The sequence below is a fragment of the Schistocerca serialis genome, chromosome 2, assembly GCF_023864345.2.
Source record: "Schistocerca serialis cubense isolate TAMUIC-IGC-003099 chromosome 2, iqSchSeri2.2, whole genome shotgun sequence".
NCBI lineage: Eukaryota > Metazoa > Arthropoda > Insecta > Orthoptera > Acrididae > Schistocerca > Schistocerca serialis.
This window is the reverse complement of record NC_064639.1, coordinates 318,785,646-319,029,438: the sequence shown is the minus strand read 5'-3', so window position 1 is coordinate 319,029,438 and position 243,793 is coordinate 318,785,646. Positions and strand designations below refer to the sequence as shown.

The 243,793-nt window shown below is 42.4% G+C and overlaps 1 protein-coding gene across 1 annotated transcript; it reads left to right on the top strand.

Moving 5' to 3' along the window:
- The first annotated feature begins 1,462 nt into the window (after window positions 1-1,462).
- On the top strand, window positions 1,463-121,443 carry LOC126455950 (juvenile hormone esterase-like). The gene is made up of 8 exons (XM_050091707.1): window positions 1,463-1,852; window positions 6,634-6,813; window positions 37,637-37,789; window positions 43,324-43,474; window positions 53,134-53,340; window positions 71,477-71,673; window positions 96,002-96,167; window positions 121,379-121,443. Exons 1-8 carry the CDS (start codon window positions 1,463-1,465, stop codon window positions 121,441-121,443), a joined length of 1,509 nt encoding a protein of 502 aa, XP_049947664.1.
- Window positions 121,444-243,793: the final 122,350 nt, after the last annotated feature.

Sequence of the window (243,793 nt, the reverse complement as noted above, 5' to 3'; positions counted from 1 at the left end):
ATTCCTAAATAATGTATTTAATTAATATTAATTTACTTTGACTCGCGAAAACAAACGAGTTGGAAATAGAAGACGAACTAGAAGAAAAAATTTCATAACACAATAAATGGAAGCCATGATGGAACATCTCACCAACAGTCTAAGAAATTTAATAGATGAAAAAATCAGAACCGAAATTATACACTTAGCCGGGGCCACAGCAAAAGCGAAAGCTGAGGCTGTACCAAGTGGAATCAAACCAAAAGAAACAACGCGAAAAGTTCCCAACCCGCCAACTACACAAGAAGTCATAATCAACGACAAGAAATACGAGGAGACCACACCAAGGGCCGACAAAAAGGAAGCAACCTCCGACGAAACGACCGGCAACGAAAAAAAATCAAGCATGGATTGAAGTCACGCTAAGGAACCGTCGAAGGAATCAACAGACGATGGCCCCGACAGTGGTGGGCACGCAGCAACAATCCCAACGAGAGCGGAATCAACAGACAGCGCACTCCAGGCAGCAGTATTCAGAGCGTGGCTCTTCTTAGGACGGCTATACTGCAACTCCACGCCGGAAAAACTTATCCGACACCTCGGAAAACTGAAGGTGACTGAAATAATAGAACGTGCGGAAATAAAATCCAGAGGAACACTAAAAGCCTACAAAGTAGGCATACCACTAAACGAGCTTCACAAAATCACAGATCCATAGAAATGGCCTGAAGGGGCCCTAATTAGAAGATGCCGATTTTTTCGCTCCAAAAGCCGAGGTGCCGAACTCAAAGTTCAACCTACTTCTTTAGAACGTAGAAGGACTAAGAAGCGCCTTAGATTTGACGGAAGGCGTGCTCCTAAGAAGCCATGACATACTCATCCTGATAGAGACGTTAGCGATGAACAGTATAGAAATCCCCGGTTTCTACTCAAAACACATTCCTGCAAAAAACAAAAAAAAACAAAAAACAAAAAAAAGGACCGAGAGGAAGACATACTAAAGGAATATCCTGCTTCTACAAACCAACGATAAGAATAGCATCTTGCGTCTATCAACAAGAAGACACCGTAATAATGGAGTCTTCAAACTAATGCAGCAACAGCGCTGGAAGACATAATTAAAGCGACCAACGAGAGAAAGGCAAAGAGTTGGTTCGATCAACAATGCTACACAGAGAGAAAGAGAATCTTATTAGCCCTCCACGTGGCCAAACGCACACAAAAACAGGACGACCTGATCACGTATAGCAGACTGATAAAAGAATACAAGAACCTCCTAAAGAAAAAACGAGACGATTTCACAGAACTCGAGGCTAGAAGAATGGTGGAAGAAGCAAAAGAAAACCCCTACGTAGCTCTAAAACCACGTCAGTCACAGACAATGGGGAAAATAGAGTGCTAGTCTGGGAGGACCGCTTCACCAACATCCTAAAACAAGATGAACTTATGTCTGCACACAGGTCGGATCCCGGATAGATGGAGAATGCTGTCCCAGCGGAAAGGAGAACCACATGACCCAAACTCGTACCGGGGAATCGTACTAGAGAACAGCCTCCTCAAAATACTGACGAGCCTGATAAAGATAAGACCAACAGAAGAAATCGACAACAAGATCCCAGAGGAACAATTTGGATTCAGGAAAGGCCGAAGCACCCTACACGCAGTCAGAAACCTCATAGACGACCTAGAGGAGAAAATAAGACTCCCGAAAGGAAAATTCCACACGGTATTCGTCGATTCCACAAAGGCTTTTGACAATCTCAACAAGACCATAACATGTGCCAAACTAGAACAGGTGGTGGAACAAAACAAGGAACTAAGGGTCTTGACACACAGCATCCTGAGCAAAAACACCATCATAAGATCAGACAACGTAACAACCTCGCAAGAAACTACACAGACAAGTGGAGTGTTATAAGGAGACTCCCTCAGTAGTTCCCTTTTGTTCAACATAGCCACACACGACGTGGTCCTAGCAATAAGAACTTCGGCTCCGACCCTCAAGATCTATATAAACGCAGAGGACTTGGTCATGGGATCACACGATACAAATAAACTACAGAAAGGAATAAATGCTCTTGCAACATGGGCTGAACACAAAGGACTGCAGATAAACGCAGAAAAGACTGTACACGTAGTCTTCAGGAAAGGAAGACGCCTCCCGACGAAGGATAAAATATACCTCAAACAAGAACCTCTACAACCTACGAACAACTTCAAATATCTGGGAGTAACGGTTCAGACAACAGCACACTCATACAGAATCCACACAACACGAGCAGCAGCCGCAACCAAAGCCATCTACGACATCAAGTCACTAAGTAAACTATCCGTAGATACAGCCATGGCCCTCTTCGAAGACAAAATCTTTTCTATCATAATATACGGAATAGAGATAACATGGAAAAAGCTAAGCTATGGAGGGAGACCTACTACGAATGGAAAAAGTGAAAGCCAGCTTCCTGAAGGCAGCCCTCGGAATTTCCAGGTACACCAACTCAAGACTAGCGTTCGAACACGCGAGAGAAACATTTCTAGCAGAGGACCTACACAGACAACTGGAAGAAACTGCGGCTAGAGAGGGAGAAGAAAAAGAAGGAGTTACGGCCATAGTTCTACTCTTCAGAGGCCATGATGAACAGAGCATGGACAGGCAGAAACCAGGAGCTGAGACACTTCATAAATTCCATGGCGCTCCACGGCTACCATCATGTAATCTGCAGGACGAAGATATACCACGACCCGCACTCGATATGCATATGTGAACTCTGCGAAAAACATTGTGACCGATACCAAGTACTAAAGTGTAACAGCCGTGTGAAATCAGTCATAGATCTCTATGTTAACTAATGTTTCTTGATATGCACAACTTGTGTGAAATAAAGTTTATTATTATTTTCGTTTGTGTTTTTGTCAGATATGACTTGACTGATTGTAATTTCATAGACTGGTCATAGCCATTTCATGGACTGATCTGTAGCCTGTATTTTACATGCTTACTTTTTTGAGTGGATTGTAAAATATTGTGTATTACTACATTCATAAAGATGTTACTCTTTTACTTTACATGTATTTTTTAAAGTTTTTGTATAATACTAATCAGTATTGAATTGTTAATATTTCAGTTCTGTAATCTCATTAACACAGAGGTGTTCGATGGTAATTTCTTTGGATTCGGTCAAGGCTGTCATCTTTGGTTCAAAATGGTTCAAATGGCTCTGAGCACTATGGGACTGAACTGCTGAGGTCATCAGTCCCCTAGAACTTAAAACTACTTAAACCTAACTAACCTAAGGACATGACACACATCCATGCCCGAGGCAGGATTCGAACTTGCGACCGCAGCGGTCGCGCGGTTCCAGACTGTAGCGTCTAGAACAGCTCCGCCACTCCGGCCGGCTGTCATCTTTGACTTTGAAGTTGTTTGACATGTTTGCTATACATCACAGGCTGTTCTTTGGTCAATGGGCCATAGTAATGTAATGCGATAAATCTACGATAATTTTTGTGGGTATTTCCATTGATTCAACTTTTTTTTCTATATTGATCTTATTTCGTTTCGCATTGTCACAGTGTCCACATTTGTTTGTTGTACAGTTGCCGTTGAAGATGACTTAAGACCGAAACCGGCAGCAGAATAAATATCATTATCACAGCGTTACGCATTTTGTAAAATTTTGTTCGTGGGTTAATCCGAAATTAGCTAGACATTCCGTTTCTAAGCGATTAGGTGGGAAGCAATGAAGCAGCGGCGATGGGTGACTTCATTCAAGTATGAAAATAGTTGCAGCTAGGTTCCTAACGTTTACTTTGCTAAAAGTGGTGTATTTCGCGTAATGTCTGAGATTACAGTGAAACAGGTATACGAAACAGGTAAACGAACATCTTTATGGACGAGGATGAATCTTTTAGTTTAAAGCGGGGTGTGCGCTGTTGTGAAACGTATTTATTTATTTACACGTCAAGTTCCGTAGGACCAAACTGAGGAGCAAATCTCCAAGGTCATGGAACATGTCAGTACATGAAATTACAACATAATAGTAATAACAGGTAAAAATAAAATGTTTATGAACCCGAAATCTTCTTGAAAGACTACGACAGTGTATCGAACCGTGAGTCGAACCCGGAACTTTCTTTCCCGAACCGAATGCACTACCGATTGAGCCAAGCAAACACCGGTCATGAACCGCTTCAACACTTTCAGTTCTGTCAGTACCATCTATCTATCGCTTGCGCCTTTGTCCCGCATTGTGCGCGTGGTTGGCGTGGTTAATTCGGATTTCGCATGTTAATGTGAAGGGGTGGCCGGATGCCCTTCCTGCCGCCACCCCGTACGCCCCGGGATGGAATCAGAGTACCGCATCTGTCTGCGTCTAGTGGAAATCATGGAAAAGTGCGGATGTGTTGCAAATGTCTGCGAGTCGTGTAACTGAGGCGGCACGTGGAGATCAGCCCGGTATTCACCTAGAGGGATGTGGAAAACCCCCTAAAACCACATCCAGGCTGGCCGGCACACCGGCCCTTGTCGTCAGTCCTGCGGGCGGATTCGATCCGGGGCCGGCACGCCTCCCCGAGTCCAGGAAGCAGCGCATTAGCGCTCTCGATTAACCTGGCGGGTTGCTGTCAGTACCAGTATTCTACATTCTAAACCTCACAGTAGAGCAGTGTCTCTGAAAGATAAGGTATACGATTCGAGTTCCAGTCGGGCACACAGTTTTGAATATTTATGGGCTTCGGTTGAATGTGATTCTTTTAGTTTTTGATTTCTCAAGATATTCAAGCCAAACAGATAATTGCAGCATCCAAGAAGAAATCTTGGAAAGACTTTGGAAACAGGTTGGAGACTTTGGGTCAAGCTGCTGGAAAATCATTCTGGAGTGTAATTAGCAATCTTCAAAAAGGAGGTAAGAAGGAAATGACAAGTATTTTGGACAGGTCAGGAAAACTGCTGGTGAATCCTGTTGATGCCTTGGGCAGATGGAGAGAATATTTTGAAGAGTTGCTCATGTAGGTGAAAATACAATCAGTAATGTATCAGATTTCGATGTACAATGGGATAGGAATGATGATGGAAATAGGATCACATTTGAGGAAGTGGAGAAAATGGTCAATAGAATGCAGTGCAATAAAGCGGCTAGGGGGATGAAATTAAGTCGGAACTCATCAAATACAGTGGAATGTCAGGTCTTAAATGGCTACACAGGATAATTGAGATGGCGTGGGAGTCGGGACAGGTTCCATCAGACTGGACGAAAGCAGTAATCACACCAATCTTTAAACATGGAAACAGAAAAGATTGTAACAACTAAAGAGGTATCTCTTTGATGAGCGTTGTGGGTAAAATCTTCTCAGGTATTGTTGAAAGGAAAGTGCGAGTATTAGTTGAAGACAAATTGGGTGAAAATCAGTGTGGGTTTAGGCCTCTTAGGAAAGAGAAGTGTTGCGAGTGGAACAGGGAATTGTATTTATGCTTTATAGATCTAGAAAAGGCGTATGACCGGGTTCCTAGGAGGAAGTTATTGTCTGTTCTACGAGATTATGGAATAGGAGGCAGACTTTTGCAAGCAATTAAAGGCCTTTACATAGATAGTCAGGCAGCACTTAGAGTTGCGGGAAATTGAATTCATGTTTCAGAGTAGTTTCAGGGGTAAGACAAGGCTGCAACCTGTCTCCACTGTTGTTCATATTATTTATGGATCATATGTTGAAAACAATAGACTGGCTGGGTGAGATTAAGATATGTGAACACAAAATAAGCAGTCTCGCATATGCGGATGGCTTAGTTGTGATGGCAGATTCGGTTGAAAGTTTGCAAAGTAATGTTTCAGAGCTAGATCAGAAATGTAAGGACTATGGTATGAAGATTAGCATCTCCAAAACGAAAGTAATGTCAGTGGGAAAGAAATATAAACGGATTGAGTGCCAAATAGGAGGAACAAAGTTAGAACAGGTGGACGGTTTCAAGTACTTAGGATGAATATGCATATTCTCACAGGATGGCAACATAGTGAAAGAACTGGAAGCGAGGTGTAGCAAAGCTAATGCAGTGAGCGCTCAGCTACGATCTACTCTCTTCTGCAAGAAGGAAGTCAGTACCAAGACTAAGTTATCTGTGCACCGTTCAATCTTTCGACCAACTTTGTTGTATGGGAGCGAAAGCTGGGTGGATTCAGGTTACCTTATCAATAAGGTTGAGGTTACGGATATGAAAGTAGCTAGGATGATTGCAGGTACTAGTAGATGGGAACAATGGCAGGAGGGTGTCCACAATGAGGAAATCAAAGAAAAACTGGGAATGAACTCTATAGATGTAGCAGTCAGGGCGAACAGGCTTAGATGGTGGGGTCATGTTACACGCATGGGAGAAGCAAGGTTACCCAAGAGACTCATGGGTTCAACAGTGGAGGGTAGGAGGAGTCGGGGCAGACCGAGGAGAAGGTACCTGGATTCGGTTAAGAATGATTTTGAAGTGATAGGTTCAATATCAGAAGAGGCACCAATGTTAGCACTGAATAGGGGATCATGGAGGAATTCTATAAGGGGGACTATGCTCCAGACTGAACGCTGAAAGGCATAATCAGTCTTAAGTGGTGATGATGATTCACTTAACGGAAAAGTGCAGCGAACTGAGTGCGGTCGCCGTATTTTGCGTAGGTGGTGGCGATGCTGCGGTTCGTCACACTGGTGGCGCTGCTGGCTGTCTCCTCTGCAGTCGACAACCCGACCGTGCAGCTGCCGCTGGGCTCGCTGCGCGGCACGCGGCTCAAGTACGAGGGCAGGGCGTACCACGCCTACCGCGGCGTGCCCTACGCCGAGCCCCCGGAGCGTTTCAAGGTGAGCTGTAAAAAGTTAAGGTTACTGCCGCGGCGTGTTAATGTCACGTTATGCTAGTGACACCAGAGTTTAGGATCATAGCCGCTATTTTCAGTGCACCTTTGTATCCTACTAAGTGTTGAAAAATAATTATAAATAATTCACATTCAGCGTAACCTAGCAACAGTTAAAAATATGTATAACATTCCGTAACCTCGCGATAATAACGTGACTAGCCTTTCAATAAAATTGTGGCTCATCTACATCTACTACATCTACATACATACTCCGGAATCCACCATGCGGTGCGTGGTGGAGGTTACCTCGTACCACAACTAGCATCTTCTCTCCCTGTTCCACTCCCAAACAGAACGAGGGAAAAATGACTGCCTATATGCCTCTGTACGAGCCCTAATCTCTCATATCTTATCTGTGTGGTATTTCCGCGTGCCGGCCGAAGTGGCCGTGCGGTTAAAGGCGCTGCAGTCTGGAACCGCAAGACCGCTACGGTCGCAGGTTCGAATCCTGCCTCGGGCATGGATGTTTGTGATGTCCTTAGGTTAGTTAGGTTTAACTAGTTCTAAGTTCTAGGGGACTAATCACCTCAGCAGTTGAGTCCCATAGTGCTCAGAGCCATTTGAACCATTTGGTATTTCCGCGAAATGTAAGTTGGCGGCAGTAAAATTGCACTGCAGTCAGCCTCAAATGCTGGTTCTCTAAATTTCCTCAGTAGCGATTCACGAAAATAACGCCTCCTTTCATCCAGAGACTCCCACCCGAGTTCCTGAAGCATTTCCGTAACACTCGCGTGATGATCAAACCTACCAGTAACAAATCTAGCAGCCCGCCACTGAATTGCTTCTATGTCCTCCCTCAATTCGGCCTGATAGGGATCCCAAACGCTCGAGCAGTACTGAAGAATATGTCGTATTAGTGTTTTATAAGCGGTCTCCTTTACAGACGAACCACATCTTCCCAAAATTCTACCAATGAACCGAAGACCACTATCCGCCTTCCACACAACTGCCATTACATGCTTGTCCCACTTCATATCGCTCTGCAATGTTACGCCCAAATATTTAATCGATGTGACTGTGTCAAGCGCTACACTACTAATGGAGTATTCAAACATAACGGGATTCTTTTTCCTATTCATCTGCATTAATTTACATTATCTATATTTAGAGTTAGCTGCCATTCTTTACACTAATCACAAATCCTGTCCAAGTCAAATATATAACCAAGTCGTATATAACCTTTCAATAACTGACTGACGGTGAATCTAAACTGGTAAATTTGGACGTCAGCAGTGCTGCGTCATGGCCCTGAATGATCATACAGAATAAATTGAAAATTCTTACCTCAATTAAGTCGCCGGATAACGCGTATATATCTGCTCCTGTAAAAAACTTTTCTGGCACAGCCCAGTGCAATGCTGGCCGATAGATTTGTCATGTATAAAAAGAAACAACTGATTTTTCTTTACAATAATTGGGATGACCATGGATTGGAGAAATTAGTAGATTCTTTAAATTGAGATGAATGATAGTCAAACGTTAATTTTTATAAGAAAGATTATTATTAAGAGATTTTTTTCAAAAACATTTACATGGGACTTGATATAATAATAGTACATATGCGCGAGGCTGCTTTTACCTTATACCACATCGCTCATGCACCACCATCGCTCCCGACGACCGGCCCAGCCAACTCGATACACCAGACAGCTAGCTACTACTTACTCCTACTGCCACACAGTTCCTACTGCTGACAACACTGCTCTCTGGTCTGAGACTATCTTGTAGCTTACATATCGCAGGCAGCGCGTGAGCAATCCATCGAAATTACATCTGCTCGAGTGCGGTAGCAATAAATTCCTTAGTCATGGACCTCCTACACCTTTCCGTGCGGATATAAAGCTCTCCTAATTCGTTTACCGTGAATACTGTTGTTATGACGGCTCGCACTGTATCAGGTGTTTCTGCTTAGTTATAGACTCCACATCTTACCCAAGGAAATTGAAAACAGTGTCCCACTTACAGACCCCGAACGCCCTGTCGATACCCATCAATTCCATCTTTCCTGCCTGCTCGTTACTTACAAGGCTTCAATACCACACCCAGATTTCCCCTACCGAAATCCCTCTCCAGATACTCCCTATGCGAGGTCCCATCTCCAGCTCACACACATCCCATGACGCACCAACCCTTCCTCTAGAAAAACCATAGCGTTCCACGTATTTTGTTTTTCATTCCCTCGGCCCCGCTTACTAAATCTAGAACACTTATTGGGAGCTGATCATCATACGCAACAGTCTAGATATATTAAAAGGAAATGTTATGACTGACTGACTCATAATCGCCCAGCCCAAACTGCTAACGATAGAAAGACCCATAAGGGGGTTAAATAGGGGATGAAGATTTTTTTTTAAAATTTCGTGTTAAGCCAATTTTGAAGCTAGACGTGCGAAAATTGGTATTTTTTTCCTCGCTCAGAAAAGAAATACGTGTTTCAGCATTTTTGGAAATTTAACCCTACGGGGGTGAAATAATGGGTGAAAGCTTTTATTGAAAATATATCATTATTAAACAACTACTAATGTATTTTTAAAGCTGCATCCATCAACTTTGGTATTTGATTTCTTGGTTGCAAAAAAAAAAAAGAAAAAAGTATTAGTTTCACTGTTTTTGGAAATTGAACCCTAAGGCGATGAAATACCGGATGAGCTTTTTTTTTAGAAAAATATTTTATTATGAAAGCGTTTTTGAAGCTAAATCTATGAAAATTTGTATCTGGCGTATGACTGTTTTTGGAAATTCAACCCCTGAGGAGTTGAAATAGGAGCGAAACGTTTCATGAAAATATTTCATTGTGAGAGCGTTTTTAAAGCTAACTCTTTAAAAATTGGTGTTAAGCTCCTCGGTTGGAGACGAAAAATCACGTGTTTCACTGTTTTGGACGTTCAACCCCTACGGGGGTGAAACAGCGTCAGACTGGTTCACTGACTGACCACTGCCCAGACCAAACCGCTAAGAACATAAACTTGCAGTTTGGAGAGGATGTGGATATTATACTCTAGGAATCATTTAAGACGGGTTGTCCGAAATTCCACTCCTAAGGGGATGAAATAGGGGATGAGAGGATTTTTGAACGTATATCGCTACGAAGGTAAGCCAGAACTACAAAAACCGATATTTTTTTCCTTAGTCAGAAAGTGAAATATATGTGTTGCAGCATTTTCGTAAATTCAACCATTAAGCAGGTAAAATAGTGGGTGAAAGTTTTTTTGAAAACAAATAATTATTAAAGAACAACTGAAGTATTTTTTGGTTACATCTATGACAATTGATGTTTGACCGCTCCTTCAGAAACTAAAAAAAACCGTGTTTCAAATGGTTCAAATGGCTCTGAGTTCTATGGGACTTAACATATGAGGTCATCAGTCTCCTAGACTTAGAACTACTTAAACCTAACTAACCTAAGGACATCACACACATCCACGCCCGAGGCATGATTTGAACCTGCGACCGTAGTAGCAGTGCGGTTCCAACTGAAGCGCCTAGAACCGCTCGGCCACAAAGGCCGGCTTGGAATTTAAACCCCTAAGGCAGTGCAACAGGGGATGAAAATTTTTAAGAAAATATTTCGTTAAATTAAAAAAAATTTAAAGCTAAATTTATAAAAAATTGTATTTTACTTCTCGGTTTGATATAAAGAAATATTTGTTACGGGATGAAAGTTGCTATGGAAACATCTCCACAGGAATGCAGAGGGTATGAGTAACAAACACTTAGGACTCCAGCGACCAGAATTGTTTTTCGGTCAGAATTACATTCGGAAAAGACCGTACTCATACGGTATTTATTAGTGTAAAAAGGTTAGAAGTTATTGCAATTTGTGAACAACATAAAATTCGCTAATGTAAAACCAAAAAATATCTCTGCAGGCCATACAGTCAACGCGAGTGAGGCAAAGGGCGCTAAGCTAGTATAACAACATCTGTCATCTACAAGACAGACGGGGCATCGTCGTCCACATCACAGCACCAGTCATCTGCACTTTATATGGAACTGTCACTAATAGAAATAATTGCAATAGTTTTTAAAATTGTATTTTATCTATTTTATGTTGTTAGACTCCACTCGTATCTTAAGTTAGGTAAAGCTGAAGACCATCAATATCATCTGTGCCACCTTGTCCTTCCCCCATTCCCTCCCACCCATCCGAATGACGTGTAGGCAATAAAATGATGACTAAAGAAATGACTCTGTTCACAATTAACGGCAATTAATTTACTCATTACCCGTTTATCATTCACTGGTCTCGACGTCGTCTAATCCTCCTCCGTAAGTTAATCCTCTAGATTCTCTCTTATCACGAAGGTAGCAAACGGTTTTCTTATTCGGTCCTCTGTCAGCCAGCCTGTCTCCATTCTCATTATTCTACTTCCAAGCAGCCACTTTCTGTCCTACTCTCATACATTTATTTATCATTCTGTCCTTTCTCCTTACCAGTAGAATACTTGTTTATAGTTTTTAAAACTCTGTATTTTATCTATTTTAAGTTGTAAAATTCCACCGATACCTTAAATTATGTTGGGCTGTAGCTCCTATGGTTTGCTAAATGAAATTCAACACTTTCTTATCATGATTAAAACTATCAGTACACAACAGTTCATAAAATTTACTAGTTAATAGGGGTTTGAATTACATGTATGAATTTCAACGTACTTGTATTTTTGGCTTCACTTCTTTCATTGTCCACCTGCTCCTTGGTTTATTTATAGCAAAATTTTGTCGACTGCGATAACATCGTTGTAATACTTTCATTTAGCATTCAGAAAATACACGTAATGCACGAGTTTGTACTTATTGTAGTTAATTTTCAACTTGTTCGCATGCTTTTACCTTTTAGTTCAGTAATTGTTCATTGAAGTGTTCTACATTCGTATCATATACACTTATCGTTTCATTACAGTATTTTAAAATAATTATACTAGGAAGTAGAAGGAATTTTTAGAAAAAGGGACGAACTATTTTCGTTTCTAAAATGTCCTCATCTGACATAGGGAAACTGGAGTTTTTCACATTACACCTACCTCAGCTGAAATATAGTATCAAGATGACTCTATGATTCGGCTGCAAACTCGCGAGATGTTTGTAGTTTTTCATGTTTTGCTGTCGATTAGGCGCTTTGCCTGACTATATCTATCTCTGTTGCTACATTACTTTCATTTATCATCAAAGAGCCAGAAGGAGACATGTGAAAGATGTAAAAAAAATTGAATTCCGCTCTCGGGTTGGGGTCCATACTGGCAAGAAGTCCTACAACTTTCTAAGCAGAGTAACACATACGACATAGCTGTGCAGAAGCAAATAGGAAAGTGAATTAAGATAACTTTTTGGTCTTGCCTACATTATTTCAAGAATATATTTGATGCCCTCACTCTAGTTTTGTTAGATCCAAGTTCACATTGCAACAATACAGGTTTATTCGTCACCACGTGAAAAATGAATCCGTAACAAATCACAAAAGAATGTAAAAAGCATTTCTTTATAAGAGAAAAGGCAGAGAAAGTAATTCTAACAAAAGTAAACAATATGCTCTACCCTCATTTCTTATTTTATTATAGTCTCTCAGTGCGCATTTTGCCGAGGGTCAGAGTTGAAACGAGATAATTTTGACATTGTCTATAGCACCATTTATAATTTGGCTCTGAGGACTATGGAACTTAACTTCTGAGGTCATCAGTCCCATAGAACATAGAACTACTTAAACCTAACTAACCTAAGGACATCACACACATCCATTCCCGAGGCAGGATTCGAACCTGCGACCGTAGCGGTCGCGCGGTTCCAGACTGTAGAGCCTAGAACTGCTCGGCCACTCCGGCCGGTTATAATTTGGATTTGATGCATTATGCTTCTACGACTTCCAAAGCCAGCAGAAGTAACTTACAATGTGACAACTGAAATTTCGTGTCGAACTGAGATTGTTGTTGCGAACATTCATTTAACTAATCAATCAGTCCGGACACTCCTCCTCCAGCGCTGACCGTTCTCGCTAATGTTTAGCTATTAGTATAATTCGATAGATGCATAATACCACGGTCATTATATTAGCGAACTGATTATTGATTCAGTGTCTCCATGTCTGTTAACGTTCCAGGGTCCATGACACAGAGCGTTCCCTTCACTAGACCCGTTCTCTCAGCAATGTTGTTCCCACGCACCATCTACGCGGGCTTCCCGGTTGTGATGTTCGGAAGTAATATGAGATAGACTACAGTGACACTGAACTTTTAATTGATCCTGGGAGCGTGCTCTGACCACCCAATTCATTAAGTCGTCTGTCCGCTGTAAACAGGAAATCCAGATCTGTCAAATCTTGTCAGCTGTCGCGACAGACGACAGACTTAAATAAGAGATTTCTTTGATCCCAACGTTTCTATGCTTTACGGAAATTTTGATTATAAAATTTTATCTACCTCTGACAAAAGACTGAAGGACCCATAGTTCTTTACATATTTTGTGTTTAGTCCAGTGATTTTTCAGATATAAACTAGCCTATTTTTACGTAAATATTCCGTGAATAATTTTACAGGTCTCACGTTACCTACATTTTTCTTTAATTTTATTGCCTCTACATTTATCCCCTTATTATCAAGAGTAATGCGTCTGCATGTGACGAGCCTGTATTTAAATGTTTTGGAAATTTATTAGGAACTCGATGGTGGGGTCCTAGCCGTCTGTCTTTCTGTACAGCAGACAACATGGATTTTGAGAGACTTAAAAATTTATTTTCCAATGGAATGCATGCGTTGAAGTCGGTGGTTATCACATGAGCAACTCTTATGAATATAACTTCTCATTGCCGGCCGCGGTGGTCTAGCGGTTCTAGGCGCGCAGTCCGGAACCGCGCGGCTGCTAGGGTCGCAGGTTCGAATCCTGCCTCGGGCATGGATGTGTGTGATGTCCTTAGGTTAGTTAGGTTTAAGTAGTTCTAAGTTCTAGGGTACTGATGACCGCAGATGATAAGTCCCATAGTGCTCAGAGCCATAACTTCTCATTGTGTAGTTGTTCGTTACCTCATTTTGAAATTAAGACCACTACAGCTGTAAGTCCTCTGTTTATAAGCACGACCCGTTTCGCAGCATTTTAGCTGCATCATCGGGCGCAATAAAGTCGAATCATGTTCCGATCGAGAAAAGAGAATGGGATGGTCGAACCTTCATGATCGCAAGTTTTCGCTAAGCAGTGGACATCAAATATAAAGTAGCATAAAATAACATAGAATGGCTCCCGTGATACGCTCCTGTGGCACCATGAGTAACATTAAATGATGAGCTAACGGGTCCCCATATACCAAAAGATTGGCGCGTTACTTCACCAGATACTGTTACTTGTGGTATATCGGGAGCGTTCTATGTCATTTAATGGTGTTTTACGTTTGACGTCCGTTCATTAGCGAAATTTTACTTGTTATGAACACTGGCTCATCCCATTCTCTTTTCTCGATCGGAACATGACTTGATTTTATTGCACCTGATGATGCAGCTAAAAAGGTGCGAAACCGTATTGATTATAAATAAAGAACTTACCGTTGAAGCGGCCTTATCTTCAAAATGACATATCCAGACTGTGGCTGCTCTACTGCAAAGCCTGCTGTTCTTTATCTCATAGTATGCCATTTATGATCCTCTACTACCTATACAGTTCGGATCCAATAGGTCTGGGATAAACTCTACAGCTCCCTTGTCTCTGTAAGTTATCAGATATCAGAGTCACCATGCACGACGTCTTGCCTCGAACCACAAGGAAGTAAAGAGAGAAATGGAAGATAATCCTACAGTTTCCTGAACAATCGACTTGGCAAAATCAGTACGCTAACAACCAGTCTTACCTAATTGGCCGAAATCTAATAGTGCTTTTGTTTCATTTGCCCGGCCACCAACCCCCTCCCACTTCCAGAATTCGAACAGACTGCTTCGGTTGGAGTTCCACTCTACACTGCATAACGACCCACTAGCGACATCGGGCACGAAGCAGGATACTCAGATGTGTAAAGCAAGACAAATACACAGGACAAACATCGCCTTAAGTATGCTGCTAACGTCTCGAAAAGCTTGTTCACCTTTCTGGAAAACATCTGCCACGGTAAACATTCCAACTGTAGGATCCCTGAAGCCAAGCCAGGGCTCGGTTTTCTGTGAGGAAACCGCCAGTAGCCCACTGTGAGCAGTGACTCAGCTGTGCCTCTGTGTAGTCGCTCTCAGCCACGACATCCCTCATCTTTGTTTGTGTCGAGTACGCCGTATGGCTGCTCTCACAAGAGACGTGCAAGAGACTGCATGACGTAAAAAACGGAGGCTAGTCACAAATGATTCTGCAGTTTCAGCAGATCCTACCGGAAATGTCCTGCAGTAAGCACAAGTAGCTAGCGACCAGTGTTTTACTAATTTCCACTACCTTCGATTAAATAGCTTCTCACTCTCGATTTCAGTTAACATGCCTACCGTAACTGGAAGCACAGGGTTTCTTTGAAGACTCAAAAAGAGGGAGCTTCCAGTGTTGATCTCTGATTTCCGTCGCACACCAGCGAGTATTAAAAAAAATAGTAAAAAATAAAAAAAACCGAAAGTACCTCGAAAGATGTGGCACCTATATAGAAAATCAGAAGCTACAAAAACTGTTTCCTTTACTAGACTTCTATGTAATTTCAGTCAGCGAGAACATTAATTTCGCTTCATTTACAGAGCTGCTGTAAACTGTCAGTGAGTATCATATGGGGATAACTAGAAACATCGATGTCAGACGTCTGTGGATATGAATCGAAGCTGGATATAGATTCGTCTGCAGTATGGCCCAAGTCAGCACCGATCATGTATCACCTAGCCTTATCACCTGTCGTTTGAATGAAGACAGGATGAACCTCGCTCACATGCCTCAGAGAAATCTCCATCTATTTGTTTTGTGTGTTGACTCCTTCTCGTCAGTCAATGTGTGCGGGGCAAATATGGACAACGGATGTTTTTGCTATCCCAATTACTGTCCATCCTGATTCACAGTCTGATATCAGTCTTGTCACTGACTTTGTACCAGAATCTGTCGCACTTGGCTATCATTCGGCTTGTTGCAGGTTGATCCCGGCGATATGCTTCAACAACAGTTTCTGTTTCTTAAAAGACACAACATTCACCGTTGACCGTAGAAATTATTTGTTCCACAATTGCAGTTTCGGCCTTTGGGCCATTTTCAAGTGGCACTGTAAAAGGTTTTGCTTCAGCACATGTCAGACTTTAAAATTCTCAGACACGTATACATGTCATCTTCAAAAATAGGCCTTTAAAGTCTGACAGTACTATTTTAGAATGAGCCAAAGGTTGAAATTACAATGTGAAATAAATAATTTCTACAGTCGATGGAGAATATGATGCCCTTTAGATGCCCTTTAAAAAGTTCTTCATGACTGGGAACTTGTAGCCGCCCTCCGTCGATCTGCTGTCGTGTACTTCTCTGACGTAAGATATTGATGATGTTATCTACTGTATATGCCCGACTTTTCGTTATATCAGATGGAGCAGCCACATACATCGTCACTGTAACGGCGACTGAATTCCGGGTTTTCATAATAAGAATTAAAGTTGACTTTTTGCACAGTCGATCACCCTTCATTTGTTGCTGCGTTAACGAAGACAAAATAGTTAATAAAGTCTTTGGATGTTAGTTGTTTTTTCAACTTCCTTTTTCCGACGTTACCACTTATCCGCACTATTCCTGATTTTGTATTATTTCTATCTGATTGGAAATGAAATGTTAAATCGCTTTTAAGTCACAATTTACACTTCGTAATATTTCATAATCGAACCTTCCGTAATCCAGAGACACAGTTTGCCGCTTGCCTATGATTATCGTTGACTGATACACACGCTATTGTAGAAATCACTTTAGCTTTTTATTAACAACATTTAATAATAATTAAATGATCATGAATGATTGCGTTTTGTATATAGAGAAAATGAGGGTTGATCCTACAATTTCTCTCAGCAATTTGTTGCAACTAAAATGTCTGTGAATTTTATAGCACTGTTATTCGAAGTGATTATCACAAGGTCTATGGTCCATTACTATACTTCGATACAGTCATTCAAACTTCGTACGCTTTTACCTTCACAAAGCTATGTGTCCAATTCCGTTCTTATATTCGATTTAACGTCCCTTCGTATAGTCCTCTTATCGATTATTCAGCATGCACTAGAGTTTAATACTGAGCGCTACTTCCTCTCGCGCACAAAATTTCTCAAATATTCTTAGTCCGCGACCTTACGGCAAAAGTCTGTCCCGTATAAATTAACTACAGTGACTTTTCTTGCAGTTTAACAAAAGTGCTCTGATCCCTTCCGTAGCATATCACACGGAAACGGCAGTTATATCGCACGCCGCAGCTGCGTAGGCTTATTCATAACGTAGAAAACAAGACAAGAGAACTAACTATACCCTCTCATGGTTTATAAGGTAGAATTTAGAAACAAAAGTACCCGCGTTGAACCCTCTCTGTTTTTCATGAGGCGCTACTTTTGTGCTGGCGTTATTCTGATTAGAGATTATATATCCATAATTTTAATTAAATCTTCTTCAGTGCCGTTAATTAGTTCCGATATTATCGATCAGCTCTCCCCTATATGAGAACAAGCCTGATAATATTGTTCTCATTTAAAAGAGCGGTTATAAACAGCGGCCGACTGACCATTATAAGGAGTTGTTCGACATAAATGAAAGTCGGTAGGCGTGTTTCTACATCTGAAAGATGACGTTTTGTAAGTAGGCTGTTTAGGTTTTTGTGTTGGTAACGCCACGTAGCGCTCTGTATGAAAATCACTGACTGTGCTGTGTGCAGTCCGTGGCTGGTTTGCATTGTTAGAATATTTACTATTGTAGTGTTGGGCTGTTGGATGTGAACAGCGCGTAGCGTTGCGCAGTTGGAGGTGAGCCGCCAGCAGTGGTGAATGTGGGGAGAAAGATGGCAGAGTTTTGAGAGCGGATGATCTGGACGTGTGTCCATCAGAGACAGTAAATTTGTAAGACTGGATGTCATGAACTGATATATATATTATGACTTTTGAACACTATTAAGGTAAATACATTGTTTGGCTCAAATGGCTCTGAGCACTATGGGACTCAACTGCTGAGGTCATTAGTCCCCTAGAACTTAGAACTAATTAAACCTAAGTAACCTAAGGACATCACATACATCCATGCCCGAGGCAGGATTCGAACCTGCGACCGTAGCGGTCTCGCGGTTCCAGACTGCAGCACCAGAACCGCGCGGCCACTTCGGCCGGCAAATACATTGTTTGTTCTCTATAAAAATCTCTCATTTGCTAACTATGCCTATCAGTAGTTAGTGACTTCAGTAGTTAGAATCTTTTATTTAGCTGGCAGTATTGGCGCTCGCTGTATTGCAGTAGTTCGAGTAACGAAGATTTTTGTGAGGTAAGTGATTCATGAAAGGTATAGGTTATTTTTAGTCAGGGCCATTCTTTTGTAGGGATTATTGAAAGTCAAATTGCGCTGCGCTAAAAATATTGTGTGTCAGTTTAGTGATGATCAGAATAAGTAAAGAGAGAAATGTCTGAGTACGTTCAGTTTTGCTCAGCTGTTTGAAAATCAAATAACGTAAGGGGTTTATCAGGACAATAATTCATAAATTTTTCTAAGGGGAGGTTTCAGTTTATACAGATTTCGCGCCAGTCCCATAAGAATGGCGCTAGTAGCACCACTATGAGAATGCAATTCATGTTTGCTTTAAATACACTCTTTAACGGTCGTGAGCGTTAGTTGCCTGTGAGACTGGATGTGTTGATCTTAGTCAAGAATGCCTTTGAGTTGACAAAGACGCCATTATCAATACCTCACTGAGTTTGATAGACGTCGTGTAATAGGAATACGTGAAGTTGGATGTTCCTTCTGCCATATTTCAAGTATACTTGGCAGGAATGTAGCCACTGTACATGATCACTGGTAGTAGATGTTCACGAGAATGTACAATCGAAGGAAGACCAGGTGGCCACGAAGTGAAAGACCATCGTGTTCGGCGTGTAGCTGTGACGCATCGTATTGCACCTGCACCAGCAGTTTGGGCACCAGTTGGCACCACATTGACATAACGGACTGTTACAAATTGGTTACTTCAAGGACAGTTCCGAGCCTGAGGCCCCGTAGCCTGCATTCCACTGACCCCAAACCACCGCCGTTTGCGACTTTAGTGGTGTAAAGGGAGAGCTGATTGGAGGGCAGGAAGGAAGTCTGTTGTGTTTTCTGATGAAAGCTGGTTCTGCCTCGGTGCCAGTGATGGTTCTGTGTTGGTTAGAAGGAGGTCAGTTGCGGGCCTACAACCAATCTGTCTGCGTGCTAGACGCACTGAACCTACACCTGGAATTATGGTTTCGTGTGCGATTTCGTATGATGGCAGGAGCAGTCTAGGGGTTTCCCACGCACCCTGGCTGCAAATTTGTACGTCAGTCTGGTGATTCGACCTGTTGTGCTGCCAATGTTGAACAGCATTCCTGGTGGTGTTTTCCAACTACATAACGCTCGCCCACATGTCGCTGTAGTTACCCTACATGCTCTACAGAGTTTTAACATGTTGCTTTGACCTGCTCGATCACCAGATCTGTATCCCATCCAGCTCATACGGGACATCATTGGACGACAACTCCAGCGCCATCCATATCCAGCAGTAATTGTTCCGATATTCCCCGACCACGTGCAACAGGCATGGGACTCCATTCCATAAACTGGCATCCGGCATCTGTACAACACAATGCATGCACATCTGTACGCTTGCATTGAACTACGGTTATAACAGACTGGACTATATGCTAAAGTCGGCTCCGTGGCCCAAATGTACGGCAACAGACAATGTTCTGAAATGTGCTCACAAACTTTAGTTCTTTCTGATTGAATGGGGGCTGTCCCAAGTGGCACCTGGTTCACCAATCTTCCTGTGGCCGTGCTTTAGGACCTGACGATCCCTCCACCCGATATGGGGCTGGCCTCTTCAGCTCCTGTCCGCACGTCGCATAGGCCCCAAGGCCGACGTCATACAGTCGGGCACGTGCTGCTCTCGACGTACCCACCCAACGTTTCCGCTCTAAATGGAACAAAATACGAGTTTACGGAATATCAGGTCAACTGCGTGACTGGATTGAAGAGTTTTTAGCAAATGTACAATAACACGTCATGCTGAACGGAGAGAAGTCTTCCGACATAAAAATAACATCGGTTGTTCCTCAGGGGAGTATTATAGCACCTTTAGTTTTCATAGTAAATGTAATGTCGGAAGGTCCATGAGGTTTTTCTGGAATGATACCGTTGTATACAGAGAGGTCGTGATGCTAGGAAACTGTAGCAAAATGCAGAGGATCGACACTTGGTGTAGGGAGTGGCAATAAACCGTCAACATAAACAAATATAATATACTGCGAAAATATATACAGTGGTTGTTGTTGTGGTCTTCAGTCCTGAGACTGGTTTGATGCAGCTCTTCATGCTACTCTATCCTGTGCAAGCTTCTTCATCTCCCAGTACCTACTGCAACCTACATCCTTCTGAATCTGCTTGGTGTATTCATCTCTTGGTCTCCCTCTACGATTTTTACCCTCCGCACTGCTCTCCAATACTAAATTGGTGATCCCTTGATGCCTCAGAACAAGTCCTACCAACCGATCCCTTCTTCTAGTCGCCGGCCGGTGTGGCAGTGCGGTTATAGGCGCTTCAGTCTGGAACCGTGTGACCGCTACGGTCGCAGGTTCGAATCCTGCCTCGGGCATGGATGTGTATGATGTCCTTAGGTTAGTTAGGTTTAAGTAGTTCTAAGTTCTAGAGGACTGATGACCTCAGATGTTAAGTCCCATAGTGCTCAGAGCCATTTGAACCTTCTTCTAGTCAAGTTGTGCCACAAACTTCTCTTCTCCCCAATTCTATTTAACACCTGCTCATTAGTTATGTGATCTACTCATCTAATCTTCAGCATTCTTCTGTAGCACCACATTTCGAAAGATTCTATTCTCTTCTTGTCTAAACTATTTATCGTCCATGTTTCACTTCCATACATGGCTACACTCCATACAAATACTTTCAGAAACGACTTCCTGACACTTAAATCTATGCTCGATGTTAACAAATTTCTCTTCTTCAGAAACGCTTTTCTTCCCATTGCCAGTCTACATTTTATATCCTCTCTACTTCGACCATCATCAGTTATTTTGCTCCCCAAATAGCAAAACTCCTTTGCTACTTTAAATGTCTCATTTCCTAATCTAATACCCTCAGCATCACCCGACAGACAGACCCTTTATTGTATGATTTCAAAATTTAAGAACAATCACTGGAAGTACTTGCTTCCATAAAATACCTAAGAGTTTGCGTATGGAGCGATGTGAAGTGGAAGGACTACATAAAATACCAGTAATCGTTGTTCTCGCGAGCCATATGTGACTGGTATGGCAAAATGGGGAAGTGACACTGCTCCACAAAGTACCCTCCGCAACACATCTTAAGGACGCTTGCGAAGTATTGATGTAGGTGTAGATGTAGATGAGTTAGCACTCTTGTTGCCAACTGGAACGTGCCTTCTTGACCATCATACAGAGAATCCTCCACAAGAGTCCGGATCGGCTGTAAAAGGATCGGAAATGCCGTGCGTACCCTCTTGGGCCCATGCGAGACGCCGTTGATGGGTAACAGCCAATGAGCGCAACTGCGCGCAACCTCGATGAGGGTCGACACAGCTCAAAGTTTACTGGACAAAGCATTAGTCGTCAACCTTAAAAAGCATTTGTAATTTAGGAGCGCTATAGATAGTGTAGAACAAATACCAACCGATCATATGACTTTCCACTTCTGATGTAAGTCACGACAGTGAACTGGGGTGTACGTTCAGAACCGTAACGTACGTCGACGTGGAGACTTGGCAGAGTGACATAAAGGAGACATTGTGTTTATATGTAACCATGACTACACCATGAATGAATGGGAAGTTTATTTGAGCAGCAAGGCGTGCTAGGGTAGTCTGTCCAATTGTGCAAGACCACTGTGCCAGGGTGGCGTAGTGGTTAGCGCATCTGCCTAGGGAACAGGAGATCCGGTTTCGAACCCAAGCTTTGGTAAAAATGCTCATTCATCGCTTCAGTCTGTAGATAAACAGTATAGATGTTTGAGGCTTGAGAAGTTCTGAGCAACCATATAGTTTCATTTGATTAATGCACCTATGCCTGGGCTTCAGGCAGGATGCCCCAATTCGTTCGATGCTGAGGTGCTATCCCTGTACAGTTGGACAGCCTTTGCGGTATTTCGAGTTTAGGGGAAAGATCAAGTGAGCCGATGGGTGAATGGGAATTTGGATTGAGGACGGAGGCGTGCTAGGGTAGTCTGTGCAATTGTGCAAAGCCACTGTGCCAGGGTGGCGCACTGGTTAGCGCGCATATGCCTAGTGAGAAGGAGACTCGTGTTCGTATCCTGGCCTTGGCACAAATTTTACTTCATCGCTTCGGTCTGAATATATACATGCCTATTATAAATGATTGAAGCGATTTCATAAATTCACTGTAGCTCCATTCATTGACATATGGTCACGACACACTACAGATACGTAGAAAAACTCATAAAGTTTTGTTCGGCTGAAGCCGCACTTCAGGTTTCTGCCGCCAGAGCGCTCGAGAGCGCAGTGAGACAAAATGGCGACAGGGGCCGAGAAAGCGTATGTCGTGCTTGAAATGCACTCACATCAGTCAGTCATAACAGCGCAACGACACTGCGGGACGAAGTTCAACAAAGATCCACCAACTGCTAACCCCATTCGGCGATGGTATGCGCAGTTTAAGGCTTCTGGATGCCTCTGTAAGGGGAAATCAGCGGGTCGGCCTGCAATGAGCGAAGAAACGGTTGAACGCGTGCGGGCAAGTTTCACGCGTAGCCCGCGGAAGTCGACGAATAAAGCAAGCAGGGAGCTAAACGTACCATAGGATGGTGCTCCACCGCACTTCCATCACGATGTTCGGCATTTCTTAAACAGGAGATTGGAAAACCGATGGATCGGTCGTGGTGGAGATCATGATCAACAATTCATGTCATGGCCTCCACGCTCTCCCGACTTAACCCCATGCGATTTCTTTCTGTGGGGTTATATGAAAGATTCAGTGTTTAAACCTCCTCTACCAAGAAACGTGCCAGAACTGCGAGCTCGCATCAACGATGCTTTCGAACTCATTGATGGGGACATGCTGCGCCGAGTATGGGAGGAACTTGATTATCGGCTTGATGTCTGCCGAATCACTAAAGGGGCACATATCGAACATTTGTGAATGCCTAAAAAAAACTTTTTGAGTTTTTGTATGTGTGTGCAAAGCATTGTGAAAATATCTCAAATAATAAAGTTATTGTAGAGCTGTGAAATCGTTTCAATCATTTGTAATAACCCTGTACATCATAGATGTTTGAGACTTGGAAAGGTCCCAGGAACCATACAGTTTAATTTGATAAATGAAGTATCCCAATTCGTTTGTATATGAAATCGTACTGTCCAACATGTGTACAAGGAATGGAATACCATGTGACATAAGGTGTAAGAACAGTAGCTGCAAAAAGAAATTAATAGACAGGTACTGGAGATAAGTGTTACACCTTGTCACACGTTTCAAATCTGGCAGGGACTGCTACTGTCAGTCAATGAAGGTCCATCTTACCCAGATTCCGAGCAAACATTGCGAAGGGAACTTCATACGATGGACATTTGAAGTCTAGTACCTCACCAAAGATCGATGCTCACTGTGGTATTCAAATCTGGACGTCTTAAACGGGCCAAGCAAAGCAACTGCTCAGTAAGTTGACAGGGGGTGTATAGTGTGGTATGACATTGTGTTTTGGCCGGCCGTGATGGTCTAGCGGTTCTAGGCGCGCAGTCCGGAACCGCGCGACTGCTACGGTCGCAGGTTCGAATCCTGCCTCGGGCATGGATGTGTGTGATGTCCTTAGGTTAGTTAGGTTTAAGTAGTTCTAAGTTCTAGGGGACTGATGACCACAGTAGTTAAGTCCCATAGTGCTCAGAGCCATTATAACATTGTGTTTTGCGTCTTCGAAAATATTGCAAGTTGTCTCGTTCGCCAACGGCCCAATGAGGTGTCTTACCCACAGGGTGGAGACGGTGTAATTAAGGTCAGACGCGGTTCTGAGATGTTTTCGGGTGTTTCTGGTACTATAACTTGGACACACACATAGGTGTTAAACGTGAATCAGGAATTTTAGTTCAGTGCTTTGGATGACTAACTGTCAACCTTTTTTCTAAATGTCCACGATGAGTATGCTGTGGCCTTTCTTCCGAGACGACAGCAGCCATTTTCTGAGGACTGCTCTCATATGTTCCTGGACTGACGGACACTCAGGCAACCTCTCACACATAGACTGGTCCGCTAAATCACTCCATGTCAATCGTACAGAAAATGTATGCGATTATTTGGAACAACGGATGTAGCGTAACAGTCAACATTTACGCAGTTTGATGCCTCTGTGGGATCTGATCACCAGTGAGTGATTCAGCTAGATATAGAATACCTGAAGAATCTTGCCTTCTTCCTTCTCGCTGACCTTACGGCAAGTGAGAGAGAGAGAGATTTGGGGCGAGAGGGATTTATATGTGTATGATAAATCACTTCCATCGAAAATTTCCCTCCTTCATACCTCCTCTGGGTTACCACAGATCACTGATCTCATTTGTACTAAGACTGCAGTACACTTGAGGTGCCTAGTTGCTTCTAACGGCGTGAGTGGAAAGCATAGTTCGGAATAATGTTCACCAATCTGCGGTTTTCTATAGTTGTTGTCTCCTGCGCAGAAAGCAGCACATAGGTCGTGAATATGTTATCTTGAGGCTGTAATAAACTGTTAGCGAGGAACAACTGTTGTATAAATAATTAAATTTTGAACTGGTTTGTTTACACTCGCTTTTTATTAGCAGAATACGATAAACTGCACAATTGTAGTCCACTTTATGAACCACAAATAATTTCCATTTTTCACACTTTCACAGAAAAAACAGTGAATTGTGTGTTTGTATAATTACTATCAAACAAGTTCAATTACATGTTCAACAAGCTAGCCCGGCACGAATCCGCCCGGTGTATTAGTATTGTCAGTTTTCAAGTGGAGCTGGAACTGTCAGTTCTAATACATAATATAATGGATATACAGGGTGGTCAGAAACAGTCTGAAAAGCTTGTAACGGTGTCCCAGGATAGGTTGTGCTCACAAACAATTGCTAACAAAAAAATTCGATACGTACGCCGTTTCCGATATAATGAAAGTTAACCAATCAGGTCGTTGCGATCGTAGGTTCAACCAGTCTGCCAGAGACAGTGTCGCCAAATGCGTTTTAAGTTTGGTCTCCTCAAACGGAACTAACAAAGCTTTTGGTCACATAACTTAAATTCATCCCTTCTCAAAAAGGCACATTTTAACTGGTAATGAGCGTTTGAACAAGTGCTGAGTCAAGAACCCACAGATTCCTGCGTATTACCACATTTTATCTCGAACAAGTGCTTGAATATGCGCGCGCATCAACCTTATTGGCTAATTTCAAGGCTAATTAAATCGGAAACATCGCAACTTGTCGAATTTTTTCGTTAACAATTTTTTTCTCAGCAGAACTCACCTCGCAACGCCCTTACAAGTTTTTCAGACTGTTTCTGACAACACAGTATAAATATTTTACTTAACAGGAGATGAAAAAGAAATGTTAGATGTGTACAATATAAGTACACAGAGAATATGTAGCTTTTGTTGTGCTGAAGAAAAGCAATGTCAAATGATGAAAAAAGTAAAATTGACGGTAATGAAAATTATTATGAACTCAATATGCATTTAGAAGAAAAAACAATCAAGCGAGGAACCATTGTTTAGCCTAACAATTCTATTGCCGCGATGTACAGGGTGGCGCAAGCGAACGGGAAATTTTGAACGTTACAGTTGGCAGCACTGTAGCGCCGGCAGATGTTCGAAACTTTGCACAATTGATGTGAACGCATTGCCATTTAGTAATAATGGAGAATTGGACTGGTGCGGAGCGTGCAGTAGCTGTGAGAGCGTTTTACAAAAATGGTGATAGTGTGACTGCCGCGCAGAGAACATTTCGACAGCATTACCAGCTTGGACGTCATGGACGTGTCCCATCTGCGCATGCGATTGCAACGTGGGTGCGTAATTTTGAAGAAACAGGATCTGCCTTGAAAAAGAAACCTCCAGGTGGCATTCCAACGGTACGTACCCCAGAGAACATTGCAGCTGCTGGAGCTGCAATCGAGACAAGTCCTTGCCGCTCCGTTCGACAGCATGCATCTTCGCTAGGGATTAAGCGACGAAGCTTACAAAGAATACTGCACGAATTAGACTTCCATCCCTATAAGTTGCAGATTGTGCAACACTTACATGAACGAGGCCCAGCGTCACGTATGGAGTTTAGTAGCCAGATATTGGCTAAAATCAACGAGGACGCGAATTTCCTTGGTAACTTATGGATATCAGATGAAGCCCATTTCCACCTGAACGGATTCGTGAACAAACAGAATTTTCAGTATTGGGCACAGGACAATCCTTGTGAGTTTCACCAGCGACCACTACATAGCGCCAAGGTCACAATATGGTGTGCTGTATCATGTCATGATGTTATCGGCGCTTATTTTTTTGAACGTGAGGATGGTAGTGCAGTGACAGTAACATCCGCTCGATATGATGAAATGCTTCAAACATTCTTTACACCGAGACTGTACGAGCTTAATCTTAACGTCGAAAACATGTGGTTTCAGCAGGACGGAGCCACGTCACACACTGCTCGACAATCGATGGCAGCAGTTCGTCAATTGTTTGGAAGATGCATTATTTTACGTAACGGTGACATTGCATGGCCTGCGAGATCCCCTGGTCTTAGTGTATGCGACTTCTTCCTGTGGGGATATCTTAAAGGCAAGGTGTACCGTACACGTCCTGCAACAATCCATGAATTGAAAGAGAACATCGAAAACGAAATCACTGCCATACCCCAAGATTTGCTACACCGCGCATTCCAGTTTTCGTAACAGGCTGTTAGAGTGTGAACGCCGAACGGGAGCACATCTTTCCGATGTCATCTTTAAAAAGTAAAGAGACACTTTTGGACATTTTGACTGTAAAGACATACTGAATAATGGCATACTGAATACATTCACTTTCGTTAATAAATTACTAGTTTTACGAATTTATTCATGGAAATGACGTTATTTCGAAATTTCCCGTTTCCCTGCGCCACCCTGTATAATAACATCAAAGAACTATTTTTAAAAAGCACAAGATAGCACTACTTATATAGGTGGTTAAAAACTTAGAAAAATTTAAACTCTCGCAATAATCAGTTTGCAAGACTAGAATTAAAGGAAATAGCCTTGAGATCGTAGGCTTATAAAATCAGCTACATACATTCTTTTTAAAACACCATCAGTATTAAAATACATAACATTGTCCACTGAGAATTCACATTCAGGCTGGTAGTTATACAACACTAACTCCAAAACATATACACCAGAGGTGTAAAGTAGCTTTTTGGTTTGAATGGGGGTCCACAAAATACAAAAAAAAATGGTTCAAATGGCTCAGAGCTCTATGGGACTTAACTTCTGAGGTCATGAGTCCCCTAGAACTTAGAACTACTTAAACCTAACTAACCTAATGACGTGACACACATCCATGCCCGAGGCAGGATTCGAACCTGCGACCGTAGTGGTCGCGTGGTTCCAGACTGCAGCGCCTAGAACCGCTCGGCCACACCGGCCGGCCCACAAAATAAAGAATAAGAAAAAAATTGCCATGACAACAGTAACCAGTAATTACAATCTTTCTCGAAAGAGCCGACAGCAACGGCCGCGCAAGCTAAGACAGAATATCTCACCAAAATTCAGTAACGAACAAGAAGTGTTTCTACCAAACATAATCATGTTTCAACTTGGCCACAGCGAAGTTCATAAAAAGCCCATAGCCAAGGACATTTTGGCACGCAGCAGGTTGCGTACAGTTGGAAGGCCAACAGATCAGACCACGCCTCAAAACCATAAGCCGGCTGGAAAGTCCGTTGATGGATGGCCGGTTGTCGGCGGGTCGGTACACGTAGCGAACTGTGCCCACGCGGTTCAGGCTGTCAATCAGATGTTGTCTTTTTGGCCGCTCGACGAGAATTGAGACCACACAGGAAAGCGGCTCTGGCGAAGTGGGCCGCGCTCCGCCCTTCACTGATTGTGGCCGTTAATATTTCTTCGGCGCCGGAGCCATCTCGGAGCCGCTGGATGTTCGTTCAAAGCGGCTTGCAGACGGGATACAATTGAACTCTTACATAAATCTCAGGTGGCTTTAAAAAAGATGCACTATTGGCCATTAAAATTGCTACACCACGAAGATGACGTGCTGCAGACGCGAAACATAACCGACAGGAAGAAGATGCTTTGATATGCAAACGATTAGCTTTTCAGAGCACTCACACAAGGTTGGCGCCGGTGGCGACACCTACAACGTGCTGACATGAGGAAAGTTTCCAACCGTTTTCTCATACACAAACAGCAGTTGACCGGCGTTGCCTGGTCAAACGTTGTTGTGATGCCTCGTCTAAGGGGGAGAAATGCGTACCATCACGTTTCCGACTTTGATAAAGGTCGGATTGTAGCTACCGCGATTGCGGTTTATCGTATCGCGACATTGCTGCTCGCGTTGGTCGAGATCCAATGACTGTTAGCAGAATATGGAATCGGTTGGTTCCGGATGGTAATACGGAACGCTGTGCTGGATCCAAACGGCCTCGTATCGCTAGCAGTCGAAATGACAGGCATCTTATCCGCATGGCTGTAACTGATCGTGCAGCCACGTCTCGATCCCTAAGTCAACAGATGGGGACGTTAGCAAGACAACTGTGGTGTCACCGTCAGACACCACACTTGCTAGGTGGTAGCCTTTAAATCGGCCGCGGTCCATTAGTATACGTCGGACCTGCGTGTCGCCACTATCAGTGATTGCAGACCGAGCGCCGTCACACGGCAGGTCTAGAGAGACTCCCTAGCTCTCGCCCCAGTTGTACAGCCGACTTTGCTAGCGATGGTTCACTGTCTACATACGCTCTGATTTGCCGAGACGACAGTTAAGCATAGCCTTCAGTTACGTCATTTGCTACGACCTAGCAAGCCGCCATATTCAGCTACTATTGATATTGATATTGTGAATCATTTACCTTGAAGAACGACGTTCATCATTAATGGATTAAAGTTAAGTATCAAACTAATTTCGTCCACTTTCTGAATTCTAATTCCTTGTCATGTTCCAGACCTCACGCCAGCCTGCGTGAGCTAGAACGCGTGCATTTTGGTCTCCTCTAGTAACACGGTTGGCTCTTCTGCCAACACTACATCGGCGACGAGAGTAAAAACGGTGTTCTTATCTATACTGCCCTGATTTCATTGTGTAATGGCTTAGCCACAATCTCCAGATGTACTGTCCAAATTTTATTGCCTACAGAATTCAAGGTAACGAGCGGCAGCCTTTTCTTTTGTCGTCCGTCGGAGTGCAAACCTACTGTGTGATAGTCAAATTATTCCCCCGGCGCGACGTAGCAACTCTTTCCTACGACGAAATTTTGTCTGCATTAGATGCATATTTCAAAGAATCAGTCAATGTAGTTGCGAAATGGTATACCTTCTTTCAAACAAAACATATGGAAGGTCAGACTAATTGGGAGTGGGTTGCAACTTTGCAAGGCCTTACTAGGGATTGTGCTTTTGAGTGTCAATGTGGACTCCCTTATTCAGATACTATGGCGCGTGATGCAATTGCACAGAACGTTTCTGATGTTCGTATAAGGGAACAGATTTTGAAACTAGTCAGTCCTTCCCTTCAACAAGTGATGGACATATTGGATTGGCAGGACACACTTGACTTTGCTCAGGAATCATTTGAAACTTCGCCATCCGTGTGTCAGGTTAACCAGCCTACCGGGCGAGCTGCACGGAGCAGTAAACAGCCCTCGCACCCGGCCGCGCCGCTGCCGCCAGGCTCTCAGCCACATGTGCCGTGCTGGCAAGCAAATGCAGTGCTCAAATCATGCCCGCGGTGCGCTACTAAACATTCGAGTGAGAATTGCCCGTCACGCCAAGTTATTTGCTTTTACTGTAATAAAAAAGGACATGTTCAGAGAGTTATCCAGAAAAAGATCAGATCTAAACTCAAAACCATTCCAGGCCCTTTGCTTCACGCCAGAATCGGAATCAAACCAAGGACACTCAGGCTCACGAAACTTCGCCCAGTGCCACTCTCTCTAACAGTGACTGTGTTCGTCCCACAAATAGTGTGCGTCGACATCGCAGGAAATCCTGTCAAGTCGCAAGTGATTTTGTACCAGTGTCAGTTCACATTGTACGACACAGTCGCTCTTGTCAGCAGGACAATAAACTTTTTGTAGACTTGGACATTAACGGCAAAGTGATACCATTCCAGCTCAATACCGGAGCTGCAGTTTCACTGATCAATCAAGACACTTACAAACTGCTGGGCACACCTCCATTGCATGCCGCAAATGTTAAGTTAACTAGCTATTCAGGTCAAGACATCCCTGTGTTAGGACAGTGCAACCTACTTGCAACATACAAAGGACAAACAAAACTTGTGTCATTTTACGTCCTTCGTTCTTCTTCTGCAGTGAACTTGTTTGGTTTCGATTTATTTAAGTTGTTTAACTTGTCTATAGTAAGTCAGGTCCTATCAGTGAACCACAATGTGCGTTCAGACAGTGTTTCTCGTCTATGTGAAGAATTTGCAGACATTTTTGCAGTGGGCCTCTGTTGCACGAAGAACTATAAAGCACATTTGGAACTGAAAGTAAACGCGCAACCGAAATTTTTCAGAGCGCACAGTGTTCCCCACGCACTGTGTGGTGGGGTCGCAAAAACGTTACACAATTTAGAATCACAAGATGTAATTGAACGTGTGCAGGCTTCTCTCTGGACATCACCCTTAGCAATTTTGCCAAAACCTTCGGGAAAATTGAGACTTTGTGTGGATTTCAAGGCAACAGTGAATCCACAACTAGCGATTGCAATTTTTCCTTTACCCCGCCTGGAAGATCTTTTTGACAAACTGTGCCCAGGCCAATATTTTTCGAAGTTGGACCTAGCAGATGCGTACTTGCAAATACCGGTGGATGAAGAATCCCAGCACATTTTGGTGGTTAACACGCATCTTGGTTTGTATAAATTCAAACGACTGCCATTCGGGTGTGCATCTGCCCCTGCATTGTTTCAGCAATATCTACAAACTGTTGGGGCGTCGGTCCCTACTGCAGCAAACTATCTGGACGATATTGTGATCTCCAGAAAGGCGGAAGAAGAACATTTAGCCAATCTCAGAACATTATTTCAGGTCTTGCGACACAATGGTCTTCGCTTATGGAAGGCCAAACGTGTGTTTTTTGCTAGTGACTTGCCATACCTGGGACATGTACTCAATGCCCAAGGCCTACATCCCAGTCTCATGCACCTCCTTGCCATACAAGACTTGCCTTCGCTGCAGAATTTGAAGCAGCTACAGAGTGTGCTGGGCAAAATTAATTATTACCACAGATATGTGCCGCATGCCTCGTCCATTTCAGCTCCGCTTCATTGCTTACGCCGTAAAGGTGTTCCGTTCGTCTGGACGACAGAATGCGAACGCACCGTTCCGTCCGTTGAAGTCGGCGTTACTTTCCAATACTTGCCTTACGCCATTCGATCCCTGGAAGCCCCTTTTGTTGATGGTGGATGCATTGGATTTCGGCATCGGTGCTGTGCTTGCGCACAAAGATGGCTCACACGATCAACCTATTGCCTTTACATCCAAGTTGCTCTCGTCTGCGCAAAGAAATTATTCACAGATCGAGAAAGAAGCATTGGCACTCGTCTTTGGTGTTACAAAGTTTCATGACTTCTTGTATAGTCGTCACTTTACCATAATCACAGACCACAAACCTTTGACATAGCTTTTTCATCCGAACAAGCCTGTACCTCCACGTACAGCACAGAAATTCATTCGCTGGTCTATTTTCTTCTCGCAGTACCACTATGATATCTTGTATTGGTCCACTGCTAAGCACAGAAACGCCGATGCGTTGTCCCGTTTGCCTTTTGCTGAGGATAGGGCATTCGATTCCTCTGAACTTGCTTGCATGTTCATCGATTCGGAAACCGATGACGTGGTCGAATCGTTTCCGATTGATTTTCATCATGTCGCTACAGCCACAACTGCCGACCCTGTCCTTGCTACCGTTCTGCGTTTTGTTGCTATGCAGTGGCCCTTGTCAAAGTCACGGATCGGGGACCCGTTGGTTCGCCGATTTTGTGCTCAGAAAGAGAGACTTTTTGTTCGACGTGGTGTTTTGCTTTTGCGTTCTAATAATGATCAGTCCAGGGTCGTGGTGCCATGTTCGTTATAGTCCTCTGTTTTAAAGCTTCTCCACCAAGGACATTGGGGTATAGTGAGAACGAAACAACTTGCTCGTCAGCACTGTACCTGGTTCGGAATCGATGCCGCGATTAGGAATATGTGCTCTTCTTGCATGGTGTGTGCCGAACACCAATCAGCACCACCACAGAAATTCTTTGCATGGCCAAAACCCACTTTCCCTTGGCAACGCTTACACATCGATTTTGCTGGTCCATTCTGGAATGCTCGATGGTTGGTTGTGATAGATTCATTCAGTAATTTTCCTTTTGTTGTCCGGATGTCTTCCACGACATCATCTGCCACCATCCAAGCATTATCTGCTATCTTTTGCATTGAAGGTCTTCCACAGACAATTGCTTCCGATAATGGACCCCAATTCATGTCCACAGAATTTCAGTCATTCTGCAAGGCCAATGGTATTCAACATCTGACGTCCGCGCCGTTTTCGCCACAGTCAAATGGTGCCGCTGAACGATTGGTCAGGACTTTCACGTCCCAGATGCTGAAGTTGAAAAAGTCGCATTCTCGGGAGGACGCGTTGTTGCTCTTTTTGTCATCGTATCGCTCTCAGCCCCGAGATGGTAGCTCGCCGGCTGAGTTGCTCCACGGTCGTCCTCATCGAACCTTGATGTCTTTGCTGCATCCGCCGCATCAGGTTCCTGTGCAGCGGCAGACACCTGCTTTTGCTACAGTCGACGTTGTATACTATCGCCACTAACGAGGTTCACGGCGTTGGCTCGCAGGGCGCATTCTTCGCTGCCTCGGCCGCGCTATGTATCTGGTTTTGAGGGCCTCTGGTGAGGTGCGTCGGCATCAGCTGCGCCTCTGTCGTCGCACGTGATCTGCCGCTCCCCGTCTGCTTTCAGCGACGGTGCCGTCCGGTCAGCGCTCTGGGGACCCATCTACTGGCTCGCCTCAGCCCCAGGTGTTACCGACGCTGCCTTCCATTTTGCCCCATGGCGACGCGCCGCCGCCACCGCCGCCGCTGCCTGTTCTCCGGCCGGCGACGCCCGCAGTGGTCGCGCCGCCGCAGCCATCGGGCGCCTCCCTGGGTCAGGCGCCGCCGATCGCTCCCCGGGACCAGTTGTCCTCCGACATGAACCTCTTGCCCGCTCTGGACCATATGTCGTCTTCGCCCGTCGGGTGCTCCGGCCCGATGGAGGTCGACCATTCGGCCCGTCCTGTCTCTCTACGGCCGCATACACCGCATGTTGGCGTGCACCCTGGAGCAGGTTTTCAGGCGTTTCCTAACTCCCCGCGGTCCGAATGGCAGGGTACGGGTGGCACAGCCTCGCCCGTTGTTAGGCTCCCCACCTCGTTGCATACGTCAACATGGGGTCCTCCCCACGACGGACGGCGGCCATATACCACAACCTTCCCGCCGATTTGCGGGGGAGGAATGTGGTATCACCGCCAGACACCACACTTGCTAGGTGGTAGCCTTTAAATTGGCCGCGGTCCGGTAGTATACGTCGGACCTGCGTGTCGCCACTATCAGTGATTCCAGACCGAGCGCAGCCACACGGCAGGTCTAGAGAGACTCCCTAGCTCTCGCCCCAGTTGTACAGCCGACTTTGCTAGCGATGGTTCACTGTCTACATACTCTCTGATTTGCCGAGACGACAGTTAAGCATAGCCTTCAGTTACGTCATTTGCTACGACCTAGCAAGCCGCCATATTCAGCTACTATTGATATTGATATTGTGAATCATTTACCTTGAAGAACGACGTTCATCACTAATTCCTTGTCATGTTCCAGACCCCACGCCAGCCTGCGTGAGCTAAAACGCGTGCATTTCGGTCTCCTCTAGTAACACGGTGTTGGCTCTTCTGCCAACACTACAACAACCATCTGCACGAACAGTTCGACAACGTTTGCAGCAGCATGGACTACCAGCTCGGAGACCATGGCTGCGGTTACCCTTGTTGCTGCATCACAGACAGGAGCGCCTGCGATGGTGTACTCGACGACGAACCTGGGTGCACTAATGGCAAAACGTCATTTTTTCGGATGAATCCAGGTTCTGTTTACAGCATCATGATGGTCGCACCCGTGTTTGGCGACATCGCGGTGAACGCACGTTGGAAGCGTGTATTCGTCATCGCCATACTGGCGTATCACCTGGCGTGATGCTATGGGGTGCCATTAGTTACACGTCTCGGTCACCTGTTGTTTACATTGACGGCACTTCGAACAGTGGACGTTATATTTCAGATGTGTTGCGACTCGTGGCTCTACCCATCATTCGAACCCTACGTTTCAGCAGGATAATGCACGACCGCATGTTGCAGATCCTGTACGGGCCTTTCGGGATACATAAAATGTTCGACTGCTGCCCTGGCCAGCACATTCTCCAGGTCTCTCACCAATTGAAAACGTCTGGTCAATGGTGGCAGAGTAACTGGCTCGTCACAATACGCGAGTCACCTCTCTTGATGAACTGTGGTATCGTTTTGAAGCTGCACGGGCAGCTGTACCTGTACACGCCATCCAAGCTCTGTTTGACTCAATGCCCAGGCGTATGAAGGCCGTTATTACGGCCAGAGGTTGTTGTTCTGGGTACTGATTTCTCAGGATCTATGCACCAAAATTGCATGAAAATGTAATCACATGTCAGTTCTAGTATAATATGTTTGTCCAATGAATACCCGTTTATCATTTGCATTTCTTCTTGGTGTAGCAATTTCAGTGGCCAGTAGTGTATGTTCCCAGTGACTTTGTGAGAGAAATTGGCGTGTCATGATTATAAAAACAGTACGTTTCTACACATTAGACGTATTAAAATGTTTTAACTTTAAGAAGAGTTATATTCTGATGTTTACAAAATTTCAAAGTGCTTACTTTACGAGACAAAGGCTAAAAGTATTATGTTTAGATTTAATAAAAGTGTAAAATAGTTGCAGCGTAAAGTTACGTCCTCTGGTGAGCAAATATTAAACCACAGGGAAGAGCAGAGAGCACTAGCGTACTTTGGACGTCCTGCAGACTGCTCACAAAATCGTGTTTACATATATCTAGTTGCAGTTATTCCATCATGTGTGTCCCTAAATTATCCCTTCTTCATTGTATGAAGGATTACGAGGTTGTTTTCGATATCGTGTGAACTTTTAAACACCGCAGAATATAACTCTCCATCAAGTTAAAGTATGCTGATACTTGTAATGTATCGAACTGTACGGTTGTTGTAGTTTCACCGTTTTATGACACACCCATTTTTGTCACGATGTAATTAGGTGCATAACTTGTAAATCAGCTTGACATTTACTTTTATTTATCATTTGACGATGCTTCTCTACAGCACAAAATTAAGTTATTCGTTCTTTCTATTCTTATACTGTACACATACAAATTTCGTTTTTCATCTACTGTTGTGTGGAAAATTTGTACAGGCGCGGGATAGTCACGCGATCTAAGTTGCATTGCCACGATCCGTGCGGCTACCCCCGTCGGAGGTTCGAGTCCTCCCTCGGTCATCGGTGTGTGTGTGTGTTGTCCCTAGCGTAAGTTAGTTTAAGTTATATTAAGTAGTGTGTAAGCCTAGGGACCGATGACCTCAGCAGTATGGTCCCATAGGAACTTTCCACCACCACCAATATTTGTACATACATCACATCATGCATTAATAACGGAACTTTCAGATCTACTTGTAAATGGCCTAATGTAGAGGCTGAAATCAATTGTAGATTTAATAAACTTTTTATTAATTTTATTAATAACTGGTATGCCTTTTCGTTAAGGGGCTCCAGAAAGGCTCAAAATCATGAAAAGTTCAATTTTTACTTTTTTGCGTTTTCTGAATCTGCAGACTATTACCTTTTAATAGATATATAATTTATTCAATTCCGAAGACTACAACTATTTTTAAATTTTTTTTGAAATGTGTTCTACATGGGCGTGATCCACTGTGGCGCTGTTAAATTGCTGTCAAATGGTGTTATTATTAACGTCCGTGTTCATCAGGTACATTTTAGTGATGTGAGATAAAGTATGTGTTGTGGCTAACCTGTGATGGTTCAATATATATCGCTGGTGTGATTGTCGATTGTTTCATGTTTATTTACTCTGTCGTTATCTCGAAAATATTCGTAATTAATTCTGTTTCTTGAGTCTCTGTTTTGTTGAAGTATAATAATGAGTAAAAGTAAAGTTATTAGAAATCCTCTGAGGCTTTTAAGAAAAGGAGAAATGTTGGAAAGCCAAAGGTATGTGTTATTACTGTAAACAATAAAGACGATAACCAAGTGAGTGAACCTAACCTCTCAAGTACACCTGCCCATAGCAGTATAGCAGTCAAAGTGGGAAAGAAAATACTTCACAGAAGAAGCTTGGTTCAATGAGTGAAAACTATGAATGTTTTATGGGCGAATCGGATGTGAATGAAATATTTGATATGTCGGTTCTCAAAGGAATTTTTTCAAACTGTGTAAGATGTATTCATTGTAGTGAAGTTGGTCTGGAACTCTCCATAATAAAGCACGTAGGACTTGCTAGTGAAATACAACTGAAATGTGATAAGTGTTCATACATGACCACCTTTTGGAACGTGTTCCAGTAACTGCAACTGAAGAAAATGGTAGCAAAATCTACGAACACAACAACGAGCGATGCTTGCTTTAGACAAGGAACGCCTTCGGGCTGCAGACAGGGCTGTAAAGAGTCTAGAAATACAAGCAAGAGTAAACAGGAGGAGGAACAAAAGGAAGCTGGAGGAGGAGTTTGCAGAGGATGAAGATAATTCATCCTATGGACCTGGAATGCACTAAAAAGTTAATCCAATCTTTGTCGCTCGATTCCCAAAACTTTTATTTTCTCATACTAATTACATGTTTTCTAAGGATCTTCCAAACATATTTGTTTCAAACTTTCAGTAAATGTTACACAGTACCATCTGCATAATTTAACACAGCCTTTTTCCAAAAAACTGTATATTTTTGAATATATAAATAAAAAATTGGAAAAAAATGTTGTGAATTTTCATTACAATTGAAAAAAAAAATCATCTTTAATAACTGAACTAAAATTTTGTAAAATCCCTGTGTTAACTTGTAGCCCATATTCCAATAAATAATCTGTAAAAAGTTCAACTTACTATCTCAAATACTTTGTGAGGAAAGATGTAATTTATAAGCGTTATTTTAACATTGCAAGTATAGGGCATTCCGGAGCCCCTTAAACGTAGATAATGTTGAATCAAATTGATATTAAAATCCAACGGAATATCTGCAAGCCTGCCTTCCTCGTAGATTGACGACGGAAACTGAAACAAGTGTCGAGACTTCGGCCATCTGATCGCGGGTCACTGTGTGTGCAGGAGGCAACGCGGAAGCGTCCCTGGAGCGGAATGTTGGACGCGACCGAGGACGGGCCGAGCTGCCTGCAGCACGATGCCTACGCGGACGAGGGGGACGGAGCGGAGTACATGGGCGACACGGACTGCCTCTTCCTAAACGTGTACACCCCTGCGGTAAGCCGTACCAACTCGCCGTTCACCATTAAAAAATATAAACACTACCACTTTCTGCCTCATATTGAATACTTTTGCGTAAATATCCAGCACGTAAGAGAGTGGAGGTGGGTCACCAAAAACTGATTTCTGCGTGGAGGTGAAGCTAGTATTAAATCTTTTGTTATTCCTACTTATTTGCTTCTATTGTCTTCAGAATCCAACGCTGATAGTTCTGAAAGCGTCTGCTGTCTCAATGCGTTCTACCCTTCCTTCACCAGGGAAGACGAATTGAATATTCCAGAATTTAAAACACGAACAGCTGCTAGCATGAGTTTCTTAGAATTAGATACCTTAGGGGTTGCGAAGCAACTCAAATCGCTTGATACGGGCAAGTCTTCAGGTCCAGATTGTATACCGATTAAGCTCCTTTCAGGTTACGCTGATACAATAGCTCCCTGCTTAGCACTCATATACAACCGCTCGCTCGCCGATAGATCTGTACGTACAGATTGGAAAATTGCGCAGGTCGCACCAGTGTTTAAGAAGGATAGTAGGAGTAATCCATCTAACTACAGACCTATATCATTGAGTTCGGTTTGCAGTAGGGTTTTGGAGCATATACTGTATTCAAACATTATGAATCACCTCGAAGGGGACGATCTATTGATACGTAATCAGCATGGTTTCAGAAAACATCGTTCTTTATTCACACGAAGTAATGGCCGCTATCGACAGGGGATCTCAAGTTGATTCCGTATTTATAGATTTACGGAAAGCTTTTGACACCGTTCCTCACAAGGGACTTCTAATCAAGCTGCGGGCCTATGGGGTATCGTCTCAGTTGTGCGACTGGATTCGTGATTTCCTGTCAGGAAGGTCGCAATTCGTAGTAATAGACGGCAAATCATCGAGTAAAACTGAAGTGATATCGGGTGTTCCCCAGGGAAGCGTCCTGGAACCTCTGCTGTTCCTGATCTATATAAATGACCTGGGTGACAATCTGAGCAGTTCTCTTAGGTTGTTCGCAGATGATGCTGTAATTTACCGTCTAGTAAGGTCATCTGAAGACCAGTATCAGGTGCAAAGCGGTTTAGAAAAGATTGCTGTATGGTGTGGCAGGTGGCAGTTGACGCTAAATAACGAAAAGTGTGGGGTGATCCACATGAGTTCCAAAAGAAATACTTTGGAATTCTATTACTCGATAAATAGTACAATTCTCAAGGCTGTCAATTCAACTAAGTACCTGGGTGTTAAAATTAAGAACAACTTCAGTTGGAAAGACCACATAGATAACATTGTGGGAAAGGCGAGCCAAAGGTTGCGTTTCATTGGCAGGTCACTTAGAAGATGCAACACGTCCACTAAAGAGACAGCTTACACTACACTCGTTCGTCCTCTGTTAGAATATTGCTGCGCGGTGTGGGATCCTTACCAGGTGGGATTGACGGAGGACATCGAAAGGGTGCAAAAAAGGGTAGCTCGTTTTGTATTATCACGTAATAGGGGAGAGAGTGTGGCAGATATGATACGCGAGTTGGGATGGAGGTCATTACAGCAAAGACGTTTTTCGTCGCGGCGAGATCTATTTACGAAATTTCAGCCAACAATTTTCTCTTCCGAATGCGAAAATATTTTGTTGAGTCCAACCTACATAGGTAGGAATGATCATCGAAATAAAATAAGAGAAATCAGAGCTCGAACAGAAAGGTTTAGGTGTTCGTTTTTCCCGCGCGCTGTTCGGGAGTGGAATGGTAGAGAGATAGTATGATTGTGATTCGATGAACCCTCTGCCAAGCACTTAAATGTGAATTCCAGAGTAGTCATGTAGATGTAGATGTAGACAGAATGCAATCTTAGTCATTTTTGTGATTTTACTCATGAATGTCAGCAGCTGAAAGACTCCACAAACAAAGAGGAGAGATAGTGTCTTGAGTTCTTTTTGAATGTTCAGCCAGGCTGTTAAGTTTTTAGAAACCACTCTGCTCATAGCGGAAAAAAAAGTCTCAAGAATGTGAAGTGTTCTCTGATGTATGACTTACCCTTCAAGAGCTTAGACAGGGAGCTCGTTCCATATTACACCACAGTTCCAGCAACACACACTTCCAGAAGCACTCTCGAATCCCCTCGTCAATTCCACTCTCCTATTCAATGGATAGGATCTACGATCCTACTACATCCAGCGTAAACCACAAACAAAGCACAGCTAGGTTTTTTCCAACCTTAGGAGGAAAACCTGACAAATTCTGTTTTCCAGCATTCATAATGAGACCTTTACCTTGTAACTTTCTTTAATTAAATAAGAAAAACTTTACGATTACGTTGAATGATTGTCTGAAGTGTGGAATGGATACAAAACTCGAACTATCGTAAAGCGTGACGTAACTGCAAGTGGTATGCTTACCCTGTGTTATTGTTAGCAAAACTTTACACGAATTGATTGGGCAGTGCTACTCCCAGAAATACAGTTACCACAAAAGACATTCAGCCGCTTAGGCACTGAATCCTCTGGCCCTGTTCAAAGCTGATAACTTTGGTCCCTGTGTACATAAAAAAATTAAATTGTCTTACCTCTAAAGCAGCAACGGTGGAATGCGATATATTCTTGTCTCTCATAAAAAAATATAAATATACTAACTACAGGCTCAGCGATGTGCAGTGCTAACGGTAATACTTTGAAATGCACGTGAAATTCTTTTGGCTGATAAACGAGAACCTTTATGAAAAATCCAACTTCTTTGAAAAACATACGACCTGGACAGGGAAGCGCTACTGACTGTGGTAAATTACTAACACTTGAGTTTTTTCAGCAAAATTATATTGCAAGTTAAGTTTGTCTTTTCAAAAACATCTACAACTGAAGTTATATTGCTTAGAATAATATATTTACTAACTGGTCCACAAACAATGAGATTTATACAGCAAGTAGTATCTATCCTCACTAATCCAGCATAAATGCAAGTCATCAAATTATATATAGCTCTGTTAACAAATCTTAGAAGCATTACAAACGCGAAATATCTAACTAGCCTTTTTATCAAATCAGTTTACGTACATTCTGGGGTTACTCAACAACTGCAAATTATCAGCCAACTCATCTATACTAAGGTGCTGGCAAAACTAAAATCGTAATTATTTAACATCTTTACCTCGCTTGCATGAAGACTTCTGCTTCCATGTTTAACAACATTGACATACCTACAATAATCTAACACTTGGTGGCTTCACACAGCACACCGCCAAAACTGCCTACTCCATCGTCTTTCGCTCACAGACAGCTACCTACCACTGTGCGACAAGTGCTCTCTTACTCCAAAACTACAATCTCAGACCAGAAGCAGTATGTTTGGCTCTGCGGTCGTACACAGTCAGCGATCCGCATTATAAAGTCTATCAGAGACATACATCGTTTATAATCTACTAGTTTCATTTTAATTTACATTAATGTGTAGTGTCATATTCGGGTGCCACATACAGGTGTGCCCCAGAAGACTCCTTTCAACCTATAATCCACATTCACCACTATCCTCATTCCCTCATTCACTTCACCTGTCTGCCAGCAGTTAGTCATGAAGCCGTTGAACAACATCTTCCGGACGGCGTACAGTACAATATCAAAGCCTCCATGTTTATCATACTATCGTCACATCATGATCACCTGTTTTAACAGTATCTTCTGACATTCTTTCCTTTTTTTTGACAGCATTAAATGAAATAAATACTTTACGGCTGAAGAGCAGTCAGATACAGCAACCTTTTTGCTTTGGAGGTATGTGATGAAAGAAAAACGGTTGAAAATCCAATTTCGTGGTGTTGTAGTGAAGTATTTGTACAGCAGGCAACACAAATTAAATTTTTGCGACATGAGCATGATTTAATTTCCGTGTGGTTCACTATCTGATGCGAGACTTTTTAATGGGACGCCTTTTTAGTGGCTTACGTATCCGAAGTTATGAAAGCGTGTACAATGTAGTGTGATGGTCATGTTGTCGATGATAATGAAAGCAAACGAAGATGAAGAAATCCCATGGAGGTACATGGCCTTACTAGTATCGAACAAGTACCACAGCGAAAAGCTTCCCAATTGAGAGGTGTACTCCGAATCTCCATTACATGCCACCCACGTATGAAACACTGCATGGATTATTTGGAATTCAGCCGAGGGCAGTAGATGCCAAGGAATTTTGAATCACAGTTTACTTCCGAAACTTCCCGGCAGATTAAAACTGTTTGCCGGGCCGAGACTCAAACTCGAGACCTTTCCATTTCGCGGGCAAGTGTTCTGCCAACTTTTTTTTTTTTTTACGGAAAACATAAAAGGTAGCTGTATTTCCGCAACGGCCTTCTTTTTTTATTCTTTTTTTATTTTTATTATTTTTATTTTTTAACATAAATGAGTATACAGTCTCACCATCAGCAGCAAACCTTTTTTTTAATTTGTTTTGGAGCACAGGAGAAAGAAAAACAAAGAGGCTGCAGATAGAGAGCTATGTGTGAAAAGGATAAACATGTGTAAGGAGAAAAAAAAACTTAGAACCAACTGAGCTACGCAAGCACGACTCACGCCCCGTTCTCACAGCTGTACTTCCGCCAGTACCTCGTCTCCTACCTTCCAAACTTTACAGAAGCTCTCCTGCGAACCTTGCAGAGCTAGAGCTCCTGAAAGAAAGGATATTGCGGAGACATGGCTTAGACACAGCGGAGTGTGCGCTGATATGAAACTTCCTGGCAGATTAAAACTCTGAGCCGGACCGAGACTCGAACTCGGGATCTTTGCCTTTCGCGGGCAAGTACTCTACCAAGGTAGGAGACGAGGTACTGGCGGAAGTAAAGCTGTGAGGACGGGGCGTGAGTCGTGCTTGGGTAGCTCAGTTGGTAGAGCACTTGCCCGTTAAAGGCAAAGGTCCCGAGTTTGAGTCTCGGTCCGACACACAGTTTTAATCTGCCAGGAAGTTTCATATCAGCGCACACTCCGCTGCAGAGTGAAAATCTCATTCTGGCACAGTTTACTTCCGTTTGCAACAAGAAATATCCCTTTATTCCCATTATTTATTTTGGCTTCATACGTCGCAGCGTTGTCAGTTGTGTCCGAATCGTGGCTAAAGAGAAATGCACGATGAAACCTATTGCGTTAAACACAGTGCATTTAAAAACTTCGGTGAATGTTGTCATAAAGCAAAAAAGCATACAAAGAAAACAGATTTATTCACTAACGGTGCAATCTCCGTTCGCCACGATACGCCACGGTCAACGTTTATAAACGAAGTGAAGAGTGTGGCTGTAATCGATCGTAGTATGGATGTCACATTTCTTCGGAAGCTCTCCGCCAAGTTATTTTGACGGCAGCATTCCTGTGACTCTGATGGTTGAACTAGTAGCACAAGTTCTCATAATTAATATTGGTCACTTTGGTGTGTAGAATGTATTGTTGTGATTGACGTGAAGTGACATCTCTCGACGTGTCTCGACAAGAACATATTTTTAATACACATCGAAAGTTTTAGATGCATTTTGTGCTGTTTGGCTCTTACCATTTAAACGACTGCTTTCGACAGGTGAAAGGCGAGCGAGGCTTCCCTATAATAGTGTACATACATGGAGGGGGCTATTCGAGCGGTCATGCCGGTTCGGAGTGGGTCGACCCCCAGTACTTCATGCTCAAGGATGTGGTCGTCGTGACCGTCGCCTACAGACTGGGCGTCTTTGGTAAGTGCTCGGAACACAAGTAAAATGATATTCCTAATCCCATGATAGTTGTGTGCCATTACACTTGTTCTCAGGACTGCTATGAGGAGTAATCGTAAGGTTTTAATTGTTACCTCCAAAATATCAAGCTGCGATCTTCAAAATTTTGTAGTTGCTGTGTTGGGCAACTCTAATTACCAGCAATACAGCCTAACCAGCAGGTTGCCGAAACTTCGGCCCCGCCAGCGACTCTACTGCGGCAAGATTGCCCGTAAATACACTGTCCAAACTCATTAATGTGCCAACCCGTCAAAAGCTTGAGCAGCCACCTTCTGAAGCGCGGACGTGTAAGAAGAGAATCAACAAGAGGAAGTTAGTTAGTTGGTTGCGTGTTCCATTGATCAGTCGCACGGTACGGTAGCCGTTATTGTGAGGAACGTGTCAAGAGCACAAGAAATGCACATATGGTTCAAATGGCTCTGAGCACTATGGGACTCAACTGCTGAGGTCATTAGTCACCTAGAACTTAGCACTAGTTAAACCTAACTAACCTAAGGACATCACAAACATCCATGCCCGAGGCAGGATTCGAACTTGCGACCGTAGCGGTCTTGCGGTTCCAGACTGCAGCGCCTTTAACCGCACGGCCACTTCGGCCGGCTGCACATAAGGTTTTGTATATATATATATATATATATATATATATATATATATATATATATATTAAAAAATCTATATGTATAGTTAAAGATTAATATTTCTGTTATTTACCCCATTCCCTTAAATAGCTCAAAATGCATATACTATTTTTATAGATTTATTTATTCCTATTCAAGAATTCATCTATGATATAGGAGGAGTTGTCAAGGAGATATAATTTCAATTTATTTTTGACGCTATTACTGCAGTCTGTCAGACATTTTATTTCATCTGGTAATTTGTCGAAAATTTTTATAGCAGCATATTTTACCCCTTTCTGTGCCAAAGATAAGTTGAGTAAAGGGTAGTGTAAGTCTTCCTTTTTTTGGTATTATAATCATGAATGTCACTGTTGTTTTTAAACTGGTCCATGTTGTTGAGAACAAATTTCATTAGTGAGTAAATGTAGTATGAGGCTGTTGTAAGAATTCCCAATCATTTAAAAAGATGCCGACATGATGTGCGACTATGAATCCCACACATTATTCTAAATACTTTCTTTTGCCCAGTGAATACTTTTTGTCTAAATGTTGAGTTACCCCAAAGTATTATTCCGTATGACATCAGAGAGTGAAAGTATGCAAAGTATGTTAGCTTACTAATTTCCATATCCTGAAAACTGGCAGTTATTCCGATTGCAAAAGTTGCAGAACGTAGTAGCTTTAGAAGATCCAAACTATGAATTTTACAACCGAGATTCTCATTTATATGTACATCCAAAAACTTAGTATGCTCTACCCTGTCTACTGACTTCTGTTGATGTATATTTATGGAAGGGACTGTACTTTTTGCAGCAGAAAATTGGATGTACTGTGTTTTTTCACAGTTTAGAGCAAGCCCATTTGCAGAAAACCAATTAATGACTTTTCCAAAGCCCTTTTTTTTATCATTTTCAATTGGAGTTTCTTTTACTGGGTTAAAAATGATGCCTGTATCATCAGCAAACACTGTCAGTTCAGCTTCCTTTTTCAGATAGGAAGGGAGGTCGTTCACATATATCAAGAACAGAAGGGGACCCATGATTGAACCCTGTGGAACACATAATGTAATTTCACCCCTTTTAGATGAAGTGGTAAACTTATTTAAATCACTTGACCCATACAACGAAACTTTTTACTTCCTGTTCTGTAGGTATGACTTAAACCACTCATATGCTATTCCATTTATACCATAGAATTGTAATTTCTGTAACATAATGTCATGGTTCACACAATTAAATGCTTTGGATAAGTCACCATAAGGAAGGAACCAAGATGGATGTGGGACTATGCCGACTTCACTGCCATGGGCAGCTGCTCTACGGTTCTCAGTTGAAGATCCACTGAGCAAACTGCCTGATCGAGGTGGTCCCATGGATTCTAAATCCAGGGAGACTAGTGGCCAGTATGGTAAACTCGTCCCGGTGCTCTTCGAGCTGTGGCCGGTTGCGTTGGCTCGCTTGTAGATGCCATCGTACAGAGGAAAAGACAAGTTGCATGCAGGAATTGACATGGTCCCCGAGGGCAGATGCATTCTTGTGCTGATCCACTGACCCTTCCAGAATGACGAGATAACAGAGGGAATTTCCCAGACCATAAGGCTCCCTCCACCGTCCTGGACCCTTCTGACTATTGCTGCAGGGTGTTTGCTTTCAGTCTTTCACGCCGTGGACACGGGCGTCTGTCCGTTGGAACTTAAAACGCGAATCGTCTGGAAAGGCCACCTGTCGCCACTCACTGGACATCCGGCTGCAGTGTACCCATTGCTCAACAGTTGCTTGTCTACTCACCCGTGCACATCTCCACCCCTGTCATCTATTGCCCGTGGTGTACCACAGTTGTCTCGGCGCCCATTTCGGATAGCGCCATTTTAGCATGGACGGTATACTTTAACCACGGCGGCAAGCGAACAAATACAAATTTAACCGCTTCAGAAATGCATCCACCCTTGGCCCTTAAGCCAGTGATCATGCCCTCGTGGACGCCAGATTACTCGCATAACAGCAACTACTACACTGTTTCTCTCATCTCGCTAACATGCTTTACGTACCCTCCACTGCTAGTACAGCTACCAGCCGTCGCTGAGTGGTTATTACATGTTGACGTCGAACATAGTCGGTGATCACATTAATGCAACTGGGCACTGTATTATCCGACTACAAACGGCTTTGTTTCCGAGTGAAAATGCAGCAGATACCACTGAAATGTGCGGCGCCCACTTCGCCACAGACGTTGCATGTCCCACTACAGGCACAGTACTATTTGCTTCCGCTGATCACGTGCCCGCAAGTACATTGCCCGCAAGTGTCACTCCGCCAAAGCTGTACATAAGCGGCCATCCAGCTGCGGAGCTGGCAGATCCAACCGCAGCACCAGTCACGAGCCACAAGCAGCCAGGAGTCGCAGGTGGAGACCTAGCCTCGTCTGAGCAAGGCCTTGGTTAGGCTCCGTGCTCCTGGAATGGTGTACGCCAGTTCACTTGGATACTGTCTTGTTGCCGATTAACTATAGTCAATGAGAGTCATCTGACTGGACTTAGAGTTGCACCAATTACCTGTCAGCAATAATTAACGTCCGTTCAAGTGTTGTTCTCTGCCAACGAACTCATCACATCAGAGATTATTATCCCTCATGTAAATTCAAATCAAGAAGATTTTTATTTTGCGTGTTACCCGATTTAATTACTTTGCGTTCCTGCAGACACTGTTTGTGAGTCGTTTCCTTTGTGTGTTATTGGAATTTTTTTATCTTTTACTTTTTTTGTCGCCAATCTTCTACATTAACACATGTCATGTCATTCTATCCCTTATTCTTGTTGGTGTTTTCCATATGTGTGGTGTGCGTACTGTAAGACCGTCGGTACACACACCATCAGATTATTTGACTTGTCGCTCTAGCGAAGTAGGCGAGCCTCAGCAATATGTCTCGTGGTCTTATCATGGCGTGTTTATCTTCTGCCGTTAGGTCAGACGATAGAAATGCCACTTGCACGCTTAGAGTAGCAGATTGACGGTGACCAACTTTAAACAGAACTTGATTAATTTTCACACACATTTATTAAAGTACTAACAATCATAAACCTTACTTAACTTGATTCTGGATGCTATTTATGATTGACAATCTGAAGTTCCTTTGGTCTTGGTACGTTAATCTTGTTCTCACATATCTCTGATACTTGACGAAGTGTCTATTCATTTATCTTCATGGCTATGTGCAGGAATATGGTAATCTTATTAGGTGCAGACTGAAACTTGAGTACAGACTAATGCAGACTGTCTAATCGATGGTCTGTACACTCGTTATAATACCTCGAGCATTCAGGTATCACTGCGCGAGTGTGATCCGCGAGGAGAAAAGGTTCTACGTTAGCAGCAATCTCATTGGCTGCGTTACATATTAATACTCGGATCGGCGGAAGCAGAATTTGGTCCGTCTCTAAGACAGCGCCGTCTCGTGGTTCGGAGACGGACGAGTGCTGCGCCTGCGCTGTTATGATTAGTGGGGCGTGTTCTAGTGGGAATGTTGTGTACGCGCTGACTACGCGGAACTATGTACACAACAATATGTTCCTCCCTTCTCTGAATCTGCAGAGAACCTCCTCATTCGTTGTCTTATCAGTCCACCTGATTTTCAGCATTCTTCTACAGCGCCACATCTCGAACACTTGGCTTCTCTTCTGCTCCTGTTTTTCCACTGTTCATGGTTCACTACCACACACTGCTGTGCTTCAAACGTACTTCTTTCATCAAATTATGGCCAAAGTTTGATGCCAGTAGGCTTATATCAGACTGATGACCTCAGATGGTGAGTCCCATAGTGCTCAGAGCCATTTGAACCAAATCATCCGAGCACTTCGTTCTTGGTCTTCCACCGTTGTTGTTGCCTCTTGGTTCTTGTACAGATTGTATATTATCCGTCTTTCGCTACAGCTTACTTCTATTTTTATCAGAATTTTGAAAATTTTACTCCATTTTACATTGGTGAACGCTTTTTCTAAGTCGACGAATTCAATGAACTTGTCTCGATTCTTCTTCAACCTTGCTTCCATTATCAATCGCAACGTAAGAAGTGGCTCTCTGGTGCTTTTACCTTTCCTAATGTCAAAACGATGGTAATCTAACACATTCTCAATTTTCTTTTCGATTCATCTGTATAGTACAAATATTCTTGTCAGCACCTTGGCTGCTTGAGCTGTCAAGGTGATTGTGCGATAATTCTCGTAATTGTCGGCTCCTGCAATCTTCGAAATTCTGTGGATTCTTAGGAAAGTCAGATAGTTTATTGACGGACTCATACATTCTACACATCAACATGAATAGTCGTTTTGTTGTCACTTAGTCCTAACGATTTTCGAAATTCCGCTGCAATGTTATCTAGTCCTTCTGCCTTATTTGATCTTAAGTCTTCCAGAGCTCTTTTAAATTCAACGTCATCCATATCGACTCCAAGGTCCTCTTCTAAGACGTCATCATATAAGTCGTCTCCCTCAGAGACATTGATTGAAATGCATTGAGAGGTTTAAGAGGTTTTAATGCGATTCTGTCTGTTTTAATTATTCGAGAGTTGACCGTCTGGTTTTAAACTTTCTTTGCTTTTTGCGTTTAATTTGATTTGGAAACCGTTGAGATTAAACTTAACATATACATGGGTGGACATGAGAAATGAAAGGTTGCGATAAATTTTTCATGTGTGATTATTACTTTAAGTATGAAATATTCTGTTGCAGATTAATAAAAATGAATTCTTTGAATATTCCAAAATAATGATCCCAGTTTTACTTTTATTCAAGTACTAAAGCTATTTGTGCAAGAATGAAAATATTATTGTCCATCGAACTTAGCAATCATTTTCACGTTGCAGTGGATTTTTGTTTAACTGGAGATACCCCGACTAGCTTTGAAGCATAAGACTATCTTTACTATATGAAAATGTTTTCTTTTTTTATATGCTGCTAAGCTCTCATGAAAATTATCCACTTTTAAATACACTTTACGATATGTTCAGAATTTATCACTTTCTTGAATGAACATTTACAAAATCTGCAGCTTGTATCCACCTGTGAATGCACAAGATAAAATTCACTATCTCTTTTTATTCTGCGTCTGGAATGCTGTGAAAAGAAACACTTTATTATTTTCCTTCACCTCTACCTGTACCCTTTTTAGGATGTGGTCGTTATTGCGATCGAATATTTAAATCTGCCGCTGCTGCCGACTGCTCGCTCGCGGCGCAGCTCCGCACCGCCAGCGATATCCAATAAAATGCTGGAATTTCTTAAATCAAATGGGTAATATCCGGTGCGAACTTTGCAGTAATTGTGACAAACAGATTTTACTAGATAAATATATTTTAATAGAGACAGTTAAAATCTTTACACACCTCTTACAATCCCAGCTACAAATGGCATCGATCATCGACTTAAGACAAATGAAGACTACCTAAGAGCCTAATGCAACGTCACGGGTTCCTCTCCCATTCAGTCCGTGCAGAAGACAAGCGATTCTATTACAATATATTGCCTATTTATATTTTAACTAATTATTGTACAGCCTTCGTCATTTTTAATTACATATCGTTTCTACTGTGGCGGTTTTCACATCATCCGCCACAGATTGTATTTCACAGTCTTTGAATAATCATTTATAAAAGCAAAATTCATAATTATATTTTCCCTCACAAAATTAAGTGTCCTTTTGAAGTTCAATGAACAGAAATACATATAAATTATTTGTTACAGTGAGCATTATAGATCGAAATGTTCTTTTAACTTTCACGTTGGAGGCGTGCTGCCAGAGAACGTTACAAGGTATATCGATTTCTATTCGGAACGGAGAGTACGAGCTGATATATCCTATTCGGGACCCTTAAGGCGCTGAAGTGTTTTACTTCATCACTGCTTGGGAATCTTATTTTGGGTGTGTGGAATCACCGAATGTCACAAGAGTGACATTCAGATTGCAGGCATTCACCCTCCAACAACACATTTTTCCGAACGATGAATGACTTAGTTGGGTCGAATGACCAGCAGCTTATATTCAGTGTAAACAAATGTAGAGTATTGTGCTAAAATAGGCCGAACGATTCCTTATAGTCTGTTTACGTGATTGCAGACTAATCACTAGAAACATTCTACCCGCAGTTGACCCGTAAATTGACTACAAAGATCTGCGGCAGTTGCGACTAAGATTCTTAATACCATCGTGAAAGGCTCTGCGGTTAGATTACTTGAAACAATTATAACCATAAAGTGTCTAGGTATCTGACTAGTGAGGATTAAAACTATTTCTGGGAATGACATGTACTACACTAAATCTACCCAAAATGGTTTGCAACACATTCGCTCATTCATGTCTCGAGTGCTAATCACCAGTCTGAGACTGATGGGCGAGCTAAAAAGATCCAGAGAAGAGCAGAGCAATTTTTGACACTTTTTAAGTAAACTAGAGAATGTCGCGGAAATACTGAAACAATCATCTAAGAACCACCTATCCAATTTTCCTTCGCTAAAGTTGTGCAAATACTGAACACATCTCCAGTAGCAGATGGTTCAAGAGAGGCGTTCAGCAGCACAGATACACTTAGTGATTAAATTCAGAGAGGGTGATTTGCATGAAGAGTGAGACAATGGGAGTACATTTCCTTTGGGTGGTTGGTTGATCTGTGGGAGGGGACCAAACAGCGAGGTCATCGCTCCTATCGGATTGGGGAAGGATGGGAAAGGAAATCGGCCGTGCCCTTTCAGAGCAACCATTCCGAAATTTGAAGGTTTGAACCGTCGTCCTCCTGAACGCCAGTCCAGTGTGCTAACCATCACGTCACCTCGCTCGGTACATTACTTTTTTCTCTGTATAGCTCATGAAGTGAATGCAATGTAAGATGACAGAAACTCGCGTTCGTATCTCGCACGCTATTTACTGGTAGAGCAGAAAAGATGGAAAGGAGATGATAATGCTTCGTGAAGTACACTACTGGCCATTAAAATTGCTACACCAAGACGAACTGCAGATGATAAACAGGTATTCCTTGGACAAATATTTTGTACTACAACTGACATGTGATTACATTTTCACGCAATTTGGTTGCATGGATCCTGAGAAATCAGTATCCAGAACAACCACCTCAGGCCATAATAACGGCCATGATACGCCTGGGCATTGAGTCAAACAGAGCTTGGATGGCGTGTGCAGGTACAGCTGCCCATGCAGCTTCAACACGATACCACAGTTCATCAAGTGTAGTGAGTCGTGTGTTGTGACGAGCCAGTTGCTCGGCCACCATTGACCAGACGTTTTCAATTGGTGAGAGATCTGGAGAATGTGCTGGCCAGGGCAGCAGTCAAACATTTTCTGTATCCAGAAAGACCCGTACAGGATCTGCAACATGCGGTCGTGCATTATCCTGCTGAAATGTGGGGTTTCGTAGGGATCGAATGAAGGGTAGAGCCACGGGTCATAATGTTATATAGCTAGAGAAGGCCGAAATGCACGCTATAAGCTCACGCAGGATGGCGTGAGGTCTGAAAAAGGATACGGAATGAATGCTATAAAGAAAAGTGCGTAGCTGCTGGAATACTTAACTTTAATCCATCATTTGTATACATCGTTCTTGATGAGACATGTTTCATACGATAACTATCAATTGCTATGGCGCCTTGCTAGGTCGTAGCCATTGACTTAGCTGAAGGCTATTCTCACTATTTTCTCTGCAAATAAGCGAGGCTTCGTCAGTGTTGCATCGCTAGCTAAGTCGTCCGTACAACTGGGGCGAGTGCTAGTAAGTCTCTCGAGACCTGCCGTGCGGTGGCGCTCGGTCTGGAATTACTGACAGTGGCGACATGCGGGTCCGTCGTATACTACCGGACCGCGGCCGATTTAAAAGCTACCACCTAGCAAGTGTGGTGTCTGGCGGTGACACCACACATAACACATCTGAAATGCAACGTCAATGCGAACAAGAGGTGACCGAGACGTGTAACCAATGGCATCCAATATCGTCACGCCGGGTGATACGCTAGTATGGCGATGACGAATACACGCTTCCAATGTCCGTTCACCGCGATGTCGCCAAACAAGGACGCGACCATCATGATGCTAAAACAGAACCTGGATTCATCCGAAAAAATTACGTTTTGCCAATCGTGCACCCAGGTTCGTCGTCGAGTACACCATCGCAGGCGCTCCTGTCTGTGATGCAGCGTCAGGGGTAACCGCAGCCATGGTCTCCGAGTGATAGTCCATGCTGCTGCAAACGTCGTCGAACTGTTGACTCAGGGATCGAGACGTGGCTGCACGATCCGTTACAGCCATGCGGATAAGATGCCTGTCATTTCGACTGCTAGTGATACGAGGCCGTTGGGCTGCAGCACGGCGTTCCGTATTTCCATCCTGAACCCACCGATTCCGTATTCTGCTAACAGTCATTGGATCTCGACCAACGCGAGCAGTAATGTCACGATACGATAAACCGCAATCGCGATAGGCTACAATCCGACCTTTATCTAAGTCTAAAACATGATGGTACGCATTTCTTCTCCTTACACGAGGCATCACAACAAAGTTTCACCAGGCAGCGCCGGTCAACTGCTGTTTGTGTATGAGAAATCGTTTGGAAACTTGCCTCATGTCAGCACGTTGCGTGAACGCTCTGAAAAGCTAATCATTTGCATATCACAGTATCTTCTTCCTGTCGGTCAAATTTCGCGTCTGTAGCACGTCATCTTCGTGGCGTAACAATTTTAATGGCTATTGGTGTATCTCTGCGTCACTCACTGTCGAGTAGCTTCTGGTGATGAACATGGTTGGCTATACTATCAGTCTCAGTTCACTATCCTAGTAGAGAGAATGGTATGGCACGAGGCGAGGAAGCAGGCAAGGGGTAAAAGAAGTTTCTAATGAGAACATTTCACAATATCTCAACTGACTCGTTACTGATATTTATGGACTGAGCGCTGTTTCTGGTCGTTAGAGTTTTCATTTGCCGGTAGCAGGCACTTTGTTTCGATAGGAGGGTACGCGCTGCCGGCAGGGTTCCTGTGCACGGGCGACGACCAGACGCTGGCCAACCTGGGGCTGCGCGACCAGGCGCTCGCGCTCCGCTGGGTGCGCGCGCACGGCCCGGCCTTCGGCGGCGCCGCCGACCGCGTCACGCTCATGGGCCACGACGCAGGCGCCGCCAGTGTCCACCTCCACATGCTGGCACCAGCCTCCAAGGGTGAGTCGCTCACTGATGTCCTCCGCCGGCCGGAGGGGCCGTGCGATTCTAGGCGCTACAGTCTGGAACCGCGTGACCGCTACGGTCGCAGGTTCGAATCCTGCCTCGGGCATGGATGTGTGTGATGTCCTTAGGTTAGTTAGGTTTAAGTAGTTCTAAGTTCTAGGGGACTGATGAGCACAGCACTTAAGTCCCATAGTGCTCAGAGCCATTTGAACCATTGCTGCCCTCCCACCTTCACCACATGCTCGCTAGCGAGCCAGTCGAGTCGCTCACCGAATCGTATCAATGGGGACACATCCGAGCCTTTGAATGCAAGAGAATTACTGTAATAGTAATATTAACAGTTTGCTTGCGGCTAGGATGATGTGACAACGTGTGACAGTTGCTATGGCCTTCTCCACCAGACATCACGGCGCCTAGAGTATCAGCAACCAAACTGACAGCCTGGAACCGCGGGTTGCCCGCTTCACAGGCACACCGAAGCACTACACAACCGACAGGCAATATTGATGAAGGCCACAACAACAACAACAACACAGCAAAGACAGCAGCGGCCACCAGGGGCCACTACCTGCCCACATAAACATAAGGAAGAGGTCGCTGCAGATCCCAGAACTATTTTCACACGTCAAACCACGTGACAGAAAATAGTTCCGAGGTACTCATCTGTCGAAGTGCTATAAAGGCCGGCGCTCGGTCTCAAATCGGACCCCTCCCAGATGATGAGCTTCGCCCTGACATCTACCCTTCCTACCAACTCTAACCCCATCTTCCTGCCTCCTCCTCAGGGCTCCCTCTCCTCCCCCTCCCTCCTCCTGAGCGGCTTCCCCCTCCTACTTCCCCTCCCTCTCTTGTGCCCCCTTTCAGTGTCTCTGCACTCCCTCCTGCCCTGTCTTCCCTCTTCATCTCCCGCCCAATGTGTCTCCTGCCTCTTCGTGTACCCCTGGACCAAGAGGTGTAGTCTTGGTCCAGCAAACAGTTTTTATCTACCAGGAATTTTCAGATAAATAATGTCTTTATAGGTTTACAAAAGCGATATTTTCTGAGACAGTACTTTCTGAGGGAGAGAAATTTAGGTAGACTGCACCAACTAAGAGCTTTAGGAAATGAGAATGGAGTAACATAAATAAGAAGTCCAACTTATGACGTTTCCCCGTAAAACATGCTTGATAACTATGCAATTAATGTCTGTGTCGGCGAGTTCTGAAACCGCCACAGAAAAGAATTAATATAGAAAAACTCAAAGATTTCATGACAATCAGCCATTGTATAAATAGTAGTGTAAGTATAATAATGTCGTTGTCGTCTTCTTGGAGTCACGCAGAGAGGAGGAACCTGTGACGCTATGTTTAACGCATAGGCAGCTTTCTTTTGTCAAGATTGAAAGCTGGACGCCATTAAGCGCTGATTATGAAGAAAGGTGTGTCAACTTGTTATTATTCGAGTTTTAAATATATTTATTTAATGAGAATTCGTATGGTATTATTAGAAAGCTTGCCTGGTATTTAACCCATTTATTTGAGACATTTTCAGTTTTTTAAGTAGTGTTCGTGGTGCAGAGCTGCGACACGGCGGAACGAGCTGCCACCGCAGCAGATTCAAAACTGATATTATCGGCAATCATACCGCAATAAGCGGTCAGGTAAAAAGGGATGTTAAAATTATTTCTTACAATAGATCGAGATCAGAGTACAAAGCAGCAGACTTTACGTTGTGTTTCACAGGCGGACGCGGGCTGCTAATATTGTAAACTTTAACAGTGTCAAAGTAAAAATACTTTCGTGTTTCAAAAGGAAATCATGCTATGAAAAAATTATGGACCGGTAAAAGTTATAGAAAAATTATTTCCTGGTTAATAATGATAGTCTTGCTCTCTAGTGTTAGCCGTGGCACTGATTAATAATTAATGTTGACGAAAAATCCACTGCAAGGTTTGAGGTTCTTTAAGCATTGCGTAAAGTAATTTCATTATTTTTCGTAACAGAAATAATTTCAGGACATTTTTTCGATTGTTGTAGCAGAGATGGATATGTTGTACATTCTATCGAGTTACAGTAAAAAAACTGTTCATTCAATAAGAAGTCAGCTCCAGTATAACAATAATTAATGTCATTTGTTCGCAACATACAATTAACCAAAGTAAACCAGTGTACAGAAAAAATATTGGAGCGCGAAAAACTGTAAAAATAAGAGCCATTCTTGTGACCACCATTGATATGTCTGCGTACGCAGAAGAAACTAACGATCAAAGTCCGAAAACAATTTATTGGACTGTTCAATTAACCAAAACAAATTCTCCAAGTATAACACCAACACAAAACAGTGATCCGTCTTCGAATCACAACTGCATACAAGAATAATATAGAAAACAACTGAAATAATTTCCTACTAGTCTCCGCCAGAGACTTCTCCGATATACCAAGCTTAATCCAGAGATCAGCGAGAAGATCCAAGCCGGGCTGCCGGGGTGGCAGCTTTCCACGCATATGGGCAGGGGAGGGCTGTCAGTGGCACAATCCGCCACTCTTCAGCCGAGTGACATGACAACTAAAATAAGAATAAAATGTTGCATAAATAAGGCGATAAAAAAGGGGAACATAAAACACAGTAATGGGAGAAAATGGAGGTAAAAATAGACTGACATGGAGACGTTCATGGGGGCAGTTAAAAAAGTCACAAGAAAGTTAAAAAACAGTTGGCGATTCTTAAAACACAGAGAAGACACTGAATTGGACATGCACAGGTTAAAAGTCGGCCACAGGATTAAAAACACTCCAGAACAACACACTTAAAACCCACTTGGAGCACACACGACGAAGAATAAAACTGCCAGGTGGGACCTGCCGAGGGAAAGGTCAGAGAGGATGGAAAAGGAGGGGAGAGCAAGGGGCAGCAGAGGAAGCGGCGGGATGAAGAGAGTGAGGACCGATTGGAGGAATCTGACGTGCTGGACGTCCGTTGGATCCCCAGGGCCGGCCGACAACAGTGGTGCCCTTCCACTGCAGCTCAGTTATTGCTCGCACTGTGGCCGACCCCTCACCTGTGGCCGAGTGGGAGGTCGCCCCGGGACGAAGCAGGTGGCGAAAGACTTCCCGGGCGGCCGCACCTAAGGCCTCCCCAGTTTGTCTCACAAACATGTTCCAGGTGCTGTCTGTGGCTGACACTGTCGCTGAGCCAGATGCTGTCACCTGTCCTGTTTCAGAGGAAACCACTCAGCCTGCAAGATCCAGGGAATCGCAGATGGTGGGAGTCTGCAGTTTTAATCTGCCACAAAGTTTCATATCAGCACATACTCCACTGCAGAGTCAAATTTCATTCTGGAAACATTATGTATCTACCTATTTGTCACTATCACTATTATTATTATAAAGGGCCAGAGCCATGGTCTCTATGGCTGGCAGGAGCATGGTGCCGAGTGCAGGAATGAGGATCCTTCAGCCGCCCGAAGGTTCTAGCAAGATACTGTTAACTGGATGCACAACCTTGGCTCAAGGATACACAGTTGTCTTGTTTGAGGTGGCCAGAAGCCAGGTAAGCAGGCGAAGCTCACTTCAAGACTGATGTCTGTGCACCTTGTGGTCTTAGCCTCCACAGTGACGACACTGCACACACAGCAGGCAGTTAGGTCACAGAAGGTTGCTGAGTGGACACACTGTGGATGTTGCCTGCATGGTCCCAATGGCCAGCAGCTTGGGTAGTAGCTTACGAGGGCTCTCGGCGTTAACGTTGTAGGCAGACCCACAGGAAGACCCAATCAGCTCTATATGAGGTGACCACGATCGTGAAGAGCTACGTCACAGCCTCTCAATGAGAGAAAGGCCAGTGACGGTGGTGTCTGCTCGTAGAAGCAGATGATGAGGGGCAGTTACTGTGCTCCCCCAAGCTGATGGTAATTCGGCAGCTCACCAGGCACCGTCAGCTAGGCCTCCAGGGGCCCTGATGGTAGGAGGCGAAGATGAAGCAGCAACAGCCCACAGCTACCTGGGCTGGTTGTTGTATCGTAGATCGAATTCATGTAGGTGGGCTGTTGATAGTGTGTCCTAAGTCCCATCCTGGGACTGCTTATGTGCAAAACTTAGAACTGGGCTTTGGAAGTCAGAGCATTTGAGCATGTCTCTCTATCCAGTCACATTGTTGTCTGGCAAAAACTACCAAATGTAGCCTAGTTTTCAGGACCCGACAGCACTCGACACTGCACTGCTGTGTTTTAGATCTCTTCAAGCTTTCAGTCTGGTAATTTCTGCAGCATCTGTGTGCTGTAAACCCGCTCGTGCAAACGACTTAGGTATTGCGCTTCACTGTGCATGATCAAGAGAACGACGTTGTGCTCCCCTTCTCGAGAAATCACCTTGTTGCATCAACGCTTTGCTCATCTAGCTCGGGTGATGTGTGGCTACTAACTCTTTGGTGTGCCCATGCTACGTACGATACTGGAAGTTCTTCCTTGTTCGCATTCCATTGTACATATTGCATAGTAGCCTGCCTTGGCTACAGTTCTGACGCTGTCACCAGCTAGGAAAACTTTAAAATTTTTTTCACATCTGCGCAGAATGCCATCCTGTGGCACATCAAAAGAATCAGCAACAGCACCAGTAACAGAAACAGCGGTGAGACGCCCTGCTAAACCCGCAGGAAAGGACAGGTAGTTTAAGTTGTGGAAAGGGGTCAAAATAAGCGGCTGTCAGTTACACTCGAACATATAACCTTTTATTTGATCAGAAATTACAAGAACCGAGAAAAATGGTTTTTAAAAAACACACACACACACATCTTTAGTTTTGGAATTTAATTATCGGCAGAATGCGCCGTACAATCTCATGCCTTAACAGCAAAACCACTTTAATTTAAAAACGGCTAAAAGCCAATAACTTAAAGGTCAACCAAAATCAGAAATTTAAAAGGCAAGGCCTTATCTTGAAACAGTTCCTTAATTAGGCTGAAAGCCCAAGGAATCTGACAGTTTAAGAGCAAACAACTTAAATTCAGAATCGGCTGAAGGCCCAACACGTAGAACTCAATAACATTAATTTTAAAAATGCCAAAGGCTATACGTAAAACAGTTCTTAAATTAGGCTGAAGGCCCAAATCATCTTACGCCTTAAGGGCAAAACAGCCTTAATCTAAAAATCGGCAAGAAGCCATACAAGTACAAACAACAAGAACAAACAAGAAAAGGCAGTACACGCAAGGGCGCTCAGAAGTTCCGGGGGTCAGCCTGGAATTCAAACACGAACGCGCACTTAGGTGAGACAGGCAGTCGGCCCAACCATTGTCGGTCCGACGAGAACCCAACCGACAGACAGTCAACGGACCCACCGACAATCTAATCTCTGCTTCACCCGACCAGCACACAACAGGGAGTTCAATGGAACAACGTAGAAGGTATTGGCGCCCACAACCAATTATACATTGAGCTGTCACTCGACACACCGTGCTGGACAGTGGCAACACGATGAGGAAAATACACTGCCTGAATTTACGTCAACGGCCAGGGCAGGTAACCGGAACGTTAACGGCCACAAGGCAGAAGATTCCGCTGGTGCACTTTATTTCAAATAACCAAGTATAGTTAAACTCCGCCGGAGTGTGACTACAATTTGCCAACTTGACAACACACGTTGTTGCTCGCGGGAATATCCCAACAGCTGACAACGAACTCCAAACGACAGAATGTGAACTGTCGCGACTTGCTGGTAGATTCAGTCAAAACTCAACTTTTATGTCCAGAATCGGTGAGCCACGGACCTCGCAGCAATGGGAACAGCAACTCACACTCCGACACCGCATAGAGGCCGCCAGCGGCCCGGCCAAACTACGTGCCGTGCCACGAAGGTTTCCTCGGTGCCCCACGCCAACCGACCAGCTGCCCGCACACAGCCCAGCCGGAAACTATAAGCGCCAGGCCAAAGACAGTCCAAGGTGCGAATATCGATACACACCGCTGCTGCCACCCGCAGAAAGAGAGGATAACAGCATAATCGCGATTACCGCGGGAGACTAAACACAGAATAGCAACCAAGGTTTAATCCAACGCATAACACGAGCTAGCCACCGCTCAAGCAGCATTGTTAGTAGTACTGATAGTATTAACTTTATTAGTTCTTAGTCAACACTGTTATTTACATTTTCTTTAGATGTATTTAAATCTTTTTTAGTCTATTAAAACTATTTTCTTGCTGTTTACCATATTGAAATTGTTGCCATTTCTTAACTAATTGTAATTTTAAAAATCTGTATGTGTGTAACGCTGGTCTGACGTAAGAGAGGCCCTGAAGACCTTAACATGATCATGTTGAATAAATAAATGAAATAGTTTGATGTCACTGCACAAAAAAGTGCGTCTAATTTGGGCTCCACATGAAAAGGGGAAATGGTACCTATACACTCTACATTGAGAGGAAACAGATAAATCAATTAAAATCTTATTTAATTTTTACGTTAAAAGCTATTGCCCCTACATTAAGAGAAAACAGATAAATCACTTCGAATCTTATTTAATTTTTACCTTAAAAAGGAATTGTCCAGAAACCACTAATAATCAATAACTTCATTACTTTCAGTTGTACATTAATATTGTTGTATTAGCTTTAATAATATAATCCATTATGTTACTATCGACAATGTTTCTGAATCACATATGAGAAGAATATAACGTTTTCTTTTAAAAGTTCTTATTCTTTGTAAAATTCCTTTACATCGTAGAAAACTTCATCTTCGTGTCATTATGAAGGTTATACCTTAAAGAATGTGTCACACATAAGAAATTCGGTAAAAGTTTACATATTTTACTAAAAGGAAACTGTTCAGTGGCAGTACAGGTACATTTTGGGATTTGACCGCTTCTTACTTAGGTTCTTTTAATATTTTCCTTTGATGATTGTGCCTCCCGGCTCATTTCACTGACGATTTTCATTTTTGATTGAGAGGTCTAATCGTGATCAAAGATGGCCACTGCGACATAACAGTAGACATATATCATACATGATTTGTTTCGTTTTTTAGAAAATATTCAAAACCTGGTATTTACGCTGTCTGAAAAAAATAGTGAAACAAACTATGTGCTTTGGCTTCAGAAGAGGCACCGAATCCTGCTTTGACATACAGTGGTATGGAAAATACATTTACCACAAATACCGTTCTCTTCTTGAGCTAATTATAAGTATACACTGCAGAACATAAATACTTCCAAGCAACAAATGGTTATTCTCATTGACTTGAGATATCACTTAGACAGATTGCAGTTCATCCTAAAACTTCAACATAATTCTCTCTGCGGTGCACTTCTCTCATTGTATCTCGAACAAAATTGAGGATTTGAGACATATCGACGTGCTGAAGTCCAGTTTGGAAATCATTAACATCTATTTCAAACCTAGAGCTTTGAAATTTTTTTGAAGATTTATATTGTCCTATCTCTTTTTCTACATCTCCCCTTTTCCTCAAAGACAATTACGAAAATATTTTCATGCATACCATACGTTCAAGGAAAATACCAGAAGTCTTTTCTAAAAAGTTTCCAATCAAAACATGCACGTCTAAATGTATTTGTTGCTATTGCGTCGAAAATTAAGGCCTTAAATTAGGACTGAAAATACCACTAAGCGAGGGTTTCAGAGATAACTTTTGCCTTCTATATTCCATAATGAGTTAAGCGAACGAAATATGTGTAAAATCTTCAGCTCTGAATGAATTGTTCAACCTTCTTTCCAGATGGATCTGTGAGTGCAATTTAAATGCAAGAGCATAAATATATAGCTTATTAATTGGTCAATTTCACACTCACTTCACTCTCAGTTCTTCATAGCTGCCTATATTCGCTCAGAAGCTCTCATCTTCAAAAAGCTGCTGATCGTTTCCATGCACCACCTATGGCCCTCGTTTTAACCGACCGATCAAAAACTGTCTACTTTCTTCAATAATTATGATCTTCAAAGCATTTGCATGTGCTATGTGATCCACTTTTTGAAAAAAATTTCTTTTTGTTGATGAACGACCTGCGATGTTCTAGCATATTTTTGAAGCTGCTTCATTGTTGATGAGAAGATTCAAAATTTGGTATGACGTTTCTCAGCTCTTGTGTTGAATCCGTATTTTCCCCCAAAATTTTATAGCTTTCCGCCGGTACTTTGATGAACAATCAATTTACTTATCCACAGACTGTGAGAGACAAATATTAACATTTGTCTTAAGAATATGGTATGTGAGTAATACCAGGATAAATATATTATGTGCTGTAAACTAAATGAAGACGAAGACACTGGCTCTCTGCGTTGCTACCTTCCGTAGAAAGTGAAAGATGACCAGGGTGGAATGCGTTGGGTCGTGAAGTGGAATGGCTCGGCCCGATCTGCTCTTTTTCTAACGATCGGGAGGTCACTGACCTGTCCTGTCACCAAATAAACATATTCTGTGAAATGAGAACGCATTTAATTAGGGAAAGTGAAGTAAACGACCGGCCTATGCTGTATGAGAGCAACCCAAGCGAGTTTTGTGGCGCTAATAATCGAAGCACAACGTAGGACATTCCATCCCATATATACTGTTCTCCAACAGTTTAACGTGTTGTCAAGTGTTGGCTTATCCTGGCAGACGTTTTGAATGTGAAAGTAAAGTGTGGTGCTAGCTGGTCTGTCCTGACACGCACTGCCGGTCTGAAACCATTCTCCTGGTAGCTTGATTTAATAGTTGCTCTGGCTTTGTGGTAGGCAGAGTAGAGGTCGAATAAGCTAATTCAGTGTAAAAGGCTATTCCCTGGAAGCATATAATACATTACCATAGCCATAGTGTTAACAAATCATTTCTTTTATGGATAACCCATGCAAAGCACATGTTTTTACCAACTTTACCAGCTCAAAATTATAAATGTGTGATTTAATAAATATTTTTGTATTTGACTACAATAGTACCAACGCTATTGATTTAAGTATGGACGCATAAACCTTGAAGCATTGATAAATTTTTGGTTGCCTCCACATGTCTCAATTGCATTTCGCCCCTGACTCACATATAAATATTTTTACTGAACACTGTTTCAACTCAGTGACCTTCTATTTACGAAGCTTAAAATTACAAAAAACAAAGAGAAATAGCTTTTCTGCTGCAAGAAGCTGTATCAGAGAGAGGATTGCAGGCAGCCGCGATGGCCGAGCGATTCTAGGCACTTCAGTCCAGAGCCACGCGGCTGCTACGGTCGCAGGTTCGAATCCTGCCTCGGACATGGATGTGTGTGATGTCCTTAGGTTAGTTAGGTTTAAGTAGTTCCAAGTCTAGGGGACTGATGACCTCAGCTGTTAAGACCCAAAGTGCTTAGAGCCATTTGAACCATTTGAAGAGGATTGCAAAATAAATTAGAATTACAGAACGGAGGGCCTGGCATAGACTTATGATGGTCTCCAGCTATTCGACTTGGCACTGATTGATAGAGTTGTTGGATGTCCTCTCAGGGATATCGTCCCATATTCTGTCCAACGGGGGCGTTAGATTGCCAAAATCCCAAGAAGTTTGGTGGGCCCTACCAATAATGCTCCAAACGTTCTCAATTGTGGAGAGATCAGGCGATGTTGTAGCCAAGGTAGGGTTTGAGAAGCACAACGACAAGTAGTAAAAACTCTCGTGGTGTGTGGGCGGGCATTATCTTGCTTACATGTAACCTCAGGATGGTTTGCCATGAAGGGCAACCAAATGGGGCGTAGAGTATCGTCGACATACCGCTGTGGTGTAAGGGTGCCTTTGATGACAACCAAAGGAGTCCTGCTATGAAGAGAAATGGCACCCCAGACCATCAGTCCTGGCTGTTGGGCCGTTTTAGCGGGCGACAGTTACGTTGATATCCCACCACTGTCTGGGGTGTCTCCAGATACGACTTCGGCCTGAAATCTCGTCTTGAACGTGTCTGTTCCAAGACAGCTTATTAACTAACCTCAGTCCTATGAAATGACTGGCTGTTTGATCACATAGGCTGTAAAAGCTAATTTTTAAAAGCGTCCTATGTCATTACACGTTGTTCCAGTTAAGTGTTAATCTGTTTTTGAAAGGTATGTGCTGCTGTTACAGACAACCTTATTCACTGTCCCCTTTCACAAAAACACGTGTCATTTGAGAGTTATTCTCATTATGTATAAAACATAGTGCCAGATCATTGATATAAATGATGACTAAAAATGACTTGGAGGTCGGCGTGCTATTCCTGATCCAGATTCAAGACAAGAGATCATCTAGTAAAATCATATCTGCTGGATTTTGAAAACACATGTATGAAAACTAGGAGCTGACAACACTGTCACACCGTGCAGTGCATCGGAATGTACACAGGAACGAGTATCACCCAAAACTACCGCACCAATCGTTCTAGATCAACGAGTAGTCTATGGCGACATCAAACAACACCCCCCCCCCCCCCCCCCCCCCGCCACCCCGTCCCCACCATACACATGGAGCTATGGCTCGAATCTTCATGAAGTTTATTTTTTATTTTTTTGACGTCTGTTCCCTAGTTCAGTCCCCCCAGACAGCTGAGTGGTCAGCGCGGTGGTCTGTCACGCCAAGGGGCCTGGGTTCGATTCCCGTCTGGGTCGGAGATGTTCTCCACGCAGGGACTGGGTATTGTTGTCCTCATTATCATTTCATCATCACCAGTGGAAGGCAACGGGAAACCACCACTTGAATCACTTCCCTAGACGCTCATGCGGTGGACCTCTGTGACGAGGCTTCCCCCATGACAAGACGTGCCGTAAGGCAGAACACAGAGTTAAGTTTTCCCTAGTTCTCGTCGTTTACAAGCAGGACATCATTTTGTCACATGACAACAGCCTATCATATGACAGTGGTATCGATTAAACTAAGTGCGCACTGTGCAACCGTAACTGGTCTTGTTAACGATGAATACTTGGATATGCTTTGGCTGATTTCGGTGATGGGTGCATCTGATAACCAAGCTGCTGCTGCTGCTCGTGCGTATGCTGCGCGGTAGTCTCAAGGGCGCCATCCCAATAAGAATGTTTGTCGTAGTCTGGAGCAACGCCTTCGGGAAGCTGGTAATCGTCCATAAGTAATGCACAGAGATCGTCCAAGAAATACAGAGGAAGCACTTTAAACCGTTCACTAATCACCTCGGTGAAGTACCCGTGATTTTGAAAGGCAGTTCCAGATATCTCGAAGACTGTTTGTTGAATTGTTGCCCCATAAAAAAGTGCATCCGTATCATTAAACGTTAACTCAACACCGACGGCCAGAAGACAAATTCGCCAAGTTTTGTGAATGGCTTTTACACCAAGAGGAAGATAACGACCATTTTATAAATAACGTGACAGACTGAGGAATTTAGCTTCGCTCGTGAAGGTATTGTTGGTTGTAACACAACCACACGTCACCTGTGGACGTTGTTTTCAGGCACGTTTTGGCAAAATCCTGTGGGCTGAAATCGTGAGATGAGTGGTTTTGTTCCCTTACCTATCGCCGAAGAAGTTGAACGCGCTCGTATATCGTGCGTTTCTTTACACTACTACGCCTGACGCTTTAGAAAAGGTTCCGCCTGGCGCTCGGCAACAGCTATGCTTATAGCACGATGGTGCACCGCCACACTTTGGAATGAATTTGCATGACTATTTGAATGAGGCCTTTCCATGAAGATGGATCGGTCGTGTAAGTCCAAATTTCCGGCGTTCATATTCCCTGGATCTTTAGCCACCAGATTTTTATTTTTGGGGACACTTAAAAATACAAGTTTATAATACTCCTTCCATGGATGTACACGACCTAATAGCTCGTGTGCATGCCGCTTCGGCAATGGTGGATGCAGTGTTGCGTAGGGTCCAGCGAAGTATAATCCAGCGAGTGGCGAAGCGTTTGAAAATGCAAGATGGTCGCTTTGAACATCTTCTCTAAAGTGAACGTTGGTTGTGCGGGTTCGTACCGCCACTGTGAAGATAAGCCTAGACGTCAAACGTGCAGAATGTGCAGCATAATGTGCAACGTAGAGTAGCCTTCCTATTGGGTTTTTTGGGCCTCATTGAATTCAGATGATGTTACTGTATGCATTGTTATTTTCTGTTGGCTTTATTTGTGTCGTCGGCGAAAAAACGCGGTCCTTTACGTCTGTAACTAGTTCATGTTATGTCTTAATGTTTAAATAAGGTAAGGGTAACAGAAAGAAATACACAAGATACCGCATTGTGAGCAATATCCCGGGCTGTGTAATACTGTGAAATCTATCAGAGTAATGGACCTACCCAGATTCCGTTACACTCCCTTAACGCTCCATGTTAATTGCAAATTACCCAACGGAATCGCTGTCTTGAAATGCCCTAACATAGAATCGTAAGATGGGAAATTGCAATGATGCTACTATTTAACTATCCATTCAATGAATAGAATAAACCAGTGACTTGAAGGGAACTACGTGTTGCTTAAAGAAAAAGAAATGAATAATAAACCGATTATTTATTATATTGAAGAATTACAAAGTATTCGTATCAGCATTGTACAAAAACAAAAAAAACCAAAGTTAGTTGCTGACGGCATCTAACAAGGTAGACAAGCGAAGTGATGGCCACCGTATACTAGCTGCATATTAAATCATGAATCTAATACAACCCGACGATTAATTTAGAAACTCCGGTGGTTGACTGAGTATCACAACAAACGAAACTATGGCTTGAATCGGGTTTAGCGGAGCTGTGGCACGTGACATTGAATCCCACCCAGTGAGTCGTGCTGAAGCATGGTTCAAATGGCTCTGAGCACTATGGGACTTAACAGCTGTGGTCATCAGTCCCCTAGAACTTAGAACTACTTAAACCTAACTAACCTAAGGACATCACACACATCCATGCCCGAGGCAGGATTCGGATCTGCAGACGTAGCAGTCGCGCGGTTCCGGACTGCGCGCCTAGAACCGCGAGACCACCGCGGCCGGCGTGCTGAAGTATGCTCTCACCAATCTGCTAAGGTGGTAAGCAGGAGGACCGTGGGCGTATTGGAGAATCAGAATCTCTCTCGTGAGGACTCGAACGTCTCCAAGAGGCACGGCGTCTCGAACCAGCGATCTGTCTCCATCTACCATCAAAGCAAGAGTGTTTCTTTTTCCTCCACCAGCTACCGCCACGGCAGTTTGCGCCAATTTGTCCACAGACGCCAGTCAGGAAAAATGTTACTCTCTTCTTCCAATAGCCTGTCAATGACACATTTAACAAATCCCCATCGCAGAATGTCGTCAGTCATGTGCAAATCAGAGCACATCTTCCTCGCTAGTTTCTCTTAGAAATTCCTTCCTGACGGCAGCTGGCGATGAGCGAATCAGCATTCCAAGGCTTGTACGTCTCCGCCATAAATTACGATGTCCCAGGAAGCACTTGAAACTGTTGCCCTAGGCCATCTCAAGAGGCGAGTCCTGTCACAGGCCGCTAACCACGACCTAGTAAGTTCCGTAAACTTCCGCCGGATGGCCACCTGACACGTGCATGCCGACACAAATTTCTTGTTCCCCACGACATACCTACCGCTTTCAGAGTAGTGTGCGAGCTGTGCATTTCTCATGTATTCACAGACTGGAAATATTAGCCCCTTTACCGACGACCACTGAAATTTTATAAAATACATCTCCCTGTAAGATATTTCCAGGGGCAGATGTGGACTCTGATCACAATCTATTGGTTATGAACTGTAGATTAAAACTGAAGAAACTGCAAAAAGGTGGGAATTTAAGGGGATGGGACCTGGATAAACTGACTAAACCAGGGGTTGTACAGAGTTTCAGGGAGAGCATAAGGGAACAATTGACAAGAATGGGGGAAAGAAATACAGTAGAAGAAGAATGGGTAGCTATGAGGGATGAAGTAGTGAAGGCAGCAGAGGATCAAGTAGGTAAAAAGATGAGGGCTAGTAGAAATCCTTGGGTAACAGAAGAATTATTGAATTTAATTGATGAAAGGAGAAAATATAAAAACACAGTAAATGAAGCAGGCAAAAGGGAATACAAACGTCTCAAAAATGAGATCGACAGGAAGTGCAAACTGGCTAAGCAGGGATGGCTAGAGGACAAATGTAAGGATGTAGAGGCTTATCTCACTAGGGGTAAGATAGATACTGCCTACAGGAAAATTAAAGAGACCTTTGGAGATAAGAGAACCACTTGCATGAACATCAAGAGCTCAGATGGAAATCCAGTTCTGAGCAAAGAAGGGAAAGCAGAAAGGTGGAACGAGCATATAGGGGGTCTATACAAGGGCGATGTACTTGAGGACTATATTATGGAAATGGAAGAAGATGTAGATGAAGATGAAATGGGAGATACGATACTGCGTGAAGAGTTTGACAGAGCACTGAAAGACCTGAGTCGAAACAAGGCCCCAGGAGTAGACAACATTCCATTGGAACTACTGACGGCCTTGGGAGAACCAGTCCCGACAAAACTCTACCATCTGGTGAGGAAGATGTATGAGACAGGTGAAATACCCTCAGACTTCAAGAAGAATATAATAATTCCAATCCCAAAGAAATCAGGTGTTGACAGATGTAAAAATTACCGAACTATCAGTTTAATAAGTCACAGCTGCAAAATACTAACGCGAATTCTTTACAGACGAATGGAAAAACTGGTAGAAGCCGACCTCGGCGAAGATCAGTTTGGATTTCGCAGAAATGTTGGAACACGTGAGGCAATACTGACCCTATGACTTATCTTAGAAAAAAGATTAAGGAAAGGCAAACCTACATTTCTAGCATTTGTGGACTTAGAGAAAGCTTTTGACAATGTTGATTGGAATACTCTCTTGCAAATCCTAAAGGTGGCAGGGGTAAAATACAGGGAGCGAAAGGCTATTTAGAATTTATACAGAACCAGTTGGCAGTTATAAGAGTCGAGGGGCATGAAAGGGAAGCAGCGGTTGGGAAGGGAGTGAGGCAGGGTTGTAGCCTGTCCCAGATGTTATTCAATCTGTATATTGAGCAAGCAGTAATGGAAACAAAAGAAGAATTCGGAGTAGGTATTAAAGTGTATGGAGAAGAAATAAAAACGTTGAGGTTCGCCGATGACATTGTAATTCTGTCAGAGACAGCAGAGGACTTGGAAGAGCAGTTGAACGGAATGGACAGTGTCTTGAAAGGAGGATATAATATGAACATCAACAAAAGCAAAACGAGGATAATGGAATGTAGTCGAATTAAGTCGGGTGATGCTGAGGGAATTAGATTAGGAAATGAGACACTTAAAGTAGTAAAGGAGTTTTGCTATTTGGGGAGCAAAATAACTGACGATGGTCGAAGTAGAGAGGATATAAAATGTAGACTGGCAGTGGCAAGGAGGCGTTTCTGCAGAAGAGAAATTTGTTAACATAGAGTATAGAGGTAAGTGTCAGGAAGTCGTTTCTGAAAGTATTTGTATGGAGTGTAGCCATGTATGGAAGTGAAACCTCGACGATAAATAGTTTGGACAAGATGAGAGTAGAAGCTTTCGAAATGTAGTGCTACAGAAGAATGCTGTAGATTAGTTGGGTAGTTCACATAACTAATGAGGAGTATTGAATAGAATTCGGGAGAAGAGGAGTTTGTGGCACAACTTGACAAGAAGAAGGGACCGGTTGGTAGGACATGTTCTGAGGCATCAAGGGATCACAAATTTAGCATTGGAGGGCAGCGTGGAGGGGAAAAATCGTAGAGGGAGACCAAGAGATGAATACACTAAGCAGATTCAGAAGGATATAGGTTGCAGTAAGTACTGGGAGATGAAGAAGCTTGCACAGGATAGAGTAGCATGGAGAGCTGCATCAAACCAGTCTCAGCACTGAAGACAACAACAACAACAACAACATTTCCCTGTAATAAATCAACATAATGAGACTTTAAGTAGACGCACTAAAGTGTCCTGCCTATCGCCAGTCCTGATAAGAGGCAGATAAATTTAGTATAAATGGAAGGAGGCAAGCCAGACGGCTTATAACCCTCCATGTGGCGTTGTGTGAGGCTACAGTTTGATACTTTAACTGAAAAAAAAGTTTGGAGCGAATGCAATTAGAATACCGGTGAGTTTGCATATCGTTTCCAACGGCATTGCCTCCTCTTGCGGAGTTAACGGGACGGACAACTGTGGCACACCGCCGAGTCCATACTATCTGTTGATTGACACGCTGCATGTAGTTACAGCATAGTACGTTAGCGCCTTGTCCAGGCTGATCGCGTGGCTGGGAACTCCATGTTGATGCTGCGACGAGGAATGTGCTTTGTGTCGATGAAGGAGATTTGTATGCCGGGAGTGCCAAAGATGCCGGACTTCGTGAAACCATAATGGCAGGCATTTCACAGTTCACGTAGAAATTAATAATAGCCGGAGGAATCATGATACCTTAAAAAGGAACATGTACGAGTACATTACCATTATTTGCACGACGATTCTAATGGTGTAATCAGATATTCAGTATCTTTATTAGTTTAAAGTGTAGTATCTGACTGTAAATTATGCAAGTAACACCAGCAACGAATTTTCAAAATCTAAACGGTTCATCCGATTTTGTCGATCGAGGTGTCTTTAGAAAGCTATTAATGTAAACCTAAATTGGTATGAACTACAGGCATGCAACTTGAATAATATATGCGTTATTGGAGGTCAAAGTGGCGATTACTATTGATTGCGTCAGGCTGTAAGTACTCCACAGTTACACAAAAAACTGTAGCAGCATGGTTATAAATATATTTATTCGTCTATGTCTTTGTTTATATCCGATATATAGTATTCAGGAAGAAACTGGTTAAATATTTACTGTGTTTTAGAAAGCACAGAGACATTATGCTACTGGCCTATCTTTTGCTTCTATTCCTTTGATATGTGTTCATTTGATTTTTTTATGTATTTAATAATGTGTGTTAGAGCGTGTTTATGGTCCAGGTGTAGGAATAATTATTTAATTTCAAGTTATTGAAATGTAAATCCAGTATTTCGTATGTGTTTCAATATGTTGGTGAATGTGCATTGGCTTGGAGAAAGGGCGGGAGCGCTCTAGGCAATCATAGCGCTCGTTAATGAGGAGACTGTATGGAAGTGGGGGAGGAGCATCGGGTCGCACAGGACACGAGGGTAAAAGTGCTGGACGAGGAGGCGCGACGGGCAGTCGGAGGAAAACATGGAGAGTGGAGCCGTTTGCGTGTGGTCGCGGGAAATAGAAATAGTGACGACTTGTGCACTTGTGAGATTTCCGTGGCTTCTGCAGTGAATATCTCGCGAACTGTGTTGTCGTTCATAAATAATTACGTGAAGTAGCAATTTATTGTTTCCCTGTTATTGAACTTATATTTTATTTAATTGCTGACCATCGACACCAATAAGTGTTTTGTAGTAATAAACGGCATTCTTAAAGGTGCTTCTGCTATCTTACTCGTCATTAAAGTCGTTAAAAATAGTACCTGCAGGTTTGATTTAATTACAATCTTTCATTTATAAATTTCTATGTCACATTCAAAATTCGTAATTGCCTAGTGATAGGAACCTTCGACCATTCGATTTATGTGTATATTCATATTGTATACTGTAGACTCAGCAGCATTTGGCTTGTAATGCGGCAACTACGTATCCCAGCCCCTAGACAACTAAACCAGACAAAACTTTCAATATTTCATCTCTGAGTGAGAGGGTACGTAGTTGAGAGCCACTCATCACATTTTCTATTTGAAAGCCCGCAACAGGCAGATCCTCCTTTTTTAAATCGCAATTCTGTTGAACCTATTGGCGGGAATGGGTTTTGCTAGATATACTTTTTTTTTGTGAACCGGCTTGAGGAATCGCATACCGACTAGTAAGTGCGACATTTTTTCTTCAGCCTGTATATCAAGAAAAGGAATGGGCCCACACCAAAACGCGGTGCCCCCCGCCCCCCCCCCCTCCACCACATTACAAAACATCAGCCACATTCTAATCTCTTCTCTGTTTGTTGAGAGTATAAGACGTTTTCCGCTTTCTAGTTTCCAGATATGAAATGAAACAAGGGAAGTTATGTACTCAGAACAGTCAGATTCAAATCTCTTAGTTTGCACTGGAGGACGATCTGGTGTAAGTTACCGTCCAGAAATGAAGTTGATCGTTGAGCTTGCTGATAGGTAGATACTCGTCGGTCCTGCAGTGACTGTGACGACGCCCGATGCCTGGCAGGTCTGTTCTCGCGCGCCATCTCCCAGAGTGGCGTGTGGCTGGACTGGTGGCTGGGCGCGCAGCAGCCTCGCCAGGCGGCGGCCACCGTGAGGACGCTGGCGGCGCTGCTGGGCTGCTACTGGGAGCCGCCCTCGCTGATGCCCTGCCTGCGCAGCAGGCCGATCCGACAGCTGTTCAACGCGACTGCGCAATTCCAGGTCAGCTCGCCTCTCCTCGCCACGCCTCACTTCACGTCCCACTTCCTCAGGTGGTATCTACACATAGTCTATACTCGGCAAGCTAACTTATAGTGAGCGCCGAGGGACACTTTGTGTACTACTGTCTCCTTCCCTCCACCATCTCGCTCACTTTCTATAGCTGGCCTGCTGTGGTTTAGAGGCACGTGCAGGACATTTTCGGCTCGCTATCCTGCTCTGTTACTAAATTAACGCATCACAGCAGTGTTGCAGAGACCCGCCAGGTTAGCCGAGCGCGCTAACGTGCTGCTTCCTGGACTCGGATAGGCGCGCCGGCCTCGGATCGAATCCGCTCGCCGGATTAACGACGAGGGCCGGTGTGCCGGCCAGCATGGATGTGGTTTTTAGGCGGTTTTCCACATCCCTCTAGATGAATATCGGGCTGGTCCCCACGTCCCGCCTCAGTTCCACGTCTCGCAGACATTTGCAACACATCCCCACCTTTCCATGATTTCCACTAGTCCACTAGACACAGACAGATGGGGTACTCTGATTCCGTCGCAGGGGGGTACCGGGTGGCGGCAGGAAGGGCATCTGGCCACCCCTTCACATTAACATGCGAAATCCGAATTAACCACGCCAACTCCGCGCACAATGAGGGACAAAGGCGCAAGCGATAGATAGACTGGTACTGAGAGAACTGAAAGTGTTGAAGCTGTTCATGACTGGTGTTTGCTTGGCTCAATCGGCAGTGCATTCGGTCCGGGAAAGAAAGTTCCGGGCTCGACTCACGGTTCGAAACACTGTTGTAATCTTTCAAGAAGATTTCGGGTTCATAAACATTTTATTTTTACGACAAGATTTTTTTTAAAGATTTTAAACATGGCTGTAACAGCAACTGTTGAAATTCTTCACGGTAAATGATGACAGCCAAAACAGTTGCAGGATAAAGATTTATTAAAATTCTTGACCACGCTTTCGGTATATCTAAATATACCTTCGTGAGAAGTAAAATTCACTAAAATTACATCCTGCAATGGAGATTCATAAAACAATTGTGCCAAAGGCGTCGTCAGTAGTTAAAACAACATCTCCCCCTAGGTGAATACCCCACGTCCCGCCTCAGTCACACGGCTCGCAGACATCTGAACACTTTCGCACTATTCTACGGATTACAGTAGTCGCAGACAGTGGGGATACACTAATTCCTTCCCGGGGAGTACGGGATGGCGGCAGGAAGGGCATCCAGCCACCCATTCAACTAACATTGCCACATCCGATTAACCACGCCGACCCTGCGTATCCGCGGGAAAAACGGCACAAGCAAAAGAAAGAAAGCAGCGTTGCCGAAACAAAAAAGAAATGCGAGTGGTCCACCAATAAGGGCAATTTTTTCCGGGCTTCGTGTGGGAGGGTGTGGTTGCTCATCAGAAACAACGGTAAATCTATGTCGACGTCTACATTCCGGAAACCATCTTGTAGATCCGACGGAGAGTGCTTTGTTTTCCACTTTCATTTCCCGACTTCCCTCTTACAGCCGCTTAGCAGCAAAAAAATTGTAGGTGAGCTCGAATCTCTCTGGAGAATGCGCTCGCCAGGACAACGATGGAACACCTTGTGTATCGAGGAAGGTCCGAATAATATGGCCAACGTGTGGTCTTGAATTATCTTGCTGAAAGATAGCGTCACTGAGACCTTGAACGAAGGCCAGAAAAACCCTCCTTAACACATCGTCAACGTAACACCTGCTCGCCAAATTACCGGCTGTGTGGACCAGAGAAGATCTTGTTGTGTACCAAATGGCAAGCCACACCATCACGACAGGCGCTGAGCCCGTACGATAGTGATAAATGTAGTCCACCATTGTTCATTCTTTTTGAGCCTTGCACATGGATGAATCCACAGTGAAGCTGCATGTACGGGGGGCGTTCGGTTAGTGATGGATCACATTTTTTCTGGGTGCAGGTTGGTTTTATTCAGGTTTCCAATACGCTATATTGTACACCACCCTTTTGGCTGGCCGGCCGTTGTGACCGAGGGGTTCTAGGCGCTTCAGTCGGGAACCGCGCTGTTGCTACGGTCGCAGGTTCGAATCCTGCCTCGGGCATGGATGTGTGTGATGTCCTTAGGTTAGTTAGGTTTAAGTAGTTTTACGTCTAGGGGACTGATGACCTCAGATGTTACGTTCCACAGTGCTTAGAGCCATTTGAACCATTTTGTACCTTTTTGCTGCAAAATACTGTTTCTGAACATGATCTCTGTTCAAAGCGACGGCCTTACGCCACATTATTAAGAGAGCTTGTTTGTCCGCCGCATGGTACCAGTCAACTGGTAGACATTGGAGCCAGCGTCTTGCTGCATCAATAATGTTCACGTCATCAAACTACTGCTTCTTGCGGAGTGCATCCTTCATTGGGTCAAACAGATGGAAGTCGGAAGGTGCGAGATCCGGGCTGCAGGGTGGATGATCACGGACGTCTCGCCCAACGACTCAGTGCTTTTGTTTCACTGCCATGTCCTCGTGTAAATTCTGCAACCGCCTACGAATATCTGACACGCTCTGGCTTTACACCACTAGAAACTCAATGACAGCTCTCTGCTTGGAACGTACCTCAGTCACAGACGCCATTTCGAAGGCTTCATATAGCGCCGCCAGCTATCGGAACTTCATGAAACTATAGGGGCTGAAGCGGGAATATACCACGATGTCCCACAATAAATTCCACATTCTTTTCAAAAATTTGCCGAGAAAAAATATTTTGCGTTATTTATTGGACGCCCCTTGTCCAATTGCGATGCATCTGAGTCAACATTATAGTAGTCTTGTGTCCACTGTTGAGACGGGGCACACCTCTCCACTTCCAAGTCTGTGGAAGCCACAAATAATGGTCACCATGCTCACACTCTGTGATGCTTCAGACGTCGTCCCATTGTCTGAGGGGATACTCTCTTTCTGCAACTGAGCCCATAATCTGAAACATAATATGATTGTACGATAATGCACGACTGAGCGAACAATGTGCAGGTCCTGTCAGATGCTAGTCACTCAGAGCCACTGACGTCCTGCACTGCCTTCAGCGGCCCGCTCGAATCCTTTGATTCCGTATTTGCATGATAGTCATGGGACCCCTATCGATGCAGGCAGTAGTATTGCTGTATGGTAAACCACAGTCTCGATAAGCTAAGTTTGTGCTGCAGTCGAATTCCGAAATGTGACGGTAGACGTATCTCATTCTTACATGAAGCATACCGTAATCATCTAATAAAGAACCAGTATGCAAATGCGATTTCTTAGTCAAAACCAGCTGTGTAATAGTTTCTTATATACTTAATGTAGTCATTACGGGTATAGGTGGGCAATCCGATCCTGAACTGTGAAACTGCAGGGTAGCCGGCGAGGGAAGTGATAAGGTGCTGTTATAAACAAACAATTTACACCACAATACCAACCTTTTTATTCAAACAATTTCCAAAAATATTTAACAATCTTCGGTTTGTATGATTTTTTCTTTGGTACAAACAATTTTTATGAAATCGATAAAGGATCTTCTTAATTAATCATATTAGGCCAGATCATTGGCCTAAATCGATTAATATTCTACAGCACCGACGGACACGTGTGTACCTTAAAGAAAATGGGCGTTTATTCTAACAAGCTAAACAAAATGTGTGTTTATTTTAACAACATAAAAGACAGTTTATCAAAACGTGATTTATGTCACCTTGTAGAACGAGAAGAGTTTACCTAAACTGATTCAAAGATGCCACACAGCCAAATGTGAGATGTCATTTTTTCTGAAATGATGTTAGTTTGCCTTAAAAAAATATTAAATCCTCAAGATTATTCAATTAACTAAATTACTCCCCGAGTCACCTGCACCCAAACATCAACAAGCCTATACACAGGCGCCTTAATTGCAGTTGTCAATACCAGTGACGAGAGAGCACGTCACACTGGAAGGCAGAATAGAGAGGAAGATACACAAATTTGAATTTAGCCAACGGCCAACCGTCGCCTGGGCTCACTGACACCTGTTAACTTACAACAGCGCTTTCGCACGTAAACGCGAGTATGAATTGCAAATTACAGTGATTAAGTAAAATATAAAGAACAGAATACTATCAACTTAGCAAGAAGAATTGCCATCAGTGGACGCACTCCTGTGCTAATACAGTCACTGCAAGTGCGTATGAATGTTAACAAACCTCGTGTGAACAACTGGTCCATAAATCTAGTGCAGATCAGTGACTCGTATGCTTTCGGACCAAATTAAACGTCACCTGAAACTTACAAGAAAGAAACAAAACACTTTATCACTAAACAGTCGCGTGGAGTGGCCGCGGGTTAGAGGCGCCATGTCACTGACTGCGCGGCCCCTCCTGCCGGAGGTTCGAGTCCTCCCTCGGTCATGGATGTGTGTGTGTTTAAATTTAAGTTAGTTTAAGTAGGATGTAAGTCTAGGGACCGATGACCTCAGCGGTTTGGCCCCTTAGGCGCTGACACACATCTAAACATCTGAACACTAAACAGTGAGAAAGAAACGCCTCCAATGGCAAAATTCAGTATAACTTATTTAGATACTGGAAATGACTGGTGCTATACACGAGCTAAGATTTCACTCATTTAGTTTAAACAGCACTTCTTGCACATAATCGTGTCTCAGAATATCTGACCATATACACTCAAGCAATAAACTGACAAATAGCCTTAAACTGACAAATAGCCTCACCTTAGACAATCCTTACTATTGTGACAATGACAGTGAACAAGAAGGCGAGCGAAAGCCAAGGGCTTGACACTTGTGTATTTCCAAAAGTGAGCTTTTCATAAGTCCTGCCGAGACAGGCAGTGGTCAGTAGCTCGGACTTGCCCCAGGTTCTGTCAGTACAAACACAGTTAGGTGTTCATCCACTCCTTGCCGTCCAAACACCGGCTCCCACCGCCAGCATTTATCAACCCAGTTTACTCAAACAGCCACACTGGCTCTGCACGGTCCCTGCCCGCTCCGTAGTCTCGCTCCCCTCAAAACTGGTCTGGTCTCACCCAAGCACCAAAGGCCTTCGTAGCTTCTAACCAAAGATATATATATATATACCCAGAAATCACAGATATACCTGTTGCACGGTACAAACTGGTTCAAACAGCTAGATCCTTCTATGGAATGAACAATTGGTGATTCAGGAAAAAGGAGCGGAAACTCTTCTGACCTGAAATGCCTCTACAGTAATGTAAGTGAGCGCAATCAAGAGTCTTCGACAGGCTGGTGCAACAGCATCTCATGCAAAATTCTGAATTAGTGATGATGGCAGAGACCATTATGGTAACAAACATCTCCCAAGATGCAGATAAATACACCCTAGACGATGCATATGTATGTATGTATGTAGCTTACTACTGTGAGCAGCTTTTGTCAGCCATGAAAAGAATAGAAAGCAGAGAAAGGTCAGTACTTTCGAAAGCTGCATTAACACAGAAAACACTTTCTCGTCGTTTATTTCCTCTCTTGGTTTCAGAAGACAGCTTGCAAGAAACATTCTGTAGCACACTTGGGAGCGAGTGAGGTGCAAGGAACTGACTCACAAGGCTGATTCTCTGCCCTCCTACAGCTCTGACTTAACACAGATAATCTACCTCATGTCAGCCACCCACCGCTCGCCGACCATCTCACCATTCACTGTTCACCAATATGCCCTCGCTTACCTACCGCTCCCGACTCCAAACTGAGTGAATCACAGAGCGACTTAGGAGTCTTCGACCTGATTCCTTCTTGACACAGCTTTCTCAATCCGAATTCATTTCTGCCGCGCGGAGTGGCCGCACGGTTTGCGGCGCCATGTCACGGACTGCGCGGCCCCTCCTCCCTCGGGCATGTGTGTGTGTGTTGTTCTTAGCATTGGTTACTTTAAATAGTGTGTAAGTCTAGGGACCGATGATCTCAGCAATTTGGTCCCTTACGAATTCACACACATTTGAACATATAACATTTATAGATTACAGAATACACTGTATGTTCATTTGTTCTCATTTTAAGTTTTTGATGTTAAATATCTGCGTCTTAATAGTATTTTATTTTTTCCATGTAACGAATTTTTCAATGCTTCAGGATGTAAGTCAACCCATTGCTTTGCCTAGAAGACCTGCAAGCGATATATGGTATCATCTTATCAAACTGAATAATAAAAATATAGAAATGCCGCTATTTCCAGCAGATAACTGTCTGTGCTTTTGGTTCCATATCAGACCTGAAGAGAGATCTAATGTGCAAGCACCCAACAGTACCTTTAGAACGCTGGAACCATGAGGCCAGTCAAGACTGCAATCAAACTTTGATCCTTCTGTACGCATTTGAGAAATTGTTTCTCACGAATCGTCCTCACTGATGCCTGCTTCCACTTCACATGAAATTCTCCTTCCGGCAAATCAAAATGACTCTCAGTGTGTGTATCCAGCATGCCACGGTGATTTGGGCCCTGATTAGATGCTGATTTATTTTCTTTTGTGTTACTTTCACCCTCAACCCATTGTCATTTGCAACAACCAATTCGCAACTTTCCAATTTTACAAAACTGATTACATTCAATAAAATTACGGTAGTATAGATCCAACACCTAAATTCATAAATATGCTTTGTCCAAATTATAATTTACTGATTCGAAAACGTTATCAAACTCTCCAATGCCCAGTTATCTAATGAAATTAAAAATGATGCTTTTGCGGCAAAGGTAACAACTGATGGAAAACAATAAATAATTTTGGTTTCTATGCACTCAGAAAATCTTAACGTCGAACCTTATTGGGTGCTTGCAATTTGAAAAGAGACATACTTCAGGAAATACTTCAAACTTGGTAAAGTCAGTTATCATCCAATATAATATCGAGTTTAAAATCACAACTACAAAACGGACAACCCTTCAAATATGAAATCAACTGATGTGCTTTCGAACATTCCACATATCTCATGCTCTCCACAGATTCTTTAAATCTTATTGTGCAATACGCTATCCGAAAGACAATATAGATGACTGATGACAAGGTGAAAGCACGAGTTATACTTTATACATTTTAAAAAAGAGTAGATTTGTCTGGAGAAGCCTTTTTGAAATACAATAAAATAAAAAAAGGACGATCAGTAACCATTTACCGCCGTAACGGTTGCGGGTTCTTCAATTTGGGAGAAGCTCTGTAACACCATTAGTCGCACCAAGGAAGCCACGACTCAGGAGCTGCGGCGACTCTCGAAGTAGGCAAATTTTCGTCTGAGACACTTTTGACTAGAAGTAGTGGTTCCTTAAACTTGTGAAAATCCAGATAATTGCTGTATCGATCGCCTCGGTAGTGGGCTCTGGAAAGATTATTTACTTCTGCTATGACTGGGTCCTGTTAGTGCAGCTTCTCAAAAGGAGAGATATGCACCAAGAAAAGAAACCGACTCAGTTTGAGTAAAATTGGTAAAATTTTGTTTACACACCAGAACACTGATTAGTTCCTTCCACTTGAACACTTATATTTCCCTATTAGTTGTAAACGGCAACATTAGATACTTACAACAGGTAGAAACGTAATTTAAATTTTATTGTACTTTTTATATCATATTTTGTTTTCAACAAAACTGTTCCAGGGTTATTGGTTTATTGTGGCCCGTTCGGTGGCGAAATGGAAAACACAGTGAAAACCCGATGGAACTTTGTATGGATGTGTTGGTCAATATCTCTATCATGCCCATTAATCGCGTCACGTCGCTCTTTCTAGTTCTGAGCGCACAGTGAGCACCTAAAGGCGCTTAGAAAGTAGTCTGTCCCGCCAACTATGAGTGTCTGCTATAAGATTTCGCTGAATTTCATGCAACCCACATAAGGTAACTGTCACGCATTTTCACGTCCGCCCCCGGAAGCTGAGTGGTCAGCACGACAGAATGTCAATTCTAAGAGCCCGGGTTCGATTCCTGGCTGGGTCGGAGATTTTCTCCGCTCAGGGACTGGGTGTTGTGTTGTCCCAATTATCATCATTTCATCCCCCATCGACGCGCAGGTCGCCGACGTGGCGCCAGCTCGAAAGACCTGCACCCGGCGAGCGGTCTAACCGACGGGAGGCCCTAGCCACACGACGTTTTATGCATTTTCATCTTGATAACAGTTCTCATCTGCACACTGCAGGGGCAATGAATACAAACACCATACAGACCGCAACTAGCTCCGTCTGAGTTTCATCTCTGCTCACATGAACTTCTGGCTATGAAGACATTTTGACACAGACAGATAGCTGTAGACCAGCGTAGAGTATTGGCGGAAAGCACAGGCGGCTGCCTTCTATGACGAGAGTATTAGGAAGTTGGTACAATGCTACGACAGGTCTCTAAATCGGAGTGGCGACTATGTTAAGTAGCTGGGAGTTGTAACTGTTGCAAATAAAATTTTTTGATTTGAACTGTGGTTTCCATTCGGTGACCGATCGGACCTGAATAAACGAATAGCCCTCGTAAAAAAAGTAGCAACGATGAGTTTTATGCATGTAATTTACGAGATAAAATTATTTAGACTTTTGTTGCGATATTTATAAATTTTACTGAACATGAAATGTAGGAATTTTCGGAAATTTTTAAGTAGAAGGGATGTAACGAAAAATTATAATCCTTTATGTTTTATATTTTCAGTGAAAACAGATCAAAATAACGTTATCAAGACACGCACTTACCTCTCATTTGTTTGAGTCAGTGAATGTTAAGCGGTGAGTCACCAAAAAGAAACATTTTATTCCAATGCGTGAGCAGTTCCACTTCGATCGCTGAAAAGAATGATTTTGCCGATCTCCAGTTACTCCAATGTGTATTGCGCTGTTATGATGATATTCTAATCGTTTGCACATTCAAGTACGTATTACATATGACTCCAGTTTAACGTCTGCGATTCCACTAAAGTTGTAAAACTATCGTAGGCTGCCGTAGACTGTCATAAGTCAGCGTAGACAACTGTAGTCTTCCCGGTAGCCTTGGTCAGTTGAGACAGTAACTGTGTTACCTTCACATTAAGTGTCTTGCCTACCTACCAGGTGCGACCTTATTCTGATATCTTTGTTTGCAAACGCAATCAGTGACTTACTAGATTGACCTTGAAACCGGAAGCGGTGAAGAGTGTAGAAACTGAGGATGTATAAAGGGCTGTGTAACCTACGGAACATTTTTGTTCTAGATAGTTATCTTATTGTCTGTTACTTAAGAATAAACAGAGTACATAGCAAAATTGAAATTGTCAATTTTTAATTTAGGTTTTATTCGAAAATTGTTGATTAGTAACTTATAACGGATCGGTTGGTTGATTTGAGGGAGGGGACCAAACAGCGAGGTCGTCGGTCCCATCGGATTAGGGAAGGATTGGGATGGAAGTCGGCCGTGCCCTTTCAAAAGAACCATCCCGGCATTTGCCTGAAGCGATGTAGGGTAATCACGAAAAACCTAAATGAGGATGGCCGGAGGCGAGTTTGAACAGCCGTCCTAGCGAATGCAAGTCGAGTATGCTAACCATTGCGCCACCTCGCTCGGTCGTGGAACAGAGGGATGTTGTAGTATTAAAAGAAAAAGATTTATATTTACTAAAAAAGTAAACTTAAAAAGTGCCACAGGACATACGAGGGTAAGTCAATTATTATCCACAAAGTAGTTATAAAAGTTTATTGTAATCTAACAGGAAACTTACAAGAACATCATTTTTTGACATAGTGTCCTTGCGTTTCAACGCACTTGGTCCATCGTTGTACAAGCTTCCTGATGCCCTCATAAAAGGAGGTTCTCGGTTGAGTTGCGAGCCAGGAATGCACCGCTTCTTTCATTGCTGCGTCCGAGGCAAATCGACGGCCCCTTAATGCCTGTTTGAGTGGACCAAACAAGTGATAGTCAGAAGGGGCAAGATCGGGACTACATGGAGGATGATCCAGTACTTCAAATTTGAGTTTCTAGCCGGCCGCGGTGGTCTAGCGGTTCTAGACGCTCAGTCCGGAACCGCGCGACTGCTACGGTCGCGGGTTCGAATCCTGCCTCGGGCATGGATGTGTGTGATGTCCTTAGGTTAGTTAGGTTTAAGTAATTCTAAGTTCTAGGGGACTGATGACCACAGATGTTAAGTCCCATAGTGCTCAGAGCCATTTGAACAATTTTTTTGAGTTTCTAGAGCGTTTCAGCAGTGTGGGCAGCAGTATGCGGACGAGCATTGTCGTGCAACAACACAACACCTTTTGACAGCAATCCTCGGCGTTTGCTTCGAATTACAGGCTTTAGCCTGGCAGTAAGCATCTCACTGCAACGTACACTGTTCATTGTTGTGTCCCTTCACTATAAGGTTCCAGTACTGGACCTTGTGCGTCCCAAAAAACCGTAAGCATCAGTCTTCCTGCGGACGTTCCGGTCTTGAACTTTTTCTTGCACGGTGAATTTGGATGTTTCCATTACATACTCTGCCGTTTACTCTCCTGCTCGTAATGGGGGATCCATGTTTCGTCACCTCTAATGATTCTGTCTAAGAAGTTGTCCCCTTCTTTATCATAGCGATCCAAATGTTTTTTGCAGGTGTCCAAATGTTCAAAATGTGTGAATTCCTAAGGGACCAAACTGCTGAAGTCATCGGTCCCTAGACTTACACACCACTTAAACTAACTTATGCTAAGAACAACACACACACCCATGCCCGAGGGAGGACTCGAACCTCCGGCGGGAGGGGCCGCGCAATCCGTGACATGGCGCCCTTAGACCGCGCGGCGCAGATGTCCAAGCGCGGTTGTTAATGCAACTGTGTGAGTTGTTTAGGGACCCATCTTGCACAAACTTTATGAAACCATAGTGTGTTGCAGATGATTTCGTAGGCAGAACCGTGAGTAATTTGCAGACGATGTACCACTCCGTCAATAGTTAATCCATTTGTGGCGGTAAACGGTCGTCCGGCTCCTTCATCGTGCGTAACATTTGTGCGTCCATTTCGGAATTTTTAAATCCATTCGTAGACACTCCGTCGTGGCAAAACACTGTTCCCAAACTGCACCGAAAGTCTTCGATGAATTTCGGCCCCTGATATGCCTTTCGACCACAGAAACGGAGCACTGAACGTAGCTCTTCTTTGGTGCAAATAGACAACGGAGCAGCCATGATTAACAGGACGGCGGTGATAACGAAACTAACCTAGCAGTTTGAAAATTGCAAAGATATAAGAACAAATAAACAAAGCATGCGTCTTCAACGTAAAACGACAGTACTACCAAAATAAACAAAAATATATAGCTAAATTGCGGATAACAGTTGACTTATCCTCGTGTCTTAGACATCACTTCAATACCTGAGCGAGCTACACTCTTGTCTTTGGTCATGTTGAAGAAATTTTTCTTTCTTTCGCTTGTGCCTTGTGCTGCAGTTAGGCAGGGTCGGCATGGTTAATCGGATTTGGTAATGTTAGTGGAAGGAATGGCCGGATGCCCTTCCTGCCGCCATCCCGTACCCCCCAGGACGGAATTAGTGCACCCCAATTGTCTGCGACTAGTGTAATCCATGGAATAGTACGAAAGTGTTCAAACGTCTGCGAGCCGTGTAACTGAGGCGGGATGTGGGGACCAGCCCGGTATTCACCTAGGGAGATGTGGAAAACCGCCTAAAAACCACATCCAGGCTGGCCGGCACACCGGCCCTCGTCGTTAATCCGCCGGGCGGATTCGATCCGGGGCCGGCGCACCTACCCGAGTTCACGAAGCAGCGCATTAGCGCTCTCAGCTAACCTCGCGGGTCGTTGGAGAATGTTTTATTGAGTACAAATGACAACAATAAACATATAGAATTTTTATGTTTGTGCATGTAAACGGTGCTTGCGTCAAAAGTAATGTCTTTAGTTACACAAAAGCGCAGAAGTCCCACGGTCAACTAACTTTTGTTACTTAGAAATTGCAATTTGTATTTTGAAAGGATGTAAAACACACCATGAACTAACGCTGAACAATGTGAGGTTCTAATTATGTGCGAAACAAACAAACAGCGAACAACCAAAGAACAAAGAGAAGTTGAAAGGTGGCTACACTGAGCCACAGCGCCAGAGATTGCGCCAAAGAGTATTATTCAGCCGCCTCCACTGGCAGTTCTTATCTAGAAGTCGTGGTGGAGAGTGCTTGTTGAGATGTAGCAGTGGTGAGTCGTTGTTGAGAGGTTCCCATGGAGAGTGCTTGTTCAGATGTTATCATATTGTTTTGATGGGCTAGACACCAGATGTTGTTGGATTAGGGATGCTGTAATGTGCTTTTCGTCAATACATATGAAGGTAAAAAAATTCCTTTTCTTTTGTATTATTTCAGTGTCTTGAACAATAATGCCTATTGGTTACAGGTTCAGTCAACAAAGCATCTGGATCGTGTTCTTGTATTAGACTGTATTTCTGGTTTCTATGTGCAATTATAGTATTTCTGGTTTTTTTAATTACTTCAGTATAAATGATGTTTAAAATATCTTGTCGTATTGAGGAAGAACCGTGCCAGATGTGTACGTTGAATCACACTTCCACACACAGAATAGCGACACTTGTGCCTTGTTGTTTCGTAGCTTTCATAGTTGCTAGGGACTTAATTAATTAATTGCGTTAACAGAAATTTCGTTTCATTCTTTGTTGTTGTTCTATGCAGTCAGATTGCATACAAATACTAGACAGGGCCAACCGTTTACGAGACTTCGTAATCGTACATACAGCGACTAAAATTAAAAAAGTATTTGCATTCTTTAAATAATTAAGCCCCCATGCACGTGACGACCGCTGCTTCGGATCGTCCCTTGGAATTCTTCTGATTGTAAAAATAGCAGATAGTAGGATTGTTGTAGTAATTTGTAGTTTAGTAATTGTAGTCTATATTGCATGTGTAGATTTGGTAATTGTCATTCTTCTAATGGTATTTTTTTTTTTTTTTTGCAGAATTTAATTTTTGTTGTCTTGTATACGGGTTTGACAATTTTGTGCAATTATGAAGATTTCAATTGTTCGTTAATCGTGTGTGAGGGAAGCATTTCGTGTGAATGATATTGTTGGTGATAAAGTGTCATTGGGTTTATTTTTCGTACAGTGACGAGTTTTGTATGTTTTGTAAATGATTACGCGATCGATGAAAAAGGCAAAAATGATGGATAGTCAGAATGACGAAATTGTTGACATGGCGAATTCGCCAACACAGGAGAACAGTATGATGAATAATGAAGTTGAAAAAAATTTAATAAGTCGGGAAAATAGTACGGAACCAATTCAAAATTTTTCACAATCAAAAAATTTTCAGAATTCGAGATTAACGACAGAAGATTCTGGAATAGTATCGAACACAGATAGCCTCACAGCTATGTCGAAAGAAGTTAGTTTTACGGGAAATGTTAAGGGCGAAAAGAATTTCGAACAAGTTAACATGGAGCAGTTGATGAGTGCAATATTAAATTTGGGATCACGGTTAGAAACTGATATGGGAACAATGGAAACACGGTTAGACTCACTGGGATCACAAATAGGAACAATTAAAACAGAGATAGGAACAATTAAAATTGATATGGGAACAATGGAAACACAGTTAGGATCTGAATTAAAAAGAGAGATGGGAACTTTGGCAACAAGGTTAGAAACTGATATGGTAACAATGGAAACACGGTTAGACTCACGAATAGGGACATGTTTTAAGAACATGAAAGATGAATTAAAGAAAGAAATTAGAGAAGAACTACAACCGATTTTGAATTCTCATAATAATAGATTAATTGCAGTAAAGATTAGACAAAAGGAACAGGATAGAGAACAGGAAGAAAGAGATCGCGTGATAGTACAAAAATTTTCAGAGTTAAATTTACGACGTGCACACGATAAGGAAGAAATATTTGAAAGAATCGAGGAATCCGTACCAAATGACAGAAGAAATAACCTAACACAACAGTATGAACAGTTAACTACTAAATGTGTCAATACTGAAACCCGAGTCGCGACACTTACGGAAGACGTTAATAAACAGAAAGAACAAGTAGGTGACTTATCGGAAAGAGTTGAGGAGATTTCAGATAAACTGACAAGTCTTAGTTTAAATGGGGACAGAGATTCAGATGATACAGCTCCATTGCCATTTGCAGAAACAGAAGAGTACCAGAACATTAATAAACATGTTGAAAATCAAGGAAAATTTAATGAACGCGTTAAAAGGGAATTTGAGGCATTACAAAAGCAAGTCAAACAAATTGAAGGCGAAATCGTAGGAAAAGACAGCAGAAGAAATTTAGAATCACAGATAGCAGAGGGGTTTGAAGAAAGTAATTTATTTCATTTACGAGAAGCAACAAGAGAGCGCCAGGCGCGCGAACTTGACAATAATCGACATTGGGACAGGGACAGACGCGGTAGGTCTTTGTCGCCAAGAGGAGAAAACTTTGACTATAAACACTTCTTAACTGTTCGGAAATTTAAGATCTTTTGCAATTCTAAGAATGACAGACATCCATGTTCATGGTTAGATCAATTTATGTACGCAGTTCCACCAAATTGGCCAATAAGTCACAAACTGGAATTTATGTGCGGCTATTGAAGTCCTCAGGGGATTTGCTACGCTAAGTGAATATGTGCCGTTGCGTGCACGGGATCCCGAGCTGTAGTAGTGCTATTTCCGTTTTCGTTTTCTGCACCGCTGCCTACTCTTTTACTATTCTTTGCATCTATCAAAACTACTCTTCGGCTATCAATCTATCTAGAGAGTCGGTAAAGAATAACCAGATATGACTATTTTACCCAAAAGTGATTTCGGAAATTACCGTTTGGACTTACTGTATCTTCAGCAGCATTCATTCGTAGTTTAAACGAAATTTTACTTGTTTATCTTCGTGACAATATTACTTCATATGTTGACGATATTGTTATTGCTAAACGTTCTTGGAGTGAACACAACAAAATTTTGGATTCATAATTACGTATTTTTGCAAGAGTTGGCATTACAGTGAACTTGGAAAAATCTGAATTTGGTCGTTCTCAGGTGAAATTTCTTGGTCATATTGTTTCTACAGAAGGTATTCTTCCTGATCCAGAGAAACTAGACGCTATTCGTAATTATGCTGTTCCTACCACAAAACGTGATGTTCGAAGTTTCCTTGGTGTCTGTAATTTTCTTAGACGCTTTGTTAAATTGGACGATTTGGCCACACCTCGTTTATGTGAACTATCTGGAAACAAATCTAATTGGTGTTGGGATGAGGAAGCTCAATAAGAATTTGAACAACTTCGTGATGCTTTAGTTGCTGCTCCACTTCTTTCACATCCGGATTTATCTAAAGATTTTTGTTTGGCGACGGACTCATCATACAAAGGCCTAGGTGCACATTTATTTCAAGAGATAGAAGAAAACGGCGTTGTAATACAGAAAACTATTGCATTTGGAAGTCGTGTTCTCTCTAAATAAGAAAAGAATTATTCGATTACGGAACTCGAAGCCTTGGCTGTTGTATGGGCTTTCACAAAATTTCGCACATTTTTGTTTGGCAGACATACTAAGGTTTACACCGATCATCGGGCTCTGGAATTTCTTATGTCAACAAAATTAACTCATGGAAGATGTGGTGTCACCGCCAGACACCACACTTGCTAGGTGGTAGCTTAAATCGGCCGCGGTCCATTTTAGTACATGTCGGACCCGTGTGTCGCCACTGTGTGATCGCAAACCGAGCGCCACCACAAGGCAGGTCTCGAGATACGGAATAACACTCGCCCCAGTTGTACGGACGACTTTGCTAGCGACTGCACTGACGAAGCCTTTCTCTCATTTGCCGAGAGACCGTTAGAATAGCCTTCAGCTAAGTCAATAGCTACGACCTAGCAAGGCGCCATTAGCCTTACATAGTTTGATAGTTATCGTATGAAATGTCTCATCAAGAACGATGTATACAACAAGGAAAAATTAAAAGCTAAGTATTAAAGCAGCTACGTACTTTTCTTGCTACCATTCATTATGTATCCCGTTTCAGACCTCTCTTTAACCAACGTGAGATTACACGTGCCTTTCGGCTACTTCAGTGTGGCGTAGCTGTCTTGTTACGCCACAACAGTTGGCGACGAGGATGGGATTGTGCTTTTGAGTGTGAATGTGGACTCCCTGATTCAGATACAATGGTACATGATGCAATTGCACAGAACGTTTCTGATGTTCGCATACGGGAGCAGATTTTGAAACTCGTCAATCCCTCCCTTCAACAAGTAATAGGCATATTGGATAGGCAAGACACACTTGACTGTGCTCAGGAATCATTTGCAACTTCGCCAGCCGTGTGTAACATTAACCGGCCCGCCGGGCGCGCTGCGAGGCCCGGTAAACTGCTCTCGCGCACGGCCGCGCAGCTGCCGCCACGCTCTAAACCAGGTGTGCCGCGACAGCATACCACTGCAGTGAAATCATGCCCGCGGTGTGCTACTAGACATTCGCGTGAAAATTGCCCGTCACGCCAAGCTATTTGCTTTTTCTGTAACAAGAAAGGACATGTTCAAAGTGTTTGCCAGAAAAAGCTCAGATCAGACAATTACAATCATTCCAGGCCCTTTGCTTCGCGCCGGAATCGAACCAAGGACACTCAGGCTCATGGACCTTTGCCCATGGACATTCATGTAGTTAATTCCACTTCGTCCAGTGCCACTGTCTCTAACAGTGACTGTGTTCGTCCCGCAAAAAGTGTGCGTCGACGTCGCCGGAAATCACGTCAATTAGCAAGTGATGCTGTACCTGTATCAGTTCAAATTGCACGAGACAGTCGCTCTTGTAGCCAGCAAAACAATTAACTTTTTGTAGATTTGGACTTTAATGGCAAGGTCATACCATTCCAGCTCGATACCGGAGCTGCTGTTTCATTGCTCAATCACGACACGTACAAACAGCTGGGCAAACCTCCGTTGCGTGCCGCAACTGTTAAGCTCACTACATATTCAGGACAGCAGATCCCTGTGTTAGGACAGTGCACACTTCTTGCAACATACAAGGGACAAACAAAATTTGTGTCATTTTACGTTCTTCGTTCTTCTACTGCAGTGAACTTGTTTGGTTTAGATTTGTTTCAATTGTTTAACATGTCTATCGTAAATCAGGTCCTATCAGTGAATCAGACTGTGCCTTCGGACAGTGTTTCTCGGCTATGTGAGTAATTTTCAGACATTTTTGCACCGGGCCTTGGTTGCGCTACGAACTATGAAGCACATTTGGAACTGAAAGTCAACGCGCAACCGAATTTTTTCCGAGGGCGCAATGTTCCCCACGCATTGCGTGATGAGGTCGCAAGAACATTACACGATTTAGAATCACAAGGTGTGAGTGAATGTGCGCAATGCCTCTTCCCTTTCAGCTCCGCTTCATCGCTTACGCCGTACAGGTGTTCCATTTCTCTGGACGACGGAATGCGAACGTGCCTTTCGCCAGTTGAAATCGGCGTTGCTTTCTAATACTTGCCTTACGCCATTCGATCCCCAGAAACCCCTTATGCTGATGGTAGATGCATCGGATTTCGGGATCGGTGCTGTGCTTGCGCACTTAGTTGGCTCGCATGATCGCCCTATTGCCTTTACGTCCAAATTGCTCTCATCTGCGCAAAGAAATTATTCCCAGATAGAGAAAGAAGCTTTGGCTCTCGTGTTTGGTGTTACTAAGTTCCATGATTTCTTGTATGGTTGTCACTTTACCATCATCACAGACCACAAACCTTTGACGTCGCTTTTTCATCTGAACAAGCCTGTACCTCCGCGTACAGCGCAGAAATTCATTCGCTGGTCTATTTTCCTCTCGCAGTACCACTACGATATCTTGTATCGGTCCACTGCTAAGCACGGAAACGCCGATGCGTTGTCCCGTTTGCCTGTTGCTGAGGATAAAGCATTCGATTCTTCCGAACTTGCTTGCATGTTCATTGATGCGGAAACCGATGAAGTGGTCGAATCGTTTCCGATTGATTTTCGTCGTGTAGCTACAGCCACAGCTGCTGACCCTGTCCTTGCTAGCGTTTTGCGTTTTGTTGCTACGCAATGGCCTTTGTCAAAGTCTCAGATCGAGGATCCGTTGGTTCGCCGATTTGCGGGGGAGGAATGTGGCGTCACCGCCAGACACCACACTTGCTAGGTGGTAGCTTAAATCGGCCGCGGTCCATTTTAGTACATGTCGGACCCACGTGTCGCCACTGTGTGATCGCAGACCGAGCGCCACCACAAGGCAGGTCTCGAGATATGGAATAACACTCGCCCCAGTTGTACGGACGACTTTGCTAGCGACTACACTGACGAAGCCTTTCTCTCATTTGCCGAGAGACCGTTAGAATAGCCTTCAGCTAAGTCAAGGGCTACGACCTAGCAAGGCGCCATTAGCCTTACATAGTTTGATAGTTATCGTATGAAATGTCTCATCAAGAACGATGTATACAACAAGGAAAAATTAAAAGTTAAGTATTAAAGCAGCTACGTACTTTTCTTGCTACCATTCATTACGTATCCTGTTTCAGACCTCTCTTTAACCAACGTGAGATTACACGTGCCTTTCGGCTACTTCAGTGTGGCGTAGCTGTCTTGTTACGCCACAACAGAAGATTGTCACGATGGGCGCTGTACCTACAGGAATTTGTTTTTAGTATTGTTTTCATACAGGGTTCTTCAAATATTATTGCTGATGCTTTATCACGTGCACCTATGGGTTTGAAACAAAGTGCTGAAGAGGACTGCAAAGAAAACAATTATTGTTTGATGTATATTCAAGGTGTTGCGTTTGAAAATTTTATTTCATCTTCGCTCCATGACATCCCTATGGAGCAAAATAAGGATCCAATCTGGAAGGACATTAAGGAGAAGTGTAGGAGAAAGGAAAGCGTAGTGATTAGACAGTATTATTTAGTTCGCAATGATATTCTTTTTAAACTAAAATCGGTCGACAACTCTGTTTGGTTAGTTTGTATTCCTGATGAGTGGGTTAATAAATTGATTTGGTATACACATTTCAGTTATGCACACTTTGGTCCCAGAAAATGCTTTCATAAATTGCGAGAAAATTGCTACTTCAGTAATATGGAAAAACGTATTCGATCTGTTCTTGCCACATGCAAATTATGTCAAAAGGCTAAGCCGCCAACTATTTCTCACAGAGCACCGTTGTTTCCTATCATTACAGCGAAATTAAAGGAGATGGCTGCAGTCGATTTGTTCGGTCCAATGGTTCGTTCTACTAATGGTTTTGCGTACATTTTGGTAGCAGTGAAATTGATATCAAAATATGTGTGTTTTACACCTTTACGTAAAGCAACAGCTCGTTCAGTATCTAATGCTTTCATCAAACTTTTCTTAAAGAAGTGGGTCATGTTGATAAAGTTATATCAGATAATGGATCACAGTTTCGCTCTAAAATTTGGCTTTGTACTCTACGGCGTCGTAAGATTAAACCAACTTTCATTTCACTTTTTCACCCTCAATCTAACGCTTCAGAGAGATGGATGAAGGAAATCAATAAATTGTGTCGACTTTATTGTCATCAGAATCACAGAACGTGGGATCAGTATCTTCATATTTTTCAAAACATTCTGAATGAACTCCCTAATGATTCAACTTCTTTACCGCCTATATTGATATTAAAAAATAAAGCACCGACAAATCGCATTTCTGAAATCGTTCCTTTTCCGCCTACACGGAAACTGCGGCATTCTGAAGTTGTCAACCTGGCTCTGCAAAATATTGCATCTGCGGCTGCTAGAAGAGAGAAATCAGCTAAACGTCCTGGTCGTTTAAAAAACCTTGTCAGTTTGTCAAAAGGTGTTAATTAAGTCTCATCGTTTGTCTCACAAAGAAACAGGCTTGTGTCGCAAATTTTTTCTGCTTTATAACGGTCCATATAGAGTTCGCAAAATTATTCATGATAACACTGTCGAAGTAGAAACTCTTAAATTTCGACGCTCTAAGGGAGTACATCATATATCTAACGTTAAAATTTTTGTGGAATGACATACTTTCGAGAAACCAACAGTTATACGTAAACATGCGGAGAGTACAAGGATAACGCGCCGTGTTCCGGCGGCGGCACAGACTCAAAGCAACAGTCAAGTCTGCGCGCCGCACAAGGTAGTCGTTGACCGCAAACAATTACTTCCTACGTCAAGCGTACCTACAGCTGATCGAGCGCTCAGTGCGAATGCACTGACAGCCGTAAACAAATACACAGTCTAATTTCTCCGAATAAATTCAGTATAAAGCTATAGTGACTTGATAAATTATGTTACTAACGTTCAGTGTTTTTCAGGATACGGTTGTCTAAATATTTAAGACCTTCAGGTAAATTCTGTGTGTGTCCGACGTAAGAGGACTTGCTATCGAGAAAATTTCAGGAAGAATGTAATTTCGAAGAAGAAAGTAATAAACTAAAAAGGTAACTATTAATTGAGTTTATTTTTCAGGTAACATATTTCCACTTAGGTACGTACTTTAGACGTAATTTGCTGCTCGCGATTACGTGATTTATACTTTGTGCTAAATTTTATGTTCTATGAATTTACTTGTGAAGCGACGTGCTTGCGTACATTAATTGATTTTGACAATGATTGATTAATGAACAGGTTTGTTACTTATGTATATTATGCATCGCTTGGCTGCTATGCTTTTTCACTGACGTCATATTTTTTTTTATTATGTGCCTGCTGTGCTTATTTATTTAAATTATAATTGTCACCTGATTAATTGTGCTGGCTGTGGTTATGTATGTAAGTTATACTTTGTGATTTATCTGTTTGCACTTTCATGTTTACTTATTAAGATTACGTATGAACATTTATTTGCTTATGTTGATATGATGCTAATGACCTGCTTATTGTGTAAGATATATATTTGCTGCTTTGCATATGGATTGCATATTTACACATTTCTGTTTTGTTGTCATAACTACTCTTTAATTTGGTATATAGAAATGCTGATATACTGTGTTCAAACATGGAGTTTAGGTCACACTATGGTATTAATTATAGATTGTTCGCTTGGCAGAGCCTCGTTGTAGGAATTGTACTGCATCCACTTGTTGACATTCTGCTCTCCACTGGTATATTGTCTCGCTGTTGCATGTTTTGCTTACGCTCAGTGCCTTATATTTTAAGATAAGAAAATGAACTGCTATAATACTACGAACGACATTGGTACAAGAAACTTCATAGAAGTCACATGAGCTGGAGGTTTTATGGAAACTGTATAAATTTATGCTAATGGGAAGGAAGCTAACGACATGACATACCAACACTAGGTTTAGACCATTGACAGTTATTAAACTGCATTCTTCGTGAGCAATTGAAATAGCAAGTGACACTTGACACAAGAAATACTTCAGATGTTTACTTCTGTTTTGCCATGATTCTTGAAGTGGTGTACACAGTGTGAAATGTTACGATCATTAACACTCAGTACTCGTACTTACTTACTGAAAGTTATTCAAACTAAAGGCTGTTAGAGGTCATGTATCCATTTCTTTTATTTAATGATGGACAAGGTAACCAAAATGTATTTCATGATTCATAATGAGTAGAAGATTTGGATCAGTTGGATTACACAGAGGTTGTGTGTGGACATTGTGTCTTCGGATTGTTTGGATTATGTATTGAAGTTTGCACTAGGATTTTATCTGTACTTGTTCGAGGAGACTGACTAGAGGAAAGAGTTGTTATGGAAGTGAAATGATATTGGCGATAAGGTTTATATGTTTCGACGTATTGAAGAGATGTTATTGAGGTATTGAGATTGTGTGAAATTGATAATTATTGGAGTTTTGGTGGACAAGAAGTAAGGTAAATGATATTGATGATAAGGTTTATATGTATCGATGTAAGAGGTATTATTGAAGCATTAAGATTATGTGATGATAATGATTATTGGAGTTTTGGTGGATAAGAGGTAAAGTAAGTGAGGAGCATATTTTTTTGTTGATTTATATGGAACAAGGAGGATGAAGATGGCAGACTAGAACACTCAAGTAGAAGGAAGATTGTCTACACACACACTTTGTTAAATCACTAAGCAGTATATACTTTTTTTTGGAGAGAGGAAGTATTTGCATATCTTGGCACACTGACAGTTGTTCAGCAACCATACATTTTGATTTGGCTTGGCAAACATTGGTCTTGACATGATGACTACGACGTTGACTAACTATTATTGACTGTTATACATTGTTGCCACTACTACTTGATACACAAGTTGAACATAAAATTTTGGACAGAATTGCATTTACACAGTTAACACTATTCAATTACACAGTAGTACTTAATGTGGATGAAAGATGAGTGAGTGTGTTTTGTGTGTTTTCCTTTCCTAATCCCAGTTAATTGGTACCGACCTATCCCCTAAACATTATCTTACTTGTTTGTTGTGGCTTGCACTGACACCCATAAATATTATAGGTTTACTGTTATTTGTGTATTGTAATAGTTAATATGACAATTATCTGATATCATTTGTGTGTTTACTATTATTTGTATGTTTAGTGTAAGAGCATTGACAATAATTTTGTAAAAGCAATTGTGTGTGCCTTCAAACTGTTGTTCGTGCTTGCACCTATTCAACATTGCTGGGTGCCACTTGGAAATGTTTAATTTCTGCTGATAAACTCTAATGAACAGTGTGATTAGTGATAGCGAATATTATGGACTGCTGTCTGCACCTGTTCAACAATGCTGGGTGCCACTGATGGAACTGCTTCTATTGAAATAATGTCACTTGTTGGTGTCTGCACCTGCTCAACATTGCTGGGTGCCACTGATGGAACTGCTTCTACTGAAATGCTGTTACTTCTTGCTGTCTGCACCTGTTTAACATTGCTGGGTGCCACTGATGGAACTGTGTCTACTGAAAGAATGTCACTCGTTGGTGTCTGCACCTGTTGACCATTGCGGGGTGCTACTGCTGGAACTGTCAACTACTTGTTTATTGAACTATGGAAAGCATTTTATGTGAATATTTGTATAAACTGATTTTTTTGTGTATTTACTGTTTGTGAAATGTTATGAGACTCTTACCTACACCTATTTGACATTGCTGGTGCCATTGATTGAATGGTACTTGTGTAAACTATTATGTAAAATCACATGTATGAAAGCATTTGTATTCCTTACTGTATTTTATATATTCGGTTATGGAACGGTCAGTGCAAAGCCAAAATTTATTTAGTGAAGTGATATTTACTTATTAATATTATATTTTATTTTTGTTTTTGTCTGTATTTTTTTTGGGACGAATTTGGTGGTATTTTCACCACCAATGCTAGCAAAAATACCATCAAATTCTGGCCCGTGGAGGAGGGGCATATGAAAGGTGGCTACACTGAGCCACAGCGCCAGAGAGTGCGCCAAAGAGTATTATTCAGCCGCCTCCACTGGCAGTTCTTATCTAGAAGTCGTGGTGGAGAGTGCTTGTTGAGATGTAGCAGTGGTGAGTCGTTGTTGAGAGGTTCCCATGGAGAGTGCTTGTTCAGATGTTATCATATTGTTTTGATGGGCTAGACACCAGATGTTGTTGGATTAGGGATGCTGTAATGTGCTTTTCGTCAATATATATGAAGGTAAAAAAATTCCTTTTTTTTGTATTATTTCAATGTCTTGAACAATAATGCCTATTGGTTACAGGTTCAGTCAACAAAGCATCTGGCTCGTGTTCTTGTATTAGACTGGTTTCTATGTGCAATTATAGCATTTCTGTTTTTTTAATTACTTCAGTATAAATGATGTTTAAAATATCTTGTCGTATTGAGGAAGAACCGTGCCAGATGTGTACGCTGAATCACACTTCCACACACAGAACAGCGACACTTGTGCCTTGTTGTTTCGTAGCTTTCATAGTTGCTAGGGACTTAATTAATTAATTGTGTTAACGGAAATTTCGTTTCATTCTTTGTTGTTGTTCTATGCAGTCAGATTGCGTACAAATACTAGTCAGGGCCAACCGTTTACGAGACTTCGTAATCGTACATACAGCGACTAAAATTAAAAATATTTGCATTCTATTTAATTAAGCCCCCATGCAAAGTCTTCGGCTCCCAGTTTCTCTCTCACACATTCATTTATGGTTCATTTCCTACCAATGCTGCCAATACTACCGGTAATCCTATCCTTCACTATGTCACTTATATAGCGTACCAAAACTAACCGAACTGTAGTTTTGCTACGGCGCAACTCTAGATGTCACAATTTTAATGGGTAGCGTTATATGTAGGATACATTACTTTCGCAACAGAATAAGAGAAATCAGAACTCTCACGCAAAGATTTTGGTATCCTTTTCATGACTCTGAATTGCAGAGAAACTATGCAGGCGTAGATCGTGTAGACACTCACGATGTCGGCGTTGTGTAGTTCTGGTCGATCGAGCCGCTGTCGCTGTTCCGGCCGTGCGTGGACACGCCGACTGCCTCTCCGTTCCTGCCGGTCGACCCCCTGCAGCTGCTGGAGGACGGCCAGGTGGCCAGCGTGCCGTGGCTGCTCGGCGTCACCTCCGACCAGGGGCTCTTCCGTCTCGCCGGTAAGTCTGCACACCGCTTAAATCACTGTAAGTTGCAAAGCGTCTTCGCTGAGACGCATTTTTATGTTATCAGTCTGTCCATTCGTTTGGCGGCGTCCTTCAGTTTTCCTTTTTTTTGTAGTTCAAGTCCGAAGCCAGAGCTGCACGCAAGTCTATCGCGTGAAAATCTCTTCATCCCTACAACCTACATCCACTCGTACCTGTTTAATAATGATCTGAACGAAAGCGCCCGGACACCTACACTACTGGCCATCAAAATTGGTACACCAAGAAGAAATGATATGATAAATGAGTATTCATTGGACAAATATATTATACTAGAACTGACATGTGATTACATTTTCACGCAATTTGGGTGCATAGATCCTGAGAAATCAGTACCCAGAACAACCACCTATGGCCGTAATAACGGCCTTGATACGCCTGGGCATTGAGTCAGACAGAGCTTGGGTGGCGTGTACAGGTACAGCTGCCCATGCAGCTTCAACATGATACCACAATTCATCAAGAGCAGTGACTGGCGTATTGTGACTGTTGATCAATACAAATAAAACAGTTTCTGCGTCAGTATCAGTACTTCCGGTCGAGAAGGGTTTATTTACATGGTTGGTGTTGATGAAGATTAAAGACGTCTTTTCACAGTCGCAGACCAAGGGCAGTGTAGAGGACTTTGCATCTTTTGCTAATGATAAAAACTGTTGATTCAGAAAACGCACTTTAGAGGTTAAAAACATGAATTTCTGATGGTGAATTGTAATTACTACAGCGTAAACGTAATGTGCAGTGGAGTGGACATACATCAGGCAACACTATGCACACCTTTTACAATTGTACCGTCCCTGTATGTACAATTCACTGTCAGAAATTCATGTTTTTAACCTTTAAAGTTCCTTTTCTAAATTAACAATTTTTATCATTAGCAAAAGACGCAAAATAACCTATACTGCCCTTGGTCTGCAAATGTGAAAAGATGTCTGTACTCTTCACCAAACCTGCCATGTAAATAAACAATTCTCCACCTGAAGATAAACGCTTAGTGCCAAATTACACGCCAGCCAGAGTGGCCGAGCGGTTCTAGGCGCTACATTCTGGAACTGCGCGACCGCTACGGTCGCAGGTTCGAATCCTGCCTCGGACATGGATGTGTGTGATGTCCTTAGGTAAGTTAGGTTTAAGTAGTTCTAAGTTCTAGGGGACTGATGACCTCAGAAGTTAAGTCCCATAGTGCTCAGCGCCATTTGAACCAAAATAAACAAGTAACTGACACAGAGACTGTTTTATTTGTATGTTCTTGGACTTACCTTATTTTCAAGATACTACTCATTCTGTTGTGTGCCAATTGCTTTCCTGCTTGTGGTGAAATTACAGTGCCACTGACAAACCTGTGGGAGTTTTTATTTCTTCTGCCGAATTTGCCTTTGGTTTTCTTTACTGCTTGCTCAATATGCAAACTGAATAACATCCGGGATACACTACAACCGTATCTCACTCCCTTCTCGACGAAAGCCTTCCTTTCATGTTTCAGCTCTTAAAACTGCTCTCTAGTTTCTGTATTTTATCCTTGTCTTCAGGAGTTAAAAACGGTATAATTCATCCAAGATTTTGTGAATCTACGGTGTTATTAGTTTGTTTGCTTTTCTTCAGCAAGTCGTGTAATATTTTTATTTCTACGTAATTACTGATAGCTGTCCGCCCCAAGTAGCTGAGTGATCAAAACGACAGAATGTTAACCCTAAGGGCCCGGGTTCAGTCACTGGTTGGGTTGGAGATTTTCTCCACTCAGGGACTGGGTGTTGTGTTGTCCTAATCATCATGATTTTATTCCCATCGACGCGCAAGTCGCGGAAGTGGCGTCCAATCAAAATACTTGCACCCGGCGAACGGTCTACCCGACGGAAGGCACTAGTCACGCTACATTTAAATTTTACTGCTAGCTATCGACACTCTCTACACGTATTTTGAGTATTCTTGTTTTTCGAGCCGCTTCTATTTCTCCTTTCTATTACTTCTTCCATCTGAGCTAGATGACGTAGTGGTAACACACTCGACTTGTGTTCCGAAGGACGCTTGTTCGAATCTTCATTCAGCCTTCTTGATACAGATATTCCGTGAATTTCTTAAAGAAATGTCAGGTTGCGGCGACGGGACGTAAGACACTACTGTTCTTTCCTTCGTCACCTCTTCCAGCTGCACATTAAGTATTCCTGGATGCTGTACTAGTTGCGCCACCAACATTGCCCCTCTTCTGGTAAGAGTCTTCCAAAGGCGACTTTCTTCGCCTGTTCTTTTCAGTAAATCTTCCTTTCGCCCATTATCTCTCCATTCTTCAATAGCACCACCTTTTTACCCGCCAGGGTAGCCGAGAACGGTAACGCGCTGTTTCCTGGATTCGGGTAGGCGCGCCGGCCCCGGATCGAATCCGCCCAGCGGACTAACGACGAGGGCCGGTGTGCCGGCCAGCCTGAATGTGGATTTTAGGCGGTTTTCCACATCCTGCTAGGTGAATACCGAGCTGATCCCCACGTTTCGCCTCAGTTGCACGACTTGCAGACATTTGAAAAACGGTCGCACTATTCCATGGCTTACACTAGATGCAGACAGCTGGGGTACACTGATTCCATCCCAGGGGGTACGGGATGGCGACAGGAAGGTCATCTGGCCACCCCTTACAATTAACATGCTACGTCCGTTTAACCACAACATCAGACCCCGCAAGTCGGGATTAATGCTTGCAAAGAGAGAGAGAGAGAGAGAGAGAGCAACACATTTTAATGGCTACCAGCCACTTTCTCTGTGGACTGACGATAGCCCACCTATCACTTTCATACAGTGCTGTGTCACAGACGAATTTTTCCAAGAACTTCTTCATCATTCCCGGATCAGTATGCGATACCAGTAGAGTTCCTTTACTTAAGAAAGCTTTCTTCGCTTGTGTCAATGTAGTTTTGATACACCATCTGATCAGGAGTATCTGGACACACTCAGTTCATATAGAATTGACTACTAGATAGCACGAGAAGCGGACGTATCCGGTTTAAAGGATGGAGTACTGTGTAGTCGATAGAGAAGCTGCAACAACAGACAGATCGCCCAACAGAACTCAGTGACTTCGAAACTGGACTGGTCATTGGATGCCTCCTACGTAAGAAACCTATCACAGACAATTCAACACTTCTAAAGCTGCCCACGTCGAAGTGATTGTAAAGTGGAAACCAGTAGACGGCGTGCGGGGGAACGTTGTAAAAATCCCTTGAAATTAGCAGAAGGAATCAAATGTGAGTTCCGAAGTGTTAGTAACAGTTCAGTTTGCACAGTGGCTGTGCGTAGGGAGTTAAAAACGAAGGGGGTGCAATGGTCGAGGATCTCCTCGGAAGCCACACATTTCTGTGATCAGTGCTAAGCGCCGCTTGAGATGCTGTAAAGAGCGATGCACTGAACAGTGGATGACTGAAAGCGAGTGACTAGCATAGACGAACCACGATATACCCTGCGGCAATCTAATAGAAAAGTCAGGGTCTGGCGAACTTCTGGACTTCATGTATAGTTGCAACACTGACGTACGCAGGAGGTGATGGAACGGTATGGGGTGTTTTTCGTGGTTACGGTGTGGTCTACTTACTGCACTTAAGAAAAGCTAAATGCAGAAGAACATGAACACGCATTATGGCATTGCGTACTGCGGACACTAGAGGGACAGATCGGAGATGATTGTATCTGTGGTGTCCCCGCCAGACACCACACTTGCTAGGTGGTAGCCTTTAAATCGGCCGCGGTCAGCTAGTATACGTCGGACCCGCGTGTCGCCACTGTCAGTGATTGCAGACCGAGCGCCGCCACACGGCAGGTCTAGAGAGACGTCCTAGCACTCGCCCCAGTTGTACAGCCGACTTTGCTAGCGATGGTTCACTGACAAATTACGCTCTCATTTGCCGAGACGATAGTTAGCATAGCCTTCAGCTACGTCATTTGCTACGACCTGGCAAGGCGCCATTACCAGTTTATATTGAGATTATAATTAATGTATCATCAAGAGCGATGTTCTCCAATTATGGATTAAAGTTAAGTATTCCAGCCGCTACGTTCTTTTCTTCATAGTATAACTCCTTTAACTGTTCCAGACCTCACGCCAGTCTGCGTGAGATTAAACGCGTGCATTTCGGCCCCCTCTAGCAACACGGTGTTGGCTCTTCTGCCAACACATCAGTATCGGCATGACACACCAGCCGTCATAATGCAACATCTGTGACACTATGGTTTGTGGACAATAAGATTATCTTAACGGACTGGCCTGCTCCGTGTCGCTACTTGAACCCAATGGAACACGTTTGGTATGAATTAGAACGACGACTTCGCTTCAGGCTCCAGTATTCAATACCTCTAATTTCTCCGATTTCGGCTACTATGGAAGAATGGGATGCAATTCAAACACCTCATTGGAAGTGTCCCCCACAGAGCCGAAGCCGTCGTAAAGGTGAAGGGCGCACACCCTCTGCATTGATATCCAGTAATAGGTCTCCAGGTACATTTGATCATATACTCAATGTGTGAATAAGTCAGCGTTACGTAAAACTCTATCACTCGGAAGCAAAGCAAGTAAGATGATGTTTCGTCTACGCACTACGAACAACGCAGTATCGGCATGTGAGTTAATTCCAACACAGCAGGATGATAGGCATCCAGGTAGTGAGATCGCCCCATCAGTTACACAGCGGTCTATACAGGACGTGTGGTCCGATAATGCTAATGTGTGTCACCAGTGACATAACATACGGGGTGTTCAAACAGTCTCTCCGCAGTGCTGTATGATTGTTAGCCGCGCGTGCCGTGTGATTGTTCGCCTGCCTGGGTTACTTCCCTTCAAGTGGACTCTCCCAACATTCCTCTGTTCCTTTATCTTAGCCAGCGTCAGTAGTATCGTTGGTGTGTGTCGTTACGTGTTGATGTGAACGTTTAAGTTTAATTCCTTTGCTCGTTTGTTTCGTTTTTGTCACTGTTAAAATGATAACCATTGAAGAACGTGTGTTTTAGACGAACAAGTGTTCCAAGCTGGCGGTAAATACACAGTTTCAGTTCGTCAAACATTTAATTCAGTTTTCCCGGAGACAACACTCCCACATCTCGATACTGTGCGAGATTTCATTAACAAATTTCGAAGTACGGGTTCAGTGACTGATGCACCGAGAAGTGGTCGTCCTAGCGTTTTGTCTGAGGACAAACTACTCGATATTTCCGATAAAATGTCCATGTGTCCGAACAAGTCAGTAAGAAAACTCGTGCAGGAAATCGATGTTAGTGTCGGAACGGCCCACACAGCTGTAAGGAAAAAAATAGAACTTTTGCCATACAAAGTGAAAGTCGTGCAAGAACTGAAAAATACTGATCATCGCAAGAGACTACATTATTGTCAATGGTTCAAAAATTTCGTTCAACAAAATGGAAGGGATATTCTTAATGATACGTTTTTCACTGAACAGACTTGGTTTCCATTTATCCGGGTACATGAACACACAAAATTCTCGTATGTGGAGTGCTGCAAATCCATTGTGTATTCATGAGGAACCACTTCATTCTGTGATTGCAATTTCTAGACGTTGGATTGTGGGTCCCATATTTCTCAAAGAAACGATAAACGCACAACGATACTGCAGTGATATTCTGTACCCATTCATAGGAGAACTTGTGTTAAGTGAAATTCTGAACGGCTATTTTCAACAAGATGGTGCAACCGCGCATACAGCTCGCGTTTCAATGTCACTGCTTGCTGATGTTTTTGGTGATCGCATAATTTCACAGGGCGTCTTTTCCTTCTGGGGTGCAGCGAAAGCAACTGTCTATAAAAACCACCCAAAATCCATCGATAGATTGACAAATGCAATATCATCTTCCACTGCTTCTGTTACAGAAGAAATATTACAACTTTTGTTTGGAAACATGATTAGACGAATTGAATTGTATATTCAACAACAGGGGGGGACACACTTTTAACATTTAATGTGAAAATTTGTAAGTAAAAATGAATATTCAATAAATTAATAACTTGTATTTCACTGAGTTTCATTTCGGTGTATTCACTGCGGCATACGGCACGCGCGGCTAACAATCATACGGCACTGCGGAGAGACTTTTTGAACACCCCGTAGTAGTAAGCAACGATGAGCCGGCAGTGATCCACGTAAGGAGACCACAGATCAGCTATGTTCGTCAACACTGTACTGTACGTGAACTTGTCTGTGACAACGATGGCCGCCTGCTGCATCGGGAGTGTGCATTCTACTATTTCGTTGCTGCCAGTAACACGTGTTTGGCAAGTACACAAATTGGCGCCATGGTCTTACCTGATTTGTGTTAGACCACGCTGTCGCTTGCGTCATGAATGGAAAGACATTCTAGGACGAGATCTGCTCGAATCTGTGATCTGTATGTGCATTAGTAAGGGGGATACGGAAAAAGGATGGTCTGATGTTCCGAGGCGCCTTTGCGTACAACATACGATCTCGTATCCATCATATGAGGGGCTATCCAAAAAACACCGCAGTAACATTACCGTCGGTGGAGCTTCTGAAGTACGACATTTCTGCCGCTAGGCTTATATAGCGCAAATCATTGCGAGTTCAGTGCCGCCTGTGTTGTCGACCTGACGTGTTCTGTTCTCCTGCAGTAATTGGTTTTACTAGCGCTGTTTTGTTCTCATTTCGTTTATTATGACGGCATTTTTAAGTGAACAACGTGCAGCTGTGAAATTTTGTTTCCTACCCGATAAAAGTGGTGCTAAAACTGTTTTAATGTTGAAAACAACTCACCAATATGACGCTATGGGAAAAACTCAAGTATAACAGTGGTTTGCTCGGTTTAAAAATGGCGACATGTCGATTGATGACAAATCTCGTTCTGTAAGTCCATCGACTGCAAGAATCGACGAAGTTGTTGAAAAAATTCGAGTGTTTGTGCTCACAGACCGTCGACCGACAACCACCCAACTGTCAGGGATTAGTGGGTTATCTTGGAGCTCGGTTCAGCGAATTTTTGGCAGACAGGAGACTGATTCTTCCAGCACGGCAACGCACCTGCTCACACAGCCACGTCTGTTAGACAGTTTTTGGCTAAAAATGGCATGGTTCCGCTGCCCCATGCACCTTACTCGTCTGACCTGGCTCCGTGCGACTTTTTCTTATTTCCGCACATGAAAAGGAGCGTGAAAGGACACCGATTTGAGAACATTTGAAAAAGCCAAAAAAAAAAAACAGGGGCGGTCGACCATTTCTGAAGTTTTGAACAGTGGAAGCAGCGGTGACACAAATATATTGGTTGTAATAAAGAGTATTTTGAAGGGGATAACGTTGTTTTGTAAGCAATTTGAAGATAAAGAGCTTTTTAAAAATAGTTCCGGTTTTTTTTGGGTACCCCCATCGTACTGAGGGCAATGTAAACAAAAGTAGGTACAGCAGGGCGATTTTTGGATTGTAAAGTACACCTCCTCCCGCTAACATCTCCACGTGGCATACTTCAGGGTAATGGTCGACACAAATGATGACGAAATTGCAGGCTATCTGCGATCCCAGTTGCGTCGCTATCCTACACCGTCCATCCCATGTCTGTGAGACGTGGTTGGTTGGCAATTTATTCCAGGTTATCTTTCAGGGAGTATGAACGCTTTACAGGTTCGCACAGACAGACATATCCAACGTCAGTTTGATTCTGTCTCATGTTATTTTGAGCCTCTAATCACTCGTGGGCTTCACACCATACTGTTTTCTCATAGTCAGTCACACATACAGTTGTATAATCTTATATAGTAAGAAGTTAATCCCAGTCACAAATACACGCAGACCTTAGTGTATTTCAGCAAGTGGTTGGTGCAAAGCGAATAATCAGATCTCGTAGGAAATCATATAGTTGTCTGTAATTGCTCTGAGTATATACTGAATTACAGCAGGAACGCGGCGCGTCGTGGTTTCTACAAGTGTGTTGTTTGTGTGTGTGTGTGTGTTTGTGTGTGTGTGTGTGTGTGAGAGAGAGAGAGTTTGTGTGTGTTTGTTTGTGTGTGTGTGATTTCCAAGCCAATGTGAAGTCAATTAAGGATCAGCTACTTTTGTGCCTCTTAGAGATGGCTTGGCTGCTTCAGTTGACACAGTGTTTAGGGTGATCCAATAGATTCAGTATAGGACTAATTCCAGAGACTTAAGCTGACCCCTGACGTGGGTCTCTCAGAAGATCGTACAAGCCAGTCACCGACAGTCTTGGCTCTAGGCTCGCTACAATTATTGCCTTACAACAATAATACGAGTGAGTTTTAAAAATCGTTCCAGCGTTGCTCAGTCATTGGTCCATTGTACGAAAAAAATCCTGGATGATTGTAGGCGGTATCCAATAATGTGCCCTAGTTTACTTGAAGGATGTCGACCCCATCTGGAAATCATCTTTAAGGGTGTCACGACTGTCGCCTTCACGCTCTATGAGAGTGATTCTTCGTTTTGTGTAATTCCTACAGAGTAAGAACAACTCTCGTCAGACACCCGGAAACGTTCTCACATCTCTACTACCCAATTTTTACGGAATGTACGCCATTTCAAACTAACTGCGTTGTGCGCAGGTGTCCAAAGATGCAACTGCGGGTGCTTTTACCCAGAACCTATGGTACACGCGTGTGCATCCATTTTTAAAATGTTTCCTTAGAGATATACTGTAGATTTATCCAAGGTGGTTTTAAACCACGGTTTACATGTTGTTGCATGCCACTGGCAATCGACGTTTCTTACCAGACCACGGATCATTAATGACAATTAAATGGGTTACCTTGTACGTGTGCTATTGTTCCTCACAGACTAACATACAACACGTGACGTGCATCACGTTTTCCCCTAACAGAACCATAATGGTGATATCTATGTTTAGCGAGTCTGTACGTACTTGGCTTCTGAATTATGCGAAATTAGTTTGATTAACGCTCAACAAAATCATTTTGGATTGGGCTCCAACTGATCTGTCAGTCTTCTTGTATGTGGGTTCACAGCCATTACATATATATATATATATATATATATATATATATATATATATTGCTCGTCGTGGGATGTAAATTTATCTTCTATCTGTTTTGCTATTGGCTAACTTTGATTTATGCGTCTTTCGTCTTATCAACCACCTATAAAAACATATCAACTACAGAAGAGTGGAATACATCACTCGCATAACAGTCTAAAGATCTTAAAAGCATATTAATTAACAAAGTCGTGAATTCGAGATCTGTACCGTTCATTACTTACATGTGCAATAATACCATGCACCATGTTGCATGAGAAGTGACAAGGAAATCAGTTTGTCAGTCCATATGTAGAGCCATTCATTATTATTAAAATAAATCTGTCTCCAATACGGCGGGAAAGACTGTAAAGGATGATCCACACATAGTATAACTTTGGAGCGAAGTTCACACTAATACGCTGCGAAGCCACATTATATCCCATCCGTATCCCATCCGAAGTTCAAATAATACGTTGGTTATAGAAACATACAGACTGAAGTAATTAGTTGGTTTAACTTACATCAGATATATGCTCGAAGATAACGTACACCGAGGTGACGCAAGCCATTGCATAGCGGTATGCGCTTTTACAGATGGCGGTAGTATCGCGTGCACAAGGTATAAAAGGTCAGTGCATTGACGGAGCTGTCATTTGTACTCGGGTGATTCAAGTGAAAAGGTTTCCGACGTGATTATGACGGCACGACGGGAATTAACAAACCTTGTACGCGGAATGGTAGTTGGAGCTCGACGCACGGGACATTCTGTTTCGGAAATGGTTGGGGATTCAACATTCGGAGATCCACAGTGTCAAGAGTGTGCCGATAATGCCAGATTTCAGGCATAAACTCTCACCATAGACAACGCAGTGGCTGACGGCCTTCACTTAACGATCAAGAGCAACGGCGTTTTTCATAGAGGTGTCAATGGTAACAGACAAGCAACACAGAGTGAAATAACAGCAGATATCAGTGCTGAGAAATTTGGCTTTAATAGGCTATGGCAGCAGATGACTCATGCTGGTGTCTTTTGCTAACAACACGACGTCGCATGCAGCGCCTCTCCTGGGCTCGTGACCATACCGCTTGGATCCTTGGATCCTACACAACTCTAAAACCATGGACTGGTCAGATTAGTCCACATTTCAGTTGTCAGAACTGATGTTAGGGTTAGAGTTTGGCACAGACTCCAAGAAACCATGGATCCCAGTTGTCAACAAGGCACTGCGCAAGCTGGTGCTGGATTCATAATGGTGTGGGTTGTGTTTATATGGAATGGACTGGGTCTTCAGGCTCAACTGAACCTATGATTGACCGGAAGTGATTGTGTCTGGCTGCTTTAACACCATTTGGAAGACTTCATGGACTTTATGTCACCAAACGAGGGTGGAATATTAATGGATTATAACGCGGCATCTCACTGGGCCACAATTGTTCCCAGTTTGTTTGAAGAACATTGTGGACAGTTCTAGTGAATGATTTAGTCACCCAGAATACCCGACATGAATCCCATAGAACATTCATGGAACATAATCGAGAGGTCAGTCACTGCGCAAAATTCTGCACTGGCAACACTTTCGCACTTATGGACGGTTGTAGAGGCAGGATGGCTCAGTATATCTGCTGGGGATTTCCAACGACTTGTTGAGTCCACGCCATGTCGGGTTGCTGCTCTACGCCGGGCAAGAGGAGGTCCGACTCGATACTACAAGGTGTCCCATGGCTTTTATCACCTCAGTGTTTAAATATTCCATACCGAATGTCAATATGTGCCACTAGCTCTACTACATTTTATCTGCTATGTAAGTAATGCATATAAATGATATAGAGTCACAGCTTATTGATATTAATGTCTAGATCATCACTCATATTCATAAATTAGAGTCAGGAAGAGCAGGAAGAGAAGAGAGTAGGAACTAAACTTCAGTGTTATCTTCGTTCCAGTCATCAACATTATTGCAGTGACTGTAACATATTCTACACTCCTGGAAATTGCAATAAGAACACCGTGAAATCATTGTCCCAGGAAGGGGAAACTTTATTGACACATTCCTGGGGTCAGATACATCACATGATCACACTGACAGAGCCACAGGCACATAGACACAGGCAACAGAGCATGCACAATGTCGGCACTAGTACAGTGTATATCCACCTTTCGCAGCAATGCAGGCTGCTATTCTCCCATGGAGACGATCGTAGAGATGCTGGATGTAGTCCTGTGGAACGGCTTGCCATGCCATTTCCACCTGGCGCCTCAGTTGGACCAGCGTTCGTGCTGGATGTGCAGACCGCGTGAGACGACGCTTCATCCAGTCACAAACATGCTCAATGGGGGACAGATCCGGAGATCTTGCTGGCCAGGGTGGTTGACTTACACCTTCTAGAGCACGTTGGGTGGCATGGGATACATGCGGACGTGCATTGTCCTGTTGGAACAGCAAGTTCCCTTGCCGGTCTAGGAATGGTAGAACGATGGGTTCGATGACGGTTTGGATGTACCGTGCACTATTCAGTGTCCCATCGACGATCACCAGTGGTGTACGGCCAGTGTATGAGATCGCTCCCCACACCCTGATGCCGGGTGTTGGCCCTGTGTGCGTCGGTCGTATGCAGTCCTGATTGTGGCGCTCACCTGCACGGCGCCAAACACGCATACGACCATCATTGGCACCAAGGCAGAAGCGACTCTCATCGCTGAAGACGACACGTCTCCATTCGTCCCTCCATTCACGCCTGTCGCGACACCACTGGAGGCGGGCTGCACGATGTTGGGGCGTGAGCGGAAGACGGCCTAACGGTGTGCGGGACCGTAGCCCAGCTTCATGGAGACGGTTGCGAATGGTCCTCGCTGATACCCCAGGAGCAACACTGTCCCTAATTTGCTGGGAAGTGGCGGTGCGATCCCCTACGGCATTGCGTAGGATCCTACGGTCTTGGCGTGCATCCGTGCGTCGCTGCGGTCCGGTCCCAGGTCGACGGGCACGTGCACCTTCCGCCGACCACTGGCGACAACATCGATGTACTGTGGAGGCCTCACGCCCCACGTGTTGAGCAATTCGGCGGTACGTCCACCCGGCCTCCCGCATGCCCACTATACGCCCTCGCTCAAAGTCCGTCAACTGCACATACGGTTCACGTCCACGCTGTCGCGGCATGCTACCAGTGTTAAAGACTGCGATGGAGCTCCGTATGCCACGGCAAACTGGCTGACACTGACGGCGGCGGTGCACAAATGCTGCGCAGCTAGCGCCATTCGACGGCCAACACCGCGGTTCCTGGTGTGTCCGCTGTGCCGTGCGTGTGATCATTGCTTGTACAGCCCTCTCGCAGTGTCCGGAGCAAGTATGGTGGGTCTGACACACCGGTGTCAATGTGTTCTTTTTTCCATTTCCAGGAGTGTATATAGGGCAGATGGGTAGGATTTTCGACGCGAGATTATGACTACCCCTAAATAATAATGAAAATAATGAGCATCATGTATTGGACATTTACGCAATAGCAAACATACTGCTACAAATAGTGATACGTTGGAAGTTGTATACAGACTCATTACAGGCATGATAATAATACTTCTGAAGATATTGAATTTTATTCTGCTTTTCATAAAAAGCTAGAGTGTGTTCTTAATGAACATTGGATATAAAAAGTAGAAACTTCTTAGAGAATCTCAAGTATATCTGCACAGCTCGTAATTACGACTTCAATCTGCATGTTTATGTAACCAGTGTATTATTTAAGTTCGAACATCATATAATGCGTTACTGAAGCGAATGTATGTTAACTCTGCTCTCAGTTTACACTATACGCCGATCTTCCACATACTGTAACGTCTTTTGGATCCTATTCGGCACAGAGATTGCTAATATTGATGTATGGTTCCATGTGTACAGTGACAAATTGATTTGCACGCCACATCTCATACAATATAGTGCGTAATGTAACTGCATATGTAAGTAATGAGCGGTAACTTATGCCGAATTTACGACTTTGCATTTATTGCGTTGTTAAGCTCTTTAGATCGTTGCAGAAGTTTTGTATTTCATTCTTCTCTAGTTGATACATTTTTATAGAAACTTGACGAAGTCGCCTTAGTCGCGATTGGCCAATAACATTACAAATGAAAGTAAATATACAACCTACAGCGAATTATGTTTTTTTTATGGTTTCTATTTAGTTTTTGAAATGAATCTTTTGAGGGCAAAAAATAATAAACAAACTATGATTGCTCGGCAGAGAAGTTTTCTTCCGTCTAACTCCCAGAACTGTTCATTTAATGTCTTGGTGAAGCGTTACAGTTTTCAAGTTCTGTATGATACCAAAGACACGCCATTCTTATTGTAAGTCTGTTGAGTTACGTAGCCGTTTTCTCATTTATTTTTCGATTTGATGCTATCGGTGAATACTAACATGTTGACAAACGATATGGAATCAAAATAAAATTAGATATTCAGCAGCTAAAGGAATGTGTGCCGAAGAAGTCTTGTAATTACTAAAGATGACATGATCACATTTACTCTTCAACCTACGTGGGCCAGACTTAGTTTCTTCTTTTACGGTGAAGTTAGCAGCTCCAAACTTTCGTCTGTGTTGGAACACATATCAGCCTACCTGTCTGTACCAAGTGCATAAAACGGAAGTTTAGATTATTCTTGCATGCTATGATTACCATAAGAACTGTTGCTCAAGAACGACGGCCGTGGCAGAATATAAAACAAGTTGTAAAATGTTTTCATTAGAGACTGGCACTGTTGTTCATCTCTCTCTGAAAGGGATCCTTCTCCGATGCCAAACAAGACATATCTTGATTGCTACGAGCAATTGCTTTCGGCGAGCGGATAAGTGCAGATTGGGACGCTGCCAGGAAAGAGTAATGAAAGTCTCTGACGTTGTCAGGTTTGTGCTGAAACGGTTTGTCTCTAATGATGTCGATGTCGAAAGAGTAAGGAACAAAACTTTCTTCCGTTCCTCTCTCCGTCTTTCTCCCTTACACGGCCAGAGACTATCTTAGGAGAGCCGGCCGCGGTGGTCTCGTGGTTCTAGGCGCGCAGTCCGGAACCGTGCGACTGCTACGGTCGCATGTTCGAACCCTGCCTCGGGCATGGATGTGTGTGATGTCCTTAGGTTAGTTAGGTTTAAGCAGTTCTAAGTTCGAGGGGACTGATGACCACAGCTGTTAAGTCCCATAGTGCTCAGAGCCATTTGAACCATTTTATCTTAGGAGAAAGACTGCATAATAGCTGCATCTTTTAACGAGGATTTGAACAAAATGCGTTATTCTTGTGAGGATTTAATTACTTCCAAATAAGTCCTCGGGAGAAAAAACTGTATGTTACGTGTGTCAGTAGACTGCACTTTATGAGAAATGTTGAAGGCAAGCGGATGTACAGTTGCCGAAGGAGTTTTGGAACAAGTTCATAAGCTGCAATGCTGTCAATGGAGCCACTAATTTTTACCAGAATTCTAAGAATGTGAATCAGTGTAAACAAATTTAAAGCGCTGTTCTTTCAAATCTGCTTTTCACGCTCATTTCATTACCCACACATAGGAAATGAAAGACAATGTTATCAACGTTTGTGACCTCATAGCTCCTTCAGACGTAGCTCTGTAAACTTCCCTCTTTTTGCTTTCAATTTCTTTTCCACTCTGCTTTGGCTAAGCGATTTCAGTCCACGAAAGAATTTGATCACAGACCTCATACGCTCTCAGAGTTACAATACACTCCCTGAAGAGGGTAGACCAGGTGACACTCAATTTAGAACATAGTGCAAAGCTAACTTTAGACCTTTATTGTATAGACTTAGGATTGTATTATGTATTTTATAAAGTAAAAAAACTTATACCCAAAGGACAATACAAGACATCGACGGAACGCCATTGCGGAGTGAAAGGGCGATTGGTGAGAGCTCTGAAAGTCACAATTTTTAGCCTGGAATAAAATTTCAAACACTGTTTTGAAATTAAGGATACTGTCTAGCGCAGTAGGTAGGAATATTTAAAAATATGGTTTTTAGCATAACGGCGGCACTCTGAAATAAAAGTAATTTCTCGACAAAAAAATGTTATAAAAACGTGCACCAAAAATCGAAATTAAAATATATCGCAAAAGCCCTACAATCTACGGTAGAAAAAAGGCCGACTAACAAATTACAAAAATATATAATTGCATGTATGTTTCATGAGTTATAGATTCTACCAAACTGAAAGATGTTTGAAAAAAAAACAAGCGTTCAAAGTTTCATCTTGTGTTTTTTAATATTGAAACTGAACAAACTTTTTATCGGGAATGCCAGCACCGCAAAGTAGGTCTTCTTCCGTTTGATGTGCGAATGTGACGAAATTATATCGGTTAACTGGCTTCCGCTTACCAACTGAAGGTTTTTGAACGACTGGGGCTACTTTTTGAACCTTTTCTATCCATATAAATAAATTTGTTAATCATTATCAAGCACTCACGTTTTACATGGCATAAAAAGACAAACGAAATGAGAAGTTAAGCAGACTCGAGACAAACTCGTACTTTCAGATTATTTACCATAAACGAATCATGCTGCGAAGAGAAATCTTGCTGAGAATAGTACTTTTGTTGATACAATACAAATGGCCTCTGTGATACTATCCGAAACTAACTGAACACCTATTCGGTCGATAACAATTATAATATTTTTACTGATTAATTAATAATTGCATGAACAATAATTGCGATGGATAATTGCTGGCGGCGCACAAGAGGCGCAAAAACAGCGAGTTCGCTCGGGAGCGTGTGTCCCAGCTAATTTACGCACAGCGACGCACACTCCAGAAAGTCAGGCTTTTAATTTGTCGTATACTCAAAAAATCTGTAACATATTAGATTGTTAGATGATATTTCTTCTAGCCTTGGAATTATTTACCTCCTCCTCTTTGTTGGAAGACAATAAAGCTTGTTCCGGGCCGGGCACTACGCACACTTTTTACTTTTAGTTTCCGAGAAATAAATAACCTTTCAAATAAAATTTTCATAACGTTTCCTGCTATCGTCCTAAAAACTGCTTTAATACGTTTGTAAAACACACTAGACTGTTTTACAATGGCAGGGCACCATATTGTTGTTCTGCCTTCAGCCGGAGACCTTCATCCAAATGTTCGTGTGCGGAAACACTGCCCATCACGACATCTGCATCTCTACGTCGCAGAGTGACAGTTGTAGGTCGAACCAATCCTAATTACAGGTGCGGCGCTTAAATCCGAACAAATGAGACTGTTTTTTTAAAGTAAATTTATTAAAACAAAATACAAATGAAAATGAAAATTCTTTTACATATCTTTCAAGAATAACACTACTCGATGTAACCCCATTCAGCCACAATGACCGCCACGAATATTGTCCTGAAGCGGTCGCCCGCCCTCTTTAAAACAGCACTGTCCATACTCGCGAAAGCTATTTCGATAGTGGTGCGTAGAGATGCGACATTTGGGTGCCTCGTCTTATTGGTAGTTCGCAGCTCGTGGTCTAGCGGCTAGCGTTGTTGCCTCTGGGTCATGGGGTCCTGAGTTCGATTCACGGCCGGGTTGGGGATTTCCCTTTCCTGGGGACTGTGTGTTTGTGCTGTCCTCATCATTACATCATAATCGTCATTCGAGACAGTGGCTGGATTGGACTGTGTAAAAAAATGGACTGTGAAAAAAATGGGGACTTTGTACGGGCGCTGATGACCACACAGTTTAGCGCCCCACAAACCGAAAATTATCCTCATCTTATTGGTAAATCTTTCGACTACGTTCTAAACATAGTAGTCGAGGGGCTCAAATCTGGGCTATTCGGGGGCCAGAACGCCTTTAACTAGGACAGGACAAAGTTACCTGAGAGTCGGTTTTGGACTAAATGGCTCGTATTGTAAGCAGGCTGTTCAGGTTTTTATGTTGGTAACGCCACGTAGCGCTCTGTATGAATATCACTGACCGTGCTGTGTGTAATCTGTGGCTGGTGGGCATTGCTGGACTATTCGCTAGTGCAGTGTTGGGCAGTTGGATGTAAACAGCGCGTAGCGTTGTGCAGTTGGAGTTGAGCCGTCAGCAGTGGTGGATGTGGGGAGAGAGATGCCAGAGTTTTGAGAAGGGACGATATGGACGTGTGTCCGTCAGAAAAAGTAAATTTGTAAGACTGAATGTCATGAACTGATATATATATATATATATATATATATATATATATATATATATATATATATATATATACACATACATATATAATGACTTTTGAACACTAATAAGGTAAATATATTGTTTGTTCTCTATCAAAATCTTTAATTTGCTAACTATGCCTATCAGTAGTTAGTGCCTTCAGTAGTTAGAATCTTATATTTAGTCGGCAGTATTGGCGCACGGTGTATTGCAGTAGTTTGAGTAACGAAGATTTTTGTGAGGTAAGTGATTCATGAAAGGTATAGGTCATTGTTAGTCGGGGCCATTCTTTTGTAGGGATTATTGAAAGTCAGATAGCGCTGCGTTAAAAAAAATTGTGAGTCAGTTTACTGTTGATCAGAATAAGTAAAGAGATAAATGTCTGAGTACGTTCAGTTTTGCTCGGCTGTTTGAAAATCACATAACGTAAGAGGTTTACCAGCATTGTCAATCATAATTTTTCTAAGGGGACGTTTCAGTAAGAGGTTCTTCTCAGCTATCGGACGCATTGTTCGCTTTGCTGACATTCAATGCTTGCGCTAATTTCATTAGCGATACCCCCAGTCCTCGGAAGTCAGCTCCTGAGACTTTACGATGGCTGTCGCAGTTCGTGACACGTGTTTTCTCGAATGAGGTTTCCTTACCGGATTAGCGGAACCTTCCCCAGACTTCTCCGAAGCATTATACTTGCCCACAATATCGGAAACGGTTGATCTCGGGTACGCGAAGAATCGAATCTATAGTATGAAAAAAATTATAACTGTGAAATTATGGTGTTCTAACAAAAACTAGAAATGTGACGCAAACAATTATAAAGCGTCATTGTAAAAAGAAACATTTTTTACTAAGAAATATAAAACCTAGGAACACTATTTCATACCGAGACAAAGAAGACAACGAGCCTTGAATTTGAAACTATGATATAGACGAGTACAAAATTTTAATCAGGTTATCTTTTATGAACTTTATATAATGTCGATCTTTCTTACGAATTAAACAGGTACTGAATTGACAGTGTCCAATGGCAGGTGAGTACATATTTCAGATTGCTAACCGCAAGAGTGATTGCTTCATAAAAGAAAAAGGAAAGGGCTACATTATATAGTACAATCGGCTGTGTATGTGTAATCATTCCACTTTGGTCACAAGCGTCTATGCATTAGAAATAAAAAAAAAAAGAAATAATATTGGCTAGTTGACAAATGAACTATTTGCAGCAAGGATTTTGGAAATTGCAAGTTCAAAAAGGACACGTGCCCGACTGAAAAAAATAATTATGCTAGTGATCGTGTACACACTTAAGCAAAAATCAGTAATACTTTATAACTGCGCATGATCGTGATCTGTGGCTACCGAAAATATAGTATGACGTGCAGCCCGCTTGTGCTGCAATAAGGGTCTCTAAGTGATATGGGACAGAATGAAAGAGGTCATGCATATGATTCTGAGAAACTTCCTTTCAGAAGGTTCGTATACGAATCCATAAGGCGTAAATATTTGTCAGAGGACCTCGAGAAATAAGTTGCCAACCATTGGTATCCCGTATATGTCCGGCGGACGATGTGGCCGAGCGCTTCTAGGTGCTTCAGTACGGAACCGCGCTGCTGCTACGGTCGCAGGTTCGAATCCTGCCTCGGGCATGGATGTTTGTGATGTCCTTAGGTTAGTTAGGCTTAAGTCATTCTAAGTCTAGGGGGCTGATGACCTCAGATGTTAAGTCCCATAGTGCTGAGAGCCATTTGAACCATCTGAACCGTATATGTACGATGACAAAAATGAGATTTCTACCGCACGTGATTAGAATTACACAGCTGTACACAATAAGTTCATATTTCATTTACTTCTGCTGTGTGTAAGGATCTGAAGAAACTAGGTTCTGAAATGCGGCTAGTTTATTTTCATGAACACTTCATGTTTCGTACCTAACAGAGGGATTTTGAAAGAAAGACAATTGTAATACCTTGTGTCTGCCAAAATGTGGATTTGCAGAGCAATCTCGGAGGACAGAACACAATCGTTGACCAATAGAGGTCAGTGTGTTATGTCAATGCAAATCATGGTAATAAAGATTATACTAAAAAACTAGACTAATATGCAAAGTTCATTTTCTCAGTATAGGCCAATCGAGATCAAGAAAGTGAACAATCGTAAAAAAAACATAGCTTTGGCCATTTTGAATGAAGAATTGAGAAGGGGACTATTTAAGTCTCTCCCGTGTACCGTTTGTTCTTATGATAATGAAGGTACAGGGATAAGATTCTCACATTTTCAGTATAATTATTTGTATTTGGCAAATGAGACAGACTGTTTAAATGTTATCCTTCGACAAAGTGAATTAGAGCACTAAATGTTCTCTGCGAGCGATACATGTCGTTTAATACGGAACATAAATGCCGTATTGTGGTACATGCAAAGGAGAATACGATTCTGTGATTTTTTTATAGTTATCTTGCAAGCATAATTTCGAGATTCAGTAATAATATCCATTGGGTACCGGTCAGTAAAATAAATAAATCTACAATCGAATAAAAACAGTATCGCGTCATGTCGGTGCACGGCCTACATATACAGTCTTTTTCCTTGGAAGTGACATCTTTTCTTACTTGCACACAAATAACAGAAAAATTTTAGGTACTGAAGGATCAATTTAAAAGGAGCACATTATTCACTGAAAATGAAAGATTTTTTTTATGCTTTTCGTTTCACTGGCTAAAACCGCACACGAGAAAGTATGGAAATAAGTATTTATCTTACGTTACTGGTGTATGACGTATAAGACAATCCGGCCTGGGGACGAAGGAAATCTCAGCGTCTGGTCTCAGAACATTATGAAGATCATTAAGTTATACGAACATAGTCATACAGTAAAAGAAAAGAAGGAGCCAGTGAATAATTACACAGCCTTGTTGAAACAAACAGAAAGGAATATTTGTTAGCATTATGATCACTATTTTGATTTTGCATTTTCAGTCTTTACTCTCCCTTAGTACTATGTATGGTGGCCAATGTATGTTCAAGCACTATTTTGTAGTTGCATTTCCGGGCGACGAGCAACAGAACAGTAAATATACGCAGCAGTCTGCGAGCTGCTGTACACAAACAAATCTGGTCTTTCATGCTGTTATCCTGGAATATGCCACATGAAGTTGTCTGAGGGAGCAACTGGGGAGGCTGGTGGCCAGCATAAGTGTTTAAACTCAAAAGAATGTTCCCTGAGCCACTCTGTAGCCATTCTGGATACGTGTGGGGCGTCGCATTGTCCTGCTGGAAGTGTCCAAGTCCCTCCGAATGCAGAATGGATATGAAGGGATGCATGTGATCAGACAGGACGCTTACGTACGTGTCACCTGTCAGAGTCGTATCTAGACGTATCAGGGGTCCCACATCACTCCAACTGTACACGCCCCGCACCATTACAGAGCCTCCACTAGCTTGAACAGTCCCCTACTGACACGCAAGTTCCATGGATTCATGAGGTTGTCTCCATATCCGTACACGTTCATCTGCTGGATACAATTTGAAACGAGACTCGTCCGACCAGGCAACATGTTTCCAGTCATCAACAGTCCAATGTCGAGGTCCACGGGCCCAGGCGAGGCGTAAAGCTAAGTGTAGTGCAGTCATTAAGGGTACACGAGTCGGCCTTCGGTTCCGAAAGCCCATATCGATGATGTTTCGTTGGGTGGTTTGCACTCTGACACTTTTTGATAGCACAGCACTGAAATCTGCAGCAGTTTGCTGAAAGGTTCCACTTCTGTTACGTTGAACGATTTTCAGTCGTCGGTGGTCCCGGTCTTGCAGGATCTTTCTCCAGTCGCAGCGATGTCGGAGATTTGATGTTTTACCGGATTTCTGATATTCACGCTCTATTCGTGAAATGGTCGTATGGGAAAATCCCCACTTGATCGCTACCTCGGAGATGTTGCGTCCCATTGCTCGTGCACAGACAATAACACCACGCTCAAACTCACTCAAATCTTCATAACCTGCTATTGTAGCAGCAGTAACCGATGTAACAACTGCGCCATACACTTGTTGTCTTATGTAGGTGTTGCCGACCGCAACGCCGTATTCTACCTGTTTACATACCTCTGCACTTGAATATGCACGCCTATACCAGTTTCTTTGACACTTAAGTGTATGAGCCTTAATAAAGAAGATTAAAGAAAATGTTAACTTATTTTACGTTCTGTAATCAGCAATGAGGCAAGAGGAAAATATGAAAGGAATTCTCGAAAGAGTGAATTTGAAAGTGGTATAGTACTCGAAGATGCGTTGGCATTACACTTTGTATGTTGTAGAACGACCTTTTGTTTTGTCGGAGATTGTCAGCAACTGAGCTACTATGTGGAAGTTAAAAAAAAGATAAGGTTCTGCATTTCAATAAATATTGCTTACAATTTATAAGAACCATTTTCTCTCTAACATTTACACTAATGTATTTGACTATAATCTCTATAAATTTTCAAATCCAATGACAAATTAATTTCTGTGTATAAGTTATATAAATTTATTCATAAAATTTTGACTGTAAACCACTAACGTTAGACCTCACAAAAGATGATCACTAATTTTGATATATTGGTAATATGTCGGTATTTAATCTCAGATGATTTTTCGAAAATACGATGCATTACTACTTATCAACGATTTTCCTTCTTTAGGCATTTTGATCGTTGCTTTCATGTTTCCACTTCGTGTAACAGCATTTATTGGTTGATATTTTCTAGACGCCAACTCTGTTTTTTTACAAAAGAAATTGTTCATATCAGGATGTGGCTGAGGTGGAAGTGGGGTCTAAAAAAGAACAAGTGTTAATTTTTCAACTCCGGTCGGCAAACTGCCTCCCATTTATTGAAAAACATTTACTGATGACCTAGCCGGGGTACCTTATGTGAGTTTAGCGGCCCTAAGGCGCAAACACAATGAGCCAGGGCTCTAAAAGTGCACGGAGGCAACCGGCCAATGCGTCTGATCTCGTCGGGGGCCTGTCAGTAAAAGAAAGCGATCCACACGCCTCGTCCGCGCAGCTCGGCGCGGTGGGCGCTCACACGTGATCTCCTGGACCTTTCTGATTGGCTGCTGTAGGAGCTCTGCCTAGGCAAGCGTCGCTGCCCTAAGCGTCACCCCGTGAGCAGAAAGGTTGTTTGTTCGTCGAGCACGTGAACAAGCCGTGGGATAGCGGCACATACTGGAAAAATCTGATGTGTCGCCAACCCAGGACCTGTGCACGGCTTTTTGAAGATCCATTGCCATCCATAGCTCACGCATTTCTTTAAAAAAATTCCCTTTTCTTTTATTGAAAGTAAAGGACACCCGTACTCAATCTGTCAGCACCTGTACGTCTCCTTCCCCTTCCGCGGGAGCAAGGTTTTATGGTGAAAATTAGTTGTTGCTCGTTGATAAAAGAAAACAATTTGCTCCCTTGGTCGGGTGTGCTAATATTTGCAAAAATGGGCGTGGGGTGAATCTATGTTTTACCAAAACATCCATGTATACTGGAGTGATTTTACAACAACATAAAAAGAAAGTCCCTTTTTTTAAAAAAAACGATATTATACAGGAAGATTGTTGATCAAAATCATAAAACATTTAGACACATTGATCTTTTCAAACATAAATCAATACGATAATTTCCCATCATTACTGTATCAGAATGCAAATCTTAGCACAAAAAGTTAAAAGTATGTCAAAAGTGTCACAACATTGGAATAAAGTATTACAGATTCTGTTACTAATATATACTTGCAACGCTAAACTCGGTGTAGCAGAAGTGTAGATGCTGGCCGAACTGAATCAGGAATCTTTTGAAGGTTACAGGCGCCTCTACAAATGTGTAATTGTTTGTGTTGTTCGGCAAACGTTAAACTCGTTGCTACATAGTGGAATCAGTTTCAGAATATAAACTAAAATATGAAAGTAGTAATTCTACCAAATAAAAGTATTCGACTGACAAATGTAGTTAACAAAAACAGAATATGAAGATAGTAAATAATGAGATAAAACATTGAAATTCTCTAACTGAGAGGTAGTTTCTATGGTCAATAGTTTCAAAATAATAATTAAAGACTTATTGAAACACTAACAACCTAAAAGATTGCATCATATACAGATAATAGAAAGTTAAAACATGTTCATAATGTAACATAAAAGGCACTTGCTTCTGTGTAGGGACACTGATTGCAGTTCGTTAAACACAAAGTTCTAACTGTTGATGGTATATCTTCCACAGATAATATAGACAATCATTGAAAAATAAACAGAGTGAGAATCTTTGGGTCAGATGTGGCGCTGTGATGGGGTGGCCCATGTGCCACTAACGGAGAGCGAGGCAGCACAGGGCGCCGCGCAGCGTTGGAAACACTGTCGTTCCCTCAGGTGGGGACGGCGGGAAGGAGGGACATGGTGGCAGCTGCTTATTGTGTAGGCAGGTACTGAAACACTCCCCCAGGGATTGTATCAGTAAAGTTTGCAGGGGTGGGTTTCACTAGCAAGTGAAGTAAGGTTTCCTACATTCAGTGGTCATCTCTAGTATCTTTACCCAATAGTTTACATGATTAGATACATTGATACATGATAACAATAATAGTAAATGAACATTAGACAATACAATCGTTATTTCAGTTAAAGAGTGTATTTCATTATGGTAGACCACGCCTGACATTACACTTGTCGAAATTCACCCTCGGATTGTGCCTTGGGGACAGTTGGTTGTGTTGACTTAATGTGTTTACAATATCCTTTCTTATACAGGCACCAGAGAACGGCTCCTGCGACAATCACGGTTGGAAAAGTCAGGGCGTTAGGCAGAGTAACCGTATACAATTGTTTCTGTGTCCGCCAGGTAGCTATGTGAGCAACAGCTCGATCCAGGGCGATTTGGCCCTTTTCGTGAGGTAGTAATTCGTCAATTGACTGAAGTAATCAAGCATCGGACTCGTTGGGTAGCCTGGGTACATTATTGGGTGATGGTAGTACCACTGTTACCTAAGCAATTGTAGATGTCTGAGGTAGAAAATATGATAAACTATCCCCTACTGGTTTAAACCAAGGCTCACACAAGGTCGATAACATACGAGGACAGGGGGGGGGGGTTTGTTTCCTCTAAAAACAAGGCCACCTCACAGTCCTTAGTTCCAGTATGAATGGATGAGTTTGAACACATATAGCAATTAGTGTGAAGGCACTGATGGAGGTCAATCAGCTGCATGACAGAATGTCTTTGGCGATCTTTGCTAATAGCTAAGATATCATTAGTTTGCCAAGTCATTGCTTTAGTAGGGCAACCCAAGTAACCGAAAAGGTGTGTAATCGGTAGCATTCAAACTCGCAGTTGGCGCATGTGACGGGTAGAGAAATCTGTGCGCACAGTCCTTGAGAAGTTCGCACAAGATGTACTGTAGCTGCCGCATAATAATGAGGTAGCGAAGATTCCCATACAGGGTAAAGCATCGGCATTGGCGATGCCAGATGAAACGAAACATTAGCCAGAGGTTGCAGGAACATTTCTGCAGGCATTAACGTAGGGCTAAGCTTATGCTGTAGTCCTAGCAGAGTAATAGTATAGAAGGTGTTAATATGTAACTGAATGGCATGGGTGTTGTATAGTAAGATCTGTAGTGCTCTCGTTGTCTCCAAAGTGTAGGTCACATTAGTTATGGTATGACGTAAAAACTCAAGGTCCCGTTGTATAACATTCCTAAATGTTTCGTACCGGTGTACAAGGTCAGTTGCCACGACACGAATTTGCCTAGTAGCAGCTAATAAACTGTCTTCAATATGGGCGAGGCGTAATTGCTGGCGGACCAGCATGTCCCGATTTTGGTTAGTAGTAAAAGTTACTTGGCGAAGGGTTTGGTCCCAGCGGTTAGCGTCAGCATGGTCGGAGGTACCAAAGATAGTTTTGAGTATCGCACCACCGGCATTGAACCAGGCTCTCTTAACCCGAGTTAGGGGCACAGTGTCGAAGATGAGATGCTTCGTAGTTGCTCTTTAGTGTTTAGCAGTGCTTGTTTTAAATCCCGCAGAGTGCGTAAGGTGGAAGTCTGCCCTGAATGCTCAAGTAAAAGTTCACAGGCCAATAGGCGATTGATAAGTTGTTGTAAAGCTAGCTCTTCTTTTTTAATGGAGGTTAGTAGTATATCGGCACGTATTACCGCTTGATGGGGGGTATATAGCAAGTTGTCCAAACGTTCAATCATGATGCCTGACGATGACGGATGATTACTAAAGGGTGGGAGACTGACAGCTCCAGTAAAAAGAATCAACAAAGCACAGCATCTCATGGTGTAATGTCTGGTCGATATTCTCCTGGTAGTTATTCGACAACTCCAATAGGTTATGAGTGACACCGCCAAAGTCGCCGATGAAAGGATAGAGTGCAGTAGTGTCCTGCATTCAGAAGAGAGAGAATGCGTGAGAATATCTCTATGCGACTGTATGTAGTAATGACGACAAAATATATCACAGCAGTGCGTAATAGTGTTTGGTTAATATTTACCGTGCAACGGAGTCGGAGAGTAGTATGTTCCGATGAGGCGGATGCAACTTCACTGTTAATACTGAACTGGCCAGTAAGTGAGCGGTCACGGGTCTTTATACAATAGCAAGTATATTTATGGATCTTCACCCAGAATATTGGTGCGATATCAGAGTCAATCTGTTGAGGTAGAAGGTTTCCTAGCCGCTAGATGCAGATAAACGGTTAAGCGTGTTGATGGAAGCACTTAACCATGCGATAAAGTGCATGACTGTTTGTATCCTTTACAGAGAAGGTTACACACAGGTAGAGAATGACGATAATTACATTTTGTAAGTGATAACAATTTTCAGAAAATTCCGTAGGCCCTTTATCTACGGAGTTTTTATTAGCGGGGTGACTGTTCAGATCGCTGCAGCTACCCTAGACAACACATTGCGCACTATGTTGAAAACCGTTTTCTGCGCAAACTGTAACAGGTTTTCAGTCTGGAGCCGAGCGACCGCTACGGTCGCAGGTTCGAATCCTTCCTCGGGCATGGATGTGTGTGATGTCCGTAGGTTAGTTAGGTTTAATTAGTTCTAAGTTCTACGCGACTGATGACCTCAGCAGTTAAGTCGCATACTGCTCAGAGCCATTTTTTTTTGTAACAGGTTTTCCCGGTGAGAAGTATTTCACGAATATTTCTCTCCAAATAAAGTGAGTAGATGCAAAAGCGATAACCAGATAGAGGGTTTAACCGCCAGAAATGCAAACAAAACAAGTGCAGCTCAACCCTTTTAATACATCACCGGTAGTAGAGTTTATGAGTTTATACTCTCCCTTTCAGGGTGGGGTGAGTATGACTGTGTATGCGTATCATGTGGATGAGGTGTCTGTGAATGTGTAAGGAACGTTGTGCGGGCGTTCATGAAGCGATAACATGTAGTTCATACACTATGTCTGACAATGTGTGGCTATTCTTCGCTATGGGTTGCCAAAGCGAGATGGGACTTCATCATCACATAAGCACCAGAGGTAGTGAGAGGAAAAACCGATGATAGCGGCCGTAAAAGAGATTCTGGTGTTCAAGGTTGCGATTGCCAGATGGGCTGAGTAGTAACTAACTTGAAGAAGGACTTGCTACTGCTGTTATTGAGTGGGCGAGATTAGTGGATTAAGCAAACCAGTGCATATTTACGAGGATAACAAAATGTTTCCTGGCATCAGGTAAAAGTAAGGCAGAGCATGGCAGAAAAGGATGAAATAGCAAGCGTTTGCGGAGAGATGGTTACGTGAGAAGCATTGGCAACAACCAAGGACCACACTCGTTACGATATCAAGGCATTAAGCAATTAACAGCATGACTGAAGTGGTGACTACACCCCGATTGCTTCAAGCAAATTGGGAACAGCAACTTAACAAGACGGTCTTTACTTCTACGAAAACTCGACATTCGCTGACGTGACGGTTGGAGAAGAAATGTGCCAACACCTGGCATAATACTCGGGTTCTAAGAAGGTAGCGAAATAACGCAGTAGGTAATGACTGTAATATAAGAAAAGTCGGATCAACATTGTAATAATGTATAGCATTTTAAAACTCAGAGTGACTTACTGCCCATTCTGTGGATAAAGATCCTGAGAGGTGAAGCGTAGCGGCACAGTAAAGTTTACCGGTTACAATACGTACGCGCGTGTCTGCTGATCAGGCAGCTCGTGCCCGTACGCACACGTGTGTCGCGCGCTGCACTGCTTCACAGTAGTACTCGCGGGGAATAAACTTCCCTCTTACAAGAGCGGGTATTGGCGTACTTAGTTTAGCGAGTTACGCTGAGAGATAATTTATGTTGGCACTGAGAACTGTGTGGTGGCTCTTCCAAGTACGTATCGTATCGTTGCTACGATGCAAATTACGCGTCGCACTTGTGTTTAGTGTCACGAAAAGTCACGAGCAGCAAGGAAAAGTGAAAATGCGAGCACGATGATTGTATTTATGTACTTTAAGGGAGGGACAAAAGTCTCCTTAGGAACAACCAAGTAATGCCCATGGTTACGTCTTTAAAAATTTCCAACGCAGGTTTTCGCCTACGGTTGAAGGACACTGATTTTTCGCTTAGCTAGATAGCAGAGACACGATTCTCACTTCACAATAGATCGTCGGAGAATAGCTTAAACATGGACACTGCAACAAGGGAGGAGTGATACCTCGATGAGAAAAATGGCTGGAAAGACGGATAGGACCGGTATTGTTTGAGTAATTTACAGTACCACTGCATACTCATTAACAAAAGAAGAAAGGCAGGATAGATCCGAGGGCTCGGCAGTAGAGTAAGTAATAAAAGGGGAAGGCTTCAAAAATTAACTGCAATCACAGGCGACTGCAGGTATCCACCGATTCGGCAGCACGGATACCAACATGTGTGTTGTCAGTAGCGTGAAAAAACCGAGCCAACGAAATAGTTGTTCCTATTACTCGTTGGCCATTGTGAGTGCGAATCTGTCTCTCGCTGAACTATCCATTTGGGATTCAGGCCAACTCAGCAGGCGTTCCTTTACCCTTGGGCAATTACTACGTAGCGCTTGAGCCCATTCCTGAGTAGTTCCCATAATTTACTGAGTCCAACCTATCAATCTGACACGTCAGTGACTGTGTCAGATAGTCTTCCATCGCTGCGGTGGCAGCGAAACATTCCCACAGACAAACAGGTGTATTAGTCTTTATCGCGGAGCCGCTCCTTGTTACGGAAGGAAGCAGAACGACCGGCATGGCTTAGGTGCTACTTGATTCATAAAGGAAAGATAATTGTAAGTAACTTTCCCCTGATACAGTGAGGGGAGGGGGAGGGTTGAGACATGGCCCCGTGTTCCCCGCATATACAAACTGAAGGCATACAACATAAAATGACAAAAATAATGCACAATTACAACATAATAAACTGACGTGAGACATAATGCAATTATCAGCACAATAAAATAATATAAAACAGTAAAATGAAACACACAGCATAAATTAGTTTATGACTTAGATCAGTGAGCAAGCATTGCAAAGCGACTGGATGGCAGTATAGTCGTCACAGGACTAATAGATGTGCAATCTGCTACGAGTTGGCATCAAGACATTTTTAATTCCGGACGAACTACGTCACTTGAAAGGAGACTGTCATGATCCATGGCTATGAATACTAAGGACATCCATTACTGGGTGTGTGAAAACATTACTTGTCATGCAAGGTGGTGTGGTCGGTACAAAGTGCGTAAATGACGGTAATAGCAAATAGGAGCGAGTGGGACTGTGGTGATGTGAGTGAAATTTAATTCACTGAGGAGTTAAATTGTAATAAAATCGTGGCAGTGAAATGACGAGATTCTCTCACTTGTTTTGTACGACCTATAACCCCTGCAACACTCTCTAATAAATGGTTCTTTCTTTAAATCCACTTACTCTGTTATGGTAAAGTATGCATACCCTATTGAGCTTGACTCTAAGTATAGACTTGCATGAGTAATTATGCAGACCAGCTGTCATTAACTCTGCCTCTATTTTGTCAGTAGGTGTGTGTCATGCCCTATCCTCTTTCTATCATGTCTCCCTAATCCTGGAGACTTACCTGAGCACGTACTGTAGCACCACGGCGACATCTCGACGATCCATGGCTCACCTGTGGCGTCTGCTCGGTGAGCCGCTGTTGTGATCAGTAAGACATAATTTTATAGGTGTGTCGTATGTAAACAGTGAATAATTCTGAGTTAGCCTTCTATAATGATCACTTGTATGAAAGCTAATAGTGTTCTATTCTTCATTAGCTACGAAAAATGATCATCTGCATTGTAGAAGACAGCAAATGTGTATATGTGAGAAGTATTTACACTAGTAGTGCAGAACCCGTTTCATAGCGTATCACGGCATTGTGTATCCTGTAATTCTCATACGTGCTTGTTGAACGACATAGGTTGCATTTAAGACAGCATAAGAGTGTGTATTAGTTGCAAGGCTGTAGATAAGGTAGGAATAATTTCGTTTACTAGCGTGTTTTATGTAATTTGCGTTTGGGTAGGTATAAGATACTTCGTGTTGTAGTGTAATTTATCATCTAGGACGTGTGTGGTTCATTAGATGACGTAACAAATGACAAAATGTGGTGCAGTGATTCATTCGACGTAGGGTGTACTGGTGTGTGGGTGTGCGTGCGGCTGCGTATCTAACGGAATGCGCTGCTCTGGCGCCTCCAGCAAGGACGCTCTATCAGTCAGCTGTGCACTTCTTCGTACGCTTAGTTATGTTTTGTTTTTGCCTGCGATGGCGTGGCCTGTTATTTGTCACTATGTGGGTGAATGACTTTAGTACACTAGTGTTTGACTATGCCAAACTAGTGAAGTTGCGATACTCAATACTTCCCCTCTAACTACGATTCTGATTCTATTCTTCTTAAAGTAGTGCTCTCTATCGGACGATTCCGAGCCCAGATCCTCTCCGTACATAGCCAGGTTGGATACAGAAATGCACATCATAGTGGCCGACTACACTAAGCTATGTATATCCGCCAATTCCTGAATGTGTATGCCAAAGGAGTACGCCCGAAGACGCCCAAGAGCGGCACTACTTCCATTAACTTGCAACCGCGAACACCAATAGTCTCTTTTAACGGTGGAACACAAACCTTTAGTCCCTCTTTTCTAAGATAGAGGAAAAATATTATTGGGCGCTATACGAACTGAGATGCATTAAATTAGAAATGATTGTGTCCTCTACCAATTACGTAGTAGTGCCAGTATCTTTCCATGTGAACTTTGACTAAAGAAGTTACTTTTTCATCGCATAGTATTGAAGAATTTACATTGAATAGCCACTTGGTTTGTAACCTGGGAAAAGTTTTCACTAGCTTCTGCTAGGCAATCAATAAAAGTTCCTCTTAAAAGATAGAGTAGGTACTGGGAGATGAAGAAGCTTGCACGGGATAGAGTAGCTTGGAGAGCTGCATCAAACCAGTCTCAGGACTGAAGACAACAACAACAACAACAACACGTCGGCAGACATTATGAAAAGGCGTACTGTATTTGTGCATTAGGCAAAATGGTTTGTGGTTAATAGCTATTGTAGCGATATTCGAAAGGGAAGCTACCAGTACTGTCGTGTGGAGGACGAATGGCATAAATACTACAAGTGTAGTTCCCATAGCCAGGTACCATAACACAGATCACTCCTCTTCACAGAGCACTTACCTTTCAACGTTCTTTGTCATACTCTCCAGCATTTCAGTGTAGGCATATGACGCGCTAAAACTTCGGTGCTGCTACCAGCTCTCTTTCATTACAGTGGCACTAGTAGGTGTATTTTGTTACTGATTGTCATACGTACTTTGCATAGGTGTAGATGGACAGTGCAACGTGTGAAAAGAAATATCATTAAAATTGCTGTGTCCTTCCCGGCTGAATGTTGGGTTTGTGTGTACTGTGTAATTATTTCTTTCGATAATAAATGATTCCAAAACTCACTATTCTCGTCCTGTTACCTTATTGACACATAGATTAAACTCTGGGGTAAACTCCATAGTTCAAGCATGGATTTGTACCCTCAGGGTGGGAAACAGAGACAGAGATGTGGTGTGATATTTACAACGAGGCAGATGAAGGTAGTATGAGGGTGACCCAGCGATTACAAGCATTGGGTCTGATATCCTCTAGTATGATATACAGGAACTGCAGAAAATGTGGGCAGTGGTAATCATTCCGTTATCTTAAGCTCTGGAGAATTTAATTACATGGAAGATACAAACAGTGGCTATAACTGATCTAACATCCCAGGATTGAGTTTTAAACTCGTGTTAGTGTAGGATCATGATAGTCTCGTATTATTTGTCAATTACTTTTTCCATTCAGGAAGTGGTCAGGAGCCCTTGCGACAACTTATCGTACTATTTGAGCAGATATCTCCTCATCGAATATAATTATACTGCCGTTCCAACCCATATTTCCAGCACTTTACTTGCTCGCTATTTACTCTTTACTTTGCACTCACATATCAGTAAGCTACACTTAAGGCTGCAGCAGCGCATGCAACTGAACAAGTATTACATGAAGCTTCAAATGAATATGAGGTAACAGATACGCTTGATACACTACAAAGCAAGATACAAACTTAGTCTCTTGACCTCAATGCATAAGGATGCTTGTTCCTTAAGCAATATTTAGGTCTGACGGGTAAAGGTTTTACCTTCTTTTTCTTTACTTTAGTCACTGTAGGTCCTGGCATAGTTGATACACTACTAGGCGATGGATTCGGCAAAACTGTCGGGATGGAAGGTGCTTTTCCGTAAAAGGGTTTCAGACGATCAAAATGTACTATCACTAACCGATCTGGCAACTGGATTTCAGCATTTACTGGAGAGGTTAACCGAATGATAGGGTACGGTCCCTCATATTACGTGCAAACTTCTTTGTTCTTCCTCGTCTTACTGTTGGGTTATGCAACAAGATTAAATCTCCAGGCTTGTAAAGGGGCATTACTACATTCTTATTACTCCGCTGTAATTGTGTTTTTGGTGGCTTTGGAATTATTGGTTTGAACTTGTTTCCAAATTGACCTGAAACGGCGAGCTAACCTCTTGACTTTAGTTATGTCCACACCTGACGGCAATTTGTCCAATTCAAAAGGTGAGTTCATAGGTTTGCCAAAAACTATCTCATAAGCACTATAGCTTGTTGACTCATGGACACGGCTATTATAGGCTGAAGCGACTATATTAATATAACGGTCCCAACCTGAATGCGTTCTGTTTACATAGTAACTTAACATTTTCTTAATTGTCCTGTGGACACGTTCCAGGCGGCCATTTGTCTTAGGATGAAAGGGGGTGGTTCTCCACTTTTTGATTCCTAGAAGCTTGCACACTTGAACGAATAAAGCCAACATAAAGTTCGTCCCTTGGTCTGTTAGAACAGAGTCAGGGCAGCCGAAATGCAAAACTAAGTGACTGACAAATTCTTTAGTATCTGTCTCTGCTGTAATATCAGCGAGAGGTACCAAAACAAAGTATCGAGAAAAGTGGTCCATAATGGACAGGATATATTTATCGTTTTGATTGCTCTGTGGAAAAGGACCGACGATATCGAGAGCAATATTCTGAAATGTTCTCGTCGCCTCTGGAAGGCTTTGTAAAGGTATTTTGGTCCTAGGAGGGGGTGATCTTAGAGCGCAAGGTAAACAATTTTGAATATACTTTTGAACATCTTTCTTTCTGTTTTTCCACCAATACCGTGCAGCTATCCTTGCATTTGTTGCTCTTCGCCCATTATGGCATGCTTGCAAACTATCATGGCATTGAGCTATTATTCTGGACTGCAATTCCTTAGGAATTACAACTCTATTACCACCCGGAGTCTTTTGGAATAAAATACCATCTTCAGTAAAGAAATCTACACTGGTAACATACCTGTGACATTCAACAGCTCGGCTCTGTGAATCTTTCAGTTCCCCAATCAAAACATCATTTGTTTGAACTACCCTTACTTTACGACTCAGGGAGTTAGCATTAGAATGCAGTCTACCAGGTTTATGCTTAACCTCGTAGTCACATTCGGCAAGTTTTAAAGCCCATCTAGTTAAACGACTGCTAGGATCATTCAGATTCAACATCCAAGTTAATGCCGCGTGATCTGTTATTACGGCGAACTTTCTACCATACAAATAACATTTAAAATAGTTTACCCCGAACATAAGTGCAAGTAATTCCTTTTCAGTAGTACTATAATTTATTTCAGCCTGATTCATCTGGTGGGAGGCACACCCAACAGGTCTTCCCTCTCCGTTATATTCTTGGCTAAGGACTGCACCCAGAGCAAAATCTGAGGCATCGGTTGCAAGAATAAATGGTTTTTCAAAATCTGGATAGACTTTACAGCTACTTCACATTCTTCTGACCACTCGAAAACTGCAGCTTTTTTCAACAATTTGGTTAATGGCTTAGCTATGGTGGCGTAATCTTTCACAAACCGACGATAGTAATTATATAGGCCAAGCAGTGACTGTAACTCTTTTACATTGGTTGGGGTGGGAAAATCTCTCACAGCCTCAGTCAACCGAGGATCTGGTTTGACACGTTCATCACTAGTGACATGTCCCAAGTACTGGACTTGTGACTGTGCAAATGAACATTTTTCTATCTTCAGACTTAAATTGGCACTCTGCAAACGTGACAAAACACTCCTCAACCTTTCTGCACGTTCTTCAATAGTTCTAGAAAATACAATAATATCGTATAAATAAACTAAACATGTGGTGGGCTTTAAACCACGTAACAATAAATCAGCAAATCTTTGAAAGGTTGCAGGAGCATTCCTGAGACCAAATGGCATGTGTAAAAACTCATACAAACCCGAAGGCACAATAAAGGCCGTTTTAGGTCTGTCCTTGGGAGCTATAGGAATCTGATGATACCCTGATCGCATATCTAAAGTGGTGAAATACTTGCAGTTTCCCAATTGATCTAGGGTTTCGTCAATACGAGGCAAAGGATAAGTATCAGGTGTTGTTACTTTATTCACCGCTCTCATATCAACACAAAGCCTCTAACTCTTCTCGCCATTGATTGATTTCTTACGAACCAGAACGATTGGGGATGACCAGGGGCTGTATTGGTTGTAAATGACAAGGGATCCTATATGCCTTTTGAGATACAGGTCTAGCATCCCCGGTGGGAATCTCGTGCTGTATGAGGTCAGTAGCAGGCAAATATTGCCTTTCCTCAAACAACCACGCAAATTCTTCCAATATGGGGCATATTAGCCTCTGCTCTGCTTTACTCAAATGCTCTAACTTTTCATTAATGTGCTTCTGCAAAGAGGGTATCAGGGTATGCACACTTCTAATAGGGAACTGCTTCCTATTTTGACTCTTACCTTCATTTATCACTGAAAAATCATCATCTCCTATTTCCTGACCACTTGCTAAAACTGTTCCACGTGGAATCTCTATCTTTCTCAAACCAAAATTATCGACACGTACAGGTACACAAAACTTCTTCCCTTTTCTCTCTACATCACATAAGCCTCTCTTCACATGAACTTGTAACCTGTCCAACACATCGTTTTGACGGAGCGGATCCACAAAAACGGTTGAACTAGAAGGCAATGGAGCTTTGATATCAATCTATAGAACCTTGCCTGTCCCACTCTCAATGGTAACTGGACGTAACGATTTAATGGGCCATGTACGCGGCTCTGTTGGATCCTGTGAGAGCGGCCGTCCCTCACAGTTTCCTTGCGCGCCTTCGGTCCGAACGCCGCCGAAAAAGTGAGTTTCCTCATCAAATCGGACGGTGTGCGTTCTATAATCGATTACCCCTTGGTACTCACGGAGGAAATCATTGCCTAGAATGATATCCAAGTCCCTCCTACGTTTCCGTACATATTAAAACCATATGTTTTCTTACTTAACTGAAAACTAACGAAAGATGACCCGGCAGGAATGATCAGTCCATCACCCAATCCAGCAATGTGATAGCGGGGCGGTTTCAACCTCCACTTATCGTGATAGGGGACAAACAGCACGCTAATTTGTGCTGCCGTATCTACTAACACTCTAATTGTTCAGCCCCTGAGTTTACCCTCTAGCAAAACATTTGCCACCTCATCTTTCTGCTGTTTTTTATACGCCGGTTTCATTATTTTTATCGGGGGCGAGGGTTGGCGGCGGAGCTTGCCCCCCGACCATTTCCCTGTTGGTAACTACCCCGTTGCCTGTTTGTCTGGTTACATTGTTGTGGGGGCATGTGGCATTAGTATGCCCGATCTTGTGGCATCTGCCACATGCGCCCCACTTCTAACACCAATTGTGCATGTCAGGATGTGGCTGAGGTGGAAGTGGGGTCTAAAAAAGAACAAGTGTTAATTTTTCAACTCTGGTCGGCAAACTGCCTCCCATTTATTGAAAAACATTTACTGATGACCTAGCCGGGGTACCTTATGTCAGTTTAGCGGTCCTAAGGCGCAAACACAATGAGCCAGGGCTCTAAAAGTGCACGGAGGCAACCGGCCAATGCGTCTGATCTCGTCGGGGGCCTGTCAGTAAAAGAAAGCGATACACACGCCTCGTCCGCGCAGCTCGGCGCGGTGGGCGATCACACGTGATCTCCTGGACATTTCTGATTGGCTGCTGTAGGAGCTCTGCCTAGGCAAGCGACGCTTCCCTAAGCATCACCCCGTGAGCAGAAAGGTTGTTTGTTCGTCGAGCACGTGAACAAGCCGTGGGATAGAGGCACATACTGGAAAAATCTGATGTGTCGCCAACCCAGGACCTGTGCACGGCTTTGTGGAGATCCATTGCCATCCACAGCTCACGCTTTTAGGAAAAAAAAAATCCCTTTTCTTTTGTTGAAAATAGAGGACTCCCGTACTTAATCTGTCAGCACCTGTACAAAATGTTATTCACTGCTGAGCCAATGACAGTATTATTCAGATATTTGTAGTACTTTATGATTTCGATTCTTTGGGTTATTCTTTGAGTGTTCCAACATTCGTGAGGATTTTGTTCTTTAAAGGTATAATTGCAGTAGGTGTCCCTTGTGGAAAAATTTACAGTAATGATTCAGACACAAGACTTTTATTTAATCTAAAATGCTTTTCAACGGATATCAATGGCTGAAAGGCGTCTCTTATATAATTGTTTTCTGTTGAAATATTAGTGATTGAACAACGTGCATTTATGAGTCTGGTGTGAAAGACAGAAATAGCTTGTCCTAAATATTAAGCAGAACATTCATTACAAATAATTCCAGGTTTGGTGAAACTGTCGTCATTAGTTTTAAGGTTGGCGGATAGTCTGCGACATAATTTGTTGTTGATTGAGAAAGCATACCGAAATGACACACCATAAAAATCTGCAGTAGTACTACTAACCAACAATATCAGTCATAACTTTGAGAACTTACATATGACCTCTACACACTGAACACTTTCAAGAAAACCGCTTTTAGCGTTCGTGAGTCATAGCGCCTGCTCCGTTTACCGCCACCGTTTACCATCATGGTGGTAAGTCAGAAGATCGTCTAAAACAGACCGAAACCGGTAACCTCCTACAAAAAAAAGTTTCTTGTGGTTGTGACTGTGCATGTGCATTTTTAAGTAATATAAAAGAGAACCACTGTTCTCCAAGACAAGAGAATGTTCTCAAAAATTACTTTCAAGAAAAACCACAATACTAATCCACGTGAATAATATTAGATTTACATGAGTAGAGCGCAAGAAGCCTACTCAGAAACCAAAACAAACAATTTCTTTGAAGGTTTAGACGAATCACTGGATAATTTTTTAGATATTTAATTAGTCTCATTGTACTTATCAGGAGTGTAACTGTTTTCCTGTATATCTCTTATGTCCTTGTATCTTATATTCAACTTTTTTATGTAGGAAATAAATATAGCGCCAGTTGCAATACACTTGTCAGGAATCTAACCATTTTCATAGACGCATTTCATTTTGATCTTTCTATTACCGAAATATTTATAAATCAGACTTTTTTGTTTGTTTTGTTTGGCTTCGATAGTTTGCACTCTATTTAACCATCTATAACACGCGCTTACATATAATACATAATTATACAGAGAAAATGCATAAATGCAAATATACAGAATTGGTAGCTCAAGCCGACAGATTTGTTTCCACAACAGTTTTTAAGAAATAGCATAGTAAGTAAACTAGACATTTTGTGTAAGCAATTGACACTATTTCTTAAATTTAATAATAAGCGATGTAGATGAATGAAAATAAAAACTTTTAAAATCTACAGACGTTCTCTATACTCTTGAGAATATTTAACGATTACTTTACAAAGCCGAATGTCTATGGTAACCAAAAGAGAAGAAGCTGATTGAGATGGGGAGGTAATCGATACTCTTCAAAGTCTTTAAAAATTCCGATTGTGCATAGTCAAATTTAGGATACGAAAACAAGCTACGGTTTATATTAGCTTCAGAGTCAGAATCACACTCACATGCAGGGTAATGGTAAGTTGGTTGTTGCGTTCCTGCTGTGGATAAGTAGGTAATTAAAACGCTATTGTCTCTCCTTAACAAACAGGTAAAATCATGGCATGATAACACAGACATATAATGGACATACATCTCTTCACACATTTTCTGGTTGCTGTAATTCTGTGATATAATTCTTTGATCTAACGTCTTTGACGAAAAATATAACTCCTTGCAACACAAGCCCAGCATTGTGTCTGTCAGTTGATAAACAGTGAACAACATGTGTCACTTAAAGCGTTAGACAGCAGTGCACATTCTTCTCTCCTTGCACTGAAAGTAAAATTATATCTGTAATCGAGTTGGTATGTTTCATCATAAAAGTCTGAGTCTAATTTAGTTAACTAATGCTACTGGTGCGAAATACCATACAACATCATGGTCAACTCGTATGTCGCCACAAGAATCACCAATACTTGGCTATATAAGTTATAAGAGTTATATAAGTTATAAGAATTATATAAGCTGTATAAGTTATATAAGATATGTCTGCAGCGTGATGACGATGATTTCACCATCGAAATGCATGTTGGATGAAACGTAAGCCACTGACTAACGTAGAATTGTAATTTTTCGTTTTGATGAATCTTGCGCTCCTTACAACACAGTTCATGAAATATAAATTTCGTATGTTTGCTTTTCTGAGATACATCGCCGCTGATTGTTCCAGATATCTTCAGTACCAAATCCGCCGAAGCGCGAGAAGAACTGGTGAAGAATTTCGATGAAATCATGCCCGTAGTTCTAGGTCTCAATGTAAGCTTCCCCTCATTCAGAGTAAAACTAGCTTGGAAGCAAATCCAGCTTCTGTATTACGGCAACTCCGAAGCTGATCCTTTCAAGCACGATGGGCGTGTTCTGTCCGACGTGAGTATGTTTTTGACCTCTAACTTGTTACTGCGCAATGTCTTCGCTAAAAGACGTTTTGTGAAGTTTTTGTTAGTAATGTATTTATCATTTCGTTCGTTGGCATGTAAAATAGGTAACGCATCCTGTTAATATACAGTGCCAATAGAGTTAACCACCTACAGTATAGCACAATTTGTGGAACTTCATGTACTTTGCCATCGGTAGCAGAGTTATGAGTAATGGTTTTGCATTAAGAAGCGGTGTTTTGTAAATTTTTGTCTTCTGTGGCAAGTTGGTTACCTTTTTTCTTCTCGTTGTAATATTTACATAAAAATTTTTATCCTTGAACAGATTTTTTTTTTATTTCTAACCGAGAAGCCAAACACAAACTTTCTTAGATTTAGCTTTGAAAATGCTTTCGTAATGAGCTATTTTCATAAAAATGTTCGTCCCCTATTTCACTCCCTTAGAGGATGGATTTCCAAAAACACTGAAACATGTATTTTTTTTTAAATTTCTAACCGAGAAGTCAAATACCAATTCTCATAGATGCAGCTTTGAAACTGGTTTAGTTGTTCTTTAAAAGCTACTAATTTCTTTTTTTTAAAAAAAAGGTTTCGTCATTATTCCACCCTCATAGAGGTTAAATTCCCAAACACACACACACACACACACCCTAACGGGGCGAAATAAAGTGTGAAAGGTTTTTTTTGAAAATACGTCGTTATTAAGGCAATTTTGAAGCTAGAGCTAGGAAAACTGGTATTTGTTCTTTCGGAGATATATATATTACCGACTTGAAAAGGACATTGGGCGTCCTCCATTTCGAAAATCTTCTTCACCCGGGTCGCAGTCTTCATCGGTTTACCACTTCGGTTTCAAATTGATTGGCGTGTCTTAGAGTCCCATACCCAGGAAATGATTGTAGAGGAGCAGATGCAGGTATCCCGCATCGCCGCTCTGGACAAGGTCCTAGTGGATCTGGTATACCAGTGCCTTCCACCAGCCTATCACGAAATATCAAGTACGTTTCTGTGTCGTGTGCATAACTGATGAGAGCTTGCACCGCACAGTGTTGGGTTTGTGCTGTTAAAGAGGAGCGAAGGGAGAGAGTGACTGGCTAAGGAGATGGAAAGGGTATTCCGCGTACAAGAGGACAATGATCTTCAAACCAACCTTTACACTGACTTCACCTTCAACAGATTTAATTTATTGTAAGTAGCTAAGTCTCACAAGGGAAGGACTCCAGCTCTAACCTCTGAAATGTAATAAGAATGATTCTAAAATGTGGAGGTGTGTCTGTTCTACCACTGACGAAGCGAATTTATCTGTGAAACTCTTGTGCCCTGTCGGTGTCTGAAGGTTGACGCAAGGTTTGCCCAACTCGATGAAGAACAACACGGTCTAACCAACAACGACCAGCACATTCACAGTATTGATACATGAAATATTACTTGCCAAAAGATAAAATTTTTATAAGTAACATGCATGTTCACACATGAGTTACTTACTGACCCTTGTTCCCCTAAATAGAAATTTCTGTGCTGTTATATGTTTTCCTACTCTTCCTCGATAAAGGACTGATTTGGAGTTTCAGTGAAATAACTGAAACACAGAGGAATTGAACAGCTCGCAGAAAAGATCTGGTTAATATGGTCACGATGACTTCAGATACAAGACTATTGAGGTGCCGATACAAGTAAATGATGTAGCAGTTGGCAAGTGTGCATAATGTTCCATTATTCCGCTGTGTTTCACACACTTCATTGAAACTCACATTTATATCGCTGTGTGTAACACAGAATACCGTACATGACAACTTACTTTTTGGGTGTGTGACTGTAACTACTGCATGTGTTGTCATATACACTGAGCTGACAAAAGTCGTACTATGCCTCCTAACATCGTGTCCGGCGTAGGGCCGCAAATCGACGTGTTATAGACTCAACAACACGTTGGAAGTCCGCTGCAGAAATATTGAGCCATGCTCCCTCTATAACCGTCCGTAGCTGCGAATGCGATGCCGGTGCAGGATGTAGTGCACGAACTGACCTCTCTATTGGTGTTGTTGTGGTCTTCAGATCGAAGACTGGTTTGTTGCAGCTCTCGAAGCTACTCTACCCTGTGCGCCCATCTCCGAATAACTGTTGCAACTTCTGAATCTGATTTCTGTATTCAGCTTTTGGTCTACCTTTACAATCTTTACCCCTATCCCCAAATTTCCCTCCAGTACTAACGTGGTGATCCCCTGATGTCTCAGAACGTGTCCTGTCAATCGATCCCTTCTTTTGGTGAAGTAGTAGCACAAATTCCTCGTCTTCTCCCTCAGTACTTCTCATTACTTACATGATCTACACATCTAATGATCAACATTCTTCTGTAGCACCATATTTCGAAAGCTTCTATTCTCTTTTTCTCTAAATTGTTTAACGTCTATGTTTCACTTCCATGCGTGGCTACACTCCAGACAAATTCTTTCAGAAAAGACTTCCTAACACTTCAATCTATATGATCGTCGTCAGTAATCCTTTTCTCACCATTGTCAGTCCATATTTCATATCCTTTCTACTTCAGCCATCATCAGGTATTTTGCTACCCAAATAAGGAAACACATCTACTATTTCACGTGCTTCGTTTCCTAATCTAATTCACTCGACGTCAACTGATTTAAGTCGAATACATTACGTTATCCTTATTTTGATTTTGTTGATGTTCATCCTATATCCTCCTTTCAAGACAATATCCATTCCGTTCAACTACTCTTCCAAATCCTTTGCTGTCTCTGGCAAAATTATGTCACTGGCCAACCTTAAAGTTTTTATTTCTTTTCTCTGAACTTTGAGTCATATTCCAAATTTTTCTTTGTTTTCTTTACTGTTTGTTCAATGTACAGATAGAATAACATCGGAGATGGCTACAATCCTGTCTCACTCCTTTCTCAGTCACTGCTTCCCTTTCACGCTTCTCTACTCTAATTACTGCCGTCTTGTTTCTGTAAAAATTGTAAATAGGCTTTCGCCCCCTGTATTTTGCCCCTGCTACCTTCAAAATTTCAAAGAGAATATTCCAGTAAACATTGTCAAACGCTTTCTCTAAGTCTACTAATGCTATAACCTATCTTCTAAGAGAAGTCGGAGGGTCAGTATTGCCTCGCTGTCGCATAAACGTTCGATGCCTTTCATGTCGGGCGGCGTGGGTGGCAAATAATTCGCTCAGATTGCCCAGATTGTTCTTCAAACCAATCATGAACGATTGTGGCCCGGTGAGATGGCGCATAGTCATCTATAAAAATTCCGGTGCTGTTTGCCAACATGAAGTCAATGAATAGCTGAAAATGGTCTCCAAGTAGGCCAGAATATCTGTTTCCAGAGGACCCAATCCATTCCATGTAAACAAAGTCCCCACCATTATGGAGCCAGCACCAGCTGACACAGTATGTTGTTGACAACTTGAATCCATGGTTTAGTGAGGTCTGCGCCACACTAGAACCCTACGATCAGCTCTGACCAATTGAAATCAAGACTCATTTGACCAGTCACGGTATTCCAGTCTTCTAGGGTCCAACCGATATGCTCACGAGTCCAAGAGAGCCGCTGCAGCCGATATCGTGCTGTTAGCAAATGCACTCGTGTAGATCGTCTGCTGCCATACCCCATTAACGGCAGATTCCGCCGTACACTCCTAACGGATACGTTCGTCCTACGTCCCAAATTGATTTCGGGCTTATTTCACGCAGTGTGCATGTCTGTTGGCACTGGCAAACGCCGCTGCCCTAGATCGTTACGTGAAGACCGTCGGCTACTGCGTTGACCATGGTGAGAGGTTATATCTGAAATTTGGTATCCTCGGCACGCTCGTGACACTGTGGATCTCGGAAAACTGAATTCCGTAACGATTTCCAAAATGGAATGTCCCACGCATTTAACTTCAACTACCATTCCAAGTTAAAGTCTGTTAAATCCCGTAATGAGTTCATAATCACGTCGGATGCCTTCTCGAATGAATCACCTGAGTACAAATGAGAACTTCGCCGATGCTCTGCCCTTTTATACATTGCGTGCGCAATGCTACTGCCATCTATATGTGTGCATATCGCTATCCCATGAGTTGTCACCTCAGTGTTGCGTGCTCCAGTGGACAGTCTACCTGCGACAGAGAAGTGCAGCTCTAATCATTTACTTACCCATTGATGGAGTCTACGAGTGCGAAAATACGTTGACATTCGGCAGTGTCTACTCAGTGGTTCACCTTTTTTGCCAGAGAGTGTATACGAAGTAACCTACTATCTTTGACGGACATTTTTAAGCCGCCAAACGTCTGATAGTTTCCACATTAAATCATGAAGTATTGCTAAAGATCTTGTGTTCTTGTTGGTTTCTTCTTCGTCTCATTAATATCTGCAGCGTGAGAGATATTCAGTTTCAGTTGGAGCAAATGAATTGCTGGAATTGATCTTAACTCATGCTCATAAATTAAGGATAAGTGCAGAATGCGGTGCCACACAACGTGGCACTACACACAATGGCGCTAATAGCATATACACATACGGAACACACACGACACAGATCTGTAAGTCCACGGTATTGGTGATAAGTTGAGAAAACAGTCCGAAAACACATATGCTACAAAACGCCACTGTTTCCTGCCCATGTACCCCGACATCAAATGGGATATGATCACCATGCACACGTACACAGGCCGCACAACGGGTTGGCATACTCTGGATCAGGTGGTCGAGCAGCTGGTATAGCCTCACATTCTTGTACCAGTGCCTGTCGGAGTTCCTGAAGTGTCCTTAGGGTTTGAAGATGTGCAGCAGTACGTCGACCGAGAGCATCCCAGTCGTGCTCGAGGGGGTTTAGATCTGGAGAATAGGCAGGCCACACCATTCGTCTGATATCTTCTGTTTCAAGGTACTCCTCCACGATGGCAGCTTGGTGGGGCCGTGCGTTCTCATCCATCAGGAGGCAGGTGGGACCCACTGCACCCCTGAAAAGGCGGACAAATTGGTGCAAAATGACGTCCCGATGCATCTGACCTATTACAGTTCCTCTGCCAAAGACATGCAGGGGTGTACGTGCACCAATCATAATCCCCCCCACACCATCACACAACGACCTCCATACAGGTCCCTTTCAAGGCATTAAGGGGTTGGTATCTGGCTCCTGGTTCACACCAGATGAAAACCCGGCCATAATAACTGTTCAAACTATACCTGGACTCGTCCGTGAACATAACCTGCGACCACTCTTACAATGACCATGTACTGTGTTCTTGACACCAGGCTTTACGGGCTCTCCTGTGACCAGGTGTCAGTAGAATGCACTTTGCAGGTCTCCGGGCGATTAAACCATGTGTGTTCAGTCGTCTGTAGACTGTATGTCTGGAGACAACTGTTCCAGTGGCTGCGGTAAGGTCCCGAGCATGGCTACCTGCAGTACTCTGTGGCTATCTGCGGGCACTGATGGTGAGATATCGGTCTTCTTGTGGTGTTGTACACTGTGGACGCCCTGTACTGTAGCGCCTGGTCATGTTTCCTGTCTGCTGGAATCGTTGCCATAATCTTGAGATCATGCTTTGTGGTACACAGAGGGCCGGTACTACGACCTGCTGTTTTTGACCAGCCCCCAGTCGCCCTAGTATTCTACCCCTCATAACGTCATCAATATGTGTTCTTTAAGCCGTTTTCAACACACAGTCACCATTAGCACGTCTGATAACGTCTGCTCACGTACTCGCTGCACCGTACTCTGACATGCACCAACACCAGCGCCACCGTGCGACGACCGCAGGTCAAATGCCTCGCATGGTCATACCCCGAGGTGATTTAAACCCGCAAACCGCCCACCAGAGCGTTATTTCACCATGTATCAGCATTATCCTTAAGTTATGAGCATGAGTGTAGTATTCACGGAATATTCCATCGGCACTTGGAGGACAAAAAGACACATTAAAAATTAAGTCTTACACATCTGACTATTGACTATAATAATTAGTTAAAAGTAACATAATTAATTTATTAAAAAAACTCACACATGGATACGTTTCTGACTGCACAAGGCAACCATACCATCTGCTCTACCGTTCTGTGTCTAATCACACTTTAAATTTTCGCAGGCCTGTGGAGTTAACGAATCAGTATAGCCAAAACACAGCGATACTGTTCTGTGCTCTATGGCCGGTAATAGACTGACTTGTTCCTGACTATATTGTTACAAAAACTTTCGCAACTTCTAGTTTAGGTCTTCTTGCACTAGCTCTCTGAGCATTAGAAGAGCTTCATCTTCAGAGAGAAGGTCTGTTTTAATAAAAGGGATCGAAGCTGTTAACATAGACGGCATGTGACGAACAAATGAGAAACAGATCTTCAAGACCGATTAATAAGACACAAGAAAAGAAAAAACACATTGAATTGTTGACATAAATCAAATTTATACTCGAATTGTCTTGAACTGAATGCACATGTTCATCACAACTTGCAAACAGTGCGTCCTGGCCAATGCATTCAGGAAAAAGGAAATCATATCTTAGAAACAAGCTCTGGAATTCTACCCTTATACACACACACACACACACACACACACACACACACACACACGCACATTATATACATATATATATATATATATATATATATATATATATATATATATATATATAAATAATCAGAAATACACTGAATAACAAGTTATACGTGATATAACATGCATGTAATCGTATAAATCGAGTTTCCAGTATGTCTGACGTATTCCACTACATAGTTGCGATTATGGCTACGATTTTGCACAATCATCTTAATAAGAACACTTCGAAACTGAGTCAGATATCAGAGAGTATCCTTATTTTATTCTGTCCTCGTTAATCACTACCTTTTAAGACTTGGTGCTCAATATTCGGAATGTGGTATGCAAAATCTCGAATTTTCTGTCCTGGATATTACTAGTGCACCACACATTTCATCGTAACAAATTTCTAAACAGTTACGAAATACGATAGTGACAAACAGCCTCTGTAACAGCGTGTGGGTTGACCTAAGGAACATGACAAGAAACTCTAGTCAACATCGCGGCACACTAATATACGAAAAATTATATTTACGGAACACAGTATAATAACGCACTGCAGGGGAGCATAATATTAAAACTGAGTAGTTGCCTCAGGGCCATGTGGGCTTTGAAAAAGACGCTCTCAAGAAAATATTTTAATTATCAATTTCATGAACCATTTTCCAGAACACAACACATATACAGTAATTAAACTGAGAGGAGATCCGTAGTGGCAAAAATAAGAGAAAGCTAATTCTCGCTTTCTCACGCAAGCGAAGCATCATGGCAAAGGAACGCATCACCTACGTACTCGTATTTCAGCACCGGCGACAACAGGACAGACAGCACTTCCGACTCCAGTGTCTATCCGCGAATGTGTGCGCCAGCAGTCCTTTGTCCACGCGTTCTGATGACTCCTTTGCCTGAGAGCTCAAGATGAACCACTTGTCTTATGGTCACAGATTGTACTCAGTTTCATAGTCATTTGTCTTACAGTTCCACAGCTATTGTGACATTTCTGATCAACATGAAAGCCAGAGTAAGCGCGTAAAATGAAAAACTTATTACGATTCATGGAAAGCTCTCTCCCTGCGTGCACATGGCAAACGTACTATCATGCTCAAAAGTATCCGAACGACCCAAATTGCATTTTACCTGATTTGAAGGTAATCCTCATATCGTAACTGTCTTGCAGGTCCTCTGCTCCATTTCCGGTGTAGTAATTTGTCTACACAAAATGGTTACTACAAGAGGCCATAAGAGGTAAATGCTCTGTACGATTATCAATCCAAATTCAAATTACGATCACGGTAATGGAAATATCAGAAAGCACATTATTAGAGATGACAAAGCCTTACGCTTATAAAATAAAATTTCAAAAAGCAAGTTTAAACTTCAAGTTATGTTACGAAATTTTTAGTATTTGACTGGGACCCAAGACTCCAGTCCAGCAGCTACTCTTCTCGTTGAATAACCGCGAAAAATCTTAAATGCGGTTTCAGGGACAAGTAACGAAGTGTGCGCTAGTTTAAACTTGAAATGACGTGGCGTGAAGTTTTGTATCGGATGGGGAATCAGACCTAGCATCTAACCGGGTTGTTACCTAAGCACATTCACATGTTAAAAGTCGTAATTTTTTTATCAATAGCGAGATGAAATGATGAGAGGAGCAAGCTTTGGTTTTCTGGGATTCGAATCCAGCACCTACCATCGTTGACTTCTAGTCACGAATAGACGTTAAAAATCGATTGATTTCACCAGTGGCGAGATGTGCACTTGTCTGAACTGGAATTAACATGACGTTAAGTTCTGTGTGGACTGGGAGCAAACTCTGCACATATCATCATTGTTGACTAAACACGAAGAGGCGCTGGTTATCGAATTCTTTTTCATCAGTAACTAAGAGTGGCATGTTTGAACCCGAAATGATATGACAAGTTCTGTGTCTGGCTGGAAGTCGAAACCGGTACCGACAGTTATTGTTGAAAACCCCTGGCAAGTGTTAAAGGTCACAGCCATTTGTTACCTGTAGTATGGGGTGCGCACGCTACAACTTGAAATGACACGGTGGGAACTTTTTTGCACGCCACGATTCGAACCGAGACGCGCGCTCTTCGTGGACACTTTGAGGTGTTCAGAATCTTGGAAAAACAATTACAAATGATACAGTATTGTCTGAAAAGGATCCGATCCGTCGAAAGGAGACCTGTAAGTCGAATTACAGTGAAGCACCAATATTTCCCAACACCTCAAGTTCATATACAAAAAGAAATAAGTGCCTGTTACTTTACATGACAAACCACCCCTCCCCCCTCAGTTTTTTTCTTTTTTAGAAAAAATTGTTGTCTGGTAAGGAAGCAAACTCTCGACAGAGTTTCTACGCGGCGTAACTACCACCTCTGTCATGGCCCAACCTACACTGTACCGACTCTCCTGTATGTAAACTGGAGGTGGAGGAGGTTGGTTGGTTGGTTTGAGGAAGGTGACCAGACAGCGAGGTCATCGGTCTCATCGGATTAGGGAAGGACGGGGAAGGAAGTCGGCCGTGCCCTTTGAAAGGAACCATCCCGGCATTTGCCTGGAGCGATTTAGGGAAATCACGGAAAACCTAAATCAAGATGGCCGGACGCGGGATTGAACCGTCGTCCTCCCGAATGCGAGTCCAGTGGTGGAGGAGGGAGAAAAGAAAGAAAAGAAAAGGGATTATTGATGTCACCTACGTCGGGACTTCAGACTTCATGCAGAGTCGGCGGCGACGAGTGAAAATGTGTGCCAAACAGGGATTCGAACTGAGAACTCCTCCCTACTATACAGATGGGTCAACCACAGCGCCAACCGGACGCCGTGTGTATCGCAACTGCGCGGAATAACTCGGCACGCCTCTCGGACGACCCACACTCCCACCTAGCGTCACTTTTCCGCAGTGGCTGTCCCTGTCCTCCAAGCTCGCTACTTTGACATTCCCGCAGGAGTTCGGACGTTATTGTGGATCCACACTGAAAGTGGTGGATTCGTGTTAACTGTTATCAGTTACGTGAATGCGGATGTCTCTTCTTTCGGAATCTCAAAGAAGCGAGCACGGAACACATGGACAAGGACTGCAGATAGGCGACGCTAGGTGGGAATGTGGGTCAGCCAAGATTCGTACCGAGATAGACGACGTAGTTGGGCTAAACAATGTGTCTGGTTGGCGTAATGGTTAGCGCAACTGTCTAGCAAGCAGGAAATCTCGTGGTCTAATCCCGGTCCGGCATACACTTTCGCTTGTCACCGAAGAAAATGGTTCAAATGGCTCTGATCACTATGGGACTTAACTTCTGAGGTCATCAGTCCCCTAGAACTTAGAACTACTTAAACCTAACTAACCTAAGGACATCACACACATCCATGCCCGAGGCAGGATTCGAACCTGCGACCGTAGCGGTCACGCGATTCCGGACTGTAGCGCCTTTAACCGTGTCACCGAAGATTCGGGATAAAGTCGTGAAGTCCCGGTGCAGGTAACATCAATAGACCATTCCTTTCTCCTTCCTCCACCTTCACTTCATATAATATGTATGTATCACAGCTGCGGATTTCACGCGGTGTCTGGTCTTTCGGACATTCACGTAATTTCCCAGAGTAAGTAGCGAAGGGGCGTCATCTTTAATTTGGATTTGGAACCAACGTGCAAGAGCAGAGGACATGTAAGACAGTTGCGTTATGTGGGTTGCATACAAATCAGACGAAACGAAATTCGGGTGGTTCGGATGCTCTTTAGTGTGTTAGTACATGCAACTTTTGGGTGACACGAATATTAAAATATCATCTCAGTTAATGTTACTGAACTATCACATAAAAGTCTATTTATGCACTATGACTGAGAGTGTTTCACATGACTGGAAAATTCGGGGTACTTTTCTTCAGTGAAGCGTTTAATTCTTTTTCTCTGGAATCTTAGCCTCTCGCGTTACACGTTGCTCACAAGCTGCCTTCGATAAGAATGTTCCATTTGAATGGTGTCTCGTAAATATGGTTGTTAAATGTTTTAGTTATCATTAGTTCCGAGTAGGAAAAATTTGAAAGAAACCGAAGGTGCAGTTGGACTAAATTATCCTTGTAACTTCTTGTTCGAAATAGTTTGTCAGAGACCGAATCAGCATACAGACGAACCTATAGGGCGTTCTTGTGATATGAAGGAAACGTCAGGTTTACTCAACTGAATTGTAATAGCCTCACTCAGGCTTCCGGTGTCAAAAGATGTCAACAGTCAGGCAATGTATGCAGCACTACTGGACAAACTGATAACTCCTCTGTGGTCTAACAGGAAGTGAGTAACTGCTGGGAATTCCAAGACGATTTTGACAAAAGTTTCAATTGATGTAGCTTGCAAGAACCCCCACTTGTGCTAAACCTCAATAAATTTCTCAGTTTAACCTGTGAGTGCGTAGAGAATTGTATAAGAGGCATATAGTATGACTGGCAGTGCTTATCTATCCGAGTTTTGAGGAGATTAAGAGAATGTGTCTTTGACTACGTTAGTAAGTCGTGGGGTAGGATTGTTTTTGGCTGCTTTGCTGAGAAGCTCTCAAAGCTTATTTCCTTCGCAGTAGAAGTATCAGCGCCATTGAGTACTCTGTAAAGTGCACGCATACTTCCGTGTGATTCTAAGTGATGAAGGAGGAGGCTATATTATTCGGAATAACGTTCAAAAGGGGTGCCGTTAGGATGTATTTATTTACTAATATCGACACCATTAATAATGATTAACTAAACACTAACAAATTCCTGAGAGTATGGCCTTACGACAGAACTAAACCGGAGAGTTTCCTATCGGCGACTGGCGACTATGGCGCGCAGCCTGTACCTCGTCCTTACACCCGTGATTTTTCGTAGCTTTTTGGGCGTGTTCGTTAGCTTAACATTATTCATTTATTTATTAAGATGATAGATTCCTGGCGGTGTAACATAGATATAACGAAAGACCTGTATGCTTCTCCTAATATCAGTATTGGAGAAAACAAATTTTATTAGCAAATATTTATTAAGCAAGATTACTTCCTACGGTCAGAACAACCTGTGCCTTCCATACGCAGCTCGCTGGTGACGTAACGGGCGTCCTCGTATCTGGCCATCACAGCTTCTCACACCACCATCCACTGGCAACGCCATGTGGTCAACCAGATCCTTCAGCCAGCGTGGGAACTGAAATCTTACTCCCAAATATGTGCGTTCTGCAGTACCGCTTTATTGACTGTATGCTAGGATTACATTTGCAGACATGATACAAAATTGTGAATCTGGAAAATAAGGAATAGTACGTGAGCTGAACATAGTGGGTACCTTACAGGTTGACTGGCAATTCGCCTTCGATTTGCGTCGTTTGTGGAAAGATCTCACAAAGAAAGGAAAAATCATAGAATTCAACAATGATAAACCTGTAGACTGCTTTACTTTGAGTAAGTATCTGGGAGAAATAAAACAGATGTGAACGAAATCACAAAGCCAGTTGTAGGAAAAGTGAATTAGAGCTTGCGATTTTCTGTAAAAGTTCTGGGAATGTGTTATGGATCTGCAGAGGAAATGTGCACAGGTATTATTCCCTAATACTACTACTACCATTAAATGTTTGAGATCCATACAGAGTCTGTCTGAAGGAAGAGGTTGAAGAAATTTGAAGAGGTATTTCGTGGTAAATTTGGCTACTCAGTCCAGATCTTTGCCTTTAGGGGCAATGCTGTAACCCTTCAATTATCCGAACACGCCTCAAAATCCAACTGAAAACTTTTCACTCTGCATATTTTGTCTCTTCCGATGCGCAATGTAGCGAATTCTGCGAAACTAGGCTCGTCCGTGGACGGAAACAGAGTGGCTACTTTTATTTTTCTCTATCGTCATACCATTGCCCCATAGAGGCCCGACTGGCAACCAAGTGCTCTTCAGCTGAAGATATTTTCAAAATGTTACATAAGCAGAAAAAACATAAAGATGAAAAACATGCAAGTGATATTAAAAAAAAGAAGACCACTGTTCTGATGTGCCAGGACGAGTTCCTAGGTAACATGTATGGCCTTGAAGTTGTACTAGATTATTATTATTGTTATTATTATTACTATTAAGATAATGGTGCTTGTGGAAGTCAGATGGAGGATGGCGGTTAGGGACTTGTTGACCAGCTCCAGATAGACAGGTACATGGAATGTGATCATTAGATCATGAGAAGGTAAGTGAAAGTAGGTCATTGGTGAAGAGCAAATGTTAAGAACTGGAGAACGGAACACGTCAGATTTTGTTTGGAGGTCTGGAGTAATGGAACAGCATCTGGCTGTGCTATTGGTATGGATTAAGCCCAGTAGGTTTGGAAATTTTGCCCATGTAGGGAGGGATGTCACGAAGCAAGTGTGTATGGGTGGCAGAAAATGAAATAATGGTTCTAGGAGTATGTGACAATGAATTTCAAATTGTCATCGTGTATCGTTTTTGAAGGGTATGAAACCACTCAAATACTAGATGCTCCTTTTTGCCGACATCATCAAGCTGCTTCTGTCAGTGTTACTGACTAGAAGACAACTGCACAGCGCTGCTGCCACCGCCTTTACGGTTCCAATATACAGTATGTTTACGTTGTCTAAACCGGCCGTGTGTTCAAATTGTCATGTGCATCGAGCTGTGGCGCTTCGTCCTTCCAACCTGCATTCGACATTTAGCAAGCAGAAAATCATGAAATGGATGGCTACTGCTGTGTGGGGAAAAGGAGTCAGTCGCCTTGATGGGGGGTGGCATAGTGCCTCGACCAGCTTGTGGTTTTGAATAATTGTTTTGTGAAAGGAAAATCACGGATCTATGAACATCAGATAGCTCTCACGACCGACAAGGAGGCGGCACTGGCGGTAGGCATTCTGTTTCTTGTACAATAGTTGTTATAGAGAGAGTAATGACAACGTGAAACGAATTTGGAAGTGGTGGAGGCACAGCTGGTTTATCTGTTAGCTCCACTGTCGATGTCTTACCGATCATGTATGTTTAGTAGTGCGAGGTACTCAATAGTGAAGACAGCTCACCATATCTGACCAGACCGACGACCATTGTGTGAGGACAGTTCACTGTAGTGGTTTTCAGGTAAAAAGGCGGGTAGTGGGGTGATGCGAAATGACAAAATGGAGTGTACCATGTGTTGCTCCAGCCAAACAGACAAAAGCGCCATTATTTGACTTGTGAGTTAAGCGTGCACTTGGGGGTCGGAATGGAATATTCAGCGTTAATTTTCAGGTCAATTCTGATACGCTAAAAGTCAACAGTAGTGTTTATTTTTGTAGCATAAAACATGCACTAGGAGTATTATGTTAAGACTTGACCCCCGTAGTAATCCGAGGCTATAAATTTAAGTAGGAACAATTAGTAGCAGAAGCAGTACCCCAATGTGTCGCAAACCACAGCGTTGACACTTCTCAGAGAAAGCAACAGTTGGTGTGTGTATTGCATGGCACAGAGAAAGCTGGCAACACTGTGAAGTATTCTCTACTCCCTTCTGCACAGAACGCATCACGCGACCCTCCCCCCCCCCCCCCCTCCCCATTTTACATGGTCTTACACTGCTGTATCATTGGTGATGGGTGTAATGAGCACAGTAGCGTTCTCGGCTAATAACCATAGACCATTTCCACCAGGCTATTAGATCAGAAACCAAAGACCAAGAAAGGAGAAAAAGGGAAAGTAATCCGCCTACTGGCAAATTTTTGTACAGTGGTCAGAGGGAGCTTCATGGACAACATACTAAAAATCCTGACGAGTGGCGAGCAAGAGTGCGGGTGGTGGGGCGGTGGGAAAGGCTTTTGGAAATTACATTTATAAGTTTTACTTGTACAACTCGAAAACTGCTGCATCCTTATCAAATCAGTCCTCCTGATTTTCAGCATTCTTCTACAGCGCCACATCTCAAAAGCTTGGATTCTGTTCTCCAAACGTACTTCTTTCATCAAATTATGGCCTGTGTTTGATACCAGTAGGCTTATATCGGACAGGAATGCCCTCTTTGCCTGTGATAATCTGCTTGTTACATCCTCCTTGCTTCGTCTGTCATACGTAATTTAGCTTCCAAGGTTGCAGAATTCCTTAACTTCTTCTGCGTCGTGATACGCAATTTTGATGTTAAGTTTCTCGCTATCCTCATTTTTGCTACATGTCAATACCTTTGTCTTTCTCAAGTTTACTCTCAGACCATATTCTGCACTCATTCCATACAACACATCCTGTAATTCACCTCCACGTTCACGCAGGATAGCATTCTCATTAGCGAATCTTATAACTGATGTCCTTTCATCCTAATTTTAATGTTACTCTTGAACCTTTCTTTAATTTCTGTCATTTCTTCTTCGATATATAATTGTGGGGTGAAAGACTACATCTCTGTCTTACACCCTTTTTCATACAAGTACTTCGTTCTTGGTCTTGCACCGTTATTGTTGCGCCGGCCTTTGTGGCCGAGCGGTTCTAGGCGCTTCAGTCCAGAACCGCGCTGCTGCTCCGGTCGCAGGTTCGAATCCTGCCCCGGGCATGGATGTGTGTGATGTCCTTAGGTTCGATGGGTTTAAGTAGTTCTAAGTCTACGGGACTGATGACCACAGATGTTATGTCCCATAGTGCTTAGAGCCATTTGAACTTTTTTTTTTGCATTTAGCAGAAACGTGTTCCACTACAAGACTGAACTACAGCAGTTTTTGAACAGAAAATGTCCCATTCATTTTTCCTCTAGAACTAATACACTGACGCAAAAATAGCAACACCAAAAATTAATTACTGTAGGGAAATGAAATTTCGGGAATACATTTGTCTAGGTAACATATTTAAGTGATTAAGACTGCAAGATCAAAGGTTAATGTAAGTGCGAAATAAGCCATTACAAACGTGAAATGCTAGTACATTAACAACCAGTGTAACCGCCAGAATATTGAATGCAAGCATGCAAACGTGCGTGAACTATCTTGGACAGGTGCCGGATGTCAGTTTGTGGGAAGGAGTTCCATGCCTGTTCCAGTTGGTCATACGGCGACGGTTAATGCTATTTGTGGATAACGCTGGAGTTGTCGTCGATAATGTCCCATTTGTGCTCGACTGCAGACATATCTGGTGATCGAGTAGGCCAAGGCAACATGTCGATACTCGGTGGAGCGTACAATACGACATTGCAGACCCTGTGTTATTCTGAATTCCTTCGGATACGCATTGCACGTCCGGAAGGAACTTTGCATCGTAATTCGGAGTAACAAAGGCACTGCAATGTCGTATTTATCCGCCGACACCGGGCAAGCAACATTCATGTACAAGGTCTGACCTGTACGGGAATATACATAATGGCGTACGAGTACAGGTCGTAGACGCATTGTTGACGACATATGGAAGTTTGGCTCTGAGGCGTCCCCCGGCTAGCCAAAAGATAAGGCGACCGCTCACGACCAGCGGAAAATCCGATTTCGAGTCCCAGTCCAGCACAAATTTTCGTTGTCGTCATTCTATTATACACCTGATAGTAGTCCATATTTGCAACTGCGAATACATTTCATGTACTCTATAGAGCATGTGGTTAGAACGGCGATATGTACGCGAGCCTTAACCTGTTGGTTAACACCCCCTGAAATACCTTTCCTGAATGCCAGCATAACAGGTCGAATCACCAGACTGACGTACAAATTTGCACTCAGAGTTCGTGTGATAATAACGAGACTGCTCCTGCTGTCGTACATATTTACTGGCACTTGATCGTTATTACGTGGAGCCACTGCTAATAGCAGGTACAATTTGAGTATGCAATTCGTCGACCACGACCACAAAAAGACAGAATCTGAAAACAGTATACATAATATTGTAACAGGGTGAAGAAAAATATGGTTTTCTTATTTGAAAAATATAAAGCTTAAAGATATTTAGTGTTCATGATTCATTGAAAACTACCCTCCTGATACTTTCATTTTACGTAACTCTGTACGTGATCACAGCGAACTTTATGTGTTAAAATAATGAAGCAATCTTTAGTAATTGTTCACAACAATTGAGAGTGTGTGCATTTTTCAAAGTGTTAGCTTTAGATGTTTTCATAAAACTGTTCTATATACTAAAGACTTTCATCTATTCAGAATGATAACAATTATTCAGAATTATGAAAATGAGAAGTAACTAATGTTATGCATTTACTACATGTTCAGACAGGAAGTAAAGTAATTAGTATTTTGATGCAAGTGTCTGACAGGCACAGTGTTTCGCACTGTATTACTCCAGTCAAGGTAAAAGTAGTTATTTGACTGTTTATTGAAGCTAATGAAAATTACAACAGATGCACATTTCATTTACTATTGTGTTTCACTGTTTGAACGTGTGTGCTATAGAGAAGGAGTTAAATAATCATAACATTATAGTGAAAGTAATCAAAGATTGTTTAGTATCGTAACACAGTTAATGCAACTACACATTGTAACCTCCCCACAAAATTTTGAAAAAAAAGGACGATATTTTCCCCGCAAATAATGTCAAAACAATAACCTCCCCGCAAAAAATGTAAAAGACTATATTTGAATGTTAATCGAAATAGAGCCAAATGTTGTTAAGCTCCCACAAAACATCGTCAAATTGAAATAAAAGCGACTGTACCTTCGCTACAAAAATATTGAAAAATAGTGGCCCAATGTAAACTCGACACAAAAATTGAGAAATGAACATTGATCATTAAACCCACAATAATAGGGCAGCAGCGCTGACCTTAGGCCCTGTGCAATAATTAATCTGATAAATTGATTCTGGGAGGAAAAGCATAGGAAATATTGTTTCAATTGGAATGATTCTTTTCTTAAAAACGATTGATTTGAAAACAAAATTATTATTGCGGCATTTCTTGAACAAATTAATTACAATTAACATACATTACATTATCAGATGTTCGCAATGCTGCTTCATTACCTTATTTAACAATATACCTCGTCCCGAACCTTGACCAGAGACCCATGTCGACGCCCGCCGACTCCTCACACACAACTACTTCTGAGTACAACTCGCAACTGAACTGTCGCGCAGTCAAGCGCAGACTAGCAACGATAAACAACTCTCTGGTCAGAGATTCTGTCATGCCTCGCCATCGCTGGTACTGAATACGTACGCGTTTCATAACCCTCCACTGGGGGGGGGGGGGGGGGGCAAAAATTTGGCAGCGATGGTGAGTCATTTGGACTTGCCATGAGCAACAAATTTTTTCATAATTAATTAACTTTACAATCACAGAATATTCAGACGTAGAACATGAAGTAAATGTGGTGCACATGCACCGAGTACAAAACATATTAGGCAATAACAAAATGTATGTACAATGAGTACAAAACATATTAACGAATGACATAAGTGCACACGCACTGAAAAACTCTTTAGCATTTTCACAACAAATAAACATAATGGCAAAAAAATCATGTTGACAAGTGACATAAGTGCACATGCACTGTAGTTCAGAATATCAGCAAATTACAAAATGTATATACAATAAGTAGAAATCATGTTAGAAAAATGATAAAAGTGCACACGCACTGTAGTTCAGAATATACCGAAAAAAATGTATAGGCCATGAATACAAATGATGTTAGCAAAAAAATGATTTTCACTATATTACAAGAATTAGAATAGGAAAGGGAAGGATTGCATCATGGTTGTAGCACTTTAGGTTGCACTCAGCTGCGCTGAAAGTCCATATCTTTCCACAGAAGTACAACACCAAGTGAGACAATCTGAAGTTCTTTTCCCAGAAGTGTTTATCAGCGTAGCCAAGACACTGAAATGTCGTAGTAACATTCCATGCTATCATTTTGGCAGTACATCAGGTACACCAAACAGTGGGACCATAATAACGTCTCCATCGCTCACGGTGGTGGACAGCATGTGTGTCAACACCACGCTCTTGTAAGGTACACCAACGTAGAATTAGTGCAGAAATCAAATATAGTGCTCCATGATCAAGAGGATATACAGGACAAATGGATATTGCAGTAATTCAGGGTAGTTAGGTCAGAAGGTGAAGGACATTAAGTCACATACTAGTCTTCATCGGGAATTACATTAGTAGTTTGCGGCATTCATAGCCCAGTTATTGAACGTTTCTGTACCATGTTTGTAGTATTACAGAAAAATGTTCATAAATTGTTTTACAGAGAACATTGGCATTCATTGCCTAATTATAAATCATAGAAGTCATTCGTTTTACAGAGAACATTGAAATTCGTTGCCTAATTACAAATCATCAGAAGTCATTACTTAAAACAGGAGGTAGTCAATAACATAGTATTACAGAATAATGTTGATAATTAATCATTGGTCATCCCAATACAGTAATCAGTAGCATTCATTTCCCAGTTACAAAGCATTATTAATTAATCATTGGTCATCTCAATACAGTAATTAGTAGCATTAGCATTCATTTCTCAGTTACAAAGCATTATTAACTAATCATTGGTCATCTCAATACAGTAATTAGTAGCATTAGCATTCATTTCTCAGTTACAAAGCATTATTAATTAATCATTGGTCATCTCAATACAGTAATCAGTAGTATTCATTTCCCAGTTGCAAAGCATTATTAATTAATCATTGGTCATCTCAATACAGTAATGAAATTATGCACATAGTATTTATGCATTCGTTATTCAAGTGACATACTATTCAGAGCTAATCAGAATTACTCAGAACTCTCTTAAACTGGTATCATTATTTGGGACTGGTAATACATTTTTTTGTTAGCAATGCATTGCTTTGGGTATTTATAGGGGAAAGGAAGAAGAGAAAAAGAAAAAAATTTGCTTCTGGGTTGTTCCTGTAAATGAAAATGTGTAACGTCATTCGTCATGAGACAGCTGTAGCAAGGTTATGAAACAAGTAGCTCAGTTGGTAGACCACTTGCCCGCGAAAGGCAAAGGTCCCGAGTTCGAGTCTCGGTCGGGCACACAGTTTTCATCTGCCAGGAAGTTTCATATCAGCGCACACTCCGCTGCAGAGTGAAAATCTCATTCTGGAAACATCCCCCGGGCTGTGGCTAAGCCATGTCTCCGCAATATCCTTTCTTTCAGGAGTGCTAGTTCTGGAAGGTTCGCAGGAGAGCTTCTGTAAAGTTTGGAAGGTAGGAGACGAGGTACTGGCAGACGTAAAGCTGTGAGTACCGGGCGTGAGTCGTGCTTCGGTAGCTCAGTTGGTAGAGCACTTGCCCGCGAAAGGCAAAGGTCCCGAGTTCGAGTCTCGGTCGGGCACACAGTTTTAATCTGCCAGGAAGTTTCAAGTAGAGTATATGTAATCACATTCATAAATGACATAGATTTAATGAACAACTGCTTATAGCACATTAATTTCATAAATAATTTCTCCTGCAAAAATATATATAAAAAATGGATTATTAAGCTGAAAGAAGGAACGCATTTTATGCTGAAAAGTAGTGAACTTCGAATTAACAGGTAGTGAAATGTGTATAAAAATGTGTTCCATAGCTGTCCTTTCCAAAACCTTCAGTGATTATACTATGCAATATAACGCCTGCTGTCAAAGCGAACTGCAACAAATACTTAAATAACTACATAGCATGAATACATAACTTCCACATTATCCTCATCTGTAAAGAAAAACTTCATTATCCATCACTTCATTATCTATATTATCATAACTCCATTATTATCATCACCTGTAAAGAAAAACTTCATTATCTATAGTAGCATATTCTTCATCAGCATTCATTATCATCTGCAAAAAAAAAAAAAAAAATCACTTCGTTACTCATTACATAACTATTCCTTATCTCTAGCATATTCCATCACTAAAACTAAGATGTGTAGTTCTGTCTGACAGCCTGCATCAATCGCCTCGTATTCTGAAAGAAAAAATTAGTTAAGACTGCTATTCTACGATGTGTATAGTATATTCTTGTTAATGCTTGTTAATTCTGATCCATTTACTCTTCCTCACGAGGTTTGCATCTTCTTTCGATCATTCCCAAGGTGAAATTCCCATTTCTGTTTAATTTATTTCTTTCACGCATCATTTCTTTCTGAAATTGATGAACAGAGATTAATGTCTTGCATTTAAATCACATACTCATTAAATAATGACTGGTTTATGGTAACATAATTAAGCATACAGCATAACATGACAGAAAACGTAATATGCGAAAAACTTATATAGTGTTCAGAGGCAAAAATGTACTCAGTGTATCATAACGTAACAGTAAAGTTGTCACGATGTTGAGATATCATAAGGCAAAAAGTCAAAGTCAACTGATGTTTGCTATATCTTAACTATTTCATCGTGCATACAAACAAAAACAAAAAGACAAAAAAAATGTGACGTTCGTTGTGTTCAGCTTGTATGTTGTGTAGTTAATAGGGGTGAGAATTAAAGACTTTAATGGAGAAGAAATTTAATAAAATTAATATGTCACTAGATAACATTGCATAATTATTCATACGATACGTAAGTTTATCTGGAAAAATGTGCACAGTCTGATATGTAACGACAAGAAGAGCGACCTGCTAACCTTACCTTGCCGGGCACTTGCCAAGAAAAAATACGATAATCATCAGTAAAGTAGTCATGTGAATATAATTGCATAGGTGATCACAAAACTAGCAAAATGGCATTATAGCATGTTAAATCATAAAGTGTCTTCATTCAATAAAAGGTTTGATGTTTGACCAATGGTGGTTGCCTTTGGATTTTCTGGTTCTCAAAGTTTCGACGTGTACAACATTGGGGTGAGGAATGCTGCGAATCTGATATGGACCTGCGTATAGAAGTTCAAATTTACTGCACCTACCTTTTCCTTTGTTGGATAAATAGTGTGTACGTACTAATATTTTCTGTCCAATGTGAAAGTCACGGCGTGTACAAACATGTTTTTGCTGTCTTCTCCTGCGCTCTGCGGCACGTTTGGTGTTGTTCAGCGCAATGTCGATTATTTCGTGGTGTCGTAATCGACGAGATGTAGGAAAGGTTACTAATTCTTTAATTTTGTTAGGTGGTTCAACATTTTTCAGTACAACGGACGGAGATAGCATAGTGGATTCATTTGGAATGGAATTAATTACATCTTGGAATGAGAATGTGTGCGCGTCCCAGTCAATATGTCTTTTGTGGCAGTATATTCTACACAGTTTACCAATTTCTTTCATTAATCGTTCACAAGGGTTCGAAGAAGCATGGTACTTGGATATATAGATCGGAGAAATGTTTCTAGCTCGTAACATGCGTGTCCATATAGCAGAACGAAATTGTGATCCATTGTCGGAAATTACTTTCAACACATACCCTACATGAAATAGAAAATGCTTTACAAATGCTTTTGAAACGGTTTTAGCAGTAGCTTTGCGTAATGGAGTGAAAGTAACAAATTTTGAAGTGAGTTCAACAGCGACAAAGATGTAGCAAAAACCTCTATTAGTTCTCGGAATTGGACCAAAAATGTCTACAGCGGCCATATGTCTCAATTTAACAGGTACAATTGGATGTAACGGAGGAATATGTGAAGTTGTGTCTGACTTAGCTTTCTGGCAGATTTTACATGACGCTAAAACTCGTCGAATACGTTTCTCCATGTTGGTAAAATAACAGTTCTGTCTCAGTATAAGAAAACATTTTATAGCTCCGTAATGTGCGTAACTTAAATGAGTATACCAGATTCATTTGTTAACCAGTTCGTCCGATATGCATAATAACCAATTATTGCTGTCAGGATGAGAGCGGCGAAATAGAATGTCATTGCGTACAGTGTAATGGTTTCTAATCGTAACATTATTCCTATCTTGCCAGAGGTGTTTAATCTCTTTCCATACGTTGTATTTACTCTGCTCTTGTGCTATGTCCTGTAATGATGACGAAATAAAATTTTCGAATGCAACTTGTTGAATGTACATCACGCTGAAATTTGCTTTACCGAAGTTGGTTGCGATGTCTTGCTGATTGTTGCTGAGAGAACGAGATAGTGCGTCTGCTACAACATTTTGTGTGCCGGGAATGTGAACAATTGTGAAATTAAATTCCTGTAAATAAAGCTTCCATCTGCTGAGTCTGTCGTGTGTAAATTTAGCCGAAAGTAAAAATTGTATTGCTCTATGGTCTGTGTAAACGGTGGTATGTCTTCCATAAAGAAAGTGCCGAAATCTCGTGAAAGCCCAAACAACACATAATGTTTCCAGTTCTGTGACAGAATAATTACGTTCAGCAGGTGATAGAATGCGACTTGCAAATGCGATGTTTTTAATTATTGTAGAGACATCTTCTTCAATTTCCTGGAAAATATGTATGCCTAAAGCGGTGTTAGAACTATCGGTGGCAATGGAAAAATTTCTGGTAAGATCTGGGTGCGATAAAAGTGGTGCATTCAACAAAGCATGTTTCAGGTTCATAAATTCAGAATGTGCTTGCTTATCCCAGGATGAAATAGTGTTTTTACCTGTCAATTGGCATAATCCAGGTGTGTCTAAAGCAGAGTGACGAATAATTTTACGAAAAAAGTTAATTAAACCCAAAAAACTGCGTAGTTGTTTCTTCGTCGTAGGAACAGTAATGTCACGTAGAGCTTGAAGTTTTTCCGGATCAGGCGCAATGCCTTCTACCGAAATTACATGTCCAAGAAATTTTATAGAAGTTTTGCAAAAATGCGATTTACTGAGTTTAACTGTGAGTCCTTGTGCACGAAAAGTTTGTAACACTTGTTCTAGAATCAGATTGTGTTCAGTCCAGTTAGCTTCTGCAATAAGAATGTCATCTACGTACGTCGTGATTCTGTCTTTAAGTTCTGTCGGAAGTATTGTGTTCAAACCGCGAAAAAAGCTGCAGAAGAAATAGTTAAGCCGAACGGTAATTTACAAAATTGATAACAGTCACCAAAACAGAGAAAAGCTGTGTACTTTCTCCAATTCGGATGAAGCTGAATTTGCCAAAATCCCGATTTCAGATCTAATGTAGAATAGATAGCAGTACCGTGAAAGTTCTGTAGTAGTTCCTCTAGTGTCTGTAGTCGATCTGTTTCATTAATAATTAAGTCATTGATGTGACGTGAATCAAGTACGAGGCGAAGTGAACCATCTTTTTTCTTAACAATATGTAGCGGGTTTATGTACGGACTAACTGCCGGTTCTATAATTCCTTGGTCGAGCATATCTTGCAACTCTTTTTTAACTTGTTCTCTGTGGATATATGGAATGGGATAATGCTTTGCTTTAAATGTGTCGTGCTGTTTGACTTGAAATTCATACATAAAACCGGACATAGTACCAGGAATGTTGTCAAAAACTGGAGCTTGCTGTAAAAGAATTTTGTGTAGTTGCGTGCGTTCGTCGTCTGTATTTGCACGTCTCTGCTTAACTTTATCAGAAATCATCTGCATTACATCATAGTCAGCTTCGTCTGGAGTATTATAGTTATGTACGTACGTATCTGTGAACAATGTGGAATTACAGTCTGTGTTACGTGATGCGGAAATGACCTCTGTGCGATTAATCGTTTGTTCTTCTGCAGATAGTGAGTGCTGAAATTCTATAGCAAATTGTATATTTTCATCCTTCAACATTAAATAGGAATTCTGAAAATCGATAACTGAGTCGTGTTGTACCAGAAAATTCGTACCCAAAATAACGTCTGTTGTCAATAAAGGAAGAATCCAAAAATTTGAGTGAAATGTGTGACCTGAAATACAAAATGATAAATGTGTCTGTAATTTAACATCTACTCCTTTACTCGACACTGCTCCTTTCACTTTCGTTTTGCCTAATGGTAATGTAGGATAGATATTCTCTTTGTTACACTCGTTGAAAGTCTCCTCATTTATAACAGACATAGGTGACCCAGAATCGATTACTGGTGAAAATTTCGATGATCCAATTTTAATTTCGATGACAGGATGTGAAATGGTTTTCTGAACAACTGGTCTTTCCTGCAAAAGAGTGTCTCGGATGTCGTCAAAAGTAATAACATTTTCGTGAACAACATTCTGCGTGTCAAAGGTAGTGCTTGTGTTACTGGAAGATGCGACCTGTACAGTATCTAGTCAGATTCTATCTGACGTGTTATTATTTTCTGGAGGATGTTGTGGCATTTCTACTATTTGAACTGTTCTATTATTTCTTCCAGACGTATTACGCTCTGGATGATACCTACTGTCGGGTTCATTCATGAGAATATGTTCTTGTGGATAATTTTGCTGTTGGTAAGACCAACTGTTATTAGATGTACGCTGAAAATTGTGCTCGTTATTTTTATGTCTGTCGTAATAGTCATTCCTATAAGGTGCATTGCGATAGGAATTGAAGTACTGTGTTTTCTGCACGTAGTTATTTCCTTGCTGGCGTGCGTTACTATTTGTTGTAGGTGGGACTATACGTGCACGCGGCGAAACATTAAAGCTTGGTTGACCTTGTGTACTGCATTGTTGGTTAGGTATGCTAACCGGCTGGTTTTGTTGTTGTTGTTGTGAAAAACCTTTATTGTTACTAAAATATGGTTCCTGTTGCTGATAATTTTGACGATATTGATTAGTAAAACTGTGTCTGTTATTAAAGTTCTGGTGGTTGTCGTTCCTAAAGCGTGGTTGATCGTAATTACTGTAAGTTTGTTGGCCTTGGTTGTTATATGTAAAATTTTTGTTTACGAAGGAATAATCTGATTGCTGCACTTCTAAAAGCTGCAACAGATCCCTGAATGCCGAAATATTTTCTTTTTGCTGACCCGTTAAAAGTGACACTCTTAATGATCGTGGCAATTTAGAAATACATAATTGAATGAGTGCAGATTCACTGTACGATTCACTTAGATACTGGTTTTGTTGCACCATGTGCTCAAAAAATTGCGTCACACTAGGAAAATTTGAGTTCTCATAATTCGGTAAACTAATTAACTGATCTTTAATTCCGCGCTGTGTCGTCTTCGACCAATATGCTGACAGAAAAGCATTCTGAAATTCTTCTACGGAGTAACATTGTCTCGCGATCGGTCTCATACGAGTTGCCGGTTCGCCTTCCAAAAAACTACAAATAAATTCAAGTTTATGTGTTACAGGCCAAGTCGGTGGAAAAGCAAAGCTAAATTGTTGTATCCAATCCAGAGGGTGAATCTGTGTTCTGTCATTTTTAAATACTATAAATTTTCTCACTGATAGAAAATGTTTGTAATCAAAATTATCATCTCTGTATGACGGAACAGGTTCAGGATTGTATGGGAATCTGTTTGACTGTGACTGTTCTGAATCTAACTCACATACTCTCTGTAGATTACCTAAATTATACGCGCTGCGTGAGTCTGAAAAATGTTCGCAAAGTGGCGTCTGCTGTGATGTGTTATTAACTGAAATATTTTTTATCTCTGTTACCTCTTGCTGTAAACTTGACAATTTTATACGCAATGTGTTATTAGACGAATCGATCTCATTGATTGTCTGCTGTAAATTTTGAAATTCAGGTGTTTGGTTAAACGAAATCGGTGCAGTATCATCTGATTTGCTGTCATTATTACTTTCAATAATATCAATACGACTGCCCAATTCATCACATTTTTCAGTCAGTATTTTTACCTGATCATCGGTTTTAGTGTCAGAGGCATTAATCTGTTTTTGCATTTTACGTGTGGTTTTCTTCAGTTTTTTAACGTCAGCTTTGATGTCATCGGAATCCTGTGTTAGTTCTATTTGTTCGAGTCTGTCGGTCACTGTTTGAATATCTACTGTGTGTGTATCTGTTTTTGATTTAAGATCAGAAATTTCATCACGTAATTCGGTGTTCAACTGTTCGATGTTGTCTACGTATGGTTTTGCCTTCGCAAACATTTTACATTTATCTTCTTGTCTCTGTGCAGTGATTGTTTCCATGACTTGACGTTTTACTTTATTTTGATCCTGAATAAATCTGCGGAAACGCGTATCACTGTTTTGTAGGTGAAGATTAAAACGTTCGTCAATTTGAGTGTTCTGTTGGTCGAATTTCGCGTCTATCTTTGCATCCATTGTGCGCGAAATTTCTGCTGTCATTAGTTTAAACTCGTCGTATAATTGTGTAGCTTTTTCAGAGCATTGTTTACCGACTGTACTAGTTTCGTCTCTGAGTGATTCTGTTGCAGCTGTTCGCATATCCCTTAATTCCTGAGCAACAGATCTAATTTCTTCGCTACTTTTCCTAGCACAAGCCTCAATTTCCACACGTAATTGTTCCTTAGTGTCATGACACTGCACGGCAACGGCTCTAATCTGTTCACTAAGCTGTCTCGAATTGTTGTCTAATTTCTCATTTAACTGTTGTTTGAGATTTTCGTTATTTTCATTAAGCTGTTGTTTGAGATCTTCTTTAAGTTGTTTGGAATTGTTATCTAGTTGTTTGAAATTTTTCTTAAATTGTTTGTTATCTTCATTAAGGTTGTCTTGTATTTTATTAAGATTGTCTTGTTTTTTTATTAAGATTGTCTTGTTTTTCTAGAAGTTGTAGCAATAATGCCATCATTTGATCCGAGCCAAAAGTAACTGTTGCATTCTCTGTGCTGTTTGATTGCGTACCTGCAATTGTCGCGTTTTGTGTGACCATTTGGTCATTCTGTAATTTACAAAAAGGTTTGCCAGTCGAATGTACACTGTCGGTCACTATTTCGGAATAAAATGAATCCGTCGTGCTAACAGTACACTGTCCATTTTCATTAGAAAAATTTGTCTGTACGTTACTGGAATTTTCCAAACCGGGTGTGTTAAGCTGGGCAGCGCTCATTGCAACAGAACGCCCCGCGTCATCTATTGTCGATAAATTAACAGAGGACACAATTGAATTCGTTTATTCATCATTAAGATAAAAATCATCATTAGTGGTTGGAACGCACTGATTGGCAGTGAACGCAGGATTGACATCACTACACTGCGTGTCGCAAGTACTATCGGTCAAGTTGTTTAGTTCGGTTATTTCACTCATATACCTCGCGATATACTATTAATAGTCTTTCGCGGCATTTTTACACTAGTCACAATTATTCACAAATGAGACAAAGACAATGCAAAATCCAACAAATACAAATACAACAAAGAGCAACGAATTGCCGATGATCTGAGGAAAGAAAGTCACAAAATTAGTAAAAGCGTTGCGCCAAATGCTAATCATATTTTAGTAAATAAGAGCAGATTCTCAAAGAAATACGATCCTGGTCCGGATGTCGCCAAGTGTAACCACCCCACAAAATTTTGAAAAAAATGGACAATATTTTCCCCGCAAATAATGTCAAAACGATAACCTCCCCGCAAAAAATGTAAAAGACTATATTTGAACGTTAATCGAAATAGAGCCAAATGTTGTTAAGCTCCCACAAAACATCGTCAAATTGAAATAAAAGCGACTGTACCTTCGCTACAAAAATATTGAAAAATAGTGGCCCAATGTAAACTCGACACAAAAATTGAGAAATGAACATTGATCATTAAACCCACAATAATAGGGCAGCAGCGCTGACCTTAGGCCCTGTGCAATAATTAATCTGATAAATTGATTCTGGGAGGAAAAGCATAGGAAATATTGTTTCAACTGGAATGATTCTTTTCTTAAAAACGATTGATTTGAAAACAAAATTATTATTGCGGCATTTCTTGAACAAATTAATTACAATTAACATACATTACATTATCAGATGTTCGCAATGCTGCTTCATTACCTTATTTAACAATATACCTCGTCCCGAACCTTGACCAGAGACCCATGGCGACGCCCGCCGACTCCTCACACACAACTACTTCTGAGTACAACTCGCAACTGAACTGTCGCGCAGACTAGCAACGATAAACAACTCTCTGGTCAGAGATTCTGTCATGCCTCGCCATCGCTGGTACTGAATACGTACGCGTTTCAACATTTTGAAGTTAGTGTACATACACATGTTAAAGCTGTTGTATGGCACTTGCTTTTGCTTCACAGGACAAACTGTAGTGATTCTCAGTCCGTCTATGAAGTTACGTTCTTAGTTTTGTCAGGAAAAACACACTCTAAGTAGTTTATTAAATTTATGTTGAGAGAGAATCTTAAATTCTACACTTTAATTCTAGTGCTGTATTTAACACAGACAACAGAAGTCTATTTTATCATGTTTTAAGACCCTCATAACAGTTTTCTAGAGTTGTCAGTGTCTAAGCTTGCTTACACAGAAATTACATTTCTTTTAAAAATTAAAGTTAACTACTACAGTCAGATTCTGCCACAATAAAACTAGGCAAAGTAAAGACTTTCACGATATCGTTCGTATCATGGAAGTTTCAGGTGAATTATTAAGTACTGGCTTCCGTCTTAGCCGTGTGTATTGCACTACCACAAACTGCACTACAGTAGATGAAGCAAAAGCAGGTAGGAAGTGATGTTGTTGAGTATTGGCCGGTTTACAGTGTGTTTTGGTGTCTTCGGGTACTGGTTGCCAAGATGTTAGCTAGGTCACGTTTTGGGCACACTGCATCAGTGGTGAAATGGTGAACCACTGGCTACAAGAAACAGCTCTCGAATATTTAATTCTTTTCATAATCAAAATTAATCGATTGCATTACTTTTCCTTTACTAAACAAACTAGCTTCAGCAAAACTGTCCGCCTTCTTAGCTGGGTGGTAACGTGCTCGCCTCTCACGCAAGGGGGCCCGGGTTAGATTCTCGGCCGGGTTGGAGATTTTCTCCGCTCGGAAAATGGGTGTTGTGTCGTCCTCATCATCATTTCATCCTCATCACCGGCGCGAAAATCGCCCAATGTGGCTTGCACTTGGTCGCCGAATTTCCTCGAACGGTGCCTCTCGGCCGACGATGCCATACTGTTTTGTAAAGGCGAGTGATTAATTAATTAACTTATGTGCGTAATGAGACTCAGTTTTTGGTGCCAGGATTTATTGCAGTTAACGGAAGTCCTGTGGTCATGGGTTAGACTTTTTGCCGTTCTGGCAGGAATTATTCTAAATGTGGATTGTTGGATTTTGTATTTCGATGAATAGTAGAGAAAAACAGGGCTGTTACACACAGTGTCAATACATGCCTGAGACACAGGGTACGCCCACTTCGAGGGAAGTCTTTGACACTACCTGTCTCTTTAATATGATTCTTGAGTTTCTCCCGGCGTATTTGATAATCAAAATATCCACGGGTATGCTGCCGGTCTATAGTGTCCAACGGGCACAATATTTCGGCGATCATACATGTCGCCATCATCAGGTGAACTGACGGACTAAGCTCCTGTAAACGTGCCGGCACGGAGATCCGTACGCTACGGCTGCTCAGAGGGAACTGGGTTCGGTCGCGGCGGCGGCCGATTTAAATACCCTCCGCCCGCGGCGCACTCCCTCCGCCGTCCGCGCCCCACGCCACGGTCGCGCGGTGGAACAGATTGCGACGGCGTCTGAGATGACGTCGGTGTGATGGCTCTGTCCGCCGTGGTCGTCACAACTATGCGTTTGCTCGATGTACTCTTGATTAACCCGATCGCTGGTTCCCAAGCCTTGCTGGGATTGGATTGATGGTGTCACCTGGGTGTCAGCTTATTCCGCCCATAAGAAGGCTGCGGGACGTCAAACAGCTAAGTTCTCACGTCTCCTTGACAAACCATCTCTGCAGGTTCCGTGCAAGACTGTCATCAATTTGAGTGGCATCGTGTTGAGTGATGATGCGGTCTCGGTTTTGCAGAAAAGTCTCAACTTCGCTCTCACCCCCAAGTTCACTCCGGTCGCAGAAATTGTTAGTGCTGTTGAACAGGTTGCAGCTTGACTTCCGCCAGAATCAGCCGAGGAAATACGTCGTGAAACTTGTCGTGCGTTGACGAAATCCAAGCCGATGAAGTCAAATATCAGCAGTAAAGAGAGGGCGACCATTCGTGATCTGAGGGAGCGCTCTGAAATTGTTGTCTTACCGGCTGACAAAGGCAATGCTACAGTTGTTGTCTCCCATAAGGACTACACTGATAAGATGCAAAGCCTGCTAAATGACGATTCCTACCGGAAGATCAGCGTTGGCCCTACAAAGAAGGTGGAGAACAAGACGAGGGCGCTTCTCAAGGACGCAGAGTTACCGGAGGGTGACGCTAAGAAATTGTTACCCCAAGGTCCGGTACCGCCTAGACTATATGGACTCCCGAAGGTTCCCATTGTCAGCAACATCAGGGCACCTACATATTTGTTGGCCAAATACCTGACGGGAATATTAAGTCCTTATGTGGGTAAATGCCCTCATCACATCCGTAATTCCGTGGATGTTGTTAAACGCCTTGATAGCTTCAGGTTGGATGAGTTAGATATCATGGTTAGTTTTGACGTCGTTTCCTTGTTTACGAGGGTACCCCTGCGAGAGTCACTAGAATTGATTAGTCAGAAGTTTGACGAGAAGACCACTGAACTTTTTAGGCATGTCTTGACTTCCACGTATTTTCTTTTTAATGGAGAATACTACGAACAAACGGAGGGAGTCGCCATGGGTAGCCCACTCTCACCGGTGGTAGCGAATTTGTACATGGAGAACTTCGAGAAGGAAGCCCTGTCGTCATCCGTATGGAAACCTACTTGCTTTTTCCGTTACGTGGACGACACGTTCGTCATCTGGCCACATGGTATGGATAAACTCCTTGACTTGCTTACACATCTAAACTCCATACACCCCAACATCAAATTCACTATGGAGACTGAAACGGAGGGTAAATTACCTTTCCTTGACGTCCTGGTCAAGAGAAGGGCTGACGGCACCCTAGGTCACGGGGTGTATCGGAAGACTACGCACACTGATCTGTATTTGCACGCAGACAGCTGCCACCACCCTTCACAGAGGAATGGGGTACTTAAAACTCTAGTACATAGGGCGCGCAATATCTCTGACGCAGAGAGTCTACCCCAGGAATTGGAACATCTGAGAAATGTATTTCGAAAAAATGGGTACTCAGAGTGGCAGATTCAACGTGCTCTCCGCCCAACCACTGCAGCACAACCTGTTGAGATGGATGAAGTCACAAGGGAGGAGGTAGGCACTGCATTTATTCCATACACAGGCGCACTCTCGGGGAAAATCGCCCGCATTCTGAAGAAACACCGGGTCGAAACTGTGTTTTGTCCTCCAAATAAAACTCGTGCACTGGTGGGGAGCGCCAAAGATGACCTCGGTTTGAGGAAGGCCGGCGTGTACCAGATTCCGTGTCAATGTGGCAAGTCGTATATTGGTCAGACGATGCGTACCGTCGAGGATCGATGCCGTGAACACCAGAGGCACACTCGACTGATGTATCCGAGCAAGTCGGCGGTCGCTGAACATTGTTTGTCGGAAAATCACGCCATGGAGTATGACCGCACGAGGATTCTTGTACAGACGTCGAGATACTGGGACAGCGTTGTTAGAGAGGCCATCGAAATTCGTACCAATGACGACCTCATAAACCGTGACCGTTAGCAAGGCTTGGGAACCAGCGATCGTGTTAATCAAGAGTAAATCGAGCAAACGTATAGTTGTGACGACCACGGCGGACAGAGCCATCACACCGACGTCATCTCAGACGCCGTCGCAATCTGTTCCACCGCGCGACCGTGGCGCGGGGCGCGGATGGCGGAGGGAGCGCGCCGCGGGCGGAGGGTATTTAAATCGGCCGCCGCCGCAACCGAACCCAGTTCCCTCTGAGCAGCCATAGCGTACGGATCTCCGTACCGGCACGTTCACAGGAGCTCAGTCCGTCAGTTCACCTGATGATGGCGACATGTATGATCGCCGAAATATTGTGCCCGTTGGACACTATGGACCGGCAGCATACCCGTGGATATTCTGATTGTCTCTTTAATGTTTTTCAACGGATTCACTGTACTTGTTGTAGCCGGTGGTGCCCAACCATACTGCCTTCGATAGTTTCTTAGTACCTTTGTCACAGATTTGGATTCTGCATGCATAACACATTGCTCCTTCTTCTGGTCTGTCACCATTCTGGTACACTCCAAGTCAGATCTGCAGCAAAGAAGAAAGGAAAAAACACTCTGAAAGCTGATAAACGTTTTACAGCAAACCACTATTCTTTATCTCTAGCAGTTTCCGAGTTATTATGACAGCTGGACTTTATGGATACTCTGTACGTGATTTTATGAAGAGAACATTACTCGTATTTTTCGTATCACATATCATTTTGTGTTTTCGTTATCGGTCGAACACATAAATCTTTTGACCGTATTTATCACTTTTCAATTACTTTACAGGCAACTTTTGTAAAATTCAGCTACTTAATAATGAATTAATGAGTTTTCTTCACATTAAAAAAATTGTTCAAATGGCTCTGAGCACTATGGGACTCAACTGCTGAGGTCATTAGTCCCCTAGAACTTAGAACTAGTTAAACCTAACTAACCTAAGGACATCACAAACATCCATTCCCGAGGCAGGATTCGAACCTGCGACCGTAGCGGTCTTGCGGTTCCAGACTGCAGCGCCTTTAACCGCACGGCCACTTCGGCCGGCCTCTTCACATTAAACATGCAGATTATGCATCTAAACACTATTCAACACGCCTACATAAAAATAGACGATATTTTTTTATGTTTCTGCAACATCTTTTACGACGGGAAGTTAAATAATTTGTATGTTCTAGAATTGAATAGTTTTGTTATCGAACTAAGAGAAAGCTTATATTTTTGCAGTCAGATACATTTTTGTAACTAAAAAAGTAGAATAATTCTAGTTCTTTCTGCTTTCACTAAAAACTTTTAAAGGCCTCATGGAAAACTTTAAACGGAAATTAATTATTTCTTCTCTTAATATTTAAAATTCGAATAATATTGCGAAATTTGTTTTTGTCACAGACAATTCCCTGTGTAGTAGTTACTCTAAAAGAAAAACCATCAAATTTCCACGATCGACAGATATAGTTTTATGTTCCAGACTTTTATGTTACGCGATCTTACCAAATGCCCGAGGAAAAGCAACTAATGTCTGCGATTTGGTGGCAGAGGGATGGGGGCCAGAATCATATATCACTTGCGTGGAACAATATTCTCGAATCGACCGTGGCTAAGCGACAGTCGTGTTTATCACACACCAATCGCGAATGGGAAAACAGAGGGTACGACAGCGTTACCAAAAGTACTTTCCGCCACACACTATAAGGTGGCTTGCGGAGCGTAGACGTAGATTTGGTTTTATTTGTAAAATTTTAGCTGACGAACTCTGGGATACTTTTTAGGTCTCTGTAGTGTTTATATCCGTTGAAACAGAGTATGCCTGTGCGATCGACTGTGTACCGAAACCAAACTCATTTTCCCACACAATGCTCTTACTAGTTGCAGTCCATCCAAACGTGACAGCTTCCGCTCTACCAGTACCACATCAGAAGATAACCGGGATACATTAGTAGAGTAGCACGCATTAGACAAAGAATATAACTGTGAGTGACTTCTACACAGCATAATGGGTTGTTTCGGAACGACTCCATCACTCTGTAGCAATTGACAGTTACGAAACTTCCTACGAGTCCGGACCTTCACCTTTCGTTGTCTTAAAGGCTGATCTACCCAGACACGACTCACGACCTACTTCGCTACTTTAACCTTCTCTTACTTTCTAAACTACCATAGGCACTGATTACGTTTCAACGGGCCTGTCAACCATATTTAAGGGTTTCTGCCAAAAATCCGCTAGGCTGAGTAGCTGATTGATCAATGTGTCTGACACCCTTGGAAAGGAAGCTCCACTTCTCTGTTCACAGAAGGGACTATCGAAACCGCCCGAACGTCGTGTCGTCCTGAGCGAATGGCGTCATTTGGACGTCGTATGGAAGGCTATTGGATCCGCAAAACGTGTTGTCGGCCGTTGTCGGCTTTGCAGACTTTCGAGCCGCTACTTCCTATTCAAGCAGCTTCTCAATTGGCATCACGAGGCTGAATGGACCACAGTACAGCCGTCCCACAACTGAAAGTTGCCTGGTAGTATCGGGATTTGAACTCATGTTCTCCTCATGACAGTCGTTTACGCTGACCATACAGCTACGGAAGCAGACTACTTGTGAAGCACGCAGATTAAATTTTCGGGTAGGTCAGTGGTGGCAAGACTGGAACGGACGCACTCATACCCGTGAGGGCGGCTCAGGAGTTCCTTGTATGAGAAGTCGTGGCTCGAACGTCTGACGCCATGTGGCAGAATATGACCACATGGCATTCTGGGTCTTTTATTGAAGTAACTGTCTTGGTTTTACCATGTCAAAGACGCAAATGAAGAGGCTACAACAATAAATGGGCAGTTAAAGAGTATGTGGCTAATGTGAATTACAGGACTGATTAATGATTCACAAATCTATATTGATTTATTAGCACACTATCACTGAGTGGAAATTAAATTTTAGTCACAAACTCCTCCCGGAGATCTCACGCAGATACCTCTAATCTTGCTAATGACTCCAGTGTCACAACGAAGTGAGTCCACAAGCTTTTAAAGGTATGTCATTCCAGCTGATATGACTCTGATGATTAGATCCCCCAGAGCTACCAAACTGCGGTCGTGTTGACTGTTACGTTTCATCTGCTGTAACAAACACTCCCAGACGGGTTTTTGAGGGACTAACCGTCCAGTCGAGATGCGATAGGAGACCTAAGTGGTCGTCAAACTAGGAATGTATTAGTGAAGCACTGTGAACACAGCTCTTGCTATCTTGGAAGATTGTCATCTTGGAAGACAGCGTAACCATAAAATACTTATCATGATAACATAGAAGGAAGAGAATGTTAAAACAAACATCGTGGTACATGTTCATGATGACCTGCATGGTGAACCATAGCCATAGTACGAAACACCCTCAAAACATCGTAGGATCATCTCTGGTCTGAACTACACACACACTGTGAATTAAACATCTCATATGGCCGTCGTGCAGTCGATGTCTTCCATCATTTGGAAAGAGGTATAATCACGTTTCGTCAGACTGCACCCCACACCACCAGTCAGGTATTACCCATTGTAAGTGTAGTTTGGCCCATCGAAGACGTGGAGATATATTTGCCATTGTGGGCAACGACCTCGTACTACTAGGTACCCGACTACAGACGTCCACTGCTTGCAGATTCCTTCGCAATCTTTGATCGGAAATTGGTTGAGATGGACCTGCATTCACTGACACCAACAATTCCTGTTGCGTTAGAAGCATTCAAATGGCGTGACATTCGTATCCGCTCCCTGTCAGCTTCGATCTTTCTACAAACTGTTTTTTTAAGCCACGTTACATGGCTGCGAATGCTACACAATTCCTTGCAGACACGTTGGACATTTCGGGTTGATACACCAACAAATCGAGAAACTCTATTCGCTGTGTGGTCATAGACACGTTCAAACACGGTAGCTTTTTTATGTGGTTCTGCCACGCCTCCCCGTCGTCTAATGTTATTGTGGTGCTTCTGTACAACGGGATGGCACGTATACACCGCTTTCTTGCCATGACTCCGTTAGTGGTGGATAATCACATGTCTACATGGTGCCAGCTCTACACAATATATACCGCTTGAAAGCGGTCAGTGTGCTGTTTCAGCGGGGTGTCTCATATTTTGTCTGATGACTTCATAACAGCCTGCAGTTACGAATACTGTTCTATTGAACTTATTTCATTGCCACGTATTTACAGAATTGGACTCTCATTGACAGGAATTACATACATTCAAAGACATAAACTAAACAAAACTTAGCTACATGCCGTGCCTGGAAACTCAGCGACTATGTGCACATCTTTTGGTGTGCTGTGCATTGCTCTACTTAAAGTGTCATCTGATGCCTTTGCATCTACAGCTTCATCCATATTCTGAAAACAGTTATGAGGTCCATGGCGGAAGGCACTTATCATAGTACCAGTTATCATTACTTCTTCTTGTTGTATTCTCGTATGGAGAGCGGGAAGTGGGACCGTTAAACAGCTCTGAGCGTTCTATTAACCTAACGTTGTTCTCGCGATCTCTACGGGAGTGATACGTAGGTTTTCGTAGTATAGTTCTACAGTCACAATTTAAGATTCTTGCAACTGTATAACTAAACTATCTCTGGATAGTTTGCGTTTATCTTCAAGTATGTGGCAGTTCAGTTTCTTCGGCACCTCCCTGATACTCTCCCGCAGGTGAAACAATCCTGTAACCAATCCTGCTGCCCTTCTCTGTATACATTCGATATCCCCCGTTGGCCATTCTTGGTATGTATTCAAGGATGGGTCGCATGAGTTTTTTGTATGCAGTGGACTTTGTAGACTGATTATATTTCTCCAGTATTTTATCGACAAACTGAAGTCTCCCATCTGCTTCACCTATGGCTGAGCCTATGTAAACTTTCCATTTCTTACCCCCTCACAAAGACCAAAAATATTAAAAACGTTTGCTGGATTTAGGAACCAAACACAGCATTTTTGAAATGCATATGAGACATTCTTCGAGCAACCTGTTCAAATTACTTGTTCGATTTGTCCTTTCGTGTGTATTTTTATAATTAATTTTATTTACTGTACTGAGTCAGGAATCTAAGTTTTTCATCTCAAATTATTTTTGGCTAATTAAAATTATCTATAATTTCTTTTCACCTACAAACATAGCGACCAGGGACTTATGAAACAAAGAGCAAAGCGTTTGCATGATCTTATTATTCAGCGACGGGCATGTACGAGCTTTCTTGTTTAAATGTCGAGGGTGGCACAAAGGTCACTTACTGCTTGCACCAGAGATGATAATTAATGCGAAGGGTGATATGAATTTGCGAGTGGCGCGCCACTGAAATGGCCTAAACAACACCATGAAAATCCCCAGATTCAATGTATTTCTAATACCAAGTTTCTTGTCAGACCTTCAAAAACCTGTCACTATTTTTAAATTGAACCCATGATTTCATAAGACGCTATGACCCAGTTTTAATGCCCTTCAGCATTCCTCTTTAAATGAAATCTGATCGATAAGTGAACGTCATTGTGAATCTAAATACTTTCGCCTTATGTGCTGGAGTGACCAGAACATTCTCAGAGCCCAACGGAATTGTAAAGTTCTAGGATTAGGATAAGTTAAAGTAAGATAACTTGAAACTATAACCTTCTTCAAATCTTATCTAGCTACTCGATGCCAGTGTATGGGAATTATGCTTTATAATCGTAATTATTGCAAGGCACATGTATATGCATTCTGTATCGTACAACATCTAACACGAGGGGAATGAGCTCTTGTGGTAACTAAACATCATCACCGCAAACATGTGCATTCAAGTTCCACTGCGATATACACTTACGTTGTTAGCTGAAACTGCGTTAAAAAAAAAAACTAAATACTTGTTGCGCTGAAGGCCTGAAGCCAGATCATTTCCCTTCTCAATATAGTGCTTTATAAGATTCGTCTGTCTGATACGTTTTACACAGTCTAAACTGCCATCCCGACAAAACTGCGATTGTTGAGGAGTTGAAGCCTGAAGATTTTGTCAGAAGGAGATGTTTGGCTGAAATAATGATAGAGGTGTTGAAGGAAGAAGCTGGGATTGTTATTTTAATGTCAGATGAGGGTAATTTTTTCCTAAATCGAAGTGTTACTAAACGAAACTGTTGTTAATGGTTCCCAAACAACAGTCACTAACTGCACCAGGGCCCTGTGGGTTGTCATAGGGTTGCAGTGTGGACTGGACTAGGGAAATTTGGTGTCGTGGGGCCTTATTTCTTCAGAGAAAGTGAGAGAGTAGTCACCGCGAACTCTTAGCGTATTTTGACCATTTTGCGTGAATTTCTCGACCCGCAACTTCATTGGCGTGTCATAAATCATCTAAATGTTTGCTTTCAGCGACACGGTACGACAGCTCACGCTTCGAATGTGTCTTTGACCGAAATAAGGAAGTTGTTTCCAGGGACAGCCCCACACCCCTAGTTTTAGTCCATGTGACATTTTCTTGTGGGGTTTCCTCAAGAACAAAATGTACATCGATAAGCCATGCGCTATTCTTGAATTAAGGGAAGTCATTGAGCAAGAGAATCGTGATATACCCCATAACATGTTTGAGAGACTGTTGTCAAACTTCGCCCAGAGGGTCGAAGAGCACGCAAAAAACGGAGGGCCAGCAGTTCAAGAACATTATCTTTCACAAATGATTAATTTATGTGAAAATTAACATATGAAATGTAAACTGCTATTCAGTGTGTATTTTTGAAATAAAAAAAGTTGCTTCATCTTAAAATGTCATCATGTGCTGTAAATTCAAATGCCATCAGATAACGCTGACTCAGCCTGTATGTTCTTTGAGACATACGTGTATAGATACGTGTATAAATAGATGTTATTAAAGATGTTTATAGCAGATGGCTTTCAAAGGGTTACATCAATGAATTTATCTTGTACAGATCTGCTCTTCTGGACAAAATAATGCCATAAATCAATGACACTATTTTTTTAAAAATGCTGTGCATGTATCTCGATTGATTAACGAAGTTTCGAAGACACCTTGGTCTTTTGTTCATCAACCTGTGGTCACTAAATGTCTAGACGAAAACAGATTATGACTTAAAATTTATTTCAGGTGAAAAATTTTGGTCAGTCACCCCGTCTACAGGATATATCAAATTAATGCCAAGAAGTCATCTCACATTAGGAACAAAATGTACTGGCGTCCCATTACACTTGTACAACATTCTACAAAGTTACACAAGCGGTACATCATCAAGAAATCATGAATGATATACAGGAACCCAAGGTACCCTCTTCCACTGAACTTTCTTGAAAGAATATGTGGCCCAATCAGACGAACACGTAGTATCCCTAATCACTATTGTTACTCATAAGCATAGGAGTTTATATCAAATTTGCACACAATTAGATGAGGAGCTGGTAGAAAAGTTTACATTTCAATTATAGTAATACTATCTAGGACGTGAGTTCATATTGAAGTGCCGGCCGCTGTGACCGAGCGGTTCTAGGCGCTTCGGTCCGGAACCGTGCTGCTGCTACGGTTGCAGGCTCGAATCCTGCCTCGGGCATGGATGTGTGTGATGTCCTTAGGTTACTTAGGTTTAAGTAGTTCTAAGTCTAGGGGATTGATGACTTCAGATGTTAAGTCCCATACTGCTCAGAGCCATTTGAACCATACTGAAGCCAGTGTCAGCATGCATACCACACATACGCAGTTATCTTCCAAATGGCTTGTTTGCAAACCCATGTTTACTAGAATGTTACTATTTTAACTGTCATGTATTTACACCACTGTCAGTTTTCGTAATTGTGACACATCCTGCGTACCTCGTACACGAGATATTTCTTTCATTATACAACTTGTATTTTTATTACTTGCTATCGGTATCGAAAAATATTATCGTATCTCTAAACGTGTTTCACTTAACGTTGCCACCTAAAAGAATTTCTCTATTACAATACACAGAAAGTTTTATTTCTGTTGCAGTTATATGCTGATCGATTCTTCTTGCACGGCTGGAAAAAGGCGATCATTTACCACAACAGATTTGCCAAAGCGGACAATATCTATGCATATATATTCAATTACTCCGGTTCTCGCACATTCGAGTCATACTATGGACATGAAGAACAGATGCGTGGTAAGTCCTTAAGACAAATGCTTGTCATAATTAAACTGCGTAAAGTGGCGTCATGTCAAAAGTATCGAACCACCTTGAATTCTTTCCACCGTATTCAAAAACATGAATATGGTGGAAAAAATTCAAAAATATCAGTATAATAACTCACGGCTGCAAAATGCTAACACGAATTCTTTACAGACGAATGGAAAAACTGGTAGACGCCGACCTCGAGGAAGTACAGTTCGGACTCTGTAGAAATGTTGGAACCAATGAGACAATACTGACCCTACGACTTCTCTTAGAAGATAGATCAAGGAAAGGCAAACCTACGTTTCTAGCATTTGTAGGCTTAGAGAAAGCTTTTGACAATGTTGACTGGAATACTCTCTTTCAAATTCTGAAGGTGGCAGCGGTGAAATACAGGGAGCGAAAGGCTATTTACAATTTGTACAGAAACCAGATGGCAGTTATATGGGTCGAGGGGCATGAAAGAGAAACTGTGGCTGGGAAGGAAATGAGACAGGGTTGTAGCCTATTCCAGATATTATTCATACTGTATATTGAGCAAGCAGTAAAGGAAACCAAAGAAACATTTAGAGTAGGAATTAAAGTCCATGGAGAAGACATTGTAATGCTGTCAGAGACAGAAAAGGACTTGGAAGAGCAGTTGAACCGAATGGATAGTGTTTTGATAGGAGGATATAAGATGAACATTAACAAAAGCAAAAGTAGAGATGATATAAAATGTAGACCGGCAAAGGCAAGGAAAGCTTTTCTGAAGAACAGAAATTTGTTAACATTAAGTGTAGATTTAAGTGTTAGGAAGTCTTTTGTGAAAGTATTTGTGTGGAGTGTTGCCCTGTATGGAAGTGAAACATGACGGTAAATAGTTTCGACAAGAAGAGAATTGAAGCTTTCGAAATGTAGTGCTATAGAAGAATGTTGAAGAATAGATGGATAGATCACGTAACTAATGAGGAGGAACTGAATAGAATTGGGGAGAAGAGAAAATTGTGGCACAACCTGACTAGAAGAAGGACTCGGTTGCTAGGACATGTTCTGAGACATCAAGGGATTGCCAATTAAGTGTTGGATGGCAGTATGGAGGGTAAAAGTCGTAGAGGGAGACTAAGAGATGAATACACTAAGTAGATTCAGAAGGATGTAGGTTGGAGTAGGTACTGGGAGATGAAGAAGCTTGCACAGGGTAGAGCAGCATGGAGAGCTGCATCAAACCAGTCTATGGACTGAAGGCGACAACAGCATTAAAAAACAAAGATATTGACAATACTGGTGTAGCTTAGAGTCTTTTCGCGCCAAAAATTTAGCACCTTGTCAACACTGAGGTCATTACAGAGGGAACACAAGCTCAAAATGATTCAAGGGTAGGGAAGGAAATGTTCTGTGACCTTTCAAATGAACCATCCTGACATTGGGCTGGAATAATTTAGGAAATCATGGAGAACCTAAATCTGGATGACTGGACACTGATTTGAATCATTGTCTTGCTGAATGTGAGTCCAGTGTGCTATGGTAAGCAATTTGTTACAGTTTGCTGTAATAATAGTTATGTATGGGGAAATTTGATATAATTTTGCTATAACATGGTGATGTATGGCAGGGAAAAGTGTCATGTAGTCTCCACGGCATGATGGCAGCTGATGACTAACGTTTTGTACTGCAAGACAAACTTAACACCCTGAGATGGGGTTGATATAATATTTGACTAACTTTAAAAATGGGTAATTAGTAGCATAGTTGGCCTCGATTCTTAAATATATAAAGGTATATTTCTACTGTTTAGTATGCTATTTCATCATAGTCTTATGTAAATTCCACTGTGTGCCAACGTAAGTTAGCATTATTAGCAGAAAATGACAAAGGTTTTGAATGAAGAGAAAGTTAATACCCCAGCATGGACTCACTGTAATGTCTGGCTGAGTTTGATACTGCTTTTGGCCATACTTCTGATAAATTTAGGTGTGGAAATAACATCGTTTACTTCGGTACAAAGGTCAGACTATTATTATAGACAAGTGCAAATTAAGCTGTAAGTTGGATCAGCGATAGTTTCATATGTGTTTTGTGGTGCTGCAGGACAATTTTTACGTACTTTCATAAATGTATTGTGTGACACAAACAACGACTAACCTACAACTTAATTCAGTAGTGCCAATAAGCGAGACATGTGTATTTTCACAAGTAACACAGGGGATGTAGATGTGGAAATATTTAATGTGGTGGTCGATTATGCCTTGAAAAGTATGGTACAGATATTAAACTTTGATTATCAACCATTCGCCTTAGCCAGCAAATTTTCTCAGTAGTGACAATATGCTAGACATGTATATTTTTGTTTAATTTATTGAACAAATAAGTTATGGTGGTAGTGTTATGTGTGTTTGTATTTGAATTCTTAGGTATATTGAGAAATTTACATGGTGCAAACGTAGTATATTTTTAAAAAAATCTTACTGAACAGTTAAGTTACGACAATAGTAACGTGTTCTTTTTGTGTATAAAATCATTTTATTTTGGAGCAAATATCGTATTTTTGTGGAGCAAAGATATTATTTTCCACATATTGGCCTTTCATCTTCGTATTTGGAACCTTGTTTCATTATCTTTAACCATGTTGTTTGTAAATATTTCGTATTTCATGGCTTAAAAGGTTCTGCTGGAGTATTACAAAAAAATTTTAGTTTAAGTGATATAACACATTAACGGCCTCGTCAAAATGCATCGGTATTAGTATTATCCGTTGTACTTCAGTGTCGTAAAATGTGATGTTATTGCATAGAACGCCAGTGGAACATGACTGCAGGTAGGTCCAAGATCGATAAAAGGTAATTTAATCAGGCAATAGTGCCAATTAAATTTTTCTAGTGTATAACATGATGGAATATATCCCCCCTCCCCCTTCCCCAAAAGGGTGCTTGCTGAGGTGAAGCAGTACTGAAACATTTCTAAAAATGGCAAGTGCTCGTAGTTCTTTGATTGCACCACCAATAAAATAGCCTATAATCGTTACGTGTTTTGACAGGTTTTACAGGCCTTTTGATACTTGTTAACATCTCGTATTTGGAGTATTATGATTGGCATTATTCAATAGATGATCATGGAAAAGAAAGGAAATGCAATCTGTAAACTTTTTAGGAGCCATAGCACCATAGTCCCGATTGATAATTTTCGTAATAGTTGTCGAAAGATAGTTTTTGATCATAGCCTCATTTCGATCTAAAATGAAGTGTCAGCCGCCTGCTTAGCGCGTTACATACGTTTTTTTTACAGTTATAGAATAATTCAGATTTGGATTTAGCACCGTGGCATTAATTTGAGGGTTCAGACATGCTCCCCGGACGGAGACTCCCAGCCATCAATGCCATAAGGTTATTTCTTTTTGCTCAGTAGATGGCAATAACTCAGAGTGCTTAAATGTTTGTTTGCTTGTCTGAGAAGCTTAATATTTTAGCCAATGTGTGTTATGTGCTGTTATAGCCTTGGTTTGGTTTGTTTTGGTACATTGTCCCATTTAGGCCTTAGCATTGTTATGCTTGTCTTAAATATAGCATTTTTGTGTTGTTGATGTATTTTTGCAGGCATTTTACACACGGAAGTAACAACGTGCCAGTTAGCAAGCATCATGTGATTCATAGAACAATTGAAATATGGAAGTCTTTTGTTTGAGAGTCCAGTGTGTCTTACACCAAGTGCAGTTGACACGTAGAACTATGGATGTTCACAAGTGCTGCTATATGGATCTGGTGATGATAACAAGCGACAGGAGCGTAAGACAGCAGTTGACTCTTTTTATTTTGAAGTTTTACGGAATAATAGTTGAAGCAAAATTTATCTGTGGCTACTACATATTACTAATTTGTTCATTACATTGCACAAATGAACGTTCGTTTGTAAATGTTTATGACAACCATATTTCACACTCAGTACCGTGTTCCATTGCGAATGTTATTTAGTATACAGTGAAATCTGACGATGTGAGGTGAAATTTGCAGAGAAATCAGAGCAGTATTTCACATGACAGAGAAAGAGATGAATCTAATAAAAGTTGCAGATGTGAGATGAAATTTACTGAGTCTATAGTACAGTATTGAGAGAGAGAGAGAGAGAGAGATACGAAATACGTGCCTATAGGTACGTACTTTTTGGCGTGAACAGACTATAAGTTACGTCAGTATTGTCAATGGCTTTAAGTTTTTGAATATGGCGAAAAAATTCAGAAACTTTTGGACATGATGCCAGTACACGTAATTTAGGTGACGCTGTTGTACTTTGATAAATAATACAATCGTTGACTTACTTTTGAACAAGATGTGTGTGTGTTATTGTTGTTGTTGTTAACGAAGTATATCAATTATTGTCGATATCGTTACATATTTTTCATAAATAATTCCGATGGTTTGGATCCTTTTGACATGGCTAAGATGGTAGCTCTGAGGCTTCAATGTGATTGGTTGTTTCATTGTAATGGCGTGTACACTGATGGGCTGTGAATGAGGGATCTAAACAGGCGTGTGTGTGAGAGAGATAGATACATTTTACTCAGGAGACAAAATTTTTGCTGATGAAGCAGAGCGTTTGCTTATAAGCCAGAATTTTTGAGTTTGCGACCACATATGAGGTGTCTGCTGACATAGTGTCTCGACTCTTTGCATCTACGCAATGCACTTATGTGACATTATACGTTTGTCCCTGGCATGTGGCAGTTTAACGTACAAAGTTAATGTGGGTCAAACAGTACTTAACGATGGTTTTCATACTATCTAGACTCTTGCAAAGATTATGAAATGTCGGTGGAACTTTCACCCATGTTTGTGCTGGATGTTGTGGCTTTACTGTATTCGAGGAAGGCGTCAGCAGCAGTCGAACTACAGTTCAGGAGTGAGTTGAAGTGCTCATTCCAGCGACTCGAAATGTCCAGACTGTCAGTGAGGATGGCCGTCTGTCGGTGGCTTCCAGCGTTCCTGATGAAGTACGAGTGGGTCCATGTATCTCGTTTACTCCAGCGTAAAAAGTCCACAAGTCCCTGACATCTTATGGACTTTGAAGATCCGTGGCTTTTTGTTGCTATCAGTTGTTCTTGATTATTCTTATTTCAGTTTGTTACTTCTGCTTGCGTTCTTGAAAACGTGTTTTGTTATCCATGGAGGATGGATCATGAGGAAGAGATTGGTAAGCTTCCCGTTTGATAGTTACCTTCTTAATCGCTCCATTATTGTCAGGAAACCGGTCATTTCTCTTCTACAGATGCTGCAGCCTGTTGATAATGAATGCTCTCGTGAAAGGATTTGAGAAGTGGAATCTGGGCTTACGACACAGGAGAATTCTCAAATGGTGACTATCAATTTGTAATCAGTCCAGCAGTCATCAATGTTTCGAGCTGTTTTTGTGATACGAACGTTGCGTTGCCGAGTGCTGTCGTAGTCAATGAACTGACAGTGTTTGGTGCGTGGATGCATTTGTGTAGTCTTATAACGATTAGGTAAGCGGAACTGTGAACAACTGATAAAAAGTTCATGCTCAGCGCAGACACCAAGACGTAGCATCTCATTTGCATTGAAGTTTCCAACATCGTGATTATCCGGAAGCGATTATCTCTTCCCACTCTAGTGTTGAAATCGCTAAGTAACAAGAGTTTATGTTAAATAGGTGCCTTTACGAGAACGTTGTTCAGCTGATGGTAGAACTCAATTTGTGTATCTTGATAACTGTACAAAGTGGGATCATAGACAGAGATGATGATGATGATTATGAGGACCCATACTCCGAGGAGCGTAGGGGACGATGCAGGAGACCCGCAACGCTGTACTAGGCAAGGTCCTAGTGGAGTTGGACCGAGCGAGGTGGCGCAGTGGTTAGCACACTGGACTCGCATTTGGGAGGAAGACGGTTCAGTCCCGCGTCCGGCCATCTTGATTTAGGTTTTCCGTGATTTCTCAAAATCGCTCCAGGCAAATGCCAGGATGGTTCCTCTGAAAGGGCACGGCCGACTTCCTTCCCTAATCCGATGAGACCGATGACCTCGCTGTTTGGTCTCTTCAAATGGTTCAAATGGCTCTGAGCACTACGGGACTAAACATCTGAGGTCATCAGTCCGCTAGAACTTAGAACTACTTAAACCTAATTAACCTAAGGACATTACTCACATCCATGCCCGAGGCAGGATTCGAACCTGCGACCGTAGCAGTCGCGCGGTTCCGGACTGAAGCACCTAGAACCGCTCGGCCACCACGGCCGGCTTTGGTCTCTTCCCCCAAACAACCCAACCCAACCTAGTGGAGGTGGTTTGCCATTGCCTTCTTCCGACCGGAATGGGGATGAATGATGATTATGAGGACGACAACAACACCCAGTCATCGCGAGGCACGAGAATTCCCTGACTCCGTCGGGAATCGAACCCGGGACCCCGTGTGTGGGAACCGAGATCGCTACCGCAAGACCAGGAGCGGACATAGACAGAGAGGAGAGTTGTAAAACTATCTTCAGTGAGAGGAATTAAAAGAGTCATAACTCTTTCATCGACAGCATTAGGGCTGAACGAGATTTTTTCACTATTTTTATTTTCTGTGTAAATTCGACTCCGTGGATGCGTGGTTCTCCAGCATTCTTTCCTTTCCAAACAACTGCGCAGTGGGCGATTCCTTTTCTTCCACTGGGATGGTCTCCATTGTAATGGCCTATTTGATATCTTGTCTTCATTCATCCTATTCACATAGCCAAATCACATCAGCTGTTTTTGTTGGATGTCGTCACAGATATCCCTGTGAATTTTCATCCTTCGTCACATTACATCGTTTCTTATCCTACACGTCCTAGTACAACTACAGCTTCGTCTTAAGTTATCCGTCTGTGACAAGCAATTTAATCTTATCTCTCTCTCTCTTATAATCTTCAACATTCTCTTCTACTTTGTTCTTCTTATCTTTTTGTTCTATAGAACAAAGTTCAATGCCCTTGTTACAGCTCGCCCTTTGTTGATTCTACTAGTGATTTCACCATGGCTTATGACCTGTTTGTCAAATAATACGCCAAGATATTTCGCCTTTTCCACAACTACAATTACTTCTTTATCTACCTCTAAATTATTTACTTTTTCCGTTCCAACATCCAAGTATTCACACTTCATGTTAATCTTCAGGCCTGCATTATTATATTTTTGTTAAAACTTTCTCACCATGCAGCTCAGATCATCTTCATCTTCTGCTAGAACAATCTGAACATCTGCAAAATAGAGGCTAAACATCTTGCTATCCTCAAATATCACTCTAATTTTCTGCCCAGCTATTCCAATCTTTACTCTCGCTGAGTTATTTTCATATAATACTTGATAATGATCTCAGTTCGGCGAAGAAGAGAGTCAGCAAATTTCTCCAGGGCCAATGCGCCATAGCCAGCTAGAGCCACTCAGCGATGATTAGATCGGGTAAATGTATAAAACTGCAGACATGAAGACAGCTACATTTGACTCAGTGTTCCAAAAAGTCCCAGACATTTTTAAGGCATTAAGCTCCAGCGACTTAGCTAGCCAGCCGAGGTGCGATAGAGCGCCTGGTGTTCGTCAAATCAGAAACGTATGCGTGTAGCCCTCTGAAAACGGCTGTTGTCATGTTGCAAGCTGGGAGTGTCCACAGCACTCTGATCACGAACGTACAGAAAGAAGTGCAACAATTGGTCACCGAAAAAATCGAAGTAAACAGCGTGGTTAGTACTCACAGTGATCTGGAAGACTGAGCGCAAGTCGTGGTACGAGAAACACCGCCAAAAAATTGCGGAACCACCCCCGAGCTGAATACAGCCTCCAGATACCGTTAAACGCGCCGATGTGAAGTTGGTGCCGTCGGAACGTTTCATCATTTGGAAAGAGGCAAAAATAACAACTCATCGGACAACTCTAAACTCCTCCAGGGAGACACTGTCCACTTTCTACGTAGTTTCGACGACTGAAGACGTGCAAGTGTATCTGCCTCTGTGAGAATATGCCTTGTGCGAGGTACCCAACACCAAAAATTTATTGCAAGCAGCTCCCTTCACAGTGTTCGCCCAGAAACAATTTGAGATTAACTTGCCTTTATTGACTGTTGAAATTCCTATCGGGTTTGAAACAAATTATTATTTAGAAGGCGTGCCGCTCTTTACCGATCCCCGTCACTGAGGATAGGTTTACGATCACTATTCTAACGCCACGTTACACGGTTGTGAATGGTACACGTTCCTCGTGTACACGTTAGTATGTCTGCACTGATACACCGAAAAATCGGTCAACTTCATTGAGAATTTGTTTAATAGGCACGTCCGATACGATAGTTCCTTTCTGCTATCTTAGCACGTCTCCATGTCGACTCATCATCCTGTGATGATACCACATATATGGCCGGTTCATTACGATGACTTATGTCATAGTTGGAGGTGCTCATGACCGTTGTTACCTGTTCTACGCCGTTTATAGCGCTCCAAAGCAAACAGTGTGCTCTTCTAATTGGATAACAAATTTTTTGTCCGGTGGGCTTAGTTTCGATGATTGAACCTTCACATCTTGATTAAATCATTTATTTACTGTACAGAATGTTTGTTGGCAGCTTACTTATAGAGCACCCGAAGGCTGCGCGGATTGGTGACTATGTTACACTTGTTTCATTTTGTATGATGCCTGAGTGTGTGAGTCGTTCGGTAATAACTGCCTCAGCGCACGTACAGTGGCTGTCTGGAGAGGGAGCCTGCCACGGGGACGACCTGCTACACCTGTTCGAGATGCCGAAGCTATTCCCAGAAGCCACCACTACCGATAAAGAAGCGATCCAGGCAATGGTCACCCTCTGGACCAACTTCGCCAAGGATGGGTGAGTCACCTTATCTCACTGAAGAGGTGTTTCGAGAGTCTTCTATAAAGTTTCCATACACCATTACGATTTTTTTTTATTTATACGTGTCCAGAACATTACATATTAAATATGATTTATCATACATAGCATATCATACATATATATTACAATTATCACAGAGAATATGTGCATATTTATATTCCATGTGCTGCCCAGAATTCCGCTGCACAGACTGCCTTATCATTGGCGATAATCAGATCGTCCATGGACACAGGTTTCGACAGTTTCCTGCAGTTGAGTAGGTGCTGATGGTCTTGGGGTTCACCACACTCACATAGTTCGTCTCCTGATATGTATCCCCATTTCTTCATGTTCTCCTTACACAAGGATACTCCAGTTCTCAGTCTATTGAGTACCTTCCATGTCGTGTATGGGAGATGATGACATATAGCAAGTTCTTCCTTGGGGTTGTCCCAGTATTTCTCTGATGATGAGCTACGCCGGAGTTGTATCCTATGGTCTGCAGGTGATGTCTGGATTGGTTGCGTTGTCCGGAGAAAACTTTTTCTCGACTTGAGTCTTGGTGTTTGATGTTCGCATCCAAACAGGGGGTGTCTATGATCCGTCTCCTGCTTCATTCTTTCCACTTCAGCTGCTGTTCATCTTCGGATGTCTGGAGGAGCTACGCCCATGAGGTGGTAGATTTTGTCGACAGGGGTTGCCCGCAACCAGCCGGTTACAGTTCGTCCTGTTTCATTTAGGGCAGTATTTACCTGTTTGGCATGGCTGGAGTTCTGCCATACAGGTGCTGCATATTCAGCATTGGAGAAGCACAGAGCGAGGGCAGATGTGCCGAGGACCTGTGGGTGTGCTCCCCAGTTGTTGCTGGCCAGTTTCCTAATAATGTTGTTCCTCGCACTGACTTTCATTTTTGTATCTGTACAGTGGTCCTTTAAGTTGAGGGACCGGTCCAGCTTCACTCCAAGGTACTTTGGGGTGTCACAGTAGGTCAGCTGTTGACCTCTCCAGGTTATTCTCAGTTCCCTCCGTGCCTCTCTGTTCCGTAAGTGGAATGCACACACTTGTGTTTTGGAGGGGTTTGACTTCAGGTAGTTGCTATCGTAGTAATTAGATAATGCCTCAAGACTTATAGTGAGTTTTTCTTCCACCTCTTCAAAAGTTCTATCTCGCACGGCAAGTGCTGCGTCATTTGTATAAATGAAAGATCTTGTGAAAGGATTAACTGGCTGGTCAATAGTGTAAATATTAAACAGCAGTGGGGCTAGCATACTTCCTTGGGGGATACCATTTCTCTGTGCCCTCCAGCGGCTCCTCCTGTTTTGTAGAGTAACAAAGAAACGTCTGTTTTGTAGTAGGCATCTTATAAACTATGTTATGTGGAAGTCTTTCGTGATGGCATCGATCTTTGTTAACATTTTCCTGTGATTAATGGTGTCATATGCAGCAGTAAGATCCACAAAGGCGACACCGGTGGTCTGCCCGCGTTTATATCCATCCTCTAGGTGTTGTGTCAGGCTCAAGATCTGTCCACAACAGGACCTCCCGGGGCGGAACCCAGATTGTTCTCTGACCAGTGTTTGATCAACTTGGTCCGAGATTCGATTGAGGATCATTCTCTCTAAAACTTTGTATAGATGACATAAGAGTGATACGGGTCGGAAATTTTTGGCATCTGTTGGCTGTTTCCCCGGTTTCAGCAGGGCAACAACTTTGGTTTTTCTCCAGATCTTTGGTATTTGCAGTTTTGAGAGACAGGTGTTCATCATATCTAGAACCCATATTATGCAATGATGAGTCAAAACATTACGGTAACTCCTTAACAGCATGTTGGTCCGTCTTTGCTTCGCAATACAGCAGCGAGTCTGCGTGGCATTGGTCAGAAAAATCCTTGGTATGTTTCCGGAGGTATGAGGAACCGCCTGTCTACGCACAGGTCACGCAGTTCTCGTAAATTAAGGACCGATGGATTGTTGGGATGGACATGGTGCCTGACAGCGTCCAAGATGTGTTCCATCGGTTTCAGATCAGGTGAATCCAGTGGCCTAGACATCAACGTGAGGTCACTATCACGCTCCTCAAACCACTGCAATATGATTCTCGCCTTATGACATGGACAGTTATCTAGCTGCAAGATGCCATCATCGTCACAGACCTCACCAAGCATGAAGGAATGGAGACGTTCCACAGTAATGTAATACAATGGAACATCTGAGCCGGCCGCTGTGGCCGAGCGGTTCTAGGCGCTTCAGTCTGGAACCGCGCGACTGCTACGGTCGCAGGTTCGAATCCTGCCTCGGGCATGGATGTGTGTGATGTCCTTAGGTTAGTTAGGTTTAAGTAGTTCTAAGTTCTAGGGGACTGATGACCTCAGATGTTAAGTCCCATAGTGCTCAGAGCCATTTGAACCATTTGAACACCTGCAGCTGTTCTTTCGATGTTGTTATATAACTGGTTTCCGTAGACTACTGTAGCATCGGTGTTACAGCAGTCTACGGAAACCAGTTCATAGATGTTGGCCACTGATGGGGTTTTATATACGATTGGATTTCACCCCCTCAGTGTCAGTTAAGTCCTAAAGATGGTGTACTCGATCACCGAAACTGATAGCTATATAAAAATAACATCGAAAGGACGGCTGCAGGTGTTGCCGAGAAGGAAGCGCGGCGGGACCAAACGGGAGCGGCCCGCAAACAAACAAACGAATGGGAAAGGACGGACACGAACAACGACGGACGACCGAGCGAGATCTTACGACGACAACACGCAAGAATCAACCGGGTGACAACAGACAACCAAATGAATCCACAACGTCCACTGGTAAGGAAAACAAAGTACTGTAAACACGCTGTCTGTTGCCGTGATCTCGATAGACTCTACGAATTTCAGACTGCCTAGCTGAGCTTTTTTTTTTTTCTTTATTGTTATTTTAAAACCTGTACAACACCTGTCAGCAGCATTCTACGCTGCTCTTCGGCCATAGAATAGACAATGAGTAAAAACAGAAAGAATACACACAAGTTACATAATGGCGGGTAATAAAATAGTAGACACATAAATACAAACACGGAGCCGTTCACACTCGACGATGATCCACACTACTAACTGTTGACACGACGCACGAACACTGAAGATGTCGATGGCACAGGTGAACGATGGAGTGTGACGGTGAACACTGAACACAAAACATGACGGCAAACACGAGACACTAATGGCGACTATCTCCGGCGCGCGAATGTCCACGTAGTGTGTGCGAGACTGGGGACCTGCCAAGAGGGGAAGGAGGGTGAGGGGAGAACAAAGATGCCAATGGCAGAGGAGATGGGAGGAGGAGTAGAGGGACAGGGGAGGGGATGCCCAGGGGAGGAGTGGGGAGAAATGGAGGAGAGAGGGAAGGGGGCGAAATGGTAGGGAGGGTGCCCAAAGGAACAAACACAGAAAGAGGGAGGGAGGATCAAAGTTGGTAGGAGGGGTAGATGGAGGGGAGGAGGGCATCATCAGGGAGGGGGGGCTGGCGGAAGCCACCTTGGGAGAGGGCCTAGCTGAGCGAGAGGCAGGTGCTTATATACAGGATACGGTACGTCGCTATTGTCTACTGGGACCACGTGCTCCACCCTAGCGCCTTCACGTTATACACGAGCCAGGAACGTGCGCAGCCACGGCTTCCGGCGCGACAGCTGTAGAGACCTCTAGTGGTGATTGAGGTCCATGCAGTCTGGCGCGGATTCAAAACCCGCGGCGCTCGGTGCCAGAGCAGGTGTTCCATTTCATTAAATGGCTGAAGTCCCTCAAACCTTCAGTCAGAAGCATAGATGTCCACAGTAATGTTTCTGTAGCCTACAGATATCTTGGTGCTTTTGGTTACTACCATAGTTCCACATAGCATAATAGTGTCTCCATCGGCCTCAGTCTATTTCATGGGCTACGTTTCGAGCAGAAGTTCAAAAATGGTTCAAATGTCTCTGAGCACTATGGGACTTAACTGCTGAGGTCATCAGCCCCATAGAACTTAGAACTACTTAAACCTAACTAACCTAAGGACACCACACACATCCATGATGCCTGAGGCAGGATTCGAACCTGCGACCGCAGCGGTCGCGCGGTTCCAGACTGTAGCACCCAGAACTGCTCGGCCATCCCGGCTGGCAGCAGAAGTTCACGTGAATGGCGGAATAGATGGACACAACGTTGACCTCTTGTAACAAGACAGGTGATTCATCCACCAGACCACACGTTTCTATTCACCCTATGTTCAATCTTGATAACCCTATTCGAATTGCAACCGTAACTGATGATGTCATTGGATCAGCGTGGGAACATCTAGGGGTCGTCTGTTGCAGTGTCCCATAATCAACCATGTGCTCTGAGTGTTGTGCTCCGAAACACTTGTGCCTGCACCAGCACTGTATTCTGTGCTCAGATCTGCCACAGATCCTCCTTTAGACAGCGCGCAGGGAACCGACCTGCACATTTTACGATGACGCCTGAGCATCCAATATTTTGTCACCTACTCAAATGTGTGTGTGAAATCTTATGTGACTTAACTGCTAAGGTCATCAGTCCCTAACCTTACACACTACTTAACCTAAATTATCCTAAGGACAAACACACACACCCATGCCCGAGGGAGGACTCGAACCTTCGCCGAGACCAGCTGCACAGTCCTTGAGTACAGCGGCTGAGACCGCTCGGATAATCCCGCGCGGCTGTCACCTACTCCTGGCTTCACCATCCTTCAACCAGTTTCCGTCAGCAGTCACGATTGTAGCACGCGAACACGAGACCATCTTCTCTGTTTTCGAGGTGCTCGTTCCCAGGTGTCGGGTTGTAAGAACCAGCTTATTATCAAATTAGCTTATGTCAGGGAATTCCTCACTTGCGTTCCACAATACCGCTAGAATGATTCTCCATTCGCCGCTGCTCGGTGTTTTCCATGCCGCGTAACGTACCTGCAGCGCCACAGGGCGATATCCAGCATCGCAGTGCGTAATGGTCATAATGTTTCGCCTCATCAGTGCATATAGGAGGGAATTCAATATGTTATGCAACAAATTTCGTTGAAAGCGTGTTGGTTTTATTCAGGTTGCCAATACACAGTATTATTCCCCAATCTTCTGGCTACAAGACCCTGTTTTTCTATATAATCCCCGTTTAATGCGATCGTGTTACGGCACCTTCCTGGGAAGGCCTACATGTCCGCAAGGTACCAGTCTACTGGTAGACGTCAGCGCCAATGTCTTGCTGCATCAACGACTTCCCCGTCATCCACCTACTGCTTCCTGCGGGGTGCGCCCTTCATTAGGCCTAACAGATGGAAATCGAAAGGTGCGAGATATGTGTTGTAGGGTCGATAAGGAAAAACAGTTCAATGGAGTTTTGTGAGATCTCTCGGGTGCACAGACTTGTGTGAGGCCGTGCATTGTCATGGAGAATGAGAAGTTATAACGGTACGGCCTCCCACAGGACTCATATGAAATGTCCGATACCACCTTTTTTTTTTATATGCACCCGGATAGTGCTTCCTAAGGCCTTGTATGCGTATCTTTATATACATCATTGTCCTATCTGATAAAAAAACTTGATATAATTGCGAACGCATATGGAATGGTCTAGAAGGACGTGCGCTGTCATAATCATCGGTGCATTGTTGTCATTGATAAAATTATGTACATATACCAAATTAAGTAACTAATTAAGAAATTTAAGTAATAAGTCCTTAGAAATAAATAACTAGAGCCTGCAGAGATGTTATCAAGAAAAATCAATGCTTCTAATTAACAAAATGGTAATCTAAAAATCCAGTAACAGAAAACCTCACTATCTTGAGTAACAGCTTAAAAGCTATTGCCAAGCGATGTATTTTCATTTGTTATTTATTTTTGTCTTCCTCTGTATTTAATATTCTTTGTAATTACATTTCTAATTAACTCTCCCATTGTCTACATCTCACAGTTTTGCAATTTCCAAAATTTGAGGCCTTATTTGTGCATTTTATGTATGTGGTCGGATAAAGCACGAACTCGGTACTGCCACTGAATACTAGTAACCAAATCCAAACTGTAATTAATTACGTAACAAAAATAATACGAGGGACATTATTGTAATTAAAATTCAGAATTGTTATCTTGTGGAAAACTAAAGATATTACTATAAAATATTGTCATTGAATATTGTATTTTATACCTTATTCGGCAGTAACGGCAGTTTCTTTAAGTTTGTAAATTTTAATTGTAACATCAAAATTGTACAAAATTAATAATGCTTTATTTTGGAAGTTAATGTTAATATTCTGTATAAAGCGATGCAGTGATGCTGCGAGGGGTCAGTTTTGAAGTTACCTTTGGAAGTCAAAGAGATCAGTGAAGTCTGTCCGTGTGCAGTTCGGATGTCAATTAATGTGAGTAAATTTTGTGAAGCATGAAAATTTCGCATTCATTCATCAATGGACCAGGCAGAAGAAACTTAAGTAACATTCAACATGAATCGTTACAAGGTGCATTGCATTTTTGGGGTGACGAACACACACTGATGTCGTTTCTTCAATTTCCTGAAGGCAGCACAATACACTTCAAGAGTAGATCGTTGCACCATGAAGGAGGACATCGAACAGACTAACCCCTAGAGAGTCCCAGAAGATCATCGCCTGGACTTTCCGGTTCCAAGTGATGAAACCCTGTTTCCGTTACGAGGTCGCGATCAGCCTCGTGCAAGCAACTCAGCACAGATCGTCCTGGTAGGCGGCGAGGAAAACAACTGGCGCACACCTTTGAGTACCCTAACTGGCGGACGAGTGTGCCAGCATTACCAGTACAGACGTACAGTTGAGCATCGAGGTCTTTAATTGTTATCCGTCGATCCCCTGGAATGAGGGTGGTCACAGATGCCAACACCGCAGGCTGCAGGAGTCACAGTTGGGTGCGGCCGACTGGCAAGGCGCACGTCCGACAGGTTTGTGCGACCTTGTTGCGATGATGACAGAAGCCTCGCCCAACGACTCACCGTGCTTTTGTTCATTGCCAAGACTCCGTAGACATTCTGCAAAGACCTATGAACATCTGTGCTGCTCTGGTTTCTCGTCAAAAGAAACACAATGAGAGCTCTCCTCTTTGAACGCATCGCCGTTACAGACGTCGTTTTCAAGGCAGCGTATAGCACCGCCACCTGTCGGAAGTTCATAAAATGTAGAAGCTGAAGTAGGAATATTCCATGATGTACCGCGGCAAATTCCGCTTTTTTTCAAACGAAACTGACTGAGAAAAAAATATATTACATTACTGAACGTCCGTCGTAAATGATCTCGCAGATAATGTTTAAAGATCCATGAGACTGTTTGCGGATGATGATATTGTATACAGAGAAGTCGGAATAACAAAATTTTATCAGAAATGCAGGCGGACTTGCAGAGGATGGATGCTTGTTGCAGGGCAGCTGACAGTCGCAAGGGGACCGCGCCTGTTAGTCAACACCGATTTCGTGCACATTTATGTTATATGCAGGGCTTGGCCAGAGATTGAAATGACAGAAGTTGCAGTTTCAGATGACAAAGCGTTTGAAAAAAAAAAAAAAAAAACCCTTTTGTGGCGGATGAGGGGACGAAGGAGATATATGTGTTAGTGAAGAAGTTGTCGAGCGGTAAGGGTACAGAACGCTAATCCAAAGGTCGTGCGATCGTGTCCCTATGAAGAAACTTGTTTTATTTTCCGTTTATACATTACTTAGATTGTAAATGAACCGAAATAACTCTCAATATATTGTATTTATTACTTTTTTTAATAAAAGGTATGAAAAGAAATGGCCTAGGAAAACTGCAACCTAAATTCCAGAAAGGGATTGCACGGCGTATACGAGAACTTCGTGTGTTTGTGAAAATGGAAACTTTCATTATTTTACAGTTGATGATTTGCACGTTTTGGGCTTTTATGCATAAAAAAAATTGAGAGGCAGTAATTGTGTTAGCATTTTGCATACGTTATAAACGCCGCATTTTTACAATTAGCCGCGTGGAGTGGCCATGTTGTTTGAGGCTCCATGTTCCGGATTGCGCGGCTCCTCCCGCCGAACGTTCGACTCCCTTCTCGGGCAAGTGTGCGTGTGGTGTTCTTAGCATAAGTTAGCTTAAGTAGTGTGTCTGTCTAGGGACTGATCACCTTAGCAGTTTGGTTCCTTAGGAGTTCACACGCATTTGAACATTTTTTACAAATACATGGTCGTTTCAAAGTTACTATAGAATAAAAAACTTGATTTACATTAATAAAAGGTTCTGCTTCGCCAGACAGTTTGGCATCAAACCACGCGTAACGTATCACTTCGCCAAATATTGAATGGATAATGTGATGCTGCAAGATGACGTCCTATCTGGGCCATGCGCTGCAAGTGCAGGGCTCACATTATCCGCCAATTTTCATTTTTATTACTGAATTGAGAGTTGCCATGGTAACTAGCAAAGTGCGGAGATCAAGTTAAGGGTTCCGCACGCATGATTATAACTATCACAGGTCTATTAAAATAACAGGTATGTTAAAACGCACGTTGAGCCAAGCTACACTACAGTAAAAATCAAGTATTTTGCAAAACTTTTCCTTGAAAGAGTTCTGTGCCGGAAACCACTGGAACTGGACTTGGTGCTGAGCAGTCGAGGTGAGATTTTACAACACTCCCTGAGAGGGCCGACCGTGTCGGCATCCTGTGCAGAAGCGTCCCTTTGATCTTACCCTAGACCGGATGCCCGTACCAGACACGGTGGTGCCTTCGCCGGGCAGCAGAGGGACCTTCCACGAATTCGAAAAACGGCGCCGTTGTGGTACTCGGGCCACTTACCTCAGACAATGGGTGCCTCCCAAAAGCAATGCTGAGTGGACAGCCGCTGGGCATCCAGGCAGCGGGCGGAAGTGACGGTGATTGGGTAATGTAACAGCAGAGGCTTCCGCGGCCAGAGTCAGTCGACATAAAAGTTTCCTGGGTGTGGTACCATGTCATATTGTGTAAAACTACTGGTGAAGGAAACCAACGTTTACGCCACGGTTGCAGCGGCCTTCTTCTGGGTCTACTGGTGCGTCCTAACTTCCGTAAGTGACCAATGAAATGAACTGTCTTTTAAAATTGTGATGTAATTGGCATGCGCAGTGAACATTAATAACAAAATATAAGGGACACAGCATTGGTAGAACGCACCAGTAGACCAGAAGAAGGTCGCTGCAACCGTGGCAGATACGTTGGTTTCCTCCAACAGTTCCAATGGTTCAAATGGCTGTGAGCACTATGTGACTTAACATCTGAGGTCATCAGTCCCTAGACTTAGAACTACTTAAACCTGACTAACCTAAGAACATCACACACATCAGTGTCCGAGGCAGGATTCGAAGCTGGGATCGCAGCAGCAGCGCGGCTCCGGACTGAAGCGCCTAGAACCGCACGGCCGAAGCGGCCGGCTTTCCAACAGTAGTTTTATGCAATATGACGCCGTACCATACCCAGAAAATCTTGATGTCGGTGATTCGGTAGTTCATAAGAAAATTGTTAATATTAGACGCGTCCTGGCGCGGAGCACCAAGTCTGTCTGGTAGCTACAGAAATTGAGGAATTGCATTTTGGATTCGAAGCGCAAGGGTGGCTTTTCCTCCGACCCGTTTGACTGAGCGATGGCGAAGTTTTATATTTCGTGCGGCAGCCCGGACATTAGTTTTGCCCATCACACGTGGGGCAGTTACAGCAGCAACAAGATGCTGATCCACATCTCGACACCAAGGTGGGTGGGGGGGGGGGGGGGGAGGGGGGGCGGGGGACACCTGCTGTCGTTTCGACGTTGCAGGGAACAGCACAGGGTAAATATCCGCGGCTCTGTCCGTATTCAACTCGCTCTTGCCGACGTAGGTACAGAGGGACTGGTTCTCGGCCATATATGCAGCGCAGTGCGTGTTCAAAGTGTAGTTTTCTTCTGTATGTCAATAACCTTCATGTTGATAGGTAAATCAACTAGAATCTCGTGCGCTCTGTCAGTGATAGGAGAGGTGCCAATCCGTATTGAAAACTGGAAAAAACTAGTACTTTTGTGTTAGTTGTCATTTTTATCTATGCACACTGTGCCGTAATTAATCAGGAGGCACCACCTCATCGTGCGTACTGAGATATTAATGTAAGAACCTTGTAGTAATAGAAATTCGTTTCATTCTGTACAGTATTTCTGGCTTCCCCCTCAACCCAGTCATTCCAATGGTGGATTATATTTGTGCTGTTTGTTAAATTGATTCTCATTATATTTACGGTGTGCGACCTCACCTGGCATGGTTCTTCAAGAGGGATTCTTCAAGGGTTTAAAAGTCAGATATTGCGTATTGGAGTCATGTCACGGGGATTATTTGCAGAATTTCGAGTTAGCACAGTACACGATCGGCATGCAGCCTCACGGTGAGATCTAATCGAAGGACGCCTCCCAGTGTACTACGGAATGTATTTTGAACCAGTCTTCTCAGTATGTGAATTCGTTTTCTCTCTCAATGGGACGATTTTACCTGCTCCGGGAACCTATTGTTTGCATGCAGCTGCGGAGGAATAACGGTCACGCTGTAATTACAATCTCTTCTTGGAAAATTATCTGCAGGTTCGTCGTGGACGCTGTAAGTACAATCCTCTCTTAAAAATTTATTTGCAATCCCAAATTGTACCTTACCTTTCTCTTTGATATCTTTTATGACAGTATTAAGAAATATCATATACTGACCATTGTTCGTTGATCTGCAATATAAGCAATGCAAAAACTGAAATAAAAAGAGTTTATGCAAAGGGACTTGACCCCACGATCCTCGCATTGTCGTTTCCGCTACCTGGCAACTACGCTAATGTAAATGCTTCACGCCGTTCCCGACCCTCGTAGGCGCGGTCCACTAGTCAGTATAAACAACTGAAACGCATTGTGCATAAATACTCCGAAGTATTCTATGATTAAACAGTTCTAAAAAAATAACTGAAAGCGGCCACGTCCATTGAAAATCTTGGCTTAAGCATGTGCAACGGTGTAAAGACTTACGACCACATAAAACTAATCGTAGGAAAATCCGATGGCAGAGCGAGACTCATTGGAAGAATCCTCATTAAATGTAATCCACTCACGAACGAAGTAGCTTACAAAACACTCGTTTGATCCTTTCTTGAGTGTTGCTCATCAATTTGGGACTCCCACTAGGCAGAACTGACAGCAGAAATACAGAAGGTCTAAAGAAAATCAACGCGTTTTGTCACAATTTAGATTAGTAAGAGCAAAAGCATCACGGCATTGTTCATCCAGCTCCAGTGACAGATACTACAAGAGAGGCGTGGTGTGGTTCGCTGTCAAAATTTCAGGGGTTGTCCCTTTCTGGAACTACCTGAAACACAGTTTCTTTCATTTTAATTACTCAGATCATGAGGACCTTTGCAGTTAGGGCACTTGTATCTAATTAGAAAGGCACTGTTACCAGTTACATGCTAAAGAAAGAGGGTTGACAGTGGTTCGATACTGAGTTCACTGGTACCTAGCTGCACGGATTAATTTGATGTGACAGCACTCAGTTTATGTCTTGTAGAATGTTTTGTTGGACAGTTACAGCTGCAGCTGGGCGATGAGAAGCTCGCTGGGCGTACATGTCGAAATAGCCGTTTTATTGGTCGTTTTATTGGTGTCGGTTCAGAGAACAAGCAAGGGCTGCAGACTGAGGTACTTCGGCTCTGCCTCGGAGACTTGGTCGCTGCTTTCATGCAGAGGAAGACGTGTTGACAGACGTGGCCTGAACGGCAGGAACTCAACGTGTCGTAAAGCGCCGACTCTATTCGTCGTCTGCGGCAAGAGCACCGACATCGCAGAAGCCGTAAACATACTCCATAACTGTATATTCTTCATTAGTGTAGATGTGTGGCATTTTAGCCACCGCGTGCATAAACACAGGTAACCCATACTTCTCTTTGATACACTGTCAGTCTCTCACACTAGTTCACTCCTAACACACCGTGATCAACTGCGCGTTCAACGGGTTAGTTTAATGGCAGAAATACATCTCGAGCAAAGAAGTTGAAAGCGACGAGGTAAGTTGGCCTAGAATAAAAAGCCAAAGACGACAGGGGTAAGACACGTATGTGCACGCCACCAGCCCGAAAACAAATGTCATTAAATGTGTTCAATCTCGGAAACCGTTCAGAATAGGGCAAATGTCCATATGAAGTTTTTGCTTCAAATGACCGTACTTCTCATACCACTGAATAATGACCAGTCCTCCTGGGACACCCTGTATAACTTGAAGAATATCCAATTGGGCTCTTCTGAGCGGCGACTGTAGACAGTCCTAATACTGTCTTGAGGCGTGATGTTGATGCTGTCGCACTAAATGTCGATACACATGGTAGAGCCTTGCGTCCGCTTGTATCAGCGTTTGGCGGACGAATGTTCACTTGGGAACCAGCTGCGTGACGTTATGGTGGACGCATAACATAGTCCGTGTTGCGTGGCACTCTATGGCGTCCGAGGATCACTGCGAGTATGTTGCGTCACTCTGGAGCCTAGCCTTGCTGCGGGACAGTCTGTCTGTGTATGGCTATGTCTCGTGTGTTCTGGAGAGCTCAGCAGATCTGTGATTCTGTTTTTGACCCAGCCGAACTACAAGGAAGTCCTCTCTAAACGAGGTACAGTCTCTTGTGAAATCAATATTACTTACAGAGAGAGCCGTATGATTTTTCCCCTTCAAATACGACTGTAATAATTTCTACTCCAAGCATACAAGATTTAATACAGACGAATTCAACGACATGTCATTCTCGGAAATACGAAATTAGTTTCGGAGATTCAAATGGCTCCAAGCACTATGGGACTTAACATTTGAGGTCATCGGTCCCCTAGACTTAGAACTACTTAAAGCTAACTAACCTAAGGACACCACACACAGCCATGGCCGAGGCTGGATCCGAACCTGCGGCCGTAGCAGCAGCGCGGTTCCGGACTGAAACGCCTAGAACCGCTCGGCCACAGCGGCCGGCCTAGTTTCGGAAAAATTTCAGTTCTTAGACATGAGCATTCCTCTGTTTTGGACATTAAAATGATAACTATCTTAAGTGCAAGTACTTGAATTCACATCTTGGTAAAGAAATACATCGCATCAGATAAGAGGGAAGCGGAATGTTACGACGACGGTGCAAAATGGACACAGAGTAAATTTAGTTTTGCATTCTGTTTGCTTTCTCGAATTTGTACTTAGAAGTTGGTGTCTCGTGGCTGCATCAAAAGAACACGATGATATTACCAGTTTCCTCATAAGACAGCAATCAGTTTCATGTTCATAAACGAGAAATCCTACTTTCTAAAAAATAGCTATCTCATTTCGGAGAATAAACAGACGTAACATCAAACTCTTTCAGATCTACGATAGTATTTGCAGAAATTATTGTGATACCATATAATAAAAAAGTTTTACTGAGGTCTCTGTAATCAACATTGTTTCGAAAAGAAACTGTGCATCGTAACTATCCTTCAGTTAATCTGAGGCATAAGAGAATTACGATATCTTCAGAGGTTCTGGAAATTTTAGAAACTGACTATACCAGTGATTTACCCTCTATACCTACTGGCGCAAATAAATGTTGGTACTTTACTATCTTAAAATAGTTTTACTACGCTCTTCAGACTTTTCCAGTTGCATACGCTATATCTAATTTATTACATTAGTTTTGTGAAGAATTTCCGTTTTATCTCCATTCATTTGAGACAACTAGCTCTTTGGGCAACGAGCGTCGAAGGATGGTTGCCGGCTGTAAACAGGGACACCAAGTATCTCAAGGCCAGCACGCCACAACTGTTTCACCTGGCGAGCACCTCTTTACTTCTGTGTTAACGTACCGTACAGACTATCCCACTCTTGTTTACCAATTGTTGCATTTTATTTCGACTTCAACGGCTCACATTTTGGACATTGAATCCTGCCTCGGGCATAGATGTGTGTGATGTCGTTAGGTTTAAGTAGTTCTAAGTTCTAGGGGACTGATGACCTCAGATCTTAAGTCCCATAATGCTCAGAGCCATTTGAACCCTTTATTGAACCACGAGGACCTAGTCCAACTTGGGTTTGTGTAATCTAGCTCGTGGAAACCGCATTTGAATCTTGAAACGCGTGAGGTTTCACCTCTACAACATTTGTAGTTAATTTAGCTGGTACGAGTGATTTCGGTTGCTACATGTATAACTGCCAAAGTGCACTGAGGTGACAGAGGTCACGGGATAGCGATATGCACATATACAAACGGCGGTAGTATCACGTACACAAGGTATAACAGGGCAGTGCAGTGGCGGAGCTGTCATCTGTACTCTTTGTCCTCAGGTGATACATGTGACTCATTTTCTCGGGATAGAGACCCAACAGCAGGTCATTCCCGCATTCAAGAAGTGTCGTAGGACAAGTGCAAATATTACAGGCCCATATCGTTGATGTAATCTCATGTAGATTACGGAACATGTTTTATGCTCAAGAATTATGACGCTTTTCGAGAACGAAAATCTCTTCTATAAAATTCACATGGATTCCGCAAACAGAGATCCTGTTAAACTCAGTTTCCTCCGTAACTCGTAAGACCCATAGTGCTGCAGACAACGGCGCTCAGGTTGATGCTGTGTTCATTCATTTCCGAAAGGCATTTGACACTGTCGTGCGCTGCCGTTTAGTAAATAAAGTATGGGCTTACCGAGTATCGGACCAGATGTGCGACTGAATTCAAGACTTCCTCGCAGATGGAACTCCACATGTCGCTCGTAACGAAAAAAAAAAAAAACAACTGAGAGACGTAAAGGTACTTCCCGGAGTACCGCAAGGAAGTGTGATCGGACCGTTATGTTTACAATGTGTATAAATAATCTCGTAGGAAGCGTCGGAAGCTCTGTAAGACTGTTCGCAGGTGATGCAGTTGTCTATAAGAAAGCAACAATGCCAGAGGACTGTACCAGTTTGCAGAATGACCTGTAGAGGGCTGATGAATGGTGCAGGCTCTTGAGCCTGAACGTGAATAAATCTAACATATTGCGTACATGTAGGTAAAGAAATCCACCAACGGCCTTGCAGCAGTGGTAACACCGGTTCCCGTCAGATCCCCGAAGTTAAGAGCTGTCGGGCTGGGCTAGCACTTTGATGGGTGATCATCCGATCCGCCGAGCGCTGTTGGCAAGCAGGATGCACTCAGTCCTTGTGAGGCAAAGTGAGGAGCTGCTTGATTGAGAAGTAGAGGCTCCGGTCTCGGAAACTGACATACGGCCGGGAGAGCGGTGTGCTGACCACATGCCCCTCCATATCCGCATCCAGTGACGCCTGTGGGCGAGGATGACACGGCGGTCGGTCGTTACCTTTGGGCCTTCATGGCCTGTGCTGGGGGAGAGGTGGTAAAGAAATACGCTGCTGTACAACTGCTCCTTTGATGACAAATTATTGGAAACTCTCTATCGTAAAACACCTAGGAGTAACTATCCAGAGCGACATTACATAGAGGAGTTGTAGTATGGTATTCTGCCTTACGGCAGGTCTTGTCGTGGGTTAAGCCTCTTCCACTTTTGTCTGTCCACAGCCAGTCTTTTCATTTCTGAATATTTGCCTCCTCTGATATTGACCAGCATTTGATATCTTCTTTTTCCTCTTCTCTTTTTTCCCTCCACCATTCCCTCCATTCCTCCTTCAATAAACAGTCCCTCCTCAAACAATGTCCAATCCAGTTCCGTTTTCTCTTTCTGATGACTATCAGAACGATTCTTTCTTCTCCGACTCTTCTTAATACTTCTTCATTCCTTAATCGGTCTTCTCATTTCACTTTTTCCATTCTTCTCCAAATCCACATTTCTAGTGCCTCCAATCTTTTCATCTTTCTTCCTCAATGTCGAGAAGGACGACATAAAACAAATGGTAGGAAATGCAGCTACCAGGCTGAGATTAATGGGTAGAATGTTAAATGTAACTCATCCACGAAAGAAGTGGCTCAGAAGGTGCTCGTTCGACTGATTCTTTAGTACTGTTCATCAGTCTTGGGCCCTTATCGAGTAGGATTGATAGACGAGAGAGAGAGAAGTTGCAAAGAAGAGTGGTGCGTATCGTCACGGAAATTTTTATTTCAGTGCGAGAGCGTTGCAGAGATGCTCAACAAAGACCTGTGGCAGATGCTACAAGAGAGACGTTGTGCATCACGGAGAGATTTACCATTGAAATTTCGGGAGAGTACTTTCCGGGAAGAATTGGACACCATATTACTTCTCACATACATCTCGCCGAATGACCACGACTTGAAAATTAGAGAAATTAGAGCCATACAGAGACGTAGCGAGAGAAACAGGGAAACGGGTGGGGGGGGGGGGGGGGGAGGAATCAGTTAGCGACATCAGAGGCATCCCCCGCCACACACCGATAGGTGGCTTGCTGACTTGGTAAAAACTTTCTAAAGCGAATATCGCAAAAAAATCTTTATTTACGAACAACACGTTTCGACAGACTTTTCCCTCATCTTCAGATCTTCACAAATTTTTGTTATAAATGTGTTCTTTTTGAGTTGGGCATCACGAGAAGCTGTCATGTTGACAACAGATAGTACATTATTTAAATGTTTTATTTGTGACTTAATTTTATGCTGGGTGGACTTAATAAAACCAACAAACTACAGGCTAGAATTGGTGACTGGAAACGGAGGGAAAAAGGTCCTATGAATACGTGTCCTGAAATGGAAGGTTGCGTGCAGTGAAAATAAATCGTCCCTTAACACAGTAGAGAGCTGCACTGCATGCACGTCACAACAGATGTTCAAAGATGCCTCCATGGGATTTCAGGTGATAGGGACGGTAGCAGTTGCCACGCAGGATACACATAATCGTTCTTTGGCTTACACCATGTTGGCGGGTCACTCGCCTGGAGCTTGTAGTAAGGTTCGTCCCAATATCCTGTGGAACCCAGTCCTCCAAATCCGATGTACGCACAGTCCGTTACTCCCTTGCTTGTTCGTGTGTCTGAAAGGACCCGTGATCACATACACGCCCAAAAAGGGCGTGATGTGATTGGTGCCTGTGAGCATACTTGTTTTGGTATAGCCGTGCCGCCATCTTATGGGACTTAACTGCTAAGGTCATCAGTCCCTAAGCTTACACACTACTTAACCTAAATTATCCTAAGGATAACACACCCATGCCAGAGGGAGGACTCGAACCTCCGCCGACATAAATACCATCTCGGCTTGTTCCCTTGTTCCCGCCATGAATACCGGACTATTCTGCTGCATACAGTAAGCCAGTCACACAGCCTGCAACACACAAGGAACATTCGGCACGTGGTCTACATCTGCATCTACATCTACGTGATTACTCTGCTGTTCACAATAAAGTGCCTGGCAGAGGGTTCAATGAACCACCTTCAAGCTGTCTCTCTACCATTTCACTCTCGAACGGCACGCGGGGAAAACGAGCGCTTAAATTTTTCTGTGCGAGCCCCGATTTCTCTTATTTTATCGTGATGATCATTTCTCCCTATGTAGGTGGGTGCCAACAGAATGTTTTCGCAATCGGAGGAGAAAACTGGTGACTGAAATTTCATAAGAAGATCCCGTCGCAACGAAACACGCCTTTGTTTTAATGATTGCCCCTCGAATTCAAGTATCATGTCGATGACACTATCTCCCCTATTTCACGATGATACAAAACGAGCTGCCCCTCTTTTTACTTTTTCGATTTCATCCGTCGGTGCCACCTGATGCGGATCCCAAACTGCACAGCAGTACTCCTGAATAGGGCGGACAAGCGTGGTGTAAGCTGTCTCTTTAGTAGACCTGTTGCACCTTCTAAGTGTTCTGCCAATGAATCTCAGTCTTTGGTTTGCTGTACCCACAATATTATCTAGGCGATCGTTCCAAAATGGTTCAAATGGCTCTGAGCACTATGAGACTTAACATTTGAGCTCATCAGTCCCCTAGAACTTAGAACTACTTAAACCTAACTATCCTAAGGACATCACACACATCCATGCCCGAGGCCGGATTCGAACCTGCGACCGTAGCGGTCGCGCGGTTTCAGATTGAAGCGCTTAGAACCGCTCGGCCACACCAGCCGGCCTGATCGTTCCAATTTAGGTTATTTGTAATTGTAATCCCTAAGTATTTAGCTGAATTTACAGCCTTCAGATTTGTGTGATTTATCGCGTTATCGAAATTTGGCTGATTTCTTTTAGTACTTATGTGAATAACTTCGTACTTTTCTTTATTCAGGGTCAATTGCCACTTTTCGCGGCATACAGATATCTTATCTAAATCATTTTGCAAGTCGTTTTGATAATCTGATGACTTTACAAGACAGTCAATGAGAGCATCATCTGCAAACAATCTAAGGCGGCTACTCAGATTGTCTCGTACGTCGCTAATACAGATAAGGAACAGTAGAGGGCCTATAAAACTTCCTTGGGGAATACCGGATATTACTTCTGTTTTACTTGACAACTTTCCGTCTATTACTACCAACTGTAACCTTTCTGACAGGAAATCACGAATCCAGTCGAACAACTGAGGCGATGCTCCGTAGGCACGCAGTTTGGTTAGAACACGCTTGTGAGAAACTTCCTCTCGTCAGCGCTATCTACCATGGCAAAGATGCATTTCCGGACACATGTTCATCGGACCTTTTTCTTCAATTTCCAGTCAGGAATCCGTCCCTGCAGTGTGTCCATTTTATTGATGCTCACCCTTTATAGTGTGCTACATGTTTTCTATATGACAAAGTGGCGTGAGGTCCAACTCAAAATCAATACATTTGTTAACTAAAAATCTTGAAGACCTGAAGATGACAGCAAAGACTGTCGAAACAAAGGAAATTTTCATGCTGTCTTGGCTTTAGAAAGTTCTTACCAAGTAAAACAAATCACTCCTGATTTGCCGACATGAGAACATTGAGTCTGCCTGTGGAGTGCTGATGTAGTCGTATTAGAGTGCCGTGTGTGCTGCGTGCTGCAGGTACCCAGTGGCGAATCGCGTACGGCCGAGCGGAGAGCCGGAGTGCTGGCCGGCGGGCAGTCCGGACGCTGCGGGCGCGGTGTGGCCGGCGGCGTCTGAGGACCAGCCGTGGTTCGTGGAGCTGCGCGGCGACCAGCGCAGGGGGGACCGCCTGAGGGCGTGCCCGCGGCTGCACCTGCCTGGCGTCGACGTCCGCCTGCGCTACTGGGACCAGCTGCCCATGGCCGAGAACCTCAACCTCTCGCTCAACTACCACAAGGTGCAGTCCGACCCGAAGCAGGACACCCGCGAGTACTACGACGCGGTCGAAGAGCCTAGCTCTGCGCCGCGAGTCGAACTGCGCTCCCTGCTCTGCGTTTTCCATTTACTCATCATACGTCATATTTCTCCGTTGTATAGTATCTCGGAACAGGATCGGTAAATTAATAGTAAAAAAGAAGTATTTATCTGGATCACTGCGTGACTTATTCATATACGATGTGTTCCAAACAGCGGGTGACTGGTATGTGTATTCAAAGGGGAAGTGTTAAGAAGTAACTGACACTTGCTAAGGAATAACTACCGAATGCTACGAAGCGACCCACAGTTGCTACGGAACACCCGACCAGTGACAGTAAAAGGAAATGTAGAAGCCGGGACGTGTTAACTGCGGCGAAGCCTGTGCCCGAGCGCTCTGTATGCATTCGACAGTTTATGCAATATGCTGTTTGAGGAAGAGTGTTGCGGAGACGATTAGTACGACATTGCGTGTGGTACAACAATTTGTGTGCAGGACATCATCTGAGTGCCTAATGCAGTTGTAGAGCTAGAAGCTCTGACCTACAGCTGTTGGTCTGGAAACGCTGAAACGCAACAATGGCAGGTGAAGGACCGCATTCCACCTGTTTGAACCAGAGGAGGATAGTCTGCTTGGACTTGTCTCTGAACAGTCGAACAAGTAAGGCAGCACGTGACTCTCATAAATCGTAGAACTTTCCGTAGATACCTCGCCACCATCTTGTTGGAACCAATCTGTAGGGGCTCCTATGCCCCGCATAAAGAATGTCTTGTGGCTCTCTGATGTCATGGAACTTCCTGGGAATGGAGCATTCTGATGGGTTCTTACTGAATTTACCCACCAAACTACTGCTGTTGTTGCTGTTTGTTTGGGAGCACTGTCCGCCATTTTCTGCAGATAGACAAATTACAACACTCTCAGTGGCAAAACTATTTTGTACTGATCGAAAAAAAAACATACAGCAGTCATATTGCACTGACAATTAAACCACACAAAAGCGGTCTAAAGATCTCATGGCAGCTATCGCTAAAGACACTTCCTCAATTACACTCTCTGCTACTGTCGAGGAAAGCTTGAATTTTTCGATGTGAAACCGATCTCCAACTGGGTTATATTACCAAAAACTATTTTACAAATAAACACATTTCGTATCCTGCACCGTACAATACCATCGTTTCACCATCCTGCATATTGCTGTCGGCTACCAGATACTCATACATATGCTGCGAAGACAGATATATCCCAAAAAACGTAAGCACATTCACTGTATATAGTCGCACTACTAAATATTTCCTGCGAGGCCAGTTGGTCATCCACCACAGCCAATGGTCACGAGTCAACTGCCCATCGCACATGCTGGGGTGATGCGCTACTAGAGTGCCCTCAGCGGACCCTTGTCACTCTCTGAACTGGTGTATAAAGGCTGGGCTGGTTCCACCGGCACAAAGGTGTTACTGTTTCCGGTACATACCTCCTTGCTTGCTTGCTGCCAAGCTATGTTCAGTCACCTCCAGACTCCGGGATTACATGAACATATGTATTTTAAATGGTTTGCCAGAATGTAGTACCAGTTACGCGATAATGCTCGATATCAAGCACATAGCAGTATGCTACCGATCGATTGCACAGTATAATTCCAAAGATAAAGAGTGGAAATTTATTTCTAGAAACCCGAAACTTTAACGAGGTCATTATGTGCGATGTGCTACAAACCACGGAGTAACTAGAAACTTACCTCGTCTGGGAATATCTTTAAGTGAAAATTCGAAAATAGAGGAAACTGATAGTTCCACTCATATTTTTTAATGAATACCGATTTAAATGAAATAACAGGTTCCTAATCATCCTTGAACTTTCTGAAGTCACATAAAGTCTTTCTAATGTCTAGAGAATTAGTGAACATCTCTTCCACATGAATTTCACCCTCTAAATGCACACAACACACACATCACAATCGATGTTCTCTCAATCAAACAAAGACAGGAAACGGGTAAAATGGCAGTACAAGCACTCAACCGGCCAATTTGCATGGGAGGGAATAATTGTCCAGTGCAAACACATGCCCTGATTGAATCTTCTCAAATATCCAGAGAGAATACTACCGACAGATCCGATCATGAAGGCGTCCCAACGCACACTGAGTATTACTTCGCTACTCACCCGCCTAGAGGGCGACATGGTTAGGTCAGCTGCTCATTGTACCGCAGCCTGCCCAGTTCACGCAGCTTTCGCCACATGCCGGAAATGTCAATCGTTCCGGCCAGAGGCTACCTCCGCCATGCGCCAACCACATGCCAGACAGAATCGTCTTAGAAAACCAGCCACATACAAGGTGCGACAATAAAGTAGTGAGACTGATGTGAAAAAAAATTTGCTTCACGTTTTAGTCAAGTTTAGTGTTGTCTCTTTCAAAGTAGTTCCCTTCTGACTGCACACACTTATTTCAGCGTTTCTGCCATTGATGGTAACATTTCTGGAACTCAAGACCCTCGTCACAGATTTTGGACACCTTGTGTTGTTTGAAAGTGGTGTCCCTTGACCACCGTTTTGACTCTTGGAAATAGAAAAAAGTCACACGGAGCGATATCTGGTGAATAAGGTGGCTGTGGTTGTACTGAAATTTGTTTTGAGGCTAAAAATTGCTGTACTGACAGAGCAGTATGGGATGGCGCATTATCGTGATACAGAATCAAATTATCAGCAATGTTGGCATGGACACAAAGAACTCTTTTACGAAGTATTTCTAAAATTTCTTTGTAGTAATATTGGTTAACTGTTTGTCCAGGAGGCACCCACTCTTTATGAGCAATTCCCTTTGAATCAAAGAAGCACATAAGCATGCATTTCACTTTTGACTTTGACGTGCGAGCTTTTTTTTAGTCTGGATGATCCCTTTGAGCATCATTGCGTACTTTGGCGTTTTGTCTTTGGATCGTGCTGAAAAAACCCACTTTAATCACCAGTGATAACATGGCTCAACAATTCTTGATTGATTTTCATTTGCTCTAATAGTTCGGCTGCCCATTTTTCCATTTTTCCTGCTGTTGTGGTGTGAGATTTTTGGGGACCATTTTTGCACAAATCTTTCTCATACCAAGCTCTTCAGTTATTATTAGACGAACCGTTTCTCGATTGATGTTCAGTTCTTCTGCAATCATTTTCATGGATAATTTTCGATCAGATCGTACGAGTTCACACACTCGGGCCAAGTTGACATCCGTCTGTGAGGTTGATAGTCGTCCACTGTGGTCTTCATCTTCAACATTCGTTCTGTGTTCACTAAACATTTTATGCCAAAGAAAAACTTGAGCTCTTGACATAACCTCCTCTCCAAAAGCCTTCTGAAGCTTGCTGTAAGTTGTCATCGCGTTTTCACCCAATTTAACGCAAAAAGAAATGGCATACGATTGCGCAATATTATGCGGTTCCAATTCCGTGACGAGAGACACGAACACGTATTAGCTTATTACAGCACAACTCACGACTGAGCAGTTGCATCGATGTGCCACTTGGACTGGAAGCAGCTTATAGACCGAGGTCAAAGATATTGCGCCTATGCAAGCCTTCAGGGTTGCCACATCTTGCAAAGAAAACCAGTCTCATTAATTTATTGTCGCACCTCGAATTTATCACTGTACTTACAATTAAGTATTACGATTGCCGCCTCAATCTGATGACATACGACAGTGGGCGAAGTATTGGAATTATTCCCTCCTCATGGCTGTGGCTCTGAAAAGATAAATTTCTATGTATGCCTTATAAATGGACATCAGTTTCCACATAATAAAAATCCTTCGTTCCCCTTGCAGATATCAGTGCACTGAAATTTCAATTTTCCATATTAAATCCATATTTTCCTTACGACAGGACACACTCATTTTCAGCGCACATTTTGGAACAATCACCACTGACCCAACTCACACTTTATAAGCCTGCTGCTCACAGCGAACCTATCATACGTCCCCTATTAAGTATAACACTTCGTCAGTAACTGAATACTGGTGACACCAAACAATATTGCACGAAAATCAGCGATGAATGGACATGCCTCATTTGCTTTTCTTTTGAGTGGTACCATTGTGTCTTAGGAGGAGAGACGTAATCACCTTTTGAGTGGCAAGCTATTAAAAACACGATCACAATATCTATGTTACTATCAACCCGCATAAAAATTGGTCTTGGTTCTATAGGCAAACACAAGTATCGCTAACGATATCCATGTTAAAAAACTTTACAAGCTTTGCAAATCAAGGTATGATTTTGCTCCCGAATGAGGTGGTCTTCCACACAAATACCGCGACATTGAATATAGACGGTGGGTTATAGGCGAGATAGCATGATGGTTGACTGAGAATGATTACATACAGTAGATGCTGTGGTGTGTGATGAATCACATAAAAATTGCAACGCTGGACTGAGGTCATAAGAAACGCAAAAACCCTGTAACCAGTACATTCTGGTAGAAATGCTGTCTGGGATTTGGAATCAAGTCTTTTCATTCAAGCATATTCTTAAGTTGGATCCTATGGAGATGTCTTTTTAATGATTACAGTCACTAGTGAATCATACTTGTGGCACTCTCATATCTCGAAGTAAGTCACCTTTTTCGAACCTATCTGCTATGAACGTCATACAGTAAAGCTCCAATGTAGTTTTAGACAGCCCCTCTGCATCTTGTAACCGTTCCTCAGTCTCTGCCCACTCCTCCTTTGTCCATGTGATCATTCCAATTTAAGTCAAAACTGAGCAAAAATTAGAGAGCGCTGTACCTACCACCTTCTGCAAAGCGCGGAGAAACAGGGTGAGCTGAATTAATGCAACAAGACCCTGTTTCGACCAATCGGTGGAAATAGGTGCATGTTGTTGTACCTCCCCCAACTGAGTATGATGTGTAGGGCCAGCGTCAAACGAAACTTCCTCCTGCTACATGAAGTAGTAGAAAAGTACGAGCAGTTACAGTAACTGGAAGAAGGACGACGATTTTGCTACTGCACTACAGTGTGTCTCCAATCGAACTTAAGCCACATCTTGTTTGAACTACCAGTTTATGAGCCAAAAATGCCCAGAAGTGATTGGCAACATTTGTAAGTAGGCTTTTTAGGTTTTTATGTTGGTAACGCCACGTAGGGCTCTGTATGAAAATCGCTGACTGTGCTGTGTGCAGTCTGTGGCTGGTTGGCATTGTTGGAATATTCGTTAGTGTAGTGTTGGGCAGTTGGATGTGAACAGCGCGTAGCCTTGTGCAGTTAGAGGTGAGCCGCCAGCAGTGGTCGATGTGGGGAAAGAGATACCAGAGTTTTGAGCGACGATCTGGACGTGTGTCCGTCAGAAAAAGGAAATTTGTTTAATTGGATGGCACAAAATTATATATATATACATTATGACTTTTGAACGCTATTAAGGTAAATACATTGTTCTCTATCAAAATCCTTCATTTGCCAACTATGCCTATCAGTAGTTAGTGCCTTCAGTAGTTAGAATCTTTTATTTAGCTGGCAGTATTGGCGCTCGCTGTATTGCAGTAGTTCGAGTAACGAAGATTTTTGTGAGGTAAGTGATTCATGAAAGGTATAGGTTATTGTTAGTCAGGGTCATTCTTTTGTAGGGATTAATGAAAGTCAGATTGCTTTGGGCTAAAAAATATTGTGTCAGTTTAATGATGATCAGAATAAGTAAAGAGAGAACTGTATGAGTACGTACGGTTTTACTCAGCATTTATGTATCAAATAACGTCATTCATAATTTTTGTGTGTGTGTTTGAGGTTTACGGGCGCTAAACAGCGGGGTCATCAGCGCCCAACATAATTTTTCTAAGGGGACGTTTCATATGCCGACCCTTAGTTGATGATACCTCATTGGAATCTTCGGATTTTTTCTAATAGATTGTATAATTAGTGTAGTTATTGTTTATTGCTAGCGCGTAATTGTAGAGAGAATCTTCTTGGGTTGGGTTGGGTTGGGTTGTGTGCGGAAGGAGACCAGACAGCGAGGTCATCGGTCTCATCGGATTAGAGAAGGATGGGGAAGGAAGTCGGCCGTGCCCTTTCAGAGGAACCATCCCGGCATTTGCCTGGAGTGATTTAGGGAAATCACGGAAAACCTAAATCAGGATGGCCGGACGCGGGATTGAACCGTCGTCCTCCCGAATGCGAGTCCAGTGTCTAACCACTGCGCCACCTCGCTCGGTGAGAATCTTCTTTGTACTTGTAGTTTATCATTGTTGTACTGGAAAACAGTTGTGGAATGCATGTAGATTTGCACCAGTTATTTCACAGCCATGCTTGCAATTAATTAGATATTATTTTCAGTGCTATTTTGATGTGTTTTATTATTTTGCTCTTCAAATTGTGCTTTTCTGTGTTATCGTGTGAAATATTATGACAATTTTGGCGTGTGAAAAACATAATACTAGGCGCCAAAGTAAACTGAGAAATGACGGTGAAGAAGAGAGTAGTGTGTTAGCGCCACCGTGTTATGAATTATCAAATATTCAGAATAGTAATTGGGTAATTGTGCATATGGAAGTGGACCAGGCAACAAATAATGGTGTAGACAGTGAAACAATTAGTGAACATGTAAGTATTGTCGATCGATCGGTCGGCAATAGCTTGCCTCAGGAATCCGAAATGACAGGAAAAAATCTTGCAAATACCGTAGATTCAGGTTTTGCGTCCTCACCTTTTTTCTCAATTAAGCCAAGACACACTTTCTGATTTTCAAAATTCGAATGTTGCCGGTGCAAATGCACTGCCGAAAACCATAGAGGAACAGGTTCCAGACACTAATACATTATTATTGCAATTAATGCAACAAATGAAACAAAATCAAAAATAAATGGAAAAAATTAGAGACAAACGCAGCAACAGCTTCAAATGTTAGACACCATAGAACAAAATCAGAGACAAACACAGCAACAGCTTCAAAAGTTAGACACCACTCTTGAACAAACACATGAACGTTTAACTGCTGAGTTACTTATAATCGAATCGAAATGTCAAAAAGTTTGTAATGACGTAAAAACACAAATTTGTGGCGTCATGAAAATGCATTACAGAATCACGAAGCAACTATAAAGGAACTGCAAACTATTGTTCATGAAAATCACGACACTTTGCGGGCTAAAACTGACTCATTTGTATCTACCAATTTGGTTACACAACTTGCAAAAACTCAGTAAAACTTAAAGGACACAGTAAATACGTTTTCGACACAAATGGACATTATCAGAGAAAGTAGTCGAACTTTCGGACCAGCTAAATAATTTAACTACGAAGGTAGATGATAATCTGAATGACACAAGACCGGTAGCCATTACTGACACAGAAGAGTACGAACAAATTAGGAAATTGAAAGAAAATCAGATTCAAATTAATACGCAACACAAAAGAGAACTCCGGGAAGTACAAGATCAGTTGGCACAAGTAATACAAGAATTACATATTTCAGAGGACACTCGCGCTCCAATACCGGAAGAAGGAGTTAGAAATACGGAAAGCCACCAAATAATAACACAGGGCATTTTGGAAATTTTGAAAGAAATTGGCAGGGTGCACCGAATTGTGAGATGGGACCGCCGACACGACATAACAGTGACCGATATGCGACTCGCCATCATGATGATTTTGACTATAAGCTGTTCATTACTACACATAAATTCAAAACATTTAATAATTCCGGCAACGACATTCATTCACAAGCATGGTTTCATCAATTCTCTCATTGTTTTCCTCCAAACTGGTCATTAGAGCACAGATTAGAATTTATGTGTGGCTATTTGGAAAATGAACCTGCTGTAAGAATGCGTTCGATCATTCGTGACTGTCACAGTGAAGGAGAATTTTATCATGCCTTCCTCTCAGCATATTGGTCTCAAGCTGCTCAAGACTGATTAAAACATAGCATCATAATGATGAAACATTTCGAGCAATCTGAATTTTCCAGTCCTGTAAAATATGAAGACATGTTGCACAAAAATCAGTATTTGACAAATCCGTACAGCCCTTCAGAACTTATTTACAGCTGCTTAATTAAATTGCTTGAACATTTACGACATATTATTTTGGCAGGACGTTGCAAAGACGACACTGAAGCTTTTCAGGGACTCTTACAAGAATTGAAAATTGACACTGACAATCGCAGGATGCGAAACCAGGAGATCAACAATTACAGATCTTATCCATCACAATTCCGTGACGACAGAAATAATAACTTCCCACGACAAGGCTATTCTTGCAACGCAAATCGTGACCAAAACAGACAACACCCGTATGACAACCGTTGGCAGAGTAATAATAATTACAGGGAAAGATCACCTCTCTGAGAAACAGACAATATGGGAATCAAAATAATTATTATCAAGGGAGACAGAATAACTTCACACACAATGGTCCACCATGCAGTTACGATTCAGGGAGAAATTATCCACCATTTAACCGATAGGAAAGGAACTACAGAGACTACCGATATGATAACAGACGATATGATCCTAACGACAGACCTGAATTTCATCAGAACTGGTGGGATTCAAACAGGTCAGGGCCCTCTCGGTAAGGTGAATTTATAGGAGTTAGATATCCCGACCCCAGTAACGATGCGTGACAACAAAGAGACAATAGACAATGACTCGCACTGCAGGCAGCCACTTGCACTGTCTGGCCCTGAGAAAAATAACATAGAAGCTAACCTTGAGAAAAATTGCAGTATTCTTTATTAACATACACCACATGATAATTGCGTGGAAGTTGAAACTCTGCATACTAGGAAGGGTAAAGGTTTATACCAGATTGCACATGTAAAACCATTTATTGAGAGATAATTTGCTTACTGAATTAGTAGTTGCTATAAGATTCCTACTTCATGTTACTAGTATGCTTTGTCACACTTAGAAACTGTTAACATGCAACAATGTTTTGAAGTCAACTATCCAGTCAAGAACCTAGGGAACTTATTTAGACAGTAATTACGAACGCATTGTTATAGTGAATAGATGACACAGTGTTTTGTGTGTACATTCTTGTTTGTTGGTTACGTGATTACGTAACGACTATAAGGCTTACATGAGACTTTAATGCAACATTTTGGTATACTTGAAAAGACATTCTTTATTTAAAGTACTTTCTCAGAGATTACATATGACTTAATATTTGGTTTGTTTGACAGCTGCACAATTATATCATGAAGCTATTAATGAGTGACACCATTTATATTATCGATTTTGGGCTGTATCTGTTTTGTATCTGCACAATTTTTCTGTATTCATTGGGAAATTAAAAATGTTTTATTAGTAACTTTTGTGGTACAGATACAATGAGACAGACTTTTCCGTAACACAACAATACGTTACAGTATAGTACTTTCTTGGTCATGGCAATAATTACGATATCTACACGCATAGCATTTTCACTTTTGTTTATGATGAGGTAAGTACGTCGACTTTTGCAGAACTTCGCTTATGGACAACGACAACTACGACACTTGGCACATTTTTGCAGTTAAGTAATGACAGAAACTGTGTTACTGCAAGACACACAGTTTAGCGCTACAGGACACGCATTTGAGTGATTAAATTTTGTACTTAAAACATTTTTCTTTCAAAGATTTTTGATTTACAAAGATACAAAGAAGGTTTTCGGTGAGATTTTTCATTCTGTTGCTGTAATCTGTAACAACTGAGGGTACAATTACGTTAATCCTCAGGAGGTACACTTCTACTTTGTGTACTAAGCATGTGGCAAGCTGTAGGAGCCATAGCTAATATGGTATTTGCTTATACAACTTTACACATCGGTACCACATTTCTCTAACACAGAATTACACAGCTAGCTGATTATTTAACAGAGAAACAAACATTTTTTTTACTACATCAGTGAGACATGTTAACGCAATTACACAGTTGGTAACTTCACACTTATGAAATTGTATTTTGTGAACTGTTCATAATTTTTCGGAACCATTTGTAACACCATATCTCTAATACTCTACTGATTTATTTTGTTTTTGTTTTATTTAATGTTACATCGTTGAGCTTTTGTAAATGTTGTTTGATTGAATCGATAACACAAAATCGTATACTCCTTTCTTTGTAAAAACTTTGATGTCATGGTTTGATTCTATGCAATGTAGTATATCTGTCATTTAAATTCTTTGTCCCAATTGGAGGGAGACAAAACTTACTGTATATATTTGGAATTTGTTTAAATAATTTTGTTTAGAACTACCTATATTGCAAATGATACTTTTTGTTTAAAGTGATTGTTTGCTGTTACGTAAACTGCTGACCTTCACTAAGGATTCTTAGTTATTTTGTGTGTAAGAGGTAGTGTGGTTCCCCTCGGGAACGGAACTTAGTAGCGCGCGCAAATTGTGGTTGTCCTAGGTAGAAAAAGGGGAACAAGAGTCAGTCGGGGACGAGCTACCAAACTGTGAACTGCCCATGTAAAAGTTGTATATTGTGCTGGTTCCGAGAGAGGCTTTTCCTGGCGCTTTCCAATGCCTCGGATGAATGGATGAAGAGCTGGAACTATTCTGAAATTGGTATTTATCATCGCCACCAAGAAATGACAGAGTCCAGCAATTCTACCTGCTAATTCACCTATCAACATGCAATCGCCACCACATTGCGCAATCACTGTAATGGAACACCATAGCAATGTACAGTGAAGGATCAGCTTATTGGGTGTGTTAGTGTGCTCAAATATAAGGTAATTTATAACTGAATGTATGTACCTACCTTGATTTTTTTCCTTATCATAACACCTCTCAGGTTCCCCTCCGTTTGAACTAAAGTGATTACCGAGTGTCCTTACTGACAGAACATTAAAGCTCCGTGTTTTGCTAATTAATGCCTCCTGAACATAGTAAAAAGAAAGTTAAAGTTAATATGGCGAGAGAGTGAGTTAAAGTAAACGATGCTTGCTGAAAATAATTTTCCTATCAAAACTGCTTATTAATATGTTGTTGCCAACTTCAAAATTAAAAGTTCTTAAGATTGAGGCTTATAAAGTTTTGCTTAGTTAATGATCATAGTGCTACCTCTAGTAAATTTTAAAGGGTGAGTCAGTTTCTTGCAAATTTGTCAACATTGTGTCTCACTGCAGTAAAAGTCGTGAAATGCAGTTGTGGAAAGTTATATACTCATGCTTGCTAAGCACTTGTTTCTTTTGGGTATTGAAAGTGCAAATTAATAGTATAACAAGATCCACAGGTTATCCTTTACCACTATTTATGAAAACAATAATTTCTTTATTCAAAAGACAGTGTGAAGTAACCTGTTAGTGAATTCCATTTAAGTTTCATTTTATATAGTAAAGTATTTAACTGAGAGAGACTTAACCTGTGGCTAGTTCATAATTTTGCAGTGAACTACATTTATAATTTTATGTCAACTAGGAAAGTGTTTGAAAAATAATACTTAACCTATGCTCAATTTATGATTCTGTTGTGAATATTAATAGTAATGTTATAAAACTTATTCGATTTGAATAAGCCCTGAAAGTAATAGTGTGTTCAGTTATCTGTAATGTTTATGCAAATAGCCTGTCCTGCTCTGTCAGCTTACAATCTTAACCGTGAACATATACAGGTGTCAGAGTTCATTGCACTCGCGTGTTGTAAAGTAAAGGTTGTGTTTATCTGTTAAAATTACTAATAACTATTTTCTTGAACAAGAATGTTAATCATTCTCGTGGGTAATTACGCTGGTGACCGTTTTCTTTATCTGTTAAACAGTGTAGATAGGCAAAAATATTGTTTGTAACTGTTAGAATATTTACGTAATTCTGACTTTTATTTCCGATAAGCCACCTCCATTAAGTACAACACGGTCAACATAACAAAATTCCTCTCAAAGGGTAACACTGTTCTGATGCGTTATACCACAATTGCTTTAATAGGGTAGTTTTATTTCACGACCTGCCTCCAACTTTAAGGTTATGGTATAGCAGTAGCATACAGTAGTGTTATACATTGTGACACTATGAGAGCTTTGAATGATGTATTTGGTAAGGGATGATGATTTTAGAAGTACTTTTGAGATAGATGACTTTATTGAAACGAGCAAAGAGCATTTTTTCAAATGTTTCAGATTATTGAAGAAAGCTACGATCTTTTCGAGATTTGATTGATGTGCTATGATGATATTATTACAACGACAATGTGTATTATGATATTGAGATATGTTTATGATCAATGAGATGACGCTGTATCAGGAAGGTGATTACGTGTTTGTATGTATATTTATAATGAGTAGTGGTTAGGGACTCTGCTTTGTGAAAAGGACATTGGAAACCAAGAATCATACTTTAAGAGTTATGAAATGTGTGTACATGCATATGTGAATGTGAGTACCACTATGCTAACACACGTTTTGGACACCATTATATATGAGATTTTGTTACTACACACTTCTAACGTAAACTTTCAACCTGTGAAATTTTTATATGACATTGTCACTGTAGCGGAAACTGCTGTAGTAAATATTTTGGTAAGGAAGGTAGGTGACCTTGACGTAATGCACTGTGGGGGCCCAGCTGCGCGACAGTCATCTGGAAAATAGTCATTAGTGTGTGCCTTTCAGAGATACAGAGGGAGAAAAAAGAGAGGCCATTAACCTCTCTATCGACATTTATTTGTAGAAAGCATCGCAAATACGACACGTTCATACTTAAAAAAGTATGATTACAGTTTGGTGCAGCATTGGTTAAAATAAAATTTAATAGATGTACTAATATAACTATTTTCTGTCTACAGATGCATTAAATAATAATTTTATGATCTATTTTCTTGAAAAGGGGATCACAAATAGACGTACCCCCCCCCCCCCCCAAAGGAATTGCATACATAATTTTTTTCAACGACTTGGTAACTTTTTTGGTAGAGTATGTTATTGTGATGCATCATTCTAGTGTTAAGATGTGACATAGGTATTAGACACTTCCTAATCGTTTATGTAGATAAGGAACAGCAAAGGGCCTGTAACACTACTTGGTGGAACATTAGAAACCACTTCTGTTTTACTCGATGACTTCCCATCAGTTACTACGAATTGTGGCCTCTCTGACAGGAAATCACAAATCCAGTCACATAACTGAGACGATATTCCATAAGCACGCAATTTCACTACAAGCCGCTTGCGTGGTACAGTGTCAAAAGCCTTCTAGAAATCCAGAAATATAGAATCGATCTGAAATCCCTTGTCAATAGCACTCAACACATCATGTGAATAAAGAGCTAGTTGTGTTTCACAAGAACGATGTTTTCTAAACCCATGTTGACTGTGTGATAATAGACCGTTTTCTTCGAGGTAATTCATAATGTTCGAACACAATATATGTTCCAAAATCCTGCTGCATATTAACGTTAACGATATGGGCCTGTAATTTAGTGGATTACTCCCACTACCTTTCCCGAAATTAGTGTGACATGTGCAACTTTCCAGTCTTCAGGTATGGATCTTTCGTCGAGCGAACGGGTGTATATGATTGTTAAATATGGAGCTAATGCATCAGCATACTCCAAAAGGAACCTAATTGGTATACAGTCTCGACCAGAAGACTTGCTTTTATTAAGTGATTTAAGTTGCTTCACTACTCCAAGGATATTTACTTCTACATTAGTCCTGTTGGCAGCTGTTCTCGATTCGAATTCTGGAATATTACTTCGTCTTCTTTTGTGAAGGCTTTTTGGAAGGCTGTGTTTAATAACTCTGCTTTGGCAGCACTGTCGTAGATAGTATCTCCATTCCTGTCGCGCCGAGAGGGCATTGATTGTTTCCTTGCTGCTAACATACTTCACATACGACCAGAATCCCCTTGGATTTTCTGCCAGGTTTCGAGACAAAGTTTTGTTGTGGAAACTGTTGTAAGCATCTCGCACTGAAGTCCGCGCTAAATTTCGAGCTTCTGTAAAAGACCACCAATCTTGGGAATTTTGCGTCTGGTTAAATTTGTCATGTTTGTTTCGTTGTTTCTGCAACAGTGTTGTAACAAGTTTTGTGTACCAAGGAGGATCAGCTCCGTCGATTGTTAATTTATTTGCTATAAATCTCTCAATTGCTGCCGATACTATTTCTTTGAATTCAAGCCACATCTTGTCTACACTTATATTATTAATTTGGAATGAGTGGGGATTGTTTCTCAGGAAGGCATTAAGTTAATTTTTATCTGCTTTTTCGAATACGTATATTTTTCGCTTATTTTTGGAGGATTTGGGGATTACAATATCCAATCTCGCTACGACAACCCTGTGTTCACTAATCCCTGTATCGGTTTTGATGCTCGTTATTATAACATTTATAATGAGCTGCAACCTCACCACTAGCACGGTCCCTCACGATTCATTGTTCCATCTCACCACATTAAATGCCGTCCAAAGCTGTTCCAAAATGCCCCGAACCTCACAAGGACGTTCGCACACTCCATCTCACACAAAACAAGGCATCTCACCTCGCACGCAATGCTCGCTTGGCAGCCGTACGTCGCACTAACTCAGCACTGACACAGAGCCGCTGCCGGCACCACCGGCCTTCATCACCACCTCACGCGTCATTCGTCTACTTCTCCGCTCTTTTTAGTGTGCTGCTGAAAGCCTTGTTCGCGCTGGGACAACACCGTGGCCTGCTACGAAAATGTCGTCTAGTAGTATGCCACAAAGGGCAACATCTTGCGGTGTATGTTGCATCGGACAGGTTAATTTATACCAAAGCAACAAAATTTTTGCCACAATGAGTCGGTCTTTCAGGAAAAGAGGTGATCAAGTGATTGCAACGGCGGTTTACTTGGTCATTGCAAATGCAGCTAGTAGCAGAAACGAAAATAAATGGAAAAGAAAACAATGGTGGAAGGGACGAATGTTTAAAGAAGGCACACAGACGAAGTTGAAGTTCCCTCACTGTAGAGTAGTGATAATTGGCAAACATGGACAAATAGTAATTATATGTCCTGTGAAGAGTGGAAGTGAATATAAAAAAAGTTAACATTATGCTTATGTTTTCAATGCGTACATTTTGGATGTTAGGGTCACATATCTGATGGAGGACTATTCAAGAAGGCTGCTTTTCACAAAGCAATAATAGAGAATGAATTAAATATTACTCCCCAGAATCTCTTCCAAGCCGAGAACATTTAAGCCCATGTGTTTTAGTAGCAGATGACGCATTTCCATTGAGAAAAATATCGTGAAGCCATTTTCTGGGCAATTAGCCAAGTCACTGGTGAGATTTCCGACTTTCTCCAGCAAAACATATTGTCGAAAATGCATTTTGAATAATGTCCTCTGTTTTTAGAGATCTTTGGAAGTCTATGTTGCTTAAAACAGAGATTGCCAAGAAAGTAACAAAAGGTTATAAGATGAAGCAATGAATTAAATGTTGTCGCAGCCAGGACTTGGACACAGCTCTCCTACTTGTGTAGTGAATGTGCTAGCTATTAAGCCACAGTTGCACAGACTACGTAAGTCGAGTGCATTCCCTAACACAAACTTCAAACTTTTTGCTCGTTTAGGGAGGCCACTGGACCTAGATAGTCTGTGCACCACTCTTAGCTAGAAGGCAGTGGTTACCGCACCTCCCTAGTAAGCAGTCTGCTTTCGACCAGTGAGCAGCAAGGACATCTTGTTTACGTCCCATCACAGAGTAGAGAGCGTGAGTAGTTAATTTCCTCTCCGCAGCTAGTATTCGCGTCCATTGACAATGAGTCGCTATGGCTCATTCGCACAGAAAAGTTATCAACATGAGCTTCCATCCCGACCACCCAAGAGAACAAGCCTTTGCAGTCGAACGATTTAACCGTGACGAAGTTCAAATATCAACACAGCACATCATCGGTGTCCACCTATCAATCACAAGTAGCGTAGTTTACGTCAAGATGGTTGATGACGAGTTATGTCACGCTGATGTGAGCAGATGTGTGAACACTCTCAGGTTCAGACTCTCCGATGGTCACGTTGGGGAGGTTACTGTTGACCATGCTCGGCGTATAATCAACGTCAGGTTACACAAATTCCATTAGATGACCAGGCACCACCTCCTACGCTCACAGCCCTCCCCCTTAGTTATGCAGGGGTGACATGCTCGACCGTTATGGCAGACGAAAGACCACTTGGAAGACATGAAGCGTTAGAATCTACACCCAGTCCTGGATTGACCAACACCATTACGGAGTCCACAGAGATTGTAGACAACCCCCCATCGACTCCACAAGAAGATTTGGGCGAAAGAATGGAACTCGATACTAGGTTTGTACCGATCTCTGCTTTTCTTCCTGAGGTGGATGTGTTGCGGGAACCACACACTCTTTCGGGCACAGAAACCCACGTCCGCAAACAAAGGTCACCGAGGAAACATAAAAAGCGACGTCGTATACCCTCCAGCGGACGTCTTTTCCAGTTGACGACTGTGCTGCCGACGACACCAGAAAAATGGATGACACAGGATCGCCCTCACCTGTCACTTTCTCTGATTTCGACACAACCGTTTCAACTCTCTCGAGCAAACAGATGACAAGCACAGCACCCGCCACTGGTACACAACAGAAACAACTGTGGTTTCTCCCTTGGTCACTCAGCTCACATGTGCCCTACCACAGCCACTGTTAACTTATGGACTTTGGACAGACGACACTGAAGAGGATTCTACGCCCACTGTGGTGGACGAGGAGAGGGGTCTCTTCCCCCACACTCGACTCCTCCCCGAGTGGTAACAGATGACGGCATGGACGCGGCCTGCACATTACGGGCCGCACCTTTTACAGCGACGCTGACGGCAGCCCCCGTAGCAGATGATCTACAGACCTATCGCTTAGCGACCATCAGACACGTACGAAATTGTCGCTGCTCCAAGACATGCTCAATGCAGCAGACGTTGACATTGTCTTTCTCCAAGAAGTCTTCCTCCTGGATATGTATGATTATATGGCTCACGTGTCCCACGCCTCGCCAACTAACAGTGGAGTTGCAGTTCTCCTGAGGGAAGGCCTCGAGGCGGACAAAGTACGATATCTCTCCGATGCTAGAGGAATGGCTGTAACGGTGCTAGGTGTCCAGTTTATCAATGTGTAGGCCCCTTCCGGAACGACCGTCACGACCTATCACTCTTCTTCGCAGAAGGAGTAGCACCGCTTTTTCAGGGCAGGCACAATGACTTGGTATTAGGAGGCGATTTCAATAGCACCCAAGCACCTAAAGATCAACTGCAACACCATTCTCCGTGCTCCAAAATTGGGACACTCATCAGCGATCTCCAGCTAGTAGATACACAAAACTTGTCAGAGGAAATCGACCGGGACACACTGACTTCACGAGTCACTCATCTAGTCGCATCGATAGGATTTACATCTCCCGTTCTCTCGCAGCAACAGTGAGCGACGCGGAGGTGTGGCCAGTAGCCTTTTCTGATCACATGGCCTATATATGTGCCGTCACCCTTCGTCGCCAGCGAGTGGGGCGCAGCTGACATCCCTGGAAATTAAACCTTGCTCATCTCGCTTCTCCGGATTATCGACGCACCATCGAGGACGCGTGGAGTTCATGCATCCGCCGGCTCCTGACGTATCCTACATCGATCAGTTGGTGTTTAAACTGCGCCAAGTAGGCCCTATGGAGAATCTTTATTATGAGTACGTATGGTCATGAGACCGCTGTTTGGAGGCGGCAGACCCTCGATTTTTATTTCACCGTCCTTCGTGAATATGCCTCCTTACCACGCACACCAAAGACACATATTGTACCCCACATGCACCGACACCTCGAAGAGACGATCGTCGGAGCGTGAACACATGACAGACTCGCAAAAGAACGACCCACCATGTACTACGTCACTACGTCATTCGAGAACATAAACTGCGAAGACGTGCTCGCTGTGGAATTTTACAGAACTTTCCAGTATTTACTGGCTCTCAAGTTGACAGACATCTGTAGGGAGGTTATGTCTCCCGCAGTGCCGCTCTCCGCGGCCTTCGTAGAAGGAATAACTATACCGCGTTGTAGCACTTATATCGATTAGGTTTATATTATGAAGTGTGTGTTCTATGTTGTTTAAACTCCTTGATCTATAGCAAGAAAATCAGAGTTTTGTGATGTATATACGAAAAAAGTAAAAGGATATTGAGCCGTGCACGGCTCGTGTTCATGCCATTTATTGTTTGTCATCTTCTATTAAGGTACCGCCTCCTCGTTTTCTTATTCCATTTACTGGCGTCGCTAACTTACTGCCTTACTTGCCCGTGAGCGGCAGCAGCAGAGCGTATCAATAAGTGCACTGTCGTACCATCTCCGGAGCGACAGTTAGTATTTCCGGGTCATCGTGTGTCTGGCAGTCAGTTGGAGACGGACCAGCAGTGCAGTCGGGACGCTGCAGCAGCGAAGTCGGGGACGGAGCGCCAGTGAGGCGCGGACAGCCAGTGCTCACCGAACACTGGTGACATACATAAACTGTCCGACGGAGGAAGATTGGAGCGGGACGACCGTTGGTTGGTCGTTAGGTTGGTCGTATATTTGGTCCTTTCACCGTTTCCAGACCTGGGCAGCCGGTTGGTTGGTGTGGAGCAGCAAGGAAGTCTCCATCGCGGGCATTCTGGCCTGGGCCGCTGGTGGTGCGCACGCGCGGTTGGAGGGTGAGGTAGTGCTAGCGGGTGCTACGAAGTTCGTCGCCCACCGGTCTTGGACATGAAAGTTGAGTCCTCACTTAACCTATTATCGAGCCTCAACTGTTTACATTTCTTCGTTTTATCCTGGTTGTCGTTTTTTGGGACATTCCCACGAGAAAAAAGTGTGTGTATTCAAGTCGGCCAAGATTCCAGCCGTCTTCCTGTGGAGTTTAACGTAATTTATTCCCTTTCATTGAAGTTAACCAGCGGTATCTTCTGCTTTGTGACCGTTGACGTTCTGGTTACCTGTCCTGGTCGTTGACGTAATTTTCGGCATTGTATTTTCGTCGTCGTGTTGCTGCTGTCCAGCGCGGCATGTAGATCGGCAGTTGAGGTGTTGTTGGTCGTTGTGGGCGCCACTATTTTGTGTGTCCTTGTATTGAAATCTTGTGCTCGTTTTGCTGGTTGAGTGGAGTGAAACTGATTTTGTTGATTGGTCGGTCGACTGACTGTCGGTTGGGGTGCCTTCAGATTAAGAAGTTGTTGGACAGGCTGCCTGTCTCACTTAAATGGGCGTTAGTGTTAAAATCCCAGCCCAACCCTTGGAAACTTCTGAGTGTCGTTCCTTGTGTGTTATATTGTAATTTCCCTGTTTGGGTTTTAGTTATTTGGTTGATGTGTGGCCTTCAGCCGAGTATCAATATCTCCTAAATTAATGTTCTTGTCTTCGCCTTAAGGCATGAGATTTTTATTCTTTTACATGGGGCCTTCAGTCGAATTTAACATGAGATGTTTTAAGATAAGGCCTTCTGCCTTTTAAATTGAAACTCCTTTTCTAGGCCTTAAGCCATTAAAACATATTTTGTTGGTATGTGGCCTACAGCCGAGTATTAATATCTCTTGAATTAATGTTCTTGTCTTGCCCTTAAGGCATGAGATTGTTATACTTTTGTATGGGGCCTTCAGCCGAGTTTTGCATGAAATGTTTTAAGATAAGGCCTTCTGCCTTTTGATTGAAACTCTTCTTATTGCTTCATATGCGGCCTCCATCAAGTTCTATTAAAATTAAATTGCTAAGGCCTTCAGCTTGTTTAGATTGAAGATTTAGAAAACATTCTTGGGTGAGACCTCCAGAAGAAGCTTGTATTTCAGTTTCTTGCTTAGGCCTTGTGTCTTGTATTTTGAGTATGGCCTTCAGCCGATGTAAAGTTAATCAAAGAAGGCTGATTAAAGTTTTGAGTGTTTTGTATCCTTGTTGTAATATTGTGTGTTCATGAATAAAGTTTGCATGTTGAGTGGAACTGACAGCAACTTATATTGGCCCCTTTCCACAACCTAATCCGCTCTATCCTGCTAGCTCGGGCATTTCAGATATGTTGAAATGGTAAATATGAATATGTTTATACAAGGATAATGTTTGTTGAAAGCTGGTTCATGCTTAGGGCATTTGTATTTGTAACATGCAAACGCTCTAAGGAAGTCCCTCTGCAACGGAAGTGGCTTAGCGTGATGTAAAAGGTGGGTTTGGTGGTCAAACTTAGCGGCTCCTTTGTGTGAACGGCACGCGGTATGTGGCTAGCCTTAGCCCGGTACACTTCGACGGTGCTAAGAGAGGCAATTGGAAGCTGCATTATAAAGGATTTGCCTCAGATGTGGATCTGGATATTATTTGGTATTCCTGGCATAATGGAATGGCTGTAATATATTGAAAATCCGACGCCAAGAGATTTTACAGAGAATTCGTAAATCAAGAACCGTGAGTACAGTTAACCGCCATGTCACCTGCCACCAATCTTGGCCATTGCATCACAAACTCCATACGTTCAGCTAAGTAATGTATATGTCGATGGAACAGTTAGTTTGTGCGTTGTTTCAGTAATAATCACATAAAACATAAATTCGTTTCCGGAACCATATTTTCAATCCTGATCGCGAACCTACGCAGGGTCCTCACCTCAGTGCTACTAAAACCGAGTATCCTGATTTAAATGAACAATTCTCGCATTCATGTATTAAAAGTGATTTTCTGCCTAAAGTAAAAGGTGTAGTAAAAGTTAAAGCTAAGACAACATAAGTGAAGTTGGATAGGCTTTTGCTGAAGTATCCTTAGTTTATTATTTGTAGGATTTAAGTGCAAGATTGTGTAAATATTATTGTCTAGAATACCTGCTTCACAGGTGGTTAAAAGACAAATACATAAAAAATCTTTAATGAACAAATTTGCGATAGTAATTTTAGAAGTGAAGTTATGCTCATTTTCAAAAATAGTGTGGTCTTGGTTTCTACCATGGTTTCTTTTTTGAAGTTAGTTAAGGCCAGTGTTGTATTTTATTGTTTTGCAAAGTGATTTATGAACTACTCCAAGTGAAGTGAATGATTAGCTTTTAGAGTTAGTCTTTACTATAGTAATAATCAAAGAGTTTTGACTAGTGTAACTATACTAGTTTATGGGTCCCCATCATATTCTCCACCGATTAGGAAAAAATTGAACTATTACTGTCGCTAAGAAAACCTGATATTTGTAGAGGGGCTTAAACAGTGTATTTATAATGTTATTCATCTTTATTTGTGTTTTTCCTGCCAGTCAAGATTGAAGCCCCTCATGTCCATATTTATTTCTGCACTTCATGCAGTGACATTTCCGTATTTGATTACGTAATGCTCTTGAGTGTGAATGTCATTAGTATGAGCTTGGTGCAAATCTACTCCCCATAATTTACTGGTGTGTGTGTGATATTGTTAACTGCTGCTATACACAGTACAGAGTGCACTGTGTCAGTTTGTATCCTGATTGCTGTTCAAAGGGAAATCTCAATGAAAGTAACATCAGTAATCAATATTCAGTTTTCTTAAATATATATTACCAAATTAATATTCCTAATTGTGCTGGCGATCGTTCACTTTTTTCATTCATTTCTGATTTTTCCCCTTTCATTAACTCCCCAGGCTAAAGTCCGTTTGGTTTTTCTGTTAATTTCACCAAATTCGAAATTATAGTCCGATACCTATGTCCATCAGAATAATGTGCGGTCAAACTTCGAAATGCTCTCAGAGGGTAACATCAGCAATTAGCGTGTTTCACGGCACGTTAGAGTGTTATATGTGCCTTTCCCGTGACAGGACTAAAGGTTCGGTTGTTATGGAGGAGTAATATACGTTAGTGTTATAGGTTCACAAACCTAAAGGTGGGGTTCGAATACGCGATTACCGCCCGCCAACACTCGTCAACTTCGACATGAAGATATTCACCAGACTATCAGCAAACCGTATACGACCGACCCTGCCTCACGTCATCTCACCAAATCAGGCTTCCCTAGGGGGTATCAATAACATCCACACAGCACTGTGTCGATACCGTGACATACTAGCCCTCGCGAGGGCACGCGGCATCCCGGGAGCGCTGGCATCACTATATTGTAGCCAGGCTTTTGATCGAGTGGATCACGTGCACCTAACGTCCGTTCTCCAACACATGCAGTAGCCACAGCAATTCACAGACGTAGTGATGCGCTTCCTCCGAGGGGCGACTTCCAAGGTGTTCGTTAACGGGCGTCTCACGCAGTCCCTCCCGATTTTCCTAGTGGTGCGTGAAGGCTGCCCCTGTCGACCTTACTCTACGCCTGGCACTGGAACCGCTCCTCTGTGGCCTCCGTCAACACCTCAGTGGACTCACCTTACGTGACGTCACATTTTGCTGCACAGCATATGCAGACGACCTGGTTCTCGTGCTCCGCAATCGCGACGATGTAACCAGAGCACTACAATGGATTACCACATACAGTGTGGCTCGCGGCAGCTGTCTCAACATCACCAAATCGGTCGCCATGGCCATAGGAGACGGGTTGACTCCAGCGTGTGTCGGCCCCCTACAGCTTAGTGGCACTATCAAATGTCTCGGATTAGAGTCTCACGACGACATGCGGCGCTCTGCGGCCCTCAACTACCGCCGCTTATTACAACAAACTCGGGTACAGATCTTCAACCTTCGTCTGCGGACACTTGACATTCTTCAAACGACACACTTCGTCATTGTTTACCTCGCATCGCGCCTTCCACACATAGAGTGAGTCCTTCCAATTTCGTTACTGACTTCTCGACGTCTATTAATGGCATTTGGAGCCTATGTCAGTACAGACATGCTCTTCAAAGTCAGTTATGAGTCGCTGACCCTTCCCCTAGGAAGGGGAGGTCTTGGCCTAGTCCATGTCCACGACAGAGCTGCGGCCCTGTTTGTCAGCTCGCACATCAAGCTGTGGCGCCACCACTCCGAAAGTTTGACAGGTTTGCTGTTGGAGTCCTTAGCTCCGTCCTCCCTTATGCCCCCACTGACGACGCAAGACATACCCCCACCCTTCTACCACTTCGGGCACTTCTATATTGAACTCAGTTACGTCCGTATCGCAGTACCAGCGACGAAACAGGTGTTGGCGCGGGATATATATCATGTCCTACAGCAGAGGCGCCCACCAAACATCGTGGAGGCCAAAAGCCCTCAGGTTAGTTGCAAGGTGGTGTGGCGGACGATACACGCGGTTCACGGTTACACTGGATACAGACGTCCGATCCACATGGTACATCACAGTCAATGGTAAACAGATCACCCAATCACGCCTCCACAAGATAAATATGGCGGACTCGCCTTTATGTGCAGACTGCGGACAAGCACCGTCTCACATATGGCGCGGCAGAAGACGTATGGTGCTTGGTGCGACAATTTTTTTTTTTCTAATTACTTAGGGAGTGCTCTACGTGACTCTCCACGCAGCGGGATCATCAACAGGTAGAGAAGATACCTACTGACTGAGCTGACAAGAATATGTCCGATTATCGGTGGAATAACTTACTACATGCGTGAAGGCGTACCTGGATGATGAAGCGTGTACGACGCACATTTTTCGTTTCGTCATATATATTACCTCGGTGTAGGAGAGTACCGAGATATTTGTTTTGTTTACTCAGCGCACGATGCGGTGCTAGGTACATTTATTTTTGGTGTGGCATAAAGTAAATACAAATTACAAATATATTTAAAAATAAATAACTATATAAAAATAAAAAATAAAAAAATTCCAACAACTGATTTCCCCTCATCGTCCTTGATACCTTGACCAGCGAGTGGGACACCGTGGCCAGTCTTCGGGTTACGCCCCTTGCCCATTCTACCCTCCTCATCCTCCCTTCCATGCCTCCCCTCCGCAAAAAAGGGAGCTCTGCATAAAAAATTCTATGGTGGTGTAATAGCTGCTTAATACGCAGAAGATCTGTGTTCCAGTCTCACATGCGTCGCAAATTTTAATTAATTAATTTAACTTCCGTCTTTATCGAAGATAAAGTTGAGACTCATCTGTCTCCGGAAAAATGTTATTCCATCAGCTCAATAAGTAAGCAAAGCTTGTACATGACTACTCAATTTTTTGAAGCAGAGGACAACTTGCAGAATAATTAATTCACCTCCAACGAGTTTTAACAAAGAAGACAAAGATAACGACGTAGTTGTTCTTGGAGGCTGGCCAGAAGGTACTCGCTAATATACAGGTTTATGCAATTTAGCAAGGATATCTCGAAGACCATCCAGTGATGCACAGTCTGTATGAGAAGAGTTCAACGGTTATTTCATGACACCACAAAAAAAGACTGAATGGCAGAACGTGTACCGACAGAATCATGCTAGGTACTACAGCGTATATTAATTGTGTTGTACTTTAATGTACATTAATTTATGCAAATACAGAATTATGTAAATGAACTCAACCTTTTTGGTTACTTTGTTCCTACAAACTTGTTTGTGTGATCTACTGTAGTAGAATAAATTTTGAAACTGCTATCGCATTTGTGGATTATATATTTATTCGGATGCATCTAGTGGAAGGTGCTATATGTAGCCTGTTGATTACAACGATATCAATTTAAAAAACTGAGATTTTCTATGAGAAAATAAAATTTCATAATTTACAAATAAACTTCGTGATAATTTGATGGCCATGGAGTGGTATACTGCAGCAGTCAGTTACAAAATACGTGTAGTTATTAAAATATCGAGACACGTACATGCGAGCTGGTTCCGTCACATCGAAAATGAATTGTAATGATTCATATGTGTACCACTTCTCTTCCGTATTAGGGACTGAGCCATTTTCATATTCGACGCACAGGAGTATTCACGGTGAAATGCACTCCTCAGATTTTTAATCTTTTTCTTCACAATGCACTCGTCAATTTCATATTTTGCAGCGAGACTTCGTATAACTACTCTTTTTACTAGGCTATTTTTGTAACTGCTTTCACGTAGGGGTTCCACAGCACCTCGGAATGTCTGTAGTCGTCCATGAACTCTAAAAGACTTTTCGCTGGACTAGTCCATGTTTTCAAATTTGGCGCTATTGCACAGAAAACGCCGCACACGAATCCACTCAACTCGTAGCTAGCGGCGGCGGCTTGTGGCATGACATAAAGTGTTGCCCACGTCGTATGAATCGTGCTACTACGCGCCTCATTGTAGCTTGCGGCACTGTTGCATGACAAAATGTTGCAAGCTGTAGCACCAGCATAAACGAGGCTTAAGACAGACCTCCGCCACGGGGCATGTGTCCACAACTCACGTACCAGCGATGTCGTTGGAATCGACAGTGGTGAAGCAAAATCTATTGGGACACATAAAATTATACTAAAGCTCGGAAAGTTCCTCCGCCCTACGGGGAAACAGTCCTCTGACTAGGCAAGCACACAGAGATCTCAGTGCCAGGGAAAATGAGTTTGATACCATGTCGCTTCAGTCTCCATATGTTCATCACAGATGTCCGAGAGTAGAAAAGGTCTCTATAACCATGCAGTTCTTAAATCTTTTCAGGAGGCAATTCATCATCAACCGCCTGTAAAATAAAACTATCCCTCTCTTTTGGGCGACACACCTTTACACCGTCTAAGCGAAACGCCAGCTAACACAACAGATGTTGAACAAAAATGTACCGCTTTAAAAACACGATCAAAAAGGCCCGAAGACGGTCATTGGTTTCGATTCATAGAAGAGAAATGATTGGTTTGATGACAACAATGAAGTGATTAAGAAGTTCATAAGTATCATGGAGGATAATTACCGATCTTGGACAAGATAAAATGAAACTATATGGATCCAGAGATATTTCCCAGTCTCAAATATTTGTGATGGACAATGCAGACAGAAGCGACGACTGAAAATTGATATCAAGGCCGGGATTCGAACCTAGGTTTCCTGTTCCCTTGGTAGATGCGCAAACCACTACAACCCCCTGTTAGAGTGGCTGTGCACAACTACATTAACTAACCCAGCACGCCTTCCTTCTCACTCCAAGTTCCTATTTACGCCTCAGCGCACTTTGTATTTTCCCCTAAGTCGAACAGCATTGCAAAGGCTCTCCAGCTGTATTGGAGTAGCACTTCAGCATCGATTGAAATGGGGGATCCTACATGAAACTCAGGAATGAGACCAGGGTTTAAATCCGAGCCTAGGTACTAATTTTCATTCGTCGTTTCAGCCTGCAGTTGTAGATCACAAATGTCTGAGACTTGAAAAGTTCTCTGAGACCGTATAGTTTCATATGATCAAAACACCTATGCCTGTGTTTCAGGGAGGATTCCCATGTCGTTTGATGCTAAGGTAATGTTTTAATACAGCTGCCGTTTAGGGGCAATACTAAGTGGGCTGAGACCTCATGGGAATTTGGATTGTGGAGAGAGCGGCGCTAGGTAGCCAGTGCAGTTGCTCAAAGACACTGGGTCAGGGGGGCGCGTGTGCCTAGTGAGCACGAGATTACGACTGAAATTTTGTCCATGTTACAAATTTTCATTCGTCCCTTCAGTCTGCATACGTCTGTCACATTTAATTAATGACGAATTTCATCGAATTTCGGAATACTATTCGGAGCGGCCAAAGACATATGAAGGGCTCGGAGAGATATAGTCATAAGCCACAACTTTCACGAAATTGAGTTCTTCATGTTGCGGCATTCTTAACAATGTCTTCTTCGCAATGTGTTGAAAAAGTTCCGTGTTACTGCAACAGATGTCAGGCTATGACGGAGTGCAGTTCTATGCTGTGCCATAAGGTGGTAGTTTCAGAAGATACATAGTCACAAGCCACGGCAAAATGGCAGGTGGGTCAGGAACGTCTGAAGCGTCTTCGGGTCTTCAACGCATATTTGACACAGACAGTAGTGGAAGTGAAGAGCTTTACCCTTCTGATCCTGACAATGATGAATCTTGGCATCCATTGACCAGCAGTTCCAGCTCAGATGATGTTTCGGTAAGTATATAAAACGGTTTATTTCAGGTGATTAATTTCCTGTGGTTTGTGACTTTGTTTCTCGCAACATTGCCAACGCATTTGATAGCCATCCTGTGTGTTAATGATGAAACTTGATGGGCACATTTATATTACTGCTAAATGGTGCAATAATGTAGTTTCAAAGGCAAAAGATGTGTAAAAAATATTTTCTCATTAATGTGATTTTAGCGAAATTTAATGTTTTGTGTGGCTTATGACTATATCTCACGCTATTTTGCTCTTCATACTATAGCTTGAAATAAGTAGAATAAATGAAGAATCACCCGAAAAACTAAAGCCTTCACGGAAAAGAAAGCGAAATATTGATCAATGGAAGAAAAATACAGCAAAACATCGACGAATTTCTGGTCAGCAGTATAACTCTTTAAAAACCCACAAGACTGTTCAGACTGCTACTATAGGAAGTCCCTGTACTTGTTTAAATAAATGCTTCACAAAACTTCTTGGCGAGAAAGAAAACATTTTTCATTCATTTTGGGACATAGGAAACTTTAATGCTCAGAATACTTACCTGATGAGCTGTATGAAAATGGAACCGAAAAAGCGGAGGCTTGTTCACTATTTAAATACAAATGGTTTAATATTTTTTATATTTATTTCATTTTGTTATATTCGTCATAATTTCTTTCAAAGCTATCCAAATAGTCTTCCAAGAAAATATGATCCAGGGATGTTACATTTTCTTATAATGTGAGGGTATGCGGAATAGAAGTCATGATCTGCAAGGAAGCTTTCCTGAGGGTTCATGGCTTACAGATACATGCACGATGAGTGAGGAATTTGCAACATCAAATGAAGCAGAGATTTGCAGTGCCAAAAGAAGATGGAAGAGGTTTGTATGTTACTCTGTGCTGTAAGTTAGGGATGTACTCAAACTGAGTACTATACAAATATTTCTATTAGGAAAGAGGATATAAGCTCATCTTTTTTTTCTATCAGGAAAACATGGAAACTACCCACATAAATTTCAAGACGAAGCTGTGCAAAGTGTTAGAGAAATACTCAACGCCATACCGAAATATAACAGTCATTACAGTAGGCAACAGAACCCCAATAAAGTGTATTTGGATTGTGATCTCATAATTGCTTCCTTATTTCGAGATACAAATACTGAGAATACTGCAAGGAAAAGCAAGTTCCTGCAGTATCTGAAAGTAAATTCAGAGACATTTTCGTATCTGAATTTAACATAGGCTTCAAACTACGAAAAAGTGACAGCTGTTCAAAATGTGATGGATTTCTAATTGCAGCAAATAACCCGGACATGAAAGGGAAGCAGTGGTTGGGAAGGGAGTAAGACAGGGTTGTAGCCTCTCCCCGATGTTGTTCAATCTGTATATTGAGCAAGCAGTAAAGGAAACAAAAGAAAAATTCGGAGTATGTATTAAAATTCATGGAGAAGAAATAAAAACTTTGAGGTTCGCCGATGACATTGTAATTCCGTCAGACACAGCAAAGGACTTGGAAGAGCAGTTGAATGGAATGGACAGTGTCGTGAAAGGAGGATATAAGATGAACATCAACAAAAGCAAAACAAGGATAATGGAATGTAGTCTAATTAAGTCGGGTGATGCTGAGGGAATTAGATTAGGAAATGAGGCACTTAAAGTAGTAAAGGAGTTTTGCTATTTGGGGAGCAAAATAACTGATGATGGTCGAAGTAGAGAGGATATAAAATGTAGGCTGGCAATGGCAAGGAAAGCGTTTCTGAAGAAGAGAAATTTGTTAACATCCAGTATTGATTTAAGTGTCAGGAAGTCATTTCTGAAAGTATTCGTATGGAGTGTAGCCATGTATGGAAGTGAAACATGGACGATAAATAGTTTGGACAAGAAGAGAATAGAAGCTTTCGAAATGTGGTGCTACAGAAGAATGCTGAAGATTAGATGGGTAGATCACATAACTAATGAGGAAGTATTGAATAGGATTTGGGAGAAGAGAAGTTTGTGGCACAACCTGACCAGAAGAAGGGATCGGTTGGTAGGACATGTTCTGAGGCATCAAGGGATCACCAATTTAGTATTGGAGGGCAGCGTGGAGGGTAAAAATCGTAGAGGGAGACCAAGAGATGAATACACTAAGCAGATTCAGAAGGATGTAGGTTGCAGTAGGTACTGGGAGATGAAAAAGCTTGCACAGGATAGAGTAGCATGGAGAGCTGCATCAAACCAGTCTCAGGACTGAAGACCACAACAACAACAACAACAACCCAGAATTGTGTGCAGAATAAGTCACAGAAAAGAAAGAACAATATGAACTGCATCTCAAAAAGGCTGACAGAGAACAAAATATGATTGCGTCTCTAACTGCTCTGGCTAAAGAAAATTCGAAAGATCATCATGTGATAGCAATGGACATGCAGTAAACGTTGCCCACACCTACACTAACAGTTGGTCCAGCATTTTACAACAGGAAAATATAGACATACAACTATGGTATCCACGACTGTGGATCAAATAAGGGTTATATGTTTCTGTGGAGGGAGAAAGATGGAGGACGGGGTTTAGATGAAGTTGGGAGCTGCTTATTAAAGTACTTGGAGATAACTAATCCCGATACAAAACATCTCCACGTAATCACAGACAACTGCAAGGGTCAGGCAAAGAATTGGACTATTATCGCTTTGGAAAGGTCCCTTGTTGCTACCAAAAGATTTGATTCTATCCAGCATTACTTCCCTGTCACACCATGCTACGTTGCGATCGTGATTTTGGTCGCATTCAACGGTATGCAAGAAACAGACGTCCAATAGTGTACACTCCCGATGAATGGGCAGAGTAATAAAATCTGCGAGTCCAAAACATTTCATTGTAACTACAATGGAAATAGAAGACTTCAGAAGTTTGGAAAACCTGAAGACATTGATCTCAAAACGTACAGAATCCACGTCTGGAGATTCCCACCATTTCAGTGAAGCTACTCAATTTAAGTTTGAGTCTGAAGATCCCTTCAAACTAAGTGTAAAGCACTCTTATTCAGACATAGGAGCTTTCATGTCAGTGGATATTCGTGTGAAAAAGAAAGGAAGGCTAGTTGGACTAGTTGAACCAAATCCGTATCAGCTGCCAATAAAGTACAGAAAGCCACTACCAATTAACCAGACAAAAATTGATGATGTACTGTCTCTTATGCCATACATACCTGCAGCAAATCAAGATTTCTTTCGGTCATGTACTGCAAATAACGTGTACGGTGATGAGGTAGAGGAACTTCCTTGATGTAACTGTATCAATGAAAAAGTAATTTATACATCTCAGATACCTGATATGTATATATTAATGTGTAAAAATTATACATTCTGCTTGCTGTGTAAGAGTAGTTAAAATAAATCCTTACAAATTCATACTTTATGTTTTAAACAATTTTTTGGAAGATATAGTCATAAGCCACCATTGACTACATCTTAATTAGAATCATTCTAAAATTAATATTTTATAGCATGCAGAGAGTTGACTATTTAACAACATGCTTCGCAAATATTAAGCAAGTGTTTGCAGTAGAAATAAGGTTTATATTTTGTATTAAATATTTTCAGACCTCCGTGGAACTTTAAACTCGCTGTATCTCAAAACTAGTTCGATGTGGCTTATGACTATATCTCTCCGACCCCTTCATATATCAAATGATTCGTAAATTTGTGTACTGTCTGAATGCATCATCGGAAATGCAAATTGTATTTTACTGGGACACCCTCTCGTTGTCAGGACAAGGTGGCAGTCTTCCTTACCGCACGCCTTGTAGTAGCATAGGAAAACGTTCCTGCTCTTCAAACCATCCTACCACTGTAGATGTTCAATACTCGTAGGTCGACTTTTCTCCTTCTTACACGATACATGACATGATATTTTCACAGACAACCAACATTCATATGCGGTTTCCAAATGACAAACGCGATGAATAAAGTTTCCTCCAACTTACTTTGTGCTATTGTTCAAAAATGGTTCAAATGGCTCTGAGCACTATGGGACTCAACTGCTGAGGTCATTAGGCCCCTAGAACTTAGAACTAGTTAAACCTAACTAACCTAAGGACATCACAAACATCCATGCCCGAGGCAGGATTCGAACCTGCGACCGTAGCGGTCTGGCGGTTCCAGACTGCAGCGCCTTTAACCGCACGGCCACTTCGGCCGGCTGTGCTATTGTACTGATTTGCTTATCCAAGGACGTAGCACAGTTCATACCAGTTTGACGTCATTGTGTTTCAGGTTTGAAGGCCAGCAGTGTTGGTATAGATTCATTCGTTTCAAGTATTGCAACATAAATGTAACTGTGCCAAGAAACTGTTTGTAAGGGATTTGTTAAATCAGGTGCTTCTAAGTGCAGCGTTTTCCATGCTCGTGTATGATGGATCGTTTTAAAGTGCTATACCAACTACCTCAGAAACTACATAGCTGCACCAAGTAAAAGTGTCAAGTACATGTAAAAGCGAGTCGTCTGAAGACGATCTTTCAGTGCCTCGAAACCTAGGTGGCGGAAGAATAAATATTTTGAAATACCATTGAAGTGATTGGTCACATAATTAATATAAAGCGTCCGATAAGATTCATAAAACTCTTACATGACACCAGGATTCGCAGTGATTCTGCTTTTCTGATACAAAATAATTTTGTTAAGAAATCCACTAGAAACTCATGTTAGTGTGACAGTATTTTTCTTGCTTGTTTATCTAAGTTTTTCGTTAATTTTTATTATATATTGTACGTAAAATATGTAAATCTTTGCGTGTATAGGTGTTTTAGACGTACATTTTCAGTTACATTGGTGCTATGAGAAGGCGGATTAATATCTGTGTAAAATCAGAGAAACAGGCAGTTGAAGGAAGGTGGAAGAAGTGCACCGTAACGTTTGGTTTATAGTAGCAAATAAATGAAGTGAGAGGAACAAGAGCAGTTTCATTTTGGCACATGCTACTGGAGAGAGGAGCAGATGTGAATATCCTCATCCGTCCATTCAGACTAGGATCTCCTGTGATTTTCCTAGATCCTTCCTGGAAAATGCCGGGATGGTTCCTTTGAAAAGGCACGGCGGATTTCTTTCTCCGTCCTTTCGTAATCCGAGCTTATGCTCCGGCTCTAATGAACACGCTGTCGACGAGACGTTAGAGGCCAATCTCCCTTCCTTCCTTCCTCCTGGGCTGTGAACAGAAGAATTTATGCTCTCTGACTTGGAAAAAGGTACTGATACTGTGAACTGGAAACTACTCTTTAGAACTACGAAGAAAATAGGACTGGACTCGAAGGATAGAAGGATGATTAACCAACTGCGCCGGCCGGTGTGGCCGTGCGGCTCTAGACGCTTCAGTCTGGAACCGCGTGACCGCTACAGTCGCAGGTTCGAATCCTGCCTCGGGCATGGATGTGTGTGATGTCCTTAGGTTAGTTAGGTTTAAGTAGTTCTAAGTTCTAGGGGACTGATGAGCACAGATGTTAAGTCCCATAGTGCTCAGAGCCATCGGAACTAAAACACCAAAGTAAAGATCAGCGAGGTACAGGAAGAGCTCAGGATTAGAGAAGGACTAATACAAGGACGCCCTCTGACTTCGTATTTAATTAAAGTGTTTATTGACGAAGCTGTTCAGATGTGTGTGTGTGTGTGTGTGTGTGTGTGTGTGTGTGTGTGTGTGTGAATTCCTAAGGGACCAAACAGCTGAGCTCGTCCCTAGACACACACACCATTTAAACTAGCTTATGCTGAGAACAACACACACACCCATACCCGAGGGAGGACTCCAACCTCCGGCGAGAGGGGGCGCGCAGTCCGTGACATGGCCACTCTGCCCGATGCTGTTCAGATCATGAAGGAGAAAACAGAGGAATAAAAGCCGATGGTGAAAGGATACATGGTGTCAGGTTTGCTGATGACATCGTAGTGGTTACAGACTTTTAAAATGAAATGGAAAGACTGCAGAATGTCACATCACACCCTGTTAAACTATGGACATTAAAAGTGAACAAACGGAAAAGGAAAGAAATGGTGGTACGAAATAATGCGCAAGATTGAAACCAATGTAAAAATTATTGACAACAGGATTCCTCAAATTAAACGTTTTCGTTATCTCGGTAGTGCAATCACAGGGGATAATAGACGTTTAATGAAAGTAAAGAGGAGGATTGCATTGGCGAAACAGGCACTTTTGATTAAGAAAAACTTTTTCACCAGGAAACGGACGAACAAATGTATCAGAAAATCGGTTACAAAACTGGTAGGGAATACACTGCTCTAGAGAATCGGAGAAGTCTGGGTAAATCGGAAAGGAATCGACTCGAGGCTGCTGAAATGCAGATATGGCGGAAAATGACAAGAACGAGCTGGACGAAAATAAAAATCAAAAATCAACCTGCAAGTCTCAAGGGAATTCAACAATGACAAAAGATTATTAAAGAAAGCGGAAAAGAGAGAAAAAAAGTTCATTCGACACGTCATCAGACAACACTCGTGAAGGGGAAAGGAAGAGGGCGGTCTAGGATGAAGTATTTAGAAGACTTAGAGAAGAGGACAGCGTGTGACAGTTACGTGGAACTGAAACGAACAGCCAACGACAGAAAAGAATGCCTGCATCGACATTACCAGCAGTGGCTCGTCTTTCCGTTAATCACTTGGTATTAACGACAGTGGCGAAACGAAGAGTCCTTAATTAGTATGAAAAGACAGTTTGCCATAAAATTCACTAACCAAGAATATGAAATAAATGATGTCAGACAGATCTTAAATGGAAGAGGCGATTCAAATATTTTACTGTTCAAGCCGTGCACGCAGGAAGGAGTTGGGGCGCGACGACGAGACGTAAAGAGGCTCAGGTGAGAGTCGCTCCAGAGGCGCTGCGCCTGATTTAGAGGGCGACGGAACCGTCCACTTTGCGCGGGATGGAGCGGATTGGCCAGAATTTACGGCCGCCACTCGCAGACTGCTGGGGAAGCGGCGCCTCTGCCGAATCGGAATGCCGCGCGAGTACACGCCTGCTGCCGGACAGAGACGCGGAGAAAGGATGCAGCTTTGAGCATCACGTAGTCTCCACAACACAGCGCCAGAGGTCCGAGAGTGTGAAATTACACTTAGAAAGCGAAGTTCACCAGATAGAACGATTTTAAAACACTCCACAATTCTTAAATGAGGTATTATTTTAAGGGGGGTAGGACGTCAAACGGGCCGACTTGGAGCAGGAGAGGCACCACAGGACATTTTAATTTCCACTGTCTATACTTTTACAAGTAAATTCATAAAACATTGTCAACATGACCAGGAAGGATTCAGGATTCACACTCGCAGCAGCGGAAGCTCAAAAACATAACAAAATAATTATTTTTACATGTGAAATTTCATCATTTTTTCACTTACTATTGGCTGCATTTGTTGCTAAAGGTACACTTTTCTTCGTAAGTAAGAGAGACTGTTCGATGAATTTTGCACAGCATACAAACCGTACTTACGGGTGTCTGAAACTCTAGAATCTATTTAATTTATGAAAAAATGAATGAGCTGTTATGTTTTAAACTTAATGTTTAGAAAAAAATCAAATTTTGTAGTTAATTATCTCAATTTTTCCATAGTTTTTAACAGATTTGGAAAATTTAGAGTTTCATACACCTGTAAGTATGGTTTGTTTGCTGTGCAATATTCATGAAAGAATCTCTCTTACTTGTGAAGAAAAATGTACCTATAGCAACAAATGCAGCCAACAGTAAGTGAAAAAATGATGAAACTTCATACTTTAAAAAAAAAATATTTTGTTATGTTTTTGCACTTCCACTGCTATGTGTGTGAATCCTGAATCCTTCCTGGTCATGCTGACAAAGTTTTATGAATTTATTTGTAAAAGTATAGACAGTAGAAAATAAAATGTCCTGTGATGCCTCTCCTGCTCCAAGTCGGCCCGTTTGACGTCCTACCCCCCTTAAGAATATATCTTCGCTTGAAATAGTGCAGAATGTGTTAAAAGAAAGTGTCACAGTTTCCAGCAGGAGGTAGTACTGGTCAAATCTAGAGGAAAAGTTCCCGTAGGCCTAATTATATGTCCAGAAGCCAGTACCTGTTGCGACTTGTGACGAGTTATGTGGACTATTCAGTATTGTGTGCTGTCCTACCATTCCATTTCACGGCGCAATCGATTACCATTGCTACTGGAGAGCGTTACCTTTGCAGAAAGACAATGACAGTCGTTTATGCGCGACGGGGCACCACCTCATTCTCTATGGATCGTACGGCAGACTGCTACGTTTCAGTAGCATGGCCTCCCCGTTTATACGACCTGAATGCGTTGAGTTTCTAGCTATGGAGACATTTAAAGGCATTGGTGTACGACCAACCCATCGACAATGTGTAGGCGTTACAGGAACACGTGATCAATATGGGCCCAACAAGATATACACTGTGGTAACAGAAGTCATGGGGTACCTACTAGTACAGCATCGGACCTCCTTTTGCCCGAGGTAGTGCAGCACCTTGACATGGCATGGACTCAGTAAGTCCGTGCATGTCCCCTGCACAAATATTTAGGCATACTGCTTCTATAACCGTCCATAATTCCGAAATTGTTGCCGATGAAGGCTTTCATGCACAAACTGAAATCACGATTATGATCCACAAAAGTTCGACGGGATTCTTGTTGGGCGATCTGGGAGACCAAATCATTCGCTCGAATTGTCGAGAATGTTCTTCAAACTAATGATGGACAATTGTCAGGTTGGTGATATGGCGCATTGTCATTCATAAAAATTCAATCGTTGTTTGGGAACATGAAGACCATGAATGGCTGCAAATGGTTCAAATGGCTCTGAGCACTATGGGACTTAACTTCTGAGGTCATCCTGTAAGTAGGCTGTTTATGTTTTCTCTATGTAAGTAGGCTGTTTATGTTTTCTAAGTAGGCTGTTTATGTTTTCTCTATGTAAGTAGGCTGTTTATGTTTTCTTATTGGCAACGTTACGTAGCGCTCAATATGAAAATCACTGGCTGTGCTGTGTGCAGTCTGTGGCTGCTTTGCATTGTTGTAATACTCGCCATTGTAGTGTTAGGCAGCTGGATGTGAACAGCGCGTAGCGTTGCGCAGTTGGAGGTGAGCCGCCAGCAGTGGTGGATGTGGGGAGAGAGATGGCGGAGATTTGTAATTTGTCATGAACTGCTATATTTATATTAGCTGGCAGTAGTGGCGCTCGCTGTATTGCAGTAGCTTGAGCAGCGAAAATTTTTGTGAGGTAAGTGATTTGTGAAAGATATAGTTTAATGTTAGTCAGGGCCATTCTTTTGTAGGGATTTTTGAAAGTCAGATTGCGTTGCGCTAAAAAAAATATTGTGTATCAGTTTAAGGACAGTCGTGTATAATTGTTCAAAGGGGAAGTTTCATAGAAGGCACTAACTACTGATAGGGATAGTTAGCAAATGAAAGATATTAGTAGAGAACAAACAATGTACTTACCTTGATATCATCACATATAAATATAGCAGTTCATGACAAATTACAAATCTCCGCCATCTCTCTCCCCACATCCACCACTGCTGGCGGCTCACCTCCAACTGCGCAACGCTACGCGCTGTTCACATCCAGCTGCCTAACACTACAATGGCGAGTATTACAACAATGCAAAGCAGCCACAGACTGCACACAGCACAGCCAGTGATTTTCATATTGAGCGCTGCGTAACGTTGCCAATAAGAAAACATAAACAGCCTACTTACATAGAGAAAACATAAACAGCCTACTTAGAAAACATAAACAGCCTACTTACATAGAGAAAACATAAACAGCCTACTTACAATCCGTCCCCTAGAACCTAGAACTACTTAAAACTAACTAACCCAAGGACATCACACACAGCCATGCCCGAGGCAGGATTCGAACCTGCGACCGTAGCGGTCGCGCGGTTCCACACTGTAGCGCCTAGAACCGCTCGGCCACCCCGGCCGGCAATCGCTGATGCAAATGATCTCCAAGTAGTCGAACATAAACATTTCCTGTTAATGATCGGTTCAATTGGACCAGAGGACCCAATCCATTCCATGTGAACACAGTCCACGTCATTATTGAGCCACCACCTGCTTGCACAGTGCGTTGCTGCCAACTTGGGTCCATGGCTTCGTGGAGTCTGTGCCAAACTTGTACCCTACTATAAGATCTTACCAACTGAAATCGGTACTCATCCGACTAGCTCAAGTTTTCCAGTCGTCTAGGTCCAGTCGAGATTGTCACGAGCCCAGGAGACGCGGTGAACGCGATATCGTACTGTTAGCAAAGGCACCCGTATCGGTCGCCTGCTGCCATAGCCCATTAAAGCCAAACTTCGCCGCACTGTCCTAACAGATATGTTTGTCGTAAGTCCCACACTGATTTCTGCGGTTATATCACGCACTGTTGCTTGTCTATTACCAATGACAACTCAGTGCAAACGTCGCCACTCGCGGTCGTTGAATGAAGACCGTAGGCCACTGCGTTTTCCGTGGTGAGAGATAATGCCAGAAATTTGCTCTTCTCGGCACGCTCTTGATGCTGTGGATGTCGAAATTTGGCTTTCCCTAGTGATTTCCGAAATGAAATGTCCCATGTGTCTAGCTCCAGCTACCATTTGGTGTTCAAAGTCTGTTAACTCCTGTCATGTGGCTGTAATGACGTCGGAAACCTTTTCACATGAAGCACACGAGTACATACGACAGCTCCGCCGATGCATTGACCCTCCTTGTGTAAGCGTTACAACTGCCATCTGTATATGTGCATATCGCTGTCCCATGACTTTTGTCACCTTAGTGTAGAATTTCTATTAGAGAACGTTACCACTGCAGAAACACAACGGCTGTTGCTTATTCACAATGGTGCACCAACTCATTTTGTACGGACAGCGCGGCTATACCTCACCGCAACATTTAATGGGCAATGGATTGGTCGTGGATGTCGGTTAGTATGGCCTCTCCATTCACCACACCTGAATCCATTGGGTTTATAGCTGTGGAGACATTTATAAAAGCACTGTTGTACTGCCAACCCACCGACAATAAGTATAGTTACTGGAGCATATGAACAATGCAGGTGATGCAATTCAAATGGTTCAAATGGCTACAAGCACTATGGGACTTAACATCTAAGGTCATCAGTCCCCTAGATTTAGAACAACTTAAATCTAACTAACCTAAGGACATCACACACATCCATGCCCGGGGCAAGATTCGAATTGGCGACCGTAGCAGCAGCGCGGTTCCCGACTGAATCACCTAGAACCGCTCGGTCACAGCGGCCGGCTAGGTGACGCAATACGAATGGAGCCTGGTATGTTTGAAAGAGTGCGTAACCCGCTGTGATGAAAGACTGAAGGTTGTGTCAGGATGTGTGGTAACTAGACACAGCACAGTCTACAGATTCTGCTTCTACATAACTCACAGTGTGGAATGAGAGGATAGATACGCTCATATACCAACATTAATTGATTTCTGGAAGTATCGATTGCAGGAACTTTTCTTCTACTTTTCATCAGTACCGCTTCCTGTTAGAACAAGCGACTTTTTTTTTTAATCACATTGTAGATGTTAGCACCTGCAGTACTCACAGAATCATATTTATCGAAATAGGTGCAGAACTGAGCTGCACGCGCACTTCACAGGGGCAAAATGCGGTCGTGATATGTAATTTTCGGTGCACCCGCACTTCATGAGTCCAGTATCAAAACCCACAGTGACCACATTATTCAGTTCTTAGCCACGAGCTGTTTTGATCACTTGTACATTTTCGCTTTGATGTTACAGAAGGGATGAACATTCGACAGCGCATCAACTCGTAGATTCTATTTTGTGATGTATGACTCTGTGAGTACTAAATGTGTTAACATATATTCTTTCAGGAAAATGTGTGACTTTTGACAATTAAAATCTTATTTACGATCGTTATATATCTGCTGGCCATGTCTGTGAAAGCTGGCCAGATCTTCGCAAAAGCCTTAATGCTAGTTCAAATTAATTTTTAATAAGTGCCGGTACCATCATGAATTTTATCAGTTTTCAACCCACACAATCTATATAAATACGTGGAAGAGGCCTCGGGAGCACAATGTGATTGTTTTCTGCAAAATATTTCCAAGCAGCGTCGATTGAATATTATTCATAATTGGTCCCTAAACAAAGACCAAAAGTGTTCTGAATGTTGCTTTTGGGCTCAATTCGTGACGAACAAATGTTGCAGATATTACTACAATATTTCCAAACATCGAGCTGCTGTGGACCTTAAAATTATTAAGCTGCTCCCCAAGCTCCACCTCACAATCTGTGTCACAACGTGCGTGAAACTTTCGCAGTTGAAACATCATCCAATTGGCTGGATTACGTCATAATGACGCGGAAAGATATGGTGCGCTCTACCTCCATAGATTTTGCTGGCGCTCTCTATCTAGCGTTGCTTGCAGCACCGCCCATCGCATCAGGCGGTGAACTGGGAGAATTATTGCTCTGCGTTTCTTTCCTTGTCTTGTGCACACTTCCACGCATTGTTAAGTGCATAGCCGATGTGTCTGCTGAATTTGTTTTCACAAAGTCTGACTTCAACAGCTTCTCTGATCACAGAGACTCAATAGTTCGAAGCGTGACCAATTATCCTCGTTTGTTCAAACAAATATAATGATAATGGTGAATATCATCGAAAGCTTGCAATTTTAACAAATTTCACGCAGCAAGCAAGCCGAGAAATTTTTAAGCAAGAACTCTGCCGCGAGAAACCTAGTAGTCATATGTGTCACGGCGTCTTTGGAATCGTATAGGCGCTTTGGTTCTTAAATAGACTTCCCAGTTAAATGGGGTTAGACGCCAAGAAGCCACCTCGTATCATTATGAGTGAATGGTGCTTAGTGGTCATATGGGAGGACAATCTAAAACTCTTTACTTCAATAAACACGCGGAAGAAAAATCTGAGAAAATGAATACTACAATGTTTGAGGATAAAGAATACAAAAATTGTAGTCCCACAAAGGAAGTGTATATTTCACTAATACAAGTGACGGACAAATTGATAAATCACTAAATAAGGAGACAGTACGTGTAGTGAAAGCTACAAAATGTTCTAGTGGATTTCATGAGAAAGTCGATATCAGCTCCCACATATGCTCGTGGATTCTAAAAGCTCAGAGAAGGAATCACAAATCGTCATACACATGGTTCGAGAAATTTATTTGAAAGAACATTATTCGAAATAAATATTTGAAACACAAGAACCATAAATGAGTGGCGATACAATAAGGCGAACATTAAAATCGATACGAAACTCTGGAATATCTTTATTTTTCTTACTGGTGAGTTCTTTGATGTACAGGTGTTTGTAAATGAATAACGGGGTTTAAACGGTTTATAATATTTATTACATTAAACTTACAGTTATAAAAGATATGTCAAATGAAAGAACAACTCAAACAGTTTTACCAAGAACCTTACAAATGTTCAACGTGAGCACCTTTTGTCACACGGCACACATCAAGTCTATAGCCGAGTTCTTCCCAAACGTTGATACTGTGTCTTCAGTGATTGTAGGAACAGCTACTTCAATCCGGTTTCTTAATTCAGGGAGGTCTGCTGGTAGCGGAGGCACGTGCACACGATCCTTGATGGAGCCCGAAAGGAAAACAATGGCATGGCGTTAGGTCGGGTGAATGTGGAGGCCAAGCAAAGCAAGCCCTGTCATTGGGCCCCTTGCGGCCTATCCAGCGTTTGGGTACAGTGAAGTTCATTACCGCTGCCTAGCGGATAGCTGCGGGAACATTGCGCGCTGCGCATGCGCACTGGTGCCAAACACAACTGTCTGAGTTGCTCTTTCATTTGACATATCATTTATAGCTGTAAGTTTAATGTAATAAATATTATAAAGCGTTAAACCCCCGATATTCATTTATAAATACCCTGCATTCTGTTTTCCCCGCATTTGTCATATTGCCCTGTTCCCTAACGTGTCTCATCTATTGTGTGTGGCATGTATTCATTTGGCAATTTAATAAAGTGTGTATTACTATACTGTTTGCACTGAATTGTGGATCGTCGTTCCCACAAACGAATCGCAAATGAAATATGCGATTGTCGCTTGCAACGGTAGCCGTCTTACCGAAACAGCTTGCTGA

Excerpts from the sequence above, each read along its gene's own strand:
- LOC126455950 (XM_050091707.1), top strand. The coding sequence starts at position 1,463 with ATGCTGTCCCAGCGGAAAGGAGAACCACATGACCCAAACTCGTACCGG. Across the intron at positions 6,814-37,636 it reads AGCCCCCGGAGCGTTTCAAG|GAGGCAACGCGGAAGCGTCC; the intron begins GTGAGCTGTAAA and ends CTGTGTGTGCAG. Across the intron at positions 37,790-43,323 it reads TAAACGTGTACACCCCTGCG|GTGAAAGGCGAGCGAGGCTT; the intron begins GTAAGCCGTACC and ends TGCTTTCGACAG.